General features: G+C 40.6%; 2 protein-coding genes across 6 annotated transcripts; one reads left to right on the top strand and one right to left on the bottom strand.

Moving 5' to 3' along the window:
- Positions 1-40,512: 40,512 nt before the first annotated feature.
- On the bottom strand, positions 40,513-160,560 carry LOC132828933 (phospholipid-transporting ATPase IC-like). Of its 5 annotated transcripts, none has more exons than XM_060846143.1 (29): positions 160,147-160,560; positions 145,929-145,978; positions 145,742-145,810; positions 134,111-134,202; positions 127,345-127,458; positions 119,363-119,461; positions 115,767-115,828; positions 115,136-115,208; positions 114,974-115,044; positions 112,903-112,985; positions 108,731-108,889; positions 104,355-104,443; positions 99,525-99,718; positions 97,343-97,551; positions 95,810-95,841; positions 94,637-94,793; positions 86,342-86,530; positions 84,353-84,465; positions 78,853-79,017; positions 75,242-75,353; positions 73,454-73,529; positions 71,753-71,897; positions 70,210-70,486; positions 65,491-65,714; positions 63,659-63,742; positions 61,268-61,513; positions 57,276-57,414; positions 51,906-52,036; positions 40,513-43,754 (listed from the first exon to the last, which is right to left on the bottom strand). In XM_060846143.1, the coding sequence occupies exons 3-29, from the start codon at positions 145,797-145,799 to the stop codon at positions 43,509-43,511; spliced, it is 3,639 nt and encodes a 1,212-aa protein (XP_060702126.1). In that variant the 5' UTR covers positions 145,800-145,810; positions 145,929-145,978; positions 160,147-160,560; the 3' UTR covers positions 40,513-43,508. The 5 variants fall into 5 exon arrangements, with proteins under 5 accessions (XP_060702126.1, XP_060702128.1, XP_060702127.1 ...); XM_060846145.1 differs by lacking the exon at positions 160,147-160,560 and adding an exon at positions 158,366-158,383; XM_060846144.1 differs by lacking the exon at positions 160,147-160,560 and adding an exon at positions 158,235-158,312.
- Positions 160,561-204,053: 43,493 nt separating this feature from the next.
- cactin lies at positions 204,054-230,256 on the top strand. Its single transcript, XM_060846430.1, has 10 exons — positions 204,054-204,647; positions 209,564-209,659; positions 211,098-211,243; positions 212,521-212,683; positions 216,498-216,612; positions 221,729-221,921; positions 223,886-224,008; positions 225,471-225,593; positions 226,357-226,625; positions 227,320-230,256. Exons 1-10 carry the CDS (start codon positions 204,084-204,086, stop codon positions 227,808-227,810), a joined length of 2,283 nt encoding a protein of 760 aa, XP_060702413.1. The 5' UTR covers positions 204,054-204,083; the 3' UTR covers positions 227,811-230,256.
- Positions 230,257-234,307: the final 4,051 nt, after the last annotated feature.

Raw genomic sequence — 234,307 nt, 5'->3', positions numbered from 1 at the left:
CTCTCGCACTATAAAGGTCATTGTAGAATAGCCTGTATGAGGAAATGACCTAGTCATAGACTAAATATATTAAAAAGAAGTGTTTGTTGATATTTAAGTCTGGATGGAATTTATTTCCGAAATGTCTCTGTTACCAAAGAAGATAAAAGACACAAACTTTTCCAACAAGGATTGGAATCCCAAAACAACTCTTTCCCCACTCCCTTCCCCCTCCCCCCTCCCAAAAAAAGATAAAGATCGAAAATGATTTGTCACTCAATGGCTAGTTGCAGAAACGAAGTGATAGAGAGGAAAACTTGTGCCAATAGCAACAGCTGCCTTAATGATAATCACATGTGATGGTACGACATGACTTGTTGTTGCAATACCTACAAGATGACTTGTGCCATATACAATACCAAAAACAGAGAATTTTCCACGAAAAACAAAATCTTTTTTAAATGTCTCGTGCTACTTCATGAGGCATAACATCACTGGATACTGAATTTTTAAAAAAAAATGCGGGTAGAGTACCATCTAATGATAAAGGTTCTTTTTCAATGAACTGATTCGCTTTGCTGTGGGAGTTAGGCACCTTGTTGATGAAGACGAAATTAGACACTAGTGTACTGAGAAAAAAAACAACTTACCAGATTCACAAAAGAAAAGAACCAAAAATAACCAAGCTTTTGGTATGTAAGAGTAATAACATTATGATGAATAGTACATTGTTAAAAATGAATATTAAGGTACTATTGAAGAGGCACAGATGGAATGTCTGATCGGTATTTCGCTAAAACTCCTCTAATGTTGTTTCTGTCTTGTTGTGATGTGGTAAAGCTTGATTCTTTAACCAAATCTAGTAGTATTAAGTGGGAAGCAAAAAGGCTTCCCGTTGTGAACTTTGTAGAGACATTTATAGTGAGAACCAAAAAGGCTACCTCACTGAATTTCAATTGTGATTTTAAAATCACGTCTGATACCAAAGATTTCCTTGCACGATCTGCGTTTTGTAACTCCTCCCGCACTCAACCTCTCAGCCCTCCAAATCGCAAACACATCCTGATAACAAAATTCCTTAAACCTTTTACAGTGATGCAGGAGACTACTAGTAGAGAGTGACCACAAGACGAGTGCCTTGCTTGAACCAAAGCGATGACTATTTGTAGACCTCTGTGCTTTGAAACTTGTGTAAACCTCAGTTTTAGAAGCAGAGTTTTCTGCTCAGCCTTTCACCATCCTACCTACGTTGTGGAGTAACCGGGGCACAACGAATCTTACTGAGACAACTGAGTAGAGTGGGCAGAAGTGCCCTTGAATTTAATCTAACAGGCGGGGATGTCATGTTGCCAAAATCTGCCCCAGACAAATGCATTGATTGCCTAAATAATAGTTATAGTCCCTGATGATGATATTAGTGCACATGTTTTGCTTTTTATAAAAAACAAAACAGAAACTTCTGAGTCTGGGAAGATTCTTAAATGGCAATCTATTCAAAATGTAATTGATTCTTGCATAATTGCAAAAGGCAAAGTGTGAACGTTTTGTTTTATATGTGTATTTATGTATTTATTTAATTTATGAATTTTACTCATCTACATTATTAAACATTATGCTTTAAATTATACATTCATGGCAGAAGCTTAACCCTGTATATATAGGAGATGACATCAAGGGCAATTCTGGGATTTGGAATGTGGAGAAAGAGAGAAGAACATACTTAGGTCTTAAAATAATTGGGAAACACAGAGATACCCTCTCTTTAATTACCCCGTATATCTTACATCCTTGATTGTAACTTTGATTCATGGAGTTTATAAGCAAAAGGGAGCATATGGAACCAAAAATTCCTTAGGGATTAGGATCATGTAAATTATGTAAATAATCAAAAATTCAAATTAAGCTAAGAGTTACATAAATACTTTTTTTCTGAGAAATCCCACTGAAATCCATAAGCATTGGGCATTTGTAGAGGAGGTCAGTAAAATGAATCTGTCTCCTGGATGAAAACAAACTGGAGAAAAAAACACTATCTTTCTCTATCCATTGAACCATTCCTTGTTGCTATTCTCTTCTGTATATTCCTGCAAAACTGAATGCTGTTACTTAGGTTATATATTTCAATGTGTGAAATTCAAATGATATGTAGCTATATTTTGTATCTTACTCTGTCCAACCATAACAATGCCTAGGTCATTTTGGGACTAAACATACTTTCTATATTGCATGTGTGAAAATAAAACAATTAACAAATGAACTTAGTCTCAGCAAGGATTATGTTCTGATGAACCATTGCTGAAGAGCTGCTCATCACATTATAGATTCCTGTCAAACAGTTCAATGCAGAGGGATACACCATCCTAACCGCAGAGAGAATCACCCTGTCCAAAATAATCTGAACTATCAAAGTCTGGAAAAGTAGAAAGAAATCTCCAGCATATTATATTGCATTGAATATAACTACGTCATACAATGTCTCAGCCTGTAATGTGTCCTAACCTAAGGCGGACTTAATAATGCACTCATGGCCTAAATCAATTCTGAGTTATTAATGTTTCCTCATTGTGAAAAATCTTCATGTTCTATTGAATGTTCTATCTATATTTTATATTTATTTAATAACATGACAGATTACTTTCTATACTGTAATGCTAATAGTTCAATGACAATCCTCAAATAAATAAACAGACTGAAAAGCAAGTACAATCATTTTTAGTCAACATACGATTCAAGGAAGAATTGACCATTCATGCAAAGTGAACTTTCTCATTAACCCAAACTCATTATCACTCATCTTCATTTCAACTCCGACACAGAACGTGTGCACTAACATTCTGGTAGTATGTGATTGGCTTTACAAATAACGAACTGTTTTAAGAATATACCAAAGTTCCCATTTTTGCGGGTGGGCCTGTGACACAGACCGTGCAAGCTTATGACAATTTCTCAGAAATACCTCAACTATTAATGTATAGTTTATGTGATAAATACTAGCTAGTTTTGGAAATTGTGACTTGAAGCTTTATACTGTTAAATTATAATTTTGCAGAAGGTGGCATGTATACTTTGATGCGTTCATGGAAGACATATGAATGTTATGGCAATGAATTAGAAAGCTGATGCTGGTTGATAAAGGACCCCGGAGTTTACACTTTTCATACTTTTACAGTCCTTTGAGGTAATTTTATGTTCAGATGTGTTTCTTTCAGAGTCATGTCTTAATACAGTATTTATAAGTGTTATGTGTTCAGCTATAACTAAAAAAAAGATAAACTAAAATTATGATTTATGCATGAATATGTACTCTTTATAGAGCTAATGTATGGTTAGTATTGGAAAATGATTGATTTTAATACCAAATTTCATTTTGAATAGGAGTTATGCATGGAAACTGTTATTTGTTGCATATTGTGGAAGAATTTTGTATATATTGTGTTGTGATGACACTCTGACCTGATTTGAAAAGCTGAGGTGCTGAGTTTGTGCATTAACTGCGGGTGGTGTTGGCTGTGCCTATGGTCAAATGTAAAGAGATAACCCAAACCTGGTTATTCTTATAACTGCGCAGGGCCAGCTGTACAGTGCAGATAGGAGAATAGCAAGTGAGAAAAAAATGTCCATGATTCCGTGTTAAAACTTAAAAAAAAGAAAAAAAAAGCTTGAACAAATAGTGATCTTGACAATACAGTCTAGACAAAACATTAAATAAAAATCCCTTTTAGTCAAATTTTTCAAAGTAGTTGCTTTTTATCTCATGGAGATATACATTGAACCAAGTGTCTTTTGTGTTACTAAAGAGACAATCAGCATAGACATTGTAAAAGTGTTTTCAGACTACCAATTTCTCCATGTCAAGCTAGTATGTTTTAAAAAAAATCACAATTTTAGTTCATAGCTGGAGCTGGCATTCTGATTTTGTCAAGCTAATACACAAAGATTTCACATCTTTTTATGTTATCGTGTCCAGGAGACAGACTTTCTAAAGTGTAATATTCAGCAAATGTCTTCATTGTTCAGCAGGTTAAGACAGCTACAGGAAAAGGGAAAATGGAATTGCAATATTTCCTAAGACTCAAGTGTTCTGATTTTGTTTCAAGTATTATAACTCATTAAAGCTTACTGCCTCTATGAAATAGAAATGAAAGGAAATAAATTAAGTGCCACCGTCAATCAAGAATAGGAACAATGACAAGATAAACACTGGAAATGGGAGGCACTTAGTTGAAATAAATATTATTTATTTCCCTGTCCTATTTACTAAAATGAGCCAGCTGGAGTTTGATAGTGTCAATTGGAGTTTGCGCAGATCATATTAATGTAAGTGGAAAATAGTCACATTGATCCAAGTGTTTGATCAATGCGACTGTCTCAAGTTCTAATTCCACACTAGCTCCATACATAAAACAACTGAAAAAACTCACTGCTAGTAGCATCTATGTATATTAGTTTGCCTTCTGGTATTGAATTTTTTTATTTGAGTTCAGTAATTCTGCTTCTAGTTAATAAATTGTGTGTGGAATGATTGTTGGATAAAGGTAAATGAAAATCTCATGCTAATGAACAGATTACTCTATAGTGAAGATAGTGAATTAACTATGCCCACGATCTATAATGTTATGTCCATAACACAATGTGAAACAATTATCTGCCTCCTAAGACAACTTCATGTGTATAGGGATTCAATACACCTATCTATTGTTATTTCGTCTTGAGTATCATAGATGCAGCATTGTAATTTCGAAAAGATCCTGGTTTAGCGAACATGTGCTTGTGTATTGGTAACATGAAACTCCCACATGGTGGTCTAGTATACATCTGTGAGAATGTAAAGACAAATAGCTGAACCCATTGTGATATTTGTAACTTGAAATGTCTGAGCAACTGGGAGCTAAAACTATTCTCTGCATTCCAGTTATAAAAAAATGGTTGCAAATCACTAATGTATTGCATTAGATATTAAATGTCAGTCACTACAGAAAAGTGGAATTAATTTCCAAATGTTTCAGATAGCTTTGCATCGGTAGTGAGAGCAGGGGGATCATGGAGAAATATTGATGTCAAGTTGTGTCCCACATGAAACAATCCATCATTAAGCAACCATTTTCATTATTATTAGTGATTAACAATGTTCAGCTCAGCACATTCTAAACTGAGAAACAGAATCTAATTTCAATTGACAGAGATCGTAGGACCTGTGGTTAGAATCAGATCTTTTTCAGTGGCTGAATATACATTGGTTTTGGAAATTATTCAAGGTGCAAAATTGTGATAGCCCAGCTTCGTAGGTATATTAGACAGAATGACCATTTTGAACTTGACAGTTCTAAACCTGTTTTAAGTAAACCAATAAATGCTAGTCTTGTTTCTATGCACAGGTCAGATTAAAATTATTGTTTTTAAGGATTATGACTGGCTGAGAGTAAGAGTCCAGTTGTCTCACATAAGCAGTCTCTTTAAGACTTTGTATTGGTTGACAATAAAGCATCTGAATACTTAATCCTGCTACCTGGTTTTCTTATTGAGCGAAACTTCAAATTGCTTATGGTCAAATGACAAATAATCCTCTGTGAATTAAATGTTCTGTGGTGGAATAAAACTAAGTCACAATTTGATGATTAAGTCGCAATAGTAGTGATACAGTGCTATCACAGTATCTTGAACTGAGTGTTTTGCCTCACGTCTTTTCTCACGTTGCCTAAATTATTTGCGTATTAACGCTTGATTTTTGACTTAAGTTGGCCTTTTGATCATTCCATCCATAGCAATGAATTCTTATGATATCCAGAAATATAAGAGACAATTTTAACATTTCCTACCCATCTGAAGGTGGATTGTAGATATAATCCACTAAAATCCTCTAACAATGTAGCCCTCATCAATTTTAACTTGATCTTCTGACCAAGCAACAAACTTGCTCAAATATGCAGACCTGAAGCTGCTGATGTTAATGAGCTTCCAGCTGCAATTTGAACTGTGCCTGTATAGGAAAGTCTTCATGGTAAATATGGACGGAAGTAAATCAATACCAGAAACACCTAAATGAGTAGAATGTTTAGTCTCCCATGCTCTGTTTCCTTCCACCCTCTTTCTCACCCTCACAGTATTAGCCTCACACCCCCATTCTCTCACATCAGATGCTCCTGATCCTCTTTCCTTGGGATTTATCTTGTTGTCTACTCTTGTTCTTTTGGGCTTCTGCCAGTCAAATGTCTGCTCCCAACAGCAGTAGCTTCCACCCATTCCCCATAGACAGCTGACTGGCACCAACCAGGTGAGACTCAGATATTAAAAGTCTCAGTGCCTCACATCGCCAAGGTCCAGTTGAGAGAGGGTCACCGTTTGTCTTAGCCCTACGTTTAGTTATTACCACAGTTCAAGCAATTTTGGTCTGGAAGCATTGATACTACAACATTCTTTAAACTCTTTTCCCCTGAAGAGATTCTTACTTTTAGTGATTTAACAGTTAAGTCAAAAATATAACAATATGATTTGCTTAAGAAGGAAATGATTGCTTGCAAGCATTTTATTTAAAATATAATGACTTTGGAACATTCCTTGTTGCCCGTCCTAATGCAATTCACATTCAGTTTTTTTTTCTGTAATCATATATAAATATATTGTTTCAGTGAGATCAGTAAGCTTATGTTTTACATGCAGTAGGGTTTCTCATATATACTGTCATTAGATCCCTCTATAAAATTGAATAAAGTCAAGAAGTAAAATTGGAAGTGTCATGATGGAAGTTGTGTTCTTAGAATTTAAAAGGAGAGAATGAAAATAGATTGGACAATATCCAACAGGTATTTAACCATACCCATTCCTGAGGTACTGACGTGCAATGTTGTCAAACAGTGCAAAACCTTAATATAGGGGCCTAGTGACTGAATAATATACAATATCATTCCAGCAACCCTTTCTGCTAGTGTGTGCCTGAAAATATCCACTCTTTGAAACTTAATTGAAAATCCCATTTTTTAGTAAGCCATAAATTGCAATGCCATGTATATTCTTTCTGTCAAACTATACAATTTTGCAATTATCTGAACTGAATGCGAAGGCATTCATAATAAATAGCAGCAAAATACATTGCACATACGTTTAATCATTACAAACATGTTAAGTACAATTGAACATAACTAATTATCTCAAAATTATTTATTGTGAAGTTTGTTACTGCTGCCCCAAATCTTCACTAACCAGGTTCCTGTATTTCGAATTCACTCATTCAAACTTATAAGAAACTAAAATATGATTTGTGAGTAGAACACTCTGGAGTTTGTCCACTTAAAGCAGAATATGTAATGCACAATTGTCAACCAATTACAAATCAAAATATACTAAGAAATTCATGCATTTAAACATTTGAAATATTTTACAGAAATCTGAAGCTTTAATCAATAGTGACAGCTTTAGATATAAATTTATCTATGATGCTGTCTGTTCTTCAACTGTTACACTTCAGTATGTTATTACCTGCTACTTCTATGAATGTAAATGGACTGGCCCATTTCCACAAACTCTACATACCGTTTAATCTGAGGACATACAAGTTTCATAAAATTTACACGCTGCCCTATTTGGTGTTATAGGACTTTATTTATATCTGTTGTAACTGTCTAGGAGTCCAGTGGATTTTTGAATATAAGGGTATTTTAGTATTGTTATTATTTACCTAACACAGTACCAATAAACAGCAAATGTTTATTGTGAATGAAACCAAAGATTAAAATTTCCACACTGTGGTAATACAAATTTTCTATGTATAAAATCTGTAGAGTCTTATGTCGCAACTAAGATACAGATGATATTGTGAGGCTGCCACTGTTGTATAATGCTTTCATGTTGTAATAGCTTGTTCTGGAGAATAATGATCCTCTTCTACAAGGGAAATTAAAGAAATGATGTGGCATCCAGCGTATTGAATTGGTGTGATATTATTTGGTTGAATCTTTCGTCTTTTTTTTTCATATTTTTGGGCAAGAAATGTAACGAAGTAAAAATTTTTATGGTACGGACTTCAAAATGTTAAACAGTTTTTTGTGTAGAGATATAAATGCCATCTTAGCGCATGGTTCTAGAAATTTGGCTGCATCTCTTTATTTATAGCTTAGCTTTGTCACCATACCTATTTCATATGTCTTATCTACTGTGAAATGCAATTATAAATGTGGACACTCTGTTCAGTGTTGTTAAGCTATTGAAATGGGTAAGTGTTCGGCACTTTATACAGTTACCTAACTCTTGATATATAGTCCGGTGTTTAGGTACTATAATCTTGTCATAAACTCTCCATCAGATACACAATTATGTCTTTCTATTTGCATTTTGTCAAAAATCACTTATTTGTTCATGCTTTATTGTCATTACTGTGCTGTAAATTTTGACATTTATGTTCAATAAATTATTTTCTATTCATTCACTAATAATGGAGTCCTACATCTGGCATTATTAATTTGGCTTGTGCCAAACTCATTACAAAGATTTTTTCTCTGTTTAATATTGTGTACTGAAAACTTGGTAAATTCTAGTAGTGAGATTGCATTCTTATAATTATCAATTTATAATGAATGCCACATCATTTGTTTCCTATATTTTCTGAAGACTATCTGCTGGTAAACCACATGTTCTCGTGTGAAATGTGGTAGCAATTTGCCTTCAATTTACCACCTTCCATGTTATACCTTCCATGTGCTACTTCAGGAACACTCAGCACACGATAATTTCAAACAGCATTATTTTAGATTCACAGAAAAGAAACTAGACAAAACGCATACTTACAAAGCGTGTCACTTGACTTCACGACTTCCAAAAGTGCTTTACAAATAAATAATTGTATTTGTCAATGGCAATCTATTTGAGTACAGCAAGCTCCCAGACACAATAAGAAAGATGGCTGAAGATTGCAGGAAGATATAAGACAAGGCACCAGGGGAACCACTCTTTTGCTGATTAGTGACATGGGATCTGGGCAGAATGGACATTGACATAATAACTCATCTGAAACACAGAACCATTTACATTGCAGCATTTCCTTAAGCATGTTACAGAAATGCTAAAATAAAACTAGGTTGTTGCATTAAACTTCCTGCTGACATTATGTACTTAGATTCTGCAATGAGATTTGAATTCAGGACTTTATCACTTAGATGTCAGTGCTATCACTGAGCCAAGACTGAGAAATGCTTGCACATTGCTTGTGCACTAACATTTTGTATGATGTTACAATATTTCAAATCCATTGAACACACAACTTACTGATTTATTACCCAGCCATTTGATCATGTTGGTTGAATAATATGGTTTTCTTATAACACAAATATAACACAAAGTGCTAATATCCTCCTTTATTAAAGATTGTTAATATACATAAAACATATATATGAATATTCCATACATATATACATATGTATGTTGTATGTACACATAGACCCATATTTGATTATCAAAGCTAATATTGACCCATAGTCTTAGTCTAAAAGAAAAGGCGACAGAGGAACATGTGCAAGTTCAAATTTCAACTTTGTCTCTTAATCTAATCTGCTTGCTTTCCTTCATTAAGCATGGTCCACAAATTGTTTCACTTGGCTGCTTTAAGCAGCAATGCACATTCTCCACAGCAGGCAGCATCAGCTGACAGAACCAGTCTTACCTTGGGAAGCATGCACTGCCTGTTAACCCATCAAGAAGCAACATTGGTAGCAACCAGAAGAAAACCCCCAAAACCAATGGAGAAACTGTGGTGAGTAATAACAATGGGAATGGGTGGACAATATGGAAGGAGCAGAAAGAAGTAAAGATTATTTCAAGACATTTCTTTCCATGATTAATGGCACAGTGACTCAGTGGTTAGCACTACAACCTCACAGCACCAGTCTCCCAAGTTCGATTCCAGCCTCGGGCGACAGTCTGCGTGGAGTTTCCACATTCTCCCTGTGTCTGTATGGGTTTCCTCCCACAGTCCAAAGCTGTGCAGGTTAGGTGAATTGGCCATACTAAATTGCCCATACTGTTAGGTGCATTAGTCAGAGGGAAATTGGACTGTGTGCGTTACTCTTCGGAGGGTCGGTGTGGACTGGTTGGGCCAAAGGGCCTGTTTCCACACTGTAGGGAATCTAATTTAATCGAATCGAACATCCTTGCTACTGGGTTCTGTGTTGACACATTTGGATTTCAGAAAATAGCTCCAGTCAGGATAATAATGAATACCACTTAATTTGTCTCCTATAATTTCTGAAGAGTATGTGCAGGTAAACTGCATGTTCTTGTGTGAAATGTGTTGCCTACTTTCCTTCAATTTACCACCTTGCATACTTTCCATGTGCTACTACAGGAATATTCAGCACACAATAACTTCAAGCAGCATTGTTTTACAGGTTTACAGGTGGAAAGCAAGAAAGAACTCATACTTATGAAGCATTTCACTTGACTTCAGGATATCTCAAAGTGCTTTACAAATAATTAATTAATTTTGTAAATGGCAATCTGAGCACAGCAATCTCCCAGACACAATAAGATAGATGGCTCATTAGTTAATCTTTAGATATGATATCACCTTTGCACATTTTCCATCCAATGTTCACCTAACCTCTCTGTGGCCAGAACCCTGTCAGCTGTGAGAACTGTACAGTGACAAAAATGCAATTATTTATTTCAATTTAAAAGTAATTTAACAAAAGTCCTCTCATTTTGCTCTAAGCACATGTTTGTATAGAATCCCTTCTGATATTTTTCCTTTTTTGGAAATTCCTGAATATTTTCAAGTGTGCAGATCCACATTTCATAATGTTCCAAGTTAAATGGAGATATCAACTCTGATGAGAAATTAGTTAAGAAATAACTTAACAGTAGGAAAATCACATGGAAGCTTGTGAATTAGAAATTAGGTTTGAAGATTTTATACTTAAGATAATTTCTTCTAATCAGTTTTGAGATTCAAAACTAAAACTGTAATGCACCAATGTTGGAAAAAAATTTATGTCTGGAACACTTTACCTTTCCCATTAGCAATGAAGTAAAGTAAATCTCAAATTTAACTAAAGCTCTTGTCAAATTATGTTACTTTGTGAAGCATGAAATAATTGATAGTTTATTAAAATAAACTATGTCCAATTTTAATTCATTCACACTTTTTAAATAAATATCCTTTCAGGATAGCACAGGGTGAAATTTAGGCATGTTATCTGTTGTGTTATCTGTTCTCAACATATCATCTGTTATTAGAATATCCAGGGCCTACTATAATTTTGACATTAAAACCTAAGGAGCATTTTGTGAGGCCATGCTCCCAGGTTGCAGTTTCACCAGATAGCAGTAAAGATCAGAGCTCATGTGGTTTAGTGGTAGTGTCACGAGCTCAAGGCCAGACAGTTTAGGTTCAAATCCTGCTTGTCCAGAGGTGTTTCATAAATACACCTGAGCAGGTTGTTTCTAGATGTTAAGATCTAGGAAACAGCTGGAATACAATAAGGCTGCCTCTGCAGTTTATGTGAAACTCCCTGCTTTGATACAGCCTCATAAATTTGCCCTTTTAACATTTAGAACTTTAAATAAAATTTCCAGCTCAATTAGAAATTCATCATGTCCATTTTGTTGGACAAGTTAAAGGAGGACATTCTTTATAACAGAATGAATGAATTTCTATCATGTGTTAAAATAGAAATGGCAGTAAGTAATGTCACTAAAACAAATGCATAACTATCAGGTTCCACTCTGTCATTTCAGTGCTTGGCCATGTAGTTTAAATGGCAGAAAGGAAACTGCGATAAGCATAATAGGCATTTGTATGATAAGATCACCTTTACCTGTTGTTGATATTTTTACAAAATGTTTAACTTAGTAATGAGAAAAAGAATAACCCTTGCTTAATGAGCTCATTCAATGAACAGACATTTGGGGTGGAATCTTCTAGAGTCCTGAACAGTGAGGGCTGCAGTGAGAAATCATGTGAGACATCTGGCTCGAGTTATCATTTGGCTAGAGCTACCTTGATGTTGGGAGCACCTTGTTGCATCTTTTATCTAAGTTCCAGGCATGAGGTGGGATTTCTGCTAGGAAATATTGTATTGTCTATTAAGATGGAGCACTGCTTGTTAATCAATATTTTCACTACACATCTGGCCTCATTAATATGTAGTTTCCTATCCTACCATTTGCTACGACCAAACTAGATGCTGGAATTCTCAATGTTAAAGTCAGAGGAGATACCCGGCGTCTTCAGTTCACCCATGGCGCACCATGCAACAGCATCTCAGGGCATGATCTGTGGGCACCGCTGCATGACCCTTGTCAGCTAACATTGGTATCCCCTCAAGATCCTCGTGGCACCTTTACAATCTACAGGATGTCTGGAAAACACAGACCTACAATGATAGGTGCACCTTCAACTAGCATTAAAGGGCCACTGCAAGGAAAACTTTCACGTAAGACCTGGCACCCAACTTGGACCAGAATGCAAGTCAAGACTTCTCTCTTGCTTTCTTAGTGTTCTCTTACTGAGCATCCACAGCATTCTTGCAACATCCATGCTTTGTCTTGCTATGCTGTGCTACACCTGTTAACTCTTTGATGCTTCAGCTACAGACTAAAAGCCATCAATACTGCAATACTGATGTTCTCTTTATGCTTACTTCAAAATATACGTACGTCAAAGGGTTAATCTAACACCTACAGCATGTGATGGCTTCCTGTACAGCATTCACAATGCATGTTTATTCAACCAAGTGACCAAGTTGGAAAGTGGATAGGTCTAGTCCTCAGTCCATTGAAAGGAGGGGCAAGGGAGAGGAGCACTGTCAGTCACAGGCACAGTCCATACACTGTCCAGGAGCTTCACCATGGCCATCTGTTCATTTGGGCTGGTCATGGTTCAGGGGATCTGTCTGACTACTGAGGAGTGGGAGAAAGTGAGGACTGCAGATGCTGGAGATCAGAGTCGAGACTGCGGTGCTAGAAAAGCACAGCAGGACAAGCAGCATCCGAGGAGCAGGAGAATCGACGTTTTGGACATAAGCCCTTCATCAGGAATGATCAGGGAGTAGGCAATGGTCAGCTCTTTATGGCTATCACAAGGATCAGAGCAGTTGCAAACTGTCAGTCATGAAGCTGTGAAGACAGTGCTCAGACACATACTGGGCTTGATTGTTAAAGTCGGTCAGAGATCTGGGGCAAATACAGTTCCGAGTATCTGTTTGTTGATCATTGAGGAAGATGCAAGGAGGGTCTGTGACAGACAAAGATGACTTATTGCCAAAAGAGAGTTGGGCATCTAAGGCTAGGGAGGGGTAAAACAGAAGCACGTTGGAGGTGGGACAAGAATGGTGACAGGGAAAGTCATGGTAGAAGGGAGGACTGTGGAACAGCACTGGAGGACATGGTAGTCTATATGAGGGGGCTGACAACTGACGTCTACTATAATCTTCAGAGAGAATGCATAGAGCAGGGTAGTTATCTTTAAGGTGTTGGTCAGGGTTCAGGTGACTAGGAGGACCTTTGGAGGAACAGCTGAACATGATGGGTTTTACAGGGCTGAAGGCTTCACAAACTGTGTTGCCTGCCATCACTTGCCATTCAGTAGATGCTAACTGCAACTGGAAAATAGCTGTGACAATGCCCAAAGTGGGGATGTGTCAGTGTCAGTTTGATAGGTGAAAGTGCAGGATCCATGTTTCCTGAATGCCAGGGCGTTGAAGAGACAAGTGCTTTGCATTTGCAAGCTCCAACTTAATTTCATTTGCGATCATTACACTAATCATTTTGCACTGCATGCATACTTAGGGTTCAATTACTGGCCAATGGTGATTTGCACCATTACACTGGTCCTTGTGAATTGAGCACTGGCATCTCAATGGTGCAGAAATTAGTAGCAATGACACGAAAAGAGGCAAATTCTGACCAAAAGCAACTAATAATATATGAAAATTGCAATGGTGCTGTGGGAAATGGAGATGATGGCTTCATCTTCTGCCTTGTAAGCATTACGGTCATCTCTACTGAATTCAATGATGAGTTTCATGGTTGATGTGGCTGTGGGATGGGGTGGGGGGAGGGTTCAGGGGACAGCAGACACTATTCAATGTCATGTGTTGGTCACTCAGCCGGTGCAGCACCTTCACTGAGTTGGTGCACACACTGAGACTGAAGCTGTGATAAATGATGGAGACATGGTCCTTGTTATCTGAGTCTTGTTATCTCACTGTAGTGGCATTAGAGGTAGATCAGAAGAGGTTTACTAGGTTGATCCCAGAGATTAGGGGTTTGTCATATGAAGAGATATTGAAGAGCTTAGGCCGATACTCTTTGGAATTTAGAAGAATTAGGGGAGATCAAATTGAAGTAATTCAAGCTAATAAAAGGTGTGGATAAAATAGACATGGAGCAGATGTTTCCTCTTATGGAGCACTCAGGTCCAGAGACGAGAGTGTGGTGCTGGAAAAGTACAGCAGCTTAGGCAGCATCCAAGGAGCAGGAGAATTGACATTCGGGCATAGCCCCTCCATCAGCAATGTGAGGAGGGAGCGGGGCAAGGGGGCTGTAGGATAAATAGGAGGGTGGGGGTGCAACTCAGTACCAGCCTCTTGAACTGTCCAACCTGTCCACCTTCCTTCCCACCTATCTTCTCTACCCTCCCCTGACTTATCACCATCAACCCCCACCTGCATCTACCTATCGCCTTCCCAGCTATCTGTGGAATTTACTACTCTAAAGTGCAGTGGAAGCTGAGACAGTGAGTAAATTTAAGGAGGTGTTAGACAGATTTTTAATTGATCATGGGTTGAAGGAATATGGGGAGAAGGCAGGAAAATGGGGGTGAGATGCATATCAGCCATGATTGAATGGTGGAGCTGACTCGATGGGCCGAATGGCCTAATTCTGCTGCTGTAACTTATCAACTTATGAACATTGTATGGAGCAGTGTGTGCAGCCCTCAAACTGCAGAATATGCCACCACTGACTGTTCTCAGAGCTCAGAATCTGTTCTGCCCCTTCATTTCCCAGCACAGGTCATTGCAGCAAGAGTCGTGCACTAAACCAGTCGTTGGTGGGATGTTGGTTGACTTCCTAAAAAGGGGAAGGTGGATGCAGAGGCACCGGGGCTGAAGGCAAACCCAGGACCAGCAGCAGGTCACAGCGGAGGCTGAGGAGCACCGAACTCAGTGAGAGGTCACAGTGCTCTTCAGGATACATGGAGTCTGCAGGAAGATCAGAGTTCTTTTGTCTTTAACTCCATTTCCTGAAGATGTACGAGGCGCAGTATCAATATAGGCTCCATCCATCCTGGGTATATTGTGATGCTTGATGTGGGTTCTGCGGGCTGCAGGAATGGGAGGCCATCATGACCCGGTCACTGTGAAGATGAACGATGCATTAAACCTCTCTGCAACTGGCTGTTTCCTGGCAGTGACTGGTGACCTGTGTGAGATCTCTCAGCTGTGCACTCACAAATATGTCAGGACAGTGACCAATGCCATCTGTGTAAGATCACACCAGATCAGTTGTTCGCCCATGATGAGATCAATGCTACAGCCTGGACAGCAAGATTCAGGAAAATACCTGGGACACACATGGCACTGAGAGGACCATGACATAGTACCCTGGAATTCATCAACAGGAAGGGATTCCCATTCAATCCATGTTCATGTGACCTTAGCACTTCCTGGAGTTGGGAATCCACTACCCAGGCAGCCACCATGGCTCTTATATCCTGGAACACTCTTATTTACCTTGTGTGTTTGAGAGTCTAGGTGCTTTACAAAGCTGGCTACTGGAGGACAAGACCTACCCACTGCAACTGTAACTGATGACACCATTGTGCTATTTATTGTCTGCTGTGGAGCACAGATACAATGCTGTTTATGACTCTCCTAGGTGCAGGGTAGGGTAGATGATAAGGCTGCTGAGGATATACTTCTGCTGCTTGGATCAGTCTGGGAGAACCCTCTCAAAGTCCTGGCATGCTATATTTCGCACGATTGGAGCAGACAGTGAGGCGATGCGCTGGATACTTGTGGAACTGGAGGAATGGGACCAGTCTTCTGATGGGAGTTGAGGATACTAGGGAGGAATGATGAGGACACCGGGGAGGAGGGATGACGTCACTGGAAAGGAAGGATGAGGAAACTGGAGAAGAGAGATGAAGATGCTGAGGAGGAGGAAGCTGTCTTTGTCCATGTCAGAGCTGAGCTACATCAGCCACATGTCAGACAGGACCTGATTGACAGCCAGTTCTAGTAGATGAGAGTTTGAAGGTGTGGCAGACCATCTTGGATTATAAAATAGTCATTGGTCATCATGCCAGAATTTGGTTTGCAATAACAGAAAGTTGACTTGAAGCTAGTAATCTTCTAGAAAATCATTAAATCCACATATTTCCAATTCCACTTAACCATCTGTAAAACATCTTTTCCCTGACAAATAAGGAGTGGTTTTGGCAGCAGAGGCTCCCAATGCAATGTTTTAATCACAATGACACATGAGAGAGTGGGCTAGCATATACTGGAGTCTACTCTGTAACTAATCTAGTCAAGCTCCACAGTGGGAGTCCAGTCTCAGAAAATGACCCCTATGGAGCCTAGTTATTACTTTGGCAGTATTAACAGACTCTCAATGTATCAATACCACTTCTTTGTCCACTATTTTAATGTAGCCGTAATCCCATTTAAGTGAGGTAATGTCTCTCCTTAATAGCAGACTGGGGACTCCTGTACTAATATTTTGTTTAGTCACTAACATCAGCCACAAAATTCTGTGACATAGTCTACAGTTTCTGAATACTCAAAAGAATATTGGCACTGAAACAATTAAAAATACAATGCAGCATAACTTACAAAATATTTTCCCCTCTTTTAGTTTCTCTTCCCTCCATACGTGACACGTCACTCTTCCATTGAAAAAGCAGATGGCTGACCTGTAAATGTATGTACAGAACAATATTAGAAATAGCAGCAGAAGCAGCCTAAAGGACCAAAGGGAATTGTCTGTCCTTCAATATGATCAAGGCTGATCTTGGGCTTCAACCCAACTTTCCTGCTCACTCCATGCATCCCTTGATTCCTTGAGACCAAAATCTGTTCAGTTAAGTCTTAGCCATGCTCAATTATTGCCCACCCACAACCTTCTAAACTCCAGAAATTTAAACCTGCTTTACTCAGCTTCTCAGCAGAGGTCAACCAGAGAATTTGTTGACAATAAGATACAGGAACAGAATCAGGCCATTCGGCCCATCAAGTCTGCTCCACCCTTCAATCATGGCTCATATGTTGCTCAACACCATTCTCCTGGCTACTGCCTGTAACCCTTGATCCCCTCACTAATTTAGATTCCCTACAGTGTGGAAACAGGCCATTCAGCCCAACAAGTCCACACTGACCCTCCAAAGATTAACCCACCCAGACTCATTCCCCTTAACACTACGGGCAATTTAACATGGCCAATCCATCTGACCTACACATCGGTGGACTGTGGGAGGAAACTGGAGCACCTGGAGGAAGCCCATACAGACACAGGGAGAATGTGCAAACTCCACACAGACAGTCATCCAAGGCTGGAATTGAACATGCGTCCCTGGTGCTGTAAGGCAGCAGTGCTAACCACTGAGCCACTGTGCCACCCACAAATCCAGAACCTATTTATCTCTCCTTTAAATACATTCATTGACTTCACCTCCAAAACCCTTTGCATCAATGAGTTCCACAGATTCATCACCCACTGGCTGAAGAAACCCCCCTTCATCTCAGTTCAGAAGGGTTGTCCCTTCACTCTGAGGCTGTGCCCTTAGGTTCTTGTCTCTCCTACTGGTGGAAACGTCTTCTCCACATTCCCTTTATTCAGACCCCTCTGTATTCTATACTCTGTTGCACTCCCTCCAATGAAATTTGACAGCTATTATTTCCTTGAATTTCTCCAGTACTTTTTCTTTACTGATATTAATTAACTTCATTTCTTCACTCATTTTAGTTTTTTCTAGTTTAAGTATGTGAATTTCATCCAGTCACAGAGTATAGTCCCAGTTCCCAGCACTTGCTCTTGTTATGGACGAGGCTAGACCACTCAGAACACTCTTAAGCAGGCAGCCCAGACCATAACTTTGTAATTTGTTTCACTAAGTGTACAGTGAAAATTACCTGGAGTCAGGTAGCTAGGTTGACTCAGCCTGTCACCAGTGGAGTGCCACAAGGATCGGTGCTGGGCCCTCTACTTTTCGTCATTTACATAAATGATTTGGATGCGAGCATAAGAGGTACAGTTAGTAAGTTTGCAGATGACACCAAAATTGGAGGACAGCGAAGAGGGTTACCTCAGTTTACAACAGGATCTGGACCAGATGGGCCAATGGGCTGAGAAGTGGCAGATGGAGTTTAATTCAGATAAATGCGAGGTGCTGCGTTTTGGAAAAGCAAATCTTAACAGGACTTATACACTTAATTGTAAGGTCCGAGAGAGTGTTGCTGAACAAAGAGACCTTGGAGTGCAGGTTCATAGCTCCTTGAAAGTGGAGTTGCAGGTAAATAGGATAGTGAAGAAGGCGTTTGGTATGCTTTCCTTTATTGGTCAGAGTATTGAGTACAGGAGTTGGGAGGTCATGTTGCAGCTGTACAGGACATTGGTTAGGTCACTGTTGGAATATTGCATTCAATTCTGGTCTCCTTCCTATCAGAAAGATGTTATGAAACTTGAAAGGGTTCAGAAAAGATTTACAAGGATGTTGCCAGGGTTGGAGGATTTGAACTACAGGGAGAGACTGAACAGGCTGGGGCTGTTTCCCTGGAGGTCGGAGGTTGAGGGTTGACCTTATAGAGGTTTACAAAATTATGAGGGGCATGGATAGGGTAAATAGGCAAAGTGTTTTCCCTGGGGTTGGGGAGTCCAGAACTAGAGGGCATAGGTTTAGGGTGAGAGGGTAAAGATATAAAAGAGACCTAAGGGACAACTTTTTCACACAGAGGCTGGTACGTGTATGGAATGAACTGTCAGAGGATGTGGTGGAGGCTGGTGCAATTGCAACATTTAAGAGGCATTTAGATGGGTATATGAATAGGAAGGGTTTGGAGGGATATGGGCTGGGTGCTGGCAGGTGGGGCTAAATTGGGTTGGGATATCTAGTCAGCATGGACGGGTTGGACCGAAGGGCCTGTTTCCATGCTATACATCTCTATGACTCTGTGACACACTCTGTGAGATTTCTTCCTGTCTGAAGTCTTTATCAAGTAGTTCACCCAATTAATTTCTTCTCAATTTGACACAGTCCACTAAACCTTGCCTTTAAAGGCTCACCTGTTACCAATACCTTATCCCCATTTGCAAAATTGCAAGCTTGTGATTTCTTATCCTGTTTCATTCTATGCTGTGATACTTTTCAATGCTGTCTAGCCAACTCTCCAACTCTATTTAATTGTTTTCCAAAATGTGATGTATAGTCCAAATGGGTAGTCTCTAAATTCTGACTTATTAATTTCTCCTTAATCAATTTTAACGGTCCTCTTACTTCATGCCCAAAAATTAATTCAAATGGACTGAATTTGGTTGCTTAATTCGGTGTATCTCCAATCACAAAAAGTACAAACGGAACTCCTTTATCCCAATCACCTGGATATTCTTGACCATAAGCCCTTAACATGGTCTTTAGCCTTTGATGCCATCTCTCGTGCACTCCCTGTGATTATGGATTATACACAGTAGATTTGAATTGTTTTATTCCCAAGTAATCCATAACCACCTTGAATTGTTTAGATGTGAAGTTTGACTCTTGATCTGACTGGATCTCTATTGGTCGTCCGCATCGAGTAAAAAATTTAAGTAATTCTTCTACAACCGTTTTAGTTGTGATGTTGCGTAATGGGATTGCCTCTGGAAATCTAGTCAACATATCTATTATAGTCAGCAAATACTTACAAGTTAGGGGACCTACGCATTCAATCAAGACTCTTGTGAAAGATTCCTCACATGCTGGAATAGGTATTAAAAATGCAGGTTTTATTACTGCCTGTGGTTTTCTGATTTGCTGACATGTATGACGCGTCTGGCAAAATTCAACTACTTCTTTGTGTAGTCCAGGCCAATAAAAATGTCTTTGTATTTTAGCCTGTGTTTTCCTTACCACTAAATGACCTTCAAGTGATAGCTCATGCGCCATTTGCACCACCTCCTTTCTATGCCCTACTGGCAAAATAATTTGATGAATCTCTGCCCATTTCTCATCTGCTTGAAGATGTGATGGTCTCCATTTCCTCATTAAGACATCATTTGTTCAGTAATAAACACAGGGATGCATTCACTTTCCTTCTATGTAAATACCTTTTGATATAACTATTTTAACACTTCATCTTTCTGCTGTAATTCAATAAGTGTAGCAGAGCCAAATATACTTGCATGTTTACCTATTTGCTCCTTCTCTATTCCACTTATCTGATCAAAAAAGGTCTCAGAAAATGCTATGTCAGTTTCCTTATCTGTGCCTTTTGATCCCTCCTGCTTCAGCTTGTGCCTCTGTGATCTTGTGATCACACAATCAGGGAAAATTCCTGGATTAGCATCCTACATGTCTTCAGTTGCCTGCGTCTCCACTGGCTTTTCAACTAGAGTAGGCCGTACACCTACCAGTGAATCAGCCATATCATTTGCAAGGACAAATTGTATTCCTGAAGCTAAAAGTTTGTTCAATATGCCTACCACAAATTCTCCACTCTTCTCTGGACTGTCTAGCCTCATTTTACGTAATTGAGCATTTTTTGTCTCATCATGAATTTCTGTTACCAGTACCTTTTCTGGTCATTGTCCCCCAGGAGTACATACTCCTCATCCTTCAGCATCACAGACTAAGAGGATCCTGTGACCCTTAATATCATAATCTCTTTATCTGCTACTCCTGGCCTATGTGAATAAACTTTACCCTTGCATGTATTTTTTTAAGCCTATCTGGCATTTCATCCTTAATCAACCTCTGATAATCTTGTACACTCTGAGGCAGTTGTTTAACTTCCCTTGTGCTTTTTGTTACTAGTCTAACAAAACTCCCAGGTTTGACTGTTTTTCCTACATCTGGCTTTCTCCTAGCCCACCAACACTGATTTTGTGTTGCATATTTTATTACAATGAAAAACTGGACCTTTTTAACTTCTTTGTCCCCTGAAGGGTTTCTTTTTTCCCTGTGGTAAATATCCTTATGATTGTCACTGAGATTTGCCATTCCCTTTCCACATGAGGATTTTTCTTTGCCCAGATTTCTATCCCTCATGGACTGAAATTGATTCTGGAAGCCAAACCAAGTTTTTGGACCAGCTCATAATCATCAGCCACTTCAGCTGCTAACCTTGCTGTTTTAACTCTCTGCTCTTCCACATGAGTTCGCATTACTTTCTCCCTAAGGTTACCTTCAGCCTTTATCTCCAGCCTTTTAAACTGACTTTGATTTTTAAGTGTCAGTTTTTGAAGTTCAAGAGCTCACTTTCTTTCTCTGCTCTCTTTTTTTTCCCTTTCTTCTGCTTTTAATTGTAACTAAAACTGTTTCATTTCTGCTGCCCTTTCCTTATCTCTCATCTCTAACTCAAACTGTTTCATTTGCAATTGAATTCTTGCCATCTCTGTAGATTCTGATGGTTTCTCCAGCAAGTTTAAATGCTGAGTTACTGCTGTAATTATCTCTCCTTCCCTCACAGGAGCAGGTAGTCCCAATTCCAACTTCTCTGCTAATTCCTGCAGCTTGGTCTCACTCACTTTTTGCAAAACTTCCAAAGTCACTCCATCCACTTCCAGAAAACCTTTGGTGACTAAAAGAGCCATTACTATACCTAAACAAACCAACACCCAAAATAAAAACATTAGCACCTACCACTCGCTGTTTAAAATCCCACAAAGAGCCCCCAGTCTGTTATGGATGAGGCCAGACCAGTCAGAGCATTCTTAAGTAGGCAGCTCAGACCAAAACTTTGCAATTTGTTTTGCTAAGTGTACAGTAAAAATTACCTGGAGTCAGCTAGTTAGGCTGACTAACAGGTTTTAAAACAGATAAACATTTATTCACAAGTTCACACCATGAAACACAAAGAACAGAGTAAAGAACCACCACAGAACTCAGTCTATCCAAACTAGACTTAATTATGCTGTTCCAAATACATAAACTGTCCCAATAATCAAATCCTCTTAAAACAGAGTTTAAAAATGGACCAGATACTTACAAGTTGAAGTTAGAAGGGCATAGAGAGAGAGAGAGTGTGTGTGTGTTTCCACACAGCTCACTGTTGAACTCCCAACTAGTTCTGGATGAACTAGACTGCTCAGCTAGAGATCTGACTACTCCCCTTTCATTATACAGGTCACTTCTAAAACATGACCACTTTGACCTGAAGTTTCATCTGTTTACATATAAACAAAAAGGCCTCTCAAAACCCTTTAATCTCTGTACCAAACCAGTTTAGTTGACACCGGGAGCAGTTTACATTCCCTCTGAAAGAAACCAAGAGCATAGTATGCTTGAGAAAAAGATCAGCTTTTAGGAAAAAAAAACAGCTCTTTGACACCCTATAGCCTTTTATGTCATGGCATTTCAAGTAATTCATCTGAAAATTACTTACATGTTGTAATGGTTCCCACTTTTACCACTCTTTCAGGCAGGAATTCAAAATACACACCATCCTCTCAGTGAAAACCTTTCTTCCTAAATCCCCACTAAACCTCCTCCCTTAAATTTATGCCCACTGGTAAATGACTCTATACTAAAGGGAAATGCTTATTTCTATTGATCATATCTGTTCCCTTCATAACTTTGTATACCTTAATCAGGCCTTCTCAGCCGTCTCTGCTCCAAAGATAACAACCCCACCCTATACAGTCTCAATTCATTGTTGAGATGCTCTAGCCCAGCCAAAATCCTGGTGAATCTCCTTTGCATGGAACTGTAGGTACTCTGTGGAAACAATAAATTGTCTCCCATTTTAATCTGTGGTCATGTTGCACTTACTGGGTGGTAACGCCACTAGTGTTTCAAGGGTTTTTACTGCATTTTTATGATTACTGGACATTCCAATTCCAAAGAAGAGTTATGGGACTCAAAACATTAACTCTGCTTCTCTCTTCACAGATACTGCCTGACTTGTTGAGTTTCTTCAGCCACTAGTCTTGAAATCCCCTATCCTAGGGAAAAGACAACTACCATTAACTCTACATATACCCCTTATTATTTTATGAGCTTCTCTTCTTTCAACCTTCCACATTCCAGTGAAAAAGGTCCCACCCTTATACTTCTGAGCCCCTTTAGGTCTCTCTATTCTACAACAGTCCTCAAGACCAGACAATTAATTGTATAAGCCCAATCCTTGTTTGTTTTATCAAAATGCAATAACTCACATCTATCCAGATTGAACTCCATCTGCCATTTTTCAGTTTGTTGACACATTTGATAAAAATCCCTTTGTAATCTTAGAAAACCTTCTTCACTGATTGTTATGGCGTCAATTTTGGTGTCATATACAAACTTACTAACCATGCCTTCTATACCTGGCCTTCCACAGGCACTGATGTCCATATAGTACATCAGTCAGTTGTGTTATAATGGCTTAGTTTTGGCTTGAAAGTAGCAATCTGTTTTTGAGATAAAACTTTTCAATAATTAGTTAAAATATCTAAATGAAGAGATGTATCAAATATGGATTTCAGAAAACACAATTTACTGAACAAACCTAATTCAGCTCTTTAAGGAAGTGACAGATATGTAGGTGAGGGAAATACAGCAAATACTATATACGTGGCCATCCAGAAAGGCAATGACAAGCTGCCATTCAGAAGCCTCTCAGAGAAGAATAAGGATTATGGAGATGAGGGTCAGGTAGGACATTAGATTAAAATTGATTAGAGGAAAGGAAATAATCAAGTAGTTGTGGGAGGAGTTGAAAGTGGATCATGGTTTAACACAGGATTCTGTTCTTGGGAGTATGTCTAACCATTGTGTGCATTATAGATTTAAATGTAGAATGTGGGGTGTCTAAATCTGCAAACCATGCTCAAGTAAGCTGATGGATAAAGCATTCTAAGAATTAAAGGAAACTGCAAGAGAATATGAATCAAATGGTGAAATTCGAAAAGCAGCTCAATGTGATTAATATGAAGTTATGGATTTTCAGTTGAAAAAATATTGGAAGTCAAGTTTAACTTCAAATGGTGAAAGCTGGGTAATTTGCAAAAGCAGATTGAGTTGGGATTCTAGATCACAAAACACCAGCATAGGACCTAATGTAGATAGAGTCATAGAGTCTACTCCTTTGGCTCATTGAGTCTGTGCCAGTCAAAAACAACCACATAATTATTCGAATCCCATTCTTCAGCACTTGGTCCATTTGGCATTGCAAGTGTACATAGAGTACATACAGCACAGGAACAGACCAATGGTCCAACTTGTCCATGCCGACCAGATATTCTAACCTAATCTAGTCCCATTTGCAAGCACTTGGCCCAGACGCCTCATCTAAACCCTTCCTATTCATATACCCATCCAGATGCCTTTTAAATGTTGCAATCATACCAATCTCCACAGCTTCCTCTGGCAGCTCATTCTATTGGCGCACCACCCTCTTTCCTCTCTCACCTTAAACCTATGCCCTCTGGTTCTGCATGCCAAGGTCTCTTTGTTCAGCAACACTCCCTAGGAATGTATAAGTGTATAAGTCCTGCTAAGATATACTTTTCCAAAATGCAGCACATAACATTGATCTAAATTAAACTCCATCTGCCACTCTTCAGCCCATTGGCTCATTTGGTCAAGATCCCGTTGTAATATGAGGTAACCTCCTTCGCTGTCCACTACACCTCTAATTTTGGTGTCATCTGCAAACTTACTAACTATACCTCCCACGTCATATCCAAATCATTTATATAAATGATGAAAAGTAGTGGACCCAGCACCGATCCTTGTGGCACTCCACAGGTCTCAGGCCTCCAGTCTGAAAAACAACACTCCACCTCCACCATCACCCTCTATCTTCCACTTTTCAGCCAGTTTTGTATCCAAATGGCTAGTTCTTACCATATTCCATGAGATCTAACCTTGCTAACCAGTCTCCAATTTGAAAACCTTGTTGAACGCCTTACTGAAGTCCATGTAGATCATGTCTACTGCTCTGCCCTTATCAATCCTCTTTGTTACTTCTTCAAAAATCTCAATCAATTTCTTGAGACATGATTTCCAATGCACAAAGCCATGTTGATTATCCCTAATCTGTTCTTGCCACTCCAAATACATGTACATCCTATCCCTCAGGATTCCCTCCAAAAACTTGCCCATCACTGATGTTAGGCTCACTGGACTATAATTCCCTGATGTTTACTTACCAGCTTTCTTAAGTTGTGGTACCATATTGGCTAACCTCCAGTCTTCCAACACTTCACCGTTAACTATCAATGATACAAATATCTCAGCAAGGGACCCTGCAATCACCTCCCTAGTTTACCACAGAGTTCAAGGGTACACCTGATCAGTTGCTGTGGATTTATCCACTTCTATGCATTTCCAGACATCCATCACCACCTCCTCTGTAATATAGACATTTTTCAAGCTGTCATCATATATTTCCCCACATTCTATATCTTCCATGTCCTTGTCCACAGTAAATACTGATGCAAAATAAGCATTTAGTATCTCCCCCATCTCCTGCAGCTCCACATAAAGGCCACTTTGCTGATCCTTGAGGGACCCTATTCCCCCCACCCCAGTTACCCTTTTGCCCTTAATGTATCTATAAAACCCTTTGGATTCTACTTAACCCTATTTGTCAAAACTAGTTCATGTCCCCTTTTTGCCCTCCTGATTTTCCTCTTAAGTATACTCCTATTGCCTTTGTATTTTTCTAAGGATTCACTCGATCTATCCTTTCTATATGCTTCCTTTTTAACCAAAACCTCCATTTCTCTAGTCATCCAGCATTCCTTACATCTACCAGCCTTTCCTTTCACCCTAACAGGATTATATTGTATGTGAACTCTTGTTAACTCATTTCTGATGGCTTCCCATTTTCCAGCCGTCCCTTTGCCTGCAAGCATCTGTCCCAAGCAGCTTTTGAAAGTTCTTGCCCAATACCATCAAAATTAATCTTCCTCCAATTTAGAACTTCAACTTTTAGGTCTAGTCTATCCTTTTCCATCACTATTTTAGAATAAATAGAATGACACCTCAGTCACCTGCCCTGTGTTATTTCCCAAGAGTAGGTCAATTTTTGCAACTTCTCTGGTAGGTACATCCACTGAATCAGAAGATTTTCTTGTACACACTTAACAAATTCCTCTCCACCTAAACTTGAGGTGTCATTGTCACTCAGTGGTTAGCACTGCTGCCTCACAGTCCCAGGGACCTGGGTTCATATCCTGGCTTGGGTGACTGTCTGTGTGGAGACTGCACATCCTCCCCATGTCGGCATGGGACCCTTTCGGATGCTACGGTTTTCTCCCATAGTCCACCGATGTGCAGGTCAGGTGAATTGGCAATGCTAAATTGCCAATTTAGTGTGAGGTGCATCAGTCAGAGGGGGTGGTTCTGGATGGGTTGCTCTTCAGAGGGTTGGTGTGGACTTGTTGGGTCGAAAAGCCTGTTTCCATACTGAGGGTAATCTAACCTAATCTAAACCCTTAACATAATGACAGTCCCAGTCTATGTTTGGAAAGTTAAAAATTCCCTGCTATAACTACCCTATTATTCTTACAGATAATTGAAATTTCCTTACAAATGTATTTCTTAATTACTTGCTGACTATTATGGGGTCTATATTACAATCCCAAAAAAAGGTGATCATCCTTTTCTTATTTCTCAGTTCCCCAAATAACCTCCTTAGATGTATTCCCAGGAATATCCTCCCTAAGTACAGTGTAATGCTATTCCTTATCAAAAATGCCACTCCCCCTTCTCTCTTGGCCCCATTTCTATCCTTCTTGTAGCATTTGTATCCTGGAACATTAAGTTGCCAGTCCTGGCTATCCCTGAGCCACATCTCTGTAAATGCTATGATATCCCAGTCCCATGTTCCTAAGTACGCCTTGAATTCATCTGCCTTTCCTGTTAGGCCCCTTGCATTGAAATAAATGCAGTTTAATTTATCAGTCCTACCTTGTTCTCTGCTTTGTCCCTGCCTGCCCTGACAATTTGGCTCGCTTATTTTCTCAACTGTATCAGTCTCAGATTGATCTCTTTCCTCACTATCTCCGTGGATTCCACACCCTCCCCCCCCCCCCCCCCCCACCTCCTCACCTTAATATTTTAAATCTTCCTGAGCAGCCTCAGCAAATCTCCCTGCCAATATATTGGTCCCCTTCTAACTTAGGAGCAATCCATCCCCCTTGTACAGGTCACTTCTACCCCAGAAAGGATTCCAATGATCCAAAAATGTGAATCCTTCTCCCATACACCAGCTCCTCAGTCAGGCATTCATCTGCTTTATCCTCCTATTCATACCTTCTCTAGCTCGTAGCACTGGGAGTAATCCAGATATTACTACTCTCAAGGACCTCCTTTTTAAATTCCTGCCTAACTTGCTATATTTTCCCTTCAGAATCTCATCCTTTTCCCTTCCAATGTCATTGGTTCCAATGTGTACAATGACCTCCTGCTGGACCCTCTCCCCTTTGAGAACATTTTGCACCCTCTTTGAGACACCTTTGATCCTGGTACCATTCTGATTTTTGACTGCTGGCCGCAGAAACATTTGTCTGTGCCTCTGACTAGAGAGTCCCCTATCACAATTGATTGTTTGGCACCCGATGTACCCTTCATTACATTAGAGCCTGTGTTGATACCAGAAACATGGCTGTTTGTGCTACATTTCCCTGAGAGTCCATCACCCTGTCCGTACATTTTCTAAAACAGCATATTTGTTTCATATAGAGTTAGCCACAGAAGACTCCTGCACTACCTGCCTCCCCCTCCTACCTTTCCTGGCATTAACTCATCTACCTGACTGTATCTGCAGTTTTTTCCCCTTCCTATAACTGCCATGAGGTTTTCTGAGTGGCCGGTCATTATTGTCCAGACTTTATTTCCCAGCTTTAGAGCTGCTCTCTTTTGTTGCTTGGTGCAGTGATTGCAACCTGCAGTTCAGATAATTCCTAATCCCCATGCATCCAATGAGGATAGCAGATTGAGGCAGGTGATAGCTGTCCAGTGGAATCCGAAAATGCCTCCCACCATTGCACTTTATGCCAGTCTAGCGATGACTCAAAACTAGTACCTGCTGACCCTGTGTTAAGTCGACGCTACGGGCGAAGTTGGAGTGTCCTCTCCAGATGTGGAAGTGGTGTGATGCAAGCCTAGGCAGCGTGGTGTAGGGAACAAGCTGTTGCCCATGAAGCACACTGCCCACTCTCTGTGACACTGGCTAATCCAAAGGAACAGCAGAGCTGTTCCAGTTTGGTACCAGCGCAGTCGTGGGAGCTGCCAGAACGACATTCGTGATCCCGGATCCGGATTTGCTTTTTTTGCTGTGCTCCTGAAACATGCTTTTGGCACCACAACACAAGGGAGTTACCTACGCACTAGGTCAGACGGCAGGCTCTCCCACTTGGCCTGCCTCAGAGCCAAGACAAAAGTACATGCGGCACTCATCAGGGACATGCTGTTTGCCGATGATGCTGCAGTTGCAACACACACCCACCAGGAACTCCAGTTACTGATAGACCCCCTCTCTCATGCTTGCAAGGATTTCACGCTGATTATCAGTCTGATAAAGACGAGCAACCTGGGCACAGAGGCACTGCCGGTCATTACCATCAATGACGATGTCCGTCAGTTCACATGCCTTGGCTCTACCATCACTGACAACCTCTCCTTGGACATAGAGATAGACAAGATGATCGGGAAAGCAGCCTCAACTCTTGCTCACCTCATGACTTGAGTATGGACAAATCTCAAGCTGATACTGAAGACAAAAATGTCGGTCTGCGCTGGCTGGGCCACATCCAAAAGGATATCCTCTACAGACAGCTTGCATCCGGGAAGAGACCCACAGTGTGTCCACAACTGTGCTACAAAGATGTCTGCATGAGGGACATGAAGACTTTTGATACTGTTACTGATCCCTGGTAAAGACTTGCTGCTGACTGCACGAGATGGAGGAGCACCCTGAACCAATACCTCAAAACAGGGGAAAAGAAGCTGATGAGTGCTGCAGCAGACAAGTGGGCATGAAGGAAGGAGTGCAGTAGTTCTAGCAGATTAACAACCACATACAGATGTGATATCTGCGACTGGGATTGTCTCTCCAGCATTGGTTTCTGCAGTCACAAGCGACGTTGTTTAATGGAAGCAGAAAGCTAGAACAACAAGGATGCAACCCATGGTCAGCCCTCACCGAAAGGGGACTCACTAACTGTCATCCATCACACACCTGGATCTTGTAAATTCCTCATTGCCTCTCACTGTCAGTCCAATTAATCCATTCAATATGATAGAATTTGCAACCTAAGACATTTCCTGCAGATTTAATCCTCATGTAAACTCTCCCTAAACTCCCACATCCGACAAGATAAACATATTACTCTACTGAAGGCCACCTTTGCTCCTTCACAATTCTACAGAACCAGAAAATAGCTCTGTCTTATTGATCAAAGGCTAATTTAATACTTACGCCTCATATTTTTAAAATCTAAATACTTCTCAAATATTATGAGAGTTCTGCCTCTACCATTCTTAATTAAAGGAAATGAATTTGATTCCCTTGTTTTTTCCTTACATCCCTCTAAACTTCCTGACCCAACTTTAAATTTATGACCCCTGGTGACTGGCTCCTCCACAAAAGGAAAACATTTCTTCCAGTCTACACTGTATGTCCCTCATAATTTTGTATAACTCTGCTCAGTCTCCTCTGCTCCAAGGAAGACTTCTGCAGTCAACCCAATCTCTCTTCATAACTAACACTTTCCGGCCCAGGCAACATCCAAGTGAATCTCCTCTGCACACTCCCAGTGCAATCACACCTATCCTACAATGTGGTTTCTAGAATCTCTAGCACTTAATGCTCTAGTTGTTGCAATAAAAATCCATAAAAGATTTATGAAATTCAATGAGACACAGTTGAAACATGGTGTGTGGTTTCAGACTTTGCACTACAGAAAAGGTATGCCCACTTGTCTGTTAAACTTGTCCATCATTGTTTAGCAGAGTAGATTGCAGCAATCCATTCCTGTTCCGATTTTCTCTCGTATTTCTCTGTGTTTGCTTGAAGGCCACATCTTTACTTTTGTTGTGCTTATTCTTTTGTGATACACACCCAGCAGTTACCATGCAACATTTCATTCCTCTCTTACTGTAGTCTCTCTTAGATTGCATATTGTGAAATATTAATAAAGTGCAAAACTAGTGTCTCCCACCTTTCTATCCTACTCACTTTAGTCTACTTAAGTCATTGCTGCATTATTTTGTGATAAGCCTTTTGCCTATAATAGGGGATCTTTACCAGATGCAACAATATTAAATTATCTTTTGTAACACGAAGTAAACTAGAATGGTGCTTAAGTTGTCTTTTGTAACACAAAGAATAAATCGGATGTGGTATGGTAAGATCCAAATGGTAAGAGGCAGAATTCTCATAATATTTGAGAAGTATTTAGGTTTTAAAAATATGAAGCATAAGTATTACATTTATTACAGCTCGCTAATATATTCACAGGCAAGTCAGTTCTGGATTATCATATTTTGGTGACAAAGAGTAGCATGCTCCCATCATTATGTCATGCTTATAACAACCTAGCTTAAGATAGACTCTGAGATGTTTGCACTGTGCATGCTGTCTGTTTTACCACAGCTGCTGGCTTGACTCTGTTGCTGTTTTCACAGCTGCATTATAGGCCAGGAATACCGTGTATTCTGCTCATTCCTGATCCTGGTCACTGGACTCCAAATGTTAACTGTTTTCTCTTCACAGATGCTTCACTGCTTCACAGTTTAGGCAGTTTGATCTCTGCTGTTTGCCTAAATGAATCTGCTTTGGGACGCTCAAGGAGTAGATGGTATTTTTTAAGTCAATGAAGAACAGACAGTCCTGACAATGAAAATTAGCACCGACTGATACAACTACAACAACCTGAGATTTATAGCTAAAATCTACTGGAATACTCCATGATGCTTTGCAGGACCATAATCAAAACAATAATTAGATTGACGTCAAGCAAAGATCATTAAGACAAGTACATAAACATTGGTATGGCATTGAGGATACATTAGAGCGGTATGGCATTGAGGATACATTAGAGGTTTGGATTAGGAATTGGCTGGCTGGAAGGAGACAGAGGGTAGTAGTTGATGGATTATGTTCATCTTGGAGCGCAGTTACTAGCGGTGTACCACAAGGATCTGTTTTGGGACCATTGCTTTTTGTTATCTTTATAAATGATCTAGAGGAAGGACTTGAAAGCTGGGTAAGCAAGTTTGCGGATGACACAAAAGTCGGTGGAGTTGTGGATAGTGTCAAGGAAGTGGTAGGTTACAGCGGGATATAGATAAGTTGCAGAGCTGGGCGGAAATGTGGCAAATGGAATTCAATGTAGCTAAGTGCGAAGTCGTTCACTTTGGTAGGAATAACAAGATGATGGATTACTGGGCTAATGGTAGGCTACTTGGTAGTGTGGATGAGCAGAGGGATCTTGGTGTCCATGTACACAGATCTCTGAAAGTTGCCACCCAGGTAAATAGTGCTGTGAGGAAGGCATATGGTGTACTGGGCTTTATTGGCAGAGGAATTGAGTTCCGGAGTCCTGAGGTCATGTTGCAGTTGTATAAGACTCTGGTGAGGCCTCATCTGGAGTATTGTGTGCAGTTTTGGTCGCCATACTATAGGAAGGATGTGGAAGCTTTAGAACGAGTGCAGAGGAGGTTTACCAGGATGTTGCCTGGAATGGTAGGAAAACCTTATGAGGAAAGGCTGAGGCACTTGGGGCTGTTCTCATTGGAGAAGAGAAGGTTTAGGGGAGATCTGATAGAAGTGTATAAGATGATTAGGGGTTTAGATAGGGTAGATACTAAGAACCTTTTACCGCTAATGGAGTCAGGTGTTACTAGGGGACATAGCTTTAAATTAAGGGGTGGTAGGTATAGGACAGATGTTAGGGGTAGATTCTTCACACAGCGGGTTGTGAGTTCATGGAATGCCCTGCCCGTATCAGTGGTGAACTCTCCTTCTTTATGGTCATTTAAGCGGGCATTGGATAGGCATTTGGAAGTTATTGGGCTAGTATAGGTTAGGTAGGATTCGGTCAGCGCAACATCGAGGGCCGAAGGGCCTGTACTGCGCTGTATCCTTCTATGTTCTATGTTCTATAAACATTTGACCAAAGTGGACGTTTTTGTGCACTTTCTTAAAATTTGACAAGGATGTGGAGAAGCAAGGAGACTTATGGAGGAAATTCCAAACATTAAGCATAAGCTAATAATGGGGTGAACCAAATGGAGTATGCAGGAGGCCAGAGTTGGGGGAATGTAGAGATTATGGAAAATGGTAGAAGTGGAGAGATTTACAGAGATAGGAAGGGAGTGAGGCTACATGGAAACCAGAGATAAATCTGTGTCTCCAGCATGAGTTGTATGGTAGAATATAATAAGCAAACACAATTTTCTGTTCACAGATTTGAAAATGACTGACCATGAGTGAAATGTAATGTCCTAATCCTGAGCAGGGTTGGAGTAGGGAGGCAATTAATCTGATGGGGACCTTTTGTCCTGATTAACTCTAATTAAGGCTATGGAGACCTTCCTTCTCTACTGCTAGCTGAGGCTATTAACTGAGTGGACAGGCCTGCCATTGGCATGAGTCTTGTTTACTTGTGGTCTCCAGGAAAACTAGTAGAAGGTGTAGGGTAAAGAGTTAATTCGCAAGCATGTATAGAGGAAGCCATATCATCGTAGACATCATGACCACGTGATGATGAGGATGCTCTCGAAAAGGAACAACTTAGACCTTGTTCAGAGTTGTAATATATGCAATTAGCATGGTGTCAATAAATAATTACTATGAAAAAGACCTAAGAATCTAATTATCTATCTTAGAGTAAAGCACTACCTACCTTGTCCAGGTCTATCCAACAGGAAGTGAGAAGAGTGGGGCCAGGTGACAACTACCACCATTCCTTGTCTCCAAAGCCCAGATAATTTTCACCCCAGCACCCGCATGCCACCCTCACTCACCTGGGCCAGGTCCTCTTGCTGGTCCTGAGTTTCTGGTAGGATCATTGCAGCCGGTCCTGTCTTACAATAATGAGGAGCTGTTGGCCTCTAACTGGCCTAGAGTGCTCTGAAGGTTGTATTTCTGTTGCTGGGGTCCCTGATTTCAGGAAAGGCCTGAAATTAACTTGAATTTAATACTGCCCAATGTGTGGAATTGTCAGTCACATGGTCCTTAAGAGACCTGACTCCCACCAGAAATTCAACAGCCTGGAACCAGCTCAGAATCAGAATATTATGAAGCCTAGAGTATGACTGATAACAGTGTATGACAATAGAAATATGTCTATAATAATCAACAAAAGAACAAAGTGAACAGTTATTGGCCTATTTTTAACTAGTTAGCCTCATACTCATAGACTACTAGAGATTTCTCTGCACTGCTTTTCCAATTCTGGAATGTCAGTCTCTACTTATTACAATGGGAAGATGACACAAAGCTTATTAAAGTTATTGAGGAGCAGTCAGCAGTGATTACTTTGCTCAAATTATTATACGTCACAACAGATTGATGATAAACATTCTTCTGAGGCCTCTCAAAATGATGTTTTGCTCCAAATAATTTTTCTGACAACCTTTGCCAATCAGTTATTTGGATTGATTTGCTACATGTGGTAGATGAGCAAAAGTCTCATTATAGTTGTACAATGTCAAATGAAAACCCATAGATCGTAGAATTACTTTGTATGATAATTTGCTGCATTAATTCAGTTTAAATAATGGAAAGAATAAACAAAGCAGCAGGTTAACATCTGTATGGCTGGATTCAATTGCATGAAAAAATATGTAAGAAACAGCAGGGAAGGAGAACTCAGGAGAGGTTATTAAATCTCCAACACAGACACAAAAAAGACAGAGTGTTTGGAAAGGGTTAGCAATGAAACTTCAAGCACACTGGACAAACGAATAATAATGAGAAGAGGGATGGTTAAATCAAGACTGAAGGTGTTATATATGAATGCATACAGTATAAGGCATAAGGTAATTGAGCTTGTGGGGCTGATTGAAATTGGCAGGTATGGTGGATATCATGGAGATGTGATTGCAAGGAGATCAGGATTGGGAGCTGAATATCCAAGGATATACATCCTATCGAAAAGATAGGCAGGTAGGCAGAGGGGCTGGGGTTGCCTTATGAGTCAAAAATGGAATTAAACCAATAGTAAGAAACAAAGTAGGGTCAGGTAGTGTAGAATCTGTGTGGGTAGCATTGGGGAACTGCAAAAAAAACCATAATTGGAGTTATGTACAGGCCTCCAAACAGTAGTCAGGAGCTGGGATGCAAGATACACCAGGAGACAGAAAAGGTGTGTAAGAAAGGTAAAGTTACAGTGATCATGGGGAATTTCAATATGCAGGTGGACTGGGAATATCAGGTTGATAGTGGATTACAAGAAAAGGAAATTGTGGAATGTCCATGCGATGGCTTTTTGGAGCAGCTTATGGTGCAGCCCACTCAGGAACAGGCAATACTGGACTCAGTGTTGTGCAGTGAGGCAGACTTGATAAGGGAGCTTATGGTGGTGATCATAACATGATTGAATTTACTCTGCAATTTGAGAGGGAGGGTGAGGCAACCATGACTGATTAGGGGATGTCAGAGATAGCATATAATGTGGTGAAGGGCAGTGGGAAACCAAAGGATTGGGACTCTTATAAAGACCAGAGGGCAACAAAAAAAAATAAGAAGGGAGAAGTGTAAATATGAGGGTAAGCGAGCCAGTAATATAAAGGAAGACTGTAAGAGTTATTTTAGATATATAAAGGGCAAAAGGGAGGCAAAAGTGGACATTGGGCTGCTGGAAAATGACGTTGAAGAGATAGTAGTGGGGAGCAAGGAAATGACTCAGGAACTGAATAATTACTTTGTATCTGTCTTCACGGTGGGAGACGCGAGTAATATCCCAAACGTTCAAGAGAGTCGGGGGCAGAGCTGCATATGGTGGCCATCAAGGAGGAGATGCTGGAAAATCTGTATGGCCTGAACCAGATGGACTACACACCAGGATTCTAAAGGACATAGCTGAAGAAATAGTAGAAGTGTTAGTAGTGATCTTTCAGGAATCGTTAGAGTCAGGGAGGGTCCCCCAGGACTGGAAAATCGCTAACATGACACCCCTGTTTAAGAAGGGAGTAAGGCAAAAAGTGGAAAATGACAGACTGATTAGCTTAACCTTAGTCATTGGTACGGTTTTGGAGACTATTATTAGATTACTTATAGTGTGGAAACAAGCCCTTCGGCCCAACAAGTCCACACCGACCCGCCGAAGCACAACCCACCCATACCCCTACATTTACCCCTACCTAACACTACGGGCAATTTAGCATGACCAATTCACCTGACCCACACATCTTTGGACTGTGGGAGGAAACCGGAGCACCCGGAGGAAACCCACGCAGACACGGGGAGAACGTGCAAACTCCACACAGTCAGTTGCCTGAGTCGGGAATTGAACCCGGGTCTCAGACGCTGTGAGGCAGCAGTGCTAACCACTGTGCCACCATGCCGCCCATTATGAAGGATGAGATTTCTGAATGCATTGGAAGTGTTTGGTAAATTAAGGCAAAGTCAGCATCGTTTCATCAATCTGCTAGAATTCTTTGAGGAACTAGCAATTAGGTTAGATCAAGGAGAGTCAATGGGTGTTACCTACCTGGACTTCAAGATGACTTTTGACAAGGTGCTGCACAAGAGGCTGTTGAGTAAGATAAGGGCCCATGGTGTTAGAGGCATGGATAGACGTTTGGCTGTCTGGCAGAAAGCAGAGAGTGGGGATAAAAGAGTCCTTCTCAGGATTTGGGCCAGTGACAAGTGGTTTCTGCAAGTGTCAGTGTTGCGACCACGACTTTTCACTTTATACATTAATGATCTAGATGAAGGGACTGAGGACATTCTGGCTATGTTTGCAGATGATACAAGAATACATAAATGGACAGGTAGTATTGAGGAGGCGGGGAGGCTGAAGAAGAATTTGGACCGGTTCGAAGAGTGGCAGATGGAGTACAACGTGGGAAAGTGAGAGGTCATGCACTTTGGTAAGAAGAATAGAAACATGGATTATTTTCTAATGGGGAGAAAATTCAGAACTCTGAAGTGAAAAGAGAGTTGGGAATTCTATTCCAGGATTCTCTCAAGGTAAATGTAGGTTACGGGAATGGGTCTGGATGGGTTACTCTTCGGAGGGTAATGTGGACCAGTGTGGATTTACTGGCTCTGGAACATGTTCAGAAGAGGTTCACGAGAATGGTCCCAGGAATGAAAAGCTGAACATCTGAGGAATGTTTGAGGACTCTGGGGGTCTATACTCAATGGAGTTTAGAAGTAAGTCAGGGGATCTAATTGAAACATACAGAATACCGAATGGCCTGGACAGAGTGGATGTTGGGAAAATGTTTCCATTGATAGGAGAGACTGGGACTGGAGGGCATAGTCTTATTATAAAGGGAACACCTTTTAGAATGAAGGTGAGGAGAAACTTCTTTAGCCAGACAGTGGTGTATCTATTGAATTCACTGCCACAGAGGCTCTGGAGGCCATGTCATTGAGTGTATTTAAGTCAGAGATAGTTGGGTAATTGGTTGTGAAGGGGTTCAAGGGTTATGGGGGGGAAGCAGGAGAATGGGGTTGAGAAGCTTATCAGCCACAATTGAATGGTGGAGCAGACTCTATCGGTTGAATGACCTTCTCCTCCTATGTCTTATGATCTTGTAGTCTTACACCTGCATAGTTGCTGATGATACATTGTATAAATGGAGTTAATAGTCCCAGTTCATCTTTATTATGGAAATTGCACCTAACAACACTGTAAATTTGAAAATTATAGTTGGCATTTCCATCTGGAAATGGAAGTATGGCCCAAATTTCCTGGACTATATAACTAGCAGACAAGACCTAATTCAGATAAATGCGAGGTGCTGCATTTTGGGAAAGCAAATCTTAGCAGGACTTATACACTTAATGGTAAGGTCCTAGGGAGTGTTGCTGAACAAAGCGACCTTGGAGTGCAAGTTCGTAGCTCCTTGAAAGTGGAGTCGCAGGTAGATGGGATAGTGAAGAAGGCGTTTGGTATGCTTTCCTTTATTGGTCAGAGTATTGAGTACAGGAGTTGGGAGGTCATGTTGCGGCTGTACAGGACATTGGGTAGGCCGCTGTTGGAATATTGCGTGTAATTCTGGTCTCCTTCCTATCGGAAAGATGTTGTGAAACTTGAAAGGGTTCAGAAAACATTTACAAGGATGTTGCCAGGGTTGGAGGATCTGAGCTACAGGGAGAGGCTGAACAGGCTGGGGCTGTTTTCCCTGGAGCGTCGGAGACTGAGGGGGTGACCTTATAGAGGTTTACAAAATTATGAGGGGCATGGATAGGACAAATAGGCAAAGTCATTTCCCTGGGGTGGGCAAGTCCAGAACTAGAGGGCATAGGTTTAGGATGAGAGGGGAAAGATATAAAAGAGACCTAAGGGACAATTTTTTCACACAGAGGGTGGTACGTGTATGGAATGAGCTGCCAGAGGATGTGGTGGAGGCTGGTACAATTGCAACATTTAAGAGGCATTTGGATGGATATCTGAATAGGAAGGCTTTGGAGGGGTATGGGCTGGCAGCTGGGACTAGATTGAGTTGGAATATCTGGTCGGCATGGACGGGTTGGACCGAAGGGTCTGTTTCCATGCTGTACATCTCTATGACTCTATTAGGAAAAAGGAATTCAACGTAAGAAAAATACCTGCTTCTTTTTAAGAGTACACAAAATATTACGATGGTCCAGTTTAAATTAACAATGGCTACACTTCCAAAATAATTCAGTGGCTGTCAAATGGTCAGGAGAAGTTAAATCCTAGTTGTTTTTCTTCGTTTTCGAACTTTACACAATAAAATGAATTATCATATTTATTGCTTTAGACTTGCTTTAGTTCACCACACTACAAAAAGTGATTTTGCCATATGTTTGAGCCAATTTTTGCTGTAGCATCCAGTAGTTTTTAATGTTACTTAAACTTGCCCTTGTACATTTCAGTTTCAAGCTGTTTGCATAGCAAGTTTCTGAAAGTATCGGCTAATATTGGCAACCTAAGGGAAATAAGGGACAGCATTTATTCCAGTACATTATGGTGGAAAAGGTGGCCAGCAGGCTGACTGACTCATAGGAGGAGGCATGGGTTAGTCTCTCAGTCTCTGGAATAATTCTCAGGATTAAATTAGAAGCAAAGAAACGCTGTTTTGGGAAACTTACCTTCTCACAACAGGATGTCAAGTATTCACCGTGCCACTAAAAAGATATTTAAGACAGGAAATAGCAAGAACTAACTTTCTGTGATGAGGTTTGTTTCCTATCTAAACAAACATAGCAATATTGACACCAATCAACAGATATAAATAGAAAGGCAGACAACAAGGTGATAACTTCGCAAAGTTAACAGTGCAGGTGTGCAAATCGAACTACTGTTCAATTTCCAAATTGACTGTGCACCTGCCATTTGTCTGAGGTTGCTATGTCATTTCCATCTGAATAACAGCAATCACCATTATCCTCACCATTTTTTTTACACCAAATTTTGCCAAAAGTAATTTCCTTTGCTGCATGTAAACTTCCTTTGCTGCATTGTGTGAAACACTAAGAAATTTCAATTAGCGACAAATGTAACTATTTCTTTCTGCAGACATTGAGGTTACTGTTGAAACTTCTGGAATTGTCTTTTATATTTTACAATGAACACTCACAAGATGGCTGCCATGGGTCAGGTAGTGTTTGCCTATTCAATACAGACTTTATCAAACCTCTGAGTGGAGGCCTCCTCCTGGAAATAGATATCTGAAGACAAATGCACATCTGCCAGGTTTGAGTTGCAAAATAAAAACCAAAAGAACTGCAGATGTTGAAACAGCAACAAAAATAGAAATTTCTGGAAAAGCTCAGTAGGTCTGGTAGCATCTACGGAGAGAAATCTGAGTTAATATTTCAGGTCCAGTAACTCTTCCCCAGAACTCCATTTTGAGCCTCAGTTCTAAGGAAGGGTCACTGGACCCGAAATGTTAATTCTGATTTCTCTCTACAGATGCTGCCAGACCTGCTAAGCTTTGACAGTCATTTCTGTTTTAGTTTGAATTGCAAAGTGCTTTTCAAACACGAATCAATGAACTCTAGACTTCTCCTCTCCAAGATCACTGCTTCACAGAAGACAGCTGAAGGGAATAGCTCTGTACAAAGTAAGTGTGATACCATCTATCTCCCACTGTATATCAATGGCCTTAGAGCCTGAAACTATTCTGGATGGACAATGCACGTTGATCATGTGATGAAAACTGGTCTCTAATAATGAAATCCTTAATTATTGTAAGATCCAGGAAAAGACCTGGGCAATCTTCAGGAGACACTGGAAAACAGTGCATGCTGAAAGAGCAGTGTTATCTTTAGTTTTAAGAATTGCGAGGTAACAAGGTTTTTAAAAAGCATCCCTGCCTGGTTCCAAAACTCCAAGTCCATCTGTAAAGAAATGTGACCTTCTGATACAAAAATCACAAATGCTCAGCTTCACAAAATGTGAACATTTACCTCTGCAAAGAAATCCTACAATAGTCTAATATCTGACTTCAGCAATTTAAATCCATCTGAATTATAATCCACAATTGGAAATTCACTCCTTTCTCTACTCATAATGATTGGTACCTAGCCAAGCTTGAGAACAGCTAATTATTTTTTTGATTTAACACATGTATCATCTTCAAGTGTATCTTTTTTGAGTGTATAATGTGTGAATGATGTGGCATTCAGGTGTTTCCAGGAATACTGCGTGAACAAATAACACTTAAACCCCCAAACTGCATGTTAATGAATATTTCCACAACACCCACAGGATCTGTGAATAGTGAACTGGAGGTTTCCATTTATTTCTCCTCCCCTTGCCATCATATTGGTGAGGATGAGTCCAGGCCTGGGGCTTGGCCTGAGGCTCTTTGGCCACAAGTGGCTTCAAACCCAGTAATCCAATCCTCAAAGCCTAATCAAAACAATCTTGTTTGTTCTCATTTTTCTTATTTGCTGACTTGACCTTGTTTGAATTTTCTGGAGCACGAAGTTGCATAATGCTATATTAAGTGTTGTTGCCTTATTGGAGAGAAAAACCCTAGATCAGAAGATCAAGATCTGATGTGATCAGCAGACTGGGAAAGAAACAAATTAATGGGATCATTGATTGCAACTTTGAATATGGCCTAAGGCTTTGTATTATGCTATTGTCTATGAGGACAAGAATGTGGACATTCTTGACATGGTTTAAAAAGAACTTGCACCCTGAAGATTTTGTCTTAAAGATTGATTGGTAGACAACAGCATAAAATGGTTTTATAATCTCAGTCATTTATTTAACAGAACACTATTTACCCAAATGAAGTGAGCAATTTCACAGTGTAATGTCTCATTACAATTTGTTTTCATATACATAGATATGAGAGTGCAAATTACAGTCAGCACTGTTCCTGTACAGATTGCCGTTTGTGAGGAAATACATTGCAGAAAAATTTGGTAAAATTGCATCAAGTGTTTCCATAAGAACAGTGCTGCTCACAATTTCTACTACTGTAACAGCACATCTGTCAAGGATTTTTCACAGTGATAATATCTTCTTTCAGACAAAATACACGGTTCATCCAAATATCTTCAATCTATGTCTCATATGGATTTGTTAACAGTTGCTGTAGCCTATTTATTCATTGCACATTTACAGTAAAATCATTTTATGAATAAACAGTTTGAATATAAAAATATCAAAAATACAATATAGTCTCTGTGTAATGAATTCTAATGGCATTATTTAAAAATAATATGGAGTGTTCAGATTTCTTTTCATTTCAAATAATGTACTACATAAAGGTCAATAATAAAGCATCTCCCAAACCATACTCCAATCTGCAGATACTAGCTCTGACCATGTCAGGGGTGGGGGGTGCTGGAGATGAAGATCAAATTGATTTCAGAAACAAGTCAGCTTGTAACTAGATATGAGTTTGGTGAATTCTGAAACAAATCCAATGTTTTGTACTTGAGGATAAGAATGTTTAAGTTGGTCAAATAATTGAGTCCTATGATGACCAGATCATGGAGAGGTTCTTGGAAGTAGGGAAGAGTTCATTCCTAAACTTGCTCTACTCAAATGGGAGAGAGATCATTTTCATTTTCAGTACCTATAAGGTATCACCATTTAAGGCCGACTGCATGCTCTATTGGAACACAAAGTTCATCCAGGCTGCAGAACAATGAAGCGCTGGGAACATTACAAAGTTCTCCATGGCATATCATGCTTTTGTTTTTTTTTAACCTTAGGTTCAATAATAATAAAAAAAATTGATTTGGATTTACATTCACGCAAATCCATTATTGAAGTTTTCTAACGGATGGTGCTTGAGGCATATAAATCACCGAGAGTCCATGTTTGAGCTTCGACTCATTATTTAATATGTGGTTGCTTCAGGGAATACTATATTTTGCAAATTTTAAGAGATAATTTTAATAATAATAATTGACAAAATGAATGGCATGCTACTAAAATGAATACCATACCAATAGTGTTGAAATGAACTAAAGTCTTGAAGTGACAATAAGTGGTCCAATTTGGGTTACTTGAACTTCGGATATAAAGCTGGCATGCATGTGCAAACAGCAATCCTGAACATCAATTTTTGTTACAAATATTGAGCCAATTTGAATGAAATGCATACTATTAACAATCAAATGATTAGAGAGACACTGGGAGAGATTTCTGGCAACGTAATACACATTTACATCTGATTAAACTTAAGACATTACTTGAAGTGATTACCTGGTAATGATGGTACATGAAGTAGAAAGCATTTATCTAAACATTTTTGGTTTAGGTATTGGAGCTATCGCATCAAATATTTTTGTTTTTAGTGAAATGTTGTCCAAAACGTTTGTCACTCGCCATGTGTGGCGAATCAAGAATCCAGACAGGGAAAAGTAAATGTTTAATTAACAAAAGTAGGTAACGTACACTATTATTAAGCACGATATCTCAATATTCATGTTCACACAGTGACTGCATGTGCATTTGAACATGGTTGTACCCTTGTTTGTGAAAAGGTGTGAACAGCATAGGATGTGTCATTTACTTCCTCAGTTACTGGCTGCCTGCTAAAATGGAGTCAAATGAAACCATGGAACTATAACACCATGGAAACACCAAAAATATCAAACAGAGAGGGGAGTTGACATTGAGATCAGCTCGACCGATTGAAATAACTGCTCCAGGCCAGCAAGTGAATGCGGCAAACCAGAGCATGGACAGGCCTGGCATGTCTTGCTGTGGACATCAACATTCCCAGCAATCTCTCTGATGAAGTCCAAATAACATTCAGTGCAGCCGGTCAAAAACTTAGGATACTAAAATCTGATGTGTCTGTTCAATTAACATCAGAATTCCAAACTTTGCTGAAAGACAGAATTTCTCAGTGAGTTGGTAGATTTAAGTTGAATGAATATTCAATACGTCTTTGTATTGAATGTCATATTGCTTAATTGTTGTCACCATGGTAACGTGTGCTTAGTCAGAGATTTCTATTGGACATTACTCTGCTAGTGAAGAATAGATCTATACCTGACATTTAGTTGTCTAACAACATTATGTTTGTTATGTTATATGAGTTTTGATGATCTAGTGAAGGTTAATCCTTAATGAGAACTAAATATGTACAAGTATTTCTAACTTACCTGCCCATCATGAAACTAAAGGGATCAGGTTCAACATTGGCTTTATACCCACCAATTTTATTCCCTATTGAAGATGGTGAAGTGCAATGTTATACTGGATATAAAAGCCAGAACCCCACCTAACCCAGTGAATTAAGTTAAAATTTCTCTCTTAATCACAGATGCTTTAGTTTAGGTTATATATCAAGTATTTACCATGTGTGTGATCACTGCTAGGGCAACAGGAAAACATAATTGCAATGTTTCTTTGTAGTGGTCTAGTTATATAAATTGAATTTCTTTAAGTTTGGAAACCTGAATGGGCTTTGGCTTTCAGACACCAAAACTAAGAAATCCAATCAAAGATTCCGTTGCACCACAGAACAAATTCAAAAAATTAACAGTCAAAGAAAATCACATAACTAGATTTAAATAGACTGAAATAACAGAATACATTATATATAGGCACTAACAGATCAGGAGGAAAGGCACTCTGTTTCATTCAAGTTGCAGCAACTAAAAAACTGACTCTTAGTGTGGCCTAGCACAGTCTTCAGTCAGTCAGAATCCTAGCCTTTTCAATATTTACCACAATGGTCCTCGAAACAGTATCAGAACATTTCCCAACATCTTAGTGAATGCATGACTTCAGCATCTTTCCTGCACCACATCTGTTTCTCCTTCAGGCATACTTTGGGAGAATGTGTTTGTTATTGTGTTTGTACCTGAAGCAGGCCTCTTCTTTCGGATGCTTGCCCCTGAGGTGATGAGGTCAGCGTAGCCTTTGTCCTGTGAAAAGGCATAGGCGGAGCGGCGTTGCGTTGAACCTCTTCTGAAGTGAGTGGCCTTGTTATTTGATGTGTGCTGACTTTTGTTTAGATTTTCGTAAGTAGCCTGAAAATTATGAAAAAAATGTGAACACATTATGGAAAGATCTCGTTCTCCTTCACATGTACCCACTTAGATCCTGCATCAAAAACATTAATTCAATGGGGTCCTCTCTCAATCGTGATAGTTCACTTACAGTCAGAATCCTCTGTGAAGTATTGACATCCATTGTTAGCCTGTGGCTTTAAGACACTGGGGGTAATTTTCAACTTCACCACGTTAACAGTAACTAGAGGATGTGGATCAGTGTTCAATGTCTTTTGGCTCTGGAGCTTCATACAATGTTTTACCAACAGCTCTCTGTGTGACCAGTGGACCAACACATTGTTGCTCAGCACCTAACTGCAGTGCAGCAGTGGAAATGACATGAACGTATGTTCCCATGACAATCAGTACCTATTTCTTCAGGAATAATGGTTCAAACTATCTGATCATCTTAGGAATCCCTGTTTCCAATGATGGCCAGACAAAAAGCTACCCCCTCTATTGCATTCTGAATCTCTGATGGAAGATCTATCAGGGAAGTATACCTCGAAGGCAGTACCAAAGAGATTGGGTCCAGATGCCAGACCACCTTACAACACTTGTTGCTCTATTCTGAGAAATAATTAAAGGTCCCAAAGTTTCTCAATGCCTTAGTGAATGAATGATTTAGCAAATAGGGGAATAAATGGATGGATGAATGTGTAGGTAGAAAATGGGAGAGGTAAATGAGTAAGCGCATAAAGAGGGTGAAGGAAATGGGTAAGAGTTAGGATGGCGCATCTCCCCTACTTCCTGCACTTCTGCCCTTGAACCCCACCCCTCCAATCGCAGCAAGGATAGAACCCCTTTGTCCTCACCTTCCAGTCCACCAGTCTCCAGATACAACACATCATCCCCCATCATTACCACCACTATAATCAGACCCCACCACCAGATGTACATTTCCCTCTACACCCTTATCCGCACTCCTCAGAGACCATTTCCCCGCGACTCCTTCATTAGGTCCACACCCCCCACCAATCCACCCTCCACTCCTGGCACTTTCCCTTGCCACCATTAGAGGTGTAAAACCTGTACCCACACCTCCCCCCTCACATCTAGCAGAGATGTTCCTGTACATCCAATCACCTCATTTACTTTGTCCATTGCTCTTAATGTGGTCTCCTCTACATTGGGGAGACAGGACGCCAACTTACGGAATGTTTCAGAAAACATCTCTGGGATACGCACCAAGCAACCCCACCACCCTGTGGTCAACCACTTCAACATCCCCTCCCACTTTGCTAAGGACATGCAAGTCGTGGGCCTCTTCCACTGCCATATCCACTGACAGATGCCTGGAGAAAGAACACCTCATCTTCCACCTTGGGATCTTCCAACCATAGAGCACCAACATCGATTTCAACAGTTTCCTCATCTCCCCTACTCCCACATTATTCCAGATCCAACTCGGCACCACCTTCTTGAACTGTCCCACCTGTCCATCTTCCTTTCCACCTCTCTGCTCCACCCTATCATCACCCCCACCTGCATCCACCTATCGCCTTCCTAGCTACTTTCCCAGCCCCACGCCCGTCCTTTTTATCTCTGAGCCCCCTTGGCACTCCTCCTCCTGATTCTTGATGAAGAGCTAATGTCTGAAACGTTGACTTTCCTGCTCCTCGGATGCTGCCTGACGTGCTGTGCTTTTCCAGCACCACACTTTTTGACTCTGGCAGCTGAATAGGTGGATTAAGTCATGAGGTATGGTTGGGTTTGATAGGGTTGAGTCAGGGGTGTAGGGTCTAGTCAGGTCAGGTTGTGGGGAGTGTTGGAGGGATTACGAATGTCACGGGGTGGAAGGGATGTCATTTGCTTGGGACCCAGGAGTTTGTCTTTAACAGTTCCTACATAACTCATTAGGTAAATAAGTTTGAACTCTCCAACTTTAGAGTCAGAGACATTTTCACAGGGTCCCAGGAAACTGGGAATCTACCCCTCGGAAGCTCAAATGTTCTGGGCAATTCTCGTAGTCAGTGCATTGGGAATGCTATGGGGTTCCATTGCATATTTTGGATGGTATGTCTGGTCTCTGACAATCTAGAGAATGGAGGATTTGGGCCAACATAATATTGTAATAATCATGTAACGATGTAATAATAACAACTATGATGGAACAGTATAACAGTATAACAGTTAAACTGTTATAAAGCCTGTCGAGTTGGCCTGCCCGGTTTTCTTTCATAAGATTAAGCTATGACTCTTGTTAACTAACTTAATGATCAGGTTCCAAGGCTTGTTGCTATTCACTCTGGGATTATCTTTTACTGGAAATCCTCTCAACGAAGTTACCATGAAGTAACATAGAATCTTTCAGAAAATCATTTTTGTTTTAATAAAAAATAGATTTGTTGCAATAAATCAATAATTAATGTCTGCATGTTTATTCATCGTTATTCTCAAAGCTTCCATTTCAGAGGTAAGTAATGAATCAGCAATACCACACTATACACAAAAACCATTCAGAAGGGGTTCTGATAGAAAGCTACTCTTTGCAGCATATTTCCAGACCTTGGATGGAGCCTTGATCAGACCCCACTGGAGTACACCATTCAGTTCTGGGCATCCCACTTCCAGAAGAATCTATTGACCTTAGAGAGGTTGAAGCCCTGATTCTTCAGAATGATACTAGGGATTAATAGGCTACATTACGAGGACATGCTCTGTAAACGTGGTCTGTGCATCCTTGGTATAGAATTTGGAGGAGGTATTTAACGTGATAAAAGGACTTGATAGCATTTCCTTTGGTGGGTGGGTCTTGTATAGCTGGTATCAGATTTAAGTTTTGGTTTTTAGTAGTGAGAGCCTGCTCATTTAGGAGTGTAATCAGAGATTAGGGGGATCAATGGATATGTGCCAAAGAATTCAGGGCTAGTTCCCCTGTTTCTTGTCTCAGAACCCAACAACGATTCTCAGTGGGATAGCTCCCTCCACAATGTATTGTTCATCAGGAAGCACCTAAACTAAAAGCAATCCTTTGTGTAAAGTAACTTTTAATCACTCAAGGTTTATTAAATCATGAAGAGCATGAATAGGGTAAATAGTCAAGGTCTTTTTCCCAGTTTACATGAGTCCAAAACTAGAGGGCATAGGTTTAAGGTGAGAAGGGAAAGATTTAAAAGGGAACTGAAGGGAACCTCTTGCAGGGTGTGGTGCATGTATGGAACAAGAGGCCAGAGGATGTGGTGAAGGTAGGTGCAATTATAACATTTAAAAGGCATCTGGATGGGTATCTGAATAGGAAGGGTTTAGAGAGATATGGGCCAAGTGTAGGCAAATTGGACTAGATCAGTTTAGAATATCTGGTCGGCATGGACGAGTTGGACCAAAGAATGTGTTTCTGTGCTGTACATTTCTACGACTCTATGACTGTGACTGGGGGAAAACCTTCTCAAAGAGATTCAGGAAGAAAGTGCTTTCACAGATACCCCCCTGGATCCAGGTGGCTGACGGATGAGACACTGTGATGTAGCAGCTGCTACCTTCCCCTGCACCCCCACCTCCCCCACCCACCACCTCCAACTACCATCCCTCAATTGCCCCCACAGTCCCTACAGTCAGCAGAACCAAGCCCCCGTCTCCATTCTCTGAGCATGCCCAGATTTTAACAATTTGCCAGACCCTCCACAACTCGTCCTCCATCACCCCCTCACCTCCCCTCAGACCCTCTCATACCCTGACACCCACCAGGCTTCCAGGCAGGGCAGACAGCAGTGGCATTACTAACATATTGTGAATTTGGGGGAGTATCCTGAGATTTCCCTCCACTGTCTTCCATAGAAAAATCATGCTGGGCTCAGAGCATGAACTTTATTTATCTCTCCACAGATGGAACTAGAACTGCTAAGTTTCTGCAGCATTTTCTGTTTTTATTGCCTTAGACTCTCTGGCTGACACTTCCCACCACCAGTTCAATGCAAATCATGCCTGGCTTGATTTTCCCTACATGGATGCTGCCAAGCCAGCAGAGTATTCGCACCATTTTTTTGTATCTAGTTCAGATTTCTAACATCCACCGTAACGTGCTTACTGAAAGTGTTGGTTCCATCATTAACATTTGGAACTGAGCTCTGCATCTATGCTACTTTTGAATGGTTTCCCCCATCCATTATCAGAGCTGACTGTCCTAAAGCAGCCAGGAGATGTATGGAAACAATGTTCCGCATTCACCTTCGGACTACTGCTCAGAAGAGTCTTAGCTTCAGTTGCTGCCTTCAGACAAATAGTTTAGCCATATTTTATTGTGATGAGGGAAGAAACAGTAGGAATGAGCTTCAATTGTCCACATTCATAATATGAAAATATCTAACTGTAATTAAAAGAAGCATTACTGTAGTGATTGAAACCAGGTAGATCTTATTGACTATGAGATCCTTGATTGGGGTTCTTACCCTGGTCAATTAGGAAGCTGACCCATATAAACATGGGATTTAGAATCTCCCCAGTTCGGGAGACTGACTCTGAGCTGACTGACCACAGCCAATGTGCTGTGCACAAGTAAATAAAGGGTGACTTGGTGACGGGATACCAGCCTCTATGCAGTTATTTCAGTTATCATCATCAGTTCTAAAGAGGGACCATTCAAAACATTAACTCTGTTTCTCTCTCCACAGGTGTTGCCACACCTTGTATCAAGACTGGCTCAAATGCAACGAGTGGTACTTGGGTTCCAAGAGATCAATTGTGTTAGGGGACTCTCTAGCCCAAGGCACAGACAGACATTTCTGTGGCCAGCAGCAAAAAAAATCATAATGATGTATTGCTCGCTGGTGCCAGGATCAGAGAGGGTATAGAATGTTCTCAAGAGGGAGAGGGACCAGCAGGAGGTTATTGTACACATTGGAATCAATGACATAGAAGGGAAAAGGATGAGATTCTGAAGGAAGAATATAGAAATTTAGGCAGGAATTTAAAAAGGAGGCCCTCGAGGGTAGTAATATCTGGATTACTCCCAGTGCTGCGAGCTTGTGAGGGTAGGAATAGGAGGATAGAGCAGATGAATGCATGGCTGAAGAGCTGGTGTATGGGAGAAGGATTTACATTTTTGGATCATTGGAATCTCTTCTGGGGTAGAAGTGACCTGTACAAGAAAGATGGATTGCACCTGAATTGGAAGGGGACTAAAATGATGGCAGGGAGATTTGCTAGAGTTGCTCAAGAGGATTTAAACTATTAAGGCGGGGGGGGGGGAGGGGGGGGAGGAACCCAGGGAGATAGTGAGGAATAGTTGAACTGAGAAATAAGAAAGGGATGATCACCTTATTGGATTGTATTATATACCCCCTAATAGACAGCAAGAAAGTGAGAAACAAATGCGCAAGGAGATCTCCTTTATCTGTAAGAATAATAGGGTGGTTATGGTAGGGGATTTCAACTTTCGAAACATAGACTGGGACTGCCATAGTGTTAAGGATTTAGATGGAGAGGACCTGCTGGTCCTTGAGAACATTCTGCACCCTCTCTGAGGCATCATTGATCCTGGCTCCAGCGAGGCAACACACCATTCTGATTTTTCACTGCTGGCCACAGAAACATCTGTCTGTGCCTTGGATTAGAGAGTCCCCTAACACAGTTGATCTCTTGGAACCCAATGTATCCCTCATTGCATTTGAGCCAGTCACGATACCAGGTCTGGCAGCATCTGTGGAGAGAGATGTTTTGAGTGGTCCCTCTTTAGAACTGGTATGTATAAGAAAATTTTCTGATTCAACATCTAGATGTATCTACTAGACAAGATGCAAAACTTAACCCAATCTTGGGAAATAAGGCAGGGCAGGTGTCTGAAGTATCAGTGGGAGAGCACTTTGGGGCCAGCGACCATAATTCCATTAGTTTTAAAATAGTGATGGAAAAGGATAGATCAAATCTAAAAGTTGAAGTTCTAAATTGGAGGAAGGTTAATTTGATGGCAATAGGCAAGAACTTTCAAAAGCTGATTGGGGGCAGAGTTTTGCAGGTAAAGGGACGGCTGGAAAATGAGAAGCCTTCAGAAGTGAGATAATGAGACTCCAAGGATAGTATATTTCTGTCAGGGTGAAAGGAAAGGCTGGTAAGGTGCAGGGAATGCTGGATGACTAAATAAATTGAGGGTTTGATTAAGAAAAAGGATGCATATGCCAGATATAGACAAAATAGATTGAATGAATCCTTAGAAGAGTATAAAGGCAGTATACTTAAGAGGGAAATCAGGAGGGCAAAAAGGGGATGTGAAATAGTTTTGGCAAATAGAGTTAAGGGGAATCCAAAGCGTTTTTACAAATACATTAAGGACATAAGGGTAACTAGGGAAAGAATAGGGCCCCTCAAAGATCAGCAAGGCGGCCTTTGTGTGGAGGTACAGGAGGTGGTGTAGATATTAAACGAGTATTTTGCATCAGTATTTACTGTGGAAAATGTTATGGATGATATAAACTGAAGGGAAATAGATGGTGACATCTTGACAAATGTCCATATTACAGAGGAGGAGGTGCTGGATGTCTTGAAACACATAAAAGTGGATAAATCCCCAGGACCTGATCAGGTGCACCTGAGAACTCTGTGGAAGCTAGGGAAGTGATGCTGGTGACAGGTGAGGTGCCGGAAGACTGGAGGTGGGCTAACGTGGTACCACTACTTAAGAAAGGTGCTATGGAAACGCCAGGGTACTATAGACCAGTGAGCCTGACGTTGGTGGTGGGCAAGTTGTTGGAGGGAATTCTGGGGAACAGGATTTAGATGTATTTGCAAAGGCAAACACTGATTAGGGATGTCAACATGGCTTTGTGTGTGGGAAATCATGTCTCACAAACTTGATTGTTTTTTGAAGAAGTAACAAAGAGGATTGACGAGTGCAGAGCAGTGGACGTGATCTATAAGGACTTCAGTAAGGTGTTCAACAAGGTTCCATGGAAGGCAGATTAGCAAGGTTAGATCTCATGGAAAACAGAGAGAACTAGCCATTTGGATACAGAACTGGCTCGAAAGAAGAAGACGAGGGTGGTGGTGGAGGGTTATTTTTCAGACTGGAGGCCTGTGACCAGTGGAGTGCCACAAGGATCGGTGCTGGGTCCACTACTTTTCATCATTTATATAAATGATTTGGATGTGAACATAAGAGCTATAGTTAGTAAGTTTGCAAATGACACCAAAATTGGAGGTGTACTGGATAGCGAAGGAAGTTACCTCAGAGTACAACAGGATCTTGATCAAATGGGCCAATGGTCCAAGGAGTGGCAGAAGGAGTTTAATTCAGATAAATGCGAGGTGCTGCATTTTGGAAAAGCAAATCTTAGCAGGACTTATACACTTAATGGTAAGGTCCTAGGGTGTGTTGCTGAACAGAGACCTTGGAGTGCAGGTTCATAGCTCCTTGAAAGTAGAGTCACAGGTAGATAGGATAGTGAAGAAGGCATTTGGTATGCTTTCCTTTATTAGTCAGAGTATTGAGTACTGGAGTTGGGAGGTCATGTTGTGGCTGTACAGGATATTGATTACGCTACTTTTGGAATACTGTGTGCAATTCCGGTCTCCTTCCTATCAAAAGGATGTTGTGAAACTTGAAAGGGTTCAGAAAAGATTTACAAGGATGTTGCCAGGGTTGGAGGATTTGAGCAGTGGGGAGAGATTGAATAAGCTGGGGCTGTTTTCCCTGGAGCATCGGAGGCTGAGGGATGACCTTATAGTGGTTTATGACATCATGAGGGGCATGGATAGGATAGATAGACAAAGTCTCTCCTCTGGGGTGAAGGAGTCCAGAACTAGAGGGTATAGGTTTAAGGTGAGACTGGAAAGATATAAAGAGACCTAACAGGTGTTACATGTGTGGAACGAGCTGCCAAAGCAAATGGTGGAGGCTGGTACAATTATAACATTTAAAAGGCATTTGGATGGGTATATGAATAGCAAGGGTTTAGAGGGACATGGGCCGAGTACTTGCAGGTGGGACTAGATTGGGTTGGGCTATCTGGTCGGCATGGACAGGTTGGATGAAAGGGTCTGTTTCAGTGCTGTACATCTCTATGACTCTATGACCTGTTGAGTTTTACCAGCACTCTGTGTTTGTTTCAGATTTCCAGCATCAGCAATATCTTGCCTTTATCACCATCACTTTAGAAATAGTAGATGCACTGAACATTTCAAAGCAACAGTACTTACTCTTCCAGCAGTTTTGGAGTGGAAGACTCGCCAAATTAATCGTATTGTAATGGAAGGAATAAAATTTACAGCAACAGTCAGTAGGATGGTGAGCCAGACATAAGGCTGTTTAAAAATATTTAATGCTGCTCCTGTAAAGTAAAAATCAAAAATAATAAGCACTCAAAATTCTAACACTAACCATATTTGCAGATTATTGTGGAGGCTCTGAATTGTCTCAATGGAATTACCGTACACAAATTTAACTAAGCAGACGGCTTGTTTGACCAGCTCCCCCCATCACCAGCCCCTTTGGGTTAGTGGCCTTTACTACACACAGTGTGCACTCTACTGACTGAACCAGGGCTCCTTTGCTGCTACCTTCCTCCCCGCTGCCTCCTCTGCCTGCAAGGACAACAAAAGTAGCTGCACTGGAGCATCATGTCACTGTCAAGTTGTCAAACATTCCACCTTTGGTGCATGTTTAATGTTCTTTACATCATTGCTGGGTTAAAGTCAGGGAATTCCTTTTCAATGAGTCACTGTGGCTCAAGAGAGAAGATTTGCCATTAACTCCGAATGGAAATCGGGATCGGTAATAAATCTAAAATTGTGCAAGACTTTGGTTTGCCGCATTTAGAATGCTATGTACAGTTCTGGTTGCCACATTACCAAAAGGATGTAGATGCTTTGGAGAGGGTGCAGAGAAGGTTTACAAGGATGTTGCCTGAAGGTACTAGCTATGAAGAGAGGGTGAGTAGGTTGGTATTGTTTGCATTAGATAAAAGGAGATTGTGGGGGGACCTGATTGAGGTCTACAAAATCATGAAGGGTATAGACAGGATGGATAGAGATAAGCTTTTTCCCAGGATGAGGGATTCAATAATGAGAGGTCACACTTTCAAGGTGAGAGATGAAAAGTTTAAGTGGGATACACGTGTAAAATACTTTACACAGAGGATGGTAGGTGCCTGGAATGCGTTGCCAGCAGAGGTAGTAGAGGCAGGCACGGTAGATCAATTTAATGTGCGTCTGGACAGATGCATGAGTAGATAGGGAGCAGAGGGAGACAGATCCTCAGGAATTGGGTGATAAGTTTTGACAGTGGATTTGGGTTGGCTCAGGCTTGGAGGGCCGAAGGGCCTGTTCCTGGAGTGTAAATTTTCTTTGTTCTTTGTTCTAAATCTCAATATTCCCCATGAGGAGAATGAAAAGGCAAGGGGATATGGGACTGAATTTTCCTTCAAGAATCTATTATCTTTCAGGCGGTCATATAGCAGTGTTCCCAAAAAAACTGGGGAAACCTTGCTTCTCGGAATTGAGCATTTCATTGAGCATATTGAAGACAGAGATAGATAGGTCTTCATTGTCAAGGGGATCAAAGGTTACGGGGAGAAAGCGGGAAAATGGGATCGACAAACTTATCATCCATGATTGAATGGCGGAGCAGACTCAATGGGCTGAATGGCTTAAGTTGTGCTCCTATGTCTTATGGTCTTATAAGAAATAGGAGCAGGAGTAGGGCATCTGGTCCCTTGAGCCTGCTCCACCATTCAATAAGATCGTGGCTGATCTTTTCACTCAGCACTCATCTTCACTTACTCACCCTCTCACCATAATCCTTAACTCCTTTACTCTTCAAAAATCTAGTTATCTCTTCTTCTTTGTTCCCGAATAGTTGTCTCCCAGCTCCAACAAACCCGATGGCAAGTACTTACTGCATGCCTGCTCTGTGACAGGACTGACTGATAAGTAAGTAATGTTCATACAAACGCAGTTGACAAATACTCACACACACACACAAAAAAACACACTGTGCACACATGAATTACAGAAAGCTCTGAGGTTGAGTCAGATACATTAGGATCCTGATCGTGATTGGGATTACAGGATGCTTCTATATTTCAATGTTACATCTTGGGTTGAACTGGCAGTTATCATTGTAATGTCGCAGCAAGGACACTGAGTGCTCAGGGGCATGTATTTAACTCATGGACTGAACCAGACTGCATCTCCAGGGTCGTCACTTGCTCTCAGGCATTCTGAGCCTACTTTGTTGCTCACAGTTTCCCTGCTGTGCATTACCTTGTCTTGCATTTTTGCATCTTACCCCCTTAGATAGAGACACTATGGTCACATTATCATGCCTCTTAGTGCAAACACAAAGGCAGGAAGGCATGTCATTGTTATCAGCAGGCCTCAGTCAGGTCAAAGGAGATAGCTTTCACTCAGGGATTCCCAACATGTTAAGTCAAGGGCAGCCACTGATACCAATCCAGACCCTGTACAGGGTGGTCAGAGTCAGTATCCTCCACTTAGAAGGGGTGAAGAGCCAAATATTGGGCAGTCCACTATCTGTCTTGACTCTTTCTGCCCTATTGTAGGCTCTTTTCCTCATGGAATGTGAGACAGAGAGAGGGAAAAACAGGTAATATGGGAGATGAAAGTGGATGGTAGTTATTATTGTTGGTGCTGGTGTGGAGATTTCCCAAGCGAGTGAGTAGGTAGTGCAGAGGGCATGCATGCTTAGTGGTATCGAGGGTTAGGGTGGGTGACGGTGTACAGGAAAATTATTACAATCAATAATGAATATGGTAGATCATGAACCATGGTGGGAGGTGATGCAATAGCAGAGACAAAGTGACTGTTAGCTTTTGGAGAGAAGATGGTCGTTTAGTCCTTGGCAGAGTGGAAAAGGACAGTGATCTTCTTGCTAGTGTGCTGGGCATTCCTCCAGATGGTTAACATTGCAGTGAGCTACATGGCTTCCTCAGGCCAGGCTGGCATCACCCCACCCAGCAGGACCCCCAGGAACCTGCCCACAAAGCTAGGTGTTGATACCCCCTGTCTCCCCTATCCAAGGCCAATGTGAGGAACTGTGCAGGGCAGCTCTGACCTGACAGTGCTTGTCGGAGTGCATAATGGATTTTTAAAGATGGTATGGGCGCAAGGATGCAAGTCAATCCAGGATATCCACTGACCGTGATCAAAAGGGGTGGGAATCAGGCATGCGAGATGCCATGGAGGTGCAGTGGGTAATTAATGTGGCCAGTTTGACAAGAGACAGTAAGACAATCCTCTAGGCCTCATGTAGAAAATCCCTCCAAAATAAAATGCCACACAACTCAGATTTCACCAAAGATTCTTTGGTTCCAAGCATTGCCCTCCAGCAGATGTATGCTTTTTCTGATTATCTGTGATTTCAAAATCACCTTTGTCTCTCCATAACTCATTAACAAGCTCTTTGAAGCATTTAATAGGCTGTTAGTTGGAGTTGAGTTGGTGCTGGCTCCTTCCAGACTGGAGGCACTGGAACACTGGTGTACCATAAAAAGAGCACAATGTTCAAACGATGCCTGCTCTTGACCCCTCAGCCAGGGGTGACTGAGGATCAGGCTATCAGAAGCAAAGATCCATGTGCACAAAACCAGCTGAACTTTACTATTTAAGGATTGACCTGGAATCATACATCGGGCTTCACTATTTAAATAACTCTGTTTATTCCCAGAATCACTGAGAGCAAGTGTTTTGAAAATTTATATCCAACTGAAAAGGATATGACTGCTGAGAACTTTAATCCAGCTGCTTCACACTGTGACTCAATAAATCTCTGACCCCCATCATTCCAATCATGTCAGTGTTCATTGTTCAATCAAATATAAAGTTAAAAGTCAGGAGGATGAACAAAGTATGTGATCCACTTAAATAAAGGATAGCATGGTGGCTCAGTGGTTAGCATTGTTGCCTCACAGCTCCAGGGACCTGGGTTCGATTTCAGCCTCAGGAGTTTCCACATTCATCCCATGTCTGTGTGGGTTTCCTCCCACAATCCAAAGATGTGCAGGTCAGGTGAATTGGCCATGCTAAGTTGTCCATAGTATTAGGTGCATTAGAGAGGGGTAAATATAGAGTAGGGGAATGAGTTTGGGTGGGTTAATCCTTGCAGAGTCAGTGTGGACTTGTTGGGCCAAATGGCCTATTCCATACTGTAGGGAATCTAATCTAAAAACAGAGAATGCTGGAAGTACTCAGCATTTATTGGTAGTGAGACAGAGTTAATGTTACAAGAGCAAAGACTCAGTTCTGAAAAAAGTATTTCAACCCAAAACATTAATGTTATTTCTCTTGCTGTGGATACCGTCAGATCTGCTGAGTTTTTCCAGCATTCTGTTATAATTTCAGATATCCAGCAGCCACAGTATTTTGCTATTATTCTTGTGATTTCCTTTAAATGTTCTTAACATTTTAGTGCAGATTGAAAATGATCAATTGTCACAAAGCTAGTCCCTTTTTTTCTAAAAGCTGTCTCTTGGCTCAAGGAGACTCTGTCCTTGATTTTTGTCAGAGGGGCTCTCAACAGGTCAGGCTCTGAACAGTCTGGTTTGGTACAGAGATGAAAAGGATTTTGAGAGGCCTTTTGTTTATATTTAAGCAGGTGAGACTTCAGGCCAAAGTGGTCATGTTTTAGAAGTGACCTGTATAATGAAAGGGAGTGGTCAGCTCTCTAGCTGAGTAGTTTAGTTCAATCCTGAACTGGTTGGGAGTTCAACAGGGAGCTACGTGGAAACTCTCTCTCTTTCTGCTTTTCAATTGAACCTGTAAGCATGTGTTCCATTTATACTGGCTTTTAAAGGGAGTTTGCTTATTGGGACTGTTGTGTATATTTGGAACACCATTGTTTGGATAGACTGAGTTCTGTGGGGGGGGGTGTCCTTATTCTGTTCTTTGTGTTTTGCTGTGTAAATTTGTGAATACATTTTTGGCTGCTTTAAAATCTAGTAGTCAACCTAGCTACCTCACTCCAGGTAATTTTCACTGTACGCTTACCGAAACAAATTGTAAAGTTATGGGCCGGGGTTGCCTGCTTAACAATGTTCCAAGTGGTCTGGCTTAGTCCATAACACAATAAAATAAGAGGATAAACATGAAAGATTGGTTGAAACCACAGAAATATCATTCCAGAGATATGAAGGTTAGGTGAATTGGCCACTGGTATAAATTGCCCATAGTGTTCAGGCATTTGTCGGTTAGGTGCATTAGTTATGGGTAAAAGTAGAGTAGTAAGGCAATGGGTCTGGGTGGGTTATTCTTCGGGGGGTCGGTGTGGACTTGTAGGACTGAATGGCCTGTTCCCACACTGTAACAATTCTACGATTCTAAGGTCATTTGAAGCACGAGAGAGTGACAAATGCTGGAAGATTTCTCAAAGCTAAGAAAATATTCTCTTCAACTCCATTGAATTCAGTGAAAAACCTGCAACAGAGGTACAAATTTGTATTCTATCAGCTAATCTTACAATCAGTTGCAAATTTGCATTGACTAAACTGCTAAAATAATTCACTTATCTGCTGTTAAGTATCAACAAACCTAAACATTAAGTTACTTTCTTACCATGGAACTCGAACATATCTGGTGCTCGTTGAGTCAAGAAGGTGCTTTGGGTTAGAAAGGTGATGCAAAAGTATAGTGCAAGACTGATGATGATAGACAAAACAGTGGGAACTGTCCAGTATGAAATCTCTAACATAACCTGTTGAGAGAATAAATTATTACCTTGAATTATTCAGAGATTTACAGAAGTCAAGCTACCTTCACTTTTCAACACTTCTGCATGAAATTGCTTTCACTTAGACAATTAAGCATTTGAAAAAAAAGCTCTCTACATATACAAGAGAATTATTTCATATCTAAATACTAATCAATCAAGCTGCAGTTGACTCTTGGATATGTCTATCACTTTCAGAGTGCAACAAAATACTTTAATTCCTCAGAATCCTTTGAACTGGACCACAATAGAAGTGTTTAAATCAAGTCATAGAGATGTACACCATGGAAAGAGACCCTTCATTCCAACTCGTCCATGCCGTTCCTAAATTAATCGAGTCCCATTTGGCAGCACTTGGCCCATATCCCTCTAAACCCTTCCTATTCATATACCCATCCAAATGCCTTTTAAACGTTGTAATTGTATCAGCCTTCACCACTTCCTCTGCAGCTCATTCCACACATGCACCACCCTCTGCATGAAAAAGTTGTCCCTTAAGTCCCTTTTATACCTTTCTCCTCTCCCCCTAAACCTATGCCCTCTAGTTCTGGACTCCCCCACTCCAGGAAAATTACCTTGTCTATTTACCCTATCCATTCCCCTCATGATTTTATAAACCTCTATAAGGTCACCCCTCGGCCACCGATGCTCAGGGAAAACATTTCCAGTCTATTCAGCCTCTCCCTTTGGCTCAAATCCTCTAAGGAGGAAAAAGTGAGGACTGCAGATGCTGGAGATCAGAGCTGAAAATGTGTTGCTGGAAAAGCGCAGCAGGTCAGGCAGCATCCAAGGAACCCCACTGGTTCTCACCTACCACCCCACCACCTCCATATACAGCGTATCATCCGCCATCATTTCCGCCACCTCCAAACGGACTCCACCACCAGGGATATATTTCCCTCCCCTCCCCTATCAGCGTTCCGAAAAGACCACTCCCTCCGTGACTCCCTCGTCAGGTCCACACCCCCCACCAACCCAACCTCCATTCCCGGCACCTTCCCCTGCAACCGCAAGACATGCAAAACTTGCACCCACACCTCCTCCCTTACTTCTCTCCAAGGCCCCAAGGGATCCTTCCATATCTGCCACAAATTCACCTGCACCTTCACACACATCATCTATTGCATCCGCTGCACCCGCTGTGGCCTCCTTTATATTAGGGAGACAGGCCATCTACTTGCGGAACGTTTCAGAGAACACCTCTGGGACACCCAGACCAACCAACCCAACCACTCCGTGGCTCAACACTTCAACTCCCCCTCCCACTCCACCAAGGACATGCAGGCCCTTGGACTCCTCCATCGCCAGACCATAACAACACGACGGTTGGAGGAAGAGCGCCTCATCTTCCGCCTAGGAACCTTCCAACCACAAGGGATAAACTCAGATTTCCCCTCCCCCCACCTTGTCTCAGTCAAATCCCTCGAACTCAGCACCGCCTTCCTAACCTGCAATCTTCTTCCTGACCTCTCCGCCCCCACCCCACTCCGGCCTATCACTCTCACCTTGACCTCCTTCCACCTATCGCATCTCCAACGACCCTCCCCCAAGTCCCTCCTCTCTACCATTTATCTTAGCCTGCTGGACACACTTTCCTCATTCCTGAAGAAGGGCTTAAGCCCGAAACGTCGATTCTCCTGTTCCTTGGATACTGCCTGACCTGCTGTGCTTTTCCAGAAACACATTTTCAGCTCAAATCCTCTAAATCTGGCAACATTCTTGTAAATTATTTCTGAACCCCTTCAAGTTTCACATCCTTCCGATAGGAGGGAGACCAAAATTGCACACAATACTCCAAAAGTAGCCTAACCAATGTCCTGTACAGCTGCAATATGACTTCCCAACTCCCATACCCAATGTTCTGACCAATAAGGACGTTTGCCTTTTTCACTATCCTATGTGACTCCAGTTTCAAAGAACTATGAATCTGCAATGCAAGGTCTTTTTGTTCGGCCACACCCCAGGACCTTACCATTAAGTGTATAAGTCCTGCCCTGGTTTGCCTTTCCAAAATGCAGCTCCTCACATTTATCAAAATTAAACTCCATCTGCCACTCCTCAGCCCATTGGCCCATCTGATCAAGAGCCTGTTGTATTCTGAGGTAACCCTCTTCACTGACCACTACACCTCCAATTTTTGTGTCATCTGCAAAATGACCACACTCAAGTACAATCACATCCATCGCTTAAACCAATATTTTTGGCTAAAGGATATTTTCAACTGGAGGAGAAATCGCAGCTCCATGACTAAATTAAATCATATAACATTTACAATATAAAAGTGGGGCAATATAAATAAAGTCTGTAATACCTTGAAAAAACAGGCACTTACTTATAAATGTATAATGAAGCATTTCCTTTAACAAGGTTATGTTGTCTTTAGTTTTTTTTTCAGAGGTCATGAAAGACACAGACACCAAAAAGTCTAAGTTGAAGGCCAGTTTGATTATACCTAACAGATACTGCTTCAGTAAAAGGCTTTCAAGTTTTTGAAAAAAATAACTTGTACAATGATAGGGGTGTGGCCAGTTTTCCCAGCTCAGCTTTTCTCTAGCTTGGTTTGGTTTGGTTTTGGTTTTGAGCACTTGTGTTGTAAAAGCTGCTGGACCCAAAGAAGCAGGTCCATGTTAATCTCTCTCTGACTTCTCTCCTGTTAAGAATCTGTGTTTAATTTTCCAATAAAAGGGTATTTATGGGAGTTGTTGCAACTATTGGGAACAGCATCAGTAAGTTGGGATGAGCTATTGGGGTTTCGGATAGGTTAAATTACTCGGTATTATGTTTTCTTTTGTTTGTGTTTCATTCGGTATTCTTGTAAATAAAGTCTGTTTTGTTTAAAACTAAGTGGTTTGACCAGTGTTATCTCTCCTGGAATAGCCACTTTACACATGTATAAACAACTAGCAAAGTTAGGGTCTCAGCTACATTCTTGAAATGTTTTGAGGGGTCTGGCTTGATCCATAACAAATGTCAATGTAATGAGTATAACTGCTTCTTACTGGAGAGATCGCCTATCCTTGCTGTGATGTTTGACAAGACACTGGTCATTCATTCAATATCAAAGCCTGTGCTTTGTTGTTTTTCAAGGAGAAGTGGATAGAGGTGTAAAAACATGTTTCCAAACAGAGTCATTAAAACCCATATAATTACGAGGATAATTTGCATTGCTCAGTTTGTAAAGCAATCATCTGGGATAGTACTGGGAGACCAATTAAAGGATGGGTTGAGACATGCTTCATAATTTTCTGCATCTCTAAGATTGAATGTAAAAGGATCCAGACTCCCTTATCATTTGTCCATATAGCCTATTCATAAGCCCAGACCTGCTCTATATGCACCCTTGCTTATTCTTTGGTACAATGTGAGCATCATTGGCAATGTCAGCATTTTATTGGCCCATTCCTAATTGCCTTGAACTGAGTGATTTCCTCAGGAATTTCAGAGGTCAGTTAAAATTGCTGCAAACTTGGAGTCATACGTAGTCCAGACTGAGTAAGGATGAGATATTTACTACCTTGAAAGGACATTAGTGAACCAGATGGGCTTTTACAACAATTAGTGATTGAATCATTCTCACCATAACTGAGGTAAGTCTTCAATTCAAGATTTCCACATTATTAATCCAGTAACATTACAATTACCATCTTCCATTTTATTTTGTAACCACCTTGCTCAGATGATCCACAGATCAAAGTTAGTGAAACACTGACTTAATTGATCAGTAAATTTGAATTTCAAAGAAATATATTTTCTCAATAGGGTTCTTAGTATAAATAGTCATTAATGTACACTCTACTACATAGTCCTGTGATGGCCAAAGGTTAAATTATGGACTTACCTCTATATTAACAGAGATTACCACAGCAGTGCCAATAGTTGTTGATAAAGACTGGTAATCTGAGACTGCTATGCCATCTTTCCCTGCAGTATCCAAGAGTGCTCCATATGGTATAAAAAATATAACTACTGAACTGAGAAGACCGTGAAACAGAGTAATTAAAAAGATCCTATAATTGAAGAGTTCATTACGTTGTCCAATCTTGTAGAGTTTTGGACACTTGGTAATTAGTTTGTCACTTATATCCTGTAATGCAAACACAGAAAGATAGGAAGTCATCAGATCAGAGCATTGGGATGTCCAATAAGCCAAAACTTGATTGAATACAAAATATTATATCAATGTTTCTTAGTTGTCTGGAGTTATTTAATTCAAACAGTAGTCTGGAAACTCAAACATCATTATAGAGCAAATGGTTTGATGTGGGCAATACAACCAATTCAACAGAATGACATTACTTAGGGCTTGTACACAAGTTGTACCTTACTTCATAGGGTGGGATCATGTAGTTAACAATTGGGATTGCAAGCTCCAAGATAGCAATGGCAGATATGGTGTAGACACTTTGATTGGACAATGCTGTCAATCAGAGGTGTGGCCCCTTTAAATGTGGGTGTTTATTTTGACAGGGGGTGTGGTTTAATCAACTAAACCTGGGAGGGCTTATCTTGGCCAGAAACATGATTGCTTCACAGTTACACTGGGGAGCCACTGCACCTTCAGCAGAAAATCAAAACCCAACTCTGACCAATTGGGTCACACCTAGCAATTTCTTTTCGATTGCTCAATTATTTATGGAGAAATAAGCAAGAAAATAAAATCAATGTTATAAAGGAATAAACGGCAGTCATGACTGTCAGAGATGTGCGGTACGTATTACTAGGAAAGTGCTAGATGTGAACGATGTATTTATCTACATCAGATAGAAATCAACAGGCCATATTTATCTAAGATCCTTCCATTTAGGTGATCTTTGAGCACTGATTGACATTCATTGTGTTTTAGAAGTTGATGGACCCATCTGAGCATTGGCATCTGTCCCTGAGTCTTTTTAACTATATTTCCTCTTCCAAGCCCCTAGATATAAAAGGTATTCACCAGACTATGCCACCTGTCCAATTATTTAACATTAACACTGGAAACTCATCCACTACTGTGAGAGGTGGATCTACCATTGACCACGTGCATGTGAATTCAATAAAGCAGAAAATCTCCTTCAAGTTGTCCAGGTGATGGAGTCAAACGGCTTTTAGTTTGAGGTGTGATTGATTACACAAACCAGAAGAAATAATGTCGCCATCATGAATCATGCAGTGTCATGGAAAAACAGCTAAAGAATATGGATAGATAATGACCAGAGGCTTTTTTATTCTCAATTTTACATGTTTTCAAGACTAGGATAAACAACTAAATAATTTGGTTACATTGTAAGGGACCATGAGTAGGATGTATCCACAATAAGATCAAGTGAAGAATTTAGGAGGAACTTCTTTAACCATTGATAAGAACATGAAACCCACTGTAACATGGGATGGTTGAAAGAGACGGAGAAGACCTATGGAGCAACTTTTCACACAGAGGGTCGTGGTGTGTATGGAATGAGTTGCCAGAGGAAGTGGTGGAGGATGGTACAATTACAACATTTCAAAGGCATCTGGATGGGTATATGAATAGAAAGGGTTTACAAGGATATAGGCCAAACGCTGGCAAATGGGACTAGATTAATTTAGGATATCTGGCATGAAGGAATTTAACTGAAGGGTACATCTCTATGACTCCATGACTCTATGAGGTACAAATTTGTTTTAATTCTTTCAAGGGAAGTGTGCATCACATTCTAATTGCTCTTGAAAAGAGTGGCTTGCTGGATCATTCCAGAGGGCAATTAAAGATCAATTGCATTGGTCTGGAGTCACTTGTAAGCCAGACCAGGTAAGAATGGGAGATCTTCTTTCCTAAAAGATATCAGTGAACAAGGTGGATTTATACAACAAACAGTGGTTTCAGGTTCACCATTATTCAGACTAGCTTTCAATTCCAGATTTATTAATTAATCAATTTAAATTCTGCTGGATCCAAAGTGAGGTTTGAAACCGTCTTCCCAGAGCATTAACCTGGCTGTCTGGATTACTAGTCCTGTGATAGATATAACCACTATGTCACTTTATTTGAAGTGTCACTTCACCTGACAAGGGAGCAGCGCTCTGAAAGCTTGTGATTTCAAATAAACTTGTTGATCTATAGCCTGGTGTCATGTGACTTCTGACTCAATTTAGCAATGTGTTACAATTTTCTTCACAGTGCTCTGACCATCACTTGCACTGTTGGAGAACGCCTTGTTTATTTTCACTTGCGGAATCGGATGAACACAGAAGCTTGATGGCCCCTTACCTGATCCAGTGCTCCCAACAGGAGGACAGGCAGCCAGCTGTATGCCACTTTGTAGAAAGAGATGCACCACTTCTCAAAGACAGACTTTAGAGAAAACAAAAGATCAGGATTCTGAAGGTTATTGTGCAGGTTAAGGAACAAGCTGATACAAAGCAAGTTAAAGCAATCCTATTTAGATGTAAACTTAGATTGATTGGCAAACTGGACATTTGATAGAACACAGGGCAGGGCAGAATACATTTTGCATTTGAGTTGTTTTCTTTAGTTTCTGACCTGAGAATCAACACCTTTGACTATTTGTCCGTTACAATTCAATCATTAGAATCACTTACACTGCAAAACAACATGCCAATGATGAATTCACCGTTGATACCAGCTGGGAAAATTGAATAACTAATCAGTAACCAATGAATCAGCTCTGAAGAGAGACTGGATAGGCTGGGGTTATATTTCATACAGCAGAGAATGCTAAGGGGTGGGGGGTGGGGGCGACTGAGGTGTGCAAAGTTATGAGGGATATGGATAAGGAAAAATGTTTTTTCTTAGTAGATGGGTCATTAGCCAGGAGACCCAGGTGTAAGTTAAGGAGTAGCAGATTTAGAGAAGATTTGAAGAATATGTTTTTCACCTGGAAGGTGGTGGGTATCTGGAACTCACTGTCTGAAAGGGACATAAAAGCAAGAACCTTCAAGACACTGAAGAAATCTTTAGATGAGCACTTGACGCAACATATTATACAAGACAATGGGCCAAGTACTGGAAACTGGGATGAGAATGGAAAGGATGGGATGGCACAGTGGCTCAGTGGTTAGCACTGCTGCTTCACAGCACCAGGGACCTAGTTTCGATTCCACCTTCGAGTGACTGTCTGTCTGGAGTTTGCACATTCTCTCTGTGTCTGTGTCAGTTTCCTCTAGGTGCTCCAGTTTCCCCTCCCACAGTCCAAAGCTGTGTAGGTTAGGTGGCTTGGTCATGCTAAATTGCCCATAGTGTCCGGGGATGCACAGTCTAGGTGGATTAACCATGGGAAATGCAGGTTACAGCAGTAGGGGGTAGGTCTGAATGGAACACTCTATGGAAAGTCAGTTGGACTCAATGGGCCAAGTGGCCTATTTCCGCACTTATAGCAATTCTGTGAATTTTTATGGTTGATGACTGGTGCAAGCACAATGAGCTGAAGGGTCTCTTTCCGTGCTGTTAAATCTCCATGATGCTAACAGCTCATCAATAGTAGAGAGGTTGTCAAAGCATACGATAGTCCTTTAGACTGTGGGTGGTGTGATTAAAAAGTCTCCAAGAGGCTGGTTTTCTTGTTGGCAACACCTTCATGTTTTGGAAGGGGAGAGGTCAAAGGGCTGAAGATAGAATAGGAGGAGCAAGATCAATCTTTCTCATGTAAAATCCAGACTAGCCACATCTCCAAGCCCACCAAGGTTTGTGGGGTCAAGAACCAGCAGCTTCACATATGGGCTTTTCACAATTTGGGGAATATGGGCAGTGTGCCCACACTAAAACTTCAGGAAACTGGGGAGGGCGCTGGTTGGCGCGGGAGAGCTGAGGGAGCCAGGTCCCTCTCAGACAGTTTACAGATGTCCCTGGTCAAGTTTGCAAGAGGGAAATAGTCTCCTTAAATAATCTTTTCATATTGTCAAATCAGGCTTGTTTTATACCAAACAAACATGTCGAGTTTTGGTTGTGTGAAGTCAGGTAAGTCCTGGCCTAGAAAGCTCTCAAACAGAGCTGCTAACTGCACCCACTCAGAAATCCCATGCTTCACACAGATTCGGAACGTCAGGTAAGCATATCAGCAACGTTAAGACATGTTTTCTTACCAGACCAGAAAATCCACTGAAGAATGCAAACCAGATTTGGACAAAGGAAAACGTGAATGTCTTGTATAGGAAATATCTCAGGAACTTGCAGATCCTTAAGTAAGACCATCGTCCATGAACCAGAAGCAGACGTTCAAGGTAGCGGAACTGAGCGAGTGAGTAATCGCTGGACAAAACAGCTTGCATCCCCTCCTGTCCGCTGATCCCAACTCCAATATGCGCCGCTGGGAAAAGATAACAGTTTGTAAAATCACTCGCTGTGCACAGGAACACACTCAGTTTTAGACCATTCGCAGGGTCTTTTGACCCTGGTGGAGTCAAACCTACTAACATTCGAGAGGCTGGTTGATTTGCACCTCCTCTTGGTGTCACAAAACTTGTTCCTTTTTTTCTAAAAGCTGTTCCTTGTTTGTTTTGGAGGGGTAATAAACCAGGCCGGGCTCCAAACAGTCTGGTTTGGTACAGAGATGAAAAGGATTTTGAGAGGCCTTTTGTTTATATGTAAACAGATGAGACTTCAGGCCAAAGTGGTCTTTAAATAGACTGAGCAGTTTTAGTTCAGTCTTGAACTGGGAGGTTTAACAGAGAGCTATGTGGAAACTCTCTCTCTTTTCTGCCTCTCAACTTCAACCTGTAAGCATGTGTTCCAGTTCTACTGGTTTTTAAAGTGAGTTTACTTATTGGGGCTGTTGTATATTTCGGAAGAGCATAATTAAGTCCAGTTGGATAGGCTGTGTTCTGTAGGGGTCCTTTATTCTGTTTTTGTGCTTCATTGTGTAACTTTGTGAATACATTTTTTGTGTTTTAAAATCTAGTAGTCAACCTAGCTATCTTACTCCAGATAATTTCCATTGTACACTTAGCAAAACAAATCGCCAAGTTATGATCTGGTGCTGCTTGCTTAAGAATGTTTTCAGTGGTCTGGTCTAGTCCATAACACTGGGCAGGTAGAAATGGGAAATAAACCTAACGCCAACCCAACACCATAAAAACAGAGCCAACTTAGGACTGGATCTTGAATGATCTTGAAGCTTTGTCCAAACAGCATATCTATTTTTCACCTTTTATGCATATCAGTGAAGATTGGGGACAATATTTCATCCTCACTAACACTCAGCACTGGAGCCCCCTCGGGTGTGTACTCAGCACCCTACTGTACTCACTGTATACCTATGACTGTGTCGCCAAATGCCAGATGAATGCCATTTACAAGTCCGCTAATGACACCACCATAGTCGGTCGAATCTCAGATGGCGACAAAACAGACCACAGACGGGAGGTGGAAGACCTGAAAAATGGTGCACTGAGAACAACCTAGCTCTCAATGTTGGCAAAACCAAGGAACTCAATATTGACTTCATGCTCCCCTACACATTAACAGCACAGAGGTGGAATGAGTGGAGAGTGTCAAGCTCCTAGGAGTGGTCATCCACAACAAGCTTTCTTGGACTCTTCATGTGGACACATTAGTTACAAAGGCCCAACAACATCTCTTCTTCCTCAGGCAGCTGAGGAAATTTGACATGATGGCGAATACCCTCGCCAACTTTTATAGGTGCGCCATCGAGAGCATTGTCTGGATGTATCACCACCTGAAATGGCTACTGTACCATTCAAGATCGGAGATGGTTAAAGAGTGTGGTGAACCCGGCCCGGACAATCACAAAGGCCAACCTTCCATCTACAGAATCCATCTACCAGGTCCGCTGTCAAGGAAAGGCCGCCAGCATTCTCAAAGATCCATCCCACCCTGGCAATGTTTTTCTACAACCTCCACCATTGGGGAGGAGGTACAGAAGCCTGAACACATGCACCAGCCGGTCTTATAACAGTTTCACCCTACTGTTATTAGAATACTGAATGGACTCACAAACTATTAACATTCATTTGTACCTGTGCTTTTGTTTTTGCCATGGTTTACCTATTATTTCCTTATCTATGCTACTTAACTCTAATCTGCCTGTATTGCTCACAAGACAAAGCTTTTCACTGTGCCTCGGTACACGTGACAATAAATTCAATTCAATTCAATTTATCTTGCTCTAAAGGCAGCACATATCAATAAATGACTGTTGTAAATTATGGCTGCTAATATTTAAAATAAACCAAAAGAACTGAACCTATTGGGGCTGTGCAGGGAAAGAGAAAGAATATTCGATGTTCTCCTGTATAAGACGCTAAGAGTTTAAGACACAGAAGTAGAATTAGGCCATTCAGTCTGCTTCACCATTTGATCATCATTTAATCAATGTTGAATCAATCAAGGAGATAAAAACAAAATATTATACTTTAAAATAATGAGGATGATTGAACTGGAAAATAGTCTTCATAAGTATTCTTTTCATATTGTCAAATCAGGGTTATGTTTCACAACTCCATTCTTCTGCCTTCACCCCATAACCTGCATCCCCTCAATAACTAAGAACAGGAGATGGAAAGGGAGGAGGAGAAAAGATCAGTCAAGGCAGGAGTCATTTTAACACGATACCCCCTGGTAGGAAACGCATGGGATTGGATCACCCAACAATAGAACATGGTGCAGTGCAACAGTGTGTCTGTGTTGGCCATGACGCCATTCTAATTTAATCTCAGTTACCTGCACATGGTCCATATCCCTCTATTCCCTGCTTTTTCATCTGTATATATCTCGATACACATGATCTACACTAAAGTAAGTTCCTTCCTCTTAAATGAGAATTTCGAGAGGAGGAAATTCTCATCTCCCTCCCTCCCCCCCCGCTACCCCAACCACAGCTCTATCCTACACTGTCTCTCCCTCCATCACCCCCAGCCTGTGATGTCATCTTGTATCCCACTGAACAGTTCTGGGATCCTGTTCTCAAATGAATGCTTGATCTTTTGATTGTATTCTGAGGATGAACCTATCTCTATCACTTTTAGGTTTGGATTAATCATAGAAATTGTTTGGATGAGGAGCCAGAACTGTTGTTTCTTTATTTGGAAGCAGAGCTAACAATATAAAACCATCAATATTTCAAGCTGTTTTCATTTCTTTCTCCATGATACCTTGTTATTACTAAGCTCAACAATCTTCCACCACAATGATAAGAACTTTAAGCTCCCTTCCCAGGTCCTGGTGATATGTACAGTAGAAAACGTGCCACAAAATCTGGGTTTGAAATATCTGATTTGCCTGTTTATTAAATACTAGGACTGGTGTGACATCCACCAAACAACATTAACCTGCTAAAATATCACAGCCTGTTCCTAACACTGGGTCTCAAAATGTTATCGCCTATTGAAGCAGCATATTTGAAGACTGATCTCCCTTTTAAAGTCTCGAGATCTTAAATCACATTGCATTAGTTTCTGTCGAGCTTCACTGTTTTAAATGAAATATTTCAATTACCCTGAAAAGGAAATAAAAGGAATAGATCGTACTTCTTTTACCATGGTTTTCATAACCAGTACAGTTTCCTTAAAAAAATGCCATTCTTAAGATTTGGGTTTAATGTGTTGTAAAAATAACTATTGTACAAACCACCAGGTGGCAGCACAGTTCCTCTAAACACTATACCTGAACGTGAAACAATATTGGACATTGAGACCAATTTTTATGTATTGGCCTTGCTTAAGGAGAAATTAACAAATAATTTAACTGTAAAGAAAAAAGCAAAGGCTGGTAATGACTCAAAGTAAAATTGGGGGTGTAGGATTAAGAGATAAAAGTTCAAACTCATAAAAGGAAAATTGTGAGGGAGTTCTTCACTTGAAGAATGATTAATATGCGAAATTAGATTTCAGAAATGGTGGCAAAGACCTTCAAATCACTTAAAAAACGAATGTCTTTGAGTAATGGGCCATTAAGTTACCTGATTCCCTAGCAGTTCCTGAAACCAATAAGAATGCAGGATGTGGTAAGCGATAGGAGGATTAATGTCTGAATCCATACGAATTGAGGACCACATTCAACTATGGCATTCCATTAATATAATCTACCTGCATCCAACTGCAAAACTATTAAAGGTTAAATTTTCCTTTTTAGTAATAAATCAGAGGGATCTGACATCAATCAACCAACATTAATGAGTTATTTCAGGGGCTCACAGCACCTTTCCAGTGTGTGTTCCATAATGTTACTGTTCTATTAAATGCTCAATGTCTCTGAAATAATGCTGCCACTATTGCTGATGGTTGCAGTCACAGAATATCAGAATATTACAACACAAAAGGAGGCCATTTAGCCCATCAAGTCCATGCTTTTATTCTACTACTTGGTGCCAGTGGTTCTTTCTGTACATGTCATTGAATGATATTTCCCTGTTCACTCTTCATACCCTTTAGTTTGTTTTTCCCCCATCACCTGAATTTCCACTCCTGTTTGCCTGTAATGTAATTCTTCCCACCAGATTAGGCTCCCATCATATAGACAGGACACACAAATTGAGATTTCCATGGATATTGTACTGGGGTGGCTTGAACAGGTTCCCATCCCCCTCAAATTATCTACCCCATCTTGTCCCAAGCTCACGCATTGTCCCCTCCTTCCTCATACACTGATCTTCTGTAAAACTGCAATTACTGATTAACAACTGAAGTTAACCAGCTGATTAGTTAACTAGTCAACTAGATTAATTTAGGATATCTGGTCAGCAAGCACGAGTTGGGTCTGTTACTATGCTGTAGATCTAACACTGCTCTATGGCTTTGGACCTTAGCTGTGTCTCTCTCTTTATGGCTTTGAGTGTTTATTCTTACTTTTCAGCATGTTAACATCATTCGCTCCATCCCCTATGGCCAGCGTGATGGCATTCTTGTACTTTTTGACCAGCTGTACCACCATGGCTTTCTGCTTGGGAGTGACACGACAGCAGATGACAGACTTGCACAGACAGGCCAGCTCCACAAATGCTCTCTCATGAGCCTCCTCTTCACAGTCAACTTCCTCTCTTGATTTTGGGTTAATGACAGTTCTCAACTTCCAGCAAGATGTCTTCTTCCTTTTCGATTGCTTCAAGCGTCTTGTGAACTTGTTCTAAATGTAGATTGGAAAATGTTACAAATTCAACAAGTGGAGTTGAAATGGAATTGATATTTGTAATTAAACGTTTCACGAATGGGAGGCAATATTCCACAATGCTTTCCCCACTGTATCCCATTGACAGTTCATGGACACTTGTGAACGAGCCTAAGTGTATATATTTGATACAACTTATCCAAATTTGAAATTGAACTAGGAGGAGAAACTGAGGACTGCAGATGCTGGAGATCAGAGCTGAAAATGTGTTGCTGGAAATGCACAGCAGGTCAGGCAGCATCCAAGGAACAGGAGAATCGACATTTCGGGCATAATATGCCCGAAATGTCGATTCTCCTGTTCCTTGGATGCTGCCTGACCTGCTGCGTATTTTCAGCAACACATTTTCAGTTGAAATTGAACTAACATGGTTGCAAGACCAAGAGACCTTGCAAAGTAACCTGGTAGAAAGGTAATTAACTGCTCCCTCACAGATAAATAAGAATGACTGGAATATGACTAGAAGCAACACCTTCAAGTCCAAATGTGAAGAGCATAAAGGGGAACTAAGCACAACAGACATCCAGGCTTCAAAGCTGTGTTAAATCTTAAGAAATTTATGCTGAAATGTAAAAAAAAACTTGTAGGCCTCAGTGAAATATTTACATTTCAACAGATTAATCAAAAAATGTGAACAACTGGTTTGACTAACTATTATGGTCAGCCACAACAATAAAAAAAATTGATAACATGCTAATATGAAAAATGAAACAAATATTTGTAGTTGTAGGCCAGGCAATAGGATATAAAAAGGAAATCATAATCATGGGAGATGGTGCAGGATGAGATAAGGGAAGTCTAGCCCAGCGTGTGCCCTTTCATACTCACTACAATTTTTACCATTTTAATTGATGTCACCTCTTATTCTTCTAAACTCCAGACAATAAAGGTCCATTTCACTAACTCTGTTGTCAAAGTATAACTCTCTAATCCCAGGAATTAAACTGGAAATCTACACAGCTCTCTTTCGATTAGTTTCATTCCTCAATGCAATTATCTCACTTATGTCACTTCCTCTGCTTGTTCTCAGCTCCAGATTTGGATCATGCTACATAACATGTCACGTTCTGTGTGAGTGTTACAGCAAAATCCATTGGAAGATCGATAATTCTCCCATTTTCCTGGTCACTGTTAAGATCTGCACACAACATAATTGCTATTTCTTGTTAAAATAAGGCTTAATAGAGTCTAAAAGTAAACAAGTCGAAGAAACGTGTAGCTTACCAAGAAGTTTCCCGTGATAATCAGAGCCTTGTTGTCACACGAGAGCAGGTCAGGCTGCTCACTGTTGCTTATGGCCCCAGAAATTGTTGCAATGTTGTTATCCTTATAAATGAAGTTGCTCTTCTGTAACTTCTCCAAGGCTTTGCTGAGGTGGTGAAATGACAGAAATGTGCACTATGTTACTGTTGGCTCACATTTCACACAGGATCCCTCAGCTCACCCTCTTGCAGTTAAGCTAGAGGTCTGTAAGACATTCTAACTAGTCACTATTTAAAGGGTTACATTTAATAAAGTGAATCATTCCAAAAGTCCCTAGATACTTTCTAATCAACCTATTCAGATGTGTTCTGACATATCTCTGGAGCAGGCAGGACTTGAACCCAGGCCACAATTAGAAATAAAAGCAGCGTACAGGAGACGGAAGAGGGGGAGAACAGTGCACTCTCACGCTGCCAAGGATGTTAATAATAATCTTTATAATGATCATTTTGTACTCAAGCCTTAAAATGAAAGGTTTCATCACGTGCTTAGGGAGCAACACAATTCCATTTTGTGTCATTCATTGATGAGATGTGATTGGCTGTGCCAGCTTTTGTTGCCTATCCCTGGTTGCCCATGAATGAAATGTCCATTCGGAGATCAGATTAGAGTCAAACACATCGCTGTGTGGTCACACGCAGGTAGATATCCTTCCCTTAAACAGCACTATTTGCAACAATGGTTACCTTGAGACTATCTTAATTCTAAAGTTTTAATCAAGTACAATTTTCATCATTTGCCCAAGTGGGATTCAAACTCACCTCCCCAGGGAGCCTCTGGATATCTAACCCACTGATACTGCCACTATACTACTACCTCGCCTTTGTATCTAATCATGGTGCCATGAATTACTCCGGTTCATTCAGTGTGCATTCCAAAGGCCTGGATTTAGGCCCAAGCCTAAAGGGTTTGGAAAAGATTTACAAGGATGTTGCCAGGGTTGGTGGATCTGAGCTACAGGGAGAGGATTGAACAGGCTGGGACTGTTTTCCCTGGAGCGTCGGAGACTGAGGGGTGACCTTATAGAGGTTTACAAAATTATGAGGGGCATGGATAGGATAAATAGACAAAGTCTTTTCCCTGGAGTCGGGGAGTCCAGAACTAGAGGGCATAGGTTTAGGGTGAGAGGGGAAAGATATAAAAGGGACCTAAGGAGCAACCTTTTCATGCAGAGGGTGGTACGTGTATGGAATGAGCTGCCAGAGGATGTGGTGGAGGCTGGTACAATTGCAACATTTAAGAGGCATTTGGATGGGTATATGAATAGGAAGGGTTTGGGGGGATATGGGCCGGGCGCTGGCAGGTGGGACTAGATTGGGTTGGGATATCTGGTTGGCGTGGACGGGTTGGACTGAAGAGTCTATTTCCATGCTGTACATCTCTATGACTCTCTATGACTCTAAACAGCAGATTCCAATCATCTCTCTCTCTCTGCCTCTCCCAGAGCAGGAAGGCTGGGATGCAGAGAATCCCACTCTGTGAGATTCCTCAGTCCTAACCCACTCAGTGCTAGACATAGTAATGTCATAGCAACAGACACCCAAAGCATTTTCACACCTCCCCACAATGCCACGGTGATCTTCCACACCCCTTATATTGTGGCAGCTACATTACACTGCTGAAGAAATTCGCTAACAGGGAACACCACTTCTCATTACTGACCTGATATCATGCCCATCAAAAAGCACCATTCTGTCCGAGAGTAACTTACAGGAATATCCAATATTAATTGCCGTTTCTGTTGAAAGTGGGGGAAAAAAATAAATGAAATTCCAAAAAAGGTAATTGCTATTCATTCAAAAAGTGTTGCTGTCTACCTAGTAAGCATCTAGGAATCACATGTTTTTCCCAAAGGCTTTATTGACCCATATTCCAATGTTGGAAATATGTATTTGCCCACCTCAGCAGCAACTGCGTTCTGCTGTGGCTCTCAACTCTGCATTGCAGCTGTAACAATATCTGTGTCAGGGAATGAAACAGTGCTCATATCCATCTTATACCATGGTCACAGAATTCGTGCAATCTCCCAGTCTGAAGATAATGCCTCGATACTGTAACAGTCGGATAACGGTTTTTGCTCTCTTCTCTTCTCAAATGGCACTGTTCCTCTGTGTTCCATTAACATGGGAGTGAGGTGCCACAGAGCAATGCTTGGGACTCTTTGAGGTTTTGGGTGGACAGCAACAGCCTACAGGGTTAAAGTCAGACTGTATTAGCCAGGTTTAAGTTTGTAGTCATTTGAATTAAGACCGAAATGTGCCGAAGCACTTTAGTTTATGTTGCTGAACTGAGACCTGACGGTCTTCCTTTTGGATTGGAGCAATTGTGGATTCTGTGGCAGAGTAAGTGGAAACAAGAGCTCATATGCAACTGTCCAACCACACCTGGCAAGTCAAGGGGAGTAAGGTGCATTGAGGCAGGCACAGTGTGTAGACAAGACAGCAAAGGTGTTACAGTATGGTTATTAATGCTGAGGAAGGGGAGTGGGTGGGAAATAGTGACAATGATTTTTCTGTCATCATTTTGTTCATGCTTGTTGGTTGGAATTTTAAGACGTTTGTTCTGCAGCTCCACTTATTTGGTGGAATACAGTTGTAACATGGTTGAATCTAAAGAGCGAGGTCAGTGGAGGAGTCCTGGGAGTGCTGTAAAACCACTGGGACAGTAATGATTAGTTCCTGCCGGCGCAAGTGCCCTTAAATCTAGCAGCAGGACCTCTGACCCCTTGAGTCAGTGACAGAGCCAACATCCAGCTGCCTGTCCAGGCATGAGATTGGCCACTTTATCCAGGTATGCACGGCTAATGAAAGCAGCATGTGATCCTCAGACAAAGCTCGACCTTCCTTCCAGAAAGAAACAGACCCTTTTCCAGTCCAGCCTTCTGACTCAGGCTGCAAGGTCGGAGACTCCAGCCCTTGCTTTCAATTCCAGATTCACTAGTTAACTTGAAATTTCACCTCAGCACTGGTGTGACGTGAACTCATCAGCCTGGGTCTTTGGATTGATAAATCCTGTGACATTCCCACTGTTCTGTAAGATGCCTTGTGTCTTTGCATTGGCCGAAGATAGACCACATTCAAAAATAATCACAAAGCAAACCTAGCTGGCTGTTGAAAGGTAGGTGGACGTGAATGGCAGAAAGAAATCTTGGTTGAAGATTGTGGTGCTGGAAAAGCACAGCAGGTCAGGCAGCATCTGAGGAGCAAGAAAATTGACATTTCGAGCATCAGCTCTTCGTCAGGAACGGGGGTCCAATGAAGAGTTTATGCTCGAAATATCGATTCTCCTGCTCCTTGAATGCTGCCTGACTGACTGTGCTATTCCAGCACCACACTCTTCGACTCTGACTTCCAGCATCTGCAGTGCTCACTTTCTCCCAGAAAGAAATCTTGCACAAGTGAGGAAAAATGTTAAAAATTATATTTGAATAATTTATGATGATTCCAGCACCTTTTTTGTCTCCGGTAAGTACCCAAATTTTAATATCTGCCTCCTTCAAATTCTGAATGGTTTCAGGGACTCCATCTTGCAATTTATCCTCAATAGCAGTGGCTCCGACTAGCTGTAACATAAATGCAAAAAAGCACTTCATTTAAGCAAAGGCCTTCAACACATTTGCAAGCGTTATGCTGAAAATAAGTGTGTGTAAGAGAGCCACGCCTGAAGATTGATACAGCTAAAGATTCTGTTCCTGGTCGACTAGAATTTCTTACCATTCTGATAATGTTTCCACCTCTATAATTTGATTTTAGCTTTCCTTGGTAATCCCTACCATCCCTGTTGAGGGTTTTATCCAGTCATTTATTTAGCTTGGAACCTGATCTGGATTAGCTGGATTTATGTTGGGGTCTTTTAGTAGCCTCAGTGCCCAGAAAACAAACAGAGGAAAGTTAGGTGGAGTTCTGATCCTGCCAAATGCCACCTCCATCTCTGCCTGAGGACATTGGGTTAAAAGGTTTGGCCTCCTCAGTGACGTTCCCACATTTGAGGAGCCTCCTGATGCTAAATTGTTGATGAGTGGGAATTTTAACCCCAGAGGACAGTAGGTTTAGGTTGGCTGGAAGGTTAAAGACTGCAATTAGTTTTGATAGAAGCAGAATGAAGAGCAGGCAGTGCTCCCAGGGTGTGAATTAAAAATTAAATTTTTCACCACAACTGGCAGCATCATTTTCTCCACAGCTTAACCTACCCCCGAAAGAAAAGACAACACCTAGAGCTGCCTTTCCTCTGGCCTGCTTCATTTGCCACCATGAATGGGACACCCCACCAACCTTTCTGTTCCCCAGTCTCCTTCAGGAGGCTTGCAACCTGCCCTTCGAAGCCTTTTCTATTATTCATTCGTGGTATGTGGCTGCTGCTGGTATTTATTGCCCATCCCTATTTAAGAGCCAGATTGGATAAGGATGGTAGTTTCCTGCCCCGAAGGAGATATTTGAACCCAGAGGGTTTTTCCCAACAATCACAGAATCCTTAGTCTGGAAAAGTCCAGCAGGTCAGGCAGCACATCTGGGCAGAGAATCAAATCTAATATTTACAGATCAATGATTTTCATCCAATCTAGTAAATCGATCTGGAATGCCCTCTCTGCTTGATGCAGTCTGGCCTGCTGTGTTTCTGCAGCATTTTCTGTTTTCATTCCATTTTACTAATGTTGATCTTGTAGTCTTTTGTACTATCCAGAATCTGAATGGAATTGTTCTCTAAATACATTGTTAAATTAGCTTGTTTGAATTCCACAATTCAGAAGAGATCAAGTAAGGTCCATTGATGGTATTGCAAAATGGGTGGTATAGTGGTTAGCACTGCTGCCTCACAGCGCCAGAGACCCAGGTTCAATTTCCGACTCAGGCGACTGTGTGGAGTTTGCACACTCTCCCCGTGTCTGCATGGGTTTCCTCCGGGTGCTCCGGTTTCCTCCCACAGTCCACAAATGTGCAAGTCAGGTGAATTGGCCATGCTAAATTGCCCGTAGTGTTAGGTAAAATGGATAAATGTAGGGGAATGGGTGGGTTGCGCTTCGGCGGGTCAGTGTGGACTTGTTGGGCCGAAGGGCCTGTTTCCACACTGTAAGTAGTCTAGTCTAGTCTAAAACACACCTCGTTACACCAATATTGAATTCAACTGAATCTCAAGGAGGCAATGGCCTGGTGTATTGTCACTGTACTGTTAATGCAGAGACCCACATAAATCAATAAAAATATGGAATTAAACGTGCCTAGTGATGAAGATGAAATCGTTGTCGATTTTCAGGAAAAAGCCCATCTGGTTCATTAATGTCCTTCAGGGAGGCAAACTGCCATCCCCACCTGGACCTGGACTGACATGTGACTTCAGACCTGTAGCAATGTGGTTGACTCTTAACTGCCCTCTGGGCAATAAATGCTGGCTTAGCCAGCAATGCCCACATCCTGTGAATAAGTTTAAAATAAAGGAGTTTTTCCCAGTCTCTGATTCAAAAGTTTTGTAGCTGCAATGGGCTGCACAGACTCCACATTATAGCACCACAAATTCAAAAGTTTAAACCAATTAGTCTTTAACAAAAATGAAATAACTGTAGTAAAAATGCATTTGTATGCAAACCACAGTTTGCCTGAACTACAAAGACTTAGTATTAATTCTTAAAATGAGACATTAAAAAACATTTGTCAAAATTTCAGCTGAAGCAAACATAGGTTTGTTTTTCCAGTTATCAGTAAGTTTCAGATGGAGAGTGTTCATCTGACCCTTATTACATATTTAATACAATATTTAGCAATAAGATGATGAGGAAGGAAAGTGTCACTTATGAAAAACAATTAGATTACTGAAGAGAAAGCTGAGCTCTCACACTCTGCACAGGTTGTTTATCACATCAGTAACCTCATAAAATGTCCCAAGACACTTGACAGGAAAATAATCAGATGTAATTGACAGCAAGTGTAAGGAGGTATTAGGACAGATGGCAAAAAGCTTGGTCAAAGAGTTAGGTTTGAAAGGACCATATTAAAGGAACAAAGACACATTATAGGAAAAGGAAGCTTTGGGAGAGACTTCAAGCTTCGAAGCTCAGCAGCTAAGAGACAACCACCAAGGACTCAAGAAAGTGAGGGAATATGGAAGAGACCAGAATTGGAAGAATACAGTTATAGAGTTAAGACAGTATGGAAACAGACCCTTCGGTCCAACCATTCCATGCTGAACATAATCCCAAACTGAACTATTCCCACCTGCTTGCTCCTGGCCCATATCCCTCCAAACATTTCTTATTCATGTACTTACCCAAATGTCTTTTAAACATTGCACTTCCTTGGGAGGTTCATGCCACATGTGAACCACTCTTGTGTAAAATAATTGCCCCATCATGTCTTTTTTTTAAAATCTCTCTCCTCTCACCTTAAAAAATATGCCCCAGTCTTGAAATCCCTCACCTACAGTTAACTCTATCTGTAACCCTCATGAATTTATAAACTTCTTTGAGGTCACCTCTCAACCTCCAACTCCCAAGTGAAAAATGTCCCATCTTATCCAACCTCTCCTTATAACTCAAACTTTCCATACCCAGCAATATCCTGGTTAATCTCTTCTGAACCCTTTCCAGCTTGGGCAACCAGAACTGGACACAGTATTCCAGAAGAGGCTTCACCAATGTGCTGTAGAGCAAGGTTGGTTACAGAGTTGCGGATGGGCAAGGCTCTGCAAGGATTTGAACAGCAGGATGTTGGTGTACCATGTCTTCCTAGTGAACCACTTAGTATTTACAGGGCAGGAGTGTAACTCAGAGAGAAACAGGCCACTATAAATGTCCAGATTACACATTAGCAATGGCTATACAAGTATCTCCTGCATTGATCTAGGCATACACCCTTATCATCAAGTTCTGTGTTTCTTTCAATATTATTAAAGGTCTAAATAATGAGATTCTCCTGGCAAAGGATCCTATTGGCTATATATAAATAATGATGCTCAGAGGCAACAAACTGGTAGAAACAGCCATTATTGTGTCTATTAGTTAGCAAATGAAAGGGTTTGACTTGCAAATACCTCTTCCAGGGCATAACTATTAAATAAAGCCTATGGCTTACCATCAGATCTCTTTCAATTTCTTCATACAACTCATCGAGCAACCTTCCACGATTCTGTAGAATGACGCTAGCTTTGTGGTGCCTTTGGTTCCAGTCTTTGAAGTAGCTTTCTTCCACTTCTTTGTATGCCAGACACAATGTCCGCAGTGTTTCCGCAGCAAAGTACTGCAGAAAGCATATCAATTTTCAAAACACAGTCCTGGCAAATGAAGCTTACCTTCAAGCTAGCATTGATTTATGCCACAATTTATGTGTGAAAAGATTATTGAAGATACAGTATTCCCTATGCTGCCTACCTCAACAATATTTCATAAGCAAGGGAGGCTCTTTCTAATATTTATGCTGGGATGCTAACCTATTTATAATGAAAAATATTTACAGTACATCGGGGAGAAATACATTTGAAAAGTTAGACTTTTCAAGTGATATTCAGAATTGTATAAAATATCTTTAAAATGTATTTGAATCATTTGAAAAGAATGACTTTAGGCCAAGATTTGAATGTTATGCAATGCCATACTTTAAAGCACAACTGGCACAGACATAATGGGCTGAATGGCTTGCTTCTATCCCAGATGGGTTTTTTTCTGTGTTTCTATGTTTAATGGCCTCGCTGTTTCTCATGCTCTTCAATGAAACAGTGAGATGAGCTGTGTCTCAGTCAGTGTCATTCAAGGTCAGCTGACAGACAGATTATGATAGGTTATGTCACTCTTTTCCCCACTCCAATTTGGAATATTCCAGGATGGCACACTGACTCAATTCTTAATCAACAAAGAACTAAAACACTCAAAGTGATATCAAGATTGAGGCTTTGATTTGCTCTCAGGCCTTATGGACGACATTCCTGAATCACTGGTGTTGTCAAATCGCTCATATGAAGCCTTTTGCAAACATCACATCAAATTTCAAAATGGCCAGTGTAAACCCATTAATAAATGGGATAGAGCAACTTGCAGAATGGCTACACCGGAGAACTAACAAAAGAATGCCAGGTCAGGAGATCAGTACATTAGTTCACCAGTTCTGACTGGAACTAATCAATAAGCAAAAATGATTTGTTACTTGACAATGTGACAGTATTATCCAATCTTGATACAATAATTGTATTATATGATGTTATAATACTGTAATCATCAAGATTTATTCATTGACAATGTGCCCAGTTGTTTTCATGTGATATGGCTGCAACTTTAATTAATGAAATTCAGCATAAAAATGAGAAGTGAAACTAAAGGAAGTAATGTACCCAGAGAATTTGAAATGTATTCAATGATTTTCATTTTCTCACTATCTTAAATTGAGTACTTATTTCAAGTCCCTAGCACTGCATTTGTTAATATGTTTTGTTTGGTTGCGGTGTTTGTGTTAATCATTGTTCCAGCACTTTGATTAAACACCTCAGCCCAACGCACTCAAAGTTAATTTATATTGGAGCCAATTATTGCCTCATACAGTTCTGACAAATGGGAGTTATCACTTATTCTTAGGGTATCACAATGCTGATGTTATGCTCCCACTACACATTACCAAGTGCAAAAAGATCTATAACTCATTACATAAACACTACAAACATGAGACCATAATGCCATCATTATATTGTATGTTAGCAGTTGGATCCTTAGGGAAAATGGCTACAATCAAATCCTCATTGTGCAGCAAAGACTACACACAGATCATCACAGACAGGATCAACAGCAGGGGTTTATGTTCCAACTTGGGGGTGCTGGATTTTGCATGGACTGGGGAGTACCCAAGATAATAGGCAAATACAGAGAATGGTGTGGGAGGCATCACATCAGATTCCCAGCAGCAAACAAACTGTAAGCAATGAAGGTAGGGGCAGGGAAGGTAACAAAATGGGAGACTTGCTCATTAGAATGGGGAGCACACTGGTATGTTTAATTACTGACTTGCATAAATTTAAATATGATTTGATGCAATATAATTCTGCCTCCCTGGTTTAGTGAAATACACATATTCATTAAACCACCCAGTGAAAGCTGGTGACTTTTTTATGGCTTGCCTAACTTGATAGATGGGAGTGTGTATCACAGGACGGTGAATTGCTTTTGAAAAACCTTTCTTCTCGGAGGCTGCCTCTAGAGAGGTTTTGGCATTATGGGAATCATTCACCCTCTACTTCACCCTCGAGCACTGGAGGAGATCAATGCTGCAGATGAACAACATGTTGTGTATTTACCAGTGCATGCTGACTTGTAACTGTAATGCAGGGCCCCCTGCCATTTCAATATGGTGCCATTTCTTGCACATGTATTAGGTGATGCAGGCAACTGACACCAAAGTCATGCCCTGCCAAATGACCCAGTGATGTATGATATGGTGAAGCAGATATAATAGTAACATTTAAGATGCATCTTGACAGATACATGAATAGGTAGGGAAGAGAGGGATACAAACCATATCCAAGCAAAAGATTTTTATTTTGGAAAGGCATCATGTGTCAGTGGGCTGAAGGGCCTGTTCCTCTGCTCTACTGTTCTTTGTTCTTTGATCTCTTTGTTCTTTGGTAAACTTACATAGATTCACAGAGTCATATAGCATGGAAACAGACCCTTCAGTCTGAGCTGACCATGTTCCCTAACTAAACTAGTCTCACTGCCTGCGCTTGGCCCATGACCCAATGGTCCCTGTTCATGAACTTATCCAAATGTCTTTTAAACGTTGTTCAGTGTACCTGCATCTGCCATTTTCATCATCACCCACATTTACGGGCTTACCACCATGCGAACTGGTTTAGGTGGCTACATCGTTCCCATGTTAGATTCACAACTAATTCTAGACAGAGACAGTGACAACAGGTCTAAATCCAAGCTAAATATTAAAGAGATCTAAGATCGATGTTAGGAAAGAAGGTGCAATAATGATACCACCTTCGCACACAATATCAGGGACATTTATGTGAACTTGCTTTGAAATCCTCTGGGCAAGTGGCTCTTGTGTTTCTTAAATTAATTTACTTCCAATCAGAACAGCTCGTTGCACTACTTGGCTTTTGTTCTAATGAGTTAGAGCACTAATCAACAACTTGCATTTATATAGCACCTTTTACACAGTAAAATTACCCAGCAATACCTTACAGGAGCATTATTTAATATAATTTGACATCAAACCATTTTAAGAGAAAAGGGCACCATATTGATGGCCTCGGGTGCAGTATTAGAGCCGAAATGAGCACGCCAAGAAGAGTATTCTGGTGTTTGAAAAATATAACTTTACCTACTCAATGTCCAGTTGAGGTATGTCAGTTTTGTTTTAAGTGCGTGTATCAGAATTTTCACAAGAATCTATTCCCAGCAACAGTACAACTTAAAGAGAATTCACTCCTGTCACCTCTTGTGATGCAATTCTCACAGTGAACTGTGCGGAATTTGTGTCCTGTATTGTGGAAATGATGAACAGTTGTGTGCCTCTAAAAATCCCCTCTGTATATATCATCACTGAAGTTATCCCATTTACATGGAAAAATGTTGCTTAAAGTCAGGGTGAGGGTGGTGGTGGTGGTTATCAACATTATGTTGATGCAACAATTACTGAAGTAAATAGTTTTCTTAAAATGTATTAGAAGAGAAAATATTGCATAATTGTATTTTCAGCAAACACAGAATTTCCTATTATTCACAATTCACATGAGAATTAGTGCTTAAACGACAAACCATCCAGGTTTTTTATTTCACAGTCTTAAGTTATTCTACATGAGTATGCTGACTGTGTTACAGCATGTATCATACGATTTCCCTAGAGGTCTTCAATCTCCAACTTCCTTTGTCTGATCTTCTAAATTCATCAGTTCACCTGAGAATTGAGGATGGCCCTGATTTTAAATGATTTACTGAATCTGGCAGAATTGTAGTTAAAATGATATTAGTACCTTATCCTCACTGATAAGTGTTGCTGACTTGCCATGTCCTGATTTTACCCTGCCTTTTGAGCAAGTGAGGAGGAGATCAGCAAACCTATTCCATTAATTTTATCACCCATCCTCCATCAAGTCATGGATTTGGTCAGGTTTGAATCACATGTAAACATATGATGACCAGCCGGACCACCACTTACAGGTTCCATGCCCATCCACAAGCTCCCCTGACCACCTTGTTAAAAAACAAACAGGACCAATAATTTCCACGATGGTAGAACATTAGCGAGGATCTTGACAAAAAAAAAGTTTGTTTGTTGATTCACAAATGTTCATAATTTTCACATGACAGAGACCCTCAATGCCACCAAGTACTCGCTATGATGACTAGAGTCATAGAGCACAAAAACAGACCCTTCATCCCAACCAGTCCATGCTGACCATAATCCCGAACTAAACTAGTCCCACTTGCCTGAGCTTGGCCCCTATCCTTCCAAACATTTCTTATTCATGTACTTATCTGAATGTCTTTTAAACGTTGTAACTGTATCCACTTCCACCACTTCCTCTGGAAGTTCATTCCGCACATGAACCATTCTCTGTGTAAAAAAAAATTGTCCCCATGTCTTTTTTAAATCTCCCTCCTCTCACCATAGAAATGTGCCCCTTAGTCTTAAAATCCCTCACCATGGGAAAAAACACCTGCCATTCATCTTATTTATACCCTTCATGATTTTACAAACTTCTGTAAGGTCACATCTCGCTTCTATGCTCTGGTGGAAAAATCATAAGACCATAAGACCATAAGACATAGGAGTGGAAGTAAGGCCATTCGGCCCATTGAGTCCACTCCGCCATTCAATCATGGCTGATGGGCATTTCAACTCCACTTACCAGTGTTCTCCCTGTAGCCCTTAATTCCTCGAGACAACAAGAATCTATCAATCTCTGCTTTGAAATCTCCCAGCCTATCTAGCCTCTTCTTTTAACTCAAACCCTCCATTCATGGCATCATCTCTTCTGAACCTTCTCGAACTTAATAAGATTTTTCCAACAGCAGAGCGACCAGAACTGGACACAGTACTCCTGAAGAAGCCTCAACAATGTCCTGTACAACCTCAACATAATGTCCTCATTCTTACACTCAGAGGTCAGAGCAATGAAGGCAATGATTGCATTACAAGAGGCCACTGGCAAGTGTTCACCTTAACCTGGCAGTACTGCACTGGTTGTTGTGTATAAATATTCCAATGAAGTGTGTGTTCCTGCTTTTGGGTGGTGCCATTCTCTAACAACTCCAGAGTAAACTGCCCAGCAGAAAATATCAAAGCAATTTATCAGTTCAATATGGATTGACATTCCTCAACCCCTGGGATCTGCAATTCCCCATAAAACAAATGGAAGCTGAAGAATTTCACCAACATAGCATTTATAAGACTGGGGATTGAGGAAATTATTAAGTGACGACAATATGAAGGGATGCACAAAAAAATGACAATTGCTACTTCCCACGGACTCTGAAAAACATAAAGACTGCTAAACATTTGAATGACATTTGAATGCACCCACAGTCCTCACTATTCAGATAATTTGAATATGGGAAAAAGAAATGTGTAGCCTTACATCAAGTGCCATTTGAGTGCTCTCCTTGTGGGGACAGTTTGGACAAAGCCTTTCATATATCACCGCATCTGCTCCTTTGGAGTACAGTTTAATCTTTCCCTCTGAATCTTCCACTGTAGAATAAAAGTGTTCCAAGTGAACCTAGGCACATGAACTTTCACAACTTCAAAGAATTCGCAACATCGATCAACTGAGATTGGGCTCAGGGCCACAAATAGAAGAGGAGATATTGCATTTCATCAGGAATGCATCACAAAGTGTGATGCTTTCCAAAAATAAAATGAGCACAACAAACCCAGAGCTTAATTTTGTAGTCAAATTGTTTTCGATTTTCTGGTTCCAGCAGAGCCCAGGAGAACTGCAGAGAGTAGGAAAAATAAAATTGAAACGCTGACCTCATAGACAGGGAGGATGGCTTATTTCCATGTGGTACCATCCTCCTTAGAGGAAACAATTCTACAAGCCAAGAAACATTTCAGCTGTGATGCCCAGTATGTGCTGTGGAGAGTAATGGGACAAGGTGGCAGATGCAAGTCAGTTTTGTTTTGAAGTTATACTTTCTGTTCTTATGGTTAGATAGCACTTGGATCTCAGAACGCATTGTGGCTCTATTCAGAATAGTCCAGTTTAGGAAAGAGTTCCTGAAACAAATGTTTGGCCTCCACAATACATATGCAAAACATCCTGACATTGTCTCTGAGTGTTAATAATTCATCCTCTTCAAATTTAGCAGACTCTGCACCTCTGGCTCAGAATATGTGCACAACACACCAAGTTGAACATTAGGGAGTGGTTTTATACTTGTAAACAAGGTTTATTGTCAATTAAGTTTTAGCTCAAATAGTCTGGTACCTGTTTGTACCAGAACAATGTCAAAGAAAGCCAATGAATTGCTGTGAAAAACCTCTTACATCAATAAAAAACTTTGGGGAATGAAAACTGCCACTTTTACCTGGGTAGAAACAAAATAACTATAGAGGCTGGAATCCAAGGTCGACAAGCAAGTGGCAGGAAGAACACAGCAAGCCAGGCAGCATCAGGAAGTAGAGAAGTCAACGTTTCTCCAATTTCAAATGACCTCCTTCCCATCCCCTGACTCCCTTTCCAGCCCCTCCCCCTCCCTTCCATTCCACTGACTGAAGCTTCCTTCCACCTACCAACCAGATCCATCCCTCCCATCGACCAACCAGGCTGTACCCTCTACCTGTGTTCACCTATCCCTACCTCACCACTCCGCCACCCCCTTCCCACCCAAAACCCTTCCCACCATGCCCCCACCCCCTCCTTTATCTGCAGCTCCCCTTACTCCCATCCCCAGTCCTGAAGAAGGGTTATACCCGAATCGTTGATATCTCCGACTCCTGATGCTGCCTGACTTGCTGTGTTCTTCCAGCCTCCTGCTTGTCTACCTTTACCTGGGTGACTTCATCTTACAGTGTACATTTGACTTTCAATTCTATAAAAAGTGGTTCAACAAGCCATGGAACAAGAATTATGGAATTATAGAAATTCACGCTGTGTCTGTGGTGAGTTATCCAGTAATACCACTCGGCTACAGTGCTTCACCCTCTTTTAAAATGTGACAAGTAATCAGACTGCATGTTCTGAAAAGGAGGCACAATACTCAGATGGGTGACTGATTGGCATATGAACTAGGGTAGACTTTTGCCCATCTTCTTGGTTGCTTGGCAGAGAACAGGAATAAAAAGCAGTCAATGCGTTAAGAAATAGATCTCCCCCATATAGAAATAAAAACCTTCTACATACGTTGAGAGGGTGGTAATGCAGAGTGGTAGTAGCAGAAATGATTAACAGTCTCCAAAGGTAATTCAATGCACACTTGAGGGGAGTAAACGTAAATAGCTACAGGGATAGAGTGGAGGGAATGCAGCTGACTGGATGTCCTCACGGATTCAATGCGCTGCATTTTCTCTTAAAAGCTCTGGAAGTGGAAATGTATTTTTAAATTTGTTTTCTTTGCGTACTTACAGATAACAGACATCCTCTTTCGGCAGCTGTTGAAGTCCAACATTGCCAGCACTGTATATGTCCTCTGAACTCCCAGCTCACTAATGGTTATTGTGTCCTGCGTACGTGACAGAAACACATAGCCAAAGTTTCTTGCTGCAGTTACCAGAGCCTCTTCATCTGGGGAAGCAGCTTGGTATGTAAGCTGACCTTGAAGATAAGAAAATAAGAAAACTTCAGTTTCTAAATAGAAGAGGTCAGGAAATTCTGTCAAATTAGGTTTCAGAGTTCCCAATGAACACAGAAGATATAATTCAGTAGCACCGGGCTGAAACAGACTGTTTCTGAGCAATATAATTAATTGCATCCAGCACTGATTACCTTCTGTAAATTGGAATAGGGAGATCCTAACTGAAACAGAAACCTAAATTAGTCCAGTGATCGCATTTCACCAAGTCACTGCCCAATCCCTGCTACTGGGCACATCTTTCAAAAAAAAGCAGAATGCTGTAATAGGGAATCCACTGTTTTCTATATTTTGTTTTTAGGTTGGCCTGAGGGAGGGTCAAACTCAACAAATGCAAACTAAGTCATAGATCTATGATATAGAGTCGTATACCATGGAAACAGATCCTTCAGTTCCACTCATCCACATGGAACAGACATCCCAATCTGACCTAGTCCCATTTGCCAGCATTTGGCCCATATCCTGCTGAACCCATCCTATTCATGTTCCCTTCCAGATGCTGTGCTTTTCCAGCCTCCAGAGTGGTGCTGGAAAAGCACAGCAGTTCAGGCAGCATCCGAGGAGCAGGAAAATCGACGTTTCGGGCAAAAGCCCTTCATCAGGAAGACAGGCAGAGTGCCTGAAGGGTAGAGAGATAAATGAGAGGAGGTTGGGGGTGGGGAGAAAGTAGCACAGAGTACAATAGGTGGAAGAGCTTCAGAGCAGAGGAAATGACCTGGGAGTTGCAGTGGGAGAGGTACTCCCTGAGATTCTTTTAGAGAGAGGAGGAAAACTTCTTCAAGGCAAGAGGATTCTTCAATCCTTGCAAGAGGATTCGCAGTAGGGTTAAAATCCCTCAGGTCCTTTTAAATCTTTCTCCTCTCACCATAAACCTATGCCTTCTAGTTTTGGACTCATTCACCTTAGGAGAAATACCTTGCCTATTCACCATATCCATGTCCCTCATGCTTTGTAAACCTCTTTTAGGTCACTCCTCAGCCTCTGATGTTGCAGGGAAAAAAGCCCTACATACTTAGCCTCTCCATACAGCTCAAACCTCTTGTACAAGAAACATCCTTGTAAATCTTTTCTGCACCCTCTTGTGTTTAGCAACATCTTTCTTATAGAAGGGTGACCAGAATTATTACACAGTATTCCATAAGTGTCCTCACCAATTCCTGTATAATTGCAACATAACTTTCCAACTCTATGTTCTGACCAATGAAGGCAAGTGTCCCAAACACGTGTGTCTCCAGTTTCAAGGTACTATGTATCTGCACCCCCTAGGTCTCTTTGTTTAAGTCCTGCCCTGATTTGCCTTAGCAAAATCAATACCTTATATGTATCTAAATTAAACTTAATCTCCCACTCCTTGGCCCATTGGCCAATCTGATCAAGGTCCTGTTGCATTCTGAGATGTTCACACACCACCTCTTTTGGTGTCATCTGCAAACTTACTAACCATACCTCCTATATTCACATCCAAATTACTTATATAAATGACAAAAAAAAAATGTCTAAGCCCTGTGATGTCTTCATTACAGCTGTCTTTCTTCCTTTATCCTTACAACATAATACATGGCTTGGAAAGGGTGGTCAATAGGAAATTTTTTCCGTTAGGCGAGGGGACTAGGACCTGTGGACACAGCCTTAAAATTAGAGGGGGTCAATTCAGAACAGAAATGTGGAGACATTTCTTCAGCCAGAGAGTGGTGGGCCTGTGGAATTCATTGCCACAGAGTGCAGTGGAGGCTGGGACGCTAAATGTCTTCAAGGCAGAGAATGACAGATTCTTGATGTCTCGAGGAATTAAGGACTACGGGGAGAATGCGGGTAAGTGGAGTTGAAATGCCCATCAGCCATGATTGAATGGCGGAGTGGACTCGATGGGTCGAATGGCCTTACTTCCACTCCTATGTCTTATGGTCTTATGGTCTTTAAGGTACTCTCTTTAAAATTATGTCTTGAACCAAATGACTGAACAGATAGGGTGGGTCTGCTTCTGCTGGTGCAAAATATGGGCATACCACATCTACAGTTAGATCCTGTGAGTAATGCACCCTGACCCATCAGCTGGGTGTACTCCTGTCCTATTCCTCATACCCACTTTAACTGGCAACATGTGCTCTTCAGCATTATTCAAAAGCTATGTTGATATTTTCCAATGCTCAATCATTCCTGCATCTACATCTACGTATTTTTTAAGGCTGTTTTTGCCAACCATAGCGTTAACCTGACAAACAGAGGAACCCCGATTATCCAAATATCAAATATCCGAATATCGGATTATCCAAACGAGATCTCGAGGTCCCGACAGAAACATTACATCAGAGCTGTTACAACCCTGAACGCGTCTTTTGTTTGCAGGTACAATGATTAACAATGAACTTGGCTCACTAAAATGCTGCCGAGAGCTGTTCCCCCAACCCCCCCACTTCCACACTTTCCCTGGAGTTCGACACAGGGGTGTGCCCCAAACCCCCCTTCCCCAGATAATCTCTCCAACACTGTCCTGTACAGGGCAGAGGTGGAACCTGTCAAAAAACGTTGTGTGTGTATGTGCGCACTATTTGGAGACTTACTCCGCAAAGGCAGCAGCAGTCTTGTGGTTGGTGTCCAGTCCGGCTGCGCCAGGGTGGGAAGTGGGGTCAGGGGCACAAGACGGGGGTCGGATGGTGGGTGGGGGCGGACAGGGATGCGGGGTTGGAGGGGCAGATGGGGTTGGGGGTTGCTGGCACGGACAGGGTTGAGGGCGAGGTGGGGTGCGGACAAGGTTAGGGGCAGGCAGGGGGTGGGGACGGACAGGGTTGGGGGCGGTGGCTCACGTGCAGTGCGCTGCTGCCTTATCTCCTGAATGGGGAACAGACTTACCAGAGAACTCTGAACCCCAGAGGAAATCAATTAACCGAATAATCAATTATCCCAAAAAAACAGTGCCCGCCCACCTCATTCAGATAATCGAGGTTCCTCTGTAGTTTTCAGAATAAAAATAGATTTTGCCTCACTTGAGGCCACTTATCGATTAACTGGCTGTGTATCTTTCATTTTGGTGCACAGAGTCTCAAGGATTGATGAAGACTGCTATTCAGGTTGTAAGTTTGCTCGATGAACTGGAAGGTTTGTTTTCAGATATTTTGTCACCGTGCTAGATAGCATCATCAGTGAGCCTCCAGTGAAGCGTTGATGTTATGCCCTTTTTTTCTATTTATGCATCTTGGTCTGTGAAGGTGGGTGATATCATTTCTGGCTCTTTTTTCTCTGAGGTTGGTAAATGGTGTCCAAATCGATGTGTTTATTGATAGAGTTTCAGTTTGAATGCCAGGCCTCTAGGAATTCCCGTGCGTGTCTCTGTTTAGCCTGTCCCAAGATGGATGCATTGCCCCAGTCAAAGTGTGTTCTTCTTCGTCTGTATGTGAGGATACTTGTGGTATTGGTCGTGTCTTTTGGTGGCTAGTTGGTGTTTGTGTGTCCTGGTGACTAGTTTTCTACGTGTCTGTCCGATGTAGTGTTTGTTACAGTCCTGGCATGGTATTTTATAAATGACATTCATTTTTCTGGTTGTTGGTATTGGGTCCTTTAGGTTCATCAGCCACTGTTTCAGTGTATTGGTAGGTTTGTGAGCTACCATGATGCCAAGGGTTCGGAGCTGTCTGGTAGTCATTTCAGAGATGTCTTTGTTCTATGGTAATGTGGCTAGAGTTTCTGGGTGCATTGTGTCTGCTTGTTTGGGTTTGTTGTTTCGGAATCAGGGAACTGTGTTTATTGGGTACCTGGTTTTCTTGAATACGGTGTATAGGTATTTCTCTCCTGCTGCTCGTAGTTCCTGGGTACTGCAGTGTGTTGTTGCCCATTTATTTTCGGTTCTTTTTCTCAGAGATTGGTAAATGGAGTGCAAATCCATGTTTTATTGATGGAGTTCCGGTTTGAATACTAGGCCTCTCGGAATTCCCATGCTTGTCTCTGTTTAGCCAGTCCCAGGATGGATGTATTGTCCCAGTCGAAGTGGTGTCCTTCTTTATCGGTATGTAGAGATACTAGTGATGGTGGGTCATGTCCTTTGGTGGCTAGTTAGTGCTCATGTATCCTGGTGACTAGTTTTTTGAGACCAAGGTACATAAATAGAAAGTGGGACATAACATCAGCGCTTTACCAGAGAATCACTGACAATGTTCCCTAGCATGTGACAAAACTCTGACAACAAATCTTCCAGCTCAGTGAGAAAACTTACAACTTGAACCTCAACCTGAGCTACAAATCTTCTCAAAAATTGCAAAGACTGCTATTTCCTACCTTTCCCCAGAGCCCCAGACTAAGGGCTCATTTTGTGGATTAAATAAGGCCTAAGAGTGGGAAGCCATCCCAAGATATTCCCCTATCTAATTCAGATCAATGACAGGTTTGCTCCATTCCATTCTGTTACTTTAGTGGTGGGAAGGTGAGGAATGGGAGTCTCAGCTCTATATCTCTTTTCCTATGTTGAGTTTCTCAGTCACGCAGCGAGCGATCACTTCCCCCGGAATCCTGTAAACAAACCCAGAGGTTTATTTTATGGCTAACTGACATAGCAACATCCCTACCCTCCTCTTATTTCTCACTCCCCATACTCCTACCACCCCTCACATCTTCCCACCCCCCCCAGCTCCCTCACTGCTCCTGCCCTCTCCCCTCTCCCACTTCTCACTCACTTGCACTGCTTGAAACCATTCCCTCCTCCCACTTATTAATGCAGTTGGGTCAATACTAGCGGCTGCAGGAAGAGGCCATTAAGAGGGAAGGTCCTCCATCAGCCTTCCCACCTCAGACTTAATGGGGCAGAGGTCCAAAGGCAATGTGGCTCCCATCCACCATTCCCCGACTTGATTAAATGCTCCTTTTGCCTCCAGGGTTTCTGTGGAATGCATTAAATTCCACCCTCCATATCTTTTCTCATCTCCTTGAGTTGTATCAATTTCACTTCTTCTGTTTTGTCTCAACTTGCCCAAAGGATTTATTTCTTCTCAGTCTTGTCAACCTCAGTTTGGACTTTCATTTTAAAAAGGGTTGATTACATAGATCGTCAGGAATGTTTCTGTGGCATCTGCTGTGAGAAACAGCGTTAGGTGCTGCGACTTGCTTTTCTGAAGTGGGTGAGATGGCATTGTGTTGATTTCTCTCTGCAAAACATCCCAAAAGGATGCATGCACCAAGGAAGTATAAGTTGCCTACAAAAATGACCTATGAATTGCAACTTCTTTTGACAGAGTCAATGGAAATATTCATCGAAGTTTGAATATTTACACTCACTGATTGTTCGAAAATCTCCAAGATGTGTCTCTGATAATCACTTGATACTTTTATGTTAACTTTATCCATGATTAGTTTCCACACCCACCCATATAAAACCTTAAGACAGAGGAGCAGAAGTAGGCCATTTGGCCCATCAAGTCTTCCCCACCATTCATGGCCAATGTTGTAATCCTCAACTCCAGAATCCTGCCCTAACACAACAACCCTTAATTTCATTAATGATTAGAAATCTATCTCCCTCCGCCTTGAGTATGCTAACAACCCAGCCTCAATAGACCTCCACAGATTCATCATCCTCACAGAGAAAAGAAATCTATCTCATCTTGGTCATAAATGGCTCCCTTCTTACTCTGAACTTGTGCCCTCTGGTCCCAACCTCTCCACAACCAACCTGTCAAACCCCCCAAGAATCTTATAGGTTTCAGGTTTTATAGTGGGAATTGCCTGCTTAACTTTATATCAGCCTTACATCTACCAGTTCTTCTGGATGGACTGCAATGACTCTATCACTTTAGCTAATGCTACCTCACTGCTGCAAAAAATTGAAATTTTGCAAATTAATGATAAATGATAACAGATTGAGTTGAAGCTTTTTATTAAAATAAGGTCAGAATGGCAAATTTTGTGGATTAGCTGCTGCGAGAACTGTAGAGCCATTTGCTGGTCAGGAACTTGATTTCCTAACACTGAAGTTAGTGTTGGCTCTTTAAATTAAATGTGGCATTAGCCATCCATCTCGGAGGGACCAGGGAGCCATCCACCTCTGGGATCCCCTCCGGACCAGGTAGGCTGACAGTTTGGGAAATCCAGAAATGAGCATTGAAATGGTTCTTAAATGACTTTTTAATCATCTTAATGACTTACAAAGGGAGTAGTTTCCATGTTTGGTTTTAATTTTGTCCCGCAGAAACCGAAGAGCAGGACCAGCACCCAATGGGATGAGATTGGGTTGGGATATCTGGTCGGCATCGACGGGTTGGACCGAAGGGTCTGTTTCCATGCTGTACATCTCTATGACTCAATGATGTTGGCGCTTCTGTTTAACATTAATTTTAGGGGATCTGAGTCTTGCAGAGATGAAAACCTTCCTCACCTTGCCTAGGAATATTCCACTCAATGTGTTTGTATTGTAAGCACCTGGTTCAATTATTTCCCAGCAATGGCCACTTCTAAAATACTGGTTTGTCTGTCCTTTCTTAACCAACTGTCTATCTGAAACAGTGTGGGATCATACTGATGAGTATTTGAAAGCAGAACTGAACAGGCCAGTTGTGCAGCCTTACCCAACAAAAGCACTTATCAGAAAATAGACACAATATGCCCAGGATATGTTGATGCAATGATTCCAGCAATCAATGACTTGAAATATCCTCTTGGTTCTATATAATTTAAAATCTTAACAGCAACTTTCCACAAGTTTGTAAGCTTTAAGCTATGCAAGTGCTCTTAAAAGCAGCTTTGGGTTTCTTTTTTCTAAATGGGTAAAACTGCTTACAAAATGCTCTTCACTTCATTAAGTTCAGAACATATAAATGCATGAGATTCTGAGGTAGCTTGACAGACTAGATGCTGAGTGGATGTTTACTCTGTTGGGGGAACCTTCAATTAGGTCCCCCAGTTATAGAATAAGGGGACACTTAGACAGCAGTAAATGTCTGGAATTTTCTACCCGAGAGAGTTGTGGAGGCAAGATCACTGAGATATGAAATCCCAATCTAAAGCATAAAATTTCCACCAATTATCACTTGCTCTTTGAGTGCAACAATTTTTGTGAGTTAAATTTAACTTGAATCCTGCACCGCTTTCAGAAGTCTATCAATCTTCTATTCATATTTCTGTTCATTTTCATGAGCATTGAGGACGTCAAGTGTTGTTCACCAGCGAAGTGGCTGGTGAGCCCAGATGGGGGGCTCGGCAGAGAACAGGCCAAATGCAGGGGAGAGTGAGGACCTTGTGGGGGTACGGGCCTAGTGTGGGGAGAGCAGGCCGTTGTAGAGAGTGCAGGTTCTCGTGGGGAGTGCGGTCCCCAGTGCGAGGGAGTGGGGGCCTAGTGTGGCGAGTGCAGGCCCAGTGCAGGGGAGAGTTAGTCCTTGTGGGGAGTGCGGGCAGTGTGGGGAGAGCAGGCCCTTGTGGAGATTGTAGGCCCTTGTGGGGAGTGCAGGCCCAGTGTGAGGGGAGACTGTGCCCTCATGGGGTGAGTGGGCCCAGTGTGGGGGTACAGCAAGTATTCGTGGGGAGTGCAAGTCCAGTGTGAGGAGACAGTGTGGCCTCAAGGGAAAAGCCCAGTGTGGAGCTACTGCAGTCCCATGACTATAGAAGGATTGTAATGGAACTAGATTTCTTTGTTTTTCTACTTTGTACCTAAGTATCTTTACATCTAAGATGGCACCGGAAATGGCAACTTCGTACAGTTTTCACTGTACTCTTGTATTTCTGTACTTCAGTACACATGAAAATAAAACCTAATGCTAATTCTAAGTATTTGAAATATTGGGGAGTTCAGTGCGATGATGTTTTGGCACACAGGAGGAGTTGGGGCCTGGGGCAGATCAACCATGAGCTTATGAAATGGCAGGACAGGTTTGAGGGGTGTCTGGCCTACTCCTGCTCCTACTTCCAATGCTCTCATGATATTTAACATGGAGAGCAGTCTTGCACTCGTTGGTGGAGTAAAGAGAGTTAGTTTAGGCACAATGGAAACAACCTATTTAATATTAAAGAAATATTTTGCCTGCATCTCTCACCATAAGCCACAATAATCACAATAAACTAATGACTAGGAAACAATGCCAGCTCAAACTCACCATCTTTGGCCTCCACCATTACTGTGTGACAAACCGCCAATAATTTGAAGAATTCATGAACTCCTGGGTCATCTCCTGAACGAATCAGTTCCAACAGCGAGTAGTCATAAAACTTCAGCTTCTCATCAGCAAATGTGTTCCAGCTAAAGTCAACTACCTGAAAATATCCCAGGGACTGTCTCAGTGAGTTGTAAGAAGAGTTTCACGACAATCAGTGAACATGGAATTCATCATTGGTTGAAGCACAGAACTACAGAATCAGAACTGAAATACTTCATGCAACATGTTCAGAACTACAGAGTTCAATTATCTGGATGGTTAGCATGTCACTCAGAATAACCCCAACAGCACAGCTTCAATGTCTGCTCCAGCAGAGGCAGCCCTGGGATCTATCTCGTTCCCCTTCCACTAAGAGAACAAGGCAATGCCAAACTGGGACTGATAACTGCCAAGAAAACAGCCCAGGATGAAGTATCAGCAGACACGGAGATGAAGAGTGTCTTCAGGAAGCCCACACATAACATACTGATGATTCTGCTTTCAACTTTGATCAAATATTTATTCGGAAGATGGGAGTACATTTAACCTAATTTAGTTACAGAAACACAAGAACAGGAGCAGCCCATTTTGCCCTTTCCATTGTATTTTGTTGTGTTATGCTATGAGTGGTTTCGAGGCATCAATGCTCATCCTGGAGCAGCCCAGTTAGAGTTTTATGATAAGAAGATTCACGGGTAGCACAGTGTCTCAGTGCTAGCACTGCTGCCTCACAGGACCAGCACAATTCCAACTTCATGCTACTGTCAGTGTGGAGTTTGCACATTCTCCCCATGTCTGCATGGGTTTCCTTCAGGTGCTCTAGTTTCTTTCCACAGTCCAAAGATTAGGATAGGTGGATTGGCCATGGAAAATACAGGGTTAGATGGGTAGGGTGGGATTCTCTTCAGGGGTTGGTGCTGACTCAATGGGCCAAGTGGGCTTGATCTGTACTGTAGAGATTCTAATTAAAAAAAAGCAAAGTCAGAAGGGAGCCCTGTCTATCTTCCTGTGATCATCTGCAGTAAAGCAGCAGTACTTAATGATTCACAGGTTTGAACTGAAGCTCAAAACTCAAGGACTGTCAATATCATAAAACTGATTGCTAACAGATCATTTTGATGACAAAACACTTACCTTTGCGTTTTTGGCATCATCAAATTGATTGCCTGAAAGTCAAAGAATTCAACTTGTAATTTATGAAGTATAAAATATTGTTCATTGATAATTCATTCTACAATCCACAATATCCTGCTTCAATTCTTCCTCCAAAGGCAAGCCTCACCCACAGTACCAGAACCCTCCAGCGTGGCCAGGGCAAGGAGGGAAATCCTAAAGCCACTCCAGCCATGACAGGGATTGAAGCCCAAGTTGTTGGCAACAACCTGATATTTATTGACCATCCAGCAAACCAGAGTGTCCATATTGTGTGGCAATATTAAAATCAACATTTAAGGGGGGGTGGCGGCCATGGAGAGGGGCTGTTACTAAGCTAGAAATCAAAAGGCCCACACTAATAATCAAGATGCAGTGGTTCAAATTCCACCATGGCAACTGGTGGGATTGTATTGTTAGATCTGGAATTGGAAGATCCCCTGAGTACTAGTCACCATAACAAACATCATTGATTGACATGGGAACACATCTGGTTCATTAATATCCTTTAGGATGTAAATCTGCCATCTTTACCTGTTCTGTTTTATACATTATTCCAGGCCCAGAGTAACATGGCTGACTCTTAACCATCCTCTGAAATGCCAAGCAAGCCATTCAGTTCAAGGGCATTTAGGAATGGGTGACAAATACCAGCAATGCCCACATCCCACAAAAGACTAGATGATAACAGAAATAGAGGTTCCAATACTTTGCCATCCCATGGCTAACTAGGGATACCTCCTGCTTTTACTGCCCATCATTGGCTAATATTGAAAGGAATTGGTACTCATCATGATTGCAACTTCCTTGAGCATCAAGTCCTAGAGAGGGACATGAACCCAGCGCTTCTGCTTAGGGGGGAGGGGGTGTGGTCACGACCCATTACAAGGCCTCAGAACAGCATAATACATGGAAACCTTTGGCCCTGTCTTTATGCGTTCATAGGATGTGGTTCTCTCTGTCTGGGCCAACACTTATTGCCAATCCCTAATTGCCTGGACAAGGTGGCAGAATCCAGCCAATAGACACCTAGGTTTCGGGTCAAGGTGCCTATTTAACAGATTCACAAATTGATTGCCTAATTTGAAGTTTGTAAGATTTTGTTGCTCACACATTAGCTGCAAATTGCTTATATCATGATGCCTGAACCTCAAAGTTAATTCACTGATAGTAAATCGTTTTGGAGTGTGCCAAGATCATACAAGACATTACAAAGTGGGGGCATGAATTTATTCTGTAGGTAATTTCTTGGAAAAACTGTATACAACTGCTTATTTCTGTGAAGATTTGTAAAGATCTGCATCCATAATCTCGACAAATTTGAGCAACTTCCACAAATAAAACTAAAATGGAACTGCAAGTCATCACAAGTGCCTTTTGCAGTTAAACTTTTTTGGAAATAGCCCAGATCTTTCTTCTTAGTCTTGTAAGCATTTTTCTCGGAGAGGATACCTTTGACAAGAAATAGAATATAAATTGTTTCTTACTCCTGAACATTAGCAATATAACAATTACCATATATCCGTCCACCGATGCTGCATTTCTTAAAGGTCATGATGTTTTGGGTTAGAGTTCCAGTTTTATCCGAAAAAATGTACTTTATTTGGCCAAGTTCTTCATTCAGAGTAGTTGTTCTTGCTTTGGCTGGACTGTCTCTCTCATCACAGTACATCTTTATATCCCAGTTAATAAAAAAGCTCTGGACTACATGAAGGAGTTCAAAACTGAAATACAAAACTGCTGCAATTATCCACTGCGTACAGCAGCTCTATGCAGTGATATGAGAACAGAGTCAGAATTGCAAAACGTTAATTCAGCTCTATTAAGCCACTACATTCACTACATTACATTAACTGTTGTGAAAGGCAAGAACTAAGCCATTTTTAACACGACGCAGCAATGTAGAGTGATTAAGAATTACATTTTTCACAAAGAGATCCACTAAAATATGTGAAATATATGTTTGCAATGCAGCAGTATTTATTTATTGATTCTATGGTTATTAGTGTACAGTGAGCACAGCAATCCTGACATTAGAAATGTTCATGTTTTTATTGGTATGGGAACTATTGTACTTATTGGAAAAAGTAATCATTTTAGAACATCCTTACTCATACAACTTAGGTATACCTCACAGTTCCCTTGCTAGACATGATTTGGAGGAGCCTGTGTTGGTCTGGGGTGTACAATGTTAAAAATCACACAACACCAGGATATAGTCCAACAGGCACTAGCTTTCAAAGCACTGTCTCCTCATCGGGTGGTTGTGAAGCAGGACCATAAGACACAGAACTTATTGTGTGATTTTTAATTTTAACTCTTGCTGGAGGACAAAGTAAACCTAATCATACTCTTTAGCATTGCTTCCAATTGCAGTAAAACAGCTCCCTCTACTGGCCCTTAATATAATTAGCACACAAGGTTGCATTGCTCCAGTTCCTTCTCCCTTTGCAATTTGACTTATTCTAAGTTGATATGCTTGACTCAATTGTTGGTCTTCATTGCTGCTATGGTGTTTTCCCAGATGGCCATCGCTGGCACCTACTGGTATTTGCCACTTCTACCAGTAGGTGGGTAAGCTGGACACTAATTTTCTTTTGTCTTTATTTTGTCTTGGACCTATCTAATAATTAGTGGTAGAGCATGGCTCACCATGACGTATAAACAGAAGAGGCAGTTTTCTTAGATAACAGGATAGCTATGGATACAACTCTATTTGGTTATAATCAGAGGATGCTAGGGAGCTGCTATAGATACAGCTGCTCCCTCTGAAAGATGGAGTAGAATTCCTGCCTCCAACCATAGGCAGTGTGTGTGTGACATCAGTCAACTGGGTGAAGCCAATGAATGCAGCATGAACATTAACCCTTCAGATCCACTATCTAATGCAACATCAGCAGCGAGGAGAACAACTTCTGATAAAAGAAAATCATGAGTGTTTAACTTATGGAAACAGGGAAACTCTACATTTCAAGAAGAGCCATATAGATATATTCATATTTCAGAGCCTTAACACACACAAACATTTGGGGTCAGTCCATTTCAGGACTAGTCTGGGATTATGTTTTAAAAGATATGCTTCCAATAATAGTATCTCTTCCAAATCTTTTTCAGTTCAAATTGCATTACTATCAAAACCTAGAAATCATAAAAGACCCATTTCCATTGTTCTCCAAAGTATTATAATTAATCTCTTTCTTTAACCTTCTCAATTATGAAGAAATCAGTGGAAGTTTTTAACCTATTTTTCAAATCCATTCACAGGATATGGGTGTCACTGGGTAGGCCAGCATTTATTGGCCATTCCTAATTGCCCAGAGAGCAGTTAAGAGTCAACTTTTTTGTTAAGGGTCTGGAATCACACATAGGCCAGATCAGGTAAGGGTGACAGTTTCCTTCCCTATTGGAATTTGGGAGCTGATTAATGGACATGAATGAACCAGATGGTTTCATTCCTGAGCATCATTTCGTGGTTATCTTAATTTCAGACTTTGATTGAATTCAAATTCAATTCAAAACCAAGTCTCCAGACCTGAATCTCTGGAGTAATAGGTAATACCACTACGCCTTCACCTCCACCTCCAACTTCTGAAGAGCTTTCTCATTGCACTATCAATCTCTAGGGAGATGATTCTAAATAGCTGCACATTACGAAGTGTTTGTATGTAGCTTTGCAGACAGAGAATGACGTGCTTACGTAACGTAAAGCGACATTGGCAATATCGAGTTCAAAATAATAACGTAGCCCCAAAAAGACAGAAAGCCTCGATATCCTGGACTGAAATTCTCGGACTTAATGTCGAGATATGGAACTTTCTTTCCAAATTTCTCATCCCAGGCAGCACCTCCAGCTGCGAGGCAGAACGATAAACCAGCGAGAATCAAGAGAACCTGAAAAAGTATCAAGTAAATGTGCAATTACTTATCTCAGTTGCATTCCACTTTATCGATATTGCTACAGTCACCTTCGATCTCACAGCCCGATATTGCCAGTCCTGGATACTATCCAGTGCTTACACATGTCAAACATTAAGAAGAAATTTATGCTTTTAGAAAGAACCTCCTTTGTCCACAAGACATTGTTATAAACTTCCTGCCCAATGGAGCACTTTCTTTAAAAAATGGTGTGACTAGTTTTATGTAATGCAAGGTCAGAATAGACACAATTTGGAATTAAAAGTATAAGCACAGTATAACGAAATGTTGCATATGCAACATTCCTATTTTGTGCATTTATCCCACAATTCCTTTACTTTAAGTCAAATCCTATTAAAAACTTTAATTACATTACTGAGCTCTGAAGAAACTGGGATAAAAACTGAAGCTGTGTTTTGTAGATGGTTTAGTAATTTGGATTAGGAAACAGATAGTCAGGATGAAGGGAGATAACTAGTGTTGTTCCCAAGGGACTGTCTGGAGCCTCAAACTTTCACCAGCCTTACTGACAACTTGATGTGGAGGTGCCAGCGTTGGACTGGGGTGAACAAAGTTTAAAAAAAACACATAACACCAGGTTAAAGTTCACAGGTTTATTTAGAAGTGCTAGCTTTCGGAGTACTGCTCCTTCATGAGATAGCTGTGGAGCAGGACCATAAGACACATAATTTATAGAAAAAGATTATGGTGTCATGCAGTGAAAACGATATATTGAACAAATCTCGATTGCTGTTAAATCTCATCTTTTCAAATGGGCTGCAGATTTCAGCTCATTAATATGTAAAGCCCAAAACTTCTTTCAAGGCACATTCTTGAGATAACTTAAGGTGTAATTTAAAAAGGTGACATTTCAGCTCAGATAATGCATTAAAAGGTGTGAGGTTGCAGACTGTCTGTATCCCAATCTTGAGTCAGACTGGTTCTATTTACAAAACAGGAATTTATAAAATGTTACATGGATTGACTGCCTGCAGATTTGTGCTTTTTGAGCAAAATAGAATGTGTCTGCAAATACAATTCTGCAAATGCAAATTCACCCCATAGACTTATATGTGTGAGTGTGTGCATGTGAGTGTGAGTGCACGTGAGAGGGTGTGTGTTCATGTATGTGCATTCTTGGTGGACTGTGTGCGTGACTGTGACAGAGTATAAACTTGTGAGAGGGTATGTGCATGGGTGAGAGTTCAGGGTGCGCGTGTATGTTTATAAGAGAGGTCAGTGTGAGTGTGAGATATGTAAAAATGTGCATGTGTGTGTGTGAGTGAGTGAGAGAGAGTGTATAGTGTAGTGAAGTCACCTGTAGCGTGACATGAACCCAAAATCCCGGTTGAGGCCATCCCCACGGATACCGAATTTAGCTATATGCCTCTTCTTGGTCACTCTGTGTTGTTGCCTGTCCTGAAGTCCGCCTTGGAGGATGGTCACCTGAAGATCTAAAACTGAATGTCCCTGACTGCTGAAGTGTTCTCCGAGTGGAGGGAACAACTCTGTCTGGCAATTGTTGTGCGATGTCCATTGTGCATTGTCGTACTGTCTGCTCAGTCTCACCAATGTACCATACCTCAGGGCATCCTTGCCTGCAGCGTATGAGATAGACAACGTTGGCTGAGTCACATAAGTACCTGCTGCATACATGGTGGGTGGTGCCCTCATGTGTAATGATGATATCCATGTCGATACTCTGGCATGTCTTGCAGCGGTTGCCATGACAGGGTTGCAGTTTTGTGGTCCATGTTGTCCTGAAGGCTGTGCAGTTTGCGGTGAACAACAGTCTGCTTAAGGTTTGGCACATTGTTTAAAGATGAGAAGTGGAGGTGTGGGGAAGGTCTTGGTGAGGTGCTCATCCTCATCAATAACCTGTTGCAAACTGACGAACATGGCGTAGTATCTTGGCTCCCGGGAAGTACTGGACAATGAAGTTACTCTATCAGTTGCAGCCCATGTCTGTCCCCTGAGGAGGTCATTACAGTTTCTTACTGTGGCATATCAGAACTGGCAATCGATGAGTTGAGCGTCATACCCTGTCCTGATGAAGCAGTTCTTCAGCACCTTCAGTTCCGACCTGCCACAGCGAGAAACCGTAATGACCTCCTCAGGAGACAGGCAAGGGATGCGACTGATAGGGTACCCTTTTGTTGTCCAATATTTCCCAGGAGAGGAGAAAATACACTGTGTTCTTTGTAGCCCGGGACACATTATCAATGAGGATGAGCACCTCTCCAAAACCTTCCCCACGCCTCCACTTCACACATTTAAACAATTGCCAAACCTTAAACAAACCATTGTTCCCAGCAAACTGCAGGACATTAACCACAACACCACACAACCCTGTCATGGCAACCACTGCAAGGCGTGTCAGAGTATTGACATGGATACCACCATTATACGTGGGGGCACCACCCACCATGTTTGCAGCAGGTACTCATGTGATTCAGCCAACGCTGTCTATCTCAAACACTGCAGGCAAGGATGCCCCGAGGCATGGTACATTGGCGAGACCAAACAGACGCTACAACAACAGATGTACGGACAGCACACAACAATCACCAGACAGGGGTGTTCCCTCCCAGTCGGGGAACACTTCTGCGTTCAGGGACATTCAGCCTTGGATTTCTGGGTGAACATCCTCCAAGACAGACTTCAGGAGACAAGCAACAACGCAGAGGCTGATAGCCAAGTTCGGTACCTATGAGGATGGCCTCAACCAGGATGTTGGGTTAATGTCACACTACAGTGACCCCAGTACACTATACACTCTCTCTCTCACTCACAAACACAAACATTCTTACATACTCACACACTCATGCTGACCCTCTCCCACACACATGCTCTCTCTCATACACACCCACGCACAAACCCTTTTATAGGCTTATACTCCATCATACTCATGAACACACTCTACCAAGCATGCACACACATGAACACATTCTCATATGCACTCACTCTCTCTCTCTATCTCATTCTCTATATAAGTCTATGGAGTAAATTTGCATTTACAGAATTCTATTTGCAGACACATTCTATTTTGCTCAAAAAGCATAGAATTTGCAGGCATTCAATCCATGTAACATTTTATAAATTCCTACTTTGGAAATAGAATCAGTCTGACTCAAGATTGGGATACAGACAGACTGTAACCTCACACCTTTAATGCATTGTCTGAGCTGAGAAGACACCTTTTTCATAAAACCTTAAGTTGTCTCCAGAATCCCGGACTTAAAAGTTCTGGGCTTTACTTATTAATGAACCAAAACCTGCAACTCATTTTAAAAGATGAAAGACTTAACAGCAATCTAGGTTTGTTCACCTCAGTTGCATGGCATCGTAATCTTTTGCTATAAATCTGTGTCTTATGGTCCTGTTTCACAGCTACCTGATGAAGGAGCAATGCTCCGAAAGCTAGTGCTTCCAAATAAACCTGTTGGACTATAACCTGGTGTTGTGTGATTTTTACCATTAATGACTTGACCAGAAAATTATTAACATTATGTGCACAGAAATGAAGACAAAGAGAACAGCACATTGTGTAGCTGGGAGCAAAATCATAAATGGAAATCACTGTGAGGTTATCCAACCAAATAAATATTTTCTTAACAGGGAAATATTAGGAACTACAGAGGGACAAATGTCCATGTAGGCAAATCACTAAAACCTAGTGGAGAGATGCAGTATGTCATCAAAAACATTAATGGAATGTTGAACTTTGACATGGAGGTTTGCAACAAAGTGAGGATGTTTGTACAGAGTTTAGTGCACCGACTGTACACGTTGTTCACTTTTGAGCATCAAACCTCAGGAAGGGAGGTATTTCCTAATCAACCTGATCAGAGACGTTGAGACACAACTCTGGAACAGTGGGACTTGGTATACTGGCTGTAGGGAGGTAGAGGGCACAATGCAAATATACCACATTAGCAAGTTTAAAGTGTTAAATTGTTAAAAAAAAGTTAGTATATGTTTAACTTGTATTCCTTGAGTTTAGCTGGTGGAAGGGTAATTTAATCAAGATCTTCTAAATGATAAAACATGGAAACTTATCAAAGTGGCACCAGGAGATTTCGAATGACTCATCTAAACAATGGCTAAAAGGATATTTAGCAGGGATTTGTATCTTTTAAATAATAAACAATTTGATAGAGTAAATAAGGATTGAGGTTAGAGCATCAATGATAAAGGCATTACTAATATAAAATGCCAGTGAAATAATGAGGAAGTCATAAATTTTCGCTCTGCAGTGTTGCTGTAGTGGGACAGGCAAGTTAGGAAGCAGATCAGCTTTCCAAAAGAAAGTAACTGATAAATTAGGGCAGAAGGAGAAATGAGACAGAGAGCAGGGCAGTGAGCTTCATTGTTGATCAGTCTAACAAGACATTGGCATGAACATTATGAGTCGAGAGAGTGGTGCTGGAAAAACACACCAGGTCAGGCAGCATCCGAGAAGCAGGAGAATCGACGTTTCAGGCATAAGCCTTACATTAGGAAAGACATTGTGAGTAAAACTATGGACATTATGAGTAAAATTACATGTAAATTTACAGGTAAGTGTTCATAATTCTACAAAGTGTGATATGTGGAAAGTGATAGAACATACGAGAAACACCACACGATTCATAAGGCGCTCGATTCTGGTTTTCTTCAAGATATATCTCCCGCTGTTTTTCATTATTTTTGTATCCACCCCTGAAAATTAAATAGAATATAAAATAAGTTTAGATCTATCCATGCAGAGTCATCAGCAGTAAACCTATATGAGGTACTCCGGTTTCCTCCCACAGTCCAAAGATGTGCAGGTCAGGTGAATTGGCCATGCTAAATTGCCCGTAGTGTTAGGTGCATTAGTCAGAGGGAAATGGGACTGGGTGGGTTACTCTTCGGAGGGTCAGTGTGGACTTGTTGGGCCGAAAGGCCTGTTTCCACACTGTAGGGAAGCTAATTTATTCTAATCATGAGTAATATAATAATTCTGGCCTTGGGAAATAGCATAACAAAAGCCACTTGTTTCCTTAAAGACAATTAAGATCCAGGAGATCCTAATGACTGGTAACACTAATACTCATGTCCCAATCCTCAGTATGTATATAGAGAAATTTAGCACATACAGGAATTTCTCATGAAGCAAATATACACTTACTGAATATGCCAGCAATTAATCCAGAGGTTTGAGAGTCTGAATTATAAGTATTATTTTTATATGCATGTAGTGTTCTGCTTTCCTAACTTGTATTCATGCTCCAGAGTCTATCTAGCTCAAATAATGTATTCACATGGACAGAATCTAATCCCTTTCTTATTGTAAACACATCATCTCAAAGGCCATGCATTTCCAATATACAAAACCCTAGCACTGCTCTGATAACTAAGGGTGGGTGTTTTAACTCAAAGTGGGAGTCAGGCAAGTAGGTCCCTTCATGACCTCAAATGTGAGGCCTGACTGATTTGAACTCTTGAGATGTAATATCATAGAATCATACAGCACAGAAACCGACCTCACAGTCTAACTTATCCATCCCAATCTGATCTAGTCCCATTTGCCAGCATTTGGCCCATAATCCTTTTGAATCTTTTCTATTCAAATACCCATCCAGATGCCTTTTAAATGTTGTAATTGTACCAGCCTCCACCATTTCCTCTGGCAGCTCATTCCATGCACCCTCTGCTTGAAAATGTTGCCCCCTAAGTCCCTTTTATATCTTTCCTCTCTGACCTTAAACCTATGCCCTCTAGTTTTGGACACTCCCAACCTAAGAAAAAAAGACTTTAGCTACTCACCCTCTCCAAGCTTTTCCTGATTATATAAACCTCTATAAGGTCATCCCTCAGCCTCTGACACACCGGGGAAAAAAGCCCCAGCCTATTCAGCTTCTCCCTATAACTCAAACTCTCCAGTCCCAGCAACATCCTTGTAAATCCTTTCTGTACACTCTTAAGTTTCACAACATTCTTCCGATAGGAAGGAGACCAGAATTCTATACAATAGTTTAAAAGTGGCCTCACCAATGTGGTGTACGGCCACAACATGACATTCTAACTCCTTGTTCCATAGGTAATTTCAAGACAAAAACTTCAATCTTGTCAAAATATCTATTAAGTGGTATTTATCAAATGCTTTATAAAACTCTACAAATGCACAATCCTACTACCCTCAAAGCTGCAACTTTAGTTTAATGTTAAATTTGTCCTTTTGTATGAAATGTCGATTCTCCTGCTCCTCAGATGCTGCCTGACCTGTTGTACCTTTCCAGCGCCAATGAAGGCAAACATGCCAAATACCTTCATTACTAGCCTGTCTACCTGCATCTCCAATTTCAAGGAAAGATGCAACTGTACCCCTAGGTCTTTTTGTTTGGCAACACTCCCCAGGCCCTACCATTTGCTGTGTAAGTCCTGCCCTGGTTTGCCTTACCAAAATGCAACACCTCACATTTATTTAAATTAAACTCCATCTGCCATTCCTTGGCCTATTGGCCCATCTGATCAAGATCCTGTTGTAATCTGAGATAACCTACTTCACTGTCCACTACTCCACCTATTTTGATGTCATCTGCAAACTTAGTAAGCACACTTCTTATATTCACATCCAAATCATTTATATAAATGACAAAAAGCGATAGTCCTAGTACAACTTGGCACACTGCTTGTCACAAACTTCCATTCTGAAAAGCAACCATCTGTCTCCTACTTTCAAACCAATTTTTGTATCCAATTGGCTAGCTCCCTCTGGATCCCAATGTGATCTAACCAATCTACATGTGGAACCCTGTTGAACGCTTTGCTGAAGTCTTTTACAGACCACGTCCACCACACTGCCTTCATCAATCTTCTTTGTCACCTCTTCAAGTTAGTGAGACATGATTTCCCATGCACAAAGCTATGTTGACTACCTCAAATCAATCCTTGCCTTTCCAAATGCATAGTATTCCTATCCCTCAGAATCCCCTCCAAGCAATTTACCCCACACCCCCCAACCCCCCACTGACATAAGGCTGACTGGTCTATAGCTCCCTGGCTTTTTCTTGCAGTCTTTCTTAAATAATGATATAACATTAGCCCACCTCTAGTCTTCTGGCATCTCACCTATGACTATTGATGATACAAATATCTCAGTAGTGGGCCCAGCAATTTCTTCCCTTGCTTCCCATAAAGTTCTGGGATCTTGACTCAGTCAGCCTGACACCAAAAATTGGAAGGAAAAAGCACCCGGTCAGAGAGCTGCAGTTACAGCCCCCAGGACATAAGCATAATCAGGAGCTTGACATGCTGGGGAAGGCCTTACAATTTAACCTGAGCCTGAAAATTTGTCAGTCTATGATGAGGGGTCATAGCAAATGCATGAAAGTCTCACCTCAGAGATCAATCTGATTGGTCAGCAGCATTGTACTCCTGGCTGTGAGACAAGGAGAGATCGCCATTGCTGAGACCACAGGCAGTCAACAGATTCTAAATGGCAGGAGGCCATGAATCTCACTGTGGGAGAGGAGGAAGATCCTGGAAGGTGGTGGGTGGGAATGGAATAGGGCTCATGTTCAAAATGCCTAGTGGAAACAAAGGGATAGAAGGGAGGGTCCTGATTGGGAAAAAGGAACAGTGGCAGAAGATTCTCACTTGAAGCCAAGTACATCCAGGAGTCGCAAGACCTCAACTCCATCAGACTCAAAATTGGGTCGGGCAGAAAGCCGTCCTTCAATGGCTAAAGACCAGGTAGCGCCCCTCCCCCCCCCCCCCCTCCACCGCTGCCAGCTCACCTGTCTGGGATCCAGTAAAATTCCTTGAAATTTTTGAAACAATTGTCCATTTAGTCATGTCCCCATGGCTATTCTCTATATCCTTTCTTCTGAAATATCAGTGATCTGAGAATTTGATCATTGCACATTCTCAGGAGAGAATCTGCAAATCACCTCTACACTGACATACATCTCATTAACTGCACTGCATTGTTAAAATGAAACTTGCATATTACATGTAAGAACTCTCCAAAGCCATCATAGGTGGACTAGAAAGTCACAAACAGTAAGAATGGACCGGGAAACATGGAAAATAATCCAACCTCCCACCCTCTAATTCTCAATTTGAATCAAGGCAGTAATTCAAAACATCATCATCAGGAAAGAATACCCACACTATCACTTCCATGCTTGCAGCTGGATCAACTTGCCAATGCTGCCCAGAACACACCCATTCTTATTCTTCTGGATTCCACAGCAAACAAAATTAACACTAAAATCACACCATCAGAAACTGGAAACTCCTTGCGGAGGCTTTGTGCTGTCCCATATCCAAACACTTCCCTTCAGAGAAATCTTGCATGGCTCTGGCAACCTGCACCAGATACTCACTATCGCCTACCCATGGCCAGAAAACATCAGATCACTCACTGTGCAAGAACTATAGTCACAGAGAAAAACTCTATGCATTTGTGCTGCCTCCTTTTACTTTGAATTTAAAATGTTTTTAAAAGGCTATATTTAATTACAAGCATTTTATCAGTGAAAGAAATTAAAATTATACAATAATTAGAATTATCTGGTAATTTGAGTGAAGCAATCTAATTAACACAATAAAATAAAAGAAAATTCTCAAATGAAATCATCTTGAATCAAGAAATGAACTGTTTTCCAAGGACTAACCCAATTACAAAATTCAAGTTGGCAATTATTGCCTGATAGCAACTGGACAGAATACACTGCATTCTATTTGAAGACCTGTGTTCTGACTGTAACACATTAGTATGGATATGATTTGGAAATGCTGGTGTTGGACTGGGGTGTACAAAGTTAAAAAGCACACAACACCAGGTTATAGTCCAACAGGTTTAATTGGAAGCACACCAGCTTTCGGAGCGACGTTCCTTCATCACAATCACCTGATGAAGGAGCGTCGCTCCGAAAGCTAGTGTGCTTCCAATTGAACCTGTTGGACTATAACCTGGTGTTGTGTGCTTTTTAACTTAGTATAGATAGGTCAACTTACCTGCAAATAAAACCACCCCATAGCACTTTTCTGTATTTCGTATTCTACAACCTCGGAGTAATATTTGCTCATTGTCAAGTGAGAATTCTTGTCCTTTCCAAAATAATGTGCCTGTAAATGAGTGCAGGTCACAGTTTGGCTTTTCACAGATAATTCTACCTGTGAAAACAACATGTATTAGTTTAAAAGCTGGTGATAACTATGCACCAAAAATAACCAACTTATATAACATATTTGTCTGAAGGATATCTCAAATAAATATGCAGTATTAATATTACAAAGACAGGAACAATAACTAACATTTATATAGCAGAATAAAACAAAGCATTCCAAACATTTTAACAGTTACGCTTTAGCAAAGTTCAGTATTAGACAACGAAAGAATATATTCAAACAGATGGTGAAATATTTAGTCAAGGAGAAAGGTATTGGGGAACAACTAAGGGGTCATTCTAGAGCCACGGGTCCAGGAAGCCGATGGCGTGGTTGCTTTAGTGAAGTGATTAAGATCAGAAACTCCCAAGGAGTCAGAATCAGAAGAAAAAGGACATGTCGGAATGTTGAAAGCTAACAAGGCTATAGTGAAGGGCAGCAGCTTGACAAGGCAACAAGAACTTAACAACCCTCCCCCAACAATAAAAGCTGAAAGGGCACTTGTCAAACATCTGTCCTGACACATTAACAATTTAACAAATCTGATCTATCTGCATTTCAGAGCAGCATAAGTCCTTGCATATCATCTGATGAAAGTCTTGCTTTCAAACTGAGATCCACTGGATTATACCATTTTAAAGCTCTGGTCACGGTGACCAGCAGCACTAATCCCAAATAACTGATTAGTGCTGATTCAAGCCTGTTGATCCCAAGTTACAGGTGCTCTGGTGAAGTGAAGGTATTTTGTGCACTCACACCGACTCAAGCTATGTTTTCTAATGGCCTTCAATTGGTAAAAAAAACTCTTCAGAAGTTTCAGATCACACTATTGAGAACAAATTGATTGTCAGAATGTAAGTTATTTTAAACAGGTATTTTCCTTCTGCTCCCAGGCCTCTGTACTACAGAGCAGGATTGAACCCTCTGTCAAATGCAGGCAATTTGTTCATCTAAGTAAGCTTGGGGAGTAAAAACCAAACTGATCGAGACACAGTCACTGCTCCCAATCCAGGTGTGGGGATAACACAAAGGAAGCTCTTAGCTCACTGTACAATTCAAAATTATAAAGTCAATTCAGGGGAATATGTCCTAATGTGGTTAGAAGACAATTCTAGACCAGATCTTGTTTAAAATAAGGTTGCATATATATGGGTGCTGCTCAATAGAAAGGTGCAGAAGATTAGAGGTTGGAATTCTCAACCAATTGACAGACAAAAGTGAACAGCAGACATGGCAATACTGTAGAATGCTGTCAGCCAGCCATAAGTTCAACACGGTAAATTCTGCTCCTTACATAAAACCATATAAGGTTAATACCAGACACAGAAGTGTATCTCTCGCAGGTATATTTCAAAAAGATTTTGAAGAATCAACAATTATAAACTATACCTGACAGAAGGAATCTATTCTAACCATTATGCCTATGTTGGCTCTTTGAATGGGTTATCCGGTTGGCCTCGTTCCTTTTCACTTTTCTTCTATAGCCCCACAATTTATTTTCCCCTTCCAATGTTTAGTTATTTTCAGAAAAGATCTTGATACTGAATCTGTTTCTGTCACCAGTTGAGACCTTGCCTTTCAGAGCAGCATAGTTGCTGTATAAAAAATATTGGCCTCATCTCACTTTTAATTCTTTTGACTATTATCTTGAATTGATGCCACCTTGGTTACAATCCTTCAGCTAATGGTTACACTTCGCTTACACTGTCAAGACACTTCAGGATTTTGGTCATTTCTGTTAAATTTTGCAATAGTTCTCTCTGCTGTAAGCTGGACAACTCATCTTCTCTATGTTTTCTGCATAATCAAAGACCCTCCTCTCTGATATTTCAAGTTCCACGTGAGGACTTGATGGACATGCAAAGTATTCCATAACATGGCCAAACAGCTAGTTTTCTGATCATAATCCCATATCATCCACGTATCTGTTTTCCTGCACTGAGGTATGACTTCCAAAATATGCGTGAACTTCATGAGCTAGGAACAGGACTGAAAAAAATGTGAGGTGCTCCATTTTGGGAAAGCAAATCTTAGCTGGACTTATACACTTAATGGTAAGGTCCCAGGGAGTATTGCTCAACAAAGAAACCTTGGAGTGCAGGTTCATAGCTCCTTGAAAGTGGACTCACAGGTAGACAGGATAGTGAAGAATGCATTTGGTATGCTTTCCTTTAATGGTCAGAGTATTGAGTATGGGAGTTGGGAGGTCATGTTGCGGCTGTACAGGGCATTGGTTAGGAATATTGCGTGCAATTCTGGTCTCCTGTTGGAATATTGCGCGCAATTCTGGTCTCCTTCCTATCGAAAGATGTTGTGAAACTTGAAAGGGTTCAGAGAAGATGTATAAGGATGTTGCCAGGGTTGGAGGATTTGAGCTATAGGGAGTTCTGGCAGCTCATCCCATACACGTACCACCCTCTGTGTGAAAACGTTGTCCTTTAGGTCTCTTTTATATCTTTACCCTCTCACCCTAAACCTATGCCCTCTAGTTCTTGACTCCCCGATCCCAGAGAAAAGACTTTGTCTATTTATCCTATCCATGTCGCTCATGATTTTATAAATCTCTATAAGGTCACCCCTCAGCCTCCAACTCTCCAGGGAAAACAGCCCCAGTTTGTTCAGCCTCTTTTTATAATTCAAATCCTCCAACCCTGGCAACAACCTTGTAAATCTTTTCTGCACCCTTTCAAGTTTCACAACATCTTTCCAATAGGAAAGAGATCAGAATTGCATGCAATATTCCAACAGTGGCCTAACCAATGACCTGTACAGCCACAACATGACCTCCCAAGTTGTAAAAACGTACCCCTTACATCTCCTTTGAACTTTCTCCCTCTCATCTTAAATGCATGTGTCCTAGTATTAAACATTTCAATTCTGGGAAAAAGATCCTGACCATCAACCAAATCTATCATCACATCATTCTATCAAGTCTACCCTCAACCTCCACAGCTCAACCTGAGTTTCTCTAGCATCTCTTTAAAGCTCAGACCCTCCAATCCAGGCAGCATCCTGGTAAATGTCTTCTGCACCCTCTGCAAAGCCTCCACATCATTCTTGTAATGTGGAAACCCGAATTGAATGCAGTCTAAGTGTGACCTAACCGAAGTCTTATAAAGCAGCAACATGACATCCTGACTCTTGTACTCAATTCTCTGACTAATGAAGGCAAGCATGCCATATGCTTTCTTTACTATCCTATTTACTTGCATGGCCACTTTCAGAGAGCTTTGGACTTGAACCCCAAGATCCCTCTGTTAATCAATACCTGTATCTGTTCAGGGGTGTTCCATTAACTGTATACTTTCCCTTAATGTTTGATCTCCCAAAGTACAGCACCTTACACTTACCCAGATTTAACTCCATATCTCTGCCCATATCTGCACCTGTGGGCATGTCAATGAAGTGGAGCAACAGTAAAGAATGCCTGATGTACCGGCAGCAAGACAATCAAATTCATAGAGCTCACTGCGGATTATAATTCAGCTCTAAACTACTTAATATTTTGGCTCAATACTTAAACACCAGAGAACTTTAGGTTTTCTGCTATGATACATAGATTTGAGTAATTTTGACAAATGAGACTCTTGAAGTTTTTTGACTTGCACTCATCAGGACACAATTGCAAGAACATCAGATCTCAAAGGGAACAACAGCATTAGATCAGGGTGCTGATTGATAGAGGCACTGGCATGGAGAGTGCTATAGGGAACAGTTAACTGCCAAGCTTTCATTCCAATTCAAATCAGGAAAGTCATTTTTGATTGATCAAGTCATTATCATGGGTATTACACTGAAGAATGTGAATATCCCATATCAGCATGTGGTTATTATTTGAACACAAGGCAATGCTTACAGAGATAAGATCAGAGATTATAAAATGGGAAATTATAGAATGATAGAATGTCCTCATGTCCATCAATCCTTTTCTCTTGCACAGGACAAAAAATTTGCTTTTTGGAAAGTCATTCAATTATTTAAACTTGAGAAATTGTTCTGCAACTATAGTCAATACTCACCATCAAACCGTGCTAGTTGGTCCACGGTGTTCACCTCATCATGTGTGACACTTAGTGCTTGTCTGTATTTCAGGTTGGTCTCACTGAAAGCAAAATTGTTTCCTGCTTTAAAACTTTGAATTTGATCTGTGTCAGTGGGCTGTAAGAACTGGCAGAAATCTTGTAATAGTATAAAGGTGCTGTCATTGGTAAGATTTAATCACATTAAGAATTACAATGGTATCTTTATTCAACCAATGAGGATAAACATAGATGGAGAGATGGCATCATTGTTCACTAAAACAGATTATGAAATCACGGGATCACTTCCCAGTTCAGCACAAGTTATATTACACAGAAACATTGAAAATAGAGCAGGTGTAGGCCATTCAGCCCATCATGGTTGCTCTGCTATTAATATGATCATGGCTCATTCTATCTGCACCAATAATTCCTGTGACACGAATGAAGAAGGCACCAAGCAAAACTAGCAACTTTTGAGTCAAAAGAGTGGACCTAGAATGGGAGACTCTGGGGAAATTGGACCTGAAATGTATCAGCAGAAAGCAATCCTACAGTTACTGTTGAACTATCACTGTCTTATTGAAACACAGAGGATCCTGAGGATGCTTGATGGGGTAGATGCTGATGCTCCCTCTTTGGCAGAAAGACTAGAACAAGGGAACACGGTTTAAGCTAGAGATGAGAAGGCTATTAGTCTTGTTCAAGATGATGTTGGATAAATTTGTAACAGGCAAAAAAGAGTCAAGAGTTACAAAGGGCAGACAGAAAAGTGAAATTGAGACTGCAATCAGTCAGCCACAATCTCATTGAATGTTACATTAGGCTCGAAGAGTCAAATGACCTGTTGTTACAGTATGTCCCATGTCTCTACACTTCAAAATGAAAGAGCTTCACATGACCGAGTCACATACTGTTCACTCAACCAACGGTGTTGTAAATTAAAAATGCTGGTGCGTATTGTGTTATGTCTCACGATTAATATGCAGCATACCTTTAAGAGGCGTGATCATAATATCATCACTATGTCAAAGTATGTGACCTAAAGGTAAAATGGTCTCAATCTTGATCTTAATTTGGCCACTTGAAGCATGACATGCTGATGGAAATATGCTGTTTGTAACTGAAGAGCTTAATATTAACCCATGTATCTAAGTATCCATGACTAATATGTATATACAAAAGGAACAGTAGTAAATATGTATTGAATATTTCAGTACGACATTCCCACATCTAGATCTGATGTTATTCCAGGAGCTAACATTATTATGTCCTCAATAGGCACAAATACACTGCCCAGGCAACAGCCACATCACACTGGTACACCACAATGCACCTGATTTCATGACATGTTCCTTTCCAAAGTAGTTCTGCAGTGACACTACAAAATCAGCAAACATATCCCTAAATGCATTGAACAGAGAATATCACGGATGCATTTTTTTTTGGGAAGTTCTGTGATCATCAAGCAGCGGGTATTGTTGTTGAGAAATGGAAGAGTTCAGCAAAGAGCAGAGGCCACCCCAAAACATGAAATGAAGTGGAAAAAAAGGAAATGAGACAATTAGGCAACAGCTTTATAAATAAAAGGGCAACAGAATTGTGGAAAAGAAATTACTAATGATGTTGGGCAGAAAAAGATAGCAAGCAGGTTTGAAGCAAATGAGATTTGGAGCTAATAGTCAGCAGAATACAGTAAGAAAACTAATGGCTGGTTGGGAAAGATAAGCAAATTGATCTTATATTGGCTGAAGTATAATCATGACTTCGATAAGTAAGTTGTGTCCCTGAGAAAAGAGGGTGTAATTCATATTCAGCTGGGTTCTCCACAACTCGAACTAAGGCTCTCAAAAGTGGTAATGGGTTCCTGAATGCGCCAGATTCATTGTAAACCAGAGACAAATATATAAAGAAACTGAAAACAATATAATGTTATTAATGATTTACATGTGTAGTGGGAACCTTCCCTTTGCAATACCATGGTCAGAAATGGAGGGAGAGTCACATAACTCCTGAACATAACACATGCAGGAAAATGAAATAGAAACAACAGCAAATATGGAAATCTTACCCATCGATTTCAGCTGTTTCAACATAACACAGGCTATTTGGCTCCGAACTAGACAGCAAGAACAGATCAGCCTAGGAGAACCACAAACAAGTATAGTGTTGAGATACTTAAGTACTATCCCTCCATAGAATAAAGAGTGTATTACTTTCAAAGACAACTCACTGGAACAAACTCATCCTTCTTCAGACAAACCACATCACCTACTTGGAGTTCTTTCCATTTTGCAATTGTGAAGCTACAAAAGAAATACAAAGAAGTTCAATCTACATAGGGGCTCTCATTAAATTAGGGCCTTCCAAAATGTTTCATAACCGGTGAAATAGTTTTTAAAATATTCACTGTTGAAATGAAGACAGCTTTGGCAGCCAAATTGGATACAATGAAATCCTACAAAAAACAATCAAAGAACCAGATAACCTATTTTTACAGATGCTGCTGATTGTGTTAACATAGACAGGAACTTCAGGAGAACTTGCCAGCTTTTCTTCAAATGGTGTCATGGGATCTTTTACATTCATCCAAGAGAGCAAGCAAGTATCCAGTGTAATTGCTCAGCTAAAAGTATCTCCAACAGTGCAATACAGTCTCAGTATCACAAGGAAGTGTCAAACTAAACAATATGCTCTATTTTTCCTAGGAAGACCTAGAACCTTCAACCTCCTGACCCAAAGGTTTGAATGTTAACATTCAGCCAAGGTTGATACAGTACCACATAAAACACAATACCATACTGACCACTAGCTCCTGATACTCTCTACAATTGTGTCAGCTGTCTGGTTGTTTAGTTACTTACCTTTTGCCAACAAGAACATCGCATGGTCTGTTGTTGATCTCTTTATCGCTCTTGTGACGTGCCTAATACAGAGACAAAACGTTGAGCAACCAAGTCTTTTTGCCAATGACACCTGATTGTAAATCATCACAAATTTAATAAACTGTTAACGATCAATTAAAGCAAAAGAAGTTTTATATATCTGTTAAATGAATATACACAGAAACACACACCAGCCAAGTTACAAATATTGTTGATGTTGGTTAAATAAATAGCGTAGCTAATTTAAACACATTTCTATAAGTTCCAGTGAATTCCAAATACATTTCAGTAAATGTAATTATAACTGACACATTGTCCTTGACACGCGAATATGCGTTATATAATGCAACCTGAGTGATCTCACGTGTAAAGGAAATAAGCAATGAAGAGAGATTATAGAAGCTCAGGTTCTAGAATCAATAAAGGAGGAGGGAACACATTATGTTGTGTGAAATTGTCTATGTCAACATTAAAGTAAACTCAAATTACTTAATCCAAAGGATTTCAAAGTGAATGAAAAGGTGGGCGGGCAGAATTATGATGAGGTGGTAGAGTTGTGGTGGTGAGGTGGAGTTGTGGTGAAAGGAGTAGTAGTTGGGGGGGGGATGGATTTGTGATGGGGGTGGATTTGTGCTGAGAGTGTGAACTTGTGGACTTGTGATGAGGTGGCAGAGTTATGATGAGGGGTGGAGTTGTGGTAGGGGCGAGTTGTGGCGGGGACGGGGTTGAGTTGTGATGGGGGATGGGGTTGTAGTGAGGAAGTGGAATTGTGCTGAGGGGGCAGAGTTGTAGCAGGGTGATGGGCTTGTGCTGGGCAGACTTATGGTTAGGGGATGAAGTTGCAGTGAGGGGGTGGAGCTGCAGTGAGGGGACAGAGTTATGGTGGATGTTGAAATTACTCCAGCAAGGGCCAAACTCTAGCGACACATAATTGACGCTGGGAAAGAACCAAGGTGGTAGCTGAAGCATCTGATTATTCAGGCTTTGATATAGTCAGCTAACAAAATACCTGACCCAAATAGCTTTCTGATGTGTCTTAAATCCTATGTTCTATAGTATGACTGTTGCAAATATATTCTTTGCCGAGCAGGCACAGTACAAGAATATGGTATACCCAAGGTATTTTACATAAGTCAATATTATCCTCCTCCTTCTTGAAATCATTTCTAATAGTCAATTTAAAAATGATGCCTGCATTTCTTGAATTATGGTGTTCCATTACAAAAATCTGTTTTTTATTTTTTATTTTAGGGGCTACACTCAGGATGCTGATCACAAGTCTTAACCTCTTTAAGCAATAACTAGAAGGCATTCCAATGACATAAAATATTGTATAAGCCATCTACTGTCCTGAGATAGCTCTAATAAACATTAAAGCACATGCAGACATTTCCAGGAAGGTTTGAAATATATTCTAACCTGTGAAGAGCTTAATTGAATAGGTTACAAAATCATTGTTGGTCAGACAATGCTTTCACTTTGGACTCTGTCAATGTTCTAAAGCATGAACTATTCATAAAGAGTTCCACAGCCATTAATTGCAGGCAATTCTTCATCTATGGTGAAGCGTGGGTGGGAAGGATACCTGACAGAAGGCAGTCGAATCTGTCCTTAAATAAGAAGGTCAAGTTCCAATGAAGTCATCAGGATCCAATTGCTATTTCTACTATAGGCCTGAGTGGGGAAGTAATTGTGGCTCTCCCACTAAATCAGTCTACCAGGAAAATGAACCAGTTTTAAAGGGGTCCAAAAATGTAAGTCCTTTTGCTAATCTGTCCTTACTTGGGAAGCCATTCAGCAAGTTGAGCCTACAGTGCAATCATTGCTGATGTGAGACTTCAATTTCATTTTCACACCCTTTGCCCATATTCCTAACTTCCTGAGAGATTAAGAATCTGTCTCAGTGTTAAATATATTAAAAGATGGTGCATCCACACACTTTTGGGATAAAGAATTCTGGAGAAACACACACATGGGATTATCAAGTTTTTTTTCTCACCTCAAATCCTTTATCCTGATATTGGTTCCCCCTTGTTCTAGATTCCCTGGGAGGGAAACAAAGTCTCAGTATCTACCTTTTCAAACTCCTTCAGAACTTGTGCATTTCAATCAGATCACTCCTCATCCTTCTAAAGTCTAGACAATAGAGACCTAGTTTACTCAGCTCCTCATCATCGGATAACTTTGTCATCCCAAGGACCAATCTAAGTGAACCTTTGCTGATCTTCCTTCAATGTTTCCCTTAAGTCTTTTCTTAAATATTGAGACAAAAATTGTTCATAGAATTCCAATCTTGGTGTCATCAAAACCTTGTACCATTATTAAAGGAATTCTATCTTCTTGAACACCAATTCTAATCTCCCATTGCTTGCTGTATCTGCGTGTTAACTTTTTGTATTCATTGTATTGGTACATTCAAGTCTGAATTGAACTCAACATTTAGAAGTTTCACACCTTTTAACAAATATTCTGTCTTTTAATGTTTGTGAGCTATGTGAGTGACCTATCATTTCCCCACATTAAAATCCATCAACCTGGCCTCAGAAGAGTAGGATGTACATGTTGCAAAATGCTGGGACTCATACACTCGTGGGGTTCATGCTCAATGCCACAGCAAACAGCAATCATTGACCAAGTTGTGTGTCCATAGGAATAATCCACACACCAGATTGGGTCCCTTGGGCAACTTGTTCTGGCAGTGTCCACAGCAGAGGTCCAGACCATTACTGAGTAAAGATAGGATAGGATCACAGGGTGGCTGTCATGGGGGAGGAGGACATGAGGATGGAGGAAGGGGCAGGTGATAGTTTTTAATGAATTCTAGCCTTCCCAAGGCTGAGTCAATCAATCAATCAAGTACTAGGCATGTGCCAATGAGCACCTCCCTCAACCCACCCATGCAGGAACCTGCAAGCAAACCCAATAGCTCAGTTGGTGGCAGAGCAAGAGGCCATTGATAAGCCTTCCAAGCCTAGACTTAATCAAGGCCAACACACGAAGATGGTGGGTTCCCTACCACCACCCACCCATCCAATTAAATACCACCCCTGTCGCCAAATACACTTTGGGAAAGGGCATCAAATTCCACCAGAGGTTCGGGCATGGACTGATAGCTGCAAAATGATAGGTTTGTAATTTATTATTTAACACAAAACTAAGAATGAATCATAGCCTAATATTTGGCATGATGGTATTGTATAATAGATAAGTTCAAGTTATAATAATCATTGCTTTCAGTCTCATTCCTATCCAAGGACAATGCAAATCTAGACCTAGATTGGTGAAGCTTATCAATGAACCAAGATTGAGAAACAAATCTTTTAAGCTTATGAACACATAATTTGGTTAATGCTTATATTAGCTTTGCTTTTTATCCGTATCAATGCATGTTGGCTTAAAATCTATCATTTTGACCAAGTATTTGGTCACTTGTCTTAAAGTTTCTCTTGTTGTCTCAGTATCACTTATTGTTTAAGAGCCCCTGTGAAGCCAGTTTGAAACATTTTACGACAGTCAAGCCTCTATACAAATTAAAATTAAAGTGGTTAGCTAATATCAGGTGGGGAAGTACTCACAATATCATCAATGAGATCTTTAACGGCTGTTATTCCTAAAACGAACGTGAGTGGAATCATTGTTGTGTACCAAGGCAGAGTAGTAATAGCAGGTACAGCCTAAACAGTAGAAAGCACATTCAATTGAAACTGACAGTATTTCCAAATCTGGCAACAGAACCTGATAAAACTTCTCAGGTTCCAATTACTCTCTTTTCCTTTGTTCTTATTCTTCTATGTGATATGGGCCTTATGAAACAAATAGATTTTGACAATAATTGATAGTAGCTTCATTTCACCATTTCTGAGACAGGCATTCAATTTTAGATTTATTACATGAAGCTAAATTTCATCAGCACCAGTGGCAGGATGTGAACTTTTTTTTTATCAAAACATGGGCTTCTAGATTATTAGGAGAAAATGAGGACTGCAGATGATGGAAATCAGAGTCAAAAGGGGAGGTGGTGGAAAAGCACAGCCAGTCAGGTAGCATCTGAGAAGCAGAAGAGTCGATGTTTCGAGCATAAGCTCTTCATCAGGAAAATTCTTCTAACGTTAGTCTGCTAACATTACCATTATGTTACCACTTTATTCTAGGCTTGATATAGCAAGACTGAACTAGGGAGCAAAAGGGGCGGCACGGTGGCACAGTGGTTAGCACTGCTGCCTCACAGCGCCTGTAGACCCGGGTTCAATTCCCGACTCAGGCGACTGACTGTGTGGAGTTTGTACATTCTCCCCGTGTCTGCGTGGGTTTCCTCCGGGTGCTCCGGTTTCCTCCCACAGTCCAAAGATGTGCAGGTCAGGTGAATTGGACATGCTAAATTGCCCGTAGTGTTAGGTAAGGGGTAAATGTATGGGTGGGTTGCGCTTCGGCGGGTCGGTGTGGACTTGTTGGGCTAAAGGGCCTGTTTCCACACTGTAAGTCTAATCTAAAAAATTCTTAGGCATCAGGAATAATTATAATACATTTTTTCACTGCCACATAGTTCATTCTCTGCAGGATGTACAGCAGAAAATATTGTGGCCTCTTTCAGAAATGAAAAAGAGTACAATTTCCATATGATAAGCAAGTCATGGAAACCTTACAAAATTACAACTTAGCCTACACACTTTCATTGATTTGTGCTTACCTCTGACAATTGCATTATAATAAAAGCCTGGATTTTATGATATCCAGAGAATTGTTTCTGAAGTTTAGTTGGAAGTTGGGCATGGGGCCCATGCAGAATCTCCATGGGCAGCAGACTCTGAGGGAAGTGCCTGAGAAATTGAGGATTCCACTGGGCAATTCCTCAATGCTTTGAACCTTCTGAATTCAATCATTTCAATTGGAGAATTGGGAGAGTTCTGGTGCAGTTAAATAAATAGTTACTCAGGAAAAGTTAGGTTATTAAATCCCTAGTAGAGGTCAGAGTGGTGCTGGAAAGGCACAGCAGGTCAGGCAACATCCGAGGAGCAGGAAAATCGACGTTTCAGGCAAAAGCCCTTCATCAGGCTTATGCCCGAAACATCAATTTTTCTGCTCCTCAGATGCTGCTTGATCTGCTGTGCTTTTCCAGCACTACTCTGATCTCTACTCTGGTTTCCAGCATCTGCAGTCCTCACTTTTGCCCTATTAGTGTAACTCCCAAGTAGCTGTTCAATTAACACACCCTAATTATATCTCCACTAGAGCTGAACACCCCCTAGACCTCAACCCCACCATCGCCTCCACCCTGGGACTCAAACATCCCATTCATTGCTGCACACCTGAATGCCTCTACGTCCTCCATCAAACTCCTGGATCCGATACATCTCCTGTCCCCTGCCAAACTTGATATCTCCCATCACCCTAATTTAACCTAAATACTCTTTCACTTATCTGGCCCCCATGCCTACTTAAGCCCTGGTACCCCATCCTCATGGCATCTTATCCATTTGGCATCCCATTCCCTACACATTTGGCACCCTAGCTGTCAAAGTGGCTGTATGTTGTAATGGATCTTGTATCTTGGACTGCTGTGACAAGGAAGGCGTGGTCTACCTTCCCCAATTGTTCTACAAGTAGCTAGAAAAGATTAGCAAAAATAAATGTAGACCTGTTGCAATCAGAGGCAGGAGAATTCATAATGAGGAATAAGGAAATTGCTGAGACATGACAAAAAATACAATTTGTTGTTCTGCACCGAGCAAAGAAAATTATAAAAGCCTCACAGAAATCATGAAACTTCTAGTATAAACGAAGACTGGCACGGTGGCTCAGTGGTTAGCACTGCTGCTTCACAGCACCAGGTTCCCAGGTTCGATTCCAGCCTCGGGCAGCTGTCTGTGTGGAGTTTACACATTCTCCTCCTGTCTGCGTGGGTTTCCTTCGGGTGCTCTGGTTTCTTCCCACAGTTAATATGTGCAGGTCAGGTGAATTGGCCATGCTAAATTGCCCATAGGGAAATGGGTCTGGGTGGGTTACCCTTCAGAGGGTTGGTGTGGACTGATTGGGCCGAAGGGCCTGTTAGGTAATCTAATCTAAACATGTATTATATCGCTCAAAAAAAAAAGTTGTGGATAAATAAATTGAACTTAATGTGGATATATCCCTTAGACCTGAATTCAAGATCCCAGAAAGAAGTAGCTGTAGAGTCAATTGGTGTTTATCTTGTAAGAGGAGGTGATGGCCTCGTGGTGTTACTGTAGAGACACAGATAATGTTCTGGGGACCCAGGTGGAATTTAAATTCAATTAAAAATCTGGAATTAAGAGTCTAATGATGATCAAAAGAATCAAATAGGCTTTTTTAGGCATTGATTGTTGGCCCAAAAAAGCCTATCTGATTCACTAACATCCTTTAGGAAATGGCCATCCTTACTTGGTTTGGCCTACATGTGACTCGAGACCCATAGCAACGTGGTTGACTCTTAACTGCCCTCTGAGGAATTAGGGATGGGTGATATATGCTGGCCTAGCCAGTGATGCCCTCATCCCATGAACAAATTTTTAAAAATTCTATGTACTGTACTCGGGACTGGTTCCTGCAGATGTAAACCCTCCATTTAAGGAAGGAGGGATAGCGAACAGGAGATTTGTTAATTGAACATGATTTACATGGAAAATTCTGGAGTCTAGCAAATTCTAAAAAAATAAAGGACTTGATTACAAGACACTTCAAAAATAAATTCTGGGATTGGGCAGAGTCAATGTTGACTTACGAAGGGGAAACCATGTTTCACAAATCTTTTGGATATACAATACAATAATACAATACAATACAGCACCTTCATTCCTCCAAGCCTGCATTGATTCCAAACCTTATTTAGACCAGCTACTTGACACCCATACATGGTTTTTAGCTTTTTGTTTGCCTCCCATTCACGTGTCTATCAATTCCCGCCTTAAACATCGCTAATGTGACTGCTTCCACCATCTCCACTGGCAGTGTATTCCAGGCACCCACCACTGTGTGAAGCGTTTTCCCCTCACTTCTCCCCTAAACTTCTGCTGTCTCACTTTGAACCTGTGCTCTCTTGTAGTTGACCATTATACTCTGGCTTTTGAGAATGTCTCACACCAGAAATTCTAAATAAAATGAGAGGACATGGGATTGGGAGACATGTATAAATTGTGTGATAGTGTAAACTTCAAAACTTTAATAATTGTTCGTGAATTGAAAGAAGACCAATAACTCTCTGTGTGATAAACTTTTAAGGAGCAAGGACAGATTGTTATTCAGAAATTGAAAGCAATTAGCCATGCTTGGGAAAAAAAGTCAAAGCTACATAAATAAAACTGTTTGATAAATGGCTGCCTTGTGCCGAAAGGAGAAATGATTGCCCTGTAGAAGAATTTAAACAGTTAATTGCAGGGATGTTGTGTCTTCAAACCGACAATGAATACCAAATGTAACAAGGAACATGGAAGCTACTTCGGATCAGAAGGCAAACTACAGACTTAATGATTCCAGAGGAATAATCAACATTACGGATGAAAGAATCTAAATGATCATCAATAATGTCACACCACAAGCTTGAAAGAAGAAAATTTTGTAAGAATTCAACTTCAGGATTCCTTGGGAGCAGAACTCCAGAGATCAACACTACACATGGATCAAACTTCCAGACACTGTTGGTTGGAATTGTAGCTAAATTCCACCATTAATTGGGTAAGAGCCAAGTTGTGTTGTGAGGCTTAACTTGCTTACTTGTGGGGTCTTATTTTGGGTGCTACATAAAATAAAGTTTAAATAATTGTTTCATTGTTTGATTGTCTGTGAGATTCTTAATAAAGTTATTAAATTAAAGATAGCTTATGGTAATTCACCCACAACAATTGGTTAATAGTCAGGAATAGAGGATAGAAATAAATGGCTCATTTTCAGGCTGGCAGGATTGTCACTAGTGGAGTACCACGAGGTAGCAGCACAAGCCCCAGCTGTTGATAATCTATACTGGGGAATTTGGTCTGATAATAAAATTAAATATTTCCAAGTTTGCAGATGACACAAAACTAGGTGGAAGTGTGAGTTGTGAGTTGCATCAATGGGATCCTGAAAGACGAAGTAAGTAAGCAAAAGAACTGATAGTTGGAAGACAAAGTTTGAGGTTGCCCAACTTGGTAAGAAAAACAGTATTTCTGAAATGCTGAGAGACGGGAAAATGTTGAACTTTAAAGGTACTTGAATATTCTTGATGATGAGCATTGAAAGTTAACAGCAAGCAATTAACACAGCCAATGGTATTTTGGTGTTTATTATAACAGAATTTGAGTATAGGAATAAATATATTTTATTGCAATTATATAAAGCCATGGTGAGACCACTTCTGGAGTACTGTGTGCAGTTTTGGTCTCCTTACCAATGGAAAGATAAACCAGCCACGGAGGAAAGGTTCAAGCTAATCTTAGGTTAAAGGGGTTGTCCTTTGAGGAAAGATTAAATAGATCAGGCCTATATTCTCTGGAGTTTAGAAGAATGAGAGATGATTTTATTGAAACATACAAAATTCTTACAGGACATAACAGGTTAGATATGGATAAGATGTTTCCCCAAGCAGAAGAATCTAGAACCAGAAGGCACAGCCTCTGAGTAAGTGGCAGGCCAGTTAGAACTGAGATCATGAGGGATTTCTTAAATCAAAAGACAGTGAATCTTTGGAATTCTCTATTCCAGTGGGCTGTGGAGGCACTGTTGTTGAGCATGTTCAAAACTGAGACTGATAGATTTCTACGTATTAAAAATATCAAGGGACACTAGGATATTGCAGGAAAATGGTGTTGAAGTAGAAAGTCAGCCATGACCTCATTGAATGGTGCAACAGGCTTGAAGGGGCTCAATGGTCTACTGCTGATCTTATTTCTTATGTTTTGACAGTTACAGTATTAGATCAGGTAAAGCATGAAGAAAAATCCAGGCAGATCTCTTCAGAAAAAGGGATAAAATGTGGAATCAATTAACTGCCTATAATTTAACACAAATAAATGTGGAAAACCAGGATCAAACTAATGTGGACACCTTTTATAAAAAGTACAGGAGAAACAAATACCAAGGCCTTGAGCACAAAAACAAGACTGACACTGAGTACAGTACTGAGGGAGATAGTGTTTTTCGATGAGATGTTAAAGAGGTCCAGTCTGATTTTGTGGGTAGAGATAAATTAATCCATTGCCAGGCAGTTATTACCAATATCCTGGCCAATATTTATCCCTCAGTCAACTTTACACAGATTGGTCATCATAGCACTTCTTTTTGTGAGAGTTTTCTCAGCACAAATTGGGTGTCAAGTTTTCTACTCTTCAGAACTATATCACTGACTGTGGAGCCCCCTTGTGATGTCCTATGTCCTATGTCTTATGGCCATTATAGTAATCCTAGGCCAAAACCCCAAATTTGGTTTCACTTGCTAAAAGACTTCCAAATTAGTTACAATACAGTTAGGGAAAATTAACTGGTTGTTTCAGGTAGATGGAATTTGAAATATAAATTAGTTATTAAAAGAATAAAGCCACAAGGTTTCACAGGTTTCATCCACGAAAAACATTTACCATACAATGTCAGCAAACAACCAACAATATCTATTTTGGTATTCTAATGTCCAGAAATAATATGAGGTAAACATAAATTAATGGGCAATTTGTAGTTGGCTGAACATTAAACTGCAGACACAACCAAGACAAATCTCATGAATTTTTCAGCATCCAACACAGATGTTAGTGAGCAATGAGTCACAAAAGTTCTGCAAAATGCTATTGCCCTAACAAGGCAGTTCAGCTGTTTTTTTTAGATTAGACTTACAGTGTGGAAACAGGCCCTTCGGCCCAACAAGTCCACACCGACCCGCCGAAGCGAAACCCACCCATACCCCTACATTTACCCCTTACCTAACACTACGGGCAATTTAGCATGGCCAATTCACCTGACCCGCACATGTTTGGACTGTGGGAGGATACCGGAGCACCCGGAGGAAACCCACGCTGACACGGGGAGAACGTGCAAACTCCACACAGTCAGTCGCCTGAGTCGGGAATTGAACCCGGGTCTCAGGCGCTGTGAGGCAGCAGTGCTAACCACTGTGCCACCGCGCCGCCCATTTGTTTTGGAAATCTAATCTCGGATTTCCCAGAGAAGTCATTTCCACAAAAAACTGTTGTAATGACTGTTATCCTCCCAGTTGCAAGTTGATTGCAAGTCTACTCTCCCAAGGCTGCCTCCCACTGGATTCACATGATTGTACTCCAGCAGCTAATCACTGGCACAATCCAGCTGGGATAGGAGGAGGTTGAACTCATTTGATTGAAATAGTGGCACATCAGCAACATCACTGTAGAAATAAATCAGAGGAATAGACTGCTGCTCGAGAAACACAGGTTCAAATCTCGCTATGATAGCAAGGTGCTGCATAGAAAGCTAGACTCGCTAATAGTGATCATAAAATTATCATTGATTATTATTTTTAAAATTCTGGTTCACGAAACCCACATATGACTCCAGGCCTGCAGCAAAGTGGTTGACTCGAATAAGCCACTGTGCTCAAGGGTAACTAGGGATGGGCAACAAATGCCCAGCGATGCCCACATCCCATGGAAGAATAAAGTGTGGCTTACAAACACCGATCCTGCATTTCGCTCTCCACCAATCTATGGACTGAAACTCTATCAGCCTTACTTACATATGTCAAAGTCAACATTGCTGCATTTTCCTGAATTTTGAATTGCTAATGGCTTTGCTAATGATTAAACTGAGATTGCTATCAAGGGCTCCTCTATGAACTAAAATGTGTGAAAAAAGAGGAGACCTCCACTCCCTCTCTGAATGGTCTCAAATGGCAGAGACAGACCGTTAACAGAGGTTGGAAGAGGCTCTACCTTCATTATGCAAGATCCTCAATTAGATTCTGGGAGGGATGGCCACCTTTCCTGTTGATAGGAGATAGCATGGCAGCAAGAAGACATCAAACATCATCCAACCTGTGCCATTTTGCCAGCCTTCTTGTTTCCCAATCCACAACCAATGAACTGGTAAGACTGAGCCAATACAATATTCATCCTATTTCACTTGTGAACAATGGGTTTATTTGAAAACACTAGCTTTCGAAGTGCTGCTCCTTCATTAGGTGTTAGTGAAATGAGGAATACCTTGTGTCTAAGGTCTTCCCCTCTCACTAACACCTGATGAGGGAGCAGCACTCTAAAAGCTAGTGTTTTCAAATGAACCCATTAGACTATAACCTGGTGTCGAGTGATTTTTGACCTTGTCCAACCCAGTCCAACACCAGCACCTCCACATCATGACTTGTGAACAAAACTTTAGAATTGGCTTTTCCCTCTGACACTCATCAGCAATGACTTCTACCCACTTCAGTACTCAATGTTTACTATCCTCCATTCTTAACCTATGAATAAATTTGCTTTATGGAAGTATATTCCAGAGTATAGAACTCACACAAGGATTACATTTCCTTTATTGTTTTATTTAGTATCTCTTTGAAATGTTGTCAAAAGTCCAAGGTATAGAGAGATCATTCAACTGTTCTTACCTGGAGAATAACAATAAGCAAGTAGTAGAAATTAGCAACTCGCTGGAACTGTTCAAACAGGTTGCGAGGTAGAAAGGTAACAACATTGTACTTTGAAGTCTTAATTTCATTGCCCTGAAATAAAGAGACATCACAATGACAATTACAAGTTGATTGTAATAGATGTTCAGTATGTATTTTTATAATGTACACAGAAGTTCATTGATCCTTAATTGAAGAAAAGCACTTATTTTCCTGCTATTTTCCAGCTAATGTTCAGAACCTAGTGTTAGTCTGAGTAATACTCCAGCAGCGATTATGTAGTTCTTGAGGAATTAAGCTTTTCCATAATCGTTGTTTCTTTACAATCTTTCAGAATTAATGAACTTGCCACTCAACAACTGTATTACAATTAGTAACCAAAATAAAAAGAAAATAACTTTAAAAATTGAGTCATTGAAAATATAACCCTCCCTGTCACCCAGCCGCATTCCCCCTTCTTCTTAGGCAGTCCCTTAAGATTGAGGATGGTTTCCTTCCACTCCAGTATTGTGGTATTGAGGTGACTGAACAGTCCTTCCTGGATCCAATAACTCTACCATAGATGGAGCCAATGGTGGTTGCTGAAGCTGATGGGGGATGGGATGGTCAGTTTTCTCATGCTTTCTCTGTCGTTTATGCTTACTCTCCATCTGAGCTTGTTGGGAAGGCTCAAAATGGTTAGCTCCTTCGTGCAGAGTCCTCTCCAGTGGCAGTTTTAGTTGGGGGGCGGCGGGGGGGGTGCCATTTCTGATTGGCCAACACCCCTTCACAGGTAGGACTTCTGCCCTTGAGATCCTAATCCTCAGTGGCATTTCATTTGATGGACCTCCCAAAAGCAAAAGGCAACAGAGGCTCTTTGTTGGCTGTCTAGCTGGGCAACATCATTTGCATGAAATAGTGCCTATATTATCCTGGTTGAGTCAGGAATGCCTTTGTAACAGGAGACAGTGTGAAATAGTTTGAGCTGGAAACTTCTCCACAAGTGTAATCTATGTCACTCTCTCAATGAGGACCTATCAGCTTTATTCAAAAAAGATTCCAGAATGTTATCACTCTTTTCTCCTGCAACCTTACCAGTGAACTCAACATTTGAGTCTCACTGTATTTGGTATGAGTAATTCGATAAATAAATTAGGAATACCATTTTAATGAGGTCTCAGCTCCTCCAATTTATAGACAATAGACAATAGGTGCAGGAGTAGGCCATTCAGCCCTTCGAGCCTGCACCGCCATTCAATATGATCATGGCTGATCATTCCTAATCAGTATCCGCTTCCTGCCTTATCTCCATAACCCTTGATTCTACTATCTTTGAGAACTCTATCCAACTCTTTCTTAAATGAATCCAGAGACTGGGCCTCCACTGCCCTCTGGGACAGAGCATTCCACACAGCCACCACTCTCTGGGTGAAAAAGTTTCTCCTCATCTCTGTCCTAAATGGTCTACCCCGTATTTTTAAGCTGTGTCCTCTGGTTCAGCACTCACCCATCAGCGGAAACATGTTTCCTGCTGCCAGAGTGTCCAATCCTTTCATAATCTTATATGTCTCAATCATATCCCCTCTCAGACTTCTAAACTCAAGGGTATACAAGCTCAGTCGCTTCAGTCTTTCAGTGTAATGTAATCCCTCCATTCCAGGAATTGACCTCATGAACGTACGCTGCACTCCCTCAATAGCCAGAATGTCTTTCCTCAAATTTGGAGACCAGAACTGCACACAGTACTCCAGGTGTGGTCTCACCAGGGCCCTGTACAGCTGCAGAAACACCTCTTTGCTTCTATACTCAATCCCTCTTGTTATGAAGGCCAGCATGCTATCAGCCTTCCTCACTACCTGCTGTACCTGCATGCTTACCTTCATTGACTGGTGTACAAGAACACCCAGATCTCTCTGTACTGCCCCTTTACCTAAATTAATTCCATTGAGGTAGTAATCTGCCTTCCTGTTCTTGCCACCAAAGTGGATAACCATACATTTGTCCACATTAAACTGCATCTGCCATGCATCTGTCCACTCACCTAACTTGTCCAGGTCACCCTGTAATCTCTAACATCCTCATCACATTTCACCCTGCCACCCAGCTTTGTATCATCACAAATTTGCTAATGTTATTGCTGATACCATCTTCTATATCATTAACATATATTGTGAAAAGCTGCGGTCCCAGCACGGATCCCTGCGGTACCCCACTGGTCACTGCCTGCCATTCCAAAATGGAGCCGTTTATCACTACCCTTTGTTTCCTATCAGCCAACCAATTTTCAATCCAGCCTAGTACTTTGCCCCCAAAACCATGCGCCCTAACCTTACTCACTAACCTCCTATGTGGAACTTGTCCTTGGGTTAATGTGTTCACTGACATATGTTGGATCATAAGCAAGGAGAATCCTAGATTCACTCCCAAATCTGTTCTAAATTAGCCAATCACTGTCAGGCAGTGCATATGTGACAATTCTCTTTGAGGTCAGGGAGAACAGAAGAAAAGCAAATATACAGGACAGTCCCTCCTCTTCTCTATCCAGTGACTGCTTTTGCAATATACAAGAGATCAAGAATGGTTTCCTTCCACTCCAGTATTGTGGTACTGAGGTGACCGAACAGTCAGCGATGTGCAAAAGCATAAATATTAGGTGTCGGGGTTAGGTGTGAACGGCCCCTGCTGACTTTGTTCCAGCTCACACCAAGAATGAATCTTTGTTCCGAGAATTCCCAGTGTCTGTGGAACTGCAGTTCAGTTGAACAAGTGGGATGGTGGAGTCTAGCATTCATTACTGCGCACTAAGCCAATTACAAATAAACTTGGGTTCAACAATTCATCAACGAGCAACTATAAGTGGTAGGTAATTTGGAGCTAATCTGTGTAAGGGGATTTTAACAACAATGTAAATAAAGCTCCAGGCGGAGTTTTTCTGCAGCCCGACTGTATCACGTCATTCTGTGCTCTTTAATTCTCCACTTGAAATATGATCCAGGAAAACATCCAGAATCACGGAGGGTAACTGCAGAGGTTAGTGACTAGAAATGTGAACCAGGTAACTTTCCCATTGATTCTGCTCACCAATACATTAGGTCATAAACAATGTGTTTGAACTGGAAGCCCTAATCTTGCAAACAAGTAATTTCACATCGTTGTCCTGTATGAAGCTATTAGGTTAATAAATATCTTATTGAAAGATTCTATGCAATTTCATGTTACACTTTGTGCATCCATTCTTGGCACTTACTTTAATAGATCCAAAATTCTGCTATCAGGATAAATGAGGACTTGCACTATTATCAGGCTTCTTGATTTGAGTCACATTTGAACTACAGAAGTAGCAAATGTACATGGTCGTACAGGCAAGTGAAGCCTCTGGTCTACAGCTAACCCAATGAGTATTCCAGACATCTACTATAATAAAACCTAAGTTAAAAATCACACAACACCAGGTTATAGTCCAACAGGTTTATTTGGAAGTACAAGCTTTCAGCGCACTGCTCCTTCATCAGGTAGCTAGACTAAAGCCTGATGCTGTGTGATTTTTAACTTTGTCCACCTCAGTCCAACACCAGCACCTCCACATCATAATAAAAACTGAAAGTAATGGAGAAGCTCAGCAGGTCTAGCACCAGCTGTTCTAAACAGAAGGCGGCTGGAAAGTTATTGACAAAGCGGATAGAAGAGCAAGTGGAACTGATATTGAGGATGCCCAGAATAAAAGACGAAAAGCATTGCTAATGGTCATAAAGGAAAGATCTAGATGCAAAAATGGTGTTGATGATAGGTGTGAATATTCAAAAGTAGGTTGGCTTTGCTGAGAGCAACTCCATGCATTAAAGATACTGGGAGGGAGGGAGTGTAATGAAAATGGAAGACAGTGTACATTATCTGAAGTTGTTGAACTCAATATTGGAGTTCTGAAGGCAGTATAGTGCTTAGACAGAAAATGAGCAGCTGTTTCTCAAATTTGCATTGGGTTTCACTGGAACAAAACAACAATAGGCCTAGGACAAAAATATTAACATGAGAGCAAGATGCAAATTGGACTGGCAAGTAACTGGAAGGTCAGAGTCATTTTTACAGATAGAGGAGAGGTGTGCCACAATGCACCAAGGTAAAGGAGACTGCACTGTGAGCAGTGAATACAACATACTGAACTGAATTCAACTTATTGTCACGTGTACCAAGGCACAGTGAAGGGCTTTGTCTTGCAAGCAATACAGGCAGATCACATAGTTCAATAGCATAGATAAGTAAACAATAGGTAAACAGCAGCAAAAACAAAAACACAGGTACTAGATTGAAAGAAGTATGAGTAATTTGTTAATTTACCTGGAAGGTGAGCTTGAGGTTTTGGACAGAGGACAAAAGAAATAAAAATGCAAGTTGCATGGGAAATGCAACTACATGGGAAAGTACCATGGGGAAGTTGAGAAAGTGTTAGGAGTGACACAAGAGCGGACCAAGGTGTCACAGAAGAAATGGTCCCTGAAGAATACTGACAAGTGAGAGGAGGGAAAGATGTATTTAATGGAAGGTAGTGGAAATGGCAGACAAAACTCCTTTGAATGCATAAACTGGGAGAGTGGAAAGTCACCTGACGTCCCCGTTGACACTCTAATTCGTTTGGCTGAACTGGTCCTCACCCTCAACAATTTCTCATTCGAATCGTCCCACTTCCTCCAGACGAAAGGGGTAGCCATGGGCACCCGCATGGGTCCCAGCTATGCCTGTCTCTTACTCGGCTAGGTGGAACAGTCTATCTTCTGCAGTTACATTAGCACCACTCCCCACCTCTTTCACCGTTACATTGATGACTGCATCGGTGCCACTTCATGCTCCCACGAGAAGCTTGAACAGTTCATCAACTTAACCAACACATTCCACCAGACCTTAAATTCACCTGGACTATCTCTAACACCTTCCTTCCCTTCCTGGACCTCTCCATCTCCATCAACGGTAACAGATTCAATACTGATATTTTCTACAAACCTACCAACTCCCACATCTACCTGGATTACACCTCCCATCCTGCCTCCTGCAAAAATGTTATCCCTTATTTCCAATTCCTATGCCTCCCCCACATCTGATCCCAGGAGGACCAGTTCCACTACAGATCACACCAGATGGCTTTCTTTTTTAAAGACCGCAATTCCCCCTCCTATGTGGTTAATGATGCCCTCCAGTGCATCTCATCCACTTCCAGCACCTCTACCCTCAAACCCCACCCCTCCAACTGCAACAAGGACACCCCACCCCTTCCACCCCACCAACCTCTGTATACATCACAGCATCCTCCACCATTTCTGCCACCAACAAGCGAACCCCACCACCAGAGATATATTTCCCTCCCCAACCCTCTTCCACATTCCGTAAAGACCGTTCCTCCACAACTCCCTCGTCAGGTCTACGCCCTCCAACAACCCACCCTCCCCTCCTGTTACCTTCCCCTGTCACCGCAGGAATTGCAAAACCTGTGCCCACACCTCCTCCCTTGCCTCCGTCCAAGGCCCCAAAGGAGCCTTTCACATCCATCAAAGTTTCACCTGCACTTCCACAGATGTCATTCACTGTATCCATTGCTCCCGATACGCTCTCCTCTACATTGGGGAGACAGGACAGCTACTCGCAGAGCACTTTAGGGAATATCTCCAGGACACCTGCACCAATAGCACCAACCAACCTCACCACCCTATGGCCGAACATTTCAACTCCCCCTCCCACTCTGCCAAGGACATGCAGGTCTTGGGCCTCCTCCATCGCCACTCCTTTACAATCCAATGCCTGGAGGAAGAACGCCTCCTCTTCCGCCTTGGTACCCTCCAACCCCATGACATCAATACGAATTTCACCAGTTTCCTCATTTCCCCACCTTATCCCAGTTCCAACCTTCCAGCTCAGCACGACCTGTCCCACCTGTCCATCTTCCTTCCCACCTATCTGTTCCACCCACGTTTCTGACCTATCACCATTACCCCACCTCCATCCACCTATTGCACTCTCAGTTACCTTCCCCCAGCCCCCACCCCCCGCTCCCATTTATCTTCCACCCCAAGGATCCCAGCCTCATTCCTGATGAAGTGCTTTTGCCCGAAATGTTGATTTTCCTGCTCCTCGGATGCTGCCTGACCTGCTGTGCTTTTCCAGCAGCACACTCTCGACTCTAATCTCCAGCATCTGCAGTCCTCATTTTTGCCAACATTATTCTAGTTCTGGAAGGGAAGGGAAGGGAAGGGAAGGAGTGAGGGCAGAAGTGGAGGAAATGGGTTAGGTATGGTTGAAGCCCCTGTCAACAATAATGGGTTAATCCTCAGTTCAGGAAAAAGGAAAACATATCTGAGGCATCCCAATGGAAAGTGGTATCATTGGAACAGATACATTGGAGATGGAGAAACTGGAAGGATTGAATGCAGTCCTTACTGGAAACAAGGTCAAAGAAGATTTGGTCAAGTCAATTAGGTCAGTGCATAAAAATAGATCTAAAGTCTTTATGTCTGCATAAGTACAGTAATTTTCAATATAAAATATTCAGGAATATATTTTCTGAGAATATCAAGCAGGGATATGCTTGAAGCTGCTCCTATTACATTTGTGAAAGTACGAGCAAAACCCTAACGACACATTTAACCAGGGCCATTTCCAAGAAAGCTTCTGGATTGAAAATGCGTTTATGTTTTTGGCTCAGCAGGAAAGACTTGCTAACGTGAAATATCAGATTTGAGGTATTCATTGTAGACTACTCAAAAAAGAGAAAGAAACTTACAGCATATTTCCTTGTCTTAAAGCAGAGGAAGAAAGGTTCCTTGACTTGGGTGTGATATGTCCTGTTGTTAGCTCTGACTTCCCAGGTTTGGTCTGCAAAGTAGAAATTCAACATCCGTTGGGTTTATGGTTTATCTACTGATTTTCGCAGACTATCTGTCTCAATCCTTAGAACCTTTCCTCTTTATATCTGATTACGTATTTTCTGCCTTTTGGAGGGACACAGTTTCCAGTATATGGCAAAGATTAATACGAATTTTCTCTGCTCATTACAACCTCTCACTGCTCTCTCCTCTGCCACTCCTGACCCCACTGCTGTCTCCTGCTCTATTCTGACTGACACTGTTCCCATCAAAGTTACTCTCTCCCTATTAATATCACTAAGATAGAGAACAAGCTGGCTGAAGGTAAGTAACAAGATACACAGAGAAAAAAAGCAAAATACTATGAATGCTAGAACTCTGAAATAAACAAATATAAAGAATGCTGGAGAAACTCAGTTAGTCTGACAGCATCTGTGGAGAGAAATAGAATTAACATTTTCAGTCCGATATGATTCTCCTTGGTGGGTGGTGTCCCCACGTGTAAATGTGGTATCTGTGTCAGGGTGTTGACATGGATACCACCATGACATGTGGGGACAGCACCCACCATGTACAAGACAGGTGCTCATGTGACTCGGCCAATGTTGTCTATCTCATAAGCTGCAGGCAAGAATGCCCTGAGGTATGGTACGTTGGTGAGACTGAGCAGAGGCTGCAGCAACGAATGAATGCACATCACACAACCATCACCAGTCAGTAGTGTTCCCTCCCAATCGGAGAACACTTCGGTTGTCCGGGACATTTGGCCTCGGACCTTCAGGTGACCATCCTCCAAGGTGGACATCGGGACAGGCAACAACACAAAGTGGCCGAGCAGAGGCTGATAGCCAAGTTTGGTACCTATGGGGATGGTTTCAACCGCGACATTGGGTTCATTCACACTACAGGTGACCCCACTGCACTATACTCTCACTCAGGTACACACACACACACTCAGTGTCCCCTGCATGTACACACATATAAGTTTGTGGAGTGAATTTGTATTTGCAGAATTATATTTCATTTTGCTCAAAAACTGCATAAATCCATATAAGATTCTGGAAATCCCATTTTAGAAATAGAATCAGTCTGACCTAACACTGACAGACTTTAACCTCACACCTTCAATGCATTATCTGAACTGAGATGGCAACTATTGTTAAAGTTATCTTGAAAGTGTATCTTTAAGAAACTTCTGGGGATTACATATGAAGGAACCAAACGATCATGATCATTCTAAAAGATGAAGGACTTAAGCTAAATTTGTTTAATATTACCTTCTATGACACTACAATCCTGTTGCTATACATTCTGTGTTGTGTTATCCTGCTCCACAACCACCTGATGAAGAAGTAACACTCTGAAAGCTAGTACCTCCAAATAAACCTGTTGGACTATAACCTGGTGTTGTGTGATTTTTAACTTTGTTCATCCCAGTCGAACACCGGCACCTCCACATCTTGTCAAAGCTTTCCATCTTACACTCATTAGGACAATTTCAAAGAAAACTAATTCAAGTGCAAAACTAACATTCATGTAACATGACAGGAGATTGTTTGACAAGTGGACTATGATTGACAGCAGCATAGGTTTTCCCTTGAATTGGTATTTTGGAAATTGACCTGATGAGTGCAAGATAAAAAGCTTTGACAAGTTGTGCCTTTTATCATCAACACTCAAGTTCTGTACTACCAATTAATCTTGCTGGGAACAGTACTACGGGAGACCAATGGGTGCCAGCAGTGAAAAGTGAATCCACACTGCAGGGTCTGCAAATGGCACAGTCACATCATCATTGAAAACATTGCTCAGGAGCTTGCAATATGTGGAATACAATATTAAGCAGACCATTTCAAGGCTAATGTAAATGGTTTAAAAATATGATATAGTCAGGACATTATCTATAAAATGGACAGCAACCCCCTGTTGCTCTCTGAGGATACATTTTGAAATTAACAGGCTGAGTATAATTTTCTCCTTTGTTACAAAATGATTGCTGATGTGCCTTAACACTCAGCAAGCAACAGAAGATCAGACTGAAATCACTGCCAAATCCTAGCAAGTCTCTGCCAAAGGAGGGCTCAGTCTGCTTTATTCAAAATTAATACTTTAGTGTTAGTAAAGACCCAGCTTACCCACTCATTTCTTGCTAAATTGAAAATTTGTGTTTTCCTCAATTTGTTTGAGCAATGCAGAGCTTCCAGTATAACTCTGCACTGCTTGAGGCCGGCAATACTCTAAATCTGACACTATACCCTCTGTATTAAATCACAACGCTTCATAATGGAATTCAAAGTATTAGATAGCAGGAGTTTTGTGTGCTTTCTGTACTATTATGAATGCTCTAATGAAGAACACTAGATTAAATGTCCCTAACATTAGTGTAATACCATGCCAGCTGCAGAATTTGATATCAGCTTTGGCTATATGCTGAGCATTAAAACCAAGCATCGAAAATAAGAGTCTTATGCTAGAATGCTGCTGTAATTCACACCATTTTCAGATAAATGCAAAAAATGCAGAAGATGAAAGGTCTGAACCTATATCTACACAATAATCCCTCTCTATGTATGTAAAGTGAAAAGAACCAGAAGGTCAGCTCAGAGAACTGTTCAAGGGATAGCAGTGCATTAACCATAGTTCAAACCAAGGGACTAATCCTGAACAAACAAAAATGAAAGAACTGTGAATGCTGGAATTCAGAAACAAATGCAGAAATTGCTGGAAAAACTCAGCAGGTCTGGCAACACGTGTGGAGAGAAATCACAGTTAATGTTTCGGTTCCAGTGACACTTCTTGAGAACTCATTTCAAAACAAGGGATTCATCCACTGAACTTTTATTTCTTGAAACAATACACAAAACATAACTTATACCTTGCAGATGACTTCCTAACCTTATTATGTCCTGTTATAATTATTAATGCTTTCAAAAGTGTTACTGTTCATATTTGGAAACAAATGTTGCATTAAATCTGAAAGCAAAGTACGCGTTGCCTCTACGATGCAACTAACTTTTATACTCTTCAAAACAATTTTCTTCCTGCATTTTTCTCACATTCTATAAGCTGCCTTGGTCAGAGACTAACTGCGGGAAGGGATGCTCCTGCATCCATAGAGACTGGCAGTCTTCTCTCTCCTTTCTTGGAGGAAGACTAGTCATCCCCAGGTTGGCCTACAATCAGGAATTTGCTACGGGTGTGAAATACTAACATGCAACCTGCACTGCGCTACTCTTCAGTCCAGCCCTTTATATGATCACTTTCCCAAGGGGTGGGGTTCTGCTAGCATCCCAAACTTCAGATTCTTCAGAGCCACAAAGCTTGCAGAACAAATAAAATTTCGGAAGATTGGAGGAGGTGTCAGCCATTCAGCTTATCAAGTCTGCTCCATAATTCAATTAATCATTTACCTCAATGCCACTTCCTTGTGCTTCTCTGGTTGTCAATGCTCTCTAGGAAAAAAGTACTTTCTGTCTTGATCATGCACAATGATTCAGCTTCCACAGAGTTCAGGGTTAAGGAGTTCCAAAGATTCAATATTCTCAAAGTGAAAACATCAAATTTCATCCCAGTTTGGAACGGCCTACCCGTTACTCTGTGATTATATCTCCTATTTCTAAAGTCACCAATCAGAAGATAGATCCTATTTACTTCCATCCTGTCAAATCTTGTAAGAATTCTATAATTTCAATGGGATCACCTCTCATTCTCTGAAACTCAAGAGAATACAAGCCCAGTTTTCTCAATCACTTCTCATAAGAACATTCTACCGTCTGAGGAATTAGGATGGTGGTCCTTGGTTGCACACTGTCTGTGGCAAGTACTCTCTTCCTGAGATAAGGAGGTCAAAACAATACATAATATGCCAGGTATAGAACATATAACAGAGAACAATACAGCGCAGAACACGGCCTTCGGCCCTCGATGTTGTGCTGACCTGTGAACTAACCTAAGCCCATCCCCCTATACAACCCCATCATTATCCATGTGTTTATCCGAGGACTGTTTAAATGTCTCTAATGTGGCTGAGTTAACTACATTGGCAGGCAGGGCATCCCACGCCCTTACCACTCTCTGAGTAAAGAACCTACCTCTGACATTTGTCTCAAATCTATCACCCCTCAATTTGCAGCTATGCCCCCTTGTACAAGCTGACGTCATCATCCTCGGAAAAAGGCTTTCACTGTCTACCCGATCTAATCCTCTGGTCATTTTGTATATCTCTATCAAATTCCCTCTTAGCCTTCTTCTTTCCAACGAGAACAGATCCAAGTTTCTCAGCCTTTCCTCATATAAACTTCCCTCCAGACCATGCTACATCCTGGTAAATCTCCTCGGCACCTTTTCCAATACTTCCACATCCTTCCAGTAATGGGGTGACCAGAACTGGACACAATATTCCAAGTGCAGCCGCACTAGCGTTTCATATATTTGCAGCATGACATTATGGCTCTGGAACTCAATCCCTCTACCAATAAAATCTAACACACCACATGCCTTCGTAACAGCACTATCAACCTGGGTGGCAACTTTCAGGGATCTATGTACATGGACTCCAAGATCCCTCTTCACATTCACTACCAAGAATCTTTCCATTAACCCAGTACTCTGCCTTCCTGTTATTCTTCCCAAAGTGAATCACCTCACATTGAAGTCTGTTTGCCATCTCTCAGCCCAATTCTGCAGTTTATCCAAGTCCCCTTGCAACCTGCAACATTCTCCCACAATGTCCACTACTCCACTGACTTTAGTATAATCTGCAAACTTACTAACTCATCCACCTATGCCTGTGTCCAAGTCATTTATAAAAATGACAAACAGCAGTGGTCCCAAACAGATCCTTGTGGCACACCACTAGTAACCGGACTCCAGGCTGAATATTTTCCAGTTTCTAATCCAAACTGCTAAATCACCCTCAATCCCATGCCTCTGCATTTTCTTCAACAGCCTACCATGTGAAACCTTATGAAAGGTTTTACTGAAGTCCATGACAGCACGTCAACTGCCCTACCCTCATCTAAATGCGTGGTCACCTTCTCAAAAAACTCAATGAGGTTTGTGGGACATGACTTGCCATGTTGACTATCTGCAATCAAATTGTTGCCTGCTAGATGATTATAAATCCTCTCTCTTATAATCCTTTCCAAAACGTTTCCAACAACAGACATAAGATCATTGGTCTATATTACCTGGGTCATCTCTACTGCCCTTCTTAAACAAGGACACAACATGTGCAATCCTCCAATCCTCTGGTACTAAACCTGTAGACAATGACAACTCAAAGATCAAGGCCGAAGGCTCCAACATCTCCTCCCTAGCTTTCCAGAGAATCCTTAGATAAATCTTATCCAACCCTGGAGACTTGTCTATTTTTACTCCTTCTAGAATTGATAACACCTTTTCCTTACAAACCTCGATCCTTTCTAGTCTAATATCCCATAACCCAATTCTTCTCCTCTACAATATTCTCCTTTCCTGAATGAAAAGGAATGAGAAATATTTGTTTAGCACCTCTCCGATCTCCAAAGTATCCACACACAACTTCCCACTTCTGTCTTTGACTGGTCCTATTCCTACCCTAGTCATCCATTTATTCCTCACATACCTACAGAAAGCTTTAGAGTTCTCCTTTATTCTACCTGTTAAAGACTTTTTATGTCCCTTCCTTGTTCTTCTTAACTCTCACTTTAAATCCTTCCTCACGAATCTGTAACTCTCCATCGCCTCATCTGAACCATCTCATCTCAACATCACATACAATCTGGGCAGCACGGTGGCACAGTGGTTAGCACTGCTGCCTCACAGCGCCTGAGACCCGGGTTCAATTCCTGACTCAGGCCACTGACTGTGTGGAGTTTGCACGTTCTCCCCGTGTCTGTGTGGGTTTCCTCCGGGTGCTCCGGTTTCCTCCCACAGTCCAAAGATGTGCAGGTCAGGTGAATTGACCATGCTAAATTGCCCGTAGTGTTAGGTAAGGGGTAAATGTAGGGGTATGGGTGGGTTGCGCTTCGGCGGGTCGGTGTGGACTTGTTGGGCCGAAGGGCCTGTTTCCACACTGTAAGTAATCTAATCTAATCTCAGTTATCTGTAAGAATAATAGGGTGGTTTTGATAGGGGATATTAACTTTCCAAACATAGACTGGGACTGCCATAGTGTTAAAGGTTTTGATGGAGAGGAATTTGTTAAGTGTACACAAGACAATTTTCTGATTCAGTGTGTGGATGTACCTACTAGAGATGGTGCAAAACTTGACCTACTCTTGGGAAATAAGTTCTAAAATGGAGAAAGGCCAATTTTGACGGTATTTGACAAGAACTATCGAAAGCTGTTTGGGGGCAGATGTTCGCAGGTAAAGGGACGGCTGGAAAATGGGAAGCCTTCAGAAATGAGATAACGAGAATCCAGAGAAAGTATATTCCTGTTAGGGTGAAAGGAAAGGCTGGTAGGTATAGGGAATGCTGGATGATTAAAGAAATTTAGGTTTTGGTTAAGAAAAAAAAGGAAGCATATGTCAGGTACAGACAGGATAGATCGAGTGAATCCTTAAGAGAGTATAAAGGCAGTAGGAGTATAGGGAATGCTGGATGACTAAATAAATTGAGAGTTTGGTTAAGAAAAGGAAGGAAGCATATGTCAGGTATAGACAGGAAAGATCAAGAGAATCCTTAGAAGAGTATAAAAGAAGTCAGAGTATACTTAAGAGGGAAATCAGGAGGGCAAAACAGGAACATGAGATAGCTTTGGCAAATAGAATTAAGGAGAATCCAAAGGGTTTTTACAAATACATTAAGGTCAAAAGGGTAACTAGGGAGAGAATAGAGTACCTCAAAGATTAGCAACGCGGCCTTTGTGTGGAGCCACAGAAAATGGGGGAGATACTAAACAAGTATTTTGCATCAGTATTTACTGTGAAAAAGGATATGGAAGATATAGACTGTAGGGGAATAGATGGTGACATCTTGCAAAATGTCCATATTACAGAGAAGGAAGTGCGGATGTCTTGAAATGCATAAAAGTGGATAAACCCCCAGGACCTGATCAGGTGTATCCAAGAACTCTGTGGGAAGCTAGAGAAGTGATTGCTGGGCCTCTCACTCAGATATTTGTATCATTGATAGTCACAGATGAGGCACCGGAAGACTGGAGGTTGACTAACGTGGTGCCACTGTTTAAGAAGGGTGGTAAGGACAAGCCAGGGAACTATAGACTGGTGAGCTTGATGTCGGTGGTGGGCAAGTTGTTGGAGAGAATCCTGAGGGATAGGATGTACATGTATCTGGAAAGGCAAGGACTGATTCGGGATAGTCAACATGGCTTTGTGCATGAGAAATCGTGTCTCCCAAACTTGATTGAGTTTTTTGAAGAAGTAACAAAGAGGATTGATGAGGGAAGAGTGGTAGATGTGATCTATATGGACTTCAGTAAGGTGTTCAACAAGGTTCCCCATGGGAGACTGATTAACAAGGTTAGATCTCATTGAATATAGGGAGAACTAGCCATTTGGATACAGAACTGGCTCAAAGGTAGAAGACAGAGGGTGGTGGTGGAGGGTTGTTTTTCAGACTGGAAGCCTGTGACCAGTGGAGGGCCACAAGGATCGATCCTGGGTCCTCTACTTTTTGTCATTTACATAAATGATTTGGATGCGAGCACAAGAGGTACAATTAATAAGTTTGCAGATGACAACAAAATCAGACATGTAGTGGACAGTAAAGAGGGTTACCTCAGATTACAACAGGATCTGGACCAGATGGGCCAATGGGCTGGGAAGTGGAAGATGGAGTTTAATTCAGATAAATGCGAATTGCTGCATTTTGGGAAAGCAAATCTTAGCAGGACTTATACACTTAATGGTAATGCCCTAGGGAGAGTTGCTGAACAAAGAGACCTTGGAGGAGTGCAGGTTCATAGCTCCTTGAAAGTAATATCGCAGATAGAATAGTGAAGAAGGTGGTTGGTATGCTTTCGTTTATTGATCAGAGTATTGAGTACAGGAGCTGGGAGGTCATGTTGCGACTGTATAGGACATTGGTAAGGCCACTTGGAATATTGCATGCAATTCTGGTCTCCTTCCTATCGGAAAGATGTTGTGAAACTTGAAAGGGTTCAGAAAAGATTTACAAAGATGTTGCCAGGGTTGGAGGAGTTGAGCCATAGGCTGGGGCTGAACAGGCGGGGGCTGTTTTCCCTGGAGCATCAGAGGCTGAGAGGTGACCTTATAGAGGTTTACAAAATTATAGGGGCATAGATAGGGTAAATAGTCTTTTCCCTGGGGTTGGGGAGTCCAGAACTAGAGGCCAAGAGTTTAGGGTGAGAGGGGAAAGATATAAAGGAGACCTGAGGGGCAACATTTTCTCACAGAGGGTGGTACGGGTATGGACTGAACTGCTAGAGGAAGTGGTGGAGGCTGGTACAATTGCAACATTTAAGAGGCATTTGGATGAGTATATGAATAGGAAGGGTTTGGATGGATATGGGCCAGGTGCTGGCAGATGGGACCAGATTGGGTTAGGATATCTGTCAGCATGGACAGGTTGGACCGAAGGGTCTGTTTCCATGCTGTACATCTCTATGACTCTAAAAGCCTTCTAACAATGCAAATACACCTCACCCACTGGTTCTCCGATATCTACACTACATATAACATCTCAAAAAAGCCCCAAACAGTATTGTCTTACAACTGCTCCATTTTAAACAGTAGAATGGGCCAATCCAGCAAGATACCAAGAGCATCTTGAAGCCTTTTAACATATGACATTTCTAGTATCTTTGCCACAGACTAATTGAGTATTTCCCTTTTTGAAGTGTCATCACTGTTATAATATAGCAACGGCGGAGTGAATTTGCACACAGCAAGGTCCCCCAAACACCAACGTAATAATAATCTGATGATCTGTTTTTTGATGTTAATGAGAAACACACTTTGTTCAAGGCACTGAAGAAAGCTCTCCTGATCTCAAAATGTTGTCGTAGGGGAATTAATGTCCACTTAGTGGTGGCTCCTAGGCTCTGGGTTTAATGTCTAATCTGAAACACAGCTCTGCACTATATTGGAATGTCAGCTGAGATATTGTGCTGAATTCCCTTGCATCCACAGCTTTCTGACTCAGAAGCAAGGGTGATTTCACTGAGCTATAATTACAGCCCTAAATGGAAGAGCTGGGTGAAGTAATTCCATATTTATTGATATTCGTAAGACCATCAGTACCTTCTTTTCCTGGTGTCTCCAAGTCAGTGGGTAAAAGCTGGGTTAGAGTTAAAATTAGAAGGGGCCTTTGAAATACAGTGTGGTTACAGCACTCTAGGAGACTATTCAACCCATCATGTTTGTGCAGCCAGGAACAAGTCATCTGGTGCCATTCCTCTTCCATTTCCCTATAGTCCTGTAATTATTTATCCTTTCCAGGTAATGATCCAACTCCTTTCTGAAATATTCAACTGGCCCTGCCTCCACTCGTCTCAAACACTGCAGTTCAGGTCATACCCACTCATTGTGTGAAGCATGGTTTTCTCATGTTGTCGTCATTTATTTCACCAGTTGCCTGAGATCTATTCCCTCTAGCTCTTGTTCTTTCCACCAATGAGAACAGTTTTTCCAAGCTGAGACGCCTCATGATTTTGGATGCTTCTACCAAATCTCATCTCAACGTTATCTGCAGCAAGGGAAATAGTCCCAATCCTCCAATCTTTTCACAGAACCAGAGCTCCTCATGTTTGGAACTACTTCTGAAATCATTCTGCATCCTTGTTAAAGCCATTACATCGTTCCTACAAGTTGCTGCCCAAAATCTAATGGTCCAATTGAGGACGGAGCAGTGTTTTATACAGGTTTAATATAACTTCCTTGTTTTTGCATGCTATGCTCCATTAGTTAAAAGCCAAAATGTTACATGGTTTAGTAACTACACTCTTAACTTGTCCTTCCACCATCACTGACTTGTGCATCTATACACCCAGGTCTCTTGGCTCCTGCACGCCCTTTAGAGTTGTAAACTTTCTTTTCTGTCATCTTTCCACATTTGTCCAACCAAAATGAGAAACTGAACAGGTTCCCAGCATTACATTTCATCTGACACTTCACCACCAAACTGTCTAGGTCCTTTTAAAATTCTACGCCATCCTCATCATGTTTCACATTACTTCCATGTTTTGAATAACTACAAAGTTTGGTCAAGGTCATTACTAAACATCAGGCTGGAGGGGAAGTCAGTTTAGCTCAGTTGGCTGGACAGCTGGTTTGCAATGTAGAGTGATGCAAGCAACGTGGGTTCAATTTTCACACTGGCTGAGGTTACCTTGAAAGGTTTTCCGCCTCAACCTCTCCCCTCACCTGAGACCTGGTGATCCTTTGCTTAAACCACCACCAGTTCTCTCTCTTTCATTACAGAGCAGTTCTATGGTGGGTTAACTCTTACAGCAATGTTAACTTTACCATGTACATCAAGGAAAACAGGGGAACTCCATGATAAACAATACTTTAGTCTATAAAAAACTATTCACTGATACTCTTTCTTTCCTGTCACATAGCCAATATCAGATCCATGTCGCTTCTGTCTCTACTATTCCACAAGCTATAACTTTGCTCTCAGCTTTCTGATGTAACAGAGTATCAAGTTTCTTATGGATATACATGTATACCACAAATAACACTACCATTACCAATATTCTGCTACTAAATCAAAAAAATCAAGCAAGGTAGTTAAACATGACGTGCCCTTAACAAATCTTTAATAAATTAACCCCATTTTCCCAAATGACTATTAAGTTGTTCTGAATTCTTGTTTCTAAAAACTTCCCTATCATCAAGGTTGAACTAACTGGCCTGTAGTTTAGCTTTACAAATATTTTTAAACAGGATATTACATTTTCAATTCCCTTGGTGCCTTATTGTTTTTAAGTACAGACAGTCTATCTGATTGGTCCTTCCTGTCAATGCTAAACCTTTCAAGTGTCTCAATTGCCTTCTCTTTCGCCAAGAGCATTTTCTTCCTTGGTAAAAACAGATTCAAAGTGTTCTTTCATTACTTCAACCACACCTAGCCTCAAAAACCTTTTTTTGGTTTCTTGGCCCATTTCCTCCTTTTACTACTCTTTTACAATATGTGCACTTCAAAAAGAATTTTGTATTTGATTTTATGATAGATGCTCTCTCTCCCCATACTCTCTTTGCTTTTCATATTTGTTTTCTCAGATCCATTCTAAACTTTTCCTATTCATCTTGACTTTCAATTGTATTATCTTTCTTAATTTCTATCCCTGTCAGCATCTGGGGAACACTAAACCTTTGTTCTGAGTGCAGGCAGTGCCAACTTCTCTCAGATCTCTGCTGATTCCACTCCAGCCAACCACACACTTTTACTTTTTCACATTTCTCAGTGTATTGAGCTGTTGACTTAAGTCACCTTCAAATAACTGAGATTAAAGTGCAAAAAGTTTCAGTGTTTGTAAATTCACATTCAAATACTCCACACCCCAGCACTAGGTGCCAGTATACAATTCTAACAGATAATAGCACTGAGCATGTAACATCAATGTACAAATACATTACCTTTCCTTAGTTGAAATGTCTCAAAATTATTTGAATTTGAACATTCAAAAGTGGTCATTATGGAAATTCCTGTCAAAAAAATAAAAATAGCTACTTAATAAACTCAAGGTTAAAACTGAGAACATATAATATACCATAAGCTAGAAGTACAATACAGGACTAAATTACAGAAGGAAATGTTTCGTACCTGGAACCCTCCCAGCAGGGTTAACCTAGGATTCACTTCAGCCAACTACACTGTAAATAGAACGGATGAAAATTAACACATGCAAAATATTGCTTTGATAATAGAAACACATTGTGCTGGTCTAATTTATGATGTCTCAGTACACTTCCTACATTTAGGTACCATGGTTCTCATTAATCTTTGAGACAGATTAATGAGAAATTGAGATCCCAGTAAGAATTTCAATTTTGGAACAGTCTCCATGGAAGCTCAACAGTTTTACAGTTAGTTATTTTTTACAATTGAATGTTTTTTAAATGGAAGCCATTAAGGCTGTAATTCTAAATTGCTACAAGTGGTATTTTAAATTCCTTCAAATATATTTTAACTTTGTAATATGGTAGTTTATTAATAAAAATACACAAATTGCAACACTAAAAATGAGATACAGCTGGTTGGAGGGCTTGACCTTGGTCTATGTCCTCAATCCAGTCTCATGTTTTGTCCAGTTTTGTGATTTAATAGTCACCTCAGCTGCATTTATGCATCATATCCAAATGGACATTAAAAAGAAATTTAACATTGTTTCTTACAAACATTTAGAATATATACAACCTGACATTAAGCCTCTGTAATCTCCTCCAACCCTACGGCCGAGCTTAGACTTCAGGTCTGATTTCTTATTGCTAAACATACTCCCTGCAATTTAGAGACACATAGAACACTGGACAATCAGCAGTAAAGGCAGAAATACTCTGCAAAGCTTAGATTTTTTTGTTTACTCATTATTAACAAAATGACCTCTTAAGGAATATGTTCAAGGTTATTACGAATTTTAGCTTTAGAAAACAATGTAAAACACTCAACATTTTAATCCAAATTCATGATGTCATTCAAATACCTCAAATGAGTTGCAGCTTTTCAATCTTTGGCTCTGTACAATTGTACCAAGTGACAGACCATTACAACACTGGCTTCTAAAAGGATCTGCAGGGTAAGCCCTTTTGCGCCACTTTAATTCAATAGCCAAATTTAAATTTTACATTTAGAAACCCCATAAAGTTTGTATTAGTTATACAGAAGCAGACCATTTGATCTAACAAGTTCATCTTGGTGTTCAAACTTCCCCAGCAAACTACCAACTGAGACAGATACAAGCAAGGAATTGAGAAGCAAGAAGTACAGAAAGAACTTAAAATAAAGGAAGGGCTGACCATGCCTTCAAAAGTAAAATGATTGTCTCATGACTTATTCCCACAATGCACACCCCACAGTGAACATGTTGCATCAGTAAAACACAGTAAAATAACTGTGGGAAGTACTTCACATCTAACTCAATCAGTTCCCCACCTAATTTTTACTGTCTCATTTCTAGTTGACATTCCCTTAGCAGACTTTACGCTATTCAAACACAGTGGTTTGGAAGACAAAATCTGCAGTAATAATGGACTGACATTTCCATACCGAAAACACAATTCACCCAGATTTCAAACAATGAAATTTGTCCAACTTGATTTTGGAAGAACTATTTGTGTCAATTCCTTGAAAAGGTAATTTTGTACATGTCAGGACAAGGCTACGACAGACTAAAATAAAAGTGAAAAATGTGGGACATCCCAATTTAATCATACATTTTTCCAGCAACACTGTCGCTGCTGTCTGAAACATTTCACTTTCCAGTCCCATTCTCTGCACTTAAAAATATTTTTTTGAATATTTATGTAACTCCCATTTTAAGAATTGCTGATTCATTTTCCACTTCTGTCGCACATGGGCTCTACTTGTCCTAAAAATAAAGTTAAATTTTCTCCTACCCTCTCTCATATTTCTTTTGTGAGGATCTTAAACTCATTCATCTGCAGTGACCAACCTCTCAACAAGCTACCAACTGAGATGGACGAAATCAAGGAAGAAGCAAGGAATGTAGAAGGAACTTAAAATAAAAGGGAGGGCTTTCAATCAGCTGAACATGTCTTTAAAAGTAAAATGATTGTTTCATGTATCATTCATACAAAGCACACCTCACAGTGAATATATTGTCTCAATAAAACAGACAGTAAAGTTACTGTGGGAACCACAGGAGTTCCAGGTGTTACTCCGCACATTCCATTAATACCCAAACTGAACTGGCTCATCATAACTTTTGCAAAAACATGATTGCATATTGAGCCAAACGAAATGCTAAAGAAGCAAGACATTTGGGCCAGTTGATAGTCCAAGCTAACTTTGAGTTTTGTTAAATCATAAATTTGAAAATTAACAATCTGTATTCATCAAAGGTTCAAGTGTGCTACAATCTTTGGGACACAGTACCCTATATTAAATTCAATAAATTTCTTTATTGTTAACACATCCTTCATCTTCACAAAATTATTTCTGGCCCTCGTTATCCTTCTAACTTCAGTATTCTTCTCTTCTCATTTGTCCTAGATTTGTACACTTGTTCCAGTGTGATCCTATCCACTTCAGTTTCCATTCTAATACATCTAATATATTCCAGCTAACTACTACTGCTTTTGTCCATAGCAGTTTTAATTGGCCAGTCCATTATTGCTCTAATCATACCTCCTCATGCCCTGGATTTCCAGAAGTTCAAAATCTACTACTGCTACGCTTCAGTATATGTCTGCAAACTACTCAGTTTTAAAAAGCTGAATAAACATACATGTCATTGTCAAGGCAGTATGACACAAACAAGTGGTAATAGCAGGGTATTTGCAATAAGGGCTACACTAATAAATGACAGAACAGAACAACAGTGACCAATAACTAGACTTCACCTTTTAGATAGTCTGCTGTTGGAGCCTCTCACCTTGTTATTGCAAGGCGTCTCCAACTGGTATAATTGGAGCAAAATATCGCAGACGCTGAAAATCTAAAATTAAAACAAACATGCTGGAGAAGCTCAGCAGATCTGGCAGCAGCTGCGCAGAGAGAAACAGAGTTATCGTTTCAAGTCTTGTATGGCTCTTCATCAGAACTCTTCCTCTGCTGCTGGTTTTGCTGTGGCTTGAGATGGGCCCTCTGCTGTGTGTCAGTTGGACTAGGACAGTTGTGGCAGGTCGCTCTCTCTCTCTCTCTCTCTCTGGAGTTCTGGTACACTATCACTTAATTGGACAGCTGAGCCCCTTGGGATTAGCTGAAGATGAAATAACATGTTTTACATGAGGTCAGTGGGAGTGGCGTCGACACCAGAAGTGAAACTGAAAGTCTTGGCTGATGAGTCAGTTTGGAAATTTACGGTAATTGCTGAAAGTAATGGCCTTTATTGTAGATGTGTTGTGACCAAACCCTTTCTTTAGATATTAAGATTTTTTGTAAATCAAGAATACTGACTGTACAGAAAGTCAGTGAGAAAACACAGAGTAAGCAGAGAGTGATTACATATTCACTGAATGTTACAATGCTAACATCTGCGTGCATGTCCTGGTTACAGAATCTTACTTCCTGTTGTCACACTTCTAGTCAACTTTTTTTCTTATAGATTCCAAATTTATAATGGGTAGTACCAATTATCATGTTTTTTTTGTTTAAACTATTATAAATGTGCCATGTGCTAAGCAGCTGTACAGCAGGGAAATTTCTAAACATAAAATAAACTGCAGCACAGGCACTGAATTTTTTTTATTCAGTCACAGGATGAGAATATTGTTGGCTCAGCCAGCATTTATTGTCCATCCCTAAAACCCAGATTGACTGAAAGAGTGTTTGTTCCCCCAATTAAAATAATTCCAATTTCATGTGCCCATAATGTTCTCATTTCCTTCGATACCTTACTCTTTCAACAGGCAGTTATATTATGCTTTTAATGCAATAAAACTTCCCACAACATGGCAGCGAGCTATATGACAAGGAATTAGATTAAGTCAAAGTTTTTTGATCAGGAACATGGGTTTCAAGGAGCGCCCTAAGTGAGAAAGTGAAGTGGAGAAGCAGAGAGCTAGTTTGACGGAATTTCAAACCTTGCAGCTGAGGCAAGCAAAGGTATGCCCACAGTGATAGAATGATTACAATCTAGAATGCATATGGAGATTAGATCTAGATGGGTGTTGAATTCCAGAGTATGCAGGGCCAGAGAAGATTACAGAATACAGGAAGGGTGAAGCCATGGATTTCAAAACAAAAAGATTTTAAAAATCAAAATATTGTTTGACGGGGCCAGTGCAGGTCGGCAAGCAATATGAATAATTACTGAGACAGAAAATATAAATGACAGTTTTGGATGATGTCAGGTTATTTTAGGTAGGATGTGAGGGAACAGGTAGCATTGGAATAGTTGAGTATGGAGGTGGCAAAAGTATCAATGAGGATTTCAGCAGCAGATGAGCAAAGTCAGAGCAAACTCAGTTATAGAAATGGAAACAGACAGGCTTAGTGATGGCATGAGTATGCGGAAGCAAATTCAGGGTCCAAATATGACAGCAATGTTCTGATTTACAGCTTAGTCTATGAATGTCACTTTCAAACATTGACCTCACCATTTTTAAACATCACAACCTTTGTTTGTACATTCCGAAGCTTCATAACCACCTTTGTAAAAATTGGTTTCTACTGATGTCTTTCCAATAACTATTATATTTAATCTTCTACATCCTGATGTAGATCTATTTCTATTTATTCTGCCTCATCTTCATGCCTTCATATGATTAAATAATTCACCCTGCTGTTCTATAAGACTGTTGATTACAGTCTTTCTTTGTACTGACACTGTCTCTTTCCAAGCAGTGCACAGTGAGTAGTGACACTAAACTAGTACCTACACTACATTCTTTAGATAATTTCACTTGTGTAATTTATCGGCTAAGTCTAAGCAGTGTGGAATTTTTGGAGGGTTTCTTGCTACGGAGATCAGCGGAATTTCTCACCATTCCTACCAAACATTCCTCATTAACTAGTGCCCAATTGATTTCTCTTCCTCACTTCCAATTCTGTTTCCAGAACAACTGTTTCTGTGCTGTTTGCAGATCAATCCCCCACTCAGCAGATTTCTACTGAAAGACCACATCCCCTGAACCATACCATCTTTAAAAGCCCATGTGCACCGGAGTGCACATCTTAGTGCGGAGCTGCCCGACATGGTTCCAAGCATTTACTAAGATAAGAAGTTAAATAGTAATGAGGTGAATTGTCAGGCTAATAAAATGATTATCAATTTGTAATCGCCCTTCCTTGGCAATTTGGCACTCCCAACGAGAAACTCACCTCTTGCTCAGCAAAACCATAAATGATGCAGTGAGATGCTCCCAATGTCGAGATGGGGCTCACTGGAGTTTTCATCCAATATTGTCACAAATCTCACCATAGCCCACATGCTCAGACTCCTATAACATTCCATTGTCTATGCCTTGCCATTAAAGCTAGTATTCCATTACATACAATGTTTTAAAGCAGAAAAGTCAAGCTATGAAGCCTCAAAACAATCATTAAACCTTGGTAATGATGCAGGTGATTGTCAATCTGATATATGAAAACCCAAATTAAATCATTATTAAATCTTTTATTGAAGGAATTAATTTTATAAGAATGCCTTTAACTAAAATTAAAAAATTTGAAAACTATTAATCGTCTTTGACAACTGATGTAAAGAGTTCATCATTCTGAGTCACTTCGGTCATAGGATCATCATAAGGATCCCACTGTGGATCAGATTTAAAAATCATCTATCCACAACAAATTGTCTGCAGGTATTCCACAATTTGAATGATATCCAGATACATTGTGCACTAATAATATTTCAGGATTTGATGACAAACTGCACAAGACATTATTTCAAGTTTTCCCCACCCTTCCTAATGATTCTGATTTTGACACCTTTCTAGAACCGCTGAAATGACATGCAGACTGCTTTGTGTGGGCATTTCTTAAATTCCTACAACAGTCAGAGGGAAAATGAGAAACAGATTTGTAAGGAGGTCTCAGTTATCTGTAAGAATAATAGGATGGGTATGGTAGGGGACTTTAACTTTCCAAACATAGACTGGGACTGCCATAATGTTAAGGGTTTAGATGGAGAGGAATTTGTTAAGTACGAACAAGAAAATTTTCTGAGTCAGTATGTGAATGTACCTACTAGAGGAGGTGCAAAACGTGACCTACTCTTGGGAAATAAGGCAGGGCAGGTGACTGAGGTGTCAGTGGGGGGGCACTTTGGGGCCAGTGACCATCATTCTATTCGTTTTAAAATAGTGTTGGAAAAGGACAGTCAAGATCTAAAAGTTGAAGTTCTAAATTGGAGGAAGGCCAATTTTGATGGTATTAGACAAATACTTTCAAATCCCGATTGGGGGCAGATGTTAACAAGCAAAGGGACGGCTGGAAAATGGGAAGCCTTCAGAAATGAGATAATGAGAATCCAGAGAAAGTATATTCCTGTCAGGGTGAAACGAAAGGCTTGTAGGTATAGGGAATGCTGGATGATTAAAGAAATTGAGGTTTTGGTTAAGAAAAAGAAAGAAGCATATGTCAGGTACAGACAGGATAGATCGAGTGAATCCTTAGGAGAGTATAAAGGCAGTAGGAGTATAGGGAATGCTGGATGACTAAATAAATTGAGAGTTTGGTTAAGAAAAGGAAGGAAGCATATGTCAGGTATAGACAGGAAAGATCGAGAGAATCCTTAGAAGAGTATAAAAGAAGTCGGAGTATACTTAAGAGGGAAATCAGGAGGGCAAAACAGGAACATGAGATAGCTTTGGCAAATAGACGAGTGGTGAACGGTGCTGAACATCGTGCAATCATTGGCGAATATCACCACTTCTGACCTTATGACAGAAGGAAGGTCACTGATGAAGCAGCTGAAGATGGTTGGGCTGAGGACACTATGCCCTCTAGTTATGGACTCCCCCATCCCAGGGAAAAGACCTTGTCTGTTTATCCTATCCATGTCCCTCATGATTTTATAAACCTCTATAAAGTCACCCCCTCAGCTACCAATGTTCCAGTGAAAACAGCCCCAGCCTGTTCAGCTCTCCCTATAGCTCAAATCCTCCAACCCTGGCAACATCCTTGTAAATCTTTTCTGAACCCTTTCAAGTTTCACAACATCCTTCGATAGGAAGACCAGAATTGCATGCAATATTTCAAACTGGCCTAACCAATGTCCTATACAGCTGCAACATGACCTCCCAACTCCTATACTCAATGTTCTGACCAATAAGGGCAAGGATACCAAACACCTTCTTCACTATCCTATCTACCTGTGACACTACTTTCAAGGAACTATGAACCTGCACTCCAAGGTCTCTTTGTTCAGCAACATTCCCTAGGACCTTACCATTAAGGGTACTTGTACCTGAAAACTGCAATTAGTTTTACCTTCAGGGTAAATTTTCATCTTCACCACATGTACTGTCTCTAACCCATACTATTTTCATTCATTCAATATCTGTGCAATGAAATTCAAGTAGGCTTTATAATGGCTGTAAATTCACTCTGCCAGTTTATTGCCCACATGATTAAGATGAAATTTCCATGTTCAATGTCACTGAAAATTTATTATGTTCCCATACTAATCATAAGCAGGACAGGAACAACTAGTTGGTTGGCATGACAATATTTGCCATCCTATTTCAAAGCTATGAAAGTGAAGACTTACAGAGCTTGTTAAAAATACTTAGAGAGAGTGTTTTTTTCAAGAACATCAATGAAGTATGATTTTGTCCAATGGTAAATTGGGCATTCTAAGCATTTTTTTAAATTCAACTGTAAATTCAATACATGCTCTGCAATCAATCTGTGCTACTATTTTTAATTATTTGATGTGTCTTAGTATCATTTTTCTTTCATGAATTTTCCACTGAAGTGTTACCCATGCTCAAATGTGTGTAAATATCAAACACAGTGCATGCATCCATGGTGTATGTCCCATAACAAACCAACAACATGCAGAGACAGCTTAACTGTGACAACTTCAACAATAGAGAGGTGTCTTTGTATTTCAAATCAGCAGGGTGTATATTCATTAATAAAAGTCTTCAGTTTATGTACCATCTTCACGAAATTTGTTGTCAAAATATAAAAGGGAGAATTGGAATGTTATTGCTCATCTGCCTACTTTCAGAAATTGATTCAAAAAGAAGATAAAAACTAAGCATAAGATAAGATTACCTATATTTCATTTATAAGCACTATCTTTATGAAATCTTACTCCATGTTTGTTTTTCCCAATTTATGTAGTCTTTTTCCACTTCCTCATATACTAAGTTTTTCATTTATGTCATACATTGCTTGTTTGGCATCAACATTCTTGGATCATGTCCAATAAGAAATCATCAACCCACCACCATTTGATGTTCAACAGCATTATCATCACTAAATCCCCCACTTTCCATATCCTGTGAGTTATGCTTCTTGTTTGGATGCCTGAATATCTGGTTTGGGAGTTGGTGCCAGGGTTGCAGTTAGCTCAAAATCTGATCTAGCATTTCAGAGTTAAAAGCATTCACAGGTGTTGCCTTTCAAATGAGATGTAAAAGTCTGGCCTTTCAGATTAATGTGAAGAAACCGATTTTGAATAAGTATAGGGTTTATCATTGAACAGAAACTTAACTAGACCAGCCATTTAAATATTATGGCTACAAAACCAGATCAGAGTCTGATGGTCAGCAACTCACTTCCCGTGTCTCCAGTATCTGTTCACCATCTACAAAGCACAGCTCAAGAGCAATCTCCATTTACCTGAGCGAGTGCAGCTTCAATAACACTCAAGATGCTTGACATCCAGGACAAAGCAGCTGCTTGATTGTCACCACACCTATCACCTTCAACATCCAGTGCCTTCATGCAGATATACAGTGGAAACAGTGTGTACCTCTTCAAGATTCACTGTTCTAAATTCCCCAAGCCTCTTCCAAAACACAACCTCTACCACCCAGAATGATAAAAGCAGTGAACTCCTCCAACTGAAAATTCCCTTGAAAACCACACAACATCCTGACTTGGAACTGTATTGCGACTCCTTCATTGTTGCTGGGTCAAAATCCAGAACTGCCTTCTAACAGCACCATGGGAGTCCCAATACCAAGACTGGTTCAAGAATACAGCTTCTCAAAGGCAATAAGGATGGACAATAAATGCTGGTCTAGCCAGCAGCATCCATGTCCCATGACTGAACTTAAAGAAAACTCCTCTATACTTCTTCAAACTTCACTTCTTTACATTCATTTGAGAGGCCAGATTTTTCTATCTCACTCGAGAGGCAACACCTGTGACCTTATAACACTGGAGTGCCCAAAAGACTTTGAGTTAATTGCAACAGCTCCTCGACCAAGGAAATTCAGGCATCCAAACAGGAAGCATCTTTGCCAGAAAATAAGGAAAATGTTTCATGCCATTGAAAATGAAGTAATATAAAATAAGTCAGAAATTAACAAGACACTTTTAGATGGATGTGAAACTAACAAGTTCCAATAATGAATCTGAAACCACCAGACGATCCAGTCTATTTTTCAATACCATGTTCCTAAACAGATGAGAAATTGACCAGTAAAGGTTCATTTTATGCAGTTAATACACTTCACATGAAAATATTACTGTCCAGTTGAAAAGCTCACCATTACTAAAAGAAAGCATCACCTATATACTTGTCAGCCAGACTATCGAGGTTGGTTTGCAAAGGTTAGTTGTGTACACTATCACCTTCCTGCTCTTCCATTGCTTTGTGCTGCTCACCAATCATATCGATACTGAGGGCCTTGATCATAACAACTTAGTACAACATGCAATATGCTGCTGTCACTATTTAGATTTACTTGTTATAACTCACTACCCAGCAGTGAAGTCTGTGGGATTTTTGCAGAAATGTCAGTAGGAATGGTTACAACAAATAAGTCACATCTATGAAGAGTCACCACTCTACCTTCTCTGTCCCTCAAACATATTTAGTAAACTTGATTAGAAACATAAGAACAGGAGTAGCTCATTCAGCCCCTCGAGCTCATTCCACCATTCAATTAGGTCATAGCTAATCTGTGGCCTAACTCCATATACTTGCCTTTGGCCCATATCTCTTAACACTTTACTCAACAAAAATTTATCAATGTTAGATTAATGTGGAGTGATAGTACAATGTGTTCTCCTTAGCAGTATGTCATGGCTTTGCAAAGTTCCCTGGTCATGTTTGTACTTCCCATTAGCATAGTTGTTGATTTGTGCACAAGTTGCTACATAGATGTTGTCTGAGAGGAAAACTATAATACATAAAACTCCATCTGCTTCTGCTGTTGCCTCAATGGCCCTGAGTGTAAACTCAGTGCTTTTTAGCATTTCCAAAACTGTCTGGTACAGCTCTTCTGCATGACTGAAAATGCTGAGATTCTCTTTTGGTGTTTTATACAAGCAAATCCGAAACACTCTACTTCCTTCATTTTCATGACTCCCATTGTGCAAGAGAGTTCAAGACCTTGATTTTGTGCCCTTCCCACTGAAGAAACATTTGTGTGTTTTAGTAAAAATCTTTTAAAAAGGACAGTTTTTACAATGTTTAACCCATTTTTATTTGCCTTTTTTATATTATTTCAGACTACATGGAGTAATGGAGTCACATAGCAAGGATACAGACCCTTTGGTTCAACCAGTCCATGCCTATCATAATCCTAAACTAAATCCCACCCACTTGCACCTGGTCCATATCCCTTCAAATATTTCTTATTCATGTACTTATCCAAATGTCTTTTAAACATTGTAATTGCACCTGCATCCACCAGCTTCATCAGGAAGTTGATTCCACGTATGAACCACTCTCTGTGTAAAAAGTTGTCCTTCATGTCTTTATAAATTTTTCTCCTCTCAGTTTAAATATATGCCCCCTAGTTTTGAACTCCCTCACCCTAGGGGAAAATACCCTTACTATTCATCTTAAATATGCCCCTCATGATATTATATACACCTATAAGGTCACCTTCAAACTCCTAAGCTCCAGTGAAAAAGGTCCCAGCCTATCCAGCCTCTCCTTATAACTGAAACCCTCCATTCCCAACAAAATCCTGATAATTATTTTCTGAACCCGCTCCAGCTTAATAATATCCTTCCATATTAGGTCAATCAGAACTGGACACAGTACTCCCAAAGAGGCCTCACCAGTGTTAATATAATGTCCCAACTCCCATATCCAAAGGTCTAAGCAATGAAGGCAAGCATGTTAAACGCATTTTTAATCATCCAGTCTGCATGTGACGCAAACTTTAAGGAATTATGTACCTAAACCCAAATAAAAGTGAGAGGGCACTAATAATGGAACAATGCAAATGACATTTCTTTATAGAAGATTTTTGCATAGAATCCCTACACTGTAAAAACAGGGCCTTCAGCCTAACAAGTCCACACTGACCCTCCGAAGAGTAACCCACCCAGATCCATTCCTTCACGGTGGCACAGTGGTTAGCACTGCTGTCTCACAGCGCCTGAGACCTAGGTTCAATTCCCGACTCAGACGACTGACTGTGTGGAGTTTGCAGTGTTAGGTAAGGGGTAAACGTAGGGGTATGGGTGGGTAGCACTTCGGCGGGTCGGTGTGGACTTGTTGGGCCGAAGGGCCTGTTTCCACACTGTAAGTAATCTAATCTAATGCACCTAACCTACACATCCCTGAACACTATGGGCAATTTAGCATGGCCAATTCACCTGACCTGCACATCTTTGGACTGTGGGAGGAAACTGAAGCACCTGTGCAAACTCCACACAGATAGTCGCCCAAGGCTAGAATCGAACCCAGGTCCCTGGCACTATGAGGCAGCAGTGCTAGCCACTGTGCCACCCATTGGTTTTCTTAGCAGTTTAGCATCTTGGCTATTTTACTTACAAACACCAAAGCAAAATATTTCACTTTCCTAATTAGTTCAATGTTCATGTTATCAGTTCAATGCTAACAATAGAAGATTACATACCCGGAGCTCAACTAACAATAACATCAAAGGAAGAGATTATTTAGGTAATCATGTTTGTGTCAACTTTGGAAAGCTTATTTGGGTCCACTTTCCATACTTGTTACCTATGGCCATGCATCCTTTTAATCCTTTTCATCATGTACATCTGATTCCACTTCTAAACTATCAAATTTGCTTCCACCACCTTTTCCATTAGGTTTCTTTCAGATGAAAGCAATTAAATGCTCAAAAACAATTTTCCAGATCTGCCACACCCTAATTCTTTTCCTAAATCTGTATCCACCAATTATCATCCATGCTTCCTGTGCAAACAGTTTCTTCATATTTACCATGTCAAAGCTGAAATAGAACAAACTTACCCAAACAGTAAAGAAGTAGCAAAAGAAAAAAAATTGAGATGATAACAGCAGCAAGAAGAGAAAACATAGATTCAAATGATCTCTACCTTCCTCTAAAGAAGAGTTACTGGAGCCAAAATATTAACTCTGCTTTTTCTCCACAGATGTTCTGTTTTGATTTGCTCTGATTTCCAGCTTTCAAATTGTTTTTTTTCTACTTTCTTCCTCCTCTCCTTACCTGAGAATCTCTGTACTTATCTCTCTTTATAGTCAATGTGAGTGAGTCACTTTAAATACCACTGAATCTTGGTCTTAAGCTTATTAAGAACAATGCCATGTGATCGGTCTGTTTTGGAAAACATGATCACCTATTCATTGAAAACTGCAAACAAACAAACAAAAGGAACAAGAATGAAAGGAAACTAGAATCACTGTCAATAAATATTATTATCGAAACACGAAAATACAGGCACACCTTGGGTCTCATGCCAGAGGTGACAAGGTGATGATGTACATTCGCTGAAATACTTACATTTTAATTCCACTTTGATTATTTGCATAAAAGGGTTTATCCACGGGTTTCAATTTAACAACATGTTTAAACTATAAAAACTATAAACATGCTAAAAGTATAAAACTGTAAAAAGTACAAACATTTCCAGAGAACGTTGCAAAGCAATGACATACCACATTCAACGCCATTGCAGATGCTGAAAAGTAAAATGGCATCATTTGAGATAAATGAATGAAGCAACTAAGAACCCACAAAATAACACATTTAAATGTCAGTATCTGTGAGACAATGGATAATAGATACTGTCACAGAGTCCAACCTTTCCAAGCCAACCTCAGGCCCTGAGGCACAGGCAATAATATCAATACAGTTGTGTCAGCTGTGCAACAATTAGACGCACACAAGGAATGCCAGCTCCCAATGTGGATTCTCCACCCTGTGTTGTCTGTAACACATGTTTGAGCAATGGCGTGACACATTTCAGAGGAAACCACAAATGCTGGTATTTATAACCTGTGCTCTCCCCTGAATTGGATGTGGTGCGCTTGAAACATTTAGAAACAGAATTAAATATAAAAGCTCCAATAAATCAAAAACATTACATCCTTGTCCTACCATAAAACCAAAGATATCAAAGTAAATGTGATGGGAAGTAATGCACACTAGCTGAAATATAGTAAGAGTTTTGGTGTCTAAACCATCAACATACTGTGTGGATTTGATATTTATTTCAGAAATTCTATTCTATTCCAATGGGGACAGACCATTAAATTAATTCCAATTGTATACAATTGCGTATGAGGAAAGGGGGACAGTTTGTTCAGATGGCTGCTTTGTAATGCAGAGTGATACTAACAGTGTGGGTTCAATTCCTACAATGGCTAAGGTGACTATGAAGAATTCTCCTTCTCGACCTCTCCCCTGACTGAGGTGTGATGACTCTCAGGATCAAACCACCACCAGTCTTCCCCCTTTAATGAGACTGCAGCCCCAGGATATGGTAGCAACTCTGTCCGTTAACAAGTATTGCTTCGGAGCTCTATTGCTATCCTTCCTGATTGCAGAGGCTGCAGTGGCTTGAGAACACTCACTGTTGTGTCAAATATCGAGAGACAGAATGGGCCCACTGTTCTCTATTCTCCCTCAGCACGGTCTGGGATGCTTGTCTTTCAGAACAAGCCCATTTTCTGTGTGGCTGCTTTTTGTTAGTTGTTAACTAATTCTATGCTGTTTCTGGTTGCGAAATAATTTAAGAAAGAAACGCATAAACCGCAATGTAATCGTGAGTTGCCAGAAATGCAGAATGATTAATCCACTCTGATCAGAATTGTAGCCGGGACTCATGGTGAGCCCGCGCTGACTGAGCCTTTGCGAAGTGGCATGTTCACTCGCTGCTAGTGCCACTGGGTGAGTGATACTCGCCCACACCGACAGAACTTCATCTCAACAAAGCTCCGTGTTGGAGCTGATCCGTTTACAGTTTCAAAATATTAAAACAAACTCACCTGAGCAATCTTTACTCTCCCAGCTATCTACTTAACGCAAAGTTCTCCCAGTGCACACTGTGTAGCTCGGACGGGTTTGTCTTTCAAGCAGTTTTTTTTGTACTTAGAAGAACAATCAGACAGTCGTGGGGCTGCATAGGATGAAGTTCAACTGGGAAGGTAATTATTACTTCGTCTCTCTCCACGGTCTTTCTGTCTGAACCCGGGGCGAGACTAAGTGTGCCATTTAGGACTAAAGTACAAATCCTCTCCAGCGAATATTTCAATATAGTTTGCAGGGAGGAAATTGCATCACATGACGCACTCGAATCTAATTTCATTTGAGGAACAGCATACTTTATATATTCCCTGGATTGCTTCAAATCGTGAAAGGTGCTGTCTCAATGGACTGTAAGTTCTGCTCCGATTACCATTTCCGTGACGAAGATCGATAAACTGATATTTGATTTGATTGTGTGTCACCAGTGTGTGTTCCTAAGGGAGATTTGCCCAGAACTGGGAAAGCACCGTAGGGAGAGAACAGTTTCTCTGGATTTGGGTCATATCTATCCTGGAATTGATCACAGTATATCTCAAATAATTCAATCGGTTTTTTTAAAGGGGCTACATAAATTCAAGGGTTAACTATTTAAAATAAATTAAGGTAGATTTTAACAAAGCTGCCGCTGTCAATGTTACAATCTGGACTCCCATTCCAATTATTAGGGATTATGGCCAGAAATTACTGCCAACATTATTAATGTATAGTGTTAAATGTGGTCCTATTACTTCCTTGTTCAGTAATGTTGAAGGTGTTAGTCTTAATAAATAAATTATGCATCTAATATTGATAATGTTCATTTCTAATCTTATATTTGCACCATGTTATAAGATCATCAGAATCCAAACTGAATAATACTGCTCAGAAGAACTTCTCAAGGGCAGTTGGAAATGGGCAACAAATGTTGCCTTGCCAATGATGCTTACATCCCTTCCAAGAAATAAAAATATATCTTGGTGGCCTAAAGCATCATATTAATGTAGTATGTAGTAATGTAACCTCCTGGAGTTACCATATAGATGGTTAATGATGATAGCACCCAATCCCTGAAACCTCACTCAAAGGTCAGTTCTCTCTGCATTCTAAATGCTGCAGATGATTCAAAGGGAACTATTCAAAAAGCAGCTCAACAACATTAACATTACACCTTTAACTGTGTGAAACGTTCTAAAATGCCAAATGGATGCCAAATACAAATAGGAAAAAGAGAGAATTGAATCAAAGATACAGCTACAAAGAGTCCTGGCTCCTGCCAAGATCTGTATTTGCACAGAACATTTCAGGATGTTCACAGCACAGAATCAGATAAGTTAATTGTTGTTTTAAGTCTGTCCAAGAGAAAGGCTGCAGTAGTGAGTATAGTGGATTCTTTCTTGATTATATGTTTTTGGAAATAAGTCTCTTGATTAAACTTAAAATATAAGCCATAGCTATTAATTTAACCTGGGGCAGTGTTTGTAGAGGAATAAGACGGTGTTATTTTCTGGGTCTGTAGATTGTGAAGGAGCAAAAATGGCCTTTGCAGTGATATGTACTTCTTGTCAGATGTGGGAGTTTAAAGAGAGTTTAAAGGTTATTGCAGATTATATCTGCCATAAATGCTGTTGGAAGCGAATCTTATCAGATCGAGTGGATCAGTTGGAGAGACAGATAGAAGCGATGAAGAATTTGCAACAGCAACAGTATGTGATGGATGGCAGTTATCGGAAGGGGATAAAGTCTCAGATACAGTCACATAGGTGGGTTAACTCCAGGAAGGGTAAGAGAGGTAGGCAGCTAGTGCAGGAGTCTTTTGTGGATATACCCATTTCAAAGAGGTATGCTGTTTTGGAAAATGTAGGGGATGATGGATTCTCAGGGGAACGAAGCACCAACAGCCAAGTTTCTGGTACTGAGACTGGCTCTGATGCAATGAGGGGTACATCGGCTTCCAAGAGATCAATTGTGTTAGGGGATTCTGTAGTCAGAGGTACAGACAGACGTTTCTGTGGTCAGCAGAGAAAAAGCAGAATGGTGTGTTGTTTCCCTGGTGCCAGGATCAAGGATGTCTCAGAGAGGGTGCAGAATGTTCTCACGGGGGAGAGGGGCCAGCAGGAGGTCATTGTCCACTTTGGAACCAATAACATTGGAAGGGAAAAGGTTGAGATTCTGAATAAAGATTACAGAGAGTTTGGCAGAAATTTAAAAAGGAGGTCCTCAAAGGTAGTAATATCTGGATTACTCCCAGTGCTACGAGCTAGTGAGGGCAGGAATAGGAGGATAGAGCAGATGAATGCATGGCTGAGGAGCTGGTGTATGGGAGAAGGATTCACATTTTTGGATCATAGGGATCTCTTTTGGGGTAGTAGTGACCTGTACAAGAAGGACGGATTGCACCTAAATTGGAAGGGGACTAATATACTGACAGGGAAATTTGCTAGAACTGCTTGGGAGGATTTAAACTAGTAAGGTGGGGGGGGGGGGGGGGGGGGAACCCATGGAGATAGTGAGGAAAGAGATCGGCCTGAGACAGGTACAGCTGAGAACAGAAGTGAGTCAAACAGTCAGGGCAGGCAGGGACAAGGTAGGACTAATAAATTAAACTGCATTTATTTCAATGCAAGGGGCCTAACAGGGAAGGCAGATGAACTCAGGGCATGGTTAGGAACATGGAACTGGGACATCATAGCAATCACAGAAACATGGCTCAGGGATGGGTAGGACTGGCAGCTTAATGTTCCAGGATACAAATGCTACAGGAAGGATAGAAAGGGAGGCAAATGAGGAGGGGGAGTGGCCTTTTTGATAAGGGATAGCATTACAGCTGTGCTGAGGGAGGATATTCCCGGAAATACATCCAGGGAAGTTATTTGGGTGGAACTGAGAAATAAAAAAGGGATGATCACATTATTGGGGATGGTATTAAAGACCCCCAATAGTCAGAGGGAAATTGAGAAACAAACTTGTAAGGAGATCTCAGCTTTCTGTAAGAATAATAGGGTAGTTATGGTAGGAGATTTTAACTTTCCAAACATCAACTGGGACTGCCATAGTATTAAAGGTTTAGATGGAGGGGAATTTCTTAAGTGTGTACAAGACAATTTTCAGATTCAGTATGTGGATGTACCTACTAGAGAAGGTGCAAAACTTGACCTACTCTTGGGAAATAAGGCAGGGCAGGTGACTGAGGTGTCAGTTGGGGAGCACTTTGGGGCCAGCAACCATAATTCTATTCGTTTTAAAAAAGTGATGGAAAAGGATAAAAGTTGAAGTTCTAAATTTGGAGAAAGGTCAATTTAGATGGTATTAGGCAAGGACTTTCGAAAGCTGATTCGAGGCAGATATTCGCAGGTAAAGGGACGGCTGGAAAATGGGATGTGGTGGAGGCTGGTACAATTGCAACATTTAAGAGGCATTTGGATGGGTATATGAATAGGAAGGGTTTGGAGGTATATGGGCCTTCAGAAATGAGATAACAAGAATCCAGAGAAAGTATATTCCTGTCAGAGTGAAAGGGAAGGCTGGTAAGTATAGGGAATGCCGGATGACTAAAGAAGTTGAGGGTTTGGTTAAGAAAAAGAAGGAAGCATACATGAGGTATAGACTGGATAGATTGAGTGAATCCTTAGAAGAGTATAAAGGAAGTAGGAGTATACTTAAGAGGGAAATCAGGAGGGCAAAACGGGGACATGAAATAACTTCAGCAAATAGAATTAAGGAGAATCCAAAGGGTTTTTACAAATATATTAAGGACAAAAGGGTAACTAAGGAGAGAATAGGGCCCCTCAAAGATCAGCAAGGTGGCCTTTATGTGGAGCCACAGAAAATGGGGGAGATACTAAACGAGTATTTTGCATCAGTATTTACTGTGGAAAAGGATATGGAAGATATAGACTGTAGGGATATAGATGGTGACATCTTGCAAAATATCCATATTACAGAGAAGGAAGTGCTGGATGTCTTGAAACGGTTAAAGGTGGATAGATCCCCAAGACCTGATCAACTGTACCCGAGAACTCTGTGGGAAGCTAGAGAAGTGATTGCTGGGCCTCTTGCTGAGATATTTGAATCATCAATCATTACAGGTGAGGGGCCGGAAGACTGGAGGTTGGCAAACGTGGTGCCACTATTTAAGAAGGGCAGTAAAGACAGCCAGGGAACTATAGACCTGTGAGCCTGACCTCAGTGGTGGGCAAGTCGTTGGAAGGAATCCTGAGGGACAGGATGTACATGGATCTGGAAAGGCAAGGACTGATTTGGGATAGTCAACATGGCTTTGTGCATGGGAAATCGTGTCTCACAAACTTGATTGAGTTTTTTGAAGAAGTAACAAAGAAGATTGATGAGGGCAGAGCAGTAGATGTGGTCTATATGGACTTCAGTAAGGCGTTAGACAAGGTCCCCCATGGGAGACTGATTACCGAGGTTAGATCTCATGGAATACAGGGAAAACTAGCAATTTGGATACAGAACTAGCTCAAAGGTAGAAGACAGAGGGTGGTGGAGGAGGGTTGTTTTTCAAACTGGAGGCCTGTGACCAGTGGAGTGCCACAAGGATCGGTGCTGGGTTCACTACTTTTTGTCACTTACGTAAATGATTTGGATGTGAGCATAAGAGGTACAGTTAGTAAGTTTGCAGATGACACCAAAAGGTGTAGTGGACAGCGAAGAGGGTTACCTCAGATTACAACAGGATCTGGACCAGATGGGCTGAGAAGTGGCAGATGGAGCTTAATTCAGATAAATGCGAGGTGCTACATTTTGGGAAAGCAAATCTTAGCAGGACTTATACATTTAATGGTAAGGTCCTAGGGAGTGTTGCTGAACAAAGAGACCTTGGAGTGCAGGTTCATAGCTCCTTGAAAGTGGAGTCGCAGGTAGATAGGATAGTGAAGAAGGCGTTTGGTATGCTTTCCTTTATTGGTCAGAGTATTGAGTACAGGGATTGGGAGGTCATGTTGCGGCTGTACAGGGCATTGGTTAGGCCACTGTTGGAATATTGCGTGCAATTCTGGTCTCCTTCCAATCGGAAAGATGTTGTGAAACTTGGAAGGGTTCAGAAAAGATTTACAAGGATGTTGCCAGGGCTGGAGGAGCTGAGCTACAGGGAGAGGCTGAATAGGCTGGGGCTGTTTTCCCTGGAGCATCGGAGGCTGAGGGGTGACCTTATGGAGGTTTACAAAATTATTAGGGGCGTGGATAGGATAAATAGACAAAGTCTTTTCCCTGGGGTCGGGGAGTCCAGAACTAGAGACATAGGTTTAGGGTGAGAGGGGAAAGATATAAAAGAAACCTGAGGAGCATCTTTTTCATGCAGAGGGTGGTACGTGTATGGAATGAGCTGCCAGAGGATGTGGTGGAGGCTGGTACAATTGCAACATTTAAGAGGCATTTGGATGGGTATATGAATAGGAAGGGTTTGGAGGTATATGGGCCGGGAGCTGGCAGGTGGGACTAGTTTGGGTTGGGATGTCTGGTCAGCATGGATGAGTTGGACCGAAGGGTCTGTTTCCATGCTGTACATCTCTATGACTCTATGCCTCTATGTCAGGATATCTCAATGCACTTTTCAGCGTTTTTGAAGTGTTGTAATGTAGAGGGGAAAAGTGAGACATTGTCCCAGTTGCAATAGACCTGTTTGTTGAAGTTGGCTAAGCATTTGTTGGCCAGGTCAACAAGACACAAAAAAAAACTGCAGATGCTGGAATTCAAATTAACCAAGCAGGAGGCTGGAAGAACACAGCAAGCCAGGCAGCATCAGGAGGTGGAGAAGGCAATGTTTCGGATATATCCAAAACATCGACTTCTCCACCTCCTGATGCTGCCTGGCTTGCTGTGTTCTTCCAGCCTCCTGCAGGTCAACAAGAGAACTTTTCAAAAAGTGCCAAAGGATCTTTTTGCTGAACTGAGAAGGAAGGTTTAATCACATTTGGCATTGAAGCACTTCCTCTGTACTGCACTGAAGTGTCAGCCAAGATTTTTTATTCAAGTGTTTGGAGTGGGTCTTGACCTTGTAGCCTCCATTCAACCTGATTTCAATGGAAATCAGTTTTCAGCCACTACTAAAAATGGTTTCCCTGTTTGACATTGTTCAGCCTTTGTCAAGGTAATTCGATGGTGCATCTTTTAAAACCACTCAGACTGACATAACAAACAAAGCATGGTATGTGTCCACATTCACATCCAAAGGCTGAATCTTACAATACTTTGATTCAATGTCAATTTTGTCAAGTTTCACAGAGAGGTTCTCTCTGTGAGAATGGGTGAGAATTTCTTGCTGTAGCATTCCCAAACTTGCTTCGTTACCACTGCAATCCGATGGGGTACCTCTTCTTCAATGTTAGTGCAATTACCAACAGATTGCCATCTCACCAGGTATTCTGGAATGGATTGGATTCCCTAGTACCTGCGCCATCTTTAAAATATTACTGGTGTTCAGTTGGATACTGGCACTCTGGAGCTGCCCTGCACATTTCATCACTTTATTTGCAGACTTGGCAGACAAGGGGAAACTGGAGCCTTACTTTTCAGATGGAGTCCCAGATATTCTGGTCAATAGGGTGGTGCACAGGAATGGTGTTCTCTTCCTGCATGATAGACAGAGAAGGCAACTCTATCAGAACTTGCCAGTCCCTGCCAATGTCCCCACCAGACTCACATGGTCACCATAAACCACCAGTGTGGAGGAATGCATAATAATGCCTTAAGAAGTACAATACATTTCTCTGGTCTGCCAAAATAAGTGCCACCATCTTCTCTCTGCTACTTTTACCCTTACGACAATGACTTCCTCCCATCATGGGTAAAGCTCCACCATTTTCACTGTTGCATCCATTACTATTCTTCATTTTCTCTAAACAATCCTTCCCCCAGCCCCCGCACTTAATCTCCCACACTACTATTCAGCTCACTCAATGTGTCCCCTTCTCTCATTTCAGGAGGAGAGGCCACAATATAGTGGAAAGGGGCAGCACATGTGGTGAGTTGCCTGACAGTAAGCTCTTCATCTAACACACGGAACAATTCATGGCCCTTGTGGAAGGAGACTGGGATCACTGCTGCGGGGATGCTGAGACATCCAAATCCCACAAACTGAGTAACTACCATTCATCATTCTCATGCAACTCTCAGATGAATCCCATCGTCAGTGTTATTCATTGCTCATAATCTATAATCCTGCAATTTAACCCTGTGCCTTGCAAGTTCGGGAGAGGTGGCTATTGTTTTGCCGGGTGAGCAGGCTGACCCACAAGAAAAACACTCCTCAGGAGGAGATTACATTGGTCAGAAGATGCATAGATAAGGCTCACTAACTCAAAAATTGACATCTTGGTGGGGACCGTGGTTAAATTTTAATCAGATGCACAAGCTGGTGAGCACATAAGTGCAATACATCCGTAGCTGATTGAGCAAGGTCACTGGCATTCAAAGGACTGCTGGAGACCAGGCACCTGTTTGGCCACAGGCAAGAGATGACCCCACGGTGTTGGCAATCAAGGACTTCATGCAAATGCACAAGCAAACACAGGAGTAGCAGAAAGGTATATGAGAGGCAATTTTGCCGCATTAGTAATGCAACTCTGCTCTGGAGCTTCAACTGGCTCAAGCATATGATCATTTGGCTAGACAAGCTGGTGGATGGAGGTGTGTGCCTGCATTGTGCCCTGATGCACACCTTATCATCAGGTGTCCAAGATGGAGTCCTGTGGAGCAAGCAGTGAACTGAAGTTGCGAGCTACCAGCTCTGACTTTAATGTCAAGAATTGTCTGTATCTAGTTTCCACGTGGGAGGTGGAATATTAATAGCATAAGGTTAACTGCTAACAACAATCCCCCTTAGTTGATACCTCACTATTTATAGGCCAGAATCTCGTCTCAGTGCCCAGAACTCTGTTTGAAAATGCAACAATTTACTCCTGATGTTAAGAAAGGCCTTACCTGACTTGTCACGTGACTCTCACAAATTTCCCTGCATAGCACACATTGTTGGCTCACTTTAAACCTGTCCCAAGAGCTAGAACTATCCAAGATAGTCAGAACTTTGTCAAAATGATGTACAAAATAGGCCACTGAACTTTGAATTCTAATTAAATACCTGAGATTTTGATGGACTGAAATGTTTTTTTAAAAAAGGGACAAAAACACTGAATTAAAATGGGCATAGACATCCCTGATCCACACAGGTTGGCTAGGTTTCAGTGTAACCAACATAGGTTAGACAAGAGACATCCTGAGCTAAAATAAACCTTTTGCCCCAATGTTTCAGATACCTCTGGGAGGAGTGAAAATATCATAATCTCCTATTTCAATTCACATGTTGGAATTGGAAACTTCCTTATAATGATCAGACCTGGAAACAAAACCTTCACCTGACAGGGAATATACAACCGGCTGTAATTTCAAAGGGCTTCTTTATCAGAGCAAGGAAGATGAAACTAAGAATATAGATCTGAATATGGGCTGAGAAGTCTGTCCCTTCCCCCATCATGAAGAAAAAAGCCGGTTCCATCAGAAACAACAGAGAAAAGCAATAAAGGCAACCTTTACTACAACTGACAATCCATAAAAGTGTGTTTTCAGATTAATATGTTACGCCTCAAGGACGCAGGAATGGTGTGTGTGTGTGTGTGTGTGTGTGTGTGTGTGTGTGTGTGTGTGTGTGTGTGAGATGATGCCTCAGTCACTGCACAAGGACTGTATCCATGAAGTCAAGTCTTTATTCCTTCTCCTGGCATTAGCAGATAACTTTTTTTTAACCCAATACAATCTTCTAAATGGTTCCTTACTGCACTTTAATTGGAAAAATTAACATGCTAAAAAGAACGGCGGCATGGTGGCACAATGGTTAGCACTGTTGCCTCACAGCGCCAGAGACCTGGGTTCAATTCCCGACTCAGGCGACTGACTGTGTGGAGTTTGCACATTCTCCCCGTGTCTGCGTGGGTTTCCTCCAGGTGCTCCGGTTTCCTCCCACAGTCCAAAGATGTGCAGGTCAGGTGAATTGGCCATGCTAAATTGCCTGTAGTGTTAGGTAAAGGGGTAAATGTAGGGGTATGGGTGGGTTGCGCTTCGGCGGGTCGGTGTGGACTTGTTGGGCCGAAGGGCCTGTTTCCACTCTGTAAGTAGTCTAAACTCAAATCTCAGTTAAAATCAATCAGGAAGGTTGGAAAAAGGGGAGTCAATTTGCTTCACCCCACACTGGCAGTGCCACCTTCCTAACATTGCCAGAATGAATGAGTTAGCAAAACCTTGATCATAATTCCATTGGTTCATCATTAGTCGCACATGAATCATTGCAATAGGAGAGATATGTTAGAAGATCTGTTGTGCAGAGCCTTGGTAACTTCTGTAATTAGATAGTTTAATAATATGGGTTTAATTACGTACTTAGTAGTGCCTAGCAACTGTTTGAGATCAGTTTTGCATACTTTGAAGTGGACCAGCTTCATATCCAGGACATGGAAGGAATTGTCAGACTACAACAGACAGATCAAGTGGCAAAATTCCAGATGTTGAAGAAATAATTATCCTGTTATTGTGTACGTACAGTTACAAGGCAAAAATTTTTACAATGTGTGGTGTTTGTGTGTGGGTATGCGCATGTGTGTGTGAGAGAGAGAGAGAGTGAGTGATGGGAGGCACAGAGTGGAGGGATCATGGTGTGTGATAAACTGTATATTATGTTAGAGTGCTTGTGATGTTACAATGCATCATCTACCCCTGTTCCCCGCAGTACCTCTTGCCTGTCAATGACTACTTCTGTTGGTCATGGCAGCAGACTCCTGCTGCCTAAAGGTCTGCTTTGTCTACTGTACAGGCAGTGATTTCTGCCAGATTCGGGTGAAAGTTGAGTCCAGGTGTTAAAATGAGCCTGAGAATTTAAATGTCTCCATGGCCTATCATGCGAGTATATCACCTACCCAAATTTTTTGCATTTCAATCATTAGAAATCCACCCTGCGATATAATCAGACCCAGTATGTTTGAGGATTACATTATTAAGTTGGGTTCCTTTGATTTATGTCGAAAAGTTGGTGCTGGAAAAGCACAACATGTCAGGCAGTATCTGAGGAGCAGGAGAATCAACATTTCGGACATGAGCTCTTCATCAGGAATGACATTCCTGATGAAGGGCTTATGTCCACAACATTTATTCTCCTGCTCCTCAGATGCTGCCTGGTCTGCTGTGCTTTTCCAGTGCCACCTTTTTCAACTCTGATCTCCAGCATCTGCAGTCCTCACTTTGTCCTTCTTTTGATTTATCATTGACACTTTGCTTTCATGGGTTATGGTATCACATCACTCCCTTAAAGCATCACTGCCTTGCAACACATTCCTCTCAGTTTATTCTGTTAAATAAAGAATTAACATCTATTGGATTCTTATATATACCAGTTTAAATAGACAGTGCACTGATCATCAGCAAAATCCTGGATGGTATTATTGATGGTGCTATCAAGTAGTTAAGTCACCAACATCCTGCTCAGGTATGTTCAGTTTGGGTTCTGTCAAGATGATTTGACTCTGGATCTCTTTACAGCCTTGGTCCAAATATGGATGAACAAGTTGAAATTGGAGTGACTACCCTTGACATCTGGTAAAATTTGACAAAATGTGACATCAAGGAGGCCTGGTAAAATTGTTATCAATGTGAATTGACAGGAGAGGGAAGAAACCCTCCACTGGTTGGAGTCGTACCCAGCAGAAAAGAAGATGGTTATAATTTTGGAAGACAACCACTCCAAGGATCGCACTACAAGAAGTCCTCAGGAGCAGTTTCCTGAATCCACAAATCATCAATCATCTTTCTTCTATCATAAGGCCAGAAGTTAGCATGTCCAATTGTGATTCTTTAATGTACAATTCCTCAGATAGTGAAGCTGTCTGAAACCTGCATGTAACAAGGCCTGGACCACATTCAGATTTGGCCTGATAAGTGGCAGGAAATAGTCACACAACACAAGTTCCAGGAAATGACCACAAAGAAGGAAAGACTTTTCTTCATCTAGCTTTTCAGAATTATAGAATTGCCGTGAACCATGTATAGCCAAAGAAATACTTCTGTAGTTTCCACATGCTTATAATATAGGAAACATGACAGCCAACTTGTGTACAGCAAACCCATGCAAATCGCTATATGTAGTGACCAGATAATCTATTTTTGGGATGCTGATTCTAGGATAGACTATTGCCAGAACATTGGGATAAGTTTCCTGGTATTTTCCAAAATAATATCAGGGAATCTTTTAGAATCCCCAGTGTGGGGACAGGCCATGCAGCTGAATGAATCCACAGTGACTCACCTGAAGAGTACCAACCCAGACTCACCTCCCTACCTTATCCCTGTAACCCAGCATTTTCCATAGCTAATCTACCTAACCTACATGTCCCTGGACACTATGAGCAATTTAGCATTGCCAATCCACCTAACCTGCAAATCTTTGAACTGTGGGAGGAAACCAATGCAGACACAAGGGAAACATACAAACTCCACACAGACAGTCACCCGAGGCTGGAATCAAACCCATGTCCCTGGCACTATGAGGCAACTGAGCGAACATGCTGCTCTTCTTTTGCATTCACTTGAGCAGGCAGAGAGTGTTGAACACAGCTCAGTTCATCACACAAACCAGTCTTCCACCCATTGACTCCATGTATACTTCCTGCTACCTCTGGGAAGTAACCAACATAATCAAAGATCCTTTCCACCCCGGTTATTCTCTCTTCCACCCGCTTCTGTCAGGCAGAAGATATAAAAGTTTGAATACACATAGCAATAGATTCAAGAACAGCTTCTTCCCCATTGTTATCAGACTTTTGAACGGGCCTCTCAAATGTTAATTCTGATCTTGCTCTAAACCTTCTCTGTGGCTGTAACACCGTATTCTGCATTCTGTTTTGCTACCGTAATGCATTTTGTATGGAATGATCTAACTTTTTAGCACACAAAACAACACTTTTCACTGTGTCTCAGTAAACGTGACAAAAACATCAATCATTCAAGACAAATGCTGCCTTGGTTTAACATCTCATCCAGAAGTTGGTATCTGTCCATTATTGCACTCACTCAGTGTACACTGGAGCTTCAGCCTTAAGTTTTACACGCAGGTGACGTCTAATAATAGAATCTAACCACTTTGCCTTGATATTCAACACCACGATATTGCCAAATTCTCCACGTCAACAATTCAGGCTCATATTGATCACAATCCTTGCACAAGCCATATGCATACTGGGCCACAAGAGCAGGACAGGAGCTGGATGGTGTACAGCAAGTGATTGACTTTGTGACTGCCAGAAGTCTTTCTACCATCTACAAGGTGCAAGGAGTGTGACAGAATATTCCCTACTTGCCGAATGGGTGCAGTTCTAACAATACTCAGGTAAGTCAACATCATCCAAGATAAGGTAGCTCACTTAATTGGCATCCCTATGCTACAGAATACCATGGTTGCCATGAATACCTTTTACAAGATTAAATTAGCTACTGGATCAGGTTTCTCTAAACCTGGAACCTGTCGTACCTAGAGGGAGCATTCACCAGGATGTTGCGGGAATGGAGAGTTTGAGTTATAAGGAGAGGCAGGATAGGCTGGCATCTTTTTCACTGGAGCGTAGGAGGTTGATGGGTGACCTTATAGAGGTTTATAAATCATGAAGGGTGAAGATAAGGTGAATCACAGGTGTCTTTTCATTAGGATGGGGGATTTAAAGACTGAGAGTATATTTTAAGGTGACAGGAGAAAGATTTTAAAAAGCCATAAGGGGCAATTCTTTTACACAGACAGTGGTTCGTGGGTGGAATGAACTTCCAGAGAAAGTAATGGATGCAGCTACACATTTAAAAGATATTTAAATAAGTACCTGAATAAGAAATGTTTGGAGGGATGTAGGCCAAGCACAGCCAGCTGGAACTTGTTTAGTTGGGATGAATGCTGGTGTAGTCAACATCACTGACAGCCACAAAATGTTGCATAAATAATACAAAAACATACAAAAGCAAAATAGTTAGAAAGGGAACAGAAAAAAAGAATAAAGATATGAAAAGAGAGGCAATTGAATTAATTGCAGATACATATCAATGAATAATTCATGCTCCCAGCATAATCATAAGTTTGATGCATTCAATCTAATGCACTGAATTTAACTAACACATTATTCACATTCGAAGAAATTACAGTGGTGGATGGTATATTACCTAAACACATTATTCATTAATCAGGATTTGTTTGTTCCTTCTATAACAAAAGGGTATCACTCTGGCAACAGTAACAATAATGAGGATTTTCACAAGATTAACTCTGTGATAGTTGCCAACAGTTTGCAGTTTTTGTCCTGTATACCAATGTGAAGAGTCTTAACCATCCCAGGGCCAAATCTGTGGAGCAAAGAATCCTGCCTTAGAAAGGTTTTAACATTGCTTTTAAGCAAAAATATGAAATAGGTAGGGAGTTTATTATCATTACTGACTGGGAGTGAGTACCACCAGAAGCAGAAGGCATATGTACAACTTGTTGTTGACATTGTCCACTGTCATTGATGCTGACACTAATGGTAGTTTTGTATGTCTCCTCACATGCCATAATATTACCTATGAGTACAGATTATGAAATTAGGTGCATTGCAATTGCAATGATGTCAGAAAAATAAATAATTGTTTGGCATAACTAAATGTATAGCTAAAACATCAATGTGAATAACAATGAGCATCCTGGATTAATTAAAAACTATGGGCTGAGATTTCCCATCTTTTAACTTTGAGTCATTTTCAGGGAGTTTTATGGAGGGTTTCCATTCATGGTCGATGGTAACTTTCTCATTAATAATTCATCTGGACTCCACAGTGCACTTCTCACTGAATTGTGCAGTCTTAACAGCAGAATTTCTCACAGTTGCAAGGATCTTCTAGCAGTGAAACTGGGCGTGCCATATCTAAACTCAGCTATACACTAGATCAAATGCTTCCAGCTAGAAAATACCATTCCAAGTGGGTTGTTTTACTGCAACTCGATAGGAGTTGGTTGAGGAAGGAAGGTTGGCTACTTGGTTCACTGAGAGGCAACTGGAGGTTCTGAGGGAAAGGAGGGCCATCCTTTTTCCTCAGGACTGCCAATGGAGATTGCAGCACCAGACACTGTCAGACTGAACCAAGGTAGACTGGACCCATGTCAGTGCATTTCCATAGTCATTAGAAACAGGTAGCAATGTTGTAAGTGCCACCTTCTTCTCTCCACTACCTCACACTGACTCTAACTCTGCCATTACACAAACCTCCCATCAAAGCTAATGGTCTGCCTGTCTCACTACTGAACACAGGACATAGATTAATACAGTGCAGGGGTGGACCCTTTGGCTTACGATGTTGTGCTGGATATGATACCAAAATTTACTAATCCCTTCTGCTTGTCCTTGGTGTATATTCCTCCATTCTTTGTACATTCATGTACTTCATTGTTTGCAGCATCTTCCCTCAATAACTCTCACCCACTGCATCCTCCTAAACTACTAGGGCTCCCTGCTCTTGTGCTTCCTACTCATCCATTTGGGACACCTCACTGCCTTCCCTGCTCCTGCACCAACAATTTCAACTGTCCCAGCCACTTTCATCTCACTCAGTCCTTCAGTTCACTTCATTGCAGGGGAAAATAACCTGGATAGTTCAGAAAAGACAAGGATGGGTATCAACATGTCTCTTTGCAGCCACTGTGAGGAGAAAAATCCTTGAACTTGCACAAGAGGATTGAACCTGCTCACGTGTAAACGCCAAGACTTCCAATGTCAAGGCAATCAAATAAGTTTGTACTGAACTTATCTCCTATTACCACCACTGCAACTATATTTAAGCTCCTACCCCTATTGTGCAACTAATTCGGTCTGTTCTCTTATCCAGGCACCAGTGGCGCTCATACACCCTTTGGCCCAAAGGACCAACCTATCAGCAAATCCCTCAGAGGAGATACTGGTAAGGCTTTCTCCTGAACCCTCCGCAGCCTCAGATACATTCACTTTGATTGGAACTTTATCTAAATTAGACTTGGGAGCACAATCTTATGAGAGTATCATTTGCAGATGGTTGAGAAAGAAATAACCCAGGTCATTGGCATTCAGAGGACTGCTCAAGGCCAAGCACATGCTCAGTCCCAGGCAGAAGATGATTTCTTGGTGTCAGTAATTAATAACTCTGTGCAAATCTATTGTGGGTGGCACGGTGGCACAGTGGTTAGCACTGCTGCCTCACAGCAACAGAGACCTGGGTTCAATTCCCGACTCAGGCAACTGACTGTGTGGAGTTTGCACGTTCTCCCCGTGTCTGCGTGGGTTTCCTCCGGGTGCTCCGGTTTCCTCCCACAGTCCAAAGATGTGCGGGTCAGGTGAATTGGCCATGCTAAATTGCCCGTAGTGTTAGGTAAGGGGTAAATGTAGGGGTATGGGTGGTTTGCGCTTCGGCGGGTCAGTGTGGACTTGTTGGGCCGAAGGGCCTGTTTCCACACTGTAAGTAATCTAATCTAATCATATATCTCAGTAAATTCACAGGCACGGGAACATCAGGCATGTTTGTATGAGCCATTGTTCTCAGTACAGTTCTGGTTCAATCATGTCTGCATTTGGTTGTTTCCATGGACAGGTTGACAATTGCCATGCAAAGCCAGATCTAGAAGAAAACTCAGTCGGTGCCAGCAGCATACACAAACCAGCATGCCATCATTTAGCCATTGGTGCTCAACATCAGTGATAAGGCAACAGAGAGACCTTACTCCAAGTGTCCCCTTCATCTCAAGGAGATAGAGTGGTGTCATCAGGTACACAGTCAGAAGAGGAACTGCATAGAAACCCTACAGAAGTCTCCATTCAAGATATTCCAGATGTGCTGGGCCCATCCAACTCCGTCCTGCCTTTGATTGTCACCCCAGTGGCAGTTGTATTTAAGGATGGTGAGCCTGCCTCTGGGCAAGACATTCTCAGCATGTCTGAGCCCTTTAGCTTCAAATGTCCCCAGATCATCCAATCAATTGATTCCATGGCAGATCAGGTTCCATTCACCCGAACTGCAGGCCCATGGACTGTAGCCAGATACGCTGGAGGGCAAGCACAAAGAAAAGCTTCAGAAAGCACATGGATGGCATGGATTATAATTTATTGTAAATAGAATCTCACATCTGTATGTATACTCGAAATCATCATCTGTCTGATCGACTGTTAGTTTAGCTGCAGGGTCAAGTTATGTGACTAATGTGTCAAAATTAAGCAGCCTCTTCACACATCCCAAGGTGGCTAGAAATTACATTGGTGAAACATTGCTCATTTCTGGATAGCAACAGATTTCAGAAGGATCACAACATTCATGAGAGAAACCAATATTTAGTACTTTGGTGATAAGATTACTGATTGCAAAGTTAACGTGAATTCATAAAAAAAGGTCCTCTCTCAATTCATGTTCTACTCTAATTTTGTACGGTCTATTACTATTAGATTACTTACAGTGTGGAAACAGGCCCTTCGGCCCAACAAGTCCACACCGACCCGCCGAAGTGCAACCCACCATACCCCTACATTTGCCCCTTACCTAACACTACGGGCAATTTAGCATGGCCAATTCACCTGACCCGCACATCTTTGTGACTGTGGGAGGAAACCGGAGCACCCGAAGGAAACCCACGCAGACACAGGGAGAATGTGCAAACTCCACACAGTCAGTCGCCTGAGGCGCGAATTGAACCCGGGTCTCTGGCGCTGTGAGGCAGCAGTGCTAACCACTGTGCCACCGTGCCGCCCACGCCACCGTGCCACCCATTGCCACTGTGCTGCCCACACTATGTGTCGCCCACACACATACTATATGCTGAGATCCTTGATGTTTGTATTGTACATTAACAACTTGGACGTGAAGGTTAAAAATACAATGAGTAATTGCAGATAACATGAAAATTGGTAGTGTTGCTGATTGTGAAGAGGATGGTCTCAGGCTACAATTGATCAGCTGGAAAATTGGGCAAAGCAATGGCAGATGGAATTTAATCCCAATAAGTGTGACGTGATTCATTTGAGGGAAGATCATGTACAATGAATGGTAGGTCCCTAGGGAGAAATGAGCAACCAAAGGACCTTGATGTACAAGTACCTGAAGGTATCAGCACAGGTATACAGGGTAGTGAAGAAGACATACAGGATTCATGCCTTCATTAGTCAGGGTGTTGAATATAGGAACAAGGAAGTCTTGTTACAACTTTATCAAACATTGATCAGGCTACAAATGGAATACTGTGTGCAGTTCTGATTGATACACTATCAGAAGATTTTGGAGCATAGTAGAGACAGGGGTCAGCTTTTCCTCAATTTTTTATTCAAGCTCTTTTCCCAGCATCTCACGAGCCGTGGTGAGTTCAGCAACCAAGGCTTGGTGAGTAATCAGGCCCACCGCCCCAATGGATCAGCCTTGTGCGAACGTCCTCCTTTCTTCGACATTCTCCCGCAGCAAAAGTGAAAGTAAGTAAAATGTTTAAATTGTATATCTCTTTTACTGTTGTTTAAGTCAAAAGACTTGGTTGGAATGGGTCCTGGCACTATCCTGCCGATGTTGAAACCCAGAGTATGAAGATCGTCATGACGATCGATTAACATGATCGTCCTAGATGGCTGCCATCTTGAATTCCCGCGATTATTGCAATTTTTGAATGTGGGAGCAGCGGATCTTGTAAAGCCTTCAAACAATCCTTAACAGTAGCCTTGATTTTGTTCTGATCCCAGCTGATGTGATTGCTGGACAATCAGATTCCAGATTTAAATTTGCCTTGATGGATCACATCTTGCATTTTTGGTTATAATGAGATGGTCTCCCATTAAAACATAAGCCACAATGTTACAGATTTTGCTTTAACAATAAACAGAAGTTTCTTGTCCAACAGAAATGAAAATGACATAGAATAAACCAAAATACTTATCTATAACATGAATTTAAAGGATTTTAAAATACATGGTAAAAATATTATTCCATTAAATCCAAAAGCATCTGTTATCTTGGTGCCAGAAGCAGAATTATTTCTACATAATAACTCCCGTTTTACGCAATAAGATACTCAATTTAAGTATTCAACTTATTTCTGTTTTGAGACAGTTATATTTCACACTATTTGACAAGCATTAAGTTATTTCATATTAATTTTTACCTTCGTTTTGCATGTTAATCTGCATTCTGGCCTGGCATAGGCATAAGTAAAAGTCATTTAACTGCCAACCCTTTTCCACCAATCAGTGAGATCATGGCCGATTGGGACTTTGCCCCTTTAATCTTTAATATTTTGGCGAACAAAAATCTCTCACTCTCAGGCAATCCAGCATTGATTTTCACTTCTGGATGAGGATTTCAAACTTTAACAGTCCGGAATGGAGGATAGTCTTAATTTGAGTTCTGAAAGGTTTTGATCCAATTTTAACATATGTCCCCTGGATTCCACAATCAGTGAAAATGCTCTCTCTATCAACCATATCAGCTCCTTTAATATCTTGAAAACGTCTGCAAAATCACTGTTTAATCTTCTAAATTGTCAGGAACATAACCTTGGTTTGTTTATTATCACCATGGTATTTAACCCTTGCAATTTCTACTCCTTCAAGTGCCAATGTATTCATCCAAAGGTGTAATACCAAAAACTCAGCACAATACTAACCAGAGCTTAGTCTAACTGCAGCATGACTTTTAACTCATTGTATTCTAGTCCTCCAGCCATATTGTCAAATTTTGCGATTTAATCCTGAGGGTTTGTTTGTTCTTTCTGCAGCAGAACAGTACATAGCCAAGACTACGGTACCACTAATGATGATTCTCACAAGACTGATTTGCGATAGTTGGAAATATTTTGCAGTATTTGTCCTGCATGCAAATAAGCAGATTTTGAACCAACCCAAAGCAAATCTTATGGGCAAACAATCCTGCTTAATATTAAATCTTTTAACTGTTCGTGAAATTTAATGGCTTAAATGCACAAATCTTCTAAAAGTGACTTCAGATCTGCAACATTTCTAGCTTTTCATTTTTTTTAGGTCAATATGAATGATCATATACTTGTCTATAATGAAACTCATTTGTTGCTTTATGAATATAGTTTAACATCACTTTGTAATTTTATGAATCCATTGAAACTGCTTACACTTATGTATCATTGGCAAATATGGATATGTGACTGTCTATCTCATCATCAAATTGTTAAATAAATAGTGTGTACTTAAAGCCTCAAAACAAACCCCAATGAGATGCCAGTACGAGTATTCTGCTAATTCAAGTTCTTGCCCATTTTCCCTACTTTCTGTCTCCTATCGCAAAGCCAATAAGACCATTAGGTCAGATCTCTTAAGTGACATCTCTTAACCAGGTTAATAACTTGCTTTTAATTCTATGTGTTTTAAATTTAGCTCATAAGATATTATGTAGGGCTATTGAAGAGGTTCATGTAAGAAGCATTCAGAGTTTGCTCTGTCCATTATTTTACTCTCCTTTTCAAAATATCTACAGGTTCTTCAGCTATGATCTATCCTTCATAATTTATAGATAGTGAGGACTGCAGATGCTGGAGAAGTCAAACTCAATAAAGTGTGGTGCTGGAAAAAGAACAGCAGGTCAGGAGCTATTGATGTTAATTTTCAACTGGGCGGAGGGTGGGGGGGAGGGGGGGGAGTGTCGTGTGGCTTTCCAAATATCTACTGTGTAGATATTGGAGTCTTTTGATGGAAAGCCACCACTGCTAACTTTGATGTGACTTTGTTTCCAGGAGGGTATTTTCCCTGGTGTCGCAATGCGTATGGTATTTCCCCAATTTGTAAGGATATAAGAACATAAGACCTAGGAGTAGAAGTAGGAAATTCAGCCTCATGAGCTTGCTGTGCCACTAGGTATGATCATGGCAGATTTCATCTCAGCCTTAACTTCACTTTCCTGCCTGGTCTCCTGCCTGTGACTAGTTAAAAATTCATCTCTTTAAATTTACTCAATGTCCCAGTACCCATTGGACTCTGGGGTAGTGAATTCCACAGATTCATAGTCCTTTGAGAGAGTAACTTGTTCTTATTTGGGCGTTTTAAATCTGCTATTCCTTGTCCTAAAACCACAACATCTTGTTCTAGATTGCTGCAAATGAGGAAACACCTTTCAACATCTACTTTCTCAATCCCTTTAGCATTTTATATATCTCAATTAGATCTCTTCTCATTCTTCTAAACTCAAGACAGTAAGGCCTAAAGTACTCAATTTCTCTTCAATACACAAACCCCTAATCTCTAGAATCTATCAAGACTGTCTCCTTTGAACTGACGCTAATATGACTACATCCCTCCTCAAGTAAAGGGACCAAAAGTGAATGCAATACTGAAGGTGCAGTCTCATTAATGCTTTATACATTTACAGCAACACCTCCCCGTTCCTTTTGCAATAAATGCCCAAATTCCAATTGGCCTCCACTTACCTGCTGTATCTGCAATTTTGTGGTTTTCGAAAAGTCCAACAGATTATAATAGATTTATTACAATTATTACATACAAATATTAGATTAAAATTGCATACATGCTTCAAACAGTTCTGGGGTACGATGAGACCTTATTGTTATTTATTTTAAACAACCTGTTCAGAATTGTAATGACACACCTCTGGAACAAGTAGGACTTGAACCCAGATCTTTTGGCCTAGGGAGATTACCACTACACCTCAAGAGGCACTAGTGAGACCTTCATACCCCCAGGTCACATGCCATGACATAGTGATAATGTAAGCATATCTCTTAAAGATATATTGATATGTGAGACTTAACACAACAGGATTTGTGGATTAACTAAGATATATAAATTGGGTATAAGTGATATAATTGTATGTTTTGCTATAATGACTGTACAGAACTTTTGTTTGGCCACATTAGAATATTGTGTACAATTCTGGTTGCCACACTACCTGAAGGATGTCGACGCTTTGGAGACGCTACAGAAACGGTTTACCAGGATGTTGCCTGCTTTGGAGGGTATTAGCTATGAGGAGAGATTTGACAAACTTGGTTTGTTTTCACTTGAATGTCAAAGGGTGAAGGCCGGTCTGATAGTTGATCACAAAATTATGAGAGATATAGATAGGATGGATGTTGGAGTCTTTTTCCCAGGATTGAAATGGCAATTACTAGAGGACATATGTTTAAGGTAAAAGGAATTAACTTTAAAGAAGATGTGAGAGATAAGTTTGTTTACCATTAGAATTTTCATTTCAGTCCTTCACACAATTGCTACAAGGTTAATTCTGTGGATGATGTAAGCTTTATCAGGATTTATGATTTCCTCATCGCCAAATTACTTCACGGAATATATACCATCACTAATGACTTGTTTGCACAATATTTTACCTTGTTTGGTTGATTAGCAGAGTTTATCGGATGTATACTCCTTTACCTTCTTACGTAGGCTCCCACACCCCACTTAGTCAGCTGACTTCTGCCCAGGTACTGACAATACATGTTCCATATAAAGTATTTTATGATCTATTGCCCAAAGATAATGCTAATTACCTCATCTTTCTTTCTTCTTATTCTTAGTGGCATCCTGTACTGTGAACTTTTGTCCTTCATTGAGAATTCTCAATTGCACAATATCCCAACAAACCACTATCGCTAACAAATATGCTATAATTTCAAATTCAGATCTTAACAGCATGTGGCCTATGCAACAAAAATTACATTATGGGCAAAATCTCAAATAGAAATTATTGGAATAATAAAACATAACAAGTAGCCACACAAACATCCAGATTCTTCCTTTCTTTAAGTACAATCCGAATAGTGAAACAGATGGCATCCTTAAGAAAACAGATTCTACAAGAAGTAATTAGAATTAAATCTTAATGCCTATCCTTTAAAATGTCATAATTCAGGGAAGCTACCAATGTAGATACTCAATATGAATGTACATTGCATCTTTACCTTAATTTCTTTGTGCATGTTTACATTTGAATTAGTCTCAGTTGTTAATTTTCAGGTTAATAACAACTCAAAAGTTAACTGTTTTCTCTCTCCACGCATGCTGCCAGGCCTGCTCAGTTTCTCCAGCAATTTCTATTTTTGTTTGTTTCAGACCTGCGCCATCTGCTGTTTGTTATTTTGCAAAATTAAAAGTTTTTTTTGTTCAACCCCTAGAATTCAAAACTAGAGGGCATAATTTTAAGATGAGAGAAGAAAGATTTAAAAGGGACCTTCAGGGCATCTTTTTCATATAGAGAGTAGTTCATATATGGAACAAGTTGCTAGAGGCACTGGTAGAAGCAAGAATAATGACAACATTTAAAAGACGTTTGGATAAGTTCATGAATAGGAAAGGTTTAGAGGTATATTGACCAAACAAAGATAAATAGGACTAGCTTAGCTTGGGAAACTTGGTTGACCTGGACAAGTTGGACCAAAGGGTCTGTTTCCATGTTGTATGACTCTATGATTGTGACTCTATGAGAAGGGAGGTTTTAAGTTGGGTTGACTTGAAGCCATGAAGTTTATAAGCATCATATTTGTGACCCAATACTCATACTTTAATATAACAATGAAAAGCCTTAAGAAATTTCGTGATCTCAGACTTTCACTGCTGCAGCTCTATGGACCATGCTAGTGGAAATAGAGCACCAAATGAAAGGTGTATCTGCTTTTATGTCTTTCTGCTTAACATCACAACTTGTGTGTTTTTTTGAAATTCCTACTCTTCCCCAACAGATGGTCACATGCTAACACTCTGCCTCAAGCGTTGGCCAACTTTAAAACAAAAAGTTAACGTTTCCCTTTTCTTAAAATTCTTCACAGTGTGGAAACAGGCCCTTCAGCCCAACCAGTCCATGCTGACCCTCCGAAGAGTAACCCACCTAGACACATTTCCTTCTGACTAATGCATCTCACACTACAGGCAATTTACCACTACCAATTCACCTGACCTGCACATTTTTGGACTGTGGGAGAAAACCAGAGCACCCGGAGGAAACCTGTGTAGTCATGGGGAAGAATGTGCAAACTCCACACAGACAGTCACCCGAGGCTGGAATGGAACGTGGGACCATGAGGCAACAGTGCTAGCCACTGAGCCACCTGACTTAATGGCCTCAGTTATAAAATAATAAAGTGGGACAAACAACAACTGTTTCTCACTTGTAATTACCACTGGCCACAACGAACTGATGGCCACAGTTTGCTTCTTATTGCAGGAGCTCCATCCCAAAATGCAGCTGATTACAGATTGCATTTGTAATCTGTAGCTGTCACAGTGAAGATGGAACAACACAGGTACCGCCTCAATAATAAGGTGGGGACGGGTAGGGAGGATTTAAGCTCATAATAACTTTTGCATGATTTAAAATTGTCATCCAGGAAGCAATATTACATGCAGTTAGTTGTTCACCGAGTGACAAACTTGCTGGACTCGTTGCAATTGAATGTCTGCATTACCATCTCTAGATGGATATTCCAAAGGTGCTGACAACTAGCAGCCTAGCATTTGCAATGTTCTGCAACTTAGCTCCAATTTTTGCTCATCCCTGAGCCAGGGAAGACATGTAAACCGTTACAATTCTCTTATAACTGATTGGCCTGACACCCGTCCTACACTCGTGGGACTTGCTGCCAGCTGTTGTTGCTATGATACCGTTTCTATATTTATAGCTTGGCGGGGGTTGACTTTAAAATCATTTCACAGCAAGTCCATCACTGTGACGTCAGTGAAATTTGTTGAAATCTCGGTGAGATACATAGGTAGGTAGAGTAAGAGGGAGGGTGAGATGGCTATCTGCAGTGGGCAAGCGGTATGACTGCAAGCGCCAACAGCTCCACCAGATGACTCCATCCAGGCATGTTGCAGCAGTGTGATATTTCCAACAAGCGATACCGGGCGTTCTGGTCAGTGGATTTAATCAAAAGTCACGAAGCCTTGCTCAACGCAGCCCGGAGAGATGCTGTCATCTTGCTCAAATCAATTGGAAATGCATCCAAACAGTGGATCAGCAGACCTTCCAATATCCTGCTCCTGTACTACCGCTGGAAGTGGGCTGATGCTCTTAATGACATTGTCAATTTGTACCGAAGGTAGAGCTTTGCATGTTTGTATTTTCGAGGTATTTACAACATATGATGGATAATGGCGTAACTCACCGTTTTTTTGAAGAAAAAAAAATGCACTGCGGATGCATTGTTAATCTAGGTCAGAGAAGAAAATAAATTAAATCCACAATCAGAGTTTGGGAGGGATTTGACATTTGGAAATAGTTGCAGATTTTCTCACTTGCAATGGTGAATTAATTCCTTCCGGCTCCGACAGAGAGGAGTCCACAATAACGTCCTGCATTTGTTAATATTAATACGTAGGAAAGTTTCTAATCTTCCATTCTACCCCCCAAAAAAAAATTCCGCCCTTTTTTTCATGAAATCTCACTGCTTCGGTTTAGGAGAGAATGGTTTGTGTAAAACTGCTCGAGTATCGGGAAGTTATGTCTCCAACAATAAAGAAAACGGTGATGTTTTTACTAATAACGAATCTAAAATATTTGATGAGTTTGGGGCTACAGCTCCTTAATTCACGGAACCTTCTGATTGTTAAGTAATGCAAGGTTCAGAATTATGTGAGTTGGAGATGACAAAGACGTTTGATTGGTGACAGAGTGCCACTGGTTAAAACTGGTGTAGGACAGTGAATTGGGCCAAGTATGTGAGAGATGACCTAGTTTATTAGTCATTAATCAGTGCTTCAATCTATTAATCATAAACTTAAATTGCTTTGTATCAGCCAACTGCCTTAACTTTACAATTTTCCAGTAATGGCTTCTCTCAAATTTGATTGAGTTTTTTGAGAAAGTAATCAAAATGACTGATGAGGGCAGAAAGGTAGATGTTGCTAACTTGGATTTCAGTAAAGCCTTTGACAAGGTTTGACATGGTGAACTAAAGTTAGGTAACATGGGATTCAGGGTGAGCTTCAGAATAGTGTCATGGTAACTTTTCAGTCCACCTGAGAGAGCAGACAGGTCCTCAGTTTATCATCTCTTCTGAAAGATGGCATCTCCAACAATACAGCACTCCCTCAGCTTTACACTGGAGGGTCAGCCTAGATTTTTGTATTTTATTTTCATGGAGTAAGTCTTGGGTCATGGTGATACACACTGATTCACAGCTGAAGGAGGTAAAGAATAAGAGAAAGGAAGATCTAAATAACATCATGGAGTAGATCATGAAGGCAAAGGAGACGATGAAGGAGTGGACACGTACAGGAAACAATTGCGAACAAAAGGTGGGTTATGCTTTTTCATATTGAGAGTTTCTCTTTCACTAATTTGCTAATACAATAACAGCATGTGAACAAGATGTATTTTGTTGATGTGCCAATTGGTCAGCAACTTGAGGCAAAGGGAAGTTACCTTATGAATTGTAAATCCTCAAATGTTCTGACTGATTTTCACCACTCATTAGCTTCATGGGAATGCCATTTTATCCTCCAGCTCCTCCCGGCTTTTGTGTAGTTGCTGCTGTTGCACATTATATGGACACTAAGAACGTTGTCTAATAATTAACAGAATAAGCACCCCTTCAACTATGTGATAATTATTGATGATTCCTCATCAATGTCACTGACCCAGAAAGTAAACAATTAAAAATGTGATACCTCTTTCCTCCAGATATTTAATTAATATGGGAGTTTTTAAATGTCAGATTTTAATTCCCTTTTCTTGTGCTTGCTTTCTGTCTCTCTTCCATCTTAATTCAATCTTTCTTTTTATCTTTAATTCTTCAAGTGTATTTGATAAGGCTGTGAAACCTGGCCTTGCCTAAATAGAATTGGTAGGGGAGATATATCATTGCTCCTGACATTCATATAAATCTCAATGCCCTCTTGCCCTTGATGTGTGGTAATCAGTATAAATTCCCAGCAAGTTACAGCAAGAAACATTTTTCAAGATCAATTTTGATTTTGGAGCATAATAAGATGCTCAACTTCAGCAAATATTGGCATACTGTGGATAGGGTCATTTATTATTGAACTGTCATGTTCAAGCCATTAATTGGGTTTGCATATCCAGCCATTAAGCGTTGTTCCCTGATTATTATTTTACTGGGACTCTATTTTGCTGTTATGTTTACTGTCTTCAGTTTTGTATATCTCCACATTAAACTTTTATTTCCAAGGGTTCCAAATGCTTTCCATTTACCTTTCTCTAAAATCCATTTCTTTGCTCTTTTAAGTTTGGATTATTTGATTGAACAGTTCAGCATTGTTATGACTTAGTTTGCATTACTAATAGTGGAGTGGTACGGCACAAAAAGAGGTAGATGGGGCCATTTTTCTGTGCTGGCTTGTTGAAAAAACTTGCAAATAGTTCCTTTCCCAATTTTTCTTCATTTGCTATCCAATTTCATTTTGAAAATGCAAATGGAATCTCCTTGCACCACTTTAAGGCATAGCATTCCAGATCACAAAGCCTTTCCTTTCCAAAAACAATTTCCTTATGTTAACTTGGCTTCTTTTGCCAACCACCATATCTCTGTGTCCTCTGGAAAAGGGCCATTGTCTCACATATAAAATGTGATCACAGATATAAAGCTTATGGCAGTTTTCTTTTAATTTTTGTTGGATGTGGGAAAATAAGCATTTATTCATCCATTCTTAATTGACTTTAAGATGATTGTGGTGAATCACCTTCTTAAACCTCCATAGTTCTTGTGTAGACATACCTACAGGACTGTTAGGGAGGAGTTTCATAAGTTTGACAGTGAAGTGATGGCAGTGTAGTCCCAAGTCAGTTTGTCATGTGACTTAAATGGGAAATTGCAGGAATTGTTGGAGCAGCAGTGGAGGGATTTGAAACACGTGGATGAGGAATTTAAACCTCTTGGAATCAAGAATCAAATAGTCTGTTATTTTATAAAAGGGGAATGGTGAATGATGAATGCAGCTTAGTTTGGAAAGGATATATTTGAAACACGAAGATTTTGAAAAAGTGGAATTGATTGAGGGTACGGAATGGAAAATCAGCAAAGGAAGTATTGAAATAATCCAGAAGAGGTGATGGATTGGAAAAGATGGAAGTGAGGGAGCATCATATAGAGGTCAGAATGAGAAGCCTTAAAAAGGTGGGCCTTAAAGCTCAGCACTAAGCCCAGTATAATGCTGGGGCTAAATGTGGTCTGGTTCTGAGAGGCATGAAGACACTGATATGGGAATAGGCAAAGACTTCGAACCCGATACAAACTGCGAGGGGCTGGGAAATTCCAATCTGACCGTGTCATGTTACAAAGCCAAAACACGCTCAGTGAATTTCCATCTCCCTTTCTACTTGAGTTTGCACATAATATAATTTCAGTGCTGTGCAAAACTAGGTCACAGAGGGAAAATTTCCACCTGCATTTCAACATTAAGATTTAGTCTTGCATGGAGTGGAGCATTGCACATGTATGGTTGAATTGTATGAACCCTCTGAAGACAGGGGGGTGGATATTGGTTAGAAAATGGTTAGGGAAGATGAGGTCATGGAGTGCCTGTCACTTTTTCAATGCACTGGAATTTTATTTGTGACAGGGAGTAACAATCTTTCCTCAACCACAGGCAATTTACTTGTTGCATATTGTTGTACATTTGTTATATACTTGTTGTGTATACCAATTAGAAATTTATGCTGGTGACCTTCCCACTATATGAGGACACTCCCAGTAAAACCTGGCAGCCTTCTTGTAGGCTAGGGCAGTGTGCCTGTTTTGGTAATCTGTGGCCCAGGGGTCCCAAGTGACAAAGGTTATCCTGAGAGAAAATGCCTTACTGTTTGCACTCCAACCTCTTGCAGGGAATTTGATATCTACTTTTGACAGTTGCAATCCCTGCAGTAGACACCACACCTGCTGCTAAATTATCAGTCCTCAATCTAGATGGCAGTTCTTGGAGGTGGGCTCCTGTCTTTTAAGTGGTTGGGACACCTTGTTCTAAAAAAAATGTTATCAGAGGTCAACTAAACACTCTGTTGTGTTTGCTTTCCAGGGTTGAAAAGTGTGGCGCCGGTAAAGCACAGCAGATCAGGCAACATCTGAGGAGCAGGAGAGTTGATGTTTGAGCTTAGATTAGATTAGATTACTTACAGTGTGGAAACAGGCCCTTCAGCCCAACAAGTCCACACCGACCCGCCGAAGCGCAACCCACCCATACCCCTACATTTACCCCTAACCTAACACTACGGGCAATTTAGCATAGCCAATTCACCTGACCCGCACATCTTTGGACTGTGGGAGGAAACCAGAGCACCCGGAGGAAACCTACGCAGACACGGGGAGAACGTGCAAACTCCACACAGTCAGTCGCCTGAGTCGGGAATTGAACCCGGGTCTCAGGCGCTGTGAGACAGCAGTGCTAACCACTGTGCCACCGTGCCGTCCATAATGCTCCTCAGATGCTGCCTGACCTGCTGTGCTTTTCCAGCGCCACACGTTTTGACTCTGATCTCCAGTGTCTGCAGTCCTCACTTTCTCCTGTATTAACTTTCCAGCCTGGCATTAGGACACCCATGTTAGAAATGCAGGTGCCTTTTAGTTTTTGTATCTAAGATGGCTCTTTTTTTCTTATTTAGGGTTTCTGTACCTAAGCTGGCACCACAGAATGGCAACTTTGTGCACTTCTCACTGTGCTCAGAATTAATTGAGAGTAGGTGCTGCTCATTGGACTTTGTGTTTAATAGCTAGGATCATTTATTGTTGGTGATCAATAGATGGAAAAAATACCATGGGTGATTTGGTGATAGAGAAAAAAAAATAGTTGCGATATAGAGCACTTCTGAATATAAAACTGGCTTCATTTCTTGTGGAGAGTTAACGTCTGGACAAGGAAAGGTGGAAACTCATGTTTGTGTTAAACCACAGATTTACAATTAAACCTTTATAAATCACTGAAATTCTTTTGCTGCTTAATTCACCAATGGATATTAGTCTATTAAACAGCCCATCACTGATAAAATCCAGCCCTTAGAGTACCATTCATTGTCTATTTCATCCAGTGGTTGTAGATGCTAAGACAGCATAATGATATTCTTAACCATATCTAACATTCTTGAAATACTCTTCAGTATAAAAACAGACCCTGGCTTACTCATAAGTGATGAATCCCCGATAACACTTCTCCAGTAATGGACAGCATTCAAAGTGAATGCATGTTGGGAAATCACTTGACCTATCATTCATTTTAAATTATACTTTGGAAAATTAATGTGGAGCTTAAGAAGGCTTCAATGCAATATTAATCATTTTATCAATCTATATGTGCATCACATCAACTATTAAATATTAAAATAAGACACGTTTAGAGCAACAGCGTTACAAATGTTAAGTATGTTTTGCTTATAGCTAGCAGTAATTACTGAAGAGACAGAAATTATTCACTTGAATGATTTTCATGTTAACACCTTGCTAAACAGAGAAACAATGAGGGTATTTTGTCAAAAGTTTTAACAAGTGATTTGCTTAACCTTTTTCATGCACTGAAATAAATGAATATTGTGCAGTAAATTAAATATAACTTTCTGTTCTAGATGAACTCTTCCAATTTTAATATTATCAAATCATGAATCATAGAAACAGTGGAAAAGCTTTTCACTGTATTTTAATGTGCTCACTGTAAAGTACACGTGACAATAAAAACATTCATATTCATGTCTTCCCTTTTAATACTTGCATGTTAGAAGCTTTTGCGTTAGAATATTTGTTTACATTGTACATCAAAAATGTAATTGTTCATCTGAAGTCATTCTACACTTACCTTAGAACAACAAAGTAATTGCAGGCTTTCTCTGGGAACGTAGTGAATCCTAGTTTTCAAACCTGTAGTGTTTTTTTTCATTTTATGTGGCACTTTTTCTCCAAATTAAAGAATTAATGATTTAAACAAATCATTCTGAATCTTTCGACATTCATTGGGTCTAATAATATCCCAATCACTTTTCTTGCTGTTGAGCCATTTCGCTATTGTAACCACCCACTTTGAATAGATGCCTGCCTTTCTTATCTATTCAAACAAATTAAATGTCCCCAAGGCAATGGCCTAGATACAATTCCTGCATTGTAACATGAGCATTGGATGCAATTAAATAGTTACCTCCATCCACCTGATGCTATCCTATTTGTTATTAACACAGTGTACTTTCGTAGCTATTTTTTCCCATTTCGATCTGTATCATATTTCAAATAAATACAACCTATTCATTTCCTATGATGGAATTAAAGTATTTAACTCTCAAGAGTTACAATTCATTGCTTTTCCAGAATTTGATTAAATCACTTAAGCAATTTATGCAGTTACATTTTTATTTATAATCCAATACAAATTGTTACTGCAAGTCAATTCCAGGCATAAGCTTTATTTCATAACTTTGCAAAACAAGAACTGGAATAAGATAAAATGATAATGTCTGAATTAAACAAGATTTGGAGAAGCTGGTGTTGGACTGAGGTGGACAGAGTTAAAAACTTGGTGTTGCATGATTTTTTTTTTAACTGAACTAAACATGTACATGACATATGCTAACACCCAATGAGATCAGCCAAACTTTAAGAATGTGGGATCAAGCAGAAAAGTAGCTTTAGGTGAAGTTTATTATCTTATTGAATAAAAAAAAGGCTTAAGCAGCCAAATAGGCTCTTCCTGCTCCTATTTTTTATATAAATAAGTAGTCTTGAGAGAACATGTCAAAAGCTAATTCTAAGTTAATATCAGTTGTAGCGTGTAATACAATGGAAGGGAGTGTAGTACACCAGTGTTCTGCCACACAAATATAAATGTATTAAAATGTTAGTACTTAACCAAGGTATCCAAGCTTCATTAGGTCCACCACTTTATAAAAGTCCAATTTAAACAAACTAATAAAAAGTAAACATATTCTATTTTCACACACTATTGTACTCATTTAGACCTCATTTAAAATAATGGAAGAACTTTCCTTGTTTGGATTTATAGCTTGTCTCATGCTTTATGTTTTTTGAAAGAAGTGACATTTGACAGTATTTGTATCATTGTAATGTCTGATGTACGTACCCTGCTATCTTCAGGAATCTGGTGATAGGCACATCAAGGTCCCTCTGATATTCAGTATTTTCTAGAGTTCTACCATTCATAGTGTAATCTCTTGCTTTGCTAGCCCTCCCCAAGTGCATTATCTCACAATTTGCCTTTGCTCTGCCCAGCTGACTAGTTTATTGATTCCCTCCTGCCATTTATACCTATCCTGTTCACTTTTTGCCACCACATTTGCCACCAAATGTTGTGTCATCCATGAACTTCATGATCATGCCCCCTATACTTAAGTCCAAATAATTTATATACACCACAAATAGTAAGAGCCTCAGCACTGACCCAGTAGAACCACACTGGAGCACAGCTCCAGTCACATTCCTCTAACATCATGCTCTTGTTCCTGCCTCTCAGCCAATTTTGGATCCAACATGCTACTTTCCCATGGGATTCTTATTTTCTTGACATGTCTGTCATCAGGGACTTTATCAAAAGTATTGCTGAAGTCAATCTCGAGCTCATTAAATGCATTACTTCATCAGTACTCATCATTATCTCCTCAAAAGGTTTGGGCAGAATTTGTCAAACGTGACCTAACCTTAACAAATCCAGGTTCATTATCTCTAATCAATCTTTTGTTTCCATTTGCATTCTGTCACTTAGAATTCTTTCTAATAACATCAGGTTAGACTGACTGGCCTGTAATTCCCCGGCCTATCTCCGTTTTGTAAAATAATCATCATAGAACCCCTACATTGTGGAAACAGACCATTTGGCCCAACAAGTCCACATCGACCTTCTGAAGAGTATCCCACCCACACCTGTTCCCCTACCCTATTACTCTACATTTCTCTGGCTAATGCACCCAACCCACATATTCCTGAACACTGTGGGCAACTTAGCATAGTCAATTCACCTAACTTGCACATCTTGGGACTGTGGAAAGAAACCGGAGCACCCAGAGGAAACCCACGCAGACAAGGGGAGAATGTGCAAACTCAATATAGACAGTCGCTTAAGGCAGGAATCAAACCTGGTTCCTTGGCGCTGTGAGGCAGCAGTGCTAACCACTGAGACAACGTGCCATATAATGGGACAACATTAGTCCTCCAGTCCTCTAGATCCTCACATATGGCCAGAGAAGATCAGAAAATTACTGCCCCAGCCCTTGTTATTTCCTCTCTTGTCTTCCTTAACAGCTTAGGATACATCGTATCTGAGTCTGCAAAGTTATCCACTTAAACGGCTGCTATAACCAGCTAGTACCTTCTCTGTGTTAATTGGTTCTAATATTTCTCCCTCTTCCACCCTGACGTTTATACCTGCATCATTTTCCAATGTAAAGATGGACACAAAGTATTCACTGACGACTGTGCCTTTGTCTTCTGGGTCTCCATACATATTACCTCTTGAGGTCTATAATAGGCCTTACTCTTTCGCTTATCATTCACTTGCTGTTTATATATTACGGAACCCTTTTCGGTTTCTCATGTACTCCCATTGCTTTCCTAATTTGCTTTTCTAAGTTCCTCTTTGCACTTCCTCTAGGATATTGAGCTATATTGAGCTCTTGATATCTTTCAGAGGTTTCTCTTTTTTTTCCTTAAACCAGAGCTTTATGTCCCATGACATCTAGAGTTCTGTGGTCTTGGCCCAATCCTTTGTTTTTATGAGATTATATTTGCTCTGTACTTTTGATGGTTCTTCCATGAGTGCCTCCCACTGTCTAGTTCTATCTGCAACTAGTGGCACCAGGTCCGCGTGGACCAGATTGTATCCTATCTTAGTAAATTTAGCCTTTTCCCCGATAAGAAATTTTAGTCTCCGCCCATCCTTATCTTTTTCCTTAACTATCCCAAATCTAACTGAATTATGGTGACTATGTCCAAAATGTTCCCTTCCACTTTCCCAAGCTCACTTCTGTGGTTAAAATAGTTTCCCTGGATGCAATTTGAGGATTTTGTGCCCTCACTACCTTGCACACTAAAACTGTTCCAGTTCATATTTGTGTAGTTAAAATCTCCTACTACTAATGCCTTATTATTCTTACACTTCTCTGAAATTTTGATTCCCTATCTCTTCCTGACTGGTTAGGGTGTTCATCACATTTGCCCTTTTGTGTTTTATTTCACTCTTATCAATGTGGTCTAATTTTATAGTCTTTCCAAGAGAGCTTCACCCCTTACTGCTATAATTGATTCCTTGATCAGTATTAGGATTCCTGTCCTCTTCTATACCCCTCTCTACCTCATTTGAATATCTTGGAATGGTTATAGAATTTCAACAAGATCCTACCCCTCAACTCTGGATGAAAATACCAGTACCAATTATGGAGGAACCTTATAATAGCACATGTGTCTTGATTGAAGAATAGAAGGTCAGCAATTGAGGATGCTAATTTGACCACTTTATCAACCTTCAGATCATGTCTTTGAATGTGGACCTGGGCTGTTGTGGAGCAGTGGTAGTGTTCATAACTTTGAACTAAGGAGCCCAAGGATGTCACAGCATCACTGAATAGGTTAATTAAATATACCTGAATATGAACCAGAAAAGCTTTTGTGATGTGGTGGTAGGAACAAATCTCATCCTTCACCAAACGTTATTACAACAACTCTGAACAGGTTAATTTCAAAATATGTGAAACCAAAAGCCTTGCAGAAAATTTTGGGTATGTCTGGTTAGAAAACCATGTGAGGGTACTTGACATATTTTGGAATCACAACTGCAATGTTCCAGAAATGGGTCGGGCATCCAAGTTTCCTGTTTCTAGACATTATAAAGCCTAACCAGGCATCAACTATTAACTCAACTATCGAAAGCCTTTCCCGAGAGAATGGGTCCAGATGTAAGCAAGAGTGCTCTTCCAAACCTTTTGTGGATCTCACTGCCAATTTCCAGCCCATTATTTGAAACAAAATAAAAATTGCAGAAAGTGTACAGAAAGGTCAAACAGCATCTGTGGAAACTAAAGGTCCAAATTTTATGAAAAATCCCACTAAATTTAAGATTATGGAAAAATGGGTCTTTTTTGTCCATCATTTTCATATATTACATGATACTCTGTACACAATTTGACACACAATGTTTGGCCTGTATTCTTTCTTAATTATGTGAGAGCAGAAACACTGAAAGTTATGTTTGATCATGCATTGAACATTCTTCATGTAATTTAGCACATTGAAGAAAGACTCATTTTGTTGAAGTTTCTTATCTTGCACTCATCTGGACAATTTTAGAGAACACTCATTCAAAAGGAAAACCAATGTTTTTATTCTGCATGAGTACTGTTAGGTTAGCAAGTGGACTGTGATTGACAGAGTGTGGCCAGGGAAAATGAACTGATTAATGATGAATGACAATTCAATGTCAAGCTTTGATTACATTTTAAACTCTCACTCTAGTCAGAGCTTTCCTATGAAATGTTGTCTTCAAGTTTGTTGATTTGAAACAGGTAGAATTAATGTACGGATTCTGTCTTTAAAAAAACAGCCCTGTGTATTAGTATGTGTAGCTTCTAGCACACAAGGACACCTCCCTGCAAGCTTGACTGACAGTCCTAAATTGCCAACACAATTCTTCAAACATTGGAATTGTTCAGCAAATGCTATCCAATTACAGATTTACATCTAATGATAGACACTGGGGTCAAGGATTTTGCAAGCATGGGCTGGTTGGATACGGTCGGGTACTTTGCTTGTTATGAAAAGTAAAAGGTCAAATAAAGTTGCCATAATCCTACCAGATCATAGAGCTGCTCTCATTAAAGACAAATGGTGGTGATTTAATCTGAGGGTCACGTGAGGGGAGCAATTCAGAAGGCAAGTCCTTCATGGTACCCTCAGCCAGATCAAGAATTGAACCCATGCTGTTGGCATCATTGTACTTGCAGATCAACCAATTGAGCTAACCAGACAGTTGAAGAGATGTGAAAACAAAAATTGCTGGCAAAGCTCAACAGGTCTGGCAGCATCTGTGAAGAGAAATTGGAGTTAATACTTCCACTCCAGTGGCCGTTGCTCAGAACTAACGCTAACTGTCATTTCTCTCCATCGATGCTGCCAGGTCTGCAGAACATTTCAAGCAATTTCTGTTTTTATTTCTGATTTACAGCACCCGCAGTTCTTTCATTTCTTAGCAGAAGGGATGTGCTATTTTAAACTATTTGACAGTCTTTGGGACATATGGCCTACAGACCTGTCAACAACCTAGCACTGAAATTCACCAGCTAGATCATGAAGTATTCTGAAATTGGAAACCTTTGTCTGTTATTGTCTTGCAGATGGAATGGTACAGAATCTGCAGAAGCAACCAATAGCATCACCACTCTTCGCCACAACTGGAGCGGAAAAGTATATGAGCTCCATCGAAAAGGTGTTACTGATATTGAACTGAATTCTATTGAGCAGCAACATGTGAAATTTATCTCAGAATTTATATATTTACAGAAAAAAAATTTACGCCATGCAGCGGTTACCACTGAGGTAGGTAGCTATCACTGTCAAAACCTTTTGCATTAAATTTGTTTGCAATATAAATATTTGCCTTCTATAAATTCCAATTCTATTTATCATGTCTGAGAATAGGAGCCAGTGAGAATTATATTAAGATACTATCCAACATGGTGAACGCAGAAAAAAAACAATTCACTCTAGATTGAAGTTTGGTGTCTTGATCGTGTTTATTCATAACGACCATAAGATAAAGGAACAGAATTAGGCCATTCGGCCCGTTGAGCCTCTGATGTGTTTCTCAACCCCATTTTCCTGCCTCCTCTCCATAACCATTGATCCCCTTACTATTCAAGAACCTAACTATCTCTGTCTTAAATACATTCAACGACTTGCCTTCACAGCCTTCTGCGGCAATGAGTTTCACAAATTCACCACTCTCTAGATGAAGAAATTCCTCCTCAGGGTCATCCCTTCACTCCCTGCCCTAGGTCCCAGCCTGACCTATTGGTGGAAATATTTCCTCCATGTCCATTCTTCCATGCCTCTCAGTATTATATAGGTTTCAATGAGACCCCTGTTCATCCTTCTAAACTCCATCATGTACAGACCCAGAATCCTCAACCACTTCTCATGTGACAATCCTTTCATTCGCGCAACCATTTTAGTATACCTGCTCTGGACTTTCTCCAAGGCCAGTACATCCTTCCTTAGGTATGGGACACAACACTACTCAGAATATTCCAAATTCAGTCAAATAAAGTCTCAGGAGTACATCCCTACTCTTGCATTCTAGCCCTCTTGGAATGCAAACATTGCTCTTAACTTCCTAAATGCCAAGTGAGCTCACATGTTAACCTTAAGTGAATCCAGAACCAGCAGGACTTACAAGTCCCTTTGTGCTTTAGATTTCCTGCTAGATGTCTAATCACAGACTCATCACACTAAATGATCTTAGAGCTGCTACCTTCTCCCTGATTATCTGTAACTGTATAAGGTAGCAATCCATTGACACTGTGAGGTGGGCCGAAAACCCTACCATAAGTAAATGCTTGTAAATGCTCAAATGACTCTGTGAGCTACTGATGCTGAGCTATTAATTTGACTTTATTGAGATCACCATCAAATGCAAGTCCAATGCTTAGGAATGACTTGAGCGTCCAGGATTCTTTTCTTTTCTTTTTATATCTGAAAGTACTATCATACGCAACTAAACTTTTTTTCCATCACCAAATCACCATGAATTTTGTCTTTTGCTTGTTTTTGATTATTAATTGCTGCAGGTTGTGGCTTATTTTTTTCTACCCAGCTTGTGGCCTTTTTTAAATAAAAACCTTTCAATCTGTTACACACCTCCTGAACAGATGGGACAAGAACCCAACCACCTGGCACAAAGATAGGGATACTAAGGAATTCAAGCCTTAGTTACAATGATGACCTGGGCATGAGAGATTGTGGCTTCTTGAATGCCAACAGTTTTTGATCCAGCTGACTCACCTGTTCACCCAGTCTTTTGCCTCATGAACAAATAAATGAAACTGATGACTATTCACCTGATGTACAATGACATCACAGCTGTATGGGATAGGTTTGATGGAGCAGCAGTCTTTTCCTGGCTTTAGGTTTCTTGCTTTGGACAACAGCAGCTTGTTGTCAATGGGAGGTGAGAGTCAGTTTAAAGGATAGTGACATCAACAGTGTGACCTTCTGAATGAATTACCATGCATCCATACATTTCAGTTATTCCAGAGAGCAGATGTATCTGTGCCTAAGCACATGCAATGCAGGAATGCATGGTTAGTGTGCTGCATCTGGACATTGAACTCTCCCACTTTTTCCTATTGGAAACTTCTGTGAAGAGAATAAATACAGGAAACTTTGCAATAAGGGCTGATTACAACCTGCAAGACCTATATCATACCATAGTCCTCCTTGTGAAAGAGTGACTAAAATTAAGAAAAATAAAAATGATCAACAAAAGATGGCACCACCCAGAAGCTTGGGAGACATTTGGCCATATTTCCTCTGTTGTATACCTACTTAGAATTTTTGAGATAATGTCAGTGTTAGAGTTGCAGTCATGTTTTGAGTAGTTCAGCCCTTCTGATTTATTAGTGATGTTGTTGTCTATAGATTTGACCTGTCACATGCCGTTCTGAGGCAGCCAGATTGCTTCCATTCTTCCGTCACCACCATTGTAAACTAAATTGTTGGAGGTACCCCAGAGTTATGTGATATTAAACCCTCTTTCCTCTCACTCTCCAAATGGTCATCAATCACTATACACTACATTTGCCATAACAGATTCTAGTTTCAATAGCCCAAATGTAACAGTTTACAAGCACCATGTTCTCATTGTTACTGGCATGATGTTATTTCAACTTCAAGACCCCTGTATTTTTTATTTATATAAGTTAACCTAATTGTCTCTAAAACCTGGTATGTGCAGTGGGGTTGGGAAAAAAAAAGCACCAGTAAAGATATTTCTTGATGGGACTTGGAGGTCTGTAAAGTAAATCACAGACAACTGAAGGGTAACCTGTGGTGTAGGAGGCCCTAGATTTCCGAGAAGGGCTTTATGGTTTTACTTTCTCATCTGCTGTGTTTTGGCATCATGATTATTGGAAGTGAGCAGTAGGTGTTGACCTCACAGAAAATATGCTAAAATGATTGTTATCCTCTGACCCCCACCGTTTTTTATTTCAGTCAGCACCACGCTTGCCTGGAATGAGGTCATAAGACACAGTTGAAATTGCAGCGTAAAAGTAGCATCGTGCCTCAGCGATTTTAATTCCTCACATGCCCCAATGTCATTAGGGTGATTAGCTAAAACTAACACAACTTTCTCCTTTTAAATGGTAAGACTGAGACTGACTCACTCATCCCATTATTATAGGATATTCCTGTGCAACTATAGACCTCAGTAGAAAGAGACAAATGCTTAGTGTTGTGAACTAATAAAAATGTTTTACTTTAAACAATCTGACAAATAAAGAAATAGGATTTCAGCAAATAGTTTGTATCTTTGCTTCTTTATTTGCTACAGGAATTGATACACATGCATAACAAAGAAAGCCAAACCGTTGGGAGCTGTATTTCTGAATCCAGTGCTGGTATGTTTTTTTTAATAGCACTACATCCTTTCTTTAAATAAATTAAGGAGGAGGTGCTGGTCACAGCAGAGCTATGAAACAAACAGAAAACCTAAGGTGAACCTGTTTAGAGTCATAACTAATGTAATTGGGGTAATGTCACTGGACTGGTCCCGAAATGTTGATTTTTCTGCTCCTCAGATGCTGCCTGACCTGCTGTGCTTTTTTCAGCACCACTCTAATCTTGACTCTGATCTCCAGTATCTGCAGTCTTCACTTTCGCCTAGTAATCCAGAACACCAGAGTAATATTCTCAGTACGTGGGTCTAATGATTTGTCATAAAAACCCATCTGGCTTGATAATGTCCTCGAGGGAAGGGAACAGCTACCCTTATTACCCTGGTCTAGCCTACGTGACTCCAGATCCATTGCAATGTGGTTAACTGCCCTTCAAAATAGCCAAGCAAACCACTCACTTCAAGGGCAATTAGGGGTGGTCTATGAATGCTCAACTTGTCAATGACGCCCACATTCCATGAATGAATTAAACATTAAACACAAAAACTTTCAGGGTTGCCTGTGAATTACACAAGGCTTCAAGTGAACTTGCTAACCCCTGCTCCTTGGCCACCCAGGCATGTCAGTAAAAGCTGCAGAAGAGAGGCAGGCAGCCAGAGGTAGCATACTCACAGCCAGTTCACAAAGTAATGATTGTGTGAGCCCATATCAACCATGCTTAGTCCTGGTTGAGTTTAACTCATTGTTTGTTGCACGATTTGCTTGACTACATGCTAGCAGTACTTCATTTTTTTAAATTACTTTCCTTAAACTTTTGAAAGTTTGGACTGATGAAAGGTTCTGACTTGTGAGAGAATATGAGTGTCAGAGTACATTTTTGCCAAAGTCTACTATCTGCATGTGAGCTGAATAGTGAGAAGCATCCTAGACTCACGAAGAAGATCACAAGGTGACCTTCCTTCATAGGAACAAGAGAGATGGGGAAGGGAATAGGGTTTGAACTCAAGATAAGGAGATGGAGAGGAGGTGGAAAGGTATGTGGGGTTTGGAATGGGAAAGAAAGAGAAGAGAGCAGCAGACATGTAACCGAAAAGCAAGATGAGCAAGGACTGAGAACTATGAGGAGTCAAGTGCTAACAGGTAGAGAAGATCAGATCTGCTGATCAGTAGGGAGTTTGGGGAATCTGGAGGCAGCTTGTGTCTTTCAACTGGGGTTGGGAATGAGCCAGAATATTGTTCAGAAGTGCTACATCCAGAAACTAACTCCTTATGGGTTTGGTTAGTCCAGTTATAGAGTCATAGAGATGTACAGCATGTAAACAGACCCTTCAGTCCAACTCATCCATGCTGACCAGGTATCCAAAATTAGTTTAGTCCCATTTGCCAGCAATTGGTCCATATCCCTCTAAACCCTTCCTATTCATATACCCATTCAGATGCCTTTAAATGTTGAAATTGTACCAGCCTCCACCACTTCCTCTGGCAGCTGTTTCCATACATGCACCACCCTCTGCGTGCCCATTAGTTTCCTTTTAAATGTTTCCCCTCATAGCATGGGGCACGATCTCCATTCCAGCTGGAATGGAGTCGGCAGCAGTCTTCTTGTCCTACCCATAGTGGAGATTATGGATTGTGGCTTGGTCCTCCCTTTAGACAGAGACCTCAAGAAGAAGAGAAAGACATTGAGAAGACACTGACATACACATTTTAAAAATGCTCAAATGATTTCTCTTTTGTTTTCAAGAGTCCTTATTCTGCGTGTTTCCAGAATCACTGGTCTGTTTGGAAATGTTCTGCAAAGATGTTTTGGAGCTCTCAGAGGAATTATACAAGAACTCTGTCCATGTCCTGGAATCAAATGGAACAGTTCTGCCTGATCCTGATCAGGAATGGTGGAAAATAAATCTTCCAGATTGGATGCAATACATCAATCAGGTCTTGCCTGCATTAGAGGACACAATTATTAGTATTCAGAACATAACACATCAGTTTCTGGAATATTTTAAAACAACTTCGATTGCTTGTAGCCTGAAGAGTCATCCTGACATGGGGTACTACATCAGTGACTACAGTTTTAAAGAGGCATATATGAAGAAAGTGTGGCACTTGTAATGAATGTATGAAAAGTTATATAAAAGTTATATAGTGGTATACATTCTGCTCAAGATTGAGAGAAAATATTAAATGTAAGTAAAAACAAGACAAAAAAAGTGGTCAGCTGAGCTGTCATTTTATTCATCTCATCCCACAGAAGATTGAAGGAAAATGTTGAATATTTTATCACTTTGTAAATTGACCCAATACCATTACTGCCACTGAAGTTTGCTTTCAATAAAGTTAAAATATCTGGATCTGTATTTTCAAATGATCTAATTTATCAAATTAATTATTGAATACATTAACATGATTTCAGCATACAGGTTTTAATGCAATTGAATAATTTTACTTCATATTTGTAAATCTCCCTCAGAACATTACTTGATAATAGCCCATTCAGATTTCCATTATTGAAAATTTGTGTAGCATTTGGATCTGTAGTTGCCATTTCTGCTGGACAGTTCAAAAGATCATTCTAGTTATGATTATAGATTTAGAAAACAGACTTTGTATTAGGGATGTAGGTTTGCTTGCTGATCTGGAAGGTTGGTTTCCAGACGTTTTGTCACCATACTAAGTAACATCATCAGTGAGCCTATGGATAAAGCACTGGTGTAATGGCCCTCTTTCTGTTGATGTGTTTAAGTTTCCTTGGTTGATGATGTCATTTCCTATGAGGATGTCATTTCCTGTTTTTTTTCTCAGGGGGTGGTAAATGGGATCCAAGTCAATGTGTTTGTTGATAGAGTTCGGTTGGAATGCCATGCTTCTCGGAATTCTCATGTGTCTCTGGCTTGTCCGAGGATGGATGGGTTGTCCCAGTCGAAATGGTGTCCTTTCTCTTCTGTATGGAAGGATACTTGTAAGAGTGGGTCATGTCTTTTTGTGGCTAGTTCATGTTCATGTATCCTGGTGGCTAGTTTTCTGCCCGTTTGTCCAATGCAGTGTTTGTTACAGTTCTTGCAAGATGTTTTGTAAATGACATCAGTTTTGCTTATTGTCCGAATGGAGTTTTTCAAGTTCATTAGCTGCTGTTTTAGTGTGTTGGTGGGTTTGTGGGCTACTATGATGCCAAGAGGTCTGAATAGTCTGGCAGTCATTTCTGAGATGCCTTTGATGTGGGGGAAATTGGCTAGGGTTTCTAGACATGTTTTGTCTTGTTTGTCTCTCAAAATGACGTCACCACAGGAAATGACATCACCAGAAATGAAACCTAAACACATAAATAGAAAGTGGGCCAGACCACTAATGCTTCATCCGGAGGCTCACTGATGATGTTATGTCTGAAAACGAACCTTCCAGCTCAGCAAGCAAATCTACATCCAGAACTTCAACCTGAGCTGTAAATCTTCTCAAAACTCACTATCTTGTATAATGGTCAATTCCTTGTTCAAAATATGTCATCACTGTACTACCAATGACTTAATAATATCTAGTTTAAAGTTGTTCAAAATGCTTGTGTTGGAGGATACATATTTTGTATCACTTTTCTTCATCAAAAACTATGTACCAGTGAATTATAAACCAGTGCAATACATAACTCATGACTTTATAAAAATGGATGACTTTCTTTCACTATATCAGTACAAGGTACCTTTCAAAATAATTGCACCACGTGATTCTTATGTACAAAGAAATTTATCAAGTGGAGCTATTGTGCATGTTATTGCCTCAAAGAAAAACAGACGTTTACTCAATAAACACTTGCATTTAAAGGTATATTTTGATGTTTTTGAATAGATGACTGAATGGGTAAGTGAAGGAAGTGGGTATTTGGGTAGGGGGCTGGCTGAGTTAGTAGCTGGGGGAATTGCTGAATGAGAGGGAAGGTGAGTTTGGGTTGTGCAGGGTGACTTGTAATCAGATCAGTGGGTTGGTTGGGAGAGTAGTCAGGTTAGATTGGGAGGGTAATGGTGTAGTTTTGGCTTAAATTTTCTGTATATCACACCAGAAATAGGAACAATGTAAGTAATTGTCATTTATCTCAAGAAGGTTGGAATATAAAAGCACCGTTGTGCTACTGAGACTTTATAAAGCTCTGGTTAGACCCCATTCGGAGTACTGTGTCCAGTTTTGGTCCCCACACCTCAGGAAGGACATACTGGCACTGGAACGTGTCCAGCGGAGATTCACACAGATGATCCCTGGAATGGTTGGTCTAACATACGAGGAACGGCTGAGGATCCTGGGATTGTATTCATTGGAGTTTAGAAGATTAAGGGGACATCTAATAGAAACTTACAAGATAATACGTGGCTTGGAAAGGGTGGACACTAGGAAATTGTTTCTGTTAGGCGAGGAGACTAGGACCCGTGGACACAGCCCTAGAATTAGAGGGGGTGAATTCAGAACAGAAATGCGGAGACATTTCTTCAGCCAGAGAGTGGTGGGCCTGTGGAATTCATTGCCGCAGAGTGCAGTGGAGACCAGGACAGTCTTCAAGGCAGAGATTGATAAATTTTTGATGTCACAAGGAATTAAGGGCTATGGGGAGAATGCGGGTAAGTGGAGTTGACATGCCTATCAGCCATGATTGAATGGGGAAGTGGACTCAATGGGCCGAATGGCCTTACTTCCACTCCTATGTCTTATGGTCTAATTGGGCCCTCAAACCTGCTCCACCATTCAACAAGGTCAAGGCTGACTTAATTGTGAAGTTAATTTTCCTGTCTGTCCTCCAGGATTCCTTCTTTTAAAAAAAAGTTGGATCAATACCTGTACTGTGATAAAGTTATCAACTCAGAACAAATAAAAACATTTACAACCAAATTTATTCACAGCTTTATAGTTCTGAAACCAATTCATTATATGGTTACTCTAAAGAAAGTTAGAGATAACTTCAAATCCTTTATTATTTACATTTATATATTATTATACAGCTCTAGAGTGGATGTATCCCGAATCCATGCCTTCTTGGCTCAGAAGTCCACTCTACCCAGCCCACCTCCTCAAACACAGACACTGACTGACTTCCTGCAGGTGCGTGACGCATTCAGTATGTGACCGAAACCAGAAAAAGGACCTCAACAATTACAGGGACTTGATTCGTTTTTTTAAAAAAATCCCATGACATTTCGCCACACAGTATTTGTCTTATTTCGTGCTTTGTTATCGCGAAAGAAACACGGGATGTTATTTCTCTTTAACCGATTGATGGAGTGGGTCAGGCGGATTGTAGTCGGAGCTGCGCCCGCGGGTGAGACAGGACCCTGGGTGAGGTGTTGACGGTTGGAAAGCGATGAGTTCCAAGCGGAGCCGGAGCCGGGACAGGGACCGGGACCGGGACAGGGACAGGGACCGGGACCGGGACCGCAGCCGCTACAAGAGGAAGGAGAAGCGGCGCCGCTCCCGGTCAGCTTTCCGGGACGGGAGATGCAGGAGGAACCGCAGCCCGTCTCCCCGGCGGTTAAAACCGCGCTCGTCCCCCGCCCGCTCCAGGAGCCGGTCCCGTTCGCCGCCGCTTTCTCCCCGTCCCGCCGCCGCCGCCGCCTCCTCCTCCTCCTCATCCTCATCATACTCCTCCTCACCCTCACCTTCACCCTCCGGCAGCCCGAGCAGTGTCAGCCGCTTGCTGAGCCTCCAGGAGAAGCTGAGGCAGAAAGCCGAGAAGAAGCAGCAGCGAGAACTGGCCAAGGCCATCGAGACCCCGGAGGAGAAGCGGGCCCGCCGCCTGGCGAGGAAAGAGGCTAAAGAAAGGAAGAAGAGGGAGAAGATGGGCTGGAGCGAGGAGTACATGGGCTACACGAACGCGGACAATCCATTCGGAGACAACAACCTGCTGGGCACCTTTATCTGGCATAAGGTTAATTGTCCCGCACACATTTGCTGCTGAATGTCAGGTTCTGAACTCTAGCCGCCCTTCGTTAAAGGTTGACACTAATCTTAAAGCTGACCTGCTCATCATCTTAATAATGCTCAGGATTCATGCGACATATCTTCTGCTCCCAGAGGAGGAGCATAAGTTTGGAGGCTGGAAGGCCACTGAAGTAGGGGGCTGGAGGAGGCTTTCCTGTCTCCACTAGAATTAAATTTGGGATGGGAACGTTGGCTCTTCTGCCCTGCCTCCATTTGAAGCCCTCAACTGGCCCATTGAGGATCATCTATAGGATGCAGTACCCTGCCCCTAGGAGTAACTAAGCTGCATGAGGGCTTTTGACTATGCAATGTAACTAACAAATTAACCAATTTCGGCAGTTTATTAAACTGAGGCTTGTGAAAGGTCCCTTAGTCGGAAGCATTCAGTGTTTGTCAAGAGATTGGACATGGAGTGGGAATTGTCATTGAAAGTTGACATGTACACATGCACACAAACAAAAACCACTTATCTGATATCTTTGTCCTGATTGTTGTCCTGTCAGCTGACATAACCAACTCTGGCATTGCCAACCTCTGGGCAGCAGCTCTCTCTGGGGGTGCATCTTGAGCCTTATTTTCAGCCCTCTTACCAGCTCTAGCCAGTTGAGAGCCTTGCCTCTGCAGCTAGACTCTGCCATTGGTATAAAGGAACTTGAATTTATTATTCAGCTGCTAGAAAATGCTTTTCATCCAATGAAGCATCCTTAAAGCGTTGTTTAAGGTTGCACTGTAGGAAATAACAGCACTCAAGTTGTTGTGGTTCTGTTCGCCGAGCTGGAAGTTTTTGTTGCAAACGTTTCGTCCCCTGGCTAGGCGACATCATCAGTGCTTTGGAGCCTCCTGCGAAGCGCTTCTTTGATGTTTCTTCCGGTATTTATAGTGGTCTGTCCTTGCCGCTTCCGGGTGTCAGTTTCAGCTGTCCGCTGTAGTGGTTGGTATATTGGGTCCAGGTCGATGTGTTTGTTGATGGAGTTTGTGGATGAATGCCATGCCTCTAGGAATTCCCTGGCTGTTCTCTGTCTGGCTTACCCTATGATAGTAGTGTTTTCCCAGTCGAATTCATGTTGCTTGTTGTCTGCGTGTGTGGCTACTAGGGATAGCTGGTCGTGTCGTTTCGTGGCTAGTTGATGTTCATGGATGCGGATTGTTAGCTGTCTTCCTGTTTGTCCTATATAGTGTTTTGTGCAGTCCTTGCATGGTATTTTGTAAACTACATTAGTTTTGCTCATGTTGGGTATCGGGTCCTTTGTTCTAGTGAGTTGTTGTCTGAGCGTGGCTGTTGGTTTGTGTGCCGTTATGAGTCCTAAGGGTCGCAGTAGTCTGGCTGTCAGTTCTGAAACGCTCCTGATGTATGGTAGTGTGGCTAGTCCTTTTGGTTGTGGCATGTCCTCGTTCCGTGGTCTGTCTCTTAGGCATCTGTTGATAAAGTTGCGCGGGTATCCATTTTTGGCGAATACCTTGTATAGGTGTTCCTCTTCCCCTTTTTGCAGTTCTGGTGTACTGCAGTGTTGTGGCCCTTTTGAATAGTGTCCTGATGCAGCTTCGTTTGTGTGTGTTGGGGTGGTTACTTTCATAGTTTAGGACTTGGTCTGTGTGTGTTGTTTTTCTGTGTACCCTTGTGGTGAATTCTCCGTTCGGTGTTCTCTGTAGGAATGGGAGTTGGCTATCCTTTTCTTCTTATCTCGTGAATCGGATTCCTGTGAGTGTGGCGTTGATGATCCGGTGTGTTTTTTCTATTTCCGTGTTTTTGATGATTACAAACGTGTCATCGACATATCTGACCCAGAGTTTGGGTTGAATTTGTGGTAGGGCTGTTTGTTCTAATCTTTGCATAACTGCCTCTGCTATGAGTCCCGAGATTGGTGATCCCATGGGTGTTCCGTTGATTTGTTCGTATATCTGGTTGTTGAATGTAAAGTGTGTAGTGAGGCACAAGTCCAGTAGTTTGGCGTGACGGCACTGTTCACTTCAATTGACAAAACCCTAGCCAGAGAAACAATAGCCAACCTACTGGACATACATAACAGAACACAGGAGGCCGAACCTATCAACCAGGACGGCATACTTAAACTACTGGACCTGTGCCTCACCACACACTTTACATTCAACAATCAGATATACGAACAAATCAACGGAACACCCATGGGATCACCAATCTTGGGACTCATAGCAGAGGCAGTTATGCAAAGATTAGAACAAACAGCCCTACCACAAATTCAACCCAAACTCTGGGTCAGATATGTCGATGACACGTTTGTAATCATCAAAAACACAGAAATAGAAAAAACACACCGGATCATCAACGCCACACTCTCAGGAATCCGATTCACGAGAGAAGAAGAAAAGGATAGCCAACTCCCATTCCTAGACGTGATAGTACAGAGAACACCGAACGGAGAATTCACCACCAGGGTACACAGGAAAACAACACACACAGACCAAGTCCTAAACTATGAAAGTAACCACCCCAACACACACAAACGAAGCTGCATCAGGACACTATTCAAAAGGGCCACAACACACTGCAGTACACCAGAACTGCAAAAAGAGGAAGAGGAACACCTATACAAGGTATTTGCCAAAAACGGATACCCGCGCAACTTTATCAACAGATGCCTAAGAGACAGACCACGGAACGAGGACATGCCACAACCAAAAGGACTAGCCACACTACCATACATCAGGAGCGTTTCAGAACTGACAGCCAGACTACTGCGACCCTTAGGACTCATAACGGCACACAAACCAACAGCCACGCTCAGACAACAACTCACTAGAACAAAGGACCCGATACCCAACATGAGCAAAACTAATGTAGTTTACAAAATACCATGCAAGGACTGCACAAAACACTATATAGGACAAACAGGAAGACAGCTAACAATCCGCATCCATGAACATCAACTAGCCACGAAACGACACGACCAGCTATCCCTAGTAGCCACACACGCAGACAACAAGCAACATGAATTCGACTGGGAAAACACTACTATCATAGGGTAAGCCAGACAGAGAACAGCCAGGGAATTCCTAGAGGCATGGCATTCATCCACAAACTCCATCAACAAACACATCGACCTGGACCCAATATACCAACCACTACAGCGGACAGCTGAAACTGACACCCGGAAGCGGCAAGGACAGACCACTATAAATACCGGAAGAAACATCAAAAAAGCGCTTCGCAGGAGGCTCCAAAGCACTGATGATGTCGCTTAGCCAGGGGACGAAACGTTTGCAACAAAAACTTCCAGCTCGGCGAACAGAACCACAACAACGAGCACCCAAGCTACAAATCTTCGCACAAACCTTGAGCGCTCAAGTTGCATGCATACATGTAATTTGCGTTGATTTGTTGAGGGTGAAATGTAGGCCAGGATACCAGGAGAACTCCTTTGAAAAGTGGCACGTTATCTTTTACTTGCACCTTGGACGAGTTAAGACCTTTTATTTAAAGTCTTGTGAGGGTGCCATGTGATAGTTGAGAAGCTGGTTTTGAAATTGTGTGCAAGTGTTGTTTTGGCTGACTTTTGTCATTCATGATTTTTCCTGGATTCCATATTGTCCAAACTCTGCCGTTTCTTACTTAGCAGTTATTGCATACATTTAATTTGATGTGCTATACTCTCTCAGAAATTGATCTACTCTTGTTAGTAAAGTTGCTTTGATGGTTAAGTGATGAAGTTTACCCAGGATAACTTGTCTACTATGGGATCTCTTACATCTATTTGAAGAGGCAGATGGAATCCAGGTCTAACAGTACTGTACTATCTGCACCAAAATTATTATTAGTGATTTTATGATGTTGGTTCTTTTACTTGTACTGAAATTCCCAACCTTGTGATTGAATTGGCATTGAACCTTCCTAACTAACCAAAATCAACTATAAAATGTTTTAAGATCTTGCACTCCTGGAACTCTGGCCTTGTGGACATAATGAATTCCTTCAGTTTTCCATTTGTGATTGTGCCTTCAGCTATCTAGTTCCTAAGGGTAGAATTCCATCCTTAAATCTCTGTACTTCATAAGAAATGACTTAAAAAGAGGATAGCAATCTACAACTAAGATTTTGGTCTCCTGTCCTAATATCTCTCTGTGGGTCAGTGCTTCCTCAGGTTATGCTCTTGTGAAACGTGCTGACACATTCTATTCATTAAAGTTGTATTTTTCTATATTTGCAAATCATTGCAGGAAAAGCAGTTGTCTTTTTAAAATTCTAATAGATAACATTGCAGATATTTTCTAATCCTCCTGGTCAGTGATGTTATAACACACCTCTGGAGCAGGTGGCACTTGAACCCACGTCTTCTGTTTCAGAGGGAGAGACACTATCAGTGTCTCAATAACATTGCATTGTAACAGATCTAAAGGAGCTTTCATCAAAGATAATGCTTCCTTTGAGGTCTAATTGACTGAAGTCTCCTCTGATTGAGGTATATAAAATGCTGAAGGAGGTTGACAAAGTTGATTGAGAAAAGATTTTTCCTTGACAGGCAATCTAGAACAAGAAGTCAGAATTTTAGAATAAGGAGTAGCAGATTTAAAATGGAGATGCAAAATTACTTCTTTCAAAGAATCATGAACCCCGCAATGTAGTGGATAAAGAGATTTTGAGTAAAGTTTGAGGAGTTGGATGAATTTTTAAGCAGTAATGAATGGAAGGGTTATGGAAAGCAAACAGGAGTTCAGGTTGCAATCAGCCATGACTGTATCAAATAGCAGAGCAGGCTTGAGCGACTGAATTGCCCATTCCTGCTTCGAGTTCATATGTTTGATTTTATAGATTTTTCTCTATGTTCAGAATAGATTATGGTTCAATAAATGTTTCTGCTTAAAACAAACTTTTCATTTCTTTCATTATAGGCTCTGGAAAAGAAAGGAATTAGTCACCTAGCTGAGAAAGATTTAAAGGAGAGAAACAAGCAAATTCAAGAAGACAATCGCTTGGAATTGCAAAAGGTATCGGTTTAATATGTCTATGTTCTACAATCTTCCATTGCAATCGTACCTTGTGTTTTGCAGACAGGAATTAAATACATGTCTCAGCCATTTTTTCATACTGGTTAGTTGTAACTGACTGTTTGGAAGTTAAAGTTCATGGGATGTTTTTATTAACAAAAGTAATTAATTCAATATATAGTCTGCAGTGTTTTTCTTAAAATAAGATTGAATTAATAGTGTTACCTGAAATGTGAATGTCCCTTGTTAGAAATTGACTCGTCTCATTCTAAACAACATTTTCCATAAAGTGATTTCTCTGAAGTTTTGTGTTTAATATTCTTCTTCTTCTTAGTTTAGTCATCTGCAAATTTTGAAATTATCCCCTGCGCATCACAATTAATATATTGCAGAAAAGGCAAAGATCTCAATACCAACCCCTTGGAAACTCCGCCACAAGCCTTACTCCACGAATAATATCTATGGACCATTAATCTCTGTTTCTTATTGTTCAGTCAGCTTTATAGCCGCATTATTCGTAACCCTTTTATTCCGTAATTTATAATTTTCCTCAAGTCAGTTGTGTGGCGCTTTGTCAAGTATCTTCTGGGATTCCGTGAACACAACAAATGAGAGCAGGAGAATGGTATGAAGTTATAACCATTTGGAGAGCCAGTGCGGTCACCATGGCCCAAAATGGCTCCCTTCTGCACTGCAGCCTTTCTGAGATTCCATAAATGTGTAACACGTTTTATTGGTTCTATTTCGCTGCATGTTTCTTTTATTTGCTTCTGTTGGTTTAAGATAATATTAGAAAGTTATTTAATCGTCATCCACAGAAGGTGGTGGAGAAATTTCTTCTTAGTTAGCCATAAGTTACATTGAAAGAAATCCAAACTCTCTGTGCAGTTGGTAAATGTTGGAAATTGGTTATTGGAACAACTGATTAGAGTTTGGTTTGGAGTAAATTTTGTCTGCAAATATGAGGGTGAGTTATAGAGTAGAAAGTGAAGGTTATTCATCATCTTTCCAGTTTCATATATCAATTCAAGATCAGAAAAGCATGAGTGTATTGAAAAAACCTTGTTTTGTCAGTAATATTTTGACAGATTTCAGGCTTGTCAACATTTTTTTACATTAAAAATTGTTAACATTTTATCAGCAAACTAATATCAATTTTGTATCAGTTTCAGTGAGAGCAAAGAATAAATAGAAACACGTAACCGATTTATGGAACAAATTTACACTTCTAATGTAAACATAAAACTGGTAAATCCCTGTCCTGTAAATGAATAATACACATTCTACAAACCTTTCATATGTGAATTAAAGAAAAGAGCTAATTTATGAACCATAATTTGGATCATTAATTTTACATGCTTTTGGTTGTACAAAACTGTTTCATTTGGCCAACGTGCTTTTTGGTAAAGAGTTCTTACACATTCTATTATGGCTGTAGGTGAAACAGCTACGTCTGGAACGAGAGCGGGAAAAGTGCCTACGGGAACAGGAATTGGAAATGTTACAACGTGAGAAGGAAGCAGAGCATTTTAAGACCTGGGCAGAACAAGAGGATTATTTCCATTTACAGCAAGCTAAACTGAGGTAACCAAAACAAGTTATATTTTTGGCAAAGTGCATTGAAACAAGCTATTCTGTATTCTTTACATTGAAAAAGTGTAGTTCTACCTCTATTAGAATATCATTTGTTCAGTTACGGGCATTATAATCTGTATTTTTAGACGGAAAGTGAAGTGACAATGTTTCTGGTGAGTTTTAGTACATTTTTAGAAATAAAACTTAAGGAACACCAAACATTTACATGTCATGTATGTTTGTTTTTAAAATACTATAACAAATTTGCTGAACTATTCAAAATTAAACCGAAGTGGAATTTTTATTTTTGTTTGGCTTGTTTATTTTAATAATCAATTCTGATAAGTTTACTATTTGATCTGCTGCTGAATCTCTCTCTCCACTAAAGAATTCAACAAAAACAAGGTGCTGAAAATGCTCAGCAAGAAGGGCAGCATTTGTTGAGGAGAGAAATATGAGACAAACTTTTCAGGTCAGTGGCCTTTCGCCAGAATTGAATTCTGATGGAAGGTCAACTTGAAGTGCTAACTCTCTGCTTCTATCTCCAAAAATGCTGCCAGACTGTTCAGTGTTTCCAGTATTTTCTGTTTTTATTTCATATTTCCAGCATTCTAAAGGCCTTTCTTTTAGTTGAGGTGTTCGACCCTTGTAAAGAAGTGACAGGTGACTATGATTGTCCTTTAGAAAATAAAAATAAAATAAACAAGTACAATGCATCCTTTAGCAGCCATGTGACTTCTTCTGGAGGCATGTGTGCATGAGCCATTTCCACTTTTCACAAAGATTTATTTGTGGATTTCATTGACTAGGACAGTATTTATTGTCCCAAGGGCAGTTAAATATCAATCACATTGAGAATCCAGAATCACATAGGTCAGATCAGGTAAAGGCAGCAGATTTCCTTCCCTAAAGGTTTTTAATGAACATTTTGAAAGTTGGGTGAGATAAGATGTACACTTTAAAACCAGTCACTATGGATAATAGTAAAGATGATCAACTGAAAGTCAAAATTAATTTGAACATTTATGCTGTATAGCATGCAAGTGTTAATTTCGTCTTGATATGCAAATCTGAACGGGTTTCTCTGGAGCTTGGAAAGTAGAAGTTTGTTTGTGTAATGTTATGCTTCATTCCTGCAATCTATTAGTTTATTTCATCTCATACTTCTATCCACCTTTTACACAGTGTACAATATAAAAGAAAAATATATCTGAGTAATAGCATACTTCATATTGATTTATTTATGTTAGTGAGAAGATAGCTGTCAATTTGTTCTTCTGTTTTAGATCAAAGATCCGCATTTTAGGAGGCAGAGCCAAGCCAATTGACCTTCTTGCAAAGTACATCAGTGCAGAGGATGATGATCTAGCTGTAGAAATGCATGAACCGTACACCTTTCTAAACGGGCTGACTGCATCAGACTTGGAAGATCTTCTTGAGGATATCAGGGTGTGTCCCAGTTCATGCCCTCTTCTTTGGTGATGTCTTGATATCTTGTCACTGATTATTCTTTTTTTATTCACTTGTAGACTGTGGGTGTCACTGGGTGGCCAGCAGTTACTGTCCATTCTTAGTTGTCCTTGAGAACGTGGTGGCCAGCTGCGAACTTGAACCACTGCAGTCATATGTGCTGTAGGCTGATCAGTGCCCTTGGGGAGGGCATTCTAGAATTTTGACCCAGCAATGAAGGAACAGTGATACACTTCTGGTCAGTAGCTTGGAGGGGAACTTTGCAGGTAGTGTTGTTCCCACGAAGGTTCTAATTTAGTTTGCTACCTTGTCAAGGCAACTATGGATGGTTAACACATGATGGCATAGCCAATGATGTATGCCTTCCCTGAGAATCTTTTTAAAAATCTTGCTATTTTTCTTATCAGAATGCTAGTTTTGACATTGCAAAGTATTCCAGCACACTCCTCATTCTAAATACTAGAAGTATAGAAACTTTCTCACAGCTACTTCTAACTGCAGCTATCAAACTGTAGTAATAGAGAACTGCATGCAATGACTACCTTGCTAAACCTTGGAGCCTGCTCCACTTTGTTTGAAATTTTGTGGCTTGGGAGAAATGTTCAAATGTTGAGATGGTACTAAATAGGAGCAGATCTGAAACAGTTCAGTTTAAAATAACATGCATCAGTATTTCTTGTAAAGTGTAGTTGTCTCAATATTGAGAGTCCACTAGTGTAGTCCTGATGTTGGGAGATGACATTTATTGGTCCTCTTCAGTCTAAGAGCTGATCAGCTCCAGCGCTGATAAGTAATCAAGATAAAAGCATTTAATTGGCTTGGCTTTCAACCAACTTGCACTGTCAAGATTTGTCTGAGAGGGTGTTTCAGATTTGTGTTAAATAATTGATCCCCAGAACTTTTAAAGTGTATTGAGATATTGCCACTAGATGTCACAGTTGCACTAAAGTTAAATTTTCACAAAATGTGTAAATTGCTCAAAACACTTTACAAACTTAAGAATTTTGTGGGAAATTAAATGTATGAATAGCTCAAGGTTTGTTACCAGACTTTTGAAGACATGGACGGAAAGAATTCTGAAACAGTGAGGCAGCAATGACTGAAAGTTTACAAGTATAACAAAACTGCTTGGAATGTTGTGGCTTTATGCTGTAGCTGTTTCAGATCCTTCTTGTCCTCCCCAGTGATTTATCTTGCACAGGTTGAATATTTTAAGTTGTTAAAAATTAAACTTCCTATTACGCTGTCAGTCTGAGAAGGATAAAAACATGGAAAGAGAGGAAGACTACTTTTTTTTAAGAATAAGCAAATCATGGCATGTTACGTGATTCAGCTGCCCGGGGATCACATGAAGATGGAGGAGTTCTTTCTCTGTAGGAGATTCAAAGCTTCTATGATCACCAGTTGTGAATGGTGTGTTTCCTATCTGGTGCAAGGGTAAAATGTATCTCTGAACAGATGCAGGATATTTTGCATGAAGAAGTAGAAAAGCTGGAAAGAGGATTCTTATGGTGTAGTGTTAGTGTCACTTCCTCTGAACCAGGAGGCCTGACTTCAAGGCCTACCCACTCCAGAGATGTGAAAACATCCTTGGACAGTTTTATTTTAAATAACTTTTGGCTATGCTCGGTATTATGATCCATGTTGGAATCCACAGCAAAGATAGGATAAATTTTAGAGTTATCTTTCAGATAAGAGAATCAAAATCTTTTATAAACCTATGAAAAGCAAAGGAATTGTGGAACCTGGTGGGGACTGAAAAGAGGAAGTTTTTTTTGTGGAAAAATGTTAATAAATGTGCATTTCCCACCCATCTTCACAAAAGGTCCATGGAAAGGCTTTAGAGAACAATGACTACTTCCAATACCTCGGAAGTGTCCTATTGACCAAAGTCGCTATTAAAGAAGAGATCCAGCATTGCCTCCAGCCTGCTAACACAGCCTTCGACTGTCTGAAGAAAAGGATGTTTGAGAATAACAGCGTCAGATCTGACCCCAAGATCATAGTTTACAGAGCTGTGGTGGTTCCTGCTCTCCTATATGGCTCTAAGACATGGACTGTCTACAGTAGGCACCTCCAGGTGCTGGACCAGTACCAGCAATGTTACCTATGCAAGATCCTGCAAATCCCAGGAAAGAAAGATGCACCAATATCAGTGTCCTTGGTGAGGCCAACATCCTCCACATCAAGGCACTGACCACCTTTTATTGACTACGATGGGCTGGGCACGTTGTCTATAGGACTAACATGAGATTCCCCAAGCAGATGCTCCACTCCCAGCTTCGAAACAAGTGAGCCCCATGTGAACAGAGGAAGTGCTTTAGTGATACCCTCAAGGCCTCACTGACGAAGTGCAGCCCCAATTACCACAGACACCTGAGAGTTGCTGGCCAGATATCGTCCACAGTGGAGGAGCAGCATCTGGGAAGGCATTGAGCACCTCAAGACTTGCCATTGGGGAAATAATTGGAAGCCAGGCGAAAGAGACCTTGAGTGCAGGTTCATAGCTCCTTGAAAGTGGAGTCGCAGATGGATAGGATAGTGGAGAAGACGTTTGGTATGCTTTCCTTTATTGGTCAGAGTGTTGAGTACAGGAGTTGGAAGGTCATGTTGCAGCTGTACAGGACATTGGTTAGGCCACTGTTGGAATATTGCGTGCAGTTCTGGTCTCCTTCCTATTGGAAAGATGTTGTGAAACCTGAAAGGGTTCAGAAAATATTTACAAGGATGTTGCCAGGATTGGAGGATTGAGCGATAGGGAAAGGTTGAATAAGCTGGGGCTGTTTTCCCTTGGGTGTCAGAGGCTGAGGGGTGACCTTATAGAGGTTTATAAAATCATGAGGGGCATGGATAGGATAAATAGACAGAGTCTCTTCCTTGGGGTGGGGGAGTCCAGAACTAGAGGGCATAGGTTTAGGGTGAGAGGGGAAAGATATAAAAGAGACCTAAGGGCCACATTTTTCATGCAGAGGGTGGTACATGTACGGAGTGAGCTGCCAGAGGAAGTGGTGGAGACGAGTACAATTGCAGCATTTAAAAGGCATCTGGATGGGTATGTGAATAGGAACGGTTTGGAGGGACTAGATTGGGTTGGGATATCTGGTGAGCATCGAGAAGTTGGACCGAAGGGTCTGTTTCCATTCTGTACATCTGTGATTCTATCACTATTTAAATAATGCGAAAGTGAATAACTTCATACTTAACCACATTATGATGCATTTGCCAAGTATTTGCCCACTTGTTCAACTCAATTACTTTGAAGTTTCTTCCCTTTCACCTCTCTCAATTTCTTGGTTTTGTGTCATCAACAAACTTGGAAGAATTATGTTGATTCTCTCAGCGAAAATTGTTGATGTATGTTGTGAATACCTGGGGCCCTAGCACTGATTCCTGTTATACGCCACAAGTTGCCATCTTCCACGGTGAAAAAGATTTGTTTGTTTCGATGGAATTAAGTCAGTTGGAAGTGGATGTGTGTGAAAAATTAATGATGGCAGATTTCTGTTTGGTCATGAGGTGTGCAGTGGTTAGCTGTGTTAGCATTCACCGCCAGTGTTCACACATTACTGGTGGGCGTGTATCCCTTTGGATTGAGTTGCTGTGGAACTATTAATTAGACTGTGTTAAGAATATTTTGAACACTTTTTGTGTAGATAAACTTCAAAGGGAAACATTTCAGTAATTAGACTGTGACATGATTTAGAAATACAAACATTTAACATTATGCATGGTCTAACTACATGCCAAATTGAAAATCCTTGTGAGACTGACCGACTTTTATCTTTTCTCTAAGGTCTATATGGAGTTGGAGCAAGGAAAGAATGCTGACTTTTGGAGAGATATGACTACTATTACTGAGGATGAAATAAGTAACCTGAAAAAACTTGAAGCTTCTGGAAAAGGACCAGGTAAATAGAAAGAAAGTGGCCAGTTTGAATTTATTTAAGCTGATTCTTTCTCATGAACAAGTTATGTTACAAATTTGCAAAACTAAAACTGTGCGTGCGAATAAATATGCCTTGGTCATTTCCCAGACTCAAATGATTTAATTTTTGCTATAATATAGATTTCATACAAAATCAGAGTCGAACTAGACCATTTGGCCTCTTGAGCTTGCTCCACCATTCAGTATGATCATGAGTATCGACCCATGATTAACCCTTGATTTTGCCTACCTAACCAGATCTATCCACCTCTCTTTTCAAGGTAGTTGCTGATGCTGCCTTTGCCCATTTCCGAGACATCGTTCAAATGTTACACAACCACTGGAAGAAAAAGAGGTCCTTGGTTCTGAAAGGGCAATAAAACACAAATAATTTTAAAGTAGTGCCCCAGTCTGATCCACATCCATCTTGTCAAGGCCATTCATGATTTTGTATACTTCAATCAAGTCACCTCTCACTCTTCTAAATTCGTTTTGAAAACAAACCAGCCTGCACCATGTATCCTCATAACGCAATCCTTCATTCTAAATACCAGTCTAGTAAACCTTCTCTGAAACACCTCCAACACAGTTACATCCTTCCTTATATAAGGAGACTAAAACTGCATGTAATATTCAAGATGTGGCATTGCCAATTCCCATTATATTCTTCCTTACTTGTGTGTTCAATTCTTCTCATAATAAAGGATTTCTTGATTACATGTTATACCTGCATATTAACCTGTTGTGACTTGAGCACCTACATCCTTCTGCACCTCAGAATTCTATGTCGGTCTCCATTTTAAGTAATACACTACCTCTTTTTTTTTAATTTTTCCTACCAAAGTAAACAACTTCACATTTCCCCATATTATACTCCATTTGCCAGATCCATGTCCCCCGTTCAATGTTTCTATGTCCATCTTTATGCCAATCTTGGTGATACCCAATCTAAATCATTTATATAAATTGTAAATCGTTGAGGCCCTGCAAGACCAATTGTGAATCCACTTTGTTTTCTGCCAGCTGAAAGAGGCTGGGGGGGGACTTCAGACTTATTGGGCTGACACTTTTGCCCTTTCGTTCCCTTCATCTGCCTCACTCTCAGTAACATCCTCCTGTCTCTGTCTCTGACTAAATCTGATGACCTAGGCAGTGTGATTCAAAGAATATGATTTAAGTTTCCTCCCTCCTGTTATGCATCATAGTGTCTGTTCTTTAGCTTCCACCTCAAAGTCTAAGCTGAATCTGCTTGAACTTCAGACTCCTATTGCAGACTTGTTTGCCCTGGGTCATGTTGACATACCAGACTTCCCACATGCTACAGCCTTGACACATCATCAGAACTGCCATTCTTAATGAGTTTTAATTATTTGATCATATGATTTACTTGTGTTACATTTTATAAATACTTTACCTCCAATTTGTGTACTATGTTAAAGTTTTTGAATAAAAAAGACCTTAACCACTTTGCAAAAGTCACCAAAACAACCATTTACAGAAAACTAAAATTAGAACAAGATTTGATGAGCTATTTTATTTACTCAAAGTCCCACCAATCAATTTGGGATCCAAATGGGGAAAAGGAAATGGCTCCCTTGGCTGAAAAGTTTATCCAATAGCATGATATCTAGTTTTAAAATTAACATTATAACCGGTTGACACCTATAACAGACTGGCCTGTAGTATGTTAATTGAATAATAATAACTGAATAATTAGGAGTGATCCAGGAAAAATTATATCATCAAGAGTGATCACTGCTCTGGTCATGTCTGATGAGGAATTTCTGTGCAGTACAGGAATACTGTTAAAACATTTCCTGTAATAATAATAAAAAGTGTTTTTTTTTCTCTCTGCCAAATGAAACTCTGTTTTCAGAAAGAAAAGCCTGTCATTTCTATGTTGAACGGTGTGTTAGTTGTAATGATTGGTTACTGTGTTTGTATTTGTCCATTTCCAAACCTAATTTGTGCTGTGAGGCATCCAGGTAGTTTTGTATTCCTCGTCTATGCATTGCTGCTTTAGAAATCTTTACAATTTTTTTGAACCTATTAATTATTTCCTCCCTGCACCCTTTCAGACTAAGCCTACTTTGTATTTAAAACTGTTACTTCCCAAGTTTAATTTGAATACTTGTGTTGTGAATTCTAGTAATGTATATGAAGTCCCAGCCTTCCAGTCTCTGTCTGCTGGTGTTTTCCGATCTGTATCGCGCCTAGGTTCCTAGTGCAAGTTCTGAGTTCTGTCTGCCTCCCTGAACCAGCCTATACTGATTTCATTTTCTGAAGTTCCTGATACGTTCATTGTCCATTTTATGATTCTGACTGCTATCTACTTGCACTCTGGCATGCAGAGAAACAGTGCAGCAACTCCTAAATGTTTGGAACTGAAAAAGAAAAAGCCTGCAGTATTTGAACCAAAATGTTAAACTAATACTCCTGGTGGAGCAGGTTGTGATCTGGACACCAAGCAATGGTTTAGGAGGTCAAGCGTAGTATGAGAAACCACTTGTAGCAAGGCCTGTCAATGACTGAGAAATACTGCTAATGCCAGCATGTTTTATTTTTCTTTGTGGGAGTGCTTTCCACTTAGACTCCAATAGACTCATTTGTGCAGCAACTTAGAGCTACGCAACATGGTTACAAGGGGAACGAACCTGTATGAAACAGTGAGAAGCAATGTATGGACAATGTATAAGGCTTGAGGGTTAGAGAGAACCAAACAAATTGTGAATAAAGATCTCCAATATAATTTAATGTTCACTCAGTGAAGGATTTTGTTGTTGAAAACCCAGATCCATTTTTGTTTTCTTTGAAGGGACTGTTGGGAAATGTATTTTTGTAATCATGTACACATGTTAATCATGTTGTAGTTGGAATACAAGGATGGAGCTCTTGGACCCAGTCATCAACTTTTAATACTTAATCAAATCAATATAGGTCTTGTTCCACACAATCTCAAGATTTATTTCTCTGTTCTGACTTCCATGGCTCCCAAGACTGACCAACATTGTAGAATGGTTAGGAAGGTTAGTTCGCATGGAATCCAAAGGGAGCTAGGCAATTGGATACAAAATTGACTTGAAGGTGGGAGATAGTGGGTTGCCTTTCAGACTGGAGGCCAGTGGCCAACGGTGTGCCACAGGGATTGGTGCTGGGTCCACTGCTTTTTGTCATATATATATAAAAGATCCACATCCAAATACAGGGGGTATGGTTAGTAAGTATGCAGATGTCACCAAAATAGGTAGTGAAGTGGACAGTGAAGAAGATTATCTCAGAGTATAATGGGACCTTGATCAGAGGTACAAGGGGTGGCAGATAGAGTTTAATTTAGATAAATGAGGTATTGCATTTTGGTAGACCAAATCAGGATAGAACTTATACATCTTATGGTAAGGTCCTGGGGAGAGTTACCGAAAAGTAGGACCTAAGGATGCAGGTACTGAGTTCCTTGAAACTGGAGTCACAGGTAGAGAGGGTGGTGAAGGTGTTTGTCGTGCTTGCCTTCATTGTCAGAACACTGCTTATAGGAGTTGGGATGTCATGGTGTGGCTGTACGGCTGTAGTGAGACCACTTTTAGAATGCTGTATATTCTGGTTTCCTTTCTATAGGAAAGATGTTATTAAACTTGAGAGTGTTTAGAAAAGATTTGCAAGAATGTTGTTGGTGTTAGAGGATTTGAGTTATGGGGAGATTGAATAGACTGGGTTTTTTTTTCCCTAGAGTGTCAAAAGCTGAGGGAATGAACTTAAAACATTATGAAGGGCATGGATAGAGTGAATAGCCAAGCTCTTTTTTTTTTTCCCCCTAGGGTGGGGAGTCCAAAACTAGAGGGCATAGGTTTAATGTAGGAGGGGAAAGATTTTAAAAGGACCTGTAGGTAACTTTTTCATGCAGAAGGTGGTGCATGTATGGAATGAGCTGCCAAAGGAAGAGGTGGAGCCAGGTACAATTACAGTTATAAGATATCTGGATGGGTACATGAATAAGCAGGGTTTAAAAGTATGTGGGCCAAATGCTGGCAAATGGGACTAGGACAGATTGTGATGTCTGGTCGGCAGGGACGAGTTGGACTGAAGGGTCTGTTTCCATGCTCTATAATTCTATGATTATGAATAGGCTTTTAAGGCTTAGCGATGTCCAGAATGTAATATAGTTTGTTGCAGGTAGTTGACCTTAAAGTGTAATCTGGCTCAGAATAGGCTGCTCATGATCTCTAGACAAAAATTTACTTTTAACTCTTTGCAAAATTCTAGATTAAGGTTTAGGCTATTAAAAGAAATATCTTCCTCGTGTCATGTTAGTTCATTTGCCATTCACCTATAATCTGAGTCCTTTGGTCCTTGACGCTTCTACAATACCAATTCTACTCTGTCCATACTACTGATTACTTTGAACTGTTACTCCGATGAATTGATAAGCAAAATATTTAAGTTTTGAGCTGCTGCATACTGTTCAGTGCTTAAAACATTGCCTCCCAGACTTTATACCAGTGTGACCCCATTTTGAAACTTGAAAATTAATGTGATCATTGACTGAGAACTGAGACCGCAAGGTTTCAGCTGATATAACTGTCAAAATTCCGTAGTGGTCTGTTGTCTCAAACCTTGCAAACTATTTGAGGTCTTGACCCCCACTTTCGAGAAGCTCTGACTTAAAATGTCCATTTATCTTGGTTGATCATTATACAACACATGCATTTTGTTAAATGTGGTTCATAGGCTTTGTAAGATGTGATAGCATATGAAAACCATCTTCGTTTTATGCAATTGCTTCCTCTGTGTATCTACTACACTGGTCAGGTGGATATTGAAAGTAAATGGTTAATTTGAGTCCTCAAATCGACTCTTGCAGCTGTGATGGAGGTATACCTTCAGCACAGAATAGAAAACAAATAATAGTACAGTCGCAAAAGCAATAGGTTTAATATATCATGCATGGCTCCTGGGTGTGAACATTCTACTAGATGATAGCAGTGCTTATGTAAAAATTTTAGTGGCAATAGTAGATATGTTCCTTCCTCTAGAATTTTGTTCAATGCTAAACAATTAAATAATGCTGTTTCTAATTCACTGTTTTTCTTTAACTTCTTGTCAAGGAGAGAGAAGAGAAGGAATTAACACTTCAGTGAGCACTGATGTCCAGTCAGTATTTAAAGGAAAAACTTACAACCAGCTTCAAGCGTTGTACCTGAACATTGAGGCAAAGATCAAAACTGGTGGTTCAAATCTGGACATTGGCTATTGGGAATCGTTATTGCAACAACTCAAGGCATATATGGCCAGAGCCAGGTAGGACTGAGCACAAGGGACAGAGGGCACTAAAAAGGATTCATAATTAGAGGGGTTTTTTTTTGTTGAATGCAGTGGGGCTTTGCGGTGTATTATGGATTGCTGTGAAACCATGCATTTCAGAGAGGCTGTTGGTTAATGAGTATGAAACTTTTGACTCATTCAGGTCTGCTTTTCTATGGTTCTAAAGGTACTGCTTGGTAGAACTCGACACATTCTGGAGTACTGTTGGCATTGGATGATACATATTAGTATGTATCTGTGTGAATGTTACAAATACATAAGCAATGGAGCCCTTTTACATGAGCTACGGATTACCCAAGTTCATATATGATCTTTGGACAAAGACAATCAGCAAGCTTTTTGTCCACTAGCCATCCTACACAGAAACTGTATCGGGCTATTCAGTGCATCATGCCTCAGTATATAGCCTACACAAAGTGAAGGTATACAAATAGCCTTTAGTTGTATTTATCTTTTATGTCATGAATAATTTTGGTCTCATTCAGTTCTTTAAGTTGTACATTTATAGTGCACATATAATGCAGTGATTATGATTTCCAAATTCTGGAATTGTCCAAATGTTGGAAAGTGGCAAATGTGCTGCTATTTAAGAAAAAAGGAAAGAACAAGGAACTACAGACCAATTAATCTGACATTACTCCTTAGAAAAATACAGGAATCCATTATTAATACGTGGTAACGTGCACTTAGAAGACTATAACTTGATTATACCAAATAGAAGTGGTTTTACAAAAGTGAAATAATGTTTGATAAATCTGTTAAAGGTTTGAGGATGTAACTATTAGTGTATAACAGGGAACTAGTGGGTGTAGTACATTTGGATCTTCAGAAAGCATTTGTTAAGGTGCTGCACAAAAGGTTGCACAAGGTGAGCTAGTGGAATAATATACTGGTAGATAGAGAATTGATGAAAGGACTGAAGACAGCAAAGGAATAAAAGAATCACTTTCAGGTTGGGAGGCTGTTGACTAGTGGGGTGCTGCAAAGCTCACTTCAGGAACAGCAACTATTTAATCATTTACATTATCATCCTGGAAACAGTGTTAATGCATCCAAATTTTAAGACCATGCAAAGCCTGAAATTTTGGGAAGTGATGTAATTGACTTTGGCAGGTGGAAGAGAAAATGAGAATATTTTTCAAATAATGTGAATTTATTAAGTGGTAGTGACTGGAGAGATTTGGATGAACTTAAAAAGGCAATATATTTGCTGATATCCAAGTACAGCAAGCATTAAGGAAGACAAATAGTAAATGATTTCAATTGCAAGGGAGTTGAGTACAAGAGTGAGAAAGTCTTACTGCAATTTATAAGAGCTTTAGTGAGGCCAAGTCCGGAGTACCATGAATAGTTTTGGCCTCTATATCTAAAAAATGCGTCTGAGGTGAGGCAAAAAAAAGTTAATTTTAAATTGATTCCTGAAATAAGACCATTGTTTTATTATTGACATTAAGTCGAGTGGGCCTGTACTCTGAAATTGAGAAGAATGAAAGGTGACCTCATTGAAACCTGTAAGATTCTTCAAGGATTGACAGTACAGAATTTGGCTGGAAAGTTTAGGACTAACGCTGTTATCCCTGGATAAAGTATCAGGTCACTTAACAAGATGAGAATAATATACTTCATTGACATGGCTTGGAATTTTGGAATTCTGTACTCCAAATACTGTGGCATTGTGGATATTCAAGACAGAGATCCATAAATGTGTGATTTTAAGGATGTCAAGATGTCAAGGCAGGGTAGATAAATAGCGGTGAGGCAAAGACCAGCTGTGATTTTATGTGACAGTCGAGCAGTCACAAGCAGTCTTGCTTCTGTTTCTTTTATTCTTTATCCTAGTGAGACATTAAATGGTCACAGATTTGTCCTTTATTTTTTCTGACATGTTACTTTATTTGGATGAACTGTTACATATTTTGTATTTGTGATGTTTCTGTCAGACTACGTGAAAGGCATCAGGATGTGTTGCGTCAGAAGCTTTACAAACTGAAGCAGGAGCAGGGCGTGGAAAGTGAACCCTTGTTTCCCATTCTAAAGAAAGAATCAGAGTCTCCCAAGGAAAAGTATGTATCCATGCTGTTTAAGGTCTGTCTTCTATCTGGTTATTGCAGATAACCAGAGCACTTAGAATCACTTTTTGTTTGATAACTTGAATAATGAATTAACCTAATTTCTTAATGTAGGATCATTGTTTAGAAGCTATCACACTAAATGTTAGCATTGCCACATGTTGGAGACAATTTTAAGATTAAATGTGAGTGAGCCAGGTAAGTTCAACTTTCATGATGCTCGTTGCAGTCAAATGTGCATTCTACTGACCACAAAGATAACTGGAAAGAAACAGGTTAAAAGTTTTGATCAAAGTAAAACATTTTGAGTTTCAGATGTTAATGAATTGGCGATGTTTCATTGTCATGGTTTTCGATGTTCTCCTATCCACTGGATTACAGCCTTGTATTATTCTGATTATTAACTTTCAGGATGGTTGAGAGCAACAGGACGATTTCATGTTAATCAAGATCTTTGATTCCATTCTGTGCTTTCGTGGAAATTGTTTTTGAGATACCTATGGAAACTATGTTCTGTGTTACAAGTGATTGAACTCAGTAGGCTCACTTGAGACAGCTACATTTTATAACTGTCTTATTCTCATTTACTTGTGTACTCAGAACTGAGCAATCTGTCCTTCTCCAACAATTGTAATACAAAAAATGGAGGAGTTTCTAAACAACGTGTGGCTGCAGGATGATTCAGTCAATAGCATTGTCTATAAAAGACCTTTTTTTAAAAAAAACTTGTTCTTTATTGACACGGAGATGAAATATCTTCGCTGACCACTACCACCTATAAAATGGGCTTTCCAGCGGATACATGGAAAACCATCAGCTGTAAATTTGCAGTGTCAAAATCCTGGAATTCCCTCCTTAATAGTATTGTGGGCAGACCTAATGCACATGGCCTGTTCATTTCACCAAGGCTCTGTCTCAAGGGCAGCTAGGAATGGCCCAGCTAACAATGCCAACATCCTATAAATGAGCTCTAGGATAAAGCAAAATTGAAGCTATCGGTTGTACTGATTCTGCATCCAATACTACTTTATACTGAAGCATAAAAATAACTAATTATGTGAAATGATAGGGTTATGCTTATTACTAATTTCAGTTGAATTGCTTTGGCATTATTTCCAATTAAATATTTTGGCACCTTACACTGCTGTAAAGTATTTGACCCAAATAATAATTTTATACAGGATGATGAACTGTTAGTTATTGTGGAATAGTTTTATTCATCTTCAATCAGAGATTGCTCTGCCACTTCTAGATCAGTCAATGTGGGAAAGCTTTATGTCATGGGATTGTTGAATTTGAATCTCCCTCTCTAGGGAGAAAAAAAATTGTCTTTTTTTATTCTTGTAACATGCATCTATAAGAAGTAACAGAAAATGGCTGGTGTCAATGAAATAAACTCAAATGTATTTTTGTACTCTACAGTTTGTTTATCTGAATATTATTTTGTTTTCATTAGAGTTGACGAAACAGGTCGAAATGAATTACATCAGAATATTTGCGTGCTAAACCAAAATCAACAAGTTGAAAATGAGTCATTCTTCGCAATTCCAAATAAAGAGCCTCCATTTCCTAAGGACAGGTACATATCTTTGTTCTTTAAGTTTCTGTGCTGTATGTGTCTGTTCTGGAGACCCAGAAGTTTTAACTACCTATTTTATGGCCTGTTGGTGTAGACAGCAATTGAATTTTGGAATTTATTAAAGCAGCTTCACACAGTAAACATTTGCAATCTTGTCAGTCCTATGACTTCAGTCACAAAATCCTTCCTCTTGGAATGCCCTCCATCCTTTTTTACCTTCTGTTATATTTCTTTCTTAACTTTTGTGCTAGTGATGAATAATCTTTAGTCTCATGCTTTCTTGCCTCTTGTCTGCCTAACCTCCCTGTAACTTTATCCCTTTCCTCTGGCCCTCTGCCTTGATCCATACAGGTACTTTAGTTTAGAATTCCCAGGTATAAACATAATTTCTGATGTTCAGAATTTGTTATTTGCTATATCAACCTTACATTATACTCCAGAAAGCTGATTTCTTTAAATAATTAATATTGGCCCAAAGACCAAACTGATTTTGTGTTTTGTATCTTGAAATAGCCTTCCAAATTTAGACAAGCAAATAGTTGTATGAACAGCTGGGGCAACACTCCTCTGGATTGAACGGAATAAATCCAAAAGAAGAATCAAATGTGTTTATGCATGTTTTGGCAAAACTGTTCCTCTTTTCCTAATTAGCCAACCATTAATGATGGAAATATTTTGAAAGTGATTCCACTTTGATGGTTTTGAGGCTCTCCAGCTATCATTTCTAAAGAGTGAGATTCTGATTTTTAACTATATCCTACAGATCAAATGAAAACAAGGAAGTACCGGGCACTTCTGCCTCAGGCACTTCAGAAACAAATGAAGAAGATGAGAATGCAGAACCGGAAGCTGAAGGAGAGGCAGTGCTTACTGAGGAGGATCTAATCCAGCAAAGCTTGGATGATTACGATGCTGGCAAATACAGTCCTAGGTTACTCAGCCCTCATGAATTACCTATGGACACCCACATAGTAGATGCTGAAGAGGATCTGCAAAAATTAATGATGGCAAGGCAACAATTGCAAGTGACAGGTAAGTGAGTAAGCAATCTTCTGAAATCTGGAATTTTTAAAATAAACTGTTGCTTTGCACTGTAGCTATTTTTCTAGTTATCTTCATGAAATGCAGTGTTTGCAATTTAAGTTTTACAAATTACACATTGTTCCACACCAGAGTCTCTGAAATGTTATCTTTCCTTGGCCAAGGTTTTCGATGAAAAGATTATTTCATTTTATGTGTATCTGTTCTTGAAGGTCAACCTTTGTTCTGACATTCCATTCTGACAGTCTGTTTACTTTGCTGAAAACTGCTTTCAGCATTATCTCAATAAGGATGCCCTCCCAACCTATTTGTGATAACCAGTAACTTTTTTATTGGTTAAAGTTTGTTAGTGCAATCATTTTATTTCCTATTCTCTGACTTAGCTAGCAGCTTCTTATTTCTGTATCCTAACTGTGTTCCTCAAATTCTGAACAAAAAGCAAGAGGGGAAAGTACAATTATGATTGAGTAAGATATGTGCAAGCTGTTCTTTAGTTTCTAAGCATCCATTCACAGCACTTTAACGTGCTACAAGTCATGATTATTGAGGCATTTTATATAATCGGGATCTGTGCTTCAAATTATCTATTTTAGTGATTATAACCTATAGTTTATTCAAGTAATTAATGTTTGCTTTGTTAGATTATGTTATCTTCTGTTTTGTATCTGGTTTATTGTTTGTGTAGGTGATGCTAGTGAGAGTGCTGAAGATGCTTTTGTACGCAAAGCCAAGGAGGGAATGGGAACTGACGAAGCTCAGTTCAGTGTGGAGATGCCCTTAACTGGTAAAGTCTACCTTTGGGCTGACAAATATCGTCCAAGGAAACCCCGCTTCTTCAACCGTGTTCATACAGGCTTTGAGTGGAACAAGTACAATCAAACCCATTATGATTTTGACAATCCTCCTCCAAAGATTGTCCAGGGTTACAAATTCAACATATTTTATCCAGACCTTATTGACAAAAGAGCAACCCCACAATACTTCCTAGAGCCGTGTGTGGACAACAAAGACTTTGCAATTCTACGCTTCCATGCAGGCCCTCCATATGAAGATATTGCTTTCAAAATTGTGAACCGTGAGTGGGAGTACTCTCACCGGCATGGTTTTAGATGTCAGTTTGCCAATGGGATATTTCAACTATGGTTTCATTTTAAAAGATATCGTTACAGAAGATAGAAGCTGCTGAGTAAAAGGATATGACTGTTTGTTTGTTGTGTTTTCATTGCATTCTTTTCTGAGATTGTCGACCAGTAATGAATGTTGCAAAAGACTTTAAAACAGTGTTCTCAAACAAGACTGAAACACTTTTTTTTCATAATGATGAGAGATAAATTTTAATCCCTTCTATACTGTGATTTTTCTAGTAAGCTTCTGTGGTCATGGGAATGCAAGCTAATTATAAATTCAAAATACTGCCCTGCTGTAAGAACAATCTCCTAAAATGACTTTGCATCGTTTGAGGTATATTTGTGTTGTTACTTTGATCTCTATTGCAAGAACTTGGAAGTTCTTTTTTCCATACTTTTTTTTTAGTAGGAATATAAAAATTGGAATAGGCTGTTTTAATCCCTCAAGCCTATTGCACCATTCTTGAGATCATGGTTAATCTACAATTCAACTTCATTTGCCTGCTTATGTTCCATGACCCTTCATATATCTGGTGACCAAAAACCTATCAAACTCTATTTGAAAATTAATCATTTATATATAGAAATTCTCTTCAACAAATGATAATTGGTACCACCCTTTGCGAGAAGAAATGTTTTATTATTTAGTTCTTGATAAGGCTAGCTTCAATTTTTAGACCGTTCTTTTCTCCTCCTCCCCCTCCCACAGCCCCCGGTCCTAAACATTCTGACTGTTTTTTTCCCCATCAACCCCAGTTGTCACCCTTAATATCTTAAAGCTTTGATTAAATCATCTCTTGGCTTGCTAAATCTCTAGTGTCTTTTCATAAAAATTATCTTGATTTACTGTTCTGTGAACTGACACAGCCCTATAATGTTTTGTCCCATGCAACATTACATTGAGATCCTGACTTGCCATAAAATATCTAAATATAAAATCTTGGATGGTGTTATTGGCAAAGGAAGACTCCAGTTCTGTAAATTCAGAATTCTCCAGTTCAATAACTGTTTCATCAATTATGGTCAGTTTTCACACAGTAAGATTCCACATGCCTCTATTTATAGATATTTGTAGTTAGTATTTTTTTAAGGGATAAATGCTAGTGCAATGTTTTTTTTTGCTGAATAAAGCTATGGATTGTTTACATCCACCTAAGCAGTGAACTTGGGCCTTTAGATGATGTGTCAGCGGGATGGCATGCCCATATTTAATTAAGATCTGGACTAAGGCTTGATGCCACATCTTTGTATTTTCAGATATACTGTATAGGTAAAACTATTGACAGACTCCTAAATGGAGATGCCTCGCAGTAAAAAATACACCTAATCTGTATCAGTTGAAATTTTGTCATGCTGTCTATTAGCATTTTGCACTTAGAGCTTGTAAAATAGGATAAATATTAGTAATTGGTTGAAATTATTTACCTATCAAAACTCCAAATATTGTAATGACTTTGATTTTTACCACTACTGTTGTGTCTTTGAACCAATGAAGAACGAAAAGCAGGAAGCAGAGTTAACTTGAATTGACCATTTTTCCTAAAGCTGTCTTTAACTCAACAATAGTTACAAAAGTGATCAAATTGCTCAAATTACTCCATGCAATTTTTGTCTGTCATTTCTTTTCAGGTGACCGTATACAACAGGCAATAATATTTTACATTACATTTTTTTTAAAAAAGAAATAATTCTAAAAGAAGTAAATAAAATTGCATATAAGAATAGTTGCTATGTGATAGAAATTCCACCAAATGTCCGTTCTTCTTGCTGTAGTTTCAATCGGAAATGCACTTCTCATCCTGGAATTTTCAGCTGTGGTCAGCAAGTTCTTTTTGTGCATTAAATGAAATGTTTCTACTCCAGTGCTGTGAAACTATGATCCAACTGCATGGTGGCTCAGTGGTTAGCACTGCTGCCTCACAGCACCAGGGTCCCAGGTTTGATTCCAGCCTCTGGTGACTTCTGTGTGGAGTTTGCACGTTCTCCCCGTGTCTGTGTGGGTTTCCTCTGGGTGCTCTGGTTTCCCCCCACAATCCAAACGTGCAGGTCAGGTGAATTGACCATGTTAAATTACCCATAGTGTTAGGTGCATTAGTCAGAGAGAAATGGGTCTGGGTGGGTTACTCTTCGGAGGGTCAGTGTGGGCTTGTTGGGCCAAACAGCCTGTATCCACACTGTAGGGGATCTAATCTACAAACTTATAATCTGTGTCACATGAAAATAAGATGAAGACTGAGTTTTTTATTTTAGTTCCTGTAAAGAAATTTTGTGTGAGGTGTATCGTGCAATTCACTGTTTAGTTTTTTTTGTCATTAACCATAGTAATTGTTGCAATTTGTTATGAACATTAACTAAAACAGTTTAAAGTCATCTTTTCAGCATATTGTACAGTTTTCTTGATGATTATCGATGATTAAGTCAGCAAAAGCTAAAGATTCCCTAGGCAGTAAGGCAAAAAAAAATGTATTTTTCTGATTCTAGAAATAATTTCTGGAAAAAAGGGTTATAAAAATTTTAAATAAAAATTTTACTTTTTAATGGTATCTTGATGAGTCTTGTCCTGTGGTACTTTAAGCAACACAATTGAGAAATGTTGTGGTAAGCTTTTCATTAGAATCCAAGCTAATTAGTGATACTTCTATCTCGGTTCAAAGAGTGGTGCTGGAAAAGCACAGCAGGTCAGGCAGCATCTAAGGAGCAGGAATATTGACGTTTTGTGTGTAAGTCCTTCATCAAGAATGACAGGCTTATGCCTGAAACATCGATTCTCCTGCTCCTTGGATGCTGCCTGACCTGCTGTGCTTTTCCAGCGCTACTCTTTTCGACTCTGATCTTTAGCAGCTGCAGTCCTCACTTTTTCTCCTAGATAATTCTATCTAACCTAGTAATGACAAAGGAGAAGGACATTCCAGGGTGCAACATCGCAGTAAATAGGAACAAATTAGGTCATGTCAATCAATTCTGAAGTACAGCAACATCCATTGGCAAAAGCAAAATTGACATCTGATTGAAGAATTAGACCATCAAAGTGTATTTACAAAACAAAGTAACATTCTAGGGAATATCAGCTTGAAATCAAGAATCTTTGTTCAAAAATGTTATGTCTGGTCAGGACTGAATAATGGAAGTGAAGCTTGGAACAATGGGAAATGGAGCAAGAAAATCACAGCTTTGAAATGCCATATTTACAACCATTCCAAAGCGTGAACTAAGGTTCTAAATAAGAACAAATAAATACATGCAGATGAGTTGGTGTGTAAAATTGTCACCAGAGGATTAATGGAAGGCGAGCAAAAGGCTAACAATGAAATAATGAAACATTAAAGATTACCTAAACTAAAACTTCAAAAATGAGGTCATGCACTGTTGCTATGAAAGTTTGGAGGATCGTGTAAAGTTGTACCATTTGATATGGCACTTTAAAAAATGATGATTCCTGGTCCAGTGCAGAGAATTCAAAATTCAACAAGGGTAGGAGATTTTACTTCACTTAGCAATGCTGATGATTAACTAGCACAACCTACAAATCCATGAGGAAGTGAAGCAGAAGAAAGAAAACCTTTTTTTGATTCCAGAAATAAGTAAGAAAATGTTATTTTTTTAAATTGAACAGGAGAGTGAGCCTGGAGTAGGAGGTTGTAATCTTAATATGCGATCAGTTTTTTTTTCACTGTTTTGGGTTGTGGCTGTAGATGTCCCTATAAGTGCTGCTAGACAGGCAATATGTAGGCATGAGTGTCCTGAATACGTCAGATGAAGCTAGAGATGTTCTGCTAGGAGCATATACATGGTTTGATGGAGGTTCTAAGTGCACCTTTTAAGACATTACTATGTAAATATCTGGTGGGTTTGTGTTAATAGTGTCATTTTCTGCTTTCTCATCTTTGGAGCACTCAACATGTTGCCTATATGGAATAAAATTCAGAATTAATTTGCAAATATCCAGAAAGGGATACGTAAAGAGATCCAATCTACTTGTTTCTCTAATCCTAAATCAGGCTCCACAGGAGCAGTCCCAGATGTGTTTCATATAGATAATTTGCATCTCCTTAACACTGAAAATGCAATTATCATCAAGCCGAATCATTATTAAATGTATATTGCCTAAACCCAAAATTGGTGTAGTCATCTTAATCAATGAATTGTATTTCTGGATCTGTGGCATTTATCGGAGTGGAGTCACTAAATTTTTATCCATTGACAGCAACATCATTGCCACTGGATTCTTGACAAATCAATTAACTTATTTACTCTCTATTAATAATTTATTGCAAACGTGATAGTGTACTTTATGATACAGCTTATTGAGGAGCCACTTGACCATACTGTAATGTGGAGACACTGTGGCTTTTACATATGTAAGAGAAAAATGATTTTCCATTGAAAATATGGAGCTACAGTGGGGATTAAGATGATGGGAACCTGAATATCTGCCAATTGGCCAAAGAAGAGCATATGCTGCAGGGTTGTGTTCCTTGTGTTCCTTCCTACACTGTTTATATATTTTTCTTTCAGGTTCAACTAGCTTAATTATTCCACAAGAAATTAAGAGTAAAATCAAAAGGGAGCAATTTGAAAAATATGGCAACAATTAAAAACATTTTGGATTGTGTGTATTACTTTTAAAATGTAAAAGCAAAAAGCCACATCTCACTGACAGAGTGAATACCAATTAGGCCTACCCTTTCCCAAGTTTTCCATATGTGCTTTTCTATCCTGAGTAAGGATATTAGTTACAGGAAATGGAATCCCTATGGGTAGAGAATAGAAATACCAAGGGACAGAAAATGATAGTGAGTGTTGCATACACACCTCCAAACTGTAACAGTAATATGGAGGAAGCCATTTAACAGGCAATTAGAGACACAACAAATAAAGGAACATCTGTAATTATGGATGACTTTAATCTGCTTATTTAATGAACATATCAAATTAGTGACAATGAAGAAAAGGAAGAGTTCTTGGAGTGTAGACTGGGTGGTTTTCTGGATCTAAACGTGGAACCAACTATAGAATAGGCCATCCTAGATCGGGTATTGTGTAGTGAAATGCACTCGTTGAGTGAGGTCCTTAGGGTTGAGTGAATAACGTAGAATACTGCATAGAGGTAGAGACTGATGTAGTTGATTCTGAGTCTGGGCCTCCAGGCTCTAAATAAAGGAAAGTGCAATGGTATGAGGCATAAGCTGGTTATAATAAATTGGAGACATCATTTAAAAGGATGTTGAGTAAGTAATGGCAAACATTTAAAGAATACATAGAGGAACTGAAACGATTTATTAATTTCTGACTGGCACAAAAATAAAACAGGAATTGTGGAGCTGATCATGACTAACATGGAAGATTAGGGGTGGTATTAAGTCCAAAGACCGGGCAGACAAATTGACAAAAAAAAGTAGCTGACCTCAGTTGAGAGTGTTTAGATTTCAACAAAGAGATTGATTAAAAGGTGAGAAATAGAAAGCTTACGGGTAACATACATTTGCTTTTACAATCAGTTTATATGTGAAGAGAACTCAAATGTTGGTCCCTTATATTGGGGGAGAAAAAGATGGTAGACCAATTAAGTATATACATTTTGGTTCTGCCTTCACAAAGGACACCAATAATGAAACCAGAATGTTAGCGAACACAGAGTCCCATTGAGAGGGAAGAACTGAAGAAATCAATATTAGTAGGGAAATGTGTTTGGGAAATTGATGGACTTAAAAACCAATAAGGTCCACATCCCTGAGTGCTCCAAGAAGTGGCCCTGGCAACAGTGGACGGATTGGTGGTCATCTTTTTAAAAAATCTATGGCTCTTGAATAATTCCTATAGATTCCAGGGTAGCTAATGTAACCACCTTTTTTTTAAACTAGAGAAAACATAGAATCATAGACCAGCTAGCCTGACATCAGTAGTAGGATAAATGCTAGAATCCATCACACACACAAAAAAGCTATGCTCTTGGAAAACTGATAGGATCAGACAGGGTCAGTATGGATTTACAAATGTGTGTGACAGAGATATTGGACAGAGCAGTGAGGATGTAACTAGTAGAGCTGATAAGCAGTGAGCAGGTGAAATGTGGTTGGACTTTTGATAAGGTCCTACATAAAGACTAGAATTCAAAATAAAAGTACATGAGACTAACATGGATACAGAACTGGCTGGCAGGTAGGAAACAAACAGGAATAAACAGCAATAGCAAGTGTTGTACTCCAAGGATTAAATGTGCTTAGATGCCAGATATTCACAAAGTATATGATTTTTTTTAAAATGAGACAACTAAATATAATATTTCCAAGTTTGCAGATGACATGAAGCAATGTGAGGAAGATGAAGAGAAATCAGTGTGATTTGGATAAGTAGAGTGAGTGGACAAATGAATGGCAGATGAAGTATCATGCAGATGATTGTGAGGTTATCCACTTTCGTAGTAAAAACATGAAGCTGGATTATTATCTGAATAGTGATAGATCGGGAAAGGGATGTACAATGAGACCAGGGTGTCCTTATACACTAATCATTGAAAGGAAAGATGCAGATGAAGGCAAATGTTAT

Source organism: Hemiscyllium ocellatum, chromosome 28 (assembly GCF_020745735.1).
Source record: "Hemiscyllium ocellatum isolate sHemOce1 chromosome 28, sHemOce1.pat.X.cur, whole genome shotgun sequence".
Taxonomy (NCBI): Eukaryota; Metazoa; Chordata; class Chondrichthyes; order Orectolobiformes; family Hemiscylliidae; genus Hemiscyllium; species Hemiscyllium ocellatum.
This window is presented reverse-complemented; position numbering and strand designations above follow the sequence as displayed.

Excerpts from the sequence above, each read along its gene's own strand:
- LOC132828933 (XM_060846143.1), bottom strand. The coding sequence starts at position 145,799 with ATGACCACTTTTGAATGTTCAAATTCAAATAATTTTGAGACATTTCAA. Across the intron at positions 71,898-73,453 it reads TTTGATGGGCATGATATCAG|CAAAGCCTTGGAGAAGTTAC; the intron begins GTCAGTAATGAG and ends TCACCACCTCAG. Across the intron at positions 70,487-71,752 it reads TTATCACGGGAAACTTCTTG|AACAAGTTCACAAGACGCTT; the intron begins GTAAGCTACACG and ends ATCTACATTTAG.
- cactin (XM_060846430.1), top strand. The coding sequence starts at position 204,084 with ATGAGTTCCAAGCGGAGCCGGAGCCGGGACAGGGACCGGGACCGGGAC. Across the intron at positions 204,648-209,563 it reads GCACCTTTATCTGGCATAAG|GCTCTGGAAAAGAAAGGAAT; the intron begins GTTAATTGTCCC and ends CTTTCATTATAG. Across the intron at positions 216,613-221,728 it reads AGCTTCTGGAAAAGGACCAG|GAGAGAGAAGAGAAGGAATT; the intron begins GTAAATAGAAAG and ends CTTCTTGTCAAG.